Source organism: Malaclemys terrapin, chromosome 4 (genome assembly GCF_027887155.1).
Source record: "Malaclemys terrapin pileata isolate rMalTer1 chromosome 4, rMalTer1.hap1, whole genome shotgun sequence".
Classification (NCBI taxonomy): Eukaryota; Metazoa; Chordata; order Testudines; family Emydidae; genus Malaclemys; species Malaclemys terrapin.
The window spans coordinates 28,888,016-29,114,309 of NC_071508.1; the positions used below are offsets into that span (position 1 = coordinate 28,888,016).

General features: G+C 56.1%; 4 protein-coding genes and 1 long non-coding RNA gene across 6 annotated transcripts; 3 read left to right on the forward strand and 2 right to left on the reverse strand.

Moving 5' to 3' along the window:
* The first annotated feature begins 6,061 nt into the window (after window positions 1-6,061).
* SARS1 (seryl-tRNA synthetase 1) lies at window positions 6,062-26,655 on the forward strand. The gene is made up of 11 exons (XM_054026703.1): window positions 6,062-6,262; window positions 9,967-10,037; window positions 10,732-10,812; window positions 12,801-12,959; window positions 13,729-13,872; window positions 14,487-14,642; window positions 14,837-15,058; window positions 15,638-15,767; window positions 24,600-24,757; window positions 25,424-25,553; window positions 25,949-26,655. The coding sequence occupies exons 1-11, from the start codon at window positions 6,127-6,129 to the stop codon at window positions 26,104-26,106; spliced, it is 1,545 nt and encodes a 514-aa protein (XP_053882678.1). The 5' UTR covers window positions 6,062-6,126; the 3' UTR covers window positions 26,107-26,655.
* Window positions 26,656-40,449: 13,794 nt separating this feature from the next.
* Window positions 40,450-104,349, forward strand: CELSR2 (cadherin EGF LAG seven-pass G-type receptor 2). 2 transcript variants are annotated; one of them, XM_054026828.1, is made up of 35 exons: window positions 40,450-43,954; window positions 59,363-60,007; window positions 65,851-66,073; window positions 72,155-72,270; window positions 72,686-72,774; window positions 74,263-74,420; window positions 74,837-75,000; window positions 75,377-75,502; window positions 75,898-76,064; window positions 76,961-77,146; window positions 78,353-78,466; window positions 79,281-79,455; window positions 79,883-80,024; window positions 81,248-81,368; window positions 82,475-82,658; window positions 83,808-83,909; window positions 84,093-84,187; window positions 85,164-85,373; window positions 86,271-86,454; window positions 87,119-87,262; window positions 88,000-88,186; window positions 90,673-90,840; window positions 90,963-91,089; window positions 91,375-91,575; window positions 91,894-92,068; window positions 94,345-94,457; window positions 96,693-96,772; window positions 97,290-97,416; window positions 97,821-97,943; window positions 98,447-98,577; window positions 98,697-98,785; window positions 99,071-99,241; window positions 99,663-99,884; window positions 101,417-101,663; window positions 102,353-104,349. In XM_054026828.1, the coding sequence occupies exons 1-35, from the start codon at window positions 40,489-40,491 to the stop codon at window positions 102,378-102,380; spliced, it is 9,000 nt and encodes a 2,999-aa protein (XP_053882803.1). In that variant the 5' UTR covers window positions 40,450-40,488; the 3' UTR covers window positions 102,381-104,349. The 2 variants fall into 2 exon arrangements, with proteins under 2 accessions (XP_053882803.1, XP_053882804.1); XM_054026829.1 differs by having other exon boundaries at window positions 41,222-43,954; window positions 102,502-104,349.
* Window positions 104,350-107,483: 3,134 nt separating this feature from the next.
* PSRC1 (proline and serine rich coiled-coil 1) lies at window positions 107,484-131,763 on the reverse strand. Its single transcript, XM_054027071.1, has 7 exons — window positions 131,709-131,763; window positions 118,105-118,158; window positions 114,865-114,922; window positions 113,592-114,135; window positions 112,033-112,186; window positions 110,405-110,674; window positions 107,484-109,693 (listed from the first exon to the last, which is right to left on the reverse strand). The coding sequence occupies exons 1-7, from the start codon at window positions 131,761-131,763 to the stop codon at window positions 109,611-109,613; spliced, it is 1,218 nt and encodes a 405-aa protein (XP_053883046.1). The 3' UTR covers window positions 107,484-109,610.
* A 206-nt stretch (window positions 131,764-131,969) lies between these two features.
* PPIL1 (peptidylprolyl isomerase like 1) lies at window positions 131,970-136,835 on the forward strand. The gene is made up of 4 exons (XM_054025964.1): window positions 131,970-132,077; window positions 132,500-132,654; window positions 134,482-134,550; window positions 135,475-136,835. The coding sequence occupies exons 1-4, from the start codon at window positions 132,022-132,024 to the stop codon at window positions 135,693-135,695; spliced, it is 501 nt and encodes a 166-aa protein (XP_053881939.1). The 5' UTR covers window positions 131,970-132,021; the 3' UTR covers window positions 135,696-136,835.
* A 5,006-nt stretch (window positions 136,836-141,841) lies between these two features.
* On the reverse strand, window positions 141,842-164,208 carry LOC128837010 (uncharacterized). The gene is made up of 2 exons (XR_008444876.1): window positions 163,937-164,208; window positions 141,842-143,602 (listed from the first exon to the last, which is right to left on the reverse strand). It is a non-coding gene; the product is annotated as an uncharacterized LOC128837010 (long non-coding RNA).
* Between the last annotated feature and the right edge of the window lie 62,086 nt (window positions 164,209-226,294).

Sequence of the window (226,294 nt, forward strand, 5' to 3'; positions counted from 1 at the left end):
GACCTTTCAAGGTCCCTTCCAGTTCTAGGAGATGGGATATCTCCATTAATTTAATTTAATCCTGCAGGTGGCCCCGGAGTGGGGGCTGCAGGCCCCAGCCCCCTTGTCCCACTCGGGTCCCGCAGGGGAACAAACGGGGCTGCTGATGCCTCCGCCCTGGGGCCGCCCGCGGGATTGCACCAACTGGGCAGCCAGCCCAGACGCGACTGGCCAGGGGCTGGGCGCAGCGTGCACGCTGCTGGGTCCCCACAGCAGGCCCGGGCTCAGGGGGTTTGGGCCCGGGCGCCAGAGCTGCAGCTGCCGAGCGCCACGTGCTTGGCCGCTTCCTCCCCCTGCAGCAGTGGGAGCTGCAGCAGCGGCTGCTCCTGAGTCCGGCTGCCCAGGTGGGGAGAAGGAACAGCCGCCGCCTGGCCCCACGGGCTGCCCCCCTACTCTCCCTCCAGGTATCGCGCCCGAGTCCTGCCTGCGCTCTGGGCCAGGCTGGACTCACTCACCCCTGCCTTGCGCTCACCCTGCGTCTCCCGGGCCTCCCTCTGCCGCTGCTTTTTTTTTTTTTTGCTCTGGTCACCCTGGGGGTGGAGTTGGGGCGAGGCCGGGGGTGCAGAAGGGGCCCCGTGGAGTGTCCTCTTTTTACAGGATTGAAATGTGGTAACCCTAAGTTACACTGATGTAAAACCACAGCAGTAACTCAAGCCCTGAGCGTGGAACATGAGCTCCCAGTAAGTTGGCAGCACAGTCCCTAGTTGGGTAAAGGAGCAGCGCAATGTTACTCAGTGTGTGAATGATTAAACCCGCGTGCATGTGTTCTGTCCACCAGGCCAAGCGCAGTACCACTCAACTGCTGGTCAAGGTGGGTGTGAAGCGGGCCCAGAATTCTCCCTAGCACCAGCTGCTGCCTTCAGGTTCTCCATGGAGATCGTTGCCGTTGATGCAGGACGGCTTGGCTCTGTTTGCAGAGCGCCTGGCACAATGGCCTCCCAATGCATGACTGGGGCTCCTGGGCACGACGGTTGCAAAAGAAATAATCTCTCATCACACCCTGGGCCTATCCCTCATAGTCAGACTGGGTCCTGCATTGGTCTGAGCACTTGTATTCTTGGAGCCCACAAACAGTCATCGCTGACAAGCTCATGCTGCTTTCAGGGCATTGGTGATACCGGTGTATTTAACTTTCCAATCAGCTATGTGGATTCGTCTTTCAGGTTAGAATCATTTCAGTTTGAAGCAACTCCATGGGAGGAAAATAAAGAGTCTGATTCTCCTTTTCCGCTCTGCCAGTTTCACTCCATTGATTTTACTCCCCGGTCAGTGGTGCAAGTGAGCTAGGAGTCGGGCCGGAATGAGCACAGGGCAGTTTATACCAAGTGCAGTTCAGAACAGGTCTCTTCTGCAATACCACACAATGGGGGATGTGTTTAAACAAGAATCCCTGTCTTAGAAACAGAGCAAGATGATTTGTTCGTGCTGCTTTTTGCACACCCTGTCTCCAGGCGGGGGGGGAGGTAGGCAGCGGTAATTGCCACTTTAGTCAATTCTACCACTCGGCACAAGACCAGGTGACCTACTCTGTATATTCCTTTGAAGTCAGAGAGCGCTGAGCTGCCTCAGCTATAGCCCTGTGCCAGCCTTGCTTTATGCGGGTACAGACACGTCGTCATTCCTTGCCAACCACTGCCAAAGTAACGACGTTTCTCGTTAACTGTGCCATCATCTTCCTAATTCTCCCTTTGACCTATGGGGAGAGAAAAGAGGCTGGGTTGCCTCCCATGGAAGAATCACAAGCAGCTCGGGGGTGTGCTGTACAGCCATGAGAGTGAGGCATCCCTTTGCTGTCCAACCATGTATCATCCCCCCCCCCCCCCCCCCATTCGCATGCCCCACAGCCACGGTGATGGGCTGGGAGCCCCAGAACAGTCCCTGAGTGCAGCCTTAGTCCAAGGCCATTTTTCTGTCATGTTCTGATTAGATTGTGAAGGGGAATGGTTCCTACTAAGTACTTGGCCACAGGGAGTGGGACATGAGTACAGTTATCCCAGTGTAGCGCTCACCGTTATTCAGGGGTGTATTGGTGTGATGAGACCAGTCAAACTGCCCTTATAGGCAAGCCCTAAGTATCACACATGTTCAAGGGGACATGTCAACTCTTGTGCCCAATGCTTTTATAAAAGAGAGTTAAAAGTGGTTCCATGCATTAAAACCCCTGCATGGTCCTGCCAATGTGTGGGGTTTTACAGTCAACTTTTCATGAGCTTTTTAATGCTGGGTGAGAGACCCACACAAACAGCCTGGGATGCTGAGCTAAGCCACAAGCCTGCAAACTTTGAAGTACATGTGTAACTCTAGGCCTGGGTGGGGTCCCACTGAAGGCTGTGGGGCTGCTCAGGTGAGACATGCTCAGTTGCAGGCTTGTGCTCTTGCTCCTGGACTATACAGGGAAAAGAGCAAAACTGACTAGCCACAAGGTGCTGTCAAAGGAGCGATGGAAAACACCAAACCCCTCTTGCCTGCAGCCTTCCCACTTAGTGATCTCACATGGTACTTGGCACGGGATCGTTTATAAGTCAGCCACATCCCTTTAACTCTCCTACACAACCCAGTATTGCCAACCCCAAAAATTCAAAAATCATGAGATTGGCTTTAAAATCATGAGATTATGTAAAAATAATAGATTTGATGCAGGGGCAGCAGAATAGGGGGGCCAAGGGGCCATCGTCCTCCCACTTTTCACTACAGGCCTGGCCCCCCTCCCCTCCTCTCCCCCTCCCAAGGCCCTGCCCCTTGGCCAGGTCAGAAGCTGGAGCCTGGCCCAGGAAAGAGTGGCCCAGGGAAAGCTGTGGGAGCTGCAGACCCTCCACCTGCCCGGGGTGGGAGGGCCTGACAGCACCCCTAGCCTGTGTCTCTGCCCCCCAGGCTCCCCACCAAGGGCAGATGAAGGGTCCGTGGCTCTCCACAGCTGCCCAGATGGCTCTTACCATGGCCTGGCCAGAAGCTGGAGCTGGGTTGGCATAAGAGCCGTGTGGGTAGCTGTGGGGAGCCACAGACCCTCTCCCTGCCCTGAGGGGGAGCCAGGGGCTGCTCTCGGGGCCCCCCAACCTGGGCAAGAGGTGGGGTCCGGGCTCCCGGGCCCGGCTCCAGCTTGGCTAGGGGGTGGAGCTTCAGGGGGAAGAGGCAGAGGTGGAGCCATGGAGGGGGCGGGGCCTTGGGGCCTCCCCCACATGTAGGAAGAATCCGTTGCCCCAATTTGATGTTTCTTTTATTTGCCTTCTGTTTTTTTAGCCTTTAGGGTGTACTGGAGTCACATTTTGAAGCTGTCTCTACAGCCATGAGGGCTAGAAACATACTTTTTCTTTAAGAATAAAGGCTGAAATCATCACAGATCCACTTGACCCCAGGAGCTGGGGCTTTAAGGAAAACAATAATTATCATGTAAAAAGCGACAGAGTCCTATGGCACCTTATAGACTAACAAATGTATTGGAGCATAAGCTTTCATGGGTGAATACTCCGTCAGACGCATGTAGTGAACATTTCCAGGGGCAGGTATAAATATACAGGCAAGAATCAGTCTACAGATAACGAGGTTAGTTCAATCAGGGAGGATGAGCCCCTCTTCTAGCAGTTGAGGTGTGAACACCAAGCGAGGAGAAACTGCTTTTGTAGTTGGCTAGCCATTCACAGTCTTTGTTTAATCCTGAGCTGATGGTGTCAAATTTGCAAATGAACTGAAGTTCAGCAGTTTCTCTTTGGAGTCTGGTCGTGAAATTTTTTTGCTGCAGGATGGCTACCTTTAAATCTGCTATTGTATGTCCAGGGAGGTTGAAGTGTTCTCCTACAGTTTTTTGCATATTGCCATTCCTAATATCTGACTTGTGTCCATTTATCCTTTTATGTAGGGACTCTCCAGTTTGGCCGATGTACATAGCAGAGGGGCATTGCTGGCACATGATGGCGTATATTACATTGGTGGACATGCAAGTGAATGAACCGGTGATGTTGTGGCTGATCTGGTTAGGTCCTGTGATGGTGTCGCTGGTGTAGATATGTGGGCAGTGTTGGCATCGGGGTTTGTTGCATGGATTAGTACCTGAGTTAGAGTTACTATGGTGAGGTGTGTGGTTGCTGGTGAGAATATGCTTAAGGTTGGCAGGTTGTCTGTGGGTGAGGACTGGCCTGCCTCCCAAGGCCTGTGAAAGCGAGGGATCGTTGTCCAAGATGGGTTGTAGATCACTGATGATGCGTTGGAGAGGTTTTAGCTGAGGACTGTAGGTGATGGCCAGTGGAGTTCTGTTGGTTTCTGTTTAAGGCTGACAACCTGCCAAACTTAAGCATATTCTCATCAGCAACCACACACCGCACCATAACAACTCTAACTCAGGAACCAATCCATGCAACAAACCTCGATGCCAACTCTGCCCACATTTACACCAGCGACACCATCACAGGACCTAACCAGATCAGCCACAACATCACCGGTTCATTCACCTGCACATCTACCAATGTAATATTCGCCATCATGTGCCAGCAATGCCCCTCTGCTATGTACATCAGCCACACACACCTATTGTGGAATAGACATGAGCAACACATCTCGAAGAACACCAGTTATGGAAAAGGTAACTGTCTTTTTTGTGTTTAAGCTCAACAAAGATTTCACTGTTAAGCCAAGATGGTTGCCTGCCATATTTGCTATTCTTTCTGCACATCAGGATGGTTTGTTCCTGCAGCTTCAATAAGGATTCTTTAAGATACAGTCAGCTCTTCTGGACTCCTTTCCCCCTCATATTAGCCTCCCAGGGAATCCTGCGCATTAGTTGCCTAAGGGAGTCAAAGTCTGCTTTTCTGAAATCCAGGGTCTGTATTCTGCTGCTCTCCTTTCTACCTTTTGTCAGGATCCTGAACTCAACCATCTCATGGTCACTGCTGCCCAGGTTGCCACCCACTTCTACTTCCCCTACCAATTATTCCCTGTTCGTGAGCAGCTAGTCAAGAGGAGCACGGCCCCTAGTTGGTTCCTCCAGCTGCAGCACTTGCACCAAGAAGTTGTCCCCAACACTCTCCAAAAACTTCCTGGATTGTCCATATATCCTCTTCATCAACTTGAAGAGTTTCAGCAGGTCCATCTCTGTCCACAACCGTTTTTAGAATTTCTGTCCATTCCGTCGGTTTTTGCTGATTTATCAGCTCCAGAGGTAACATATACTAAAGAAGAGCACAGAAGATTTTGAAGATGTTTCTGGTTGAGGATAGACGGATCAGTCAGAAGCTAAATGAAACGATCTTTCAGAACGGGCAAGAAGTGCTGCATTGCTGCTATCAAGGGACTCTGCTCCTCTAGTTTCTTGTATTCATAGTCTGTACCCTCCCACATCCCAACCTACTGCCTCAGCCGGGGGAGCTCCCTCCTACACCCTGAATTCCTCATTTCTGGCCCCACCCCAGAGCCCACACCCCGTAAGCCAGCCCGGTGAAAATGAGCTCAGCTAGTGAGGGAGCGGGGACAGAATGTGTGGAGGTCTGGACCTCAGAGAAGGGGTGGGGCAGGAGGCGGGACAAGGGTGATCAGTTTAATGCAAGTAGAAAGTTGGTTGAGGTCACGTGCCCAGGAGAGTTTTACCCCTGGAGTCACCAAGCTCCAGCCCATCAGGCTGGGCTCACTGTGCTCGATCGCGGACCCCGTGCAGAGGTGCTGGAACTAGGGGTGTTGGGGGGGCTGCTGCACCGCCGGCTTGAAGTGGATTCCGTCACATCCCGGGTTTGCAGTTTGGTCCAATGGCTCTCAGCACCCCCCACTGTACAAATTACTCCAGCACCTCCGCCCCCACGTGCTGCCCACGGCCGCTCCCGGGGCGGGACAAGGCCGGCGGGGCGGGGCTGCCTGCGGGCACGCTGCAGCTGGACGCCCCTGCGAGCCTACAGCGAGCCGGCAGGGTGCGCTCTAGCACCCTCCACCGGAAAGCTGCGCACGCGTATTGAGCAGTTGTACTGCCAGTTAGATGTTCCTACGCATGCGCCCTGCATCCCGTTTCCGGCGGGATCTGCGCGTTCCGCTGTCACCCGTTTCCTCATTGCCGCGCCTGCGCAGTGCCGACGTGTTGTTCCCCTCAGCCTGCTCGCTGCCGCCGGCACGATGGTGCTAGACCTGGACCTGTTCCGCGCCGACAAAGGCGGGGATCCCGGCCGCGTGCGGGACACGCAGATCAAGCGCTTCAAGGACCCGGCGCTGGTGGACGCTCTGGTGGAGGCGGACGGGGCCTGGCGGCGATGTAGGTGGCGGCCGGGGAGCGGGTCCCTGCCAGATGGGATCCGCTGCAGGGCGATGCGCATGCGCGAACGGGCGCTTCCCCTGGAGTCAGTGGGATCCCCTTGCATTTGGTGGGGAGGGGTCCCTGGGCTCTGGGTGTGGTTCCCCTTGCAGTGGGGGAGAAGGGGGTCCCTGGGCGTGGGCCACCTGCTGTTGACCTCTGGGTGTGGGCCAGCCCTTGCATCTCCATAGCCCCGTTCAGCCCCCCCTCCACTTTTGTAGGCTGTGAGGGTGACAGCAGCTGTCAGTGCAGGATTGTGCCCATAGCGAGGCAGGGCTGTTCTGGGTCCCTTTGTCCTAAGGCTGAGCAGGCAGTGATGCCCCCAGCAGCTGAGAGTCCTTTGGGGCTGGGCTGGACACAGTGTCCCCTGAGCCAGCAGAGCTGTGCAGATTGAAGTCAGTGGAGCTGCTGTGCTTGGACCCTCTGTAATCTCGGCCTTTCATTGTTGCTGCCTTTGGTAGGAACCCACTGATTTCGTAAGGGTGTGTATCATGCGCTCAGGTCTCTGGCTGGTTACCTGACCTTGGAATCCGGCCTGCACAATGACATTGTTCTGTTTTGCCCCGCTTCCATTCCACATGATTTCTGCAGCCAGTCAAACCAACGCTATAGCCCCTGAGTCCTGTAGTAATAAGTAATTAGAAATATCTGACAGATTGGAACCCATCTTTTGACTGCCTAAAGCATTGACTTCTGACTTCAGCAGTTCCTGAGATTACTGGTGGCTATGTCATAAGTGAAGTTTGGGGTGGGAAGAAGAGTAAGAATTAGGTGACTTTTAGGACAGTGGTTCTCAACCAGGGGTCCTGGGCCCCCGGTGAGGCCGCAAGCAGTTTCAGGGGAGCCACCAAGCATAGCTGGCATTAGACTCACTAGGGCCTAGGGCGGAAAGCCGAAGTCCAGCCATGCAGTACTGCAGCCCGCGGCCCCAAGCCCCACCACCCAGGACTGACACCAAAGCCTGAACAATTTAGCTTCACAGTGCCCCCTATGGTGTGGGGCCCTGGGAAGTTCCCCTTGCTACCTCCTAACACCAGCCCTGGTTTTCATATGCAGAAAAAACAGCTGGGCTGTGGAGTTTTTATAGCATGTTTGGGGGGCCTCAGAAAGAAAAAGATTGAGAACCCCTGTTTTAGGGTCTGATATGTCATGGGTTCACCAGTCCTGGAAATGCTTTGCCAGACCAGTACAGGTGTTCTCAGGACCAGTAAGCTTTTCCCAGCTCTGGTCCTGCAGCTGTGACCAGAGAGAAGAAGTAAATCAGCCCCTGATTTAGGAAAATCTCACATGGACTGAGACTAGCCAAGGGGATCTTTCTAATCTGAAACCTCATGTTTTGTGGGTTACTTATTGATCCATTTAAAGATCACCTATTTGTTGAGTAAATATGGTAGCTAATGAATTTATGTAGTTGTAATGGGAGACAGATCACTCTGGGAATCTGCAAAAGAGGCCACTATTTTTAGGATACAGAAGCTTATGTTGTTGAGGTTTTTTTAGCAATAGTAATTATTAGAATGTGAAGCCATTGGCTAAATAAAGTGTCTTTAACCCCACTTTTAATGTTAGTCTCTACGGTGCCACAAGTACTCCTGTTCTTTTAATGTAGTTGCCTTCATGTGGAAGAACCTCTTTCCTTGTTATGGAAAGAGGGCTGGGTTAATGCACATTGTCAGACAGCACTGTTTGCTGTCAGCATGCACTGTATTAATGTCTTGCGTATCTGGGCAGCGCTGCTTAAATGCAGACAGTGAGGCAGGAGGTTGCTGTAGTGAAGCTCTGGGCTGAAGGCAGTGTCGCAGTGGCTGTCCTCTGCTTTTGGGAGTGAGCACTTTGATGCAAGAGAAGCCTTTCTGCATTCAGTAGCTGTGCTGTGAATGTGCATTGGCATTTAAAGCAGGGGAGCACTATTTGGCAGGATGCTGCTTGGGGATTGGTGATTCATGTGTCTGATGCAATCCAGCTGCAATTAGCTTAGAAACTGATTCATTCATGCCACAGATCAAAAGTAGTCACTATTCGATCCGTTTGCACTGTCAGATCTCTGGGAATGCAACTTTATATTTGGGAGAGAAGGGCTGGAAGAATTTGCTTTTTGGTTTCTCTGCTGATGTTCCTAGCATTCAGAGCACCTTGGAAGAATATCATTCAGTGACACCACTTTTAATCCATTTTTTTTTAGTGGTGTGTGTGTGTATATATATATATATATATATATATATATATATATATATCCACCAATATAAATCTGAGCTTCCTGGTTGAATGATCTCAAAGCACATCACACATCTGTTAAGCTCCCTCTTCTCCCCCTTCCCCCCACATAAGTGTTACCAGTATTTACAAGGTATGAACTAGACCCCCATTAGCTACAGTACTAGACAGACCAGCCGGACGCAGTTCGGGTGGGAGTCCAAGCGGCTTTTTTTTTTTTTTTTTTTTTTTGCTTCGGCACGGCAGGGGGTGCGTGCTCAAATTTTTTTTACTGATGGGGTGTGTGATCAAAAAAGTTTGGAGACCACTGCTCTAATTAACAGGTTTCTGATCAGTTTCAAGCCTCCCTCTGTACTTCCCTGGCTGGAAGGGAGTAGGCACTTCCTGGTGTTCCTGTGCTGCAGAACCTCCTGGCTAAAGGGTGGGGTGAGGGAGGGAGGTTCACCTTCCCCTTTTCCCATGCCCCTGGCTAACACCAAGATGGCTAGGTCTCTGCTGTTCTATCTGACACCAGATCTTCATGTTTATGAGCCCTCCATTCTGGTTCCTGCATCTGCTGTTGCTGCTTCCAGCTTTTCCACACAGTAGCAGAGGAGGAAAATGAGCTAGTTCTTCTGTTTTTCCTGTTTCTCCCAAAGGTCTGAATATCTTCAGTGAAACTGACCAGGCTCTTGTCAGTTTCACTCTGCTGCTGCTTGGGAAAGCTGAGCAGAGGCCCTGGAGCTGTCTCTGTAGGCTCTGGTACATGGTAACATTTGGGAGCCTGTCTTAGCCCCCATAAGAAACTGGAAATGTTTTAAATGAAAATTGACATTTTTTCTGGAATCTGGAAGGGGTGGAAGGAGCTGCCTCACCCTCTCGCCATGTGTTTTCTGCTCTATGCTGACCAGTGGGGTGAAGGGATTGTTTTCAAGCCCTGAAAATTTAGCATCTCAGGCATAAAATTTCCTCCCTCACTCCGACTAATGATACAGTGAACAGTTTACCTTCCACTCGGGGTGAGTGGGACTGTGCATGTCTGAATTAAGCCACCCAGTGATTCTGTGAGGTAGTGAAGTACTGCTTTTGCTTTATAACTGGGAAAATGGTGTCACAGGGGGACTGACTTGCCCAAGGGCATGCAATGAGTTTGTGGCAGAGGGTTTCAGAGGGGTAGCCGTATATCTCTCAATCCTATTCCCGCTGTGATGCCATTCTTTCCCTCCGGGTTATGGAATGCCTGCTCAGGGCAAGTTTCTCCTCTCCATTTTGCCAACTCTCTGAATAAGATCTGTAAAGCTAATTGAAGTAAAGAGGGATTGAGTTGTGTATCTGAACTGTTTGTGTCTGCGATACATCACCTACAGGGATAACAACTTAGCAACTCAACAGGTTTCTGAATCTGCTACCAAATGTGTAGTTTCACTATGGAGATCACTGGTTTATTTTTTCCTCCAATGCCTCCTTTCCAGGCAGATTTCGTGCAGACAACTTGAACAAACTGAAGAACCTGTGCAGCAAAACGATAGGTGAGAAAATGAAGGTAAGAGAGAGGAGTGCTATGAAATCATAGCAGCTGTCTTCCCTGGTAACATGGTGCTAGGGTAGTGCTGATGTGGTGCTATTTGTTCTAGTCTTGTTGAAAAGCAGTGTAATCTGTCTAATCTTCCTGCAGTTGATGACCTCTAGTAGGAAGAAGTTTGCTTAGTGAATGATCTAAAAAGTGTCCATAGAAATTTTTGACAATGTCAAATTAAGGTTGTTGCATCAATAGACCTGAGAAAATTGTTCACATGTCAGATGTAGTGCCAAAGCATATAGCTAGTTATGGAGGGGAGGGATAGCTCAGTGGTTTGAGCATTGGCCTGCTAAACCCAGGATTGTGAGTTCAATCCTTGAGGGGGCCATTTAGGGATCTGGGGCAAAAATCTGTCTGGGGATTGGTCCTGGTTTGAGCAGGGGGTTGGACTAGATGACCTCCTGAGGTCCCTTCCAACCCTGATATTCTATGATTCTATAGTTAGAAGAATCCACTACCCTGCACAATCTAGCCATGATTTTCATTTTGTGTCATACTGTGGATCACTTTATAAGATGAAGTTTGAGATCCTCTCCTGGGTCCTCTCCTCCCAGTCCTGATTCCAAACATTGCAGCAGCTGTAGTGCGTACCCTTGTCACTGCTTACAACATATGTTCTTAGCATGCTCATTGTTCTTCTTGATTCTTCCCTTTGCAGAAAAAAGAGCCCAAGGGTGATGATGAGTCAGTACCAGAACATGCACAAAATCTTGATGGCCTCACTGCCGACATCTTAGCGGTGAGTTACACCCCCAGCTTTCAGGGGGCTGTGGGCACTCTGAAAAGTGACCATTGACCACCTGCCTTTTCTTTCATTCCTGTTTATCTCACCGTCTTCCAGGCTGAAGTCTGACTATTCTGTACTTCTGCAGTCAGCGACCTCCAGCCAAATCACTCTGTGCTGTGAACCTGTTAGATCTTGTTAGCTAGGTAAGGTCAGGCTGAGACAATACTTTAATAAGACACCTCTGAGGAACACACCAAAGTGCTATTGGCGATTCAGTCTGGGTTCTCTTTCCTCAGTCTGTACTGAACCAATTTCTCTGCCTGGAGACGAGGAGCATTGTGCTGCTGGAGGTGCCGTTTTTCAGCCAAAATGTGAATACAGGAATTGTCAGACTGGATCAGCACTCTGGTCGAGCTAAGTCAGTATCTCGCTTGCCAGCAGTGGCCAGCACCAGATGCTTTAGAGACAGGTACAAGAAACATTCAGGCACGAGAAATATTATTGTGTCCAAAATTCAATATTCAACAGTATCCACTATTAGAGCCAGATATTCTTATCCATAGAGATATGTGTTCAGTCCCTTTTTTAATCTTATAATTTTGGCCTTAACGTCCTTTGAACTATGGAACTCATTGCCAGTCACACACATGAAAAGGTATTTCCTTGTATTAGTTGTGGATTTACCACTTCTCCGTTTCTTTGCATGTCCCTTTGTTCTTGTGTTGTGAGACAGGGAGAACAGAAGCTTCTGATCTCCCTTCTCTAAACCAATCATTAGTTTTATAGACTTACTCATGGCTCCTCTTATTTCCCCCCCCTTCCTAAGGTCACAATCGTAGTCTCGTCAATCTCTCTTCAGATCAGTTTTACCATTGCCCTAATAATTTTTGTTGCTGTTCTCTGAACCCCTTTAATCCTCCTTTTTGAGATGCGATGGCCAGAACGGCGCACGGTTTTCTAAAGGAGGCACACTCAATTTATGTAATCGCATCAAGATATTTCCCATATGATTCCCATCCCTTTCCTTTTGCATCCTAAGATTTTATTTGCTTTTTGGCTGCAGCTGCACATTGAGCAGAGGTCTCCATTGAGTGGGCTACAGTGATGCCCGGGTCCCTTTCCTGAGCTGATCTAGTGAATTTAGAACCTTGTAAGGTTTATGAGTTGTTCAAATTATTCCATCCCAAGTGTAGTATTTGGGATTTGTCAACATTTAGCTTCATCTGCCATTTTGCTGCTCATTCCCCTAGCTTGATTAGGTCCCTCCGAAGTTCCTCACAGTTCTCTCTGGATTGGACTGACCTAAATAACTTATGTCATCTGCACCTCACTGCTCACCCCCGTTTCCAGATCACTAATAAATACATGAAGTAATGGTGGGCCTAATGAGAAACTTTAAGGCAACTTCATAGTCTGCCATGGTGAAAACTAACTGTTTATTCCTACTCTGATTCCTGCCTCTTAGCCGGATTTTGATCTATGACAATACACCTCTACCCCAATATAACGCGACCCAATATAACACGAATTTGGATATAATGCAGCAAAGCAGCGCTCCGGGGGGGCTGGGCTGCGCACTCCAGCGGATCAAAGCAAGTTCGATATAACGCGGTTTCACCTATAATGCGGTAAGATTTTTTTTTTTTTTTTGGCTCCCGAGAACAGCGTTCTATTGGGGTAGAGGTGTACTTTGTCTCTCACTCCGTGATGACATAGCTTCTGTAGTAGCCTCTTGTGAGGAACTTTGTCAAAGGCCTTTGACAGCCTAAATAAATTGTCAACTGGTTCTCCTTTATCCAATACTTTATTGACATATTCAGCAAAGTCTGTTTGATTAGTGAAACGTCATTTACCTCTGCAAAAGCCAGGTTGGTTAGGCAAAGATCAGAGTGGTTTGCGCTACTTAAAAAAACTTTTTTGGCCCTTTTCATGAGCATAGTGCTCATTTTCCCTGTTGTTTAAGCTGTATAGTGACATGCCCAGTGATTTGTGTGTAACAGGGTCTTCAGGTAACCCAGATTAAGAAAGTCCGTGTTCTCATTGATGAAGCCATCCTGAAGTGCGACGCCGAGCGTGTGAAACTGGAGGCGGAGCGGTTTGAAAGCCTCCGAGAAATTGGAAACCTCCTCCACCCCTCTGTGCCCATCAGCAACGACGAGGTAGGAGCCAAACGCATCCCCTCTATGTAGACGATGTCTCTGGCAGGTTTTGGGAAGTAACGTACAGTCAGCTTGAAACAGCCATGCACAGCACATCAAAGTGACCACAGACACAGTCAGCTAGTTCCCTGTTGCGAGGGGTTGCTGAGATCAGGTAGGGAGTGAATGAAATCTGCATTACAAGACAGGGTGTCCTGCAGCGAAGGAGCTCACTGAACACAAAGACCCGCTCAGCCAGTGTGGAACTCTCCACCATTGTTTAGTGCATACATGGGAAACTTAGGCAGAGCCAAACACTGGGATCTGCCCTTGCCCATTGCATTCACCCAGCAAGAATGTTTAACTCCAGGAATACAATTGGCCTGGGCCGGCAGCCAATGACATCATAATGTGCTGCCGGCAGGGATCAGCATTAGGGTTCCGAGCTGTGTCTGTCAGTTGCCTGGATTTAGTCGCTATGGAAACTGCAGAGCCAATCCCAAGGTGAGGGAGCCCCTCAGGTTGAGTCCAGTAACAGCTGTGGCAAGCGCTCAGACAAGTATTGATGCTCTCCACTGGGAGATGCCTGAGGCCTGAGCACTGACCCTTGTGGGGAAAGGTAGGGAGAGGAATGAGGGCCTAACCACTCCCTCTTCACTCCTTACCTGGCTTCCGCAGAACACACTGGCCCAGGGTTCTACATCCCGCACTGGGCCTGGCCTGGTGGGAGCAGGTATGAGAGGAGACTTCCAAGTGAGCCCTTGTTTTCCTCATCTTGCCTTGCATGCAGGATGCAGATAACCGAGTGGAGAGGATCTGGGGAGACTGCACGGTGAAGAAGAAGTACTCCCACGTGGACTTGGTGGTGATGGTGGATGGCTACGAGGGAGAAAAGGGGGCCATAGTAGCTGGAAGCAGAGGGTATTTCCTGAAGGTGAGATCCCCGAGCCCCAAACCTTCCTGGTTCTGGGACGCAGGAAAAGGAATCAGACAGACACAGAACAAACCACCTGGCTTTGTACCAAAGATCTGCTGCTTTCCTGCCATTTGTGCTGTACCTCCCTCTAATCCTGCAGTGGGCACAAGGGCATTTTCCGGTGCTGATCGTGTACTAGGCAGAGGGAGACTCTGCACGACTGGTGGAGTTCAGCCTTGCATTAGCTTTCTAAAGACAGCTGCATGTGCCACAATCAAAGGGTGTCAGACTGGGCTAGTGGTAGTATGACTAGTGCTGCATGTCTGCTGCTGTTGCTAAGCATGTTTTCAGCTTGAGACACTCCATGTCATGGCTGTGTATAAAACATTTTGGACCAAGACTTGCATGGGATAAGCCCTTCACCATTGTTTGTCCTCAGGTACCATCGGTTTGGACTCCTTTTTCTGTCCTAGTTATTGGCTCCGTTCTCTAAGCTGAGCTGTTTTAGGCACTTCTGGCCTGGTCATCAGAGGAGCTCAGTACACAGGACAGAAGTCGCATGCACTCAGCACCTCTAGAATCCGAGCCGTTAGTTCTTCATGTGACCTGAGAGGCTTATCTTGTGTTTGTAGGGTGCCCTGGTTTTCCTTGAGCAGGCGCTGATCCAGTATGCTCTGCAGACCCTGCTCAGCAAGGGATACACCCCTATCTACACACCCTTCTTCATGAGGAAAGAGGTGATGCAGGAGGTGGCTCAGCTCAGTCAGTTTGATGAGGAGCTTTACAAGGTAAGCTGCAAGGAAGGGCTTGTGCATCCTGATGCCAGCAAGCCAAGTACAGTTTTCTGTTAGTGTTTGCCATGGCAAAGGATCCTTATAGCCTCTGGCTCTTGCTATTCCTGGGGCCCAGGTCTCCGTTGCTGAGGCTGTTGTGTGTTCTGCTCTGGTACACTGACAGAGTGCTGTTCAACCCCCATCTCCAGGTCATTGGCAAGGGCAGTGAGAAATCAGAGGACAGCTCCGTCGATGAGAAGTACCTGATTGCTACCTCTGAGCAGCCAATTGCAGCTTTGCACAGGGATGAGTGGCTGAAGCCGGAGGATCTGCCCATCAGATATGCTGGGCTGTCCACCTGCTTCAGGCAGGAAGTTGGCTCGCACGGCCGTGACACCAGAGGCATCTTCCGGGTGCACCAGTTTGAAAAGGTAAAGGGATGCGTTGCTAGCCAGTTAGCTGGGAAATATTTGCAGGATGAGAGTAGATAAGAATGGGCTCGGGGGTCTTTCCTCCCAGGTGTAGGATATTTGAAGGGAAAATGAGTAATTAATACCTTGGAGCAGAGGGGAGCTGCAGAGCCCCCTCGCTGCGTGATCTGAGGGTGGTCTGCAAATTCAGTATCCTCAGAACAAGAGTGACTCCAGAAAGCCCCCTCTAGGGGTGGTGCAATAGGCTGCTGCTGGCCTCTTCCTAGTAAAGAGTAAAGTAGTTACAGATTTGTGAGACTGCAAAGGTCTTTGTGGCTCCTTTAGGGGTCTGTCAGTATAAATTGCTAGCAGTTTCCAGGCCTGCTGTCATTTCCCGTCACTGTTGGTTTGTTACACTGGAATTCCGTGAGACGGACATTGGAGAAAACATTCCCTACTGCAATCATCTCCTTGTCTTCTGGTTCCCGTTCTCTGAATCCACCATTCCTGGGCCTTGCCCCACCTGTGAGCAGCAGCACACTAAGACATGCAGTCCTACCCTCTGCACATTGTTAGTAGCTTCTCTCTCCTCGCCCCCAGATTGAGCAGTTTATCTTTGCGTCGCCTCATGACAACAAGTCGTGGGAGATGTTTGATGAAATGATCACGACTGCTGAGGAGTTCTACCAGTCGCTGGGCATTCCTTACCACGTCGTCAATATTGTCTCAGGTACGGAACTCGGCTCTCCTGGTCCGGGGTGCACACGCTCCTCTCTGTAGGGGTAATGTGACAGGACCAGCCTGCCATTGAAGGACAGAGGCCAAGACAGGAGGCGAGTGGGCAGGGCAGTGTCAGAGGAGCCAGCTCTGGCTCTGGTCCTGGCTTGGCTTCCGACCTACGGGTGAGCTTGGGCAAGCCCCGCCCCTCTGTGCCTCTGGTTAGACTGTGTACAGCACCCTGCGCGATGGGCTCTGGGCTCAGCCTCTGCGCACCGTTGTCCCACAGCCTGCTGGAAACTGGCTGGCGTGGTCGGGAAGGAGCCCAAAGTGACCCATTTCCTTGGTGGTCGCTGTGCAGTAACACTTCAGGGACATACACTGCAGTGGCTGTGCCCCAGCTCCGGGTAGTGCCCTGCCTAGCCATGGTCAGAGCAATCTTGGAGGGATAGAGAGCTCACTTGGGAAAAGTTAATCATTGACTTGTATTGAGTCTGAAATGGCTCGTCCCTTCCTCTGGGGAAGGAACTGCTGTGACCTGCTAGCAGCATCCGCAGGGAATTGAAAGCTGCAGGAGTGTTGGTTAGGCACTGCTGGGCCGAGGCTGTCAGTTTGTTCCACGTGCTACGCCATCACCATTACCTTGTGCTTTCCCCACCCCCAGCTGTCTTGCTCCCCCTGTTGGTGCTGAGCTAACATACAGCAATGGGGCCCTGACTGGGCTCCTACATGCTTCAGGAATACAGGTGCCGGGGGTTGGTTTCTGGTCCCCGTCTCCTCCCCAGGCCAGCGGGCGTGAGGTGCTGCAGAGAAGACAGGTTCATGCCGCGTGCTCCCACAGCCCCTTCTGGCTGGTGTAGAGGCAAGCTGAGTGACAGCAGGGAGGGGAGAGATCATAAGAACGGCCGTACCGGGTCAGACCAAAGGTCCATCTAGCCCAGTATCCTGTCTACCGACAGTGGCCAATGCCAGGTGCCCCAGAGGGAGTGGACCAACAGGGAATGATCAAGTGATCTCTCTCCTGCCATCCATCTCCACCCTCTGACAAACAGAGGCTAGGGACACCATTCCTTACCCATCTTGGCTAATAGCCATTAATGGACTTAACCACCATGAATTTATCCAGTTCTCTTTTAAATGCTGTTATAGTCCTAGCCTTCACAACCTCCTCAGGTAAGGAGTTCCACAAGTTGACTGTGCGCTGAGTGAAGAACTTCCTTGTATTTGTTTTAAACCTGCAGTCTATTAATTTCATTTGGTGACCCCTAGTTCTTATATTATGGGAATAAGTAAATAACTTTTCCTTATCCACTTTCTCCACATCATTCGTGATTTTATATATCTCTATCATATCCCCCCCTTAGTCTCCTCTTTTCCAAGCTGAAGAGTCCTAGCCTCTTTAATCTCTCCTCATATGGGACCTGTTCCAAACCCCTAATCATTTTAGTTGCCCTTTTCTGAACCTTTACTAGTGCCAATATATCTTTTTTTAGATGAGGAGACCACATCTGTACGCAGCATTCGACATGTGGGCGTACCATCGAATGCTTAGGGTGTGGCTTGAACCAGCCTTAGCTGGGAATCTGAACCTGAGCCTGAAGCTCCTCTTGCTAAGGCCGTGTCTACACTGGGGGATCTGTGATGTACAGGAGGTCTCACGATTTGGTGGCCCCTTCTGCCCGTTAGCTCTGACAGATGTTTTGCCTGGTGGCTCTTGTCATGGAGTGTGGGGGACTCAGGGCACTGTCCCCCCGGCTTCCTGTGATTCACCGTGACTCTCAGCCAGCTAGTAAAGCAGAAGGTTTATTGGATAACAGGAACACAGTCTACAGCAGAGCTTGTAGATACAACCAGGACCCCTCAGTCAAGTCCTCTTGGGGAGTGCAGGGAGCTTAGACCCCAACTTGGGGTTCCCTGCATTGCACCTCCCAGCCCAAACTGAAAAATTCCCAAATCCCTCCAGCAGCTCTCTCCCCCCTCCTCTTGCTCCTCCTCTCCTTTGTTCCGTCTCCCGGGCAGAAGGTGTCACTTCTCCCACCCCCTTTCCTGGCTCAGGTTACAGCTCAGGTAGTTCAATGCAATCCCAGGCTACATTCGCAGGTCAAATCTGCCTTGCTCCCTGCTCCGTCACATCTCTCCCCCCTTCGAGACTGAACTGAGCGGGGTCACTCTGACCAGTGACCTGGGGAAGTTCAGGGCCCCCTCTCCAGGACAACGCATCCGCTATCAAGTTGTCACTTCCCTTCACATGGACCACGTCCATGTCATAATCCTGCAAGAGCAGGCTCCACCTCAGGAGCTTGGCGTTGGCTCCTTTCATCTGGTGCAGCCAGGTCAGGGGAGAGTGGTCGGTGTGCACGGTGAAGTGTCGCCCAAAGAGAGATGGCTCTAGTTTCTTGAGGGCCCATACCATGGCCAGGCATTCCTTCTCGATGGCCGCGTAGTTCAGCTCCCGGGGTAGCAACTTCTTGCTCAGGTACACGACGGGGTGTGTCTCCCCCTTTTCATCCTCCTGCATTAACACCGCCCCCAGTCCCGTGTCTGAGGCGTCGGTGAACACCAAAAAGGGCTTGTCAAAGTCTGGGTTTGCCAGAACTGGGCCACTGACCAGAGCCTCCTTCAGTGCCCGGAGCGCTTCCTGGCACTCCTCGGTCCAGACCACATTGTCTGGCTTCCCTTTCTTGCACAACTCAGTGATGGGGGGGGCGGCAATGGCGCTAAAGTGGGGCATGAACCTTCGATAGTATCCCGCCATCCCAATAAAGGCCTGTTTGCTTTTTGGTTTGAGGAGCGGGCCAGTCTCTGATCGCCTCCACTTTGGCTGGTTCTGGCTTTAGGCAGCCGCTCCCCACCCAGTGACCTAGGTAGGATACTTCAGCCATCCCCACCTTGCACTTCTCAGCTTTTACGGTCAGCCCAGCCTCCTCGAGTCAGTCCAGCACTTGTCTAACCTGGGACACATGGTCCTCCCAGGTCTGGCTAAAGACGCAGATGTCGTCAATATATGCCACAGCAAAACTCTCCATCCCCCTCAGTAGCTGATCCACCAGGCACTGGAAGGTGGCTGGCGCACCCTTGAGGCTGAAAGGCAGGGTCAGGAACTCATAGAGCCCCAGAGGGGTGATAAAGGCCGATTTCAGCCTGGCATCTGCATCCAGCGGCACTTGCCAATAGCCCTTAGTAAGATCCATGGTGGTTAGGTACCGAGCGCCTACCAGCTTGTCTAGGAGCTCGTCAGGCCTGGGCATGGGATAGGCATCGGCTACAGTGATGGCATTGAGCTTCCAATAGTCCACACAGAACCGGATTGACCCGTCCTTTTTGGGGACCAGCACCACCGGCGAGGCCCAAGGACTGGAAGATGGCTGGGTCACCCCCAAAGCCAGCATGTCATTGACCTCTCTTTCCAGGTCCTGAGCAGTTTTCCCTGTGACTCGGAAGGGGGAGCATTTTATAGGCGGGTGCGATCCTGTCTGCACCTGGTGGACAGTCAGATTAGTGTGTCCAGGCTGGTTGGAAAACAGCTGTCAGTACAGATGCAGCACCCCTCCGATCTCAGCTTGCTGGGTAGGGGTTAGCTGGTCAGAGAGGGGAATTGTTTCCAGGGGGGAATCAGCTCTTGTCCCAGGGAATAGATCTACTAAAGGGTCATCTCCCTGCTCCTCCCAGTGCCCACACACGGCCAACACCACATTTCCCCCTGTCATAATATGGCTTCATCATATTTACATGGTACACCCGGCGGTGGTGCGCCCGGTTCGACAGCTCCACCACATAGTTTACCTCATTTAGTTGCTTGACAACCTTGAAGGGCCCTTCCCATGCGGCCTGGAGTTTGTTCTTCCTCACGAGGATGAGGACCATCACCTGATCCCTGGTGGCAAAGGCGCGGGCCCGCGCCGTGCTGTCATACCAGAACTTCTGCTTCCTCTGGGCTCGGGCCAGATTTTCCTTGGCCAGGCCCATGAGCTCCCGGAAGGTCAGGACATACTCCACCACCGACTCTCCATCAGGAGGGGCCTTCCCCTCCCATTCGTCTCTCATCAGGTCCAGGGGCCCCCTTACCCGCCTTCCATATAACAGTTCGAAATGCGAAAACCCGGTAGACTCCTGGGGTACCTCCCTGTACGCGAACAGCAGGCGAGGTAAGTACTTGTCCCAGTCCTGTGGGTGCTGGTTCATAAATGGTTTTTAGCATCATCTTTAGTGTCCTGTTGAACCTCTCCACCAGCCCATTGGATTGGGGGTGATACGCTGAGGCCCAGTTGTGCCAGACCCCGCAATTCTCCCACAAGCACTGGAGTAGGGCCGACATGAAGTTGGACCCTTGGACAGTTAAGACTTCCTAGGGAAACCCCACTCGGCTGAAAATGGTGAGCAGCGCATCTGCCACAGTGTCCGCTTTGATGGACGATAAGGGCACTGCCTCGGGGTAGCGAGTGGCGAAATCTACCACCACCAGAATGTATTTCTTCCCTGACTGGGTCATCTTGCTGAGAGGTCCCACTATGTCCATAGCCACCTTCTGGAAAGGCTCCTCTATGATGGGCAAAGGCCACAACGCTGCTTTCCTCTTGTCCCGGGCCTTCCCCACCCTCTGACAGGGGTCACAGGATCGGCAGTACTGTCGGACGTTGGTAAAGACCCCAGGCCAGTAAAAGTTCTGTAGCAGCCTCTGCCTGGTGCGCCGGATTCCCTGGTGCCCTGCGAGAGGGATGTCATGGGCCAGGTACAGTAGCTTGTGGCGAAACTTCTGGGGAACCACCAGCTGCCTCCTGATCCCCCACAACTCCGCTTCCCCTGGGGAAGCCCATTCTCGGTACAGGAACCCCTTCTCCCACAGGAACCTCTCCTGGCAGCCTCTCCCCATGGTCTGTACCGCCCTGAGGTCTGCCAGGTCCCTTATCTTCTGCAAGGAGGGATCTTTCTGCAAGTCGGCCTGGAGCTCAGCAGCTGGGACAGGGCTGGGCGCACCTGCTCTCTCTCGCTGGCTGGGTCTGAGGCCGCAGCCCCCCTGAGCTGTGTCCCTGGGCGGTCCCTCCCCACCAGGTTAGGGTCCTGCGCCTCGGGCAAGGTACCCTTCCCAAGGTCAGGGTGCAGTGCCCCTCGCTGGCTCTGATTACGGGTCACGACCAGGGCACCCGGAGGGTCGCTTGGCCAGACCTCCCGGTCCCCCTCCATCAACACCTCAGTGGGCAAATGGTGGTGCACCCCCACATCCTTGGGGCCCTCCTTGGCCCCCCACTTCAGGTGTACCCTCGCCACAGGCACCTTGAATGGGGTCCCACCCACCCCCGTCAGGGTCAGGTAGGTGTCGGGCACCACCCGATCTGGGGCCACCACCTCGGGCCGGGCCAGCGTTACCTCTGCGCCCGTATCCCAGTATCCATTGACCTTCCTCCCATCCACCTCCAGGGGAACAAGGCACTCTCTCCGGAGGGGCAGCCCCGCGCCCACCCTGTAAACCGAAAACCCTGAGTTTGGAGCATCCAGCCCCCCAGAGGAGCTGGCCTGGAGCTCTCCTCCTTCCTTAGCAGGTGGTACTCTGCGAGTCCCCCTTCCCTGGGAATGCTGCCTCTCGCCCGGCTGGGTCTCTACCCAGTCAACCCTCTGTGGGTTCGGTCTGCTCAGTCTGTCCCTGAGCCTGGGGCACTGGGCCCATATGTGGCCTCTCTGACCACAGTGATAACAGTCCATGTCCCGTGGGTCCCCTTGAGTGGGTCGGATGGACCTGACGCTGGATGTTCCCCTTTGGTGGGGGTTCTCCATAGTTCCTCGCTGGGAGGTCCCATGGTGACTCTCTCTCTGCGTTGTGGCGGGCCTGTTCCTTTGGGACTCCTCCCGGTTATCCCCGGCCCGACTGTTCACAAACTCGTCGGCCAGCTGGCCTGCATGCTGCGGGTTCTCTGGCTTTTGGTCCATCAACCATCGCCTCAGGTCAGATGGGCACTGCTCATACACGTGCTCCAGTACGAATAGGTCAAGCAGGTCCTCTTTAGTTTGGGCCCCAGCTGTCCACTTGCGGGCATACCCCTGCACCCGGTTGGCTAGTTGTAGGTATGTGACCTCATGGGTTTTACGCTGACTCCGGAACCTTTTCCAGTACATCTCAGGGGTCAGCCCAAACTCGCGGAGCAGGGCCTTCTTGAACATTTCGTAGTCCCCCATCTCCGCCCTTTTCAGTTGGCTGTACACCTCCCTGGCTGTGGAGTCCAGTGAGGGGATGAGAAACTGGAGCCTGTCTGCAGGGTCAACCTGGAGCAGCTTGCAGGTATTCTCAAAGGCCGTCAGGAAGGTATCTATGTCCTCCCCCTCCTTACGCTGGGCCAGGAAGCACTTATCAAAGCTCTTTGCAGTCTTGGGTCCCCCCTCGCTCACCGCAGCCGGGGCTCCACTGCTCCTCAGCCTGGCCAGTTCCAGCTCATGCTGACGTTGGTTCTCCTCATGCTGACGTTGGTCTCGCTCATGCTGACGTTGTTTCTCCTTCTCTTCCTGCTCATGCTTCAGTTCTTGCTGCCTTAACTCGAACTCTTTCAGTCTCCGCTCCCTGTCATATTCCAGTCGCATCCGCTCCCGGGATGGGGAGCTCTGCCGGGACGATCCCCTGCTGGCCGCCGGGGTCAGGGTGCCCTCGGTATTCGCTGGACTTCCCCCAACCCCTCCCCTAGGTATAGGTAGGCGGAGTCTCAGGATGTCCTCGGCAGCAGTGTGACCCCTCCCAGCCATGTCAGGCCCCGGAGCCCACACTGCATCCGCCGAGCAGCTTCTCTCAGGGACAGGGCTCGGTTCATCCAAGCGATCCCTCTCCTCGAGCTGGGCAATTAGCTGTTCTTTGGTGGACCTCCCAATGCGCAGCCCCCTCTGCCTACACAGCTCCACCAGGTCGCTCTTAAGGCGTTTAGCATACATCCTCCTGCTGGCCACTCGCCGGCCTGTGCTCTCCGCTTTCCACCGTTCCAGGGGGACCCCTAGTGTGCCAGCCCTTCTTCAGGTCACCACCTCTCTGCCAGGGTCGAGCTGCAGACTCCTCCACCCCGGGACCGTTCACTGCGATCCCCCGGGGGACCCTGTTACTGCAAAAGTCCTTCTCACTGGTCACACACTCCCAGGGGTTAATCGCCCCCTGAACCATCTCTCTCTGACTCTTCAGCCCACCTGGTCCCAGTCGATCCCCCTTCGTTTTACTGCTCCCCAGTCACTTACTGCAGGAAGCGCCGTCCACGGGGTGCAGTAGATCTCACCACTACCACCAGTTGTCGCGGAGTGTCGGGGACTCAGGTCCCTGTACCCCCAGCTTCCTGCGATTCACCATGACTCTCAGCCAGCCAGTAAAGTGGAAGGTTTATTGGATAACAGGAACACAGTCTACAGCAGAGCTTGTAGATACAACCAGGACCCCTCAATCAAGTCCTCTTGGGGAGTGCAGGGAGCTTAGACCCTAGCTTGGGGTTCCCTGCATTGCACCTCCCTGCCCAAACTGAAAAATTCCCAAATCCCTCTAGCAGCTCTCTCCCCCCTCGCCTCTGCTCCTCCTCTCCTTTGTTCCGTCTCCCGGACAGAAGGTGTCACTTCTCCCACCCCCCTTCGTGGCTCAGGTTACAGCTCGGGTAGCTCAATGTAACTCCCAGGCTACATTCCCAGGTCAAATCCGCCCTGCTCCCTCACAGCTCTGTGTTGGCAAACCCCCCTAGCATCAATATGGACAAGCCAGGTCGTGGGAGTTTTTCTGTTGGCAGAGTGATACCACCTTCCCTGAGGAGGTCAGCAGAAGCCCTCTTGTGGGGGTTTGCCAGTGTAGCTTTGTTGGCTGGTAGTACGGTTCTCTCACCCCCCTCCTGACATGGCTGTGCAGTGTAGACCTGGCCTCTGTCGTCTGGCTGAGCCTCAATATGGCGGTGCCCCTGGTTTCTCAGAAGGCCCGCCCAGGCCGAATGCCTTGTAACCCTGTATGAGCTGGAAGAGCTGGGCGAGAGCCGAGCACGACGCTCCTGTCTCTTGTAAGGCTTGGCAAGTTGGCTTGACGTTGCCTTTGTTGTTAGCAATGGCAGGTGGCTAATGAGGCGGGTCCCCTTGACAGGTGGAAGTTTGGAGCAGACGTCACCCGGCAGATCTTGGAGGCTGCTGTGCAGCGGTTGGTGTGCTGAGGCTCTTTCTCACAGTTCACTTATTCAGCCTTCATCCCTCTTTAAAACAAGGGACTGAGAGGGGAAGGTACTACAGATTCTCTACACGGGCCCTGTGCCCCGGAGCTGCTGCACTGCACTGGGGAGTGGGAAGGGGAGCTGATAAAGTACAGCCGGAGTGGGGCTGGGCGGGAATGGCATTCGTGTCGGGTAGGTCTGATCACCTGTCCGGTCCCTGCTCACTGGCCAGGCTCCTTCTCCCCTGAGGAGCTGGCATAGGAAGGGGAGAACAGGGAAGCCTAGCCCAGGAGCCACTCTGAGTGCGAGATGGGCCAGAGGGTCATCCAGCAGGAATTGACGCTCCAAGCCCCACCCCGGAGCAGTGGCAGAAAGGGGGCTAGAAGAGAATCAGCCCTAGATCCTCCTCTTCCAGGAGAATCCCCATTGCCTAGAGTCCTGCAGAACCCTAAGTACTAGTCTTCGCTATGGCGCTGTGTCTCGGGGGTTTCTAAGGTGCCTGTCACCCGGGTCTCTAGGCCCCATAATCGTTTGTGGTGAAACCAGAGCGCAGCAGTTGGGCAGGTAACTTAGCAGGGCAGGCTTTGCCCTCTGTCCCTGCAAAGTCACTGCTGGGTTGCAGGCAGCATTCGGTGCATTCTCCCTGCTACCATCCAGCTGCTGCCTTGCCAGCCAGCCCAAGTACCTGCCTCCCGCTCTCGCAGGCTCCCTGAACCACGCTGCTAGTAAGAAGCTGGACCTCGAGGCTTGGTTCCCAGGGTCGAGCGCCTTCCGGGAGCTGGTCTCCTGCTCCAACTGCACAGACTACCAGGCCCGTCGCCTGCGGATCCGCTATGGGCAGACCAAGAAAATGATGGACAAAGTAGGTGTCATTTCAGTACCTCCCTTTTACTCTCCGTGTGGATCCTGGGGCAGCTGAATACCCATCTCGGAGCAGTTACCTCCAAGGCTTCTGCTGCTGCTGCATGCTCAGTGTCTGCCTGGCTAGCTGCTCTCCCCACTGGGATCTTTGCTCCAGCGTTCCTCACTCTCCCCCTCACAGTGAAGAGCTGTATTCCTTGCCAGCGCAGTGTTCCATCCTGGGAGAGCACATCCCTCCTTCCAAAGGGCGAGATCCTTGCTGAGCAGCCCTGAGCATCAGCCACTCCATCCTCTCTGCTGGGTCCCGGTTAGAGCTGGTCAGAAAATTTGGGGGTGGGGAGGTGTCTTCTGCAGAAAATTTTGATGGGAACCTCCTCCCCCTACCCCCTCTTCAGTTTTCACCTAAATTTTCCAGGGATAACTGTGAGTGGGTTGGGACAAAAATTCAGATATGTAAATACTTTGGCCCCAAACTGAAATCTTGATTTGGAAATGCTGCTGTGGTGCCTCCCATTGGGCTCCCTGGTCAATGATGCATCGGTCTCCCCTCTGGGGGAGGGGAAGCAGCTCCTTAGCCTGCTGGTGTGTCTGTGGGGTGCACCCTGCGGGCCTTGGCGAGGGCTCCTCACGAGCCCTGTTCCTGGGGTCACTGGCTTTGTCCTTGCAGGTGGAGTTTGTCCATATGCTAAATGCTACCATGTGTGCCACGACCCGCACGATCTGTGCCATCCTGGAGAACTACCAGACACAGGACGGCATCGTCGTGCCAGAGAAACTGAAGGGTTTCATGCCGCCAGGTACAACTCGGAAACCCCTTCACGTGGCACCCCTGCTTTATGCTTTGACCCACCTCTCCCTATCTGCTGTCTCCTCCCCCACCTGGTAGCATAGGAGAGAGGTTCTAGCACCGGAGAGGCAGGGCGAGGGGGGACGCTGGCCTGGAGCAAGTCCAGTCTGCTCATTCCTTCCCAGCGCTAATATCTCTCCTGGATTTCTCCCCTTGGGCCCACTGCTTCCCATGTGACTCTTCTGCAAGTTCTCAGGTTGTGGCTGTGGGGACTGGAGGAACGAGGGCTTCTGGGCAGGGCTTTCCTTGGTGATGTAAAGGGGAATGGCTCTCAGGCCAGGAGAGCTGGAGAGCAAAGTTCCTAGCCTGCTCTCACCATGGGTAACTGCCTGTGTCTCTCGGCAGGGCTGAAGGAAATGATCCCCTTTGTGAAACCTGCTCCCATTGACCAGGAACCTTTCAAGAAACAGAAGAAGCAGCACGAAGGAAGCAAAAAGAAACCAGTCGGTGGCGATAGTGTCCTGGAAGGGCGAATGCAGAACATGGGCGTAAACGACGCCTAAACCCAGCTCCCCTGTCATCTCCCTGAGGCAGTGCAGTCTGGTGTGTGGAGCCCAGGGCTGGGAGCCAAGCTCCTGGGTTCCAGTCTCAGCTTGGTCACCAGCTGCCTGCGTGACCTGGGGCAAATCACTCCCCTCTGCTTCGTGTCCCCCGCTGGAGCACGGGATGGCACTTAACTCCCCTGCCTCATGGGGTGCTGAGGCTCCAGCACCTGGACGGTGGAAAGCACTCGCAGTGCCACCTGGTATTCTCCCAAGCAGCCATGTCCCTCCAATTATGTTCAGTAACCTGTGGAAAGAGTTTCCCTGGGGGTCCCTAGCTGGGAACCTGGGCAGGGCAAAGTGCTGATGTCCTGTTCATGCTCTCGACACCCCCCACCTGAATCCCAAGGGTAAGGAGATGAGAAGGGAAAAACCAAGCTGGGCTCTTGTTACGTATGTGACTTTACTGTAGCCATAGTCTCTTTGCATGGATGTAGGATTGTCTCTGAATCAATGCAATACAATAAAGCAATGTAGGGAGACAGCTGTCCAGGGCTCCTCACCACTGGCTCTTTGGGCTCCTGCTGCTTTGTCCCCGTAGCTTAGACCAGTCCGCTCAGGTTCCTCTGTGGGCGAGTGAGCCGATGGCCTGCAGATGCTCACTCTCCTTAGCGGTACTAGCCCACCAGGAAGGCTGCTGAGTCCCTGGGCACCTGCTGCTCAACAGGAGAGCAAGTCCCCGCCTCAGGCCACCCAGCAGGCCAGGGGCACAGCTTCTCTGGCTGTGGTACTCTCCCTGGTGGATGAGAGCTGGAAATGCAGGTTGGGGCATCCTCCAGACCATGTCAGATACCAAATGCCAAGGAGCCGACCCTCTGCACGACTTCCTCGGCCTCTGAGGAAGGAGTCACAGCGGGGTGGGGGGAGCCTCTTCAGCTAGAGGAGAAGCAAGTGCAGGACTCGTTGCCTGGAGACATTTCCTGCTCATGCTCTGAGCTAGGCCAGACCTCGTTGCAGAGCTCTGGTAGATCGGCGGCTGTGGGGTGAAAGTGCCTCGTGAGGATTCTCTGCTTTGAAGTGGGGACGGTTTGATTCTGTACGATGCGACCTTCAACACTGGGCTCCTCTCTGCTTTGCCTGGGCTTGGCAGTTCCTGGGAGCGTGGGGCGTTGCCACCTTAACTGACCTGACTTCCTTTTTGTCCTGATTGGCTGCAGCCAGTGATGTGTGTTTGTAGAGTGGTTGGGATGAAGGGCTGTGGAAGCAAAGGATGATAGAGCTGGCTGGATGAATCTAGGCAGTGCTGCTGAGATAATGTATCTCTCTGGTGTGATGCCAGGGAAGCTGTTAACTCTTCCGTGCCTAGGATAAGGAAATCCATGAGACCCTCTGCCCCATAGATCCTGGAGAAGGAGCTCAGAGCAGGCATGCTGCCAGTTCTCCCACCTGCCTTCTGAGGAAGGGTCATGTATCGAAACCTCCCCTTTCAGTACCAGAGGCTGCAGGCTGCTGCTAACTACCCTTGCTAATCTCGAGAGCAGAACTGGAGAGTTGTCTGGCCAGCAACCTACTGTTCTCCCCCCACACACACCCTCACTACGTGCAAACAAGGCCGCCCTGTGTCCCAAGCCCCAGAAAGGCAGAGATCACAGTGTCTGCCGGATCCTGGCCACTTGTCAATAACGGGCCAGTGCTGGAGCTTCTAGTGGCTCGCTCCAGCTGCACAGGGGGCATCACCCTCCACAGACACCCTCCCAAACAGCCTCGTTCCACCTGCCCTGTGAAAGGGGCCCAGTGCGTGGTGGTATCCTAGCTAAGTGGCAGCCCTCAGCATCAGGACTTGGTTTGGCATCTGAGCAGCTTCAGGGCAGTGCTGCTGTGTGGTGTTTGGGCAGGCTCTACTTTATTTACTTGAGAAGATGATGCACATTGTGGTGCCAGCTTCATCACTTGTAGAACTCCATCCGTGTCAACCTCTCTGGTCCCCCCCGCCCCCAAGAAACCAGGACCTCCTTCCCCTCCCTGCCTATGGCCAAGGGGTGGGGCTGGGCCTCTGCCCCGACCCCTATCCCCAAACAGAAGGGGAGGATCGGCCCTGGGAAAGCTGCCCTCCTAGGGTGTGTAGGGCCCTTAATGATCTTGGACAGTCCCTGGCCTGGATGGGATCCTGCTCCTCTTCTCCCTCCGTCACCTTCCCTCTCCTGCCCCTCCAGCTTCTCACCCACCCCTGCACAGTGAGGGCCTGAGAGGAGGTAACTGGGCGCTGGATTCACTGCCCAAGCCACAGGCTGCATGTTCACTCTAGCTGCCCTGGGTGGACCCTGCTTGCACACTCTAGGCACCTAGCGTGTTAACGTAGTCGCTGTGAATTCCGCAGCACCCTGCCCAATCCCTGGGGCGGTGCAGAACATGCCCGTGGGACCCGAGCAGCGGTCAGCGACACCTTTTATGGCTCTGCAGAGCGGGCGCGTGTGCAGAATGACGAGCGCAAAGCCTGCATCAGTAACCTGGACATTACCCATACAAGTGGGTGAGTTCTGGGAGCGTTGGCATCTCTGCAGTGATCTGAGCTAAGCTGTGTGGAGCTGGCATGCAGTCTGCATGGCGCTGCCCAGATGGGGAACCTGGCCTCCCAGGAAGGTGGAGTGTCAGTCCAGTGCAGACTGGGACACTTGGAGAGCATGGTGAGGGGGCTGGTACCACCTTAGCCACTGAGGACAGTTCCTGTGCCACCCACATAGGTAAGGCTGGGCCCTGCTGGGCTGGCCTGAAGCTGAGTGGACACTAAAGGGCAGCCCCACCGGGGGGTCTTCCCTCTGCACGGAGTGAGGCTGATCACAGGGCAAGTCACTAACTGCTGCATTGCCCGGAGGGGGCAAAGGTATTAATGGCTGGCTGGGAAGCGAATGCCTGCCCAACCCACCAGCGGGATAGATACACAAAGCCTCCTGCTCACTGAGCTCAGGACCACAACTGAGCTTGGCTCAACTACTAGCCAGTTAATCTCACCTGGGCCTTGTGGATCTGCTACAAGCCACTGTATCCAGCGGGGCCTGCCCCCACTCTGCCTCCCGGGCATCCAACCATGTGCCTTTTGCACCCACACCCTGCTTCCCCGCCACGTGCGCACCAAGCTCATCCAGCTGCCACCAGGGCCCAGCAGTCAGGAGAAATGAAGGTGAAATAAGGGTTGCAATGCCAAGCACCAGGGCTGGGTTTGACCCACTATTTTTAAGTATCCTGCAAAAGGAAGGAAGTGGGGTTCTGTCCCCTTTGTTTTACTGCTTTATGATGGGTAATATGAGAGTGCCCGGGTGGGGGTGGTCATATCATGTAATGGACCAACATCAGGTGATGAGATTTCTCTCCCCCCCCCCCCCCCATTTTTGTTTTACCTTCAGATTGGATATCCTGGGTTTGTTGGGGGCCTCCTTGGCAGACCTAGAGCTGTGGAGTCAGAGCTTTTCAGCCCTTAATTGAAGGGGTGGTGGCTGGGGGGGGGGGGGCTAGATTCTTTAACATAGAGACTTTTTCTCCCAAGTGTCTGGCAGGCATTTGAGTTCAATAAGCATCTTTTAAAAATCCCTTCCCCTCAGACTCAGGTTTCACTCCTGTAGTATATGTGGTGCCATGATGTAGCTAGTTTTCCAGCTGTCGATAGAAACCACCAAGAAAATGGGAGTAGATAACTACATTTCCGGGGGGGGGGGGAGGAATTTTTTTTTAAATCTTAACACCTCCCCCTTGGGGCATATTTTATTCGCCCTTTAGGAAATGGGGGAAACCCAATTTCTCTTTTTCCTAGAGGCTGATAGTCTTTAAAGCAACCTGCAACCTCATTTCTGGTGTAAATCCCCTAATGCCAAGTGAGAGCAGGATGAATTGGGCCCTGGATGTTTATACAGACAGCTGCCAGCTGTTTACACACATGCTGGCCCCTTTGGGTCCCAAATATCTGTGTGCACTGACTAGTCACAAACATGCAGGGCCTTGGTCCATTCTTTGGGACAGGAAGTGCTGTCTGTGCAGCACCTTGCTCGTTGGGGCCCTGGGCACAGCCCGTTGGCTTCTGGTAGCTTCCAAAGCCAGGAGCATGGCTAGAGGGCTCACAGACTATTTAAAGGGATACTGCCCAGTTCCCACTGACCACCTCAAGTGGGACAGGCTATACAACAGGCTGGGCTCCCTCTGGCAGCCCAGCCCTTGATCCAGGTGCTGGGGATCTGGCCCTGGGGGATCGTTCTGGATGCAGGTAGAGTGATCAATCCTTGCACTCTCCCCACATTTGGGGGTTGTATTCACCAGTGAGCTGCAAGTGGCTGGCCACCATCAGGGTGACAGATGCAACACAGTCCATTGGCATCTTGGTCCAGCCAGTGTGTTAGTCCAGGTCTGGCCAGGGCCCGATGGGGCCCCGGCCAGGCTGCAGATGAGACTGGAGCAAATTCACTCTGATTGCCCCAAAGCTCGGCGTACCCCCCTGTTCAGAGGGAGCTGCACATCTCCTGGCCCCAGATGATGACAGTGTGGTACAGCATTGGATCTAAACTGTTCTCAGTGGAACCAGATGACAGAACAAGAAGCAATAGTCTCAACTTGCAGTGGGGGAGGTCTAGGTTGGATATTAGGAAACACTGTTTCAGTAGGAGGGTGGTGAAGCACTGGAACAGGTTACCTAGGGAGATGGTGGAATCTCCTTCCTTAGAGGTTTTTAAGGTCAGGCTTGCCGAAGCCCTGGCTGGGATGATTTAGTTGGGGATTGGTCCTGCTTTGAGCAGGGGGTGGGACTAGATGACCTCCTGAGGGCCCTTCCAACCCTGATATTCTACGAGTTTAGCTCCTGCCTAGGGTGTCTAGGCCCAGATCCTCCGAGGTAGGTTGGTGTCTAACTTCCCTAGGAATCAATGGGAGCAAGTGAGGTGCCTAATAGGTGTGAGGCCCTGCCCTGGCCTTAGTTCTTTACCACCCGCTAGGCAGCTCAGTGCTGGCCTTACCAAGATGGCTGCCCTCACAAGGCCAGGGGCTTACCCTTCTCTTAGGCTGCTGGGTCTCTCCCCACTCAGTTGGCTGCTGGCGCCCTGACACTGGTCACTACTGCTGTAATTGCAGAGTCAGGCAGGGCCAGGGGCCAGAGAAGCTGTTAATGGGTTTCCTGCAAAGCTCGTTAAATGCTCAAGTTCTTTGGGGTTTTATCCCATTAACTTACTCGGTAGCTGGAAAAAAAAATCTGGCCAAACTTTTTGCACATGAAAGAGCAGCTGGGCTGGGGATCCAGGCTCCCCTCCTATCTTCCAGCCGCTCGCAAAGGGCATCACTCTGCTCCCCGGGCGCAGACAATGCCCAACTGGAGGACAAAGCAGGCTGCTCCAATTTGTAATTCAAAAGGGGTTTGGAATTCACATTCCTGGCGTGGGGGGAAGGGAGCTTTGGGGGCCATGCGCTGAGCCAGCCCCAGTGGCTAGGGAGTAAGGCGGCTGCAGCAGGAGCCTTCCTCCCCCGGCCGTGTGAGCCAGGCTGTGCCCCAGCCAGCAACGCTCAGGAAGAAAGGCTCGTGCTGAGGAGATGGCGAATCCCGGCAACTTTGCCAGCAAGGCGCTTCTGGGCTTGCCAGTGGATGCTGTAATCCGGCAACTCTAAAATGCAGCAGGACTGGGGCTAAGCCGGTGCGTCCCGTTAATCACAGATCCAGAAACCGGGGGCGGGGGCAAGGTGGGGCTGCAAACAACAGATGCTCTGGGAGGAATAAGAATAGAAACGAAGCACGAAATCCAGCTCAGCTTTCTTAGGCTGTGTGTGCCAATCGGGCACGTCCACACAACCCCTGCCCCGGGGTACTCACAGGCCGTGCCACCAACAGACAGAGACAGTGTCCAAAAGGGCCTCTGATCTGGGGGTTGGGCCTGAGTCTCGGTGCTGAGCACCCATCATCCGCTGCCTCCCTGGGGAGAGGAGAATCAGAGCTGTCCGGGGATGCCCAGGGCCCAGTGCAACGAGGGATGATGGAAGTGCCTAGGACAGGCCTGCACAACATGCGGCCCGGGGGCCGCATGCGGCCCGCGTGGGCTCATTGTGCAGCCCGCGGGGGTTGAGTAGATGGGCTCACTGTGGGGCCCGCGGGCGGAGGGGGGGGTGAGTAGACAAGCGGCGGGTGAGGGAGGGGGGCTGAGTAGGTCAGCGAGCAGGCAGTGGCAGGGAATGAGTAGGCAAGCTGGGAGGGTGGAGGGCTGAGGAGGCGAGTGGGCGGGCAGTGGCGGGGGGTGAGTAGGCGAGCCGGGGCAAGGGAGCTGAGGAGGCGAGCGGTGAGTCGGTTGCTGACCTGTTCTACTGATCTGGTCTTGCTCCCATCCCCTCTCCCAGGACCGGCTCCAGGCACCAGCAAAACAAGCAGGTGCTTGGGGCGGCACATTTCTAGGGGCGGCATTCTGGCGCCGACCATCATAGGTGCTGACTCCGGGGTATGGGGAAAAAAGTGCCCTCGCTGCCCCAGCTCGCCTCCGCTCCGCCTCCGCTTGCTCCCCTGAGCGCGCCGCCACCGCTCCGCTTCTTCACCCTCCCTACCAGGCTTGCTGCGCGCGAAACAGCTGTTTCATGCAGCAAGGCTGGGAGGGAAGAGAAGCCGAGCGGCGGGCGCTCGGGGGAGGCAGTGGTGGTGGAGCGGAGGTGAGCTGGAGTGGGGAGCGGTTCCTCTACCCCCCGTTACTTCCTGCACCCCCCCACCTTAGCTCACCTCCACTCCGCCTGCTCCCCTGAATGCGCTGCTGCTCCGCTTCTCCGCCCTCCCTCACCTGAGAGGGACGGGAGAGAAGCGGAGCGACAGCATGCCCGGGGGAGCAGGCGGAGTGGAGGTGAGCTAGGGCGGGACGTCACGGGGGGCCCGTAGGAAGCAATGGGGGGAAGAAATGCGGCACGCCAGGGGAGGAGGCAGTGCTGGGGATTTGGGGAAGGGGTGGAGTTGGGGTGGGGCCGGGGGCACGAAAAAGAAAGGGGAGGCGGCCAAAAATTTTTTTGCTTGGGGCGGCAAAAATCCTAGAGCTGGCCCTGCCCTCTCCAAGCGTTGCAGCTGTCCAGAGGTGCCTGCCTTGCACGCCTTCCTCATTCACACCTCATTCATTCAACAGGGCAATCGATTACAAGATCTTATTCTACTTCTAGCAAAAAGACATTTTTCTTTTACCTTAATTATACTATGTTAGGGGCCGCTATAACATATTACCGAGGTTCAATACTGCTGTATCAGTGGGGCGGTGCTGGGGAAGAGGGTTTAATTCCGTGGGGCAGATGGTGCGCGGGGGGGTTTCGGCGGCGCTGGGGAGGTTGTTTCCGTGGGGCGGTCGGTGCTGGGGGTGTGTGTGTTGTGTTTCGGGGGGGCTGGGTGGCGCTGGGGGGGTTTCGGCCCTCAGTTGTTTTCTTTGGAGTAATATGGCCCTCGCCGCTTTACGAGTTGTGCAGGCCTGGCCTAGGACAAGCTCAAGTGGGTGTAGAGATCACTTCTGACCATGCTCCTGGCCACATTTCCCAGCATAGATGCTGGGCATGCTGTTATCTGGCTGGGCTAGGAGTGCAGCCCAGCAGGCGTGGGGTCTCGGCCAGGGCCTACTGCAGCCTCCCCCTGGGACCTTCTGTAAAGCACTTCACCTCCCCTTCCCCGGAGGTAATGGTGCACATGGGGCTAAACTCAGTCGTGTCCCCACAGGGCTTTGAGATCTTGCAGGGGACGTGCTCCAGAGAGAGGCAGTGAATTAGCACAGGCCACAGAGCAGGTGCAGCCGGTGTCCTTTCACTGACCACCTCCGCGCCTGGCGCTTACCAGGGGAGCTCTTGATCCCCCTCCATCCACTGGATTAGCCCTGAGCCTGGCCACCCACGCCACGTCTGTTCTGGGTGTTCACCCATTAGTTACACTGAACCCTGCCAGCGACCTACAGAATCGGAGCCGTGTGTGCTCCAGACAATTAACATTTACTCGCAATTACGCAGCCCCTTAGCCCGAACCCTGCAAGCCCCAGGCAGCTGGCACAGATCAGCCTTGGGTTTCTAATTCCCTGAGTGACACTGGCCAAAGCTCTGCTTGGCTTACAAGAGCCAGCCAGCTCTGTGAAACTGCCTGTCCTGTTCCCAGTGTGGACCCGTGTCACATGCTGGGCTGGTGGGCAGAGGGGGAAGACTGGCTAAATTGGATCCCAAATATTTTGAGGGTCATAAATGTTCTGATGAACAGTGTGAGACAGCTGGCTCCCTGGGCATCATCTCACCCCCTGCCTGGTCCCACTGGGCTCAGAGAATTTCCAGTATGACGGAGAGCGGGCTGGGAGCAGCGATTCCCAGGCTGAGTTCTGCCGACCCAAGATTCAGCAAAAGCATCTGGATCTTGAGTGTTTGCCCAGCACCCCCTTTCCCCCCAGGTTCTTTGCCCATCGCTCCTGCCATCCATGTTTCCCTGGGAAGCCCAGAGGTCGTGGGGGACGTGAGCTGCAGGGGGTTCCCTGCAACCAAAGGAAAAAGGGCTCCAGGGCACTTGGCAAGAGGTGGGATGTTTGGAGGGACCCCCCCCCCCCTTTGCCCCAAACCGCCCTGCTTTGTCAGCTGCAAACCCCAGGTGCCTCGCTCATCCGGCACAGCTCAGAGCCAGCAGAGCCTCCTCCCAGGGTCTCCCTCAGGCCTCCGCAGAACAGTAACAAGCCCCTGCGTTTGCCTCAGGCCTCGCACCTGAACGTGCTTTGCCATGTGCAGGCAGTTCACGCTCATTGGCCAGAGGAAGATCAGAGAGCTTAAGTGACTTGGCCAGGGTCATAGGGTACGTCAGTGCCTGAGCCAGGCATAGTCCCCAGGAGTCCTGGCTCCCACCCAACACTGCCTGCCTGAGACCTGCTGCATCTGCATTAGCCCCGGGTGCAGACTGGCCCCGGCAGCCCAGGTTTTCCCCTGGTTGTGCCCAGGACCATCCGGGTCTCTGAAGTTCCCCTCTGAGTGGTGCTTGTGTATCTGCTCCCCTAGCTCCAGTGCAGTGCCAGCCCTGTGATGGGCACAGGGAAAGCCAGGCTGCTAATTAAGTTAACAAGCTGCAGAAGGCCAATGCCTCTGACAGCCTTCAGGAAGGAAGGAGGATGACCCCCCACTCCCACCCCAGGCCTAGCCCACTCTGCAGGCTCACAGAGGCTCTTGAATGCTCCCAGGCAGCGTGGCCCCCCATGGGTGCTGGTCCCTTGCCTTCCTTCAGGCCCAGTGTGCCCCCTGGAAATGAAGGGGGTCTAGGCTGCTCCCCTGGGCCTGAGTGTGAGCTGTCCCCTCTGCACCACCCATCAGGTACCCACCTGACTCAGCCTGTCCGTGGGTCGTGCCTCGCACTGCGTGGGGCTGTCTCTGCTCTGCACACAAAGCAAGCCAGGCCCTCCTGTCCTAGGGCCCGATCCTGAGCTGTCCTGATGTCAGCGTGAGCTGCAGCTACTCAGCACCTCCCAGGATTGAGCCCTGACCTCTGGCTCCTGCCTTCTGGCCCAGCTCCAACTCAGATCGGCTCCCAATGCTGCTGAGTAGATGAGGTGGCAGGAATCTGCGCCCACATGAGCTCAGCCCTTTGCTGCCATCCCCTCACGCCCCCTCCTCGCACGGGACCGTCAGTAACCCAGGCTGGACTCTCTTCAGGGCAGGGATTGGCTTTGTTCTATGTTCGTACAGCACCTGGCACAACAGTGCCCTGAGCCCAATGGGACCTTTGGGCACTGCCAGCCTGGTGCTCAGCTCAGCTTATTGTTCTGGGTTTTCTACAGTGCCTAGCACCATGGGGTCCTGGGTGCTACGGCAACCCAGCTGATACAGGATGATGATACCGCTCTGCTGGCCAGCCAGCGCCGCTTGCTTTAGTGGAATCCCATTTCCCTGCTCATCAGGAGCTGGGACGGCTCATTCGCAAGCCAGACCTGGTCACTGCTAAATGGGACCAGAAAACTTCAGCAAGCCAAGGCGAGGCTAATTTAGCCTCCTCTAATACACTCCCAGGTCTGGCGTATTTAATCCCTTCCTGGTGCCAGCAAACTTTAAAACCAGCCAGCTGGGCAAAGAATGGGCCCTGACTCCGGCGTCCTCTGAACTGTCATTACCTGGCATGGAGCCCCGTGCTGCTCGGTGCTCTCCTGGGGTGTGGTTCTGTGCTGGGTTAGGGATTAGGCTGGTTCATTTTCCGAAGCAGCCTGTATTTAGAAACCTCCTGTTCGCTCCCAGGGCTCTGCGGTGCCGTCTGCCATGCAGAGAAGGGACATAGAGGCCATTGGAGTCAGTGGGTGTCTCTGCTTCACACCAGCTGAGGATCTGGCCTGGAAAATATGTAGCGCACACACACACACACCACCCCCCATCCACTTCTATCTGCCACCTTCTCAGTGCCAGACATTCGCCTCACAGCCCAGATACAAAGGGCTGACACAGACCATGCCCAAACCGCTGCATAGGGGCTGTCACAATGTGCCTGGATGCTGCTCAAAAGTGAATTGGGTCCAATTAACAGGACGTCACTTGGAAATGACAGTTCAGAAGTTAAAAGTAGTTTGTGCCTAACCTCCCCCAGCCTCCTGCCTCCCTGGCCTGACCTTTACATGCTGCTCTCCCCTGCTGCCTGCTGAAAGACCCCCACAAACCACACCCAGAGGTCAGTGTGAGCAGAACCCCGGGCCTGCGGGGAGCTCAGCACAGGATGGGAGGGGAACAGATTAGCCTGGGGCCAGAGGGGGGACACAGAGCAGAACCTGGAAAAGTAGGGGGAACATTCTTCTCTCTGGCCCTGTTCACGAGCAGCCACCTGAGGGGTGATGTGGAGAGAGCGGGCTAGACGTGTGAGCCCAACACAGAGCTAGGGTCAGGCAGCTACTTTGCTGGACAATGGGCAAGGAAGGGGGTGGGGGGTGCCATATTTTCCCAGTTAACCCCAATGGAATGGTCTGGCTGATGTATGAGTCACCACTACCATGCCACCTCCTGCATGGTATAGAACAGCGTGTCATAGGCCCTGTAATGTTAACTGCTAATGGAGATTTGGCACAACACACTGTAGCCAGGGGCTGACCCCACTTGTGCAAAATCCTCGGCCGAGGCTGCAGGATCTGGCCCTTGCAGCAGGTAGCGCATCTCCATCTGCTCTTGTCCTCATCTCCACAAGAGATGATCACTAGCGGCCCCCAGCACCTTTCAGGCCAAGCCAGCAGACTCGCTCAGGCAGAGACGGGGAGCTCCAGCCTCTGGGGCCTGATTTCAGTGGCGTTTGTGGCTCTTTGTTCGGGGCACTCAGGCGTGCAGCTGAATTCATACACCCTGGCCCCAGCCTCCTGTGGCCGCTTGGGCCCCAGCCACAGCTTTCTTCGGCTGCCAGTCTCGGGCCTGCCCGGCAAACGCAGCAACGCCTGGCTCGGGCAGGGCCGTGCGGGGGACAATTGCCCTGGCGGCTGAGCGTGGCATCGCCCTTTTAAGAGGGCGCAGCACCCGCCTGCTCCGAGCCGTGCGCAGGTGCAGCCAGGTTCGTGTCCTTGCAAAATATACACAAGGCAACGTGCGCTCGGCCGTCTGGAGCGAGGCGCGGCGCGGCGCGGGGGGAAGCACCTCCCTGGTCACAGGGTGCGGACCGGCCGGGGAGCCCCTGGGCTGGAGCCGGGCAGGCGAGGGGTGCTGGACACCAGCGCTGCAGGGAAGTCACTGGCCTCGGCCTGGAGCCAGCAGCAAAAACCACAAACAAACCCAGTGCAGGAGAAACAGCCGGGCCGGGTCAGCGCCGGGCTTTGTCCGTGCGGCGCCGGGTCGGGTCAGCGCCGGGCTCTGTTCCTGCGGGGCCAGGATCAGATGCTTCAGAAGAAGTTTCCCCCACACACACTTGGGAAGTCTGTAGTTAGTTTCTGCCCCGAAGCAGGAGGACACAGAGCACTTATCGATGATAGATGCAGCTAAAGCTACTAACCAAGATTTAGTCCCCCTCCCCCCCAACATCGTCTCAAACAGGAAACCCCCCTCCCCCAATCATCAGAATCCAGATCCAGTGTCACCCCGTGAAAGGTGATGCTAATGTGTAGGGAGTGTTTGAATCTGCCCCTGCCCCTGCCCCCAGTGCAGCCAATCCGCCCAGGGCCTAAGTCAGCTCCCAGTCAGGGCAACAGGCCAGTTCTTGGCATGGCTAGACCCGAAGTTCATGCCATTCGCCCAGGTGTAAATCGGGAGTAACCCACTGGGCCCAGTTCCCCTCGTGCTCACCCTGGTGTAAATCAGGAGTAACCCACTGGGCCCAATTCCCCTTGCACTCACCCTGGTGTAAATCAGGAGTAACCCACTGGGCCCAGTTCCCCTTGTGCTCACCCTGGTGCAAATCAGGAATAACCCACTGGGCCTGATTCCCCTCTCACCCACCACGGTGTAAATCAGGAGGAACTGTATGGAACTCGGCGCACAGCTGGTGCAGGAAGTGAGACCCACTCGCTGAGACTGCTTCGTTTGCTGCGGCAGTGTCACCCTTTGCCTGAAAGGTGCCAGGCACTGGTTACTCCTGGAGGTGTTTGGCAGCACTCTGAGCATGCTGCGCGGCCCAGAAATGACTCCGATCCACAGCCTGGCATTGCCCCTTTTTAATTTGATGGCACAACAACTTTGAAAACATATTTCTGAAAATCTCCAGCTAGTAAAATTAACTCCTCCATGGTCTGTTTACACTGAAGGGGCCCAGTGCTAAGCTGATGTAAAGGGAAGTTACTACACTGGTTTACACCAGCCGAGGCTCTGACCCCCGGAGCACGGGACGTAGCAGGAGGATGGGGTGTCCCGTTTATATGAGATCTGGTGGCTATAGAACCCCGGGCCAGGACAGTTTCCTTGTCCCTTGTGTGTGATGCCGGGGCAGCTGAGAAAGGCCGACTTAGGCCATTGCACAAACAAACCTCTCCTGGAAATTGAAGTCAGCAGCTTCCAGGCTCAGGCCTGCTTCCTCGCCCACCCCAACATGCAGCTACACGGATTTAGTCTCCCAGGGTGTCACTGCGATCTCCACTCACCTGCCCACCAAGGATGGGCCACTGGACTGGGGGCTAGTTTGGAGTTTATTGACTAGCTATTTCCTTTCTGCTTTGCTGCATTAATTCTGGAAGAGGAGTGAGTATGTGTGTGTGCTTGTGTGTCTGTATGTGCATGTGTTGAGTGCAAAGTGTGCATATAGCATGTGCACAGTGAATGTGTGTGTATATGTGTGCATACAGTGTGTCTGTGTGTGCACAGGGTGTGCATGTGCATAAAGTGTGGGCATGTCAGCATTCCCTGAATCCCAACTCCCTGTTTGTTCACCCCACTTCTCTGGAGACCCCCTCCCTCAGTCAAGCTAACAGGAGCAGAGCAGTCCTTGGCTTGGCAGCTGTGAATGCAGAGTGTGAGCAGATGGAGAGAGCTGGTGTCTACAGACCAGGGCTGGTGTCAGGGCCGGCTCCAGGGTTTTTGCCGCCCCAAACAGCAACCCCCCACTCACAAAACAAAAAACAAACAAAAAAGCTGCGATTGCGATCTGCGGCACTTTGGCAGGAGGTCCTTCACTCCGAGCTGGAGTGAGGGACCCACCGCTGAATTGCCGCCAAAGAGCCGGACGTGTCGCCCCTGTCTGGTGTGGTTGCCCCAAGCACCTGCTTGGTAAGCTGGTGCCTGGAGCCGGCCCTGGCTGGTGTGTATGGACGAGGGCACACTGCCCAGCCAATCTCCGTGGATGACCTCAAATCTCAGCCCAGGATCTCGCACTTTCTTATCCCTCTTCTGCAAATGGCTGAGCAGTGGGGGCTGGGAGAGGAACCCAGGAGTCCTGGCTCCCAGGGCCCCTTCTCTGACCACTAGGTCTCACTGCCCCTCACTTGGTAGATGACTCTAATGGGCCTGATGGAGACAGGCTTGGCTGCCCTAGGAGCCGCCCCAGCACCTGCCCTGTGCCGGGAAGAGCCCTGTCCCCGGCTGCCTACAGGGGCCCTGGTGGGTCCCCCGGCTGGTGGCGAGGCTGCCGTGGCTCCTTTAAGGGCCGCCGCGCTGCGCTGAGCAGGTCTATGGTAATGAGTCTCCCGCAAGCCGCTGCCGCCGCGCCGCAGAACCGGGGCTGCCAGGCAGGGAGAGCGGAGCGGAGTTGCGCCACGGGCGCTCGGCCGGGGGCGGCTCGGTCTCCTAGAACGGGGACGCGGGAAGCCGGGGGGTCGCAGGGAACTGGGGACGCGGAGCCGGGGGGCGCACGGGGGCGGGGATCGGGGGCGGGGATCGGGGGGGGGGGGGGGGCGCACGGAACCGGGGGAGGGGAGCCGGGGGCTGCCGGGGGGCGCAGGGAGCCGGGCAGGCCCCTCTGCCCCGTACCCCGCCAGGCATGAGGCGCGGGGCCGGGCAGAGCAGCTGGAGGAGCCGCCGCTGAAGCGGGAGATGGGCGGTTGCTGCTGCCACCCCAGCCGCGCACTCCTCCTGCTGCTGGCGCTCGGGGTGCCGCGGCTGGAGGGCGCAGCGCCCGGGCACCACGGGCCGTGCGCTCTGGGGCCCGCGGCCGGGACGCGGCTGATGCTGCTGGACGGGTCCCGGCCACCGCCGCACTGCTCCCCGCACGCCCTCTGGTTCTGCCGGGCAGGTGCAGCTGGCCTCTGGGCGCACATGTCCGGGCAGGGCTGCGGGGCTGCCGGGGGGAGGGAGCTGCTGAGCCGGTTGCTGCTTCCTCAGGCTCCTGGGGGCAGGAGGTGGAGCTGGGCGCTGTGTCTGGAGCCCGGCTCCCGCATCCCCCTGCCCCCCGCAGCCGCTTGGGGAGGTTGCCAGCCGCGGTGCAGGGTGCGGGGCGCCGGGGGGAGCTTCTCACCCCAGGCCTCGGGGGAGCTGATCCTCCCTGTCCGGGCCATGTGTCTCCGATCGGGGCACCCGGTGCGCTTGGGGCTGCTGTGTGAGCGGTGCGCGAAGGGGGAAGGGGCGGGGGGGCCCAGGCAGGGGAGGGGCGCTAGGGTCTCGGTCAACTGGAGTCTGGGCCTGAGCTCCCCCAGGCAGCAGGTGGAGCTGGAGAAGCTGCTCCGGGGAGTGGAAGGGGCCCCGGGTGGGGGTGGTGGGAGCAGCCGGAGGAAGCGCAATGTCAACACCAGTCCCCAGTTCCAGCCGCCCACCTACCAGGTGTCTGTGCCAGAGAACAGGCCAGCCGGCACCCCAGTGATCTCTCTGCAGGCCACAGACCCCGACGAGGGCGATGCGGGCCGACTGCGCTACTCCATGGCCGCGCTCTTTGACAGCCGCTCCAACAGCTTCTTCGCCATAGACCCCCAGAGCGGGGCCGTGAGCACGGCTGAGGAGCTGGACCGCGAGACCAAGAGCACCCACGTCTTCCGGGTGACGGCCGTGGACCATGGCACTCCCCGGCGCACAGCCCTGGCCACACTCACCATCCTGGTGAGCGACACCAATGACCACGACCCTGCCTTCGAGCAGCAGGAGTACAAGGAGAGCGTGCGGGAGAACCTGGAGATCGGGTATGAGGTACTGACGGTCAGGGCCACCGACGGGGACGCCAGCGCCAACGCCAACATCCTCTACCGGCTCCTCAATGGTGATGGGGTCCACGAAGCCTTTGAGATCGACCCTCGCTCTGGGGTCATCCGCACCAAGGGGCTGGTGGACAGGGAGGCCGTGGAGTCCTACCAGCTCCTGGTGGAGGCCAGTGACCAGGGCAGGGACCCGGGGCCCCGCAGCACCACGGCCACCATCCACATTGCTGTGGAGGACGACAATGACAATGCGCCACAGTTCAGCGAAAAGCGCTATGTGGCCCAGGTGCCTGAGGACGTGGCTGCCAACTCCCACGTGCTGCGGGTGACAGCAACGGACCGGGACAAAGGCAGCAATGCCCTGGTGCACTACAGCATCATGAGTGGGAACACCCGGGGCCAGTTCTACATTGATGCCCAGACGGGCAGCATCGACGTGGTCAGCCAGCTGGACTATGAGCTGAGCAAGGAGTACACACTACGCATCCGGGCCCAGGATGGAGGGCGGCCCCCTCTGTCCAACATCAGCGGGCTGGTCACCATCCAGGTCTTGGACATCAACGACAATGCTCCCATCTTTGTCAGCACCCCCTTCCAGTCCACGGTGCTGGAGAACGTGCCCCTCGGCTACTCGGTCCTGCACATCCAGGCCATCGATGCGGACTCCGGGGACAATGCCCGGCTGCAGTATGCCCTGCTGGAGGCCGGCCCCAGGTTTCCCTTCGCCATCAGCAACAGCACGGGCTGGATTGTGGTGGCCTCAGAGCTGGACCGGGAGACGGTGGATTTCTACAGCTTTGGGGTGGAGGCCCGGGACCACGGCAGCCCCCCCATGGCTTCCTCGGCCAGCGTCAGCATCACTGTGCTGGACGTGAATGACAACAACCCCGAGTTCACTGCGAAGGAGTACTCTGTGCGGCTGAACGAGGATGCTGCTGTGGGCACCAGTGTTCTGACCGTCTCGGCCATCGACCGGGATGCCAACAGCGTCATCACCTACCAGATAGCCAACGGCAACACCCGCAACCGCTTCTCCATCACCAGCCAGAGTGGGGGTGGCCTCATCACCCTGGCGCTGCCGCTGGATTACAAGTTGGAGCGGCAGTACCTGCTGATTATCACTGCTTCCGACGGCACCCGGCTCGACACGGCCCAGGTCTTCGTCAATGTGACTGATGCCAACACCCACCGGCCAGTCTTCCAGAGCTCCCACTACACTGTCAACATCAATGAGGACCGGCCGATTGGCACCACAGTGGTGCTCATCAGTGCCACGGATGAGGACACGGGGGAGAATGCCCGTATCACCTACTTTATGGAGGACAGTATCCCCCAGTTCCGGATCGATGTGGACACAGGCGCGGTCACTACCCAGATGGAGCTGGACTACGAGGACCAAGTGTCCTATACACTGGCCATCACGGCCCGAGACAATGGTATTCCACAGAAATCAGACACCACCTACTTGGAAATCCTGGTCAATGATGTCAATGACAACGCGCCCCAATTTCTGCGGGACGCCTACCAGGGCTCTGTCTACGAGGACGTCCCAGCCTTCACCAGCGTCCTGCAGGTCTCTGCCACCGACCGGGACTCGGGGCTTAATGGGAGGGTGTTCTATACTTTCCAGGGCGGGGATGATGGGGATGGGGACTTCATAATTGAATCTACCTCCGGCATCGTGCGGACGTTGCGCCGGTTGGACCGGGAGAATGTCCCTCTCTACGAGCTACGAGCCTACGCCGTGGACAAGGGCATCCCGGCCACGAGGACCCCTGTCGACGTCCAGGTGGCCATCCTGGATGTGAATGACAACCCCCCAGTCTTTGAGCGGGACGAGTTCGATGTCTTTGTGGCGGAGAACAGCCCTATCGGCCTGGCGGTGGCACGGATCACGGCCAGCGACCCAGACGAGGGCACCAATGCCCAGGTCATGTACCAGATCGTGGAGGGCAACATCCCTGAGGTCTTCCAGCTTGACATCTTCTCCGGGGAGCTGACAGCACTGATGGATCTGGATTATGAGGCCAAGGCGGAGTATGTCATCGTGGTGCAGGCCACGTCGGCCCCGCTGGTGAGCCGGGCCACGGTGCACATCCGCCTGCTGGACCAGAACGACAACCCCCCCATGCTGAGAAACTTTGAGATCCTCTTCAACAACTACGTCACCAACAAGTCCAGCAGCTTCCCCAGCGGGGTGATCGGCCGCATCCCAGCCCACGACCCCGACGTCTCGGACACGCTCACCTACAGCTTCGAGCAGGGCAACGAGCTGCACCTGGTGCTGCTGAACCACAGCTCTGGGGAGCTGCGCCTGAGCCGGGCGCTGGATAACAACAGGCCTCTAGAGGCCGTCATGAGGGTGTCTGTCTCAGGTAAGACGCCGTCCGGGCACAGGGGAACCTAGCCCAAACTCAGGGACGCATTCAGGTCAGTGGGGTTTTGCCCTGGATGTCCAAGGGGCTGAGGTGTCAGCCAGAGAAGGGGGGAAGGGCCCATTCAGTGTCACGCAGGCCAGAGAGCCCACACTGGGGCCCCGGCTGGAGCAGCGTCTCTTGGATGCAGGCATCTAGCATTGACGCAAAGACCCCGAGTGAAGTGGAGGTGCTCCGGTCCGGGGCAGTCTGCCCAGTGGCTCTGACCTCAGACTTGTAGTGGGGCTAGTGGATATTCCAGGCTGGTGGCCACTTTGTGCCAGGCCCTCTGGCCTCCAGTCCACCTTGAGATTGGGGGGCTGCATGTCGGTCTCTGCAATTGGCTAAGGCCCAGCCAAAGTGCAAACCCCTCAGATCTCTGCTGATCCAGGTGGCTGCCTCCCCTCCTGCCCCTGGCTGGGCTATGCGGGAGGCTGTGGTGGCCTGCAGGGGACACCCCCCTCTATATGTTCGAAACCAACTACCCGGGGCTAGCGCAGGAGGCCATGGCCTTTCCACGGCCGAGCCACCCTCAGCCCAGGGGTCAGCAGAGCCAGGGCAGGTGGAGGCTGCCCCACATCCCCATCTAGCTTCTAGGGTCTTCCCTGGAAGGTCCCCTGGGGGAGCAAGAGCTCTGGGTTCTAGGACAGGAGGCAGGCATGGGGCCATCACTGGGGCTTTGCGGCTGCATCGCTCAGGGCTCTGCTACAGAAGTGGCTGGGCACCCTCAGTGTAATCACAAGGGCTGTGTGTGGCTGTGGTATGGGGGCGGTGCCCATGCAAGGGGCGATCCCTATAGCTAGCCAGACAGCTCTAATTTTCCCATGCGCCTGCCCCTGTTCTGCTCCCCTAAATGTAGCTGTAGTGGTGCGGCAGGTGCTGGGGAGAGGGCATGGTACAGGAAGGGGTGTGGTGGGCACCGGGCATGGTGCAGGGAGGGGTGTGGTGGGCGCTGGGTGAGGGGTGGGGCGAGGTGGGTGCTGGGGGCGGGGCATGGTGTAGCGAGGGGTGGGGTGCGGCAGGCGCTGGGGGAGGGGCAGGGTGAAATGGGCGCTGGGGGCGGGGCATGGTGTGGCGAGGGGTGGGGTGCGCTGGGGGAGGGGCGGGGCGAGGTGAGTGCTGGGGGCGGGGCATGGTGCGGCGGGCGCTGGGGGAGGGGCGGGGTGAGGTGGGTGCTGGGGGCGGGGCATGGTGCGGCGAGGGGTGGGGTGCGGCGGGCACCTGGGGAGGGGCGCCATCTCACAGCAGCATGGGAACTGTCTGGGGCGACAGGCGGGCAGATCTGGGCTGGGGGCTGTGACTGTCACATGTTGTCTTTCCACTTTAGTCAGAGCTAGGATCAGGCAGCTGCTGTGTGTCTCCTTTGTGGCCACTCCGGCGGGCCCTGGCATCGGGTGCTTCCGGGCGGGGGGTGAGGCCGGAGAGTGAGGCCCACATCCCCCCAGGGCTTTCGGTGCCTGAGTGCCTTGAAATCAGGGGCTGGGGGCAGATCTGGGCCAGATAGGCCGGGCGAGTGGAACACACTAGGCCTGAGACAGAGCCAGAGCTGACCACAGGTGTCTCCCCTCCCTGCTAGCCCCTGGCCACTGAGCCACCCTCCCAGCTAGCCTCAGCCATCCTGTCCCACTTTCCCCCAGTCCCCCTGGTGTGGGTGTCTCAGCAGAGAAGACAAGATCTGACTGGGCCTGGGGACAAGTTTTGGGGGGGCTGGCCCCACGGCCGGCTTTAGGACCTGCAGGGCCTGATTCGAATACCTGGCGGTGGTCCGGGTCTTCGGCGGCACTTCGGCGGCGGGTGATCCTTGACTCGGCTCCGGGTCTTCCGCGGCACTGAAGGACCCCCCCCCCCCCCCCTGCCGCCAAAGACCCAGAGCGGACCGCCACCGGGTGAGTAAAAAAAATTAAAAAGGCCCCTAAGGGGCCCTCTTAGGCACGGGGCCCAATTCCGGGAAATCGGCCTAAAGCTGGCCCTGGCTGGCCCGGCCCTGCCCTGCCGTGCCACTGCCCATGGGCTAGGGCTGAATCAGAGGCCTCCAGTCTGGGACCTTTCCCCAGTGTGCAAGGGCCTGGCACTGGGCCTGAGAAGCAGGGCGGGGTGTGTGAGTAAACACCTAGCCAGGCCTTCCCTGCACATGCTTGGAGTCAGGGCCTGCCCACCATCTCCTGCTCCCACCTTGGGATTTCCCCTGCACTAGTTGGTGCTTGTCGGTGTCTCGCTTGGGCCCGTGTTCTGCCAGCTTGCTGCTGGGGGCCACGGAGCTGCGTCAGCGTCCGCGGAGGGGGCATTGCCCACGTGGCCTCCCCCCCCCACGGTGCCATGCTGGGGAGTCTGCAGCTGTAGCAGTGAGGCGCCGGGCGCGGCCGGCCAAGGCTGTTGCTGGGGCTATGTGGGGCTGAGGAGAGGGTGTGGCAGGCTGGGACGAGCCGTGGCAGGACACAGCACCGGGGGGACTGTATGTGCCGTGGGGGTGGGGGAAACTGCTGAAGCTGCATTTCTGTGATCTGCACCATGTGGCCAGCCTGGATCCCTTTCCCCAGCCCAGCGGGGCCAGTGGTGTGAACGGGTGCTAGCCAGAGTCTTTCCAGCTGCAGCCTGGGCCCAAAGCTGTGTTGGATTGGTGCTGCCTGACTGTTGTCTGGGCTGCTCTCGGAGTCCTAGGGCCTGGCTGGCCTGGCCCGACTTTGCTGGCGTGGGGTGGGGTGGGGAGGGATATCTCCCCACTGCAGCAGGGGGTGTTCACCCAGGACCGGTTCCAGGGTTTTTGCCACCCCAAGCGGCGGGGGAAAAAAAAAAGCCGTGATCGCAATCGCGATCGGCGGCACTCCAGCGGCAGCTCCACCGCGCTGCTTTCTTCTTCCCTCTGAGAGGGACCCACGGCCGAATTGCCGCCAAACAACCCGATGTGCCGCCCCTTCCCCTTGGCCGCCCCAAGCACCTGCTTGCTGGGCTGGTGTCTGGAGCCGGCCCTGTGTTCACCACCCGACCTGCCAGCCGCTGACAGCATGGGGACAGGGCCCTGCTGGAGCCCCACAATCAAAGGGCCCCTCCTTAAAGCTGCCGAAGGTTCGCTCTGGGGCCAGCCTGCTGGGACCAGCTTGCAGCTGCAGGCTGTGGGCGGCTGGGGAGCAGCTGTGCCTGAGTCCTGCAATTAGCCTCTCCATGGGGGGGCTGTGCCGTGCACCTGCTGGGCTGGGGGAGGGATCCGAGCAGGTAGGTGCTGGGCTGGGGCCACTCTCGCTGCGAGGGGGGCTGGTGATTAGCACAGTCGCAGCTGGGCCCCCTGCCAGGGTGGTCCCAGCTGGGGCTGTGCTGCGAGGTGTTAATAGCTCAGACATGCGGCAGCTTTAACCTCCTGTCAGCACCCCTGCCCCGGGCTCAGGCTGGGCCGGCTCTGGGAGACGCAGCGGAGCCCTGCTGCTAAAGGGGTGGAGGCTGGTGCCTCTCCTGGCAGATGCAGGGGGGGAACCATTCCCCAGCCCTACCACCAGCCTGGCGCGGGGGGGTGGTGCCCAGCTGGGGACGAGCCTGAGGAAGGGGCTGGGGGCCCGTCCATGCATTAGGTGGGGGGTTGATTGGGGCTAGGGGAAGAACTGGCGCTAGCACTCACTGTGAGTCAGGTGCCTATCTGCCTTTGAGGGTCTGGGCTTGAGCCTCTCCACAGGAGACGAGCCCGAAAACACCTCGGGTCCCTGCAATGGGCCCGTCTCCACCAGCAGGACGTGGGAGCAACCCACTGGGGCCAACCTGGAGGGGTGAGGTGGACAGCAGCTTCCCCCCACTGCCTGGTGCATGGGGCTGGGGGAGAGAGCCAGGGCTGTGGGGCTAGTGACTGGCGCTCTGAGGAAGGACTTGCTATGCTGTCCCCCTCCATCCTGACCCGCAGCTGCCCCCATTTGGCCAGCTCCAAGCTGCATGGACTAACACAGCAGTTTTCAGCTGTGTCTGTGTTCCGACGGGATGCACCTCCACCCGTCACACTCATCCTGCTGCTCCCCCTAAGCCAGGGGCATGGCTGCGTCTGCCCCAGTGCAAAGCCCAGGGCATGAGGGAGAGTGGGTGGAGGCTGAGGGGTGGCGGGGGCTTGGTGGCAGCTAAGACAGTCGAACCATCTGCTCGCTGTTGGGGCTGCAGGCAGAGGCCTGGCCGCCCACGAGCTGCTCACGGAGCCCTGGGAGCGCCTCTGCCTGGACCTGCTCTGGGCGAGGGCTGCTGCTGAGGGAAGAGGGGCACTGTGGGGTGGCCTAGGGGATTGGTGGGCCGAGAAGCCAGGAGATTAGCCCAGCTCGACCTATATGGCTTAGGAAGGGGTGGGGCCCAGAGGGGCACAGGAGCATTGAATGGGAAGGATCAGATTGCTGCCATAAGCTGCTGGAGAGACGTGAAATAGGTCAGGGGCATCTGGCACCCCAGCGAGGCCCATCCCCCAGGCATCTGGCGCTGTCCCCGGACCTGCCCCATCAGCCACTTCATGAGGCAGCACTGGGGGGCTGGCAGGGGAAGGTAGCATGGGCACAGCCTGCGGGGCTGGGAAGAGCTCTCCTGGGCTAGGCGAAGTGAAGGCTTTTATGAACCGGGGCTGAGCAGAGGGATGCCTGTTCCCTCCAGGGAGGGGACCAGCCCCCCAGGTGCCCAGGACAGCCACACCAGGGAGCAGCTTGCAGGAGCTGGGAGGAGGGCGATGTACATGCTGGGGTGTCAGGCTGGAGGGCACCCCAGAGCCCAGGCCCGTTTGCAGGGAGATCAGGGGAGCGGAGATGGGGGGGGGGGTGGCAAACACCATCCCAAGTTGTGATGCAGGGCCTAGAGCTGTGCCCCAGAGAGGTTCCTTCCTCCCAAATGGCTGTGAAGACGAGAGCTTTTCTTCCCACGTTCCTGTGGGAAATGGGTGTGTGGGTCCAGCCAGGCTGGGGGGCGTGGTGGGACATGGGAGGGGGGCTGGATGTGACATGAGGATCACCAAGGTCTGGGGCCCTGGGGTCCAGTGGGTTAGATCAGGGGAGGGGAGAGCTGGGAGTCAGGACTCCTGGGTTCTGTTCCCAGTTCTGGGATGGGAATGGAGTCTGGTGGTTAGAGCCAGGGTAGTGGGCATCAGGATGCCTGGCTTCTCTCCCTGCATCTAGGAGGGAAGTGGGTCTAGTGCAGGGGAGCTGGGAGTCAGGACTCCTGGGTTCTGTTTCTGACAGCCATTGATGCTCTGTGCCTCAGTTTCCCCACTGCTGACATAAGGATGAAGCCACCTGTCAGGGTGGAGGCTCTTAGTGGCTGTTTATCAAGCATTTGGCAAGGAGCAGAGCATTGGGGGTCGTGTTCCCGCTGCTGGCTGGAGCGACATGCATGTCTGTCGGGGGCAGTAGTCTGGGGGACCCAGGGCGCTGCGTATGGGGGTAAGGAGGCATAGCCCCTGTGCAAAGGCAGTATTTCTGTTCCAGACGAGGGGCAGGGCAGGGGCTGTGGCCTGGGACCACGAAGGGTGGGTTGAGGGGGAGGGGCTGAGAGCTCCCAGGGTCCAGACTGGAGAGTGGCTGGGGGAGCCTTGAAGTTGTGTCGGTGGCCACTCAGTTGTGTCCTTATGCTATGGGCAGCTGGGCGATGAGTGGCAGAGACACCAGGGCTCTGGCCAGCTGGGAGGTGGCACACTGGCAGTGCCAGGGAGGGGATCCCCTGCTCTGTTGGGTGCCTGGCACATGCAGTGATACCTGGTCTGGACAGGGTTGGGGGAGCTGTCTGCTTGGGGCTGGCCAGTGCTGGGGGTTGGGGAGGAAATTGGGGATGGGGCTCCCACTTCCTGTTGTGGGGCCCGGGGGGGGGGGGGGGGGATTGGCATGCTTGTCCTTCCTTAGAAACATCCCCCCACAGAGTGAACCATTTCCACCTTGGGGCAGGGGCTGGGTGGACCCAGAAGAGGGGGGCCCAGGGCAGATGTGATCCCCACTGATCTCAGCCCAGTCTCTAGGCCCACCGAGGGTGCGCCGGGGCGGCGGGGGGGTTCTGCCCTCTAGGAAAGGAAGGGCTGGAGCCCAGTCCCAGGTGGGAAGCTCAGGGCAGCGCTGGGATCTCTGGCCCACCTGCCAATCAGGTGCTGCTTGGATCGTGCTGCGCACTGCACCTGAGTCTTGCCACTGTCTGTGTCCTGCTCATCCTGCGCCCATCAGCGGGCACACGGGGGCCAGGCCCTTCCCGCCTGCATGTCTCCACTGACCTCCAGCCCTTCGCTGAGCCCTGCCTCCCTCACCCCCTGCTCTGGGTCCAGAGCAGCGACCAGCAGGCTAAGCCTGCTGCTGGCTGGCTGCGGTGGAGCCGCGGGGCCTTTTGCTGGGGTGAGATTGAGCCTGGCTCCTGGCAGCGGGGTCGACTCTCGAGGGCTCGGCATGACCAGGCTGCAGCATTGAGCAGCGCAGTAATGGCCATGTGCCGGCCTCTGGTGGAGCCGCTCATTGTGCTGAGCTGGCCAGTTAGCTTGGTCTTTGTTCAGACGCTGCCCGGGCCCTGCTGAGCCCTGGCTGGAGCTGGCTGGCCGGGGAAGTGGACTTGTCAGACAATGCTCCAGCTGGGGAGAGCAAGAGATGGTTGGGCTGCTGCTTTTCTGTCACTGAAATGCCCCGATTTTGGCTGGACCCCCCAGCCTGTCGGGCTCTCACCTTCCCTAGGGCCTCGCTGGTGTCTGGAGAGAGCAGACACTGTGGGGAACCCCAATGTCCCCTGGGACACAGCGCTGGGCTTGTGTGTGTACGTCAGGGGCCGGCCGGCATGCCAGCCTGTCCTCGTCCTCTCCAGCTTGGCCGGTGCCTGACAGGAACCAGGCTGGTCCGTGCCTGGCAGGTGCCTCCTGCCAGCCGCACAGCCTCTGTGGCTGGAAGGGGGATATTGGGCCGGTAGCCTCGTCTCTGAGCTTGGCCCCTTTCTCCTAGCTCTGGCTGTCTGTCTTACTGACACCTGGAAGCCAAAATAACCCTTCGCGTCCCAGCCCAGCTCCTGCCTTCGTGGCCTGGCCTGGGCGCAGGTATTTACACCTCTGCTCCACTGCAGAGTCAGGGCTGTGTGCCAGCCGGAGCTGATCCCTGGTATCCCAGAGGCAGCTGCCCCCAGGCAGCTGGGTTGGGCTGGGCTGCAGGGGGCACTGTGCTGTGTGGGGGGCTGTGCTGGGGAGGTGTAGGTAGGGTGCTGAGGGGGGTGCTGTGCTGTGTGGTGGGTCTGTGCTGTGGGGAAGTGTGCTGTGGGGGGCACAGGCAGGGCGCTGTGAGGAGGTCTGTGCTGTGGGGGGCAGTGTGGGGGGAGGTCTGCGCTGTGGGAATGCTGGGCTGTGGGGGACGGGGACTATGCTGTGTGGGGTGCTGTGGTGGGGTCTGTGCTGTGGGGGGCAGTTTGTGGGGAGTTTGCACTGTGGGGATACTGGGCAGTGGGGGGATCTGTGTGTGGGGGGCACAGGCAGGGTGCTGTGGGGGGGTCTGCACTGTGTGGGGCAGTGTGTGAGGGGTCTGTGCTGTGGGGATACTGGGCTGTGTGTGTGGGGGGTCTGCGCTGTGTGGGGCGCTGTGGGGATGCTGTGCTATGGGGGGCACAGGCAGGGTTCCTCCTGGATCATTAATGGTTCCTGCCTCTCTGGCTCCCGGGGGCAGGGGCAGCGCTGGCAGAGCTGGTCTCAGCAGTGGGCTGTGTGGGGCGGAGCAGGGAGACACCCTCCCCCGGGTAATTCAATTGTGCTGTTAATCTCTCCGCAGCCTGGCCAGGCCTGGGACTGTGCGTTAGCTGCCAGCTGCATGGGCCGGGGGTGCCCTTGATGCCATCCCGGGGCTCTGGTGCCCCCCTGCTCGCAGAGGGCACCTGGGGCTCGGGGCTTTACACCCCTGGGGTCTGGAGTGGGAGGGGTTCAGGACCTTGGGGTCCCTCCTTTAACCCCTCTGGCGCTGGTGCAGCCAAGTCCTGAGCTAGGCACAGAGGCCTCGGGCCCAGCGCTGTCGGCCTGCGCAGCCCGGTGCTGTGCCCAGCAACGGCCTGGTCTGAGTCCAGCAAGGAACCTCCCTTCTGCCAGGGGCCTCCAGCGTCCAGGCCCTCAGAGACTCGCATGGTACCCCGTCGGGTAGGCCAGGGCGGGACCCAGCATGTCCGGGGGAGAGTCACAGAGTGGAGGGCTGGCAGGAGAGTTTGGGCGGGGGGTGTCCTTGGGGTGTAACCAGCCAGAGCTGGAGTCAGTGAGTCTGCCCCCCCCCCCATGTGTCTGAGGCTAGTGTGGGGCTGGCAGGGCCTAAGGCCACACAGCAAGGACAGACGTGGAGGGGGCTGATGCCCCAGATGGTCCCCACCCCAGTCCCCGCGCAGTGGGTGCCTGATAGGGGCATCACTATGGGGCCATTGTCTCCATGGTGATCCACATGGGAACCCTCATCACTCAGCCCCCACCCTCCCCAGTCTGGTGCTAGAGGATCCGGCTGCAGCCACATCCCTGTGACCCCTCCAGAGATGGGGGGAGGGACACCGGGGGGTGGGGCAGGGGCCCTTTCTTCTCCTGCACAGCAACACAAAGGCGGGGCGGGGCAGTCGGGCACAAAGGGGTTCGGGGCACCGGGTTGGAAAGCGGAAGAATAAGCCAGGGACTAGAGAATGGGGGCAGCTCCCCTTCCCCTCCCCCTCCCCCTCCTCCTCCTCCCCCACCGGCCTTCCTGCCCTGCCAGCCCCACAGTGCCTCCCCCAGCTTTCCATCCTCAGCCCCTGACCCCCCTTCAGCTCCCCATCTGTCATCTTCCCCTACTCACCCCAGAGCTCCTTCCCCAGTTCCCCGTGGGCCCCCCAGTCCCTTGCCACCCCTTCAGCCTCCCCCCTCCCCACCTGCCTCCCCCTAGGCTGAGCGTCCTGCTGCCCGGGGAAGGGGGCGTTTGTCTCATGAGTCAGAGAGAAGAGAACCGAGCCCGAGGAACAAAAGCCTCCCCTACATAGCTGGCTCTTTCCTGCGGCCACCATGGCAACCCAGCGCGGCCAGCCAGAGCCACAGGCCGCTGGGCAGGGGCTGGGCACGCGGGGGGCCGAGGGCAGCGGGGCACGCTCCCACTCCCTCGCCTGTCCGCTCTCCCCAGGGCCGTGTCTCAAAGAGGCTGGGGCTGGCAGCTGCTTGGCAGTGGAGGGCTGGCAGCACCAGTCACTGGGCTATAGGGGGCTGGCAGGGCCCCCATGGGGCAGGTTAGAAGACTGAGCCGGGAGGTTGTGGGGCTTGAGCACTGGCCATTAGTCCCCGGACACTTGGGTTCGAATCTCACTGGGCTGGCATGTGGCATGACACTGGGTTTGGGCGTGTTCCCCAAATGGCCGTCTGATCACAGAGAGGTGGGACTGGAGGGGCCGCGGGGGTCACCAAGCCCAGCAGCCTGCGCTGAGGGAGGGCCAAGGGAACCTCTACCACCCCGGCAGGCATTTGTCCAGCCTGGACTCAGCCCCGCATGACGGGGATCCCACAGCTTCCCTGGGTGGGACTGCCCTGGCAGGCCGTTTTCCTCGGCTCCAGCCTAAACCGGCCTCACTGCAATTTACACCCGTGCTTCTTGTTCTGGCCCCAGCAGTGAGGGAGACAGGGTATCAGCAGAGCTGGGGGGGGGTGGGCAGGGGGCTGCGGGTCGGGGCCGACAGAGCTGAGGGGGGCCCAGGGCTGGGCTAGCAGGAGCTGTGGGTTGGGACTGAGGGGAACTGGCTGAGCTGAGGGGGGCAGGGCTGGGCTAGCAGGGGCTGTGGGTCGTGAGTGAGGGGAACCGGCAGAGCTGTGGGGGGGCCAGGGCTGGGCTAGCAGGGGGCTGCGGGTTGGGACTGAGGGGAACCGGCAGAGCTGGGCGGGGGCAGGGCTGGGCTAGCAGGGGGCTGCGGGTCGTGAGTGAGGGGAACCGACAGAGCTGGGGGGGGGCAGGGCTGGGCTAGCAGGGGGCTGAGGGTTGGGACTGAGGGGAACCAGCAGAGTTGAGCGGGGGCAGGGCTGGGTTAGCAGGGGGCTGCGGGTCGGGACTGAGGGGAACTGGGAGAGTTGTGGCAAGCTGGGGGCTAGGGGGACCCTTGTGTGCGCTCAGCCTTTGTCTCTAGCTGGGTTTGGGCTGTTCCGAACCCCTGCGGACTCAGACCAGCTTTTCACTGAACCCTTGTGTGCTGGGGAGCCGAGCGGACGCCTGATGCTGGCGCGTGAGCTCCAAGTCGCTGTGGCCGAGGGGGAAGTTCTGTGAGGCTGCACGGAACCAGTGAGCGGCTGGGCCCGGCCTGGCACAGGAGCCACCCAGGCTGGGCAATTGGGGACTGCGCTGGGGGGATTCCTAGGAAGCCAGCGCAGGGCTGGGTCACTGGGCAGGGGCCTGCGCTCCAGGACACACCTCTGGCGTCAGAGCCGGCAGGGGAAGATGAGGGGTGCAGGGATGTGGCATCACCCCTCGGTCCAGCCAGGCTCAGCCTTGGGCCAGCAGAACCTTCTGTCTCTGGGCTGCTGGTCCTGCTCCAGGGCAGGCTGGTACCATCTGTGCTCTGTTCGCTGGGCCCTGCATGTAATGAGCTCACCGGGGCTCAGCGCAGGCCAGGTGTCTTCACAGTGGGGCTCTTTGCCTGGGCCACTGAGTGGGGGCTGCAGAGAGGAGCTGGGTTACGGGCTGTCCCAGCACAGGGCCTGGGCCATGAGGCAGAGCTGGCTCTGCCCTGGGGTCGGGACTGGGAAGGGCAGGCTGGGCTATGCCCCCCAGGGCCCTGAGAGCCCCTCAGCCTGGGCTGTCCGCGCCAGACCCTGCTCCCCTGTCTGATGGAGGGAAGGGCCCTAGCACAGTGCACCAGGAGCAGGGGGAGATGGGGCACTGCCTGGTGCCGGCACTGCCTGGTGCCAGCCTTGCTCTCAGCCCCTGCAGCAGGAGGAGGCGGGGTTCCGAGCCTGGGCCCTGCTGAGCCCGGGGCCCTGCCTGTGGGCGCAGGGGAGATGCGCTGGCAGTTGCCATGGCAGCCGTTGTCCTTTGTCAAACAATGAATAGAGCTAGGAAAACGTGCATATTTCAGGAGGGTCTGCTAGAGCCGGCTCCACCCAGCTCTGCGGGTGCCCCTCACTCCCGACCCGCAGCCCCTGCCATCCCAGCCCTGGGCTCCCCCCACACACAGCTCCACAGGTGCCCCTCACTTCCAACCCACAGCCCCTGCTATCCCAGAGTTGGGGGGAGCCATAGCTCCCTGCCATCCCAGCCCTGGACTCCCCCCAGCCCCCAGCTCTGCTGGTGCCCCTCATTCCCAACCCTCAGCCCCTACTATCCCAGCCCTGGGCTCCCCCCAGCTCTGCTGGTGCCTCTCACTCCCAACCCACAGCCCCTGCCATCCCAGCCCTGGGCTCCCCCCAGCTCTGCTAGTGCCCTTCACTCCTGACCCACAGCCCCGGCCATCCCAGCTCTGGGCTCCCCTTACACACAGCTCCGCAGGTGCCCCTCACTCCCAACCCGCAGCCCCTGGTATCCCAGTCCTGGGCTCCCCCCAGCTCTGCCAGTGCCCCTCACTCCCGACCCACAGCCCCTTGCCATCCCAGCCCTGGGCTCCTCCCAGCCCCCAGCTCTGCTGGTGCCCCTCACTCCCGACCCGCAGCCCCTGCCATCCCAGCCCTGGGCTCCGTCTAGCCCCCAGCTCTGCTGGTGCCCCTCATTACCAACTCTCAGCCCCCTGCTATCCCAGCCCTGGGCTCTCCCCTGCCCCAGCTCTGCAGGTGCCCCTCACTCCTAACCCGCAGCCCCCTGCTAAGCCAGTGCTGGGCTCCCCACACACACACAGCTCTGCTGGTGCCCCTCACTCTGGACCGGCAGCCCCCTGCTACGCCAGTGCTGGGCTCCCCCCCCACACACAGCTCCGCTGGTGCCCCTCACTCCTGACCAGCAGCCCCACTATCCCAAGCCCAGGGAGGCCACCTGGTGTGGAGTGTGAAAAGGCCCCTGTGGCCAGGAGTGTTTGTCAGCCCCTGCCCCAGGCATCTGAGGCATCCGCACTCCAGCCCAAGAGCCCTTCAGCGCTGGGCACCCAGGGCCCCGTGTTTGCTGAGCGAACAGCTGCCTGCTTCGGGGTGTGGGGTGTCAGGGGGGGCTTGGCTCAGGAATGTCCCATCTGGGAGGAGAGGGGGGCAGGTAAGGAGGGGCTGAGGGGAGGGGATCAGCCTGCTGGAGCAGGAGAATCGGGGGCCTGGAGGGGGGGGGGGCGGCTGAGGCTGGGGGAGTGAATTCCAGGATGGATGTAGCTGAGACAGACATGGGCTGGGTGCTGGGCACTCAGTAAATATCTCCTGCAGGGGAGTGTGACATGGCCGCTCTGCCCCCCATGCTCTATAGGTCGGGGGAGGGGGGGAGTGTGGGCATGGGCTCCCTGCACATGGCCTCCCCGCTCGTCAGGCGGGGCCATTGTGGGGCCAAGTGGCCCTTCCTCATTTTCTGCTGCAGCCTGGTGGGGGTGATGATCTTTGACCTCCTTGGTGAGGTCACGACCCCGGGCCCCCCTCCTATTGTGTTTGATTCGTCGCAGCTTTGGAAATAGGACCCATGGACTATGCCAGGGCCTCAATCCTTTCCCCCTTAAGCTCGACCCTCAGGCCCCTCTCACATACATCCAGGCTCCACCCCAGATGGGCAGAAAGATTCTGCAGAACTGACCGGCAGTGAAACAGCCAGGCCTGGATTGAACGTGTCACCATTAGGCTTCAGAGTGAACACCAGCAGCAGTGAATGAGAGCAGTTCACATCACCCTGAGACAGGTGTTTGGGGGCAGCTCTCTGGAGCCTCAGGCAGGCAGGACTGCACAGATGTGTAACTCTGCTCTCCAGGCTCTGTGTGCATGCCTCCTCAGTGCCTCACCCTGTCCGGGGGCATCTGTTAGTCCCCCGGCTCAGCCCCCTCGCTCAGTTCAGGTGCTGGAGCCTCGCCTTGCGTTTCCACAATGAAATGTCACGGTGCCCAGGAGTGGCTCCTTGCCAAGATGACATGGTGCTGCTGGGCTGCAGCCACCTCTGCGGGGAGGCGCACGTGAGGAAGGGGGAATGTGGATGTTGGCACCAGGGCAAAGTCCCCATTCCTAAGGAAGGTGCCTTCAGATTTTTGTGGTCTGGACTGAGTACAGGGCTAGGAGTCAGGACTCTTGTGGTCTGTCCCTGGCTCGGGGGGGAGAGGGGGGGAGGGCTGTGAGGGCTAGTGGTTAGATCAGGACTCTGGCATTGACTTCCTGAGTGACATTAGGTGAGTCACTCCCACGCTGTAAAAGCAGCAAAGAGTCCTGTGGCACCTTATAGACTAACAGACGTATAGGAGCATGAGCTTTTGTGGGTGAATACTCACTTCTTCAGATACACACTGTGCCTCAGTTTCCCCAGCTGTCCAGTGGGGGTGATGCTACTGACCCGCCTTTGCACGGTGCTTTGAGGTCCCTGGTTGAAACAGTGCTAAGAGTTGTGATGAACTGGTGTGTGTGTGAAAGAGAGAGAGACAGAGACTGCTGCCCTCTGCTGGATGCTCAGCTGTGTGTCATAGCCCCACACTGCTTCTATTTGAGGGAGGTTTTCCACAGAGAGAAGCCTCACTGCTATGGAGAAGCGCGATGAGCCCCGCATGCAGCATGTGACCCTTCCCCTCAGTGCCCCCCAGTTGCCCCCCAGGGGGCAACTCGTGCAGGCTAACTCCCAGGGGTCAGCTAGACGGGCGGCTCCCGTGGCCAGAACTAACCTGCCACAGAGCGCGGCTGGGGCTGAGCTGCTGGACCCAGATGAGATGGGCAGTGCCTGGTGAGGGTAGACTGGCTCTGGAGGGTGGAGTGGGGGGGGGAAAGACCGGCTCTGGGGGGGCCGGTGAGGGCGGACCAGCTCTGGGAGCCTGGGGGGCGCGTGGGGTTAGACCGGCTCGGGGGCTGGAGATGAGAGAGCAGCTCCACTCGCCCTGCTTAGCCCCTGCTGGCCTCTCCCCCTCCCCCTTGCCCCCAGTCTGTCCCAGGTGGCAGCCCTTGGAGCTGGGGTGGGAATTAACCTCATGCTGGAGAAGCAGCAATGACAGGGCCTTTAGACTCCTGGGTCCTATTCCCTGCTCTGCCCCCAACCTGCTGCGTGAGCTGGGGCAAATTGCGTTCCTCTGGGCCTCAGTTTCCCCATCTGTCACTTAGGACTGATGCTGACCCGCCCGCCTGTGGTGCACTGGTGAGAGCCAGCTGTTCTTCCTGCCCTCCCTTTGCCGCCCCCAGTTCCCTGCTTAGGAAGGGCAGGCTGGGGCCATGGACGGGTGGGGCCTGTGCCCAGGAGTCTGTCTGTCCAGGGGATGAGCCCGGCATCCATCCATCCAGGAGCTGTGCCTGGGATTGTCTGTTTGTGTGGGGGCTGTGCTGGGGCTGTCTGTCTGTGTGGGGGCTGTGCTGGGGCATTTCTCGTGCCCTCTGCGCTAGGCCGGTGGTATGTGCCGGGGGGTTTTGTAGCAAACAGTCTCAGACCCTGGCACAGCAGGTTTTTGTTGGGTTTCCAGTGAGGCTGGTCATTGATTGGCAGCGTGGTCTGTCATGTCCCCTGGGCTGGGAGCCAGGCAGATACCGACTAGCCAGGGGGCATAACCTGGTAGCCACAGGCTGATGTGAGCTAGGAGTTGAGGGAGTCCCCAGTGAGGTCCAGTGTGTGAGAAAGGCCTCCCAGCTGCTGGGGAAGTGGTTCCTACTGGGTGTTGGCTGCCAGCCATCTGCCTTGGCACCAGGAGCGCCGCCAGCGTTTTTGCCGCCCTAGGTGGCAGAAGGTCCCGCCCCCGAAATACCACCGACGACCGGGACTGTCGAAGATCCGGCTGCTGCGGTCGCTGCTCCCCAAATGTTAATGCCCTAGGCGCCTAATGGGTTGTGCCAGCCCTGCTTGGCGCTTGCTGGCCCTGGGCCACTGGCCCACAGCTGCTGGCCTCATGTGCAGGAGAGCACCCGCCGAAATGCCCCTTCTGAGCCCCAGGCCTTGCAGGGGCTGCGCGGGGGCAAGCCGGGACACGGTCGGGGACCAGCAGGCTGGAGGTTGCAGAGGGCAGCCCGGTGTCCTGGCACCACTGCCTGGGGGCCTGTTTGAAGACACAACCCATGTGCCCTGTGTGCCCACGGCCACCCCCAGGTCTGCTGGTGCCCCTCACTCCCGACCCGCAGCACCTGCTATCCCAGCCCTGGGCTCCCGCACCCCCCAGCTCTGCTGGTGCCCCTCAGTCCTGACCCGCAGCCCCTGCTAGCCCAGCCCTGGGCTCCCCCACCCCCCAGCTCTGCCGGTGCCCCTCACTCCCGACCCGCAGCACCTGCTATCCCAGCCCTGGTGGACTCTGGAGCTGTAGAAAGCCTGTTCCCGTGGCAGGCTCAGCCCCAGCCCCTCCGGGCGCCGTTCACCCCTTGCCCTCGTCTCTCGGCAGACGGCGTGCACAGTGTGGCGGCTCAGTGCACCCTGCAGGTGACCATCGTCACGGACGAGATGCTGACCAACAGCATCACGCTGCGCCTGGAGAACATGTCCCCGGAGCGGTTCCTGTCACCGCTGCTGGTGCTCTTCCTGGAGGGGGTGGCGGCCGTGCTCTCGGCCCCCCGCCACCATGTGGTGCTCTTCAACATCCAGAACGACACGGACGTGCCGGCCGCCCACATCCTCAACGTCAGCCTGTCGGTGCTGCTGCCGGGCGGGACCCGCGGGGGGCGCTACATCCCCTCCCAGGATCTGCAGGAGCGGCTCTACCTCAACCGCACACTGCTGGCCGCCATCTCCGAGCAGCGGGTGCTGCCCTTCGACGACAACATCTGCCTGCGGGAGCCCTGCGAGAACTACATGCGCTGCGTCTCCGTGCTGCGCTTCGACAGCTCCGCGCCCTTCCTGGCCTCCGCCACTGTCCTCTTCCGGCCCATCCACCCCGTCAGCGGCCTGCGCTGCCGCTGCCCCGCCGGCTTCACCGGCCACTACTGCGAGAGCGAGATCGACCTGTGCTACTCCAGCCCCTGCGGCCACAACGGGCGCTGCCACCGCCGGGAGGGCGGCTACACCTGTCACTGCCAGGCCGGCTTCACCGGTGAGTGGGAGAGGGGCCGGGCCGGGGCGGGAAGGGCTCCTCTGTCTATCCCTACACAAGCCTCTCTCCAGCCAGCCCTGGCCGTACCCCCACCCAGCCATCTCCAGCCGTTCCGCCCTCTGTCCATCCGTCCCCGTCCTTGCCCCTGTCCAGCCATCCCATCCGTACCGTCCGGCCACCCTCCTCCATACCCCCAGACATACCCCCGCCCAGCCATTTCCAGCCGTACCCCCCTCTGTCCGTCTCCGTCCATGCCCCTGTCCAGCCATCCCATCCATACTGTCAGGCCAGCCCCCTCCGTACTCCCCTCCGTATCCTCGGCCATACCCCCGCCCGGCCATCTCCAGCCATACCCCCCCCCCCGTCCGTCTCCGTCCATGCCCCTTCCAGCCATCCCATCCGTACCATCCGGCCAGCCCCCTCCATACCCCCCTCGGTACCTCCATCCAGCCATCCATCTCCACCTCTGGGGGCCTCTGCTGGCTGGCTCGGAGGGCTGGGGAATGGGGGGGCCTTCACCCCCTTCACCCCCCCAAGGCACTAGTTCAAATCCAGCCCAGGACAGTGGCCACATCTCATGTCTGTTGGGCATGTCGCTGTGAGCCGGGGGCATGTCCCTATGGGGCAGGGGTGAGTCCCTGTGGGGGGGTGCCCCTGCATCATGGGCGTGTCCCTGTGGGGCAGGGGTGTGTCCCTGTGGGGTGGGGGGATGTCCCCCTGGGGAGCATGTCCCTGTGATCCAGGGGTGTGTCTCCCTGGGGCAGGGGTGTGTCCCTGTGGGAGAGTGCCCCTGGGTCGTGGGCGTGTCCCTGAGTCCCATGGCCTAGGCATAGGTGTCCTGATTTTATAGGGACAGTCCCCATATTTGGGGCTTTTTCTTTTATAGGCTCCTATTATCCCCCATCCTCCGTCCCGATTTTTCACACTTGCTCGCTGGTCAGCCTACTGAGGCGGGGTCTCTGCCCCAGCCCCAGCACTGCGGTGGAGCGTCCCCACCGCGAGTAGATTCTCCGGGAGCTGGAGCCGGGGCCGGAGCGCTGAGCTCTGCTGGACGCTGCGCTGCGAGCTGTGGGGCAGCCTCCTGCACTGGCCAGACTGCCCCCGCCTGTGGGGCTGTCCAGCCGCAGCCTGAGGACGCAGCAGCCTCTCGTTCTAAGCCCGAGCCCCCGGCCTGCTCTGCCCCCTCTTAGTGGCGACTAAGAGCTTGGGCTGCCCATGCCCAGTGTCTGGCCTGCTCCCACCCAGGGACACCACCCAACCCATGCCCTGGCCTCCCCCCCACCCCCATCTGGCGACTCCCCCCCCAGGCTCTGAGTCTCCGGCCCTGTGGCCTGGGGAGGGGGAGACTAGAGGGGGGCGTGGTGCCCAGGCTGGGTTGTCTCGGCGCCTGACTGGGCTCCGTTGCCTGGGGAAGGGCTCCTGGGGGTCGCTCTAGTGCGCCAGGGCTTGTGGTGTGGCTGGGAGAGCTGCTCAGCACCACGGCCGGGGCAGCCAGGCCCAGAGCTAGGAAGGGCCCCCAGGAACCTTGGCCGTGCGGTGAGAGTGAGCGGGCGGGGGGGTGAGGGGGGCTCTCAGCGACTGCCCTGGGATCGGGGCCCTTGGTGACCTATTGCTTGGGGAGCCCCTGTTAGCTGGTGACACTGAGCCAGAGGAGCAGCTCCCCCCCTGCGCTGCATCCCCCGGGGCCCGAGCTGGGTCATCCCAGCGCCAGCCTGGGCTCCCCTCTGCAGGCGGGGGAGGGGCGGGGTTCCTTTCGGGGATGGGGGGGAGCGTCAGTTTCCCTGGAAACTGAAACTGGTTATTAGGGCAGGACACGGAGAGGCTGGGGATGGAGATCCTTCCCAAAATCCTCTGGGGGGAGGACTGGGGATGGGAGGGAGGAGTGGGGGGCCGATAGGGGAGGGGGAGGAGTGAATTTGATGCCATAAGGGGCTGTGACATGAGGGTGAAATGTGGGGGTGTCTGGCTTTGGGGTGCTGAGGGACAGGCTGTGAGGCATCCAGCACAGTCTGCACCCTGGTGCGCTCTGACTGCCCCCAAACTCCTGCCCCTTGGTGACCCCAACTTCACCCCACCCCAGAGGGCTCCTCCCCCTGCCTGGCCCCCCAGGAGCCCTGCCTAGAGAGTCCCATCTTCCAGGGCCAGCGGGTGAACCCCCAAACCATTACCCTGCACACAGACACCCCCAGCCCAGCCCAGAAAAACCTCCCAGAGACCCTCCCTCCCCTCAGACATGCTCCACAGCTGCCAGCACGCATCCCTGCGCACCCCGGCAACTAGTGACCCCCAAACTCCAGCAGTGGCATAACTGCTTGGCGTGCCCCTGTGATACCCACTGCAGACCCAGGACCCCAGTAAACCAGGCCCTGGCATCCCCCAGTGTTCCTGGCACTGCCTGCCCCCGAGCCCTGCCCTAGGAGGCTGCTGGCACCGCAGGTCGGGTGTCAGTAACCCGCCCCGCCCATCACCTGGGATGGACATGGGGATGCGGGGACTAGTGGTTAGAACACATGGCTGCAGGAAGGACTTCTGGGTTCTGGCAAGTTCTGGGAGAGACATGGGAGGTCTGGTGGTTAAGCAGTGTGGGCTGGGAGCTAGGACTCCTGGGTTCTCTTCCCAGCTCTAGGAGAGGAGTGGTGTCAGGGTGGGGGCGGGGGGTTGAGACTCCTGGGTTCTCTCCCTGGCTGGGTCACAAATTCTCTTTTTAGCCCTTAGCCCTGCTCTGTGCCTCAGTTTCCCCAACTGTAGCCAGGGTGATGGCGCTGAAGGGAGTGTGACCCAGGACTGTAGAAAGCTGTGAGCTCCCTGGCAATGGAGAATCCTCCTCCCCCACTGGGGCAATGGAGAATTCCCCCTCCCCCACTGGGGCAATGGAGAATGCCCCCAGTTAGAAGGGTCCCAATGGGAGCTGCTGGGTGCTGAGCACTTCTGAACGCCTGCCCCAGCTTTTGAGGAGACCTGGGCACAGGCTGGGGGGGCTCATTCTGCAGGGAACCCTGTGCCCCCTGTGATCCATACCAGCTGGGCTTGTCTGGGCTGTGCTCAGGGTCCCTGGCGCGCCGCACTCAGGTGGCCCCGCGGTGAAACTGTAGAGCCACACGGCAGGTTCCCCCTCCCACTGCCCTGCTGGGAAACCCCAAAGACAGCAAGCCATGGGGGAAGAAGGGGGGACACTGGCCCAGCCAAGGGGCCCTCTGGGAGGTGCCGGCCTGCGCAGGAAGTTAGAAAGCTGGAGCTGTGGGGTGCGTTTGGAATAATAAAGCAGGGCGAAGTGCCTCTCAGTAGCCATGCTAAAAGGCAGGGGGTTACTTCCCAACGTGCCAGTTCCTTGCCTGCCCCGCCCCGGGCACAGGGACGGTCTCTGCGTGGCACACGCCTGACTGGGGTCCCAGCTGCATCCCTGGCTCTGTGGGTGGAGTCTGCCCCAGGGCAGGTCTTGCAATCGCTTGTTCAAAATCTCTGTCTTTGACAGCCAAAGTCATGGCAAAGAAACCAATCCCACCCCCCAGCCCCGGCCCCGGCCTGCCTGTCCGGCGCATCGCCCACTCGTGCATTAGTGCAGTGCTGAAGTGGTCGCCTCACGCATTAGTTTGTATTAGCTGCAGCTGAAAGGTTTCATCTGTTTCTTGGTGATTCCTGGTGCCTCCTCTCATAGAAACAGCCATAAATCGACAACTTCCCAAGGCACCGGCTCCTGGGTCCCTCCCCGGCAGCCCTGGCCCAGCCCCCGGCCATTAGTGTTATTGATCCTGGGTAGGATGACCAGACAGCAAATGTGAAAAATCTGGACAGGGAGTGGGGGGTAGTAGGAGCCTATATAAGAAAAAGACCCCAAAATCGGGATTGTCCCTATAAAATCAGGACATCTGGTCACCCTAAACCTGGGTGTCCAGCAGCACGTTGAGGCCCCATCGGGTGGGCATGGCACAGACAGGAAGCGACAGCCCCTGCCCCACACAATTACCAGGCTAAGGACCTAAGCCAGCAAACAACGGCAGCACGTGCGGGCCTGTGATCACGAGTGACCTGCTCCACCAGCTCTCGGCAGATTTCAGCCAGGCCCCTTCAGTGCTTCATCCCCTTGCTGCTGGGGATAAAACGGTCACCACAATGGTTACTCCTTTTCGGGCATGTGCATGGGCTTGTTGTTGTCGGGTCTGTCATGTGAGCCGGACTGTGTACAGACGGGCTTGTTGTTGTAGGATCTCCTGGCTGCGGGACTGCAGTGCAGCATGGGGCTGGTGTGTGCAGGGTCTCTGGACTGGGAATGCGCTGGCTGTTTAGAGCTGGAGGAGCAGCTGGACCAGAGCTACTGTTGTCATTAATCCCAGATTCTGTGGGGTTCCAGGCTGCTGGCACGTCAAGGGTGGGCCCATTTCTCTGCTGGCGTAAGCTGGTGCAGCCCCATTGCGCCAATTTGCACCAGCTAAGAATTTGGTCCTTAGATTTACTAGTGCCTGGGATGCTGCCAGTCCCCTTGGAATCTGGCACTGGTACCCAGCCAAAGCTCCTCCCCCTTACAGGGGTGCAGCGAATCTGACAGGCCTGGTCATTGTCTGAGCAGCAGGAGGCAGCGGGATAGCAGGGGTTAAAAGCACCTGCTGTTTAAGGGGCTGGGATGGTGCTGGGCTGCGTGCAGCGTGTGATTGGTCGGATGAGCATCCCATTAGTGCCCCCGAGGCGGAGCAAAGCAGGGTGGGTAGCTGGGCCGCGGGTTTGGGGTGCCGAGGCAGCACTTCCATCTCTGCGCGTTCCCAGACCTCTGTTCCCTGGATTATTTTATCTGCTGTGTGCTCAGGGGCCTGCTTGACGGCAGGAAGAGCCGCCAACCAGAGCTGCGCATACGGCTGATGGGCCTTGCACAGGACCCCTGGAATTGAAATTCAGGCCAGCTTTCTGGACCTCGATTTCCCTATCTGTAGAAGGGGGGTAATGGCGTTTTCCCATTGTAGAGCTCTGAATGCGTCACAAGGTGGACAGGGTCCTTTTCCCTGTTTGGGGGAAACTGAGGCACAGAGCGGGGGAATCACCCAAGGTCTCCTAGCAAAGGCAGGTACAGAACCCAGCTCCTCTGAGTGCAGGCCAGTGCTCCAGGCCACATTGCCTGCCCACTCCCCTCTCACCCAGGAGGGGGAGTCCTGCCCTCTGGCCTGCCCCAGCCCCAGCTTCCCAGGCCCCCCTCCTGTGTGAAGTGCTGTCACCTGCATCCTGCCTGTCCCAAGAAGTGCACATCCCCGCCCTGTTTTTAACTTGCCATGCCCTCACTCTAGCGAGCCTTGCAGCACCCCCTTTCCCAGCCTCGGGGCGAGCGCCTGCTCCCCAGCATCACTCCAGCGGGGCCGCCTCCAGCTTGGGATCTGTCAGCAGAACCCGTGTCCAGCCAGCCTGGCGCGCTGGGGTACCTGACCGAGCAGGGCGCGTGCTCTGGGCCCCACTCACAGCCAGGGGCTTGTCCTTGCACGTGGCTCCCTGGGCTGGCAGCACTGGTACATGGGCGTGGTGGGGGGTCTGCATAAAGCCAGGGGCACCGCTGCCTGCCTGGCAAAGGCCCTGGGGCATGAGGCCGGCCAGAGCCCAAAGGGACACGGGCTCTGCATGACGGCGTGTGCCAGGTGCGTGGCAGTGGAGAGCTGCTTGGGGCTGGTGGGGCATTTGAGGAGCCGGAGAATTGGGAGGGCTTGAGCCAGGGGTGCTATCTGGTGCAGAACGATTAGCTCCTGGGGGCTGGGTGCAGCAGGGTGCTGTGTCCTTGGCTTTCAGAGCCAGCCAGGGACCAGCAGCACGTGCCCTGGGATGGGGGGGGGGGTCCCTGGCACTGCCCTGACGGCTGTTCCTGCCCGCAGGAGAGCACTGTGAGGTGAACGCCCGCCTGGGCCGCTGCACACCAGGCGTCTGCAAGAACGGAGGCACCTGCACCAATCTGCTGGTTGGGGGCTTCAAGTGCGACTGCCCCTCAGGGGACTACGAGAAGCCCTACTGCGAGATGAGCAGCCGCAGCTTCCCCGCCCGCTCCTTCGTCACCTTCCGGGGGCTGCGCCAGCGCTTCCACTTCACTGTCACCCTCACGTGAGTGGGGGGGGGGGGCTGGGAGACTGGCACCTCATCCAAGGGGGCATCACCCTCATGTGAGTACGGGGGGGGGGCACTGGTCGGGGGGGCTGGGCGACTGACACCTCATCCGGGGGGCATCACCCTCACATGAGTGCTGGGGGGGGGGCTGGGTGACTGGCACCTCATCTGGGGGGCATTGCCTTCCCGTGAGTGCCGGGGGGGCCAGGGCACCAGCCGGGGGGCTGGGTGACTGGTACCTCATCCAGGGGGGCATTGCCCTCATGTGAGTGCCGGGGGGGCTGGGGTACCAGCTGGGGGGGGGCTGGGCCCTTCTCACCTCATCCGGGGGGTATTGCCATCACGTGAGTGCTGGGGGGGCTGGGCGACTGGCACCTCATCTAGGGGGGCATCACCCTCATGTGAGTGCTGGGGGGGCAGGGTACCAGCTTGGGGGGCTGGGCCCTTGGAACCTCATCCGGGGACCAACACCCTCACGTGAGTGCTGGGGGGGGGGTGGGCAACTGGCACCTCATCCAGGGGGCATCGCCCTCATGTGAGTGCTGGCCCTGGGGTGGGAAGCCATTGCCTGCGTGTCAGTAGCAGAGGACCCTGGGGCCGAGGGTTCTGCGGAGCTGGGGCTGAGGTGGGTCCCCAGCTCATCCTCCGTGTTGTCAGTGAATTGGACAGTCCACTCACCTCCCCGCCACCCACTCAGCACCTTCCCGCCCACAAACCTGGCCTTCCCAGCTCCTCCCCTCCCCGCCTTCCTAGGACAGAGAGAATTCCCATAATACCTCCTCCCCTAAGGGGTGTCTCTGTCTGAACCATGGGCTCCTCCGCACCTGTCGGCTTCCCCGGCCCTTAGTTTAAAAACTGCTCCACTAGATATGCCAGCAACCTGGGTCCATTGTGATCTAGGCTGAGCCCATCCTTGTGGTATCGGCCCCTCCTTTCCCAGTTATAAACTAACCCCTTCCTCCCTACACCTGTGGTTCTCAGCCAGGGGAATGTGGGAGATCTTCCAGGGGTACATCAACTCACCTAGAGATTTGCCTCGTTTTACAACAGGCTGCATAGAAAGCACCAGCGAAGTCAGTACAGACTAAAATCTCATACAGACGACGACTTGTTTGTACTGCTCTGTGTACTTTACACTGACATGCAAGGACAAGATTTAGATTCCTGTTGATTTATTTGATAATTATATGGTCAAAACCAGAAAGTCAGCCATGTTTCAGTACTAGTGGCTGTGACATTTTGTATTTTTATGTCTTGAGTTTGTCAGCAGGTCGTTTTGAAGTGAGGTGTAACGTGGGGTACACAAGACAGATCAGATTCCTGAAAGGGGGACAGCAGTCTGGAAAGGTTGAGAGCCACTGGTCTCCATCGGCTCATCCCTGCATTGACACCCCGCAGCTCTGCCCATCTCCCCGGCCCTGCGCGTGGAACTGGGAGATTTCAGAGAATGCTCCCAGGGAGTCCTGGACTTTAACCTCTTCCCTAGCAGCCTCCAGGACCTCTCTCCTGCCTTTCCCCTATGTCATTGGTACCTACATGTCCCACACCTACCGGCTCCGCCCAGCACTGCCTACCAGGCTGTCCAGATGTCCCATGAGTTCCACTCAGTGAGTGGAACTGGCACTCAGGCAGCAATTCACCCTGCAGATCTCCCGCTCATCACAACCCAGCTGTCTGTATCTCTCATCCTCGAATCCCCTGCTGCTATTTCCTGGCTCCTCCATAATGGGGCCCCTCCCCGGAGGGGTGCCCTTGGTACCACCACATCTGCTGGAAGGAGAGTCCCAACCTGGCATTGTTTGCCTCTGCTCCAGCGAGGCTACTGGGCATGACCCACTATGGCAGCTCTTATCTGGGAGGCCCCAGCCCCTGCCATGGCAGATCCCCTGGGGGTCGGGGTCTGGCAGGTGGATACTAAATGGCATCTTTGTTCCAAAGCCAGGGACCCTCCCCTCCCTTGTCCTGCTCCAGAATGGGCCCATTGTTTTCCAGCAGGACACACGGGGGTCTTCCTCCATTGGCCCTTCCTGACCCAGGAGCCCCCTCCACTCACTGCAGGGCCTGTCCGGCTGGATGTGGCGAGGGGCTAGCTGCCAGTGGGGTGGGGTGTCTGCCCCCCCGGGTGCTTTCCTGTGAGCTTGCCAGCAGCCCTCACCCAGGTCTGGCCCCCCAGAGGATCCCCCAAGCTGCTTCCCCCTGCCTCCAGGCTCACCGCCCGGCCCAGCCTGCCCCCTCTCCCGCCAGCTAAGGCAGAGCAGGCCGGGCGGGGTTTGGGGATGGGAGGGATTATCCTGAGGAGCTGCGATGAGATCACAACCCTCATCAATGGGCTTGGCCCCCCTCCCCATAATCCTGCCAGCTCCAACCATTGTCAGCCCAGCACAAAGGGCTAGCCAGCCGCAGCTTCTGCAGGGCAGCCAGGGCCCTTTGTCCTGGGATGGGAGCCGTGGCCGTGGCCGGTGCCATCACCCTGCGGGGGGCTGCCATGCGTTGACAGCGGGTAATGAATCGCGGCTGGCATGGGGGGCCGGAGCTAGGCCTGTTGCTCAGGCTGGCTGAGGGGATGGCCCCCTCCAGCAGCCCCGCAGCCTGCCAAATTGCTGGGCTGTGGGCATGGGGGGCGCCCTATGCGCTGCTGCCCTGGCTGGGGGTGCTGCAGTCAACGTTGGGGGGGCCAAAGAACATCCCTGCTGGGAGGGGCCGGCGGGCACCTGCCCACTGCTGGACATGGGGTCAGGCCCTACAGAGCAGAGGTGTGCCAGGAGGTGGGTGAGGGGCTGGCAGTGCAGAGGAGGAAGGGTCTGGCAGTGCTGGGCACTTGTTAGGGGGCTGGGCCAATGGGCAAGTGGTGCTGGATACATGGGGGGAGGGCCAGTGACAGAGCGCTGGGACTCAGGGCACCCAACTGCCCTGCTGAGTGACCGTGGCCAGTCACTTCCCCTCACTGTGCCTCGGTTTCCCCTGCTAGCCTGCGTATAGTCAGGGTGTGAGCTGTTCAGGGCATGGCCTGGTTCACTCTGTCTGCAGCGCGGGGCCCTGAGCTCGGCCACGAGGTGCTGCCCCCAGCACCTATAATAACGTTTGTAGCTGGGCCCCACGGCACCCGGTGTCAGACTCTTCTCCCATCTCATCCGTCAGGGTCCAAATGCAGCCACCTCTGGGGTGGAACCCAGCAGCTGTTGTGCACAGGCAGCCCACAGGGACAGGCAGGAGACACTTTGGCTGACACTAATGGGCTTGGTCTGGAATTTGGCTACGAGCCCCCTGCTGAACCCCTGCCTGCGCCCTGTATAACAGCGCCCCCTAGTGCTGCACCGGGGAGCGTCCTGTTTGCAGAGGGACATGCTTTTCCAGAACAGTCAGGAAGCACCTTCCAGTACCCCCAGCACCCCTCAGTATCCCCAAGTAAGCCTCAGTGACCCCCAGCACCTCCCCATGCCCCTCAGCCCCAGCATCCTCCAGTCCTCAGTATTCCTCAGCCCCCAGCACCTCACAGCTCTCAGCCCCCAGCACCCCTCAGTACCCCCAGTACCCTCAGCACCCAGTACCCCAGCCCTCAGTGCCCCCAGCCCCCAGACTCCCTCTGTGCCACCAGCCTTAGCCTCCAGTGCCCCCAGCCCTCATCTGGGCTGAGAACAGGTCGGCTGATGAGCAATGGGAAGGTTTTCCCGAAGGGAAGAGGCCAGACCAGACCTGTCCTGACCCTGGGGAAGGGACATGTGGGGCTTGGGGCTAAGACGTGTACGGTGAGGGAGGGTTGATTTTGCTTTTAAAGCCAAGAGCTGCCCCTGACAAAGCCCCTGAATTTCCAGCACACCCTGTGGAAGCTGGAGCAGTTCCTTGGGACTGGAGATCAGCGGTGCTTTGTGCAGATGTCTGGTCTAATGGTTAGAGCAGGGCATGGGTGACCAGGGCTCCTGGGCTCTACCCCTGACTCTGGGTGAGGTGGGGAGTGGGGTGTCATAGTTAAAAGTAGGCAGGAGGGGGGCAGTCAGGACTCCTGGGTTCTTTTGCTGACTCCCATTTGTGCTCTTGCCCAAGTCACTGTCCATGCCTCAGTTTCCCCTTCCATTGAGAGGGAAATCCCCCATTATTGTTGAGTTTTCTATTGTATAGCCTCTCTGAGCTCCAGGAGCATTTCAGTCACCATCACCGTCCGGCTCAGGGAGTTGGTAGCATGTTCCCCTACTTCTATTGGTCAAGCATTGACCTTTCTACCTATTAGAGATCCTACGGCACAGATTGATTCATTTCAGATTTTTACTGTATTGGACTTTCTGCTTTCCCATACGGTGCCACTCTGCCACCAGCACAACCTGCTCAGTCAGTCCTGGATATTTTGTACCCTGGTATTACCATGTCCCATTGATTAGCATAATTCCACCAAGTATCGGGGATGCCTGTTACATCAATCTCCCCATTTAATACCAGACTCAAGTTCACCCATCTTAGTATTCAGACTTCTAGCATTTGTATACAAGCACTTATAAAATGTGTCACTGTTTAGTTGTCTGGGACTCTTTTCATCTGTTTCTCTTATGCTCCTAACTACTTATCAACTTTTGTCCTTCCCGCCTTACTAGGACAGAGAGAATCCTCTTAAGAGGTGTCTCTCTCTGAACCATGAGCTCCTCCACACCTGTCGGCTTCCCCCAGCCCCCAGATTAAAAACTGCTCTACAACCTTTTAATTTGACGTGCCAGCAACCTGGGTCCATTGTTGTTTAGGCAGAGCCCATCCTTCCGGTATCAGCCCCTCCTTTCCCCATTATAAACCTAACCCCCTTCTCCCTACACCGTCAGCTCATCTCCGCATTGAGACCCTGCAGTTCTGCCCGTCTCTCTGGCCCTGCGCGTGGAACTGGGAGATTTCAGAGAATGCTCCCAGGGAGTCCTGGACTTTAACCTCTTCCCTAGCAGCTTAAATTTGGCCTCCAGCCATACCCCCCTCTGTACCCCCATCCAGCCATACCCTCTCTGTACCCCCATCCAGCCATACCCCCCTCTGTACCCCCATCCAGCCATACCCTCTCTGTACCCCTCCTGCCTTTCCCTGTGTCACTGGTACCTCCATGTACCATGCTCACCGGCCCCTCAGTCCCGACCCACAGCCCCCTGCTGTCTCAGCCCCATTATATTCATTCTTCCTGGCACCTGTCGGGCTGAGGAAGCCACAGAACCAGCCCAGCAGCCCCAGTCTCTGGCCCTCAGGGAGGTGAGGCTGCCATGGCGCGGGGCCTGGGCCTTGCCCAGCTTCTCCCCACACACGCAACTATTCTGCAGGCTCCTCGCCACTCCTCTGGTCACTGACTAGGGGGGATCGGGGAGCACAGGGGAGCCAGGCCATGGCTGCCTTTAGATGCCGATTGCTGTGGGGAGACCAAAGATGGGATTGCCACTACCCAGCCTTGAACTCATGCCTTACCACACAGAGAGCATGCTCCATGGGGGCCCATCACCTTAACTCTGCCCGGATGCCCCCCTTATCTCTGTCCTGATGCCCCCCCGTAAATGCTGACCCAATGCCCCCTTTATCTCTGCCCCACGCTGTCTTTAACTCTGTCCTGATGTCCCCTTAACTCTGGTCCAATACCCATCTTAACTCTGCCTGGATGCCCCCTCCTTTAACTCTGTCTCAGTGCCCCCCTTAACTCTGCCCCAACGCTCCCTTAACTATGCCTTGATGCCCCCTTAACTCTGGCCGACACCCACCTTAACTCTATGCCCCAATCCTATCCATTCCCCACGCAGGCCAAGGTGCCTCCATGCACCAGTCCTCTGGCCATGCTCCTGCACAGGGTTTGTCAGTAGCGGGACAGCAGGCCAAATCCGGACAGGCAGATGCTTTTGAACAGACCCCAAAATCTTTTCCTTTACTTATTATCATTGTTATTTTTTTCTCTGGAGTCTGGACCTTGACCAAGAAATTTGGACCTCGACACAAACTAATTGATGACCCTGCTCCTGCCCATCTCGGAGGATCCCAGGGGGTTGGGCTCTCTCAGCCCGTGTCAGGCCATGAGGGATCCAGGGGGGGTGTTGTGGGGGATGCTGCTCTCACCCTCTCCCCCTCGGGCAGGTTCGCCACGAAGGAGCGGAACGGGCTACTCCTGTACAACGGGCGCTTCAACGAGAAGCACGACTTCGTGGCCCTGGAGATCATCCACCAGCAGATCCAGCTCACCTTCTCGGCAGGTAGGGCCTGGCCGGGCCCAACTCACCTCACCCCCAGGCCCAACTCCCCTCGGCCCCGACCCAGCTCCCCTCATCTCCGGGCCCGACTCCCCTCGGCCCAGCCCTGACTCCCTTTTGCCCCAGGCCCGACTGCCCTTGGCCCCAGCTCACCTCAGCACACCAGCCCTCCCCACCCCTCGCCCCAGCTTCCCTGGCTCTCAGTTCCCCTGGCCCTGCCTCCCCTTCCCCACAGCTCCCCTCACCCCTTGGCTCCTGGGCGTGCAGCCCCCCCACAGAGCCCTCTGCTCCCAGACCCTGCTCCCCTCCCAGGGCCCAGCTCCCTGCTGCTGGGTGGGGAGCTCTGGGCTCCCTTGCCCACCTCAGGCCGTGGCTCCCCCAGGGCCCCGTGGTAACCAGCATCCACTTGCTCCCCCAGGCGAGTCGACCACCACAGTATCTCCATCCGTGCCGGGCGGTGTGAGCGACGGGCAATGGCACACTGTCCGGCTGCAGTACTACAACAAGGTAAGCAGGGCAGCGCTGTCGGGCACCTGGAGGGCAGGGCATCCAGGCAGCTGCCTGCCAGCCATGCCACAGGGCAGGGGACGTGGGGCAATCACTAAGGCAGTCAGAGGTCCCAGCAGACCCCCAGGCACCCCCCAGGAGGCAGCGCTGGGCCCCTGGCCCAGCCCAGCCCCGCCCTCGCTATGGGCTGATCCCGGTGCTGAGCTCGCTGCATTCCCTCCCACCTCCCCAGCCCCCTCAATTCTCAGCCAGCTGCAGATTTTGATGCTGAAATAGAGCCCTTGGTGGGGGACGGGGGGGAGGGAGCTCCTGCCCTGGGGCCCCAGAGAGCTGGAGGAGGCAATTGTGGGGTGGGACCCTCGGGAAGCATCTGAGGCTCTTGGTCCAGGGTGGGGGTTCCTTGGGGGAGGGGTGGAGGCCCCAGTCCCAGGGCTCCCACTCTCTTGCCCAGGACGGGCTCCACGGCCTCACACTGAGAGCTCTGCCCCGAGCTATCTATGGACGCAGGGTGAAACGTTCGAGTGATGTGGGTGCAGATGGCACCAGGTCGCTGGGGGCAGGAGGTGGGTGAACTGCAGTGAGGGGAGAGTGCTGCTGCCAGTGTGTTCCGTGTGGCCACGCCCTGAGGCAGCCTCCTGGCAGAGATGTGGCGGCGTGGCTGGGCACAGCAGAGCAAGGCCTGGGGATAGCACAGAGCAGGGGTAAAGTGTCGGCTCCCCTTGGTCAGGCTCTGTCCGTCCGTCCGTCTGTCCTTACTCTGTTCCAGGGGACCCACAGCCAGCAATGCTCCCCCTCCTTGCCCGGGGTGGGGGGTTTGCCCAGTTGCCCTGGGCGCCAGGTGTTGCTGGCCTGGGGGCTGGCTTTGCCGTTGTCTTCCCCACTGAGATGGGGTCGCCAGGGCCTGCCCGGCACAGATAGCTGGGCACCATTCACCTGTGTCTCAGCCTGTCCTGAGAGCAGACACCCCCCCAGTAACCGTGCGAAATACTGGAGAAACTGAGACACGCATAGGCATCAAAATTCCCACTTGGTCACAGGCCCTCACTGCACTGCCTGGGGGATGGGAGTCCTGGAGCCTGACTCCCCCGGGGCCATGGCAGGGCCAGCTACCCAAGGGCCTGGCTGGAAAGGAAGCCGGCCAGGAGGAGGTCAGGCCATGAGCTGGCCGGGTGGGTGCTGGCAAAGCGGCTCTGCTGGCAGCTCCTGGGGCTGCCGATCTCCCCGACCCCACACACCCGCAGGCTGCCAGCTGCTTCCCGCTGGCAGGGGCAGGCCGAGATCTGGGTCCCAGGAGCGTTGAGGGTGCTCTGGGGTGCAGCCCTACTGGGCTGCTCTCACAATAGGATGGCAGCAAAGGACTGGTGTCCGAATCCCTTGGGCCGGGGAGGTGCTGATTGTGCCGCAGCCCCCATAGCACATTCCCTGCCCAGTGTGGGGCTCTGCCCTGTCCAGCCGCCTGCTGCACCCGGGGTCTTGCTCTCTCCACAGCCCATCATTGGGAAGTCGGGGGTGCCCCAGGGCCCCTCGGAGCAGAAGGTGGCCGTGGTGACAGTGGATGACTGCGACTCTGCCGTGGCCCTGAAGTTTGGCGAGGTGCTGGGGAACTATTCTTGCTCTGCGCAGGGGATGCAGTCTGGCACCAAGAAGTAAGAGACACGCTGGGGCTCCCAGGCAGACGGGGTCAGTGTGGGGCTAAAGCCAGGAAGCTTCTGCACCGCTCTGCCGGTGCCCCTCACTCTCGACCCACAGCCCCTGCTAGCCCAGCCCTGAGATCTCCCCAGCTCTGCCGGTGCCCCTCACTCCCGACCCACAGCCCCTGCTAGCCTAGCCCTGAGCTCCCCCCAGCTCTGCCGGTGCCCCTTACTCCTGACCCACAGTCCCTGCTAGCCCTGCCCTGGGCTCCCTCCAGCTCTGCCGGTGCCCCTTACTCCTGACCCACAGCCTCTGCTAGCCCAGCCCTGGGCAGGAGAGGGTTTTCTGGTCCCTGGCTCAGGGTAGTGAATGGGGAGGAATCCCCCACCCCAATGCCATGTCCCCGTGTGACTCTGCTTCCATTGCCCAGATCCCTGGATCTGACGGGCCCCCTGCTCCTGGGTGGGGTCCCCGACCTGCCAGAGAGCTTCCCGGTGCGCAACCGGCAGTTCGTGGGCTGCATCCGGAACCTGCTGATCGATAACCGCCAGCTGGACATGGCCGACTTCATCGCCAACAATGGCACTGTACCGGGTGGGTGCTGGGCAGCTCCCGGGGGGGGAGGGAGCCTCTGGGAATGGAGCTGGGGGGCACCATGCCGGGGGTGGGCTCAGGGGCAGGCTCTGGAATAGGAGCTGGGGGGGGTGCTGGGTGGCTCCGGGGGGGCAGGGGGGATGGTTGGTATAGGAGCTGTGGGGCACCGTGCCCGATACTGCAGGACGTGGAATGCAGCCAGGCAGGATGGGTTCTGGGGGTACCTCTGCCATCTGTCATGGGGTTCAGACCCTGGGAAGGGGCTGCCATTGGGTCTGTGCCTCTCCCTGAGCCCCAAAGAGCATCATCTGCCCCCCCCCATCTCTGGGGAACACCCCCCCATCAGCTGGGGCTCAGCCTGGCTCTCCCCCCCCAGGCTGCTCTGCCAAGAAGAATGTCTGTGACAGCAACACCTGCCACAACGGGGGCACCTGCGTCAACCAGTGGGACATGTTCAGCTGCCAGTGCCCCCTGGGCTTTGGAGGCAAGAACTGCAGGCAAGGTAGGGGGCTCGGGGGGGCAGGCAGAGGCTTCAGCGGGGGCTTGGGGGGGCAGGTGGGGGGCTCTGGGGCCAGATAGGGGCTTGAGGGGAGCTCAGGGAGGCAGGCGGGGGGCTCTGGGGCCAGGCGGGGGTTTCCGCAGGGGTTTGGGGGGGTAAGCGGGGAGGCAGGCAGGAGGCTCCAGGACAAAGCCGGGCAGGGGGATGGCAGGTATTACGCGAATGAAGCCACAAACCACTGCCCAAGTGCTAGTCCCCGGGATGCATGGCCCGTTGCGGGGAGCAGGCCCCTGTTGTGGGGGGGGGGAGCAGGCCCTGGTTGTGTGTGGGGGGGAGCAGGCCCCTGTTGTGTGTGGGGGGGGAGCAGGCCCCATGGGTTGAGCTGGTGTCTCCTGCAGAGATGGCAAATCCCCAGCGGTTCGTGGGCAGCAGCCTGGTAGCCTGGAGTGACCTGGCCCTGAGCATCTCGCTGCCCTGGCACCTGGGGCTCATGTTCCGCACCCGCCAGGCCAACAGCATCCTCCTGCGGGCCCTGGCTGGGCAGCTCTCCACCATCACCCTGCAGGTGGGGCACAGGGCGTTGCCCGGAGGGGGTGCCACGGGGGGAGGGGACGTCGCCCGGCAAGTGGGTGCCACGGGGGGAGGGGCCGTCATCCCCCTGTGGGACTCCCTGTGGGTGCCAGAGCCTGGGGGAGGCAGGAGCATGACCCCCCTACTGCCCAGGTGAGAGCGAGACCCATTCCCGGCATGGTGCCCCAGGCAGTGATGCACCCACCCTCTGCTGGGCTGGTGCCACAGCGCTCAGGCCCCCTGGCTTCGGCCCCACATGGGCTGCAAGAGGCGGGGGCAGGGCATGGCCCCACATGCCCCATTGGCCTCCAGCTAACGCTGCCCATCCTGGGGCCCCTCGCACCATGGCAGGTGGGAGCACCCGAATCTGGGAGATGCTCCCCGTCCCCAGGGGCCCCTGCCCAGCATCTGAGCACCCACCCGCGGGCTCTCATGACACCCGCTGGGCGTGTCCCAGCAGCTGGGACCCCAGACCACTGCTCCCCACACTGCCCCCTGGACCCTGCTGCCCCCCTGTCACCTGTCCCCCACTTACCCCCGCTCCCACCCCGCTTCCCGTTTCTGCCCCACTGCCCCTGGCCACCTACTCCCCTCACTGCCCCCTGGATTCCACTGCCCCCCTGCTCCCACCCGGCTCCCCCCACTGTCCCCCTCATCCCCCCTCCCAGCCCACTCCCCCCTACCCCCCCTCCCACCCTGCTCCTCCTACTGCCCCTCTACTCCCCACTGCTCCCCTCATCCTCCTTCCCAGCCCGCTCCCCCCCCTGCCCCCTGCCCCCCTCTTTCCCCCACTCCCCATTCCTGCCCCATTGCCTCAGGCCCCCTACTCCCACTGTGCTCCCCCCACTGCCCCCAGCCCCCTACCCCCCTGACCGCCCCCGTCTCTCCCAGCTGAGCGAGGGGCACGTGCTGACGAGTGTCTCCCAGCCTGGCGGCCGTGGCTGGGCACTCCGGCTGCACCAGGTGAAGGTAAATGATGGCGACTGGCACCACCTGCAGCTGGAGCTGCGGCACGGGCGGGAGAGCGCGGAGGCCGGGGGCCTGGCTGTCCTGGCCCTCGACTACGGCCTGCACCAGGTACGGGGGCTGCCGGGCACAGAGCAGGGGTGGGGCTGGCCAGGCGCGGGGGGGATCTGGGCAGGATAAAGGGGGTGAAGGGGCAGAAGTGGGGGCTGGGTGAAGTGTGGGGGCCAGGATGGGGGGCCAGGTGAGGCGTGCAGGGAAAGATGGGGGGCAGATGCAGGGGGAAGGGAGCAAGGCGAATGGGGGATGATGGGGGCTGGGGGGACATGTAGGGGGCAGGATGGGGGCTGGGCAAGGCGCGGGGGGCTGTTTGTCGCTGTCGTTCTTTTAAACCTTGTGTCTGTTTCTTCACATTTGAACTGAATTTTGGGGCCAATAACAGAGCAGGGGTAAGAGCAACAGGGGCTCCCTGCTCCACCAGCGCCCCTCACTCCTGACCCGCAGCCCCCTGCTACCGCACCCCTGGGCTCCCTGCTCCACCGACGCCCCTCACTCCCAACCCGCAGCCCCCTGCTACCACACCCCTGGACTCTCTGCTCCACCCACACCCCTCACTCCTGACCCACAGCCCCCTGCTATCCCACCCCTGGACTCCCTGCTCCACCGACGCCTCTCATTCCCGACCCGCAGCCCCCTGCTACCCCATCCCTGGACTCCCTGCTCCACCCGCACCCCTCACTCCGACCCGCAGCCCCCTGCTACCCCACCCCTGGGCTCCCTGCTCTACCCGTGCCCCTCACTCCCGACCCGCAGGCCCCTGCTACCGCACCCCTGGGCTCCCTGCTCCACCATCGCCCCTCACTCCCAACCCGCAGCTCCCTGCTACCCCGCCCCTGGGCTCCCTGCTCCACCTGTGCCCCTCACTCCTGACCTGCAGCCCCCTGCTACCCCACCCCTGGGCTCCCTTCTCCACCCGCGCCCCTCACTCCCGACCCGCAGCCCTCTGCTACCCCACCCCTGGGCTCCCTGCTCCACTGGCGCCCCTCACTCGCGACCTGCCGCCCCCTGCTACTGCACCCCTGGGCTCCCTGCTGCACCGGCGCCCCTCACTCGCGACCTGCCGCCCCCTGCTACCGCACCCCTGGGCTCCCCCCACCCCCCAGCTCTGCCAGTGCACCTCCACCCCGCCCTGCTATCCCAGCTCTGGGCTCCCCCCCAGCTCTGCTGGTGCCCCCCACTCCCAACCCACAGCCCCCTGCTATCAGCAGCCCTGGGATCCCCGAGCTCTGCAGGGCCCAGTGCTCACCGGTCTCTCTGCAGGTGCTGGAGGTCCCCAGCAGCGAGCTGCAGGGGCTGAAGCTGCGAAACCTGAGCGTGGGTGGCATGGCAGGTGCAGGGGGCCAGGTGCAGCAGGGATTCCGCGGCTGCATGCAGGTACCGGGGGTGCCGTGGGGGTTGCACCCTCACCTGGGTCCCAGCCAGGGGGATGGGCCCATCCAGCTGGGACCTGGCGCCTGGGGGGGAGGTAATGGCAGCACCAGGGCCAGACCTACACTCCCTGGCTCTCGGGCAGCCCCATTGCTGCCCCCTCGGATAACAGGCACTTCCAGGATCCCGGGATGAGACTATGGCCCCCTCTAGTGGCCAGTCCCAGCAGCTACAGCCTGTCACAGACCGGCCCTTGGGGGCCGGTTTCCAGCCCCAGCTACTGGGTCTGTGGCACAGCATGAAACATGCAAACAAGGGGACTGATGGAGGAACCCAGCCCCCTGCCGGGGGGACTCCCGGCCCATTCTCGGGGGGGCTCTGGGCCTATTCTGGGGAGGCCTGTGCAGGGCCGGCTCCAGGGTTTTTGCCGCCTCAAGCAGCAAAAAAAAAAAAAAAAAAAAAAGCCTCGATCGTGATCTGTGGCTCTTGGGCAGCAATTCGGTGGTAGGTCCTTCGCTCCGAGAAGGAGTGAGGGACCCACCGCTGAATTGCCGCCGAAGAGCCGGATGGGCCGCCCTTCTCCGTTGGCCGCCCCAATCACCTGCTTGCTGTGCTGGTGCCTGGAGCCGGCCCTGGGCCTGTGGGCCCATTCTTGGGGGGGGCTGTGGGCTGATTCTCGGTGGGGCTGTGGGCTCGTTCTCAGCGGGGCTGTGGGCCCATTCTCGGTGGGGCTCTGGGCCTGCTCGGGGGGGGGGGGGGGGGAGGCAGAAGGGAGGCGGGGCCAATGCCAGGCTCACCGGGGCCCCTTGTGCCCTGGCAGGGGGTGCGGATCGGCGAGACGGCGGCCAGTGCCGTGGCCCTGAATGTGAACCAGGCCGAGCAGGTGAACGTGGAGCGTGGCTGCAGTGTCCCTGACCCCTGCGACTCCAGCCCCTGCCCAGCCAACAGCTACTGCAACGACGACTGGGACAGCTTCTCCTGCAGCTGTGACCCAGGTGAGGGGCCAGGAGCTGGGCGGGGGTTGGGGGGGCAGCGTTCTCTGCCCTGCGGTGCCCGCACCGGGGGGGTGCAGGGGGGGGTCACCTGCTGCCTGGCCATCCCTGTGCACAGGATCGGCTCTAGCCCATGTGCAGCTTCAGGGGTATTTGCCCGCCCACCCAGTATAGCCCTCAGGAGCCCCTTGGGATCAGCGGGGCACATCTCAGTCAGGCTGGGGAGCTGTGGGGAGCTGATCACACATGAGGGGCACCCTATGGCTGGCCAGCCCTCTGGAGAACAGCTGGGGCCAAGGCCACCCCGGATCTGGTGCCGCATGCTCGGCGCATCACTCATCCTCAGCCAGCAGGGGCGGGCAGCCATGGCAGCCCCGGGTTGGGGCATCGGGACACTGAACCGCCAGGTGTCTCCTCCTTCCTGCCCCAGGTTATTATGGAGACAGCTGTGCCCACGTGTGTGCCCTCAACCCCTGTGAGCACCAGGCCACGTGCACTCGCAAGCCCAGCGCCCCGCACGGCTACACCTGCGAGTGTCCCCCCAGCTACTTCGGCCCCTACTGCGAAAACAAGTGAGATGCCAGGACGTGGGGTGGGGGTGGGGGGGAGTCTGCAGTGCAGGTGTGCTCTGTGTGGACGTAGTACTGGGTGTGCAGTGTGGGGGTGTAGGCAGTGAGTGTGCATGCAGTGCAGGTGTGCTCTGTGTGGACGTAGTACTGGGTGTGCAGTGTGGGGGTGTAGGCAGTGAGTGTGCATGCAGTGCAGGTGTATACTCTGTGTAGGTTGACCAGATGTCCTGATTTTATAGGGACAGTCCCAACATTTGGAGCTTTGTCTTACATAGGTTCCTATTACCCCCCAACCCCCATCCCAATTTTTCACACTTGCTGTCTGGTCACCCTAACTCTGTGGGTGTGCTGTGCAGCTGTATGCAGTGTGTATGTGTATGAGAGAGCACCATGTGGGTGTACACTATGTGTGTGTGCATATGTGTGCAGTGCAGAGATATGGAGTGAGTATGTGAGTGTGCATGCCCTATGCAGGTGTATTCAGTGACTATGTGTGTGCAGTGTAAGTGTACACTCAGGGTGTGTGTGTGCATGCGTGCTGTACAGGCATATGCAGTGTGTGTGCCATACAGGTGTACTTAGTGAGTGTGTGTTTGCACTGCACATGTATGCTGTGTGTGTGCATATAGTAGAGATTTATGCAGTATTTGTGTGTGGATGGCATGTGGGTGTACTCAGTGATTTTGTGTGTGTGTGTAGTGCAGGTGTATGCAGTCAGTGTGTCTGTGTGCGCAGTGCAGGTGTGTGTGCCATGCAGGTGTTCAGTGTGTGTGTGCAGTGCTGATGTACACAGTGTTTGCGTGTGCAGTGCAGGTTATGTGGTGATTGTGTATGTGTGTACATGTGCACAGTGAGTGTGAGCAGGCAGTGCAGGTGTGTGTTGGGTGTGTGTGCAGTGCAAATGTGGGCAGTGAGTGTGTGTGTGCAGTGTAGTGTATGTTGGGTGTGTGTGCAGTGTAGGTGTACGCTGGGTGTACGTTGGGTGTACATGCAGTGCAGGGACAGGCAGTGTGTGCCCAGTGTCTGGTAGCATGTCGGGAGCGTTGTGTGTGTTGTGCATATGCAGTGAATGTGCCAGGCATGTGTGGGAGCAGTGCCAAGAGTGAGTGTGTGCGGGGGGGAGTTGCAGCCCACACGAGTGAGTGCCGGGTGCCCAGCGAGGGCGGGGGGGGGGACAGCATGTGCCATGTGGATGCAGGTAACGAAGCTGGGGCTGCTCTGCGCAGGATTGACCAGCCGTGCCCGCGGGGGTGGTGGGGGCACCCCATGTGCGGCCCCTGCAACTGTGACATCAGCAAAGGCTTCGATCCTGACTGCAACAAAACCAGTGGGGAGTGTCACTGCAGGGTGAGTGAGAGCGATACCACTGCAGGGGGATGCGGGGGAGTGCCTGGGTCAGCTGGGGGGAGATACCACTGCAGGGAGACTGCGGGAGGGAGGGGGCGGGTCAGTTGGGGGCAGATACCACTGCAGAGGGAGTGGGAGGGTGCTCGCGTCAGCTGGGGGGAGATACCACTGCAGAGGGACTGGTGGGGGGTGCCTGGGTCAGCTGGGGGGAGATACCATTGCAGGTTGGTGAGGTTTGTGTGGGGATAGCACTGCAGGGGGAGTGGGGGTATGGGGGGTACCACTGCAGGGGGATTTAGGGGGTTCCTGGGTCAGCTGGGGGGAGACATGACTGCAGGTTGGGGAGGTGTGTGTGGGGATAGCACTGCAGGGGGAGTGGAGGTATGGGGGGGGATACCACTGCAGGGGGATGGGGGGAGGGTGCTCAGCCCAGCTGGGGGGATAGCACTGTTGGGCAGTGCCACTGACCCAGAGCTTAGCTCCAGGGCTTTCAGCTCCTTCTGCCCCTCCCATCAGCCCCCCCGCTGCAGTCTGGCTGTGCTGCCCGTCCCCTGCTCGGCTCTGGCCCTGGGCCTTGTGTCCCCACCCACGCTGGGTTCCCAGAAGGGCTCCAGCAGGGGCCCGGAACTGAGCAGCACTGGGACAAGCACTCTCATGAGGCAGTTTGAGGGCCCAGGTGGATTGTGAGATTTTTTGCCCTCTTCAGCCTTGGGCGCGTGCTGGTGGGGTTGGGCTGCTGGGCTCTGGTGGTACCTGCCCCATAGAATGGCTCTGCCCATGGCCTGGGCAATAGACAGCCGAGGGGCTGTCAGCGGGACATGGTCGGTCGCAGTGCCTGCTGGCTGTATGGGGGTCCATGCGTGAACAGAGTTTGGCGAGTCAGTCCCCCGCCTCTCCCCTGGCACTAACTAGGTCCTGCCAGCAGGCTTAGCTGGATGGGTGGGGGCTGTACTCCCCCTCCACCGAGAGGAGCCCCATGGGGCGGGAGGCAATGGGTGGATCGAGCCCTGCAGCGACCTGTGGGCTGCCTGGTCGATAAATGGGATTTGGCTGCCCAGGGCTGCCAGCTGCCCCCTGGGGCTAACATCCTGTGTTCTGCCCCCCAGGAGAATCACTACCGGCCGCTGGCCAGCGACTCCTGCCTGCTATGCGACTGCTACCCCACAGGCTCCCTGGCGCGGCTCTGTGACCCCGAGACAGGGCAGTGCCAGTGCAAACCAGGCGTCATCGGGCGACGCTGCGACCGCTGTGATAACCCCTTTGCTGAGGTCACCGCCAACGGCTGCGAAGGTCGGCCCAGTCCCCATGGCACAGTGGGACACGGTCCCCAGGGCACAGAGGGACGCGGTCCCCAGGGCACAGAGGGACGCGATCCCCAGGGCACAGAGGGACGCGGCCCCCAGGGCACAGTGGGTGCAGCCCCCAGGGCATGGCAGGGCCCGGCCCCCTGGGCACAGCGGGTGCAGCCCCCAGGGCATGGCAGGGACCGCCCCCCAGGGCAGGGCCCAGCCCCCAGGGCACAGCGGGTGCGACCCCCAGGGCATAGGAGGATGCGGTCCCCAGGGCATGGCAGGGACTGGCCCCCAGGGCACAGTGGGACGCGATCCCCAGGGCACAGAGGGACGCGGCCCCCAGGGCATGGCAGGACCCAGCCCCCTGGGCACAGTAGGTGCAGCCCCCAGGGCATGGCAGGGACCGCCCCCCAGGGCAGGGCCCAGCCCCCAGGTCACAGCGGGTGCGACCCCCCAGGGCATAGGAGGACGCGGTCCCCAGGGTGAGGTGAGGCCTGGCCCCCAGGGCATGGCAGAGCCCAGTACCCAGGGCATGGCAGGGACCAGCCCCCAGAGCACAACGGGTTCAGCCGCCGGGGCATGGTGTGGCCTGGTCCCCAGGGCATGGCAAGGCCCGGCGCCCAGGGCATAGGAGGACGCAGTCCCCAGGGCATGGCAGGGACCCTGCAGCAGGAAATAAAGGAGTTGCTGGGGGGGTGGGGTCATATTGGATAGCTCCGCCCCACCCTGGGATTGGAGGGTGGAGCTGTCAGTATCAGCAGGGGGCTGAACGGACAGTAGCCCCTGAACTGTGGGCCCCCTGCTGCCCCCCCCCCCCACTGGCGAAGGGGGTCTCTGGGCCGCCGGTTGCCAAGGTCTCCCAGCCAGAATGTGGCCCATGGCCCCGGGTGATGTCCCGTCCCCCCGACTCCCTTGTTCCCCAGACTCCCCATGGATCCCGCTGCCTGCCCAGCCCCCGGCAGGCCCTTGTCCAGGCAGGGTCTGTGATAGCAACCCCCCAACCCGGGGCTGTCCTGTGGCCCGTGTGCCCCCCAACCAGGGCTCCCCTGAGCACACTGAGGTAAAGCTGGTCCCTGGACCTGCCCAGCTGGGGCACCTGCCCGGATACCGCGGGGCTCTTGCTCTGATTTGCCTCTTTGCCGTGCAGTGAATTACGACAGCTGCCCCCGTGCCATCGAAGCCAACATCTGGTGGCCCCGCACCCGCTTTGGGCTGCCCGCCGCGTCGCCCTGCCCCCGAGGATCCTTCGGTAAATATGTGCCACTGCGATGGGAGATGGTGCTCGATGCGCCCTCGTGCCACGGCTGCAGCGTGATGCCCTGTGCCCGCCTGCTCAGGAGCTGGGGGCGCAGGACGGCGCTGACTCGCTGGTGGCAGGGGGTGGATAACAGGGCCGGGGCGCCCCATGGTGACCCCTGTTGTCTTCCCACAGGCACCGCGGTGCGGCACTGTGACGAGCACAAGGGCTGGCTGGCTCCCAACCTCTTCAACTGCACCTCGTTGCCCTTCGCCCAGCTCCGGAGCCTGGTAAGTGGTGTCTGCCCAGCACTCTCAGAGCCGGAAAGCCCAGACCCAGCCCTGTCAGGGCCCCTCGGCAGCTCCCAGTGCCCTGGCTGTGACTCCAGGGGGCCCCAGCATGCACTGCTCCACCTGGAGAGGTGAGGCCTGGGGTGCGGTTCAGCAGTGCATGCTGGGAGTGGTGCTCCCTGTACGGGCAGCCCCACAGGAGTTGGCCCCCCAGCACCAGGCGCTTTAGACGAGGTCGTGTTGTGCTCTGGGCCAGCCCCAGCGCAGGGGCCATTGGAGCTGCCAGGCTCCCCTTGCCTTGCCCCACACTTCATCCTGGCCCCCCTATTCTGTCCCCAGCCCCCCTCAGGCTTCACCTCCTCTCCCAAGCTGGGGGTGCTGGGGGCTGAGGAGCTGCCCTGTCACTCACTGTGGGGAAGGTCCGGACCTGCTGGGCTGTTTAGCTCCCCCCATGCAAAGGTATCGGGGTGGGGGGGCTCTGCCAGCTTCCTGCAGCAGCTCTGATTGGCTGCCCTTCCCCAGGAGACGGGGCAGTGGGGAAGGCAGCCAATCAGAGGGGGTTTTCCCACAAACTGACCAGTCCCATCCTTGGGGAGGGCATCATGAGAGCTGGGCTCCAAAGGCAGCTGGACCTCAGCCATGAGGCCTCTCCCCAGCCCAGGCTGCATTCGGTCTGGGACTCCCCTGCCTTCCCAGCACCTGGCCCTGAGCCCCCCAGGGCACGTTCAGTCTGAGGCCCCTCATGCCCTCATGTCCCCCCAGGTGCCTAGTGCTGAGGCCCCCAGGCTGCGTTCAGCCTGGGCCCCTCCACCTCCCCAGTGCCCGGACCTGAGCCCCCAGGCCGCATTCAGTCTGAGGCCCCCCTGCCTCCCATGTGCCCGACCCTGAGTCCCCCAGGCCATGTTTGGTCTGAGGCCCCTCGTGCCCCTTCCGGTGCCCCAGTGCCCAGCACTGATGACTGCCTTGCCTGGTGCAGGTGGAGCGGCTGCTGCGGAACGAGTCGCTCCTGGACCCGGGGCTGGTGCAGCAGGCAGCCCTGCAGCTGCACAATGCCACCCAGCACACAACCAGCTACTTCGGCAGTGACGTGCGGGTGGCGTACCAGCTCTGCGCCCGCCTCCTGAAGCATGAGAGCCACCAGCAGGGCTTTGGTTTGGCCGCCACACAGGACGTCCACTTCACCGAGGTGCCAGCGGGTCGGGAGAGCAGCTGGGGTGGCGCAGGGAAGCCCTGCCAGGCAGGCACAGGGGTAGGGGCTTCAGGTGGCATTGCCTAGAGAGGGAGGGACCTTGGCTCATGGGCACGGGGGGCTTGTTGTGATCAGAGGATGCTCCCCTGCTGGGGCCACACGTGTGCCCCATGGGGCAAGCTGGAGACTGACCCCGTGTAAAGCAGCTGGCACGGGAACCTGGGAAAGACTCTGAGCACTGCCATGCCTGTCCGGGCTGCCCCTGGGTATGGGTGGAGGGTGGCTGGGCAGCTCGGTGACGCCTTACAGGACACAGGCTGGGCATGGCTGGTGGCAGGTGCATGGGCAGGGGGTTGACAGGAAGGATGTGGGGCCCCAGTGTCACTTGGTGCAGGCTGTCCAGGGGACTCCTGGGGCTCTTGTGGCCTGGGGCAGGTGATTCCCCCTCACACCCACAAGCAAAATGCCCGTCTGGGGAGATGAAGCAGGCAGAACCCACAGGATTGGGTGGGTCCCACGGGATGGGTGGGTACCATGAGGTTGGGCGGGTCCCCCAGGGGCAGGAAGATCCCAGGTTGGGCGGATTCCATGGGGTTGGGTTGGTCCCCCAGAGGCAGGCGGGTCCCCCAGGTTGGGCAGGGCCCCAGACACCCTGACCCCACGGTGCTGGGCGCCAGCATAAGAGCCATGGAACTGGATCCCCAGATGGCTCCACTGAGACCCGAACCGCGACCTTGGCTCAGCCCCGGAGGGGTGGGACCCAGGCGCTCGGTCACCATGGTGACGAGCCTGCTTGCCGCAGTGCCTAGCCAGGCCTGTGCTCTGGACCCCGACCCGGGGGTGCCCCGTGTGTCAGCCCAGCAGGGCCCCGTGCTCATGATGCCACCCTGACAGAACCTGCTGCGGGTGGGCAGTGCCCTGCTGGACCCCAGCAACAAGCGCCACTGGGAGCTGATCCAGCAGACGGAGGGCGGCACGGCCTGGCTGCTGAAGCGCTACGAGGATTACGCCAGCACCCTGGGCCAGAACCTGCGCCAGACCTACCTGAGTCCCTTCACCCTCGTCACGCCCAACATCGGTGAGGGTGTGGCCGCTGCGTGGGGGGCATGGCTGCTGCATGGGGGCGTGGCTGTCATGAGGGTGGGCTGTTTCTGAGTGGGCCCGGCTGTGCCCATGTGCAGTGAGGGCAGCAGTTGTCTGGGCCTGGGGGCTCGCTACAGAGGCCCTGGGGGGCCTGTCCAGCCCCAGAGCCAGGCCCCCCCAGCAGGCAGCTCATGGGCTTCGGCGGGGCGAGAGGTTCTCTGGACATCTCCCCCAGCCCGTGCATCATGGCTCAGCTGGTGCTGGCTCCACAGGGGGTGCTGGCTGCTGTGCCTGGGAGCTGGAAGGGGAGCCCTAGCGTGTGAGGGAGCCCAGCCTTATCCCCCACAGGGCTCGCTCCTGAGCAGCCCCAGTCCGGGGAAGGTGGGCACTCGGTGCCCCCATGGCTGGGCCCGGGAGTCTCCAGGGCTCCCAGAATCATGGCCATATGTTGGCTTGGCTGCCCAGCCTGGGAGGCCTGTGTGTGGTGCAGGGGGGCGGCAGCGGGCGGTGGCTGGGGTCTGGGTCCAGGCAGCCGAGCCGTGCAGGGTGTGGATGGGGCCGAGCTGGGAGCCAGCATGTGCAGGAGGGTGGGGTGAGCTCGACGGGGGAAGGCTGTGCCATCGGCAGACCCAGCCCCTCATGGGGGGTCTCTCCGCCAGTCATCTCTGTAGTGCGGCTGGACAAGGGGAACTTCGCTGGCGCCAAGCTGCCCCACTACGAGGCACTGCAGGGCAAGAAGCCCGCGGACCTGGAAACCACCGTCATCCTCCCCAAAACCGTCTTCCGGGCGCCCGAGGGCAAAGGTGAGTCAGTGGCAGTGCCCCACCGGGGGGCACCAGCAGGGGGTGGAGCTGGGCAGCACCTATGGGGAGACCAGGATTGAGGGAAGGCTGGAGGGGGAGCCCTGGGCTGGAATTGAGGGGGCAGCAGTTCGGGAGTGAGGGGCATCGGCAGAGCTGGGGGGAGCCCAGGGCTGGGATTGAGGGGGCAGCAGGTGGGGAGTGAGGGGCACTGGCAGAGCTGGGGGGAGCCCAGGGCTGGGATTGAGGGGGCAGCAGGTGGGGAGTGAGGGGCACTGGCAGAGCTGGGGGGAGCCCAGGGCTGGGATTGAGGGGGCAGCAGGTGGGGAGTGAGGGGCACTGGCAGAGCTGGGGGGAGCCCAGGGCTGGGATTGAGGGGGCAGCAGGTGGGGAGTGAGGGGCACTGGCAGAGCTGGGGGGAGCCCAGGGCTGGGATTGAGGGGGCAGCAGGTGGGGAGTGAGGGGCACTGGCAGAGCTGGGGGGATCCCGCCCAGGGCTGGGATTGAGGGGGCAGCAGGTGGGGAGTGAGGGGCACCGGCAGAGCTGGGGGGAACCCAGGGCTGGGCTGTAATCCTAGACCCGCTGCAGCCCTGGGGGAACATGGCACAGCCTGACGTTCTCTGCGGGCACTGGCCTGTAGTGCAGGGAGTGCGGTGGGACTGGTCCTCGCCTGGGTCTATGCTGCCCTCGCAGGAGCAAGGTCCGGCCCAGCTCGCACCTACCCTGATTTTCCCTCCAGACCCACCCATGGGCAGTGCCAAGCAGCCCCCCAGTTCTGCAGAGGAGGAGGAGGAGCCGTCACTGGTGACCAGGCACAAGAGGCATCCGAACCTGAGTGAGGGCCAGGCCGTGGCGAGTGTGATTATCTACCGCACGCTGGCAGGGCTGCTGCCGGAGCAGTACGACACGGACAAGCGGAGCCTGCGGTACCCACAGCGCTGGGGAAAGGAGCCCGGGGGGGGGGGGGGGGTGCTGGGGAGAGGAGCCGGCGGGGGCATTGGAGAGAGGCGCGGGGGGGGCATTAGAGAGAGGAGCCGGGGGGGGGGGGGTTGCATTGGGGAAAGGAGCTGGGGGGGCTTTGGGGAGAGGAGCCCAGGGGGAGGGGGCACTGGGGAGAATATGGTGCAGGGTCGGGCAGGGAGAGGCAGTGAAGGCCCCTGTTTACCCTCAGCCAACATGCCATGGCCCTGCCCTGCAGGGTCCCCAGGGGAGCTCGGTCTCCACGGCCCTGCTGGGAACTGGGCTGGGACCCTCCCCACATCTCCTCTGGCAGGTAGTTGTGGCACAGGAGGGGCAGGTAGCTGTAGGGGGCAGAGGCACAGGGGGCGCAGGCGGGGGGCTGTGACAATGCGGTTCTGGCGGAACCCAACTGAGAGTGCCAAACCAGGACAAATTGCTCAAACAGGGCAGTTACAGCCCAAGGCTGGGGTTTTTCCACCTCTAAGGCAAACCAAACCAGCCAGACTAGGAAGACTTCGGTCTCACCCCATTGGCTAACCGCAAGTCTCACAAGCAATCTCCTTAGACACTCCAGTTTCCCAGTATTACCACCAGTGCCACTCGTTATGGGGACAGATGGTTATGAAACCAATATCCCAGTAAAAGAAAAAGGTTCTCCTGATCCCAAAGGACCAAGCCCCAGACCCAGGTCAATATACAAATCAGATCTTACCCACAAATCACGCTGTTGCCAATCCTTTAGAATCTAAAATCTAAAGGTTTATTCATAAAAGGAAAAAGATAGAGATGAGAGTTAGAATTGGTTAAATGGAATCAATTACATACAGTAATGGCAAAGTTCTTGGTTCAGGCTTGTAGCAGCGATGGAATAAACTGCAGGTTCAAATCAAGTCTCTGGAATACATCCCCCGCTGGGATGGGTCCTCAGTCCTTTGTTCAGAGCTTCAGTTTGTAGCAAAGTCCCTACAGAGGTAAGAAGCAGGATTGAAGACAAAATGGAGATGAGGCATCAGCCTTATATAGTCTTTTCCAGGTGCAAGAACACCTCCTTGTTCTTACTGTGGAAAATTACAGCAAAATGGAGCCTGGAGTCACATGGGCCAGTCCCTGCATACTTTGCTGAGTCTGAAGGCATATTTGCCTTCACTCAATGGGTCCATTGTATAGCTGATGGTCCTTAATGGGCCATCAAGCAGGCTAGGCAGAGCTAATCTCAGCTTGTCTGGGATGTCACCCAGAAGCATAGAATAAGTTTGAAATACAGACAGTATAGAGCCCATATTCATAACTTCAACTACAAAACTGATACACACATATAGACAGCATAATCATAACCAGTAAACCATAACCTTGTCCTAGACACCCCATTTGACCCCCTTTATACAAGATTTGGGTGCCACTACAGGACCTTGGTTGCAACAATGATCTATATGGTCCCAGTTTATGTCAATAACGTCACAGGGGCAGGTAGCTGGGGGGAGCAGAGACGCAGGGGGCGCAGGTGGGGGGCAGGTAGCTGGGGGAGCAGAGACTTGGGGGTGCAGGCAGGGGGCAGGTAGCTGCGGGAGCAGAGACTCGGGGGCGCAGGCAGGGGGCAGGTAGCTGTGGGGGGCAGAGGTACAGGGACTGCAGGCGGGGGGCAGGTAGCAGGTGGGGGGCAGAGGGCACAGGGCGCGCAGGCGGGGGGCAGGTAGGGTGGGGGCAGAGGCACAGGGGGCGCAGGAGGTGGGCAGGTAGCTGTAGGGGGCAGAGGCACAGGGACTGCAGGCGGGGGGCAGGTAGGGTGGGGGGCAGAGGCACAGGGCGCGCAGGTGGGGCAGATAGCTGGGGGGAGCAGAGACACAGGGGCGCAGGCAGGGAGCAGGTAGCTTTGGGGAGCAGAGACTTGGGGGTGCAGGCAGGGAGCAGGTAGCTGGGGGAGCAGAGACTCGGGGGCGCAGGCAGGGGGCAGGTAGCTGTGGGGGGCAGAGGCACAGGGACTGCAGGCGGGGGGCAGGTAGGGTGGGGGGCAGAGGTACAGGGACTGCAGGCGGGGGGCAGGTAGCGGGTGGGGGGCAGAGGCACAGGGCGCACAGGTGGGGGCAGATAGCTGGGGGGAGCAGAGACACAGGGGGCGCAGGCGGGGGGCAGGTAGCTGGGGGGAGTAGAGACTCAGGGGGCGCAGGCGGGGGGCAGGTAGCTGGGGGGAGCAGAGACTCAGGGGGCGCAGGCGGGGGGCAGGTAGCTGGGGGGAGTAGAGGCACAGGGGGCGCAGGAGGTGGGCAGGTAGCTGTAGGGGGCAGAGGCACAGGGACTGCAGGCGGGGGGCAGGTAGGGTGGGGGGAGCAGAGACACAGGGAGGCAGACGGGGGGCAGGTAGCTGGGGTGGGCGGAGCACACAGGTCCCGGTCGTTAGGGCCGAGGCGAGGCGGACACATGGCACTGGGTCCCATGGCCCTGGCTGTTCCTGCAGGGTCCCCAAACGGCCCGTCATCAACACGCCGGTGGTGAGCATCAGCGTGCACGCCGAGGAGCAGCGGGGACTGCGGGTGCTGGAGAAGCCCGTCACCGTGCAATTCCGGCTGCTGGAGACGGAGGAGCGCTCCAAGCCCATCTGCGTCTTCTGGAATCACTCCATGCTGTGAGTACCCCCAGGCCGGGCCCAGCCCGCCCCCTGCGAGGGAGGGCTCTGGGGGACCCTGGTGAGGTGACAGGGCCTGCGAGCCCAGAGCCCCCCCCAACTCTGGCTTTCCTGCTCCCCAGGCCCGGCGGGGCGGGCGGCTGGTCAGCCAGGGGCTGCGAGCTGGTCTTCAGGAACGAGAGCCATGTCAGCTGCCAGTGCAGCCACATGACCAGTTTTGCTGTGCTGATGGACATCTCCAGGAGAGAGGTGAGCAGGCAGGGGGCAGGGCCCCAAGCCAGGGAGTGGAGCCATGGGCGGGGTCACAGTGTTAGAGGTGGGGTGGGGCCCCATCCCCCAGGGAGTGGGGCTATAGGTGGGCCCACAGTGTAAGGGGTAAGAGGGGGAGGAGTCCCATCCCCAAGGAGGTGGAGCCATGGGCAGGCCCCATGTGAGAGAGGGTGGGGCTATGGTGATCTCTGAGCCCCGAGCTGGTTGCGGGGCGGGGCCCATGGTGCCTGGCTGCTGCCCAACGAGCCCCCCTTTGCCCCCCAGAACGGGGAGATCCTGCCGCTGCAGACCATCACCTACGCCTCTGTGGCCGTGACACTGGGCAGCCTCCTGCTCACCTTCCTGGTGCTGGCTGGCCTGCGCGCCCTGCACGCCAACCAGCACAGCATCCGCAAGAACACCGCCGCCGCCCTCTTCCTCGCCGAGCTCGTCTTCCTGCTGGGCATCAACCAGGCCGACGTCCCCGTGAGCCTGCGGGCGGGGGCAGGGGTGGGGGGAGGGCTGGACCTGCCTTGGTCCCTCCTGCAGCGCGACTGGCACAGGGGTGGGTGCTGAGCGGTCTCATGACCCTTGTGCAGGCGGCGGCTGGGCCCTGTGCCTCCGCATGGAGCCCCGGCAGGGCTGCCTGAGCCCAGGCATGGAGACCCTGCAGTGTGCAGTCTCCCAGCTGGGGGCAGCAGGGCACCCCAGAGCCTGTGGGGCACACGCTAACTGGGGTGTCCTGGGGCCTTTCCCTGGCTGTGCTGGCTCCCCCCACTCCCTAACGCCCTGCTCTCCCCGCAGTTTGCCTGCACTGTGATCGCCATCCTGCTGCACTTCTTCTACATGTGCACCTTCGCATGGCTCCTGCTGGAGGCACTGCATCTCTACCGCATGCTGACTGAGGTGCGGGACATCAACCACAGCCCCATGCGCTTCTACTATATGGTGGGCTGGGGCGTGCCAGCCTTCATCACAGGTGAGCCCGGCGCTGCCCTGCCTCCCTGCTGGGGCTATATCTGCTCCCACGTCTCCGCTGTCAGCAGCTGGGCAAGGCAGGGAGGGTAATGCTCTCGGCAGGCTGGGAGGAGCAGGGTGCCCCCGCCCCCCCATGCTGGCTGGGAGTTCTGTACTGAGCCCTCAGCAACCAGTTATCTAGTGTGGATGCCTCTGGAGTCACAGACAGTCCCCTGGGGCATTCCGACCTTTGTGGTAGCTAGTCACTCACCACAGATCACAGCAAGGTTCAGGGCACTCCCAGTCCCAAAGGACCAGTCACTTCTCCCTAGGGTGACCAGATGACAAAGGTGAAATATCGTAACGCAGGGGGGCGGCAGAAAAAAAAAACCAAAAGCTGCCGGACCCTCCCCCAACCCCCCCCCCCCGCACCAGCTCGCCTCGTCTCCACTTCCCCCCGTAGGGGAAGGTGCCCAGCTGGTGCAATCTTGCCCATTCAGCAGCATTTCAGGCAGGCGGCAGTTCTGCCCTGTAGCACAGAGCACCCCGGGATTAGGAAGTGAGCTGCTGGGGCGTGCTCAGCCTGCGGCCGCTGTGACCCCACCGAGTTGCCCTGTGCGTGGGGCAAGTCTGTCCCCACGTACAAGAACAGCCTGTAGCGCCGACCCGCCCACGGCCCGTCCCTGCGCTGCAGCCCCGGGAGGTTCGGGGCAGGGCATGGCACGCGCAACAGCTGGGCAAAGGGGCCGGGGGATACGGGAGGCCTCGAGGAACGGGGGCCGCCAGCCGCCCCAGGGGAGCGGGCCAGTGGGCAGCAGCTCTGCCCCTCAGGCGCGGGGTCTGGGCATGGCATTGGCAGCCTGGCCAGGCGCCCCGCAGCCTCTCCCATCTTCACGCAGCTCGAGATGCAGGACAAACAAGCAATTTTGTCCTCCCCAAATCCCTGCCCTGGCCCTACTTTCTTCATGGCCGTGCCACGCACGCTGGTGTCACCCCCTCCCTCCAGCGCTTGCGCCATCATACAGCTGATCAGCGCAAGCCTGGGAGGGAGGAGGAATGTGGCGTGCTTGGGGAAGAGGCGGAGCCAGGGCAGGGATTTGGGGAGGGATCCAATGGGGCAGCGAGGGCGCGGGGCTGGGGGTGGGTCCAGGGTGGGGATTTGGGAAGGGATCCAATGGGGGAAGGAGGGAGCAGAGTCGGGGCACGAGCCCCTCTGGGCTCCGCCTGTGTGCCGGAGCGGAGGGCAAAAAATTGCTTGTTTATCGGGAGACTCCCGATAAAATCGGGATGTCTGGTCACGCTACTTCCCCCAGCTCAGTTGCACCTTAGATCTCACCCCAAGGACACGGCTTGTTTCTTTTGTTTGGGGGTTTGATTCCCCTCCTGCCATGTGCTCTGAGCTGCAAACTCAGCAGTTGGGAGGAATCCACTTGCCTGACTCCACTTCACGGGGACGAGGGAGAACAAATGTCTTTTGTCCTCTCGCTGACAGTACGTAGGGACGTTCCAGTGGCAGGTCTGGTATCCATGGACCTCTCCCGTGGGTAGGGCTGGCTCTAGGATTTTTGCCGCCCAAAGCAAAAACAATTTTGCCCCCCCACCCCATTTAATTACCCCACCCCCGGCCCCGCCACAACTCCGCCCCTTCCCCAAATCCCCAGCCCTGCCTCCTCCTGGGAGGGAGGGGGAGACTCCGAGTGGCCGCGGCGCAGGCGCCGCTTCTCCCCCTCCCTCCCAGGCGCCCAAGCCTGGGAGGGAAGGGGAGCAGCGGCGCGTGAAACGGCCGCTCGGGATCTCCCCCTCCCTCCCAGGTTTGAGAGCCTGGGAGGGAGGGCGAGTAGCGGCGCACGAATCAGCTGTTTCGCGCGCCGTGGCAGCAGCAGCGGAGGTGAGCTAGGGCGGCCGGGGCACATTTTTAGGGGCGGCATTCTGGCGCCGGCCATGCCGCCCCTAAAAATGTGCCGCCCCAAGCACCAGCTTGTTTTGCTGGTGCCTAGAGCCGGCCCTGCCCATGGGGCAGGGTGTCACCCCTTCTTTGGAGACTATCCCTTCGCACTAGCTAACGTCTCTCTGGGCTGTTGGGTCCCACCGGCACACAGGCTCACAATCCGACCCCTCAGATGTCACCTTGCGATAAGGGATAGGGATGTTCTGGGTGAGATTGACGCCGGCAGCCGCTCCCAAGCACTCAGTAAAGACTGACCGCATCCTTCCCGGTCTGAGGGCTCATGGATTGCTGGCTCCTCCGTACCCTGCCAGGATGTGATGTGATTAGCCATGCGGCTCCTCTCTTCGCAGGGCTGGCTGTGGGGCTGGACCCCGAAGGCTACGGGAACCCCGATTTCTGTTGGCTCTCCATCTACGACACACTGGTCTGGAGCTTCGCTGGGCCCATTGCCTTTGCTGTCTCGGTGCGTATGGGGGCAGTGGGGGTCTCGGAGGCTAGTGCATGGGGCTGGGGAGACACGGAGGATCAAAGGGCAGCAAGGCCAACAGCAGCATGGTCTGGCCCGGGCACCCCCCCAGTCCCCCTGCAGTGGTATCTCCCCCCAGCTGGCCCGGATAACTCCCTGCTCCCCCTGCAGTGGTGTCTGCCCCCAGCTGACCAAGGCACCCCCCCCCAGTCTCCCTGCAGTGGTATCTCCCCCCAGCCCCCCTGCAGTGGTATCTCCCCCCAGCTGACCCAGGCACCACCGCCCCAGTCCCCCTGCAGTGGTATCCCCCCCCAGCTGACCCAGGCACCCCCCCAGTCCCCCTGCAGTGGTATCGCCCTCACTCATCCTGCAGTGACACTCCCTGCTGGTTTTGTTGCAGTCGGGGTCGAAGCCTTTGCTGACGTCACAGTTGCAGGGGCCTGTGACAATGCGGTTCTGGCGGAACCCAACTGAGAGTGCCAACTCAGGACAAATTGCTCAAATAGGGCAGTTACAGCCCAAGGCTGGGGTTTTTTCCACCTCTAAGGCAAACCAGCCAGACTAGGAGGACTTCGGTCTCACCCCACTGGCTAACCACAAGTCTCACAAGCAATCTCCTCAGACACTCCAGTTTTCCAGTATTACCACCAGTGCCACTCGTTATGGGGACAAATGGTTATGAAAACCAATACCCCAGTAAAAGAAAAAGGTTCTCCTGATCCCAAAGGACCAAGCCCCAGACCCAGGTCAATATACAAATCAGATCTTACCCACAAATCACGCTGTTGCCAATCCTTTAGAATCTAAAATCTAAAGGTTTATTCATAAAAGGAAAAAGATAGAGATGAGAGTTAGAATTGGTTAAATGGAATCAATTACATACAGTAATGGCAAAGTTCTTGGTTCAGGCTTGTAGCAGCGATGGAATAAACTGCAGGTTCAAATCAAGTCTCTGGAATACACCCCCTGCTGGGATGGGTCCTCAGTCCTTTGTTCAAAGCTTCAGCTTGTAGCAAAGTTCCTCCAGAGGTATGAAGCAAGATTGAAGACCAGATGGAGATAAGGCATCAGCCTTATATAGTATTTTCCAGGTGTAAGAACACCTCTTTGTTCTTACTGTGGAAAATTACAGCAAAATGGAGCCTGGAGTCACATGGGCAAGTTCCTGCATACTTTGCTGAGTCTGAAGGCATATTTGCCTTCTCTCAATGGGTCCATTGTATAGCTGATGGTCCTTAATGGGCCATCAAGCAGGCTAGGCAGAGCTAACACCAGTTTGTCTGGGATGTCACCCAGAAGCATAGCATAAGTTTGAAATACAGACAGTATAGAGCCAATATTCATAACTTCAACTACAGAATTGATACACACATATAGACAGCATAATCATAACCAGTAAACCATAACCTTGTCTTAGACACCCCATTTGACCCCCTTTATACAAGATTTGGGTGCCACTACAGGACCTTGGTTGCAACAATGATCTATATGGTCCCAGATTATATCAATAACGTCATAGGGCCGCACATAGGGTGCCCCCACCACCCCTGCGGGCACGGCTGGTCAATCCTGCAGAGAGCAGCCCCAGCTTCGTTACCTGCACCCACACTGCACACACTGCCCCCCCCCACACACACCATCGATGGGGTCCTGGCACTCACCCATGTGGTCTGCACTTCCCACCCCCCACACACTCATTCTAGGTTGGGGAGGGGGAGACTAGGAGTCAGGACTCCTGGATTCTATCCCTGCTGGGGGGGGGAGTCTACTGGTTAGAGCAGGGCAGTTGGGAGCCAGGATTCCTGGGTTCTCTTCCCAAGCCTGCCACTGACTTTCTGTTTGACCTGGGACAGGCCCCTTTGCCTCTCAGTGCCTCAGTTTCCCCGCTGAGGTCCCCTGCTGGGGAGAGCCATGAGGGTCGAGGGAAGGACCTGGGCCATACAGACCTGCTGCTCTCCCTCCCACTGGCCTCCAAATTCCTCCTGTCATGCGGAGCCAGGAAGGGAACTCCCCCTATCATGAATTCCTTGAAAGTGTCCCAGCCCAGCTGGACCAGGGCTCTGACCTGGGGGCTGCTTCCCATGGCTCCTGCCGGGACAGCCGCATCCCCCCTTCTGCCTTGGGCTCTGCGCTATGGCCACATGGGCAGACTGTGAGGAGGGGCAGGGGGCCATGGGTATGGACAGGGGGGGCCCTGCCTCGCACTGCTGACCCACCCTCTCCCTCCCATAGATGAGCGTCTTCCTCCATGTCCTGGCCACCAAAGCTACCTGCCTGGCCCAGGAGCGGGGTTTTGAGAAGAGGGGCCCAGTGTGAGTCTTCCCCCTCCCCCCCTCCCGGTGCCTGGCACACTGCAGCAGAGCTGGTCAGCTCTGGCTGGCGGGGCAGCACAGGAAGTGCTGACTGAGGCCTGCTCCCAGGGGGAGGGAACCTGGGGGGTGTTTCTTGGGGGTGGGGCAGCTCTGCTGGGGGAACAGCCTCTACCCCTTCAGTGTGTGCTGCAGGGGTGGGTGTGAGGCGTTGTGTGTGTAGGGGGGCTGTATTGTACAGCGGGGTCTGTAGGTAGCGGTTCGGGTGTGGGGGAGAGGTCAGTGCGGGGCGGGGTTGGTGTGGGGGTGGGCAGGGGAGGGGTCAGTGTGGGCGGGGTTGGTGTGAGCGGGCAGGGGAGGGGTCGGCACAGGCGGGGTTGGTGTGGGGGCGGGGGAGGGAGGGGTTGGTGTGGGCGGGGGAGGGGTCGGTGCAGGCGGGGTGGTGTGGGCAGGCAGGGGAGGGATCGGTGCAGGCGGGGTCGGCATCTCTGGCCTGGCCTGACCCCTCTGCCCGGCGCAGGTCGGGGCTGCGTGCGGCATTCCTGGTGCTGCTGCTGGTTAGCGCGACATGGCTCCTGGCTCTGCTCTCCGTCAACAGCGACGCCATCCTCTTCCACTACCTCTTTGCCGGCTTCAACTTTTTCCAGGTATGGTGAGGCAGGGGGCGGGGCCTTCCCCCAGGATGGGTGGGGCCTTTTCCCAGCGGGGGCGGGGGTCTCCCCAGTTTGGCCCAGAAGCTGAGCCTGAGTAGAGGTGACCCGGAGGCCCCTGCAGCCCTGCGTGGCCCTGTTGGCCCAGAGCTGGCCTCACACCATGGTGCGGAGGGCGGGGTTGCGCTGTGATGGCTGGGGGGGGATCTGGGCCCGGCGCAGGGATCCCCTCTGGAGGAGCCCTGTGCAGGTCCCTGCCCCCAGAGCCATCACCCCCGGCAGGAAGCGTGGCAGCACGTTGGGGCAGGGGGCCTGGCTCATGGACCCTCCCGGCTCCATTCGGGCTCCCGGCCCAGCTCAGTCCCAGCAGGCTCTGACCTGCCCCTCGCGCCCTCCCTCAGGGCCCCTTCATCTTCCTCGCCTGCATCGTCTTCAGCAAGGACGTGAGGAAGGCTCTGAAGTTCAGCTGCAGCAAGAAGCACAGCACAGACCCCGCGCTCACCACAAAATCCACCCTGACCGCAGTGAGTGCCGGCCCCGCATAGCCGGAGTAACTAATGCCTCGGCCTGGCTCTCTGCCCTGGGCGGCGTCATCTCTACCAGGACTGGGCTGGCAGGGGCTGCGGGTTGGGAGTGAGGGGCACCGGCAGAGCTGGGGGGCTAGGGCTGGGATGGCAGGGGCTGTGGGTTGGGAATGAGGGGCACCGGCAGAGGTGGGGGAACCCCAGGGCTGGGCTGGCAGGGGCTGCGGGTTGGGAGTGAGGGGCACCGGCAGAGGTGGGGGGCTAGGGGGACCCCAGGGCTGGGCTGGCAGGGGCTGTGGGTTGGGAATGAGGGGCACCGGCAGAGGTGGGGGGACCCCAGGGCTGGGCTGGCAGGGGCTGCGGGTCGGGAGTGAGGGGCACCGGCAGAGGTGGAGGGACACCAGGGCTGGGCTGGCAGGGGAGGGGCAGGACGCTGAGTGGGAAGTGTCAGAGGAAGCAGTGACTCACTGTCTGCCCCCCTGTTCTCTGCCCCCTGCCCCCAGGCCTACAACTGCAACAACACGTATGTGGCTGGCCGGCTGTACCACACGCCCTTCGGTGCCTCCACGGGCTCCTTGTACAGCACCGTACACTCCGGCAAGAGCCAGCACAGCTACATCCCCTTCGTGCTCAGGTACCGCCCGCCCTGCCAGGGTCCCCCGGGGCAGCGTTGGGCCGTGGGGGGGGGGAGGCCTTGGGAGCCCAGCGTGGCCGGGCCCTGTGTGGCTCTAGCGTCCTGGCCGTGTTTTGCAGGGAGGAGTCCGGGCTGAAGAGCTGCCAGGTGCCCAGTGGGCAGACGGACCCCAGTGCCCACTTCCTGGAGGCCACAGACCAGCCGAACGGTGAGGAGGGGTGGAGCGGTGCTGCCCTCTGCTGGGCGACGCAGGGCGGGCGGCTAGCGACAGCATCCTCTGGTGGCTGCCACACTCGGGGGAGGGAGGGGGGGCCATTGGCTCGGGGGCAGAATGGAGGTGTCTGGAGCCTGGCACCAGGATCCACCTCCCGGCTATGCCCTAGGCTGGGAGTGGCCCTGCAGGCCGGTGGGCTGGAGTGGGGAGCTGGCCCGGCTGGGGGTGGGGGCGCGGGCACGGGCACCTTGCTGAGCTCTCTGTGTGACCCTGCCCCAGAGCATGACACAGACTCAGACAGCGACTTGTCCTTGGAGGACGACCAGAGCGGCTCCTATGCCTCCACCCACTCCTCGGACAGCGAGGACGAGGCTTTCCCGGGGGAGCCCTGCTGGGAGAACCTGCTGGGCCCCTGCAGCGAGAAGCTGCCGCCACACAGCACCCCCAAAGGTAACGGCGGGACCTGGGGGCTGCCCGCAGGGGAGGGAGCAGCCCCCACAGCGGGTCAGTGCCCGGGAGCCCCGTTCTGAGAGGGGAGGCGGCTAAGCCGTGGGGCTGGGCAGCGCCCTGCTCTCTTGGCTGGCACCTTTCTACCCCTGCCCTGGCTGTCCTGTAACCCTGGGTGCCTGCCCCACCCGCAGTGCTGCCCTCCCCTCACCTGCCCCATGCCGGGTGCTGCCCTGCCCTCGCCGGGTGCTGCCCTCCCCTCGCCTGCCCTCCCCTCACCTGCCCCACGCTGGGTGCTGCCCTCCCCTTGCCTGCCCCACGCTGGGTGCCTGACCTCCCCTCGCCTGCCCGGTGTGAGCAGGAGTGGCCCCGGGGTGGTGGGGAGCTGGCTCCAGGGTCCCCGGCTCACTGTGCTCTTCCCCAGTGGATAACCCGCCGGCCCACGGCAAGCCCTACTGGCCAGGGGAGTTTGTGACCACGGCCAGCGAGAGCGATGGGCACGCCGGCCCCGAGACGCTGTGGGTGGAGCCGGCCGCAGAGCAGGTGTGGCTGGGACCCCCGGAGGAGGCACCCAGGGAGAACGGGGAGGCCCTGGACAAGAACGTGCTGGTTCCGCTACCCAACCCCACTGCCCAGCCCCAGAAAGGTAAGCGGAGAACCCAGCAGCCCCCCACCCCGGGGTGGGGGCCCAGCACTGCACTGCAAGGCTGGCAGGAGGGTGCTGTGCAGGGCAGGGGTCCTCCACAGATACCACTGAGTGGGGGTGGGGTGCTCCAGGGGCTAGAGTAGGGTTACCATACGTCCGTATTTTCCCGGACATGTCCGGCTTTTTGGTCCTCAAATCCCCGTCCAGGTGGAATTTCCAAAAAGCCGAACGTGTCCGGGAAAATAGGGAGGCATGGAAAGGGGACCCCGAGTGCGAGTGGCTGCAGCAAAGCCAAAACTAACAACTCCCCCGATCTGCCGGGGCACGGAGGCGGCGGCGGCATCCGAGCGTGTAGCCGCCTCCTCCCTGGGCTTCAACTTTCCTGGCTCCAGCCGCTCTCCACCGTGGCGGGGGCCGAAGCAACTTCCCCAGTGCAGCAGCAGCTGGAGCCAGGGGTATGGAAGGGAGGAGGGGGAATGCGGGGTGCTCAGGGGAGGGGGTGGAGTTGGGACGGGAACTTTGGGGAAGGGGTTGGAATGGGGGTGGGGAAGGGGCGGAGTTGGGGCGGAGCCAGGGGTGGGGGAAGGGGCGGAGTTGGGGCGGGGAAGGGGCGGAGCCAGGGGTGGGGGAAGGGGCGGAGTTGGGGCGGGGCTGGGACCCCGTGGGGTGTCCTCTTTTTTCACTGTTTAAATATGGCAACCTTAGGCTAGAGGGTCCTCAAAGCTTCCCCTATAGACACAGCAGAGCCTGGCGTGGCTTCTCCAGTCCTTCGCCGGGTGGCATTGGCCCCACGTGGCAGCTGGTAGTCGCAGGCTTCTGCCAGGCCAGGACTGACCAATGCTGCAGAGAGGCAGGCGCTGCGGGTGAGGCGAGCCTGGCAAAGCCGCAGGAGCTGCTCCGGTCCCGCTGGCTGCAGGATCTGGGAGCCCAGGCTGGATGGGCCGGCTCTGCTCCCATGGGGCGATTCCTCCATCTGCAGCGTGGCACAGGGCAGGAACCCCATCACCCCCGCCCCAGCTGCAAGCCCCGAGCATCTCTCTCTGTCCCAGCCACATGCCCCCATCTCCCCCGACCCGGCCTCACGGCCCCTCCCATCTCCCCCCGCCCCGGCTTCACAGCCCCTCCCATCTCCCCCCGCCCCAGCCTCACGGCCTCTCCTCTCCCCATGCCGTGGGCTCACGGCCTCTCTCCTCTCCCGGCTTCACGCCCCTCCCATCTCCCACGCCCCGGCCTCATGGCCCCTCCCACCTCCCCCTGCCCCGGCTTCACGGCCCCTCCCATCTGTCCCCGCCCCAGTCTCGCGGTCCCTCCCATCTCCCCTTGCCTCAGCCTCACGGCCCCCCCCACCTGACTTCACGGCCCCTTCCATCTCCCCCCGCCCAGCATCAGGGCCCCTCCCATCTCCCCTCGCCCCAGCCTCACGGCCCCTCCCATCTCCCCTTGCCTCAGCCTCATGGCCCCCCCCACCTGGCTTCACGGCCCCTCCCATCTCTCCCCGCCCCAGCCTCACGGCCCCCCAACTCCCCCCGCAGGGATCCTGAAGAAGAAGTGCCTCCCCACCATAAGCGAGAACAGCATCCGCCCTGTACCCAGTGAGCTCTCGGCCCCCCCGCCAGGCACGGTGGCATCACGCGGCTCCTCGACGGGCAGCGAGGGCAGCCGGGGGGGCAGGGTTCTGCCGCGGCCCCGCCAGACGCTGCAGGAGCAGCTCAACGGGGTGACGCCCATCGCCATGAGCATTAAGGCCGGCACGGTGGACGAGGACTCCTCCGGCTCCGAGTGAGTAGGTGCCTGGGGCCAAGTCCGCTGCCAAGGTGCTGCCTGGAGACCCTCCGGATTCAGCAGGGCAGGGGCAGGCCACTATCCCGGCCTGCCACTGACCCCTCCTGGCGCCCACCTGCAGGGCAGCCAGTGCCACAGCCCTGCCCGGGATCTGGCTGTGGGGGAAGGCTGTGGAACTACTCCCTCGGCACCCCAACCTCCCCCCGCACAGCGCTGGCGTCAGCCTCCATCACCCCAGGAGGTGCATGTGCCCATTCAAACCCACCAGGCTCCGCCCCCCAGACGGCTCCTCCCCTGACCTAGTGCCCCCATGGCTCTGCCCTCGCTCTGGGCCTGGATCCTGCCCCCCCGCCAGGGTGAATCCCAAGTCCTGGACTGGGCTGCGGAGCCGGAGCCTCAGTTCCCCCCCATCCCCAATTCCATGCAGGGTTCGGCCACCTCCTGCGAGTCACAGGACGGGCTGAGCTGTCCGCAGCCGCTGGGAGCCTGCCCCATCCTGAGCAACCGGCCAGGGGCTTGGCCCAGCGCTCCGAGCCGGGAGTCCTGGTCCGCGAGGGGGCAGGGCCGATTCGGGGTGTGGGGTAAGATCCTGCAGGGGCGCTCGCCTGCTCTAACTCCTCCACTGCCTTCTCCACTCGCACTAACCCCCCACCTCTCCTCTCTGTCTCCCGCCCCCAACCGCTCAGATTTCTGTTCTTTAATTTCCTCCATTAACATGCGCGCCATGTGGCTCTGCCGCCCGCCTGGCCAGCCTGCCGGGGGCCCGGTCCAGCTGCTCATGACCATACATCTGTGTGTTTGTTCCCCCCTCGGTCTGTGTCTGATCACTGAGCAGGAGCGACGAGACCTCCATCTGAGCGGGCCCCCGGGGCCCAGCCGACAAGGCCCCTCTGCCCCGGGGGCCAGCTACCAGCCAATGGGGCCCCCGCTGTCCCAGCCCGGGGACCAGCTGCCAGCTGATGGGGCCCCTCCATCCTGGGGAGCAGCCGCCAGCTGCCAGGGTCCCTCTGCCCTGGGGCCAGCCGCCAACCGACGGGGCCCCTCTGCCCCGGGAACCAGCCGATGGGGATCCTCCATCCTCGGGACCAGCCGCCAGCCAATGGGGACCCTCCATCCTGGGGAGCAGCCGCCAACTGATGGGGACCCTCTGCCCCGGGAACCAGCCGATGGGGCCCCTCCATCCCAGGGACCAGCTGCCAGCCGACAGGGCCCCTCTGCCCCGTGAACCAGCCGCCAACAGACGAGGCCCCTCTGCCCTGGGGACCAGCCGATGGGGCCTCTCCTTCCCGGAGACCAGATGACAGGGCCCCTACCTGGGGCACAAGCTGCACCGCCCCATGCTCCTGCCAGGTGCCCCACTGGCCCGTCAATGAGTAGTGAAAGGACCCAGGGCGCTTCCTCGACCCACCAAGGTTTTTGTGCCCAATGCAGCCCCCTGCTGGCTGGTGCTGAGCAGGGCAGGGGCCGCGACCATGGATGTACTTGACTGGCTGCACTTTGGCTCCCGGTGAATGCGCTGAGCCCTATGCTGGCCACGCCACAGCTCCAGGCACATGGCTGACCGGACAGATGTCGCCGTGCAAAACCACTCGCGATGGGACTGGATGCCTGGGGTGCAGCACTGGCTCGAGTGCCACTGGGCCCCTGTGCTGGATGCCCCTATTCTGCCCCACCAATGAGGCCTGGCATGCCCCTCCCCCCCCCAAACAGCCCTGGGGTTGGTCATTGCCACGGGGGGCTGCCTGGCAGAGGGCCAAGTGCCCCAGCTACTGCTGGCCCAGACCCCAGGGATCTCACTGTGGCCCCCCCAGGCCTGACCAGGTGTGGGAACATGAGCGGGGGCTGGGTTGGCCCCACAGTGATCTGGCCCCAGGCCTGAACACGCTGCCATGGTGGTGCTGGGCCTGGAACGCTCCTGTGTCTCCAGAGTTGGCATGGTGCTGCATGGCGTGCCCGTACCATGCCCAGCAGTGCTGCTGTGCTGCATGATGCCCCGGGGATCGGGGCAGGGTGCAGGTGGCTGGGGGTGGCTTTGCAGAGCATCTGGAGCAGCTGGGTGAGGGAAGGGCCCCACAGACAGGGCCATGGTCTGCACCTGTGGCAAGCGACAGCAGCAGTCCCCAGCTTGGCAGTCTGGGGCAGGTGCCCATGGGGGGGGGGGGGAGGGGGAAGGAAAGACGCTCCTGGACTGCTATAGGGTCAAGCCCTTAAAGCTGGCTATGGTGGGGGGGTTGCCAGGCCCTTAGCCAAGGCTGATGGGAGAGGTGAGACCCCCTGCTGCTGCATCAGCCAGGCTGTGATCATTGTGGACAAACCCCCCCCCCGCCGCCACACACAAAACAAAGGGGGAGGGCTAACAACCCCCCCAATGCTGAGTGAATGAGGGGCTCCCGCGCCACCGGGCGAGGGCCTTGCCACACCTGCCTTTCTGCCTCAAAGCCTTCGTTTTCTACGCCCCCTGCCAGCGCTGGCCCAAGGGGCACCCAACAGGACTTTTGGAAAGTGCTTTTTGATACGTGTCCCCAGCCCCTGGGCCGCGGCCAGCCTGTCTCTGCTGCAGATCGATGGGGAGGTGCTGGAAGAGGGGGGCGGACACATGACACCGCTGTTGACTCTGGTGTAATTGTTAATTTGATGGCGCTTGCTGGACGCTTTTTTATTTAAAGAACCAGCCTGACCCCAACCCGTGTGCTGCAGTGTCATTCCGCAGCGGGGTTTGAGCCAGTGGGGGGCAAGGGATCTGGGGGCACCCAGTGTGGGATGCTTTTCTCTGAGGGCAGGCACTCAGCCCCTCCCAGAGCTGCACGAAGGAGGCCCCCCCCAACCTGCTGGGCGCTCGCGGTGGTGCCCAGGCCAGCGAGGAGTCTGCGGGTTTGAACCCTTCCTGGGGTTTTATTTTTAAAGTTGCAATTTGGTCCTGCTGCTGCTAAAATCCTCCCCGCACTGAGCCAGGTCCCGCATCCCCCAGCAGGCACTGAAGGGCTGAGCTGTTGGGGTCTCAGGAGGGGCATGGTCCCACCAATGGGGGTTATTGATGGGGGAGGGGTAAGAATCCCAGATCCCACTTTGGGGGCTTGACCAGCTCCATGGCTGGGCTGGGTGAAGCCAGGCAGGGCCCAACTGCTGGGCATAAGGGGGAGCTGTCCTGTGCCATGAGACCGGCCAGGCCCGAGGCATTACCCTTGTGTGTTGCCCCAAGGATGCCCCCCATCACTTGGGCCCACATTGGACCTCAGCTCTGCCTCCCACCAAGAACAAGTGGTGCAGGGGGACAGGGACAGGCCCAGCCCTTGGTCAGCTCCATGCTGGTTTTGTGGCCCCCTGGACCCAGCTATGCTGGGTCTGGGGTTTGTTTAGCTGTTGCATTGTGAAGAACAGCTGAGCCCCGACTTGTGGCCTCCTGCGTGAAGCCACATGCTCTGGGGCCGACTGGGCAAAGCCGTGTGAGGAGCGACCCCCGGGCTCTGGCCCTAACCCCCCAAGCAGCACGCACGCACACACACGCACCTCTCTCTACCTGGCTGCTCGTTGCCCTCGGCTCATGGCCACCTGCTGCAGGGGGAAGGCGGGTAGCTGAGGATCAGGGATGCTCTGACCCAGCCTCAGACGGCATAAATGGGCTCAGCTGCTGTGAGAGCCCCGGGGGCTCAGGCCGGGATGCCGCCCTGTTGCTCACACGTGACAGCCCCGTTAGCTCAGTGCTGGGGGGGGGGGCAGGATCTGTAGAGCACGAGGCAGCACCCTGGCTCTGCTCCCAGCCCCTGGTCCACTGGCCTGGGGTCAGGCCCCTCTGGTTACCCCACCTTCACCACTGTGTCCCCAAAGCCCTGCATCAGCTAGACCCAGGCTTGCCTAGGCACCCTGCTGCCAGAGCCCCCTCCAACGAATGGGGCCTGCTGGGGGGATCCAGTGACAATTCTGCCGAGTGCACAGCCCAGGTGGATTGTTTTACTGCAGGACTTGGCCTGTGTCAATTCAAACCCAGTCCTGGCTGAGAGGCTACTTTGGCCAATGCTGGAGCTTCTTCCCCCTGCTGGGTGCACCCCAGGGGGTCACAGCAGAGCCAAGGAAGGTCCCTGGGTTCTGGGCCAGGCTCCGCAGGGGGTTGAGTTTGGGGCAGGGTCATAGGCGCCAGGACTCCTGGGTTCTGCTCCCACCTGTGCTACAGGCTCACTGGGTGACCTCAGGAAAGTCACTAGGACTGAGCCATAGCCCACTGACTCCCATGGAAAGACCCTAGTGGCCCTAATCAGGGCCCCCAATCCTGGCTCCCCACTGGGCTGCCAGAAGAGATGATGCCAGGGTGGGGGCAGGGAGGCCCCACGCATTGCTGAGCTGGTGGAATGGAGCCGGAGCAGCAGCACCTGCCGGGGGGGGGGGGGGGGGGCTGAGCTCATCTGACTTGAATTTGCTCCCCTGCCCGTGGAGGGGCGGGGGGGCCCTGCCTCCTGCTGCTGACCCACCCTCTCCACCCCTTTTCCTTCATGTCCTAGCCACCAAAGCCCTCTGCCTGGCCCAGGAGTGGGGCTTTGAGAAGAGGGGCCCAGTGTGAGTTTTCCCCCACCCCCCAGTGCCTGGCACACTGCAGCAGAGCTGGGCAGCCCTGGCTGGCAGTGCAGCACAGGAAGTGCTGAGTGAGGCCTGCTCCCAGGGGGAGAGAACCTGGGGGTGTTTCTTGGGGATGGGGCAGCTCTGCTAGGGGAACAGCCCCTGACCCCTCAGTGTGCTGCAGGGATAGGTGTGGGGTGTTGTGGAGGAGGGGGTCTGTAGGTAGCAATTTGGGTGTGGGGGAGGGGTCAGCACAGGTGGGGGTGGTGTGGTGGGAGGAAGCAGGCAGGGGAGGGGTCAGCACAGGTGGGGGTGGTGTGGTGGGAGGAAGCAGGCAGGGGAGGGATTGGTGTGGGTGGGGTTGGCGTCTCCGGCCTGGCCTGCCCCCTCTGCCCGATGCAGGCTCACTGGGTGACCTCAGGAAAGTCCCTAGGACTGACCTATAGCCGCCTGACTCCCATGGAAAGACCCCAGTGACCCTGCACAGGGCCCCCATGCCCAGCCCCCACTGGGCTGCCAGAAGAGGTGATGTCAGGGTGGGGGCAGGGAAGCCCCACGCCCCAGCTGAGCTGGTGCAATGGAGCTGGAGCAGCAGCACCCCAAGGCTCAGGGGGGGGGGGGGGGGGGAGGAGGGTGTCCTAGCACCTGCTGGAGGGGCTGAGCTCATCTGGCTTGAACTTGCTCCTCTGCCCGGGCTGGAAGGCGACAATTACACAGGAGCTGCTCTGCTGGCGGGAGCACACATGCTGGGTGACAAGGCACCAGCGCAGCCCCAGCAGCTCCCTACATGCGTTAATGCCCTGGGCCCGACTCTCCCAGGTCCGCAAAGGGGGTTACTCTGCAAGGAAAGGGAGCCAGAGATCCAGCTCCCACAGCAGGCTGCCCGGGACGGGCCTCTCCACAGGGCTGGACGCTGCTTGCCAGGGCCCTGCTCAGTTCTCTCCCCAGCCCAGCCGCTGCCTTGCGTGAAAGCGACCAGCAGCCACCAGCTTTGTTTAAAAATAGTGTATTAAAGAGAGAGAGTCAGGTACGGAGCCGAGCCCTCCTGCAAGCGTTAGTGTTTCAATGCCCATAAACAGAGTAAAATAGCTCCTCTTTTAACAACGCTTGTGCCAGGTAGCTGGGGCCAGCTGCCCCGGGAGGCTCACTTCACAGCATTTCAGTGCCACACCAGCACCAGTGTTTGCAGACCCACCTGAAGCAGGGGGAGATTTTCCCGAACAGCTGGGAACCTGCAGCCCCTCTGAAGATCGGGCCTCAGGTGGCTCCAGGTGGCTCCCACGAACATGGGCCCCAGATCAGCTGAGCCACTTTCGGCTCGGATACTACCTCCAGGGGCCTCTCCGAGGCTCAGGCCCCAGTTACAGAGCCTGGGATGAAGTGTTTCTAATTTCCAAAGAAATTTTCCAGTTTTTGTTGAGAAACTCACCCCAAAACTAAGTATTTTGATTCTGAAATGCAGTCGTGGTGCCTCATGCACCTGTTGTCCTCTATTGCCTGGGCTCCCTGGCAAGGCTAAGACCATAAGAATGGCCCTACTGGGTCAGACCAAAGGTCCATCTAGCCCAGTATCCCGTCTTCCGACAGTGGCCCATGCCAGGTGCCCCAGAGGGAATGAACAGAACAGGGAATCATCAAGTGATCCATCCCGTCACCCATTTCCAGCATCTGGCAAACAGAGGCTAGGGCCACCATCCCTGCCCGTCCAGGCTAATAGCCATTGATGGACCTATCCTCCATGAACTTACCTAGTTCTTTTTTGAACCCTGTTATCGTCTTGGCCTTCACAACATCGTCTGGCAAGGAGTTCCACAGGTTGAATGTGCGCTGTGTGAAGAAATGTTTCCTTTTGTTTGTTTTAAACCTGCTGCCTATTAATTTCATTGGGTGACCCCTAGTTCTTATTTTATGAGGAGTAAATAACACTTCCTCATTTACTTTTTCCACACCAGTCATGATTTTATAGACCTCTATCATATCCTCCCTTCGTCGTCTCTTTTCCAAGCTGAACAGTCCCAGTCTTTTTAATCTCTCAGATGGAAGCTGTTCCATGCCCCTATTCATTTTTGTTGCCCTTTTCTGTACCTTTTCCAACTGTAATATAGTTTTGAGACATTTCCCATCATGTCCCATGGTCTCTCCTCTTGGTGAGAGGAGGCCATGCATGATGGCAAATGCCAGGCCAGAACAAGTAATGGAGGCAGAATCCGATCAGGGAGCCTGGCACACAGAGATTGGGAGTGTGAGGCACCCAAACTACAATTCTCATGAGGCACTGCTTCCCCTTTCCATGGTGCACCATGGGAGATGTAGTCTGACCAGGGCGCTTAACCTTTAGAGAACAATGGGGCACAAGACACCTGAACTACAACTCCCACAAGGCACTGCGGCAGCATTTCAGAATCAAACTATTTTGGATTTTGATTTTCCAGGGAAGCCCCGTTTCCTGGCCCGCTCCATCTATAACCACTAAACACGTAGGGAGGCAGCCGCCATATGAGATCAGGCGAGGCCAGCATGGTCCACATGCACGGAACAAGCTCAGCATTTCCCACTAATTCATCTAAAAAGCAAAGTAAAACTAACCAGGACCCTGCAAAGCGCCTTCACTCCAGAGGCTCAAAACTGGGGAGTTCAGGCTGCCAGCCTAGCAGGTGGCGGTCCTGAGTTCTCCTGTGTCCTCCAAGCTGGCATGTGCTGCTGATGGATGCCCGGGCACAGCAAGACAATGCCCCGCAGGCAGGTGAAGGGTCAGTCTGGTTCTGCCAGCATGAGGAGGATCGGGGTCTCGGCGGTGTCTGGTCCCAAACCGTTTTATCGCAGTCCAGTGTCAGGGCAGGAAGCCGAGTGAGGCAGGCCAGATGGACTTGGGGGTGTCAGACATCCATCAATGGGCGCAGATGACCAGGGGGGAGGAAGATTAAAGACCAAAGCCCATGTGCTGGGACGACATGGATCCAGGTTTCCTAGAGAGCTCAACACCCACCATGCAGAGCCCTTCTGCAAACCTGGCTCAACTGGGGGTGCTGGGCCCTTAGCGCTGGGGGATCCTGGGCCAAAGCCAAAGTGATTTCTCAGGGAGCAGCCCCAGGCCTGCGGGGAGGACAAATGGCTGTAGGGTTAATCAACAAGACAGCTACTGACGGGCTGCAGAACACACAGGGCGAGACGGACAGCTTCTGCCACAGGAATCTTGCAGCGAGGTGGCTGCAACCTAGGCCTGGCCACAGGCAAGGACTCTGCTCTCACTGACGGGCAGCTTTGCTCCTGAAGTGTCCATGCAGTTATGTAGGAAGCCTGCAGGTGGCGCCAGCCCTGGGGCAAACCGCTCTCAGGGATTGCTCTGATCTGCAGCTCTGCTCCTGTATGGCTCACACCCCACACAGTGGGAGAGCTTTACCTCAGAGAGCTGGGCAAGGTCACCTTCCGGGGCGGCTGCAGCCTGCTGCCTGGAGGGGCTGCCCGCTGGGGGCCAGGGCCTGCGGGCAAAGGAAAAAGTCAGCAGGAAGCGCAGCCCAGCCCAGCTGGAACGTCTGACCCTCTAGGGCACAAGGATACAGGATGCTGCTGAGATCTCTCTCCAGCACCAGATGGCCCGGGCCACTGGGGCTCCTGGCCAGCAGCTCGGGGGCCTGGGCTAGGCTGGGGAATCGGTTCTGGCAAACCTGGCAGTAACCTGGGCAGCATCACTGCTTGGAGATGGAGATCCAGCTCCAGGTGCCACCAAGTGGCACCCTATGGGCATCAGGGCATGAGCCGACCGCTTAGACCATTGTAACAATGCAGAGACACTTTCATGCTCCTGGGGGGAGGGTCAGCCCAGCTAGAGCTTGTGTGCCCACAAAGCTCCAGCCTGGGGCAGGATCCCAGGGGGCGGGGCGGGCCACCCCCCCGTTTACACTCTGCAAGCGGCTCCAGCTCCCAGCAGGACTAGGGGACGTGGGGCTGCTCTGGGGGGCTGGGCGGGGCTGGCATGGGCACAGCCAGGCTCAGGGGTGGCGTCTATGGGGGAGGCACTAATTGCCCAGGGAAGGGCTGCCTTGGCCCCCTGCTAACGCAGAGTCTTGCCCCAGTCCTAGCCCAGCGCGAGCAGGACACGGGAGCTCCCCGCGGGTCTGCCCCAGCCCCCAATCCTGGGGCGAGTGACGTGCTCTGCTTGCCCCCCCCCCCCCCCCCCCCGGGGCTCTCACCTCTCTGTCCGGCTGCGCTCGGCAGCACCCTCCTGCCAGCTGAGCCATGGCCCATGGGCTGTGGTTGGCTGGGCCTCCCGGACACAGCAGCCCTGCTCAGGACGACACTGCGACTGGCTGGCTTGGGGATGCCGCTGGGCATCAGGCGGCGACTCGTGGGCACAGGGGCGGCCGTGCTCGTGGCCTGGGTCTGGTGGGCGTGTGCACTGTCGGTAGGCCCGGCGCTGGCTGGGAGCTGGGGAGCATTATCCCTGGAGGCCTTAGCCCGACCTGATGGGGCAGAAAGGAAAGCAGGAGCCATTAAGGCTGAATTCAGGCAGGTCCCAAGAGAGCCCCCCATGCCCCCCTTTCCTTGGTTGGGGGGCACCCTTACTCCCACCCCCACTCGCAGTCCCTTGGGGGCTCTGCCACCCCCTCAACCCCCAGACACTGGAGGGCCCTGCTGCTACCCACCACAGGAGCTCCACCATTACCCCTCCCCACCCTGCTCGCAGTCCCTTGGGGCTGCCAATAGCCCCCCATCACCCGAGGCGCCACAGTTACTGCCCCTGCTCGCAGTCCCGGATGCCGATTGGCTTGTAAAGCCAGAGCCTGGCCCTGGACTCCCCCCACAGCCCCTGATCACTGAGTGCAGATTGCTGACCAAGGGGCCAGGGCTTGAACATGTTTGTCCTGATTCCGCGGCTGCGATCCCCATCTTCCCCTGCCCTCCCTCAGCTCCCACTCCAGGCAGCAGCCGATCTCGCCAGTGGCTGCAGGTGACAGTGACTGAGATCCAATTCTGCACCCCCTTTCCCCTCTGCAGCCACAGCACTTCGAGGCCTGGTGCCCGACAGATCCTCACACCAGGCTGTCTCAGAGCCACGAAATGTGGCTGCCAACAACTGCCGGCACAAAGCACAGTGGCTAACTCAAGACCTGGGTGACATCCGGGGCTGACTCTTTGGGCTACTGGAGGGACCTGATTTGATGGCTGGTTCTTGGGAAGCGTGGGCTTGTCCCTGGCCCCGATGGCTCAGCAGAATGGGCTAGCAGCACTTCTCTGGAGCTGGTCCATGCTGGAGGCCAGCCCAGTCCCAGCCAGCCGATCCTGCTTGGCACATGACAATTATTTTCCAGGCATAAAAACCCATTTTGTTTTCTTCTCCCCACTGGAAGGAGCCCCCTCCCAGAGCAGGGCACTAGGGGGCGCTGGCTCCCTGCTGGATGAGAAGGGTGTGCGAGGGTGGGAGTGGATTCCCAGGGACCTCATGCGAGACACCCTGAGGCCGGCTCTGGCAGGGGCAGCAATAGGGACCTGCAAACACACGGCCATTCGGGGACACATCCTGCCTGCGACGTCTATACCCTGGGATCCCGAATCCTCCCCACAAAGGCAGAGGGGCAGCGCAGCCGATCTGCTACTGATGAACCTGGGAGGCATCGGCCTCTCCCCCTCTGCATGGGCCCATGCTGCCCCCAGTGCCCACTACGTGCTAGACGGTGCAGGGCCCGGTTCGGTGGCACACAGGGGTGCAGACCCCCCAATCCCATGCTGCCGCTGCACGGCATGCCCCGCACAGAGGGCAAAGCGAGCAGGATCAGCCCCCCAACCCCGTGCTCAGCAGTCTGCTCGGAAGCCTAGTTACCTGCACTTGCTTCCTGAAGTGGTTGTGCTCTCCTGCGGGGCGGCGAGGGCTGGTGTGCAGGGCGGGGCCGGGGGGGGGACGACCTGGGGCCCATCAGTTCTCTCCTCCCCGCTGTGGGCGACGCACGGCTGTGGGGCGGGTCCTGGAGGCTCAGCTAATGCGGCAAGAGGGATAAAGCGAGGTGAAGCGGTGATCAGACACCTGCCTCTCCCTAGCGACCGGAACCCCAAAGCACACTGCAGTCTTCAAACTGACATAGCAATAACCTGGGGGGTCAGGCAGTCACCTCTGGGGGGCGGGACAAGGCTCCACAGCAGCAGCAGAGGATTGGGTGGGTGGGGGTGGTGGGGGGAGAGATACTGTCTCCAGCTGTAGCTCTGTGGGAGTTCAGGAGGCAGAACATGCTGGAGGTCACACTCCTGTTGCCAGGGCATCTTTAAGACCCACAAGTGGCCAGGGCCTTGGTTTTAGATTCCATCTGAACGACTGCCCCGGGTAGCAGCACAGGGCCCTCCTTAGAGCCGCACTGGGGCATAGGAGACAGCAACCCCCACTGGGCCCCCACCCCTCCCTGCAGCCCCTCGGTACTCCTGAGAGGTCCCCCACCCCTGTGCTGACCTGGCCCAGCTCCACTCAACTTGGGAATCCCGACAGCCCAGCAGCGATGTGAGCTCAGGGACTGGGCACCCTTAAGTTACACGAGAGAGCCCACACCCGATGCCCCACACGGGTTCCTACACGTTAGCACCTGCTGCCTGCACACCCGCAGGCTCGGTTCATTCAAAAACAGTTCCCCCAGAGGCACTGCCACAAGCCCAGCTCCTGCTCTGGCTGCCACATGGGATGCCCCAGTTCAGCTCACTGCCCTGGTTTTTCAGCCCCAGGGCCAGCAGGAGGCATCCCAACCTCCTGAGGACACCAAGAGGTGAATGTTTCATGCCAAGGGACTGGCTCCACTTTACAGGAGGGAAAACTGATAAATACTTTGCTCTTGGACAGCACTTTGCATGGCGGGAAAGTCATGGCTTGCTATGGACAAACAGGAGGCCTCCGTCAGGGAAGGGCTGGGTCAAAGCCAGTTGTTTAGGCAGAATTTAAAGTTTTCGCTTGTTGAACTAGAGTTCCTTGATTGTATGCTTGGGAGGCCAAACCTCCCTCACTTGACCTGGGTGCAGCGCTGCCTGCCTGAGTCTGCAGACAGACTGGGCCGGTGCTGCTGGTGCTGCTCAAAGCTCTTCGCAGGTGCCTGCAGTTTGAAAGTAGACACCTGTGGTCAGTTTCATGGCTGCTACTGGGAACTGTGGGCAGTAGAGAAATTTACAAGCATTGGGTCCTGGCATGAGCGTTGTGCAGCGCCAGGAAGGCACCGGGACTCAGACACGGAGCAGCAGATCAGGAGGTTCGCGGTGGATGGGAGAGAACGCTCCTTCACCCTTCTGGCAGGAAGGGGGGGGAGGGGGGTTGAGTTCCAGACTAACCCCTCACCTGCCAGAGCTGGCCATGAAGGACAGAGCCCCGCGCAGGCCCCCAGCACCTCCCCCTCTCAGCAGCCCATCTACCTTCTTGCTGCTCTGAGGTCTCTTTGTGGGCGACAGAGCAGGGCCCTTGCTGGGGGTGGATTTCTTACGGAGCCGTTCGCTGCCAGCGGAGCAGCTGCCCAGTTTGTGTCGGAGGCGGGGGGGAGTCAGCGCTGCTCTAGCACATGGCGAGGGGCTTTTCCCCATGGGGAGGGGCGTTCCTGGCTCCACGGTGGGCAGCAGCGCCCTGACAGGGCTGTTCTTCACCACGAAGGTCTCGCGCCGGGGGCTCCGGGGGCTTGCCCGCTCCTTGTGCGGGAGCCGCGCAGGCATAAGGGGCTCTCCGGCTGGACCCAGCGCCCCGGAGCTGGCGTTCTCCTTCTCCTGCAGGCTGCATCTCTCCAGCTGCACGGCCAGCCGGTTGGCCTCTTTCACGATCTCCTCCAGCTTCTCGGGACTCAGCGGGCTCCATCGGGCCAGGCACTCTCTGGCGCCCTCCCTCTGCTGCACGTTCAGGTCGAGCCTTTGTGCCACACCCCTGTCAACGTGCCGGAGCTCCTCCTCCTCGACACGCTCCTCCTCCTGGCTGTGGGGGCAAAGCCACGGTTACCAGAGCCCGGATGGAGCAGAGACTACCCAGCTCCGCATGGCTCAGGCTACAGCCAGAGGCAGGGAAGTATTTCCTCTTTCCAGCTGCACCTTGGTTACTAACTGGAACCAGTCAGAACCTGGCTGACCCGCCTGGGTGGGACTTGCCCTGCCCTTCATATGTGTCTGACCTGGCAGCTTTACGGCTTTGCAGCGGCTGATCAGATTTATCACTCGAGGGCCTGACCCTGCGCGTGCATCAGTAACTGTCCGCCCACGACTGGTCCCAGCAAAGGCAGGAGGTCTGCTTCCATGTTGGCAGGGTCAGACCCCAGGAGAGCAGCTGGCCCAGAGGGATGCTTGTGGCTGAATCCCACCATGTTTGTCAAGGATATGAGGGGCCAGGCATAGCTTTTTTGTCAAGTTAAGGCCGAAGCACCGCAAGCCCAGTTTTCTCACTCCTCCTGTGGCAGGTTCCCAGAGCCACAAGGCCCGACAACCTGCCAGCGTGGAGTGAGGCGGGAGGGACATGGACAGAGCTCTGCCCTCCTAGCAGGCTTTCTACTCAGCGCCATCGGCGTGATCAGAAACCTGGGAGGGCCCTTCAGTGCACAGAGACAGAAAATGTTAAGGGGAATGGATAGTAGTAATTACTGGTGTAATTCAGCTGTTGGCTTCACTGACAGATTGACTGACACCAGCCGAGGTTCTGGCCCTTCAATCTTACCTGTCTGAAGGAGAAGACAGACCAAAGTCAAACTTCTCATCGGTGATAAATTTTATATCTGGAGAGAAATATTGATCCATTGTTAATTGGTTGAAACTACAGCAAAGAGCTGAATTATCAGACACAGAGATGAACACAATATGTTGGGGGGTGGAGGGGGGAAAGAGTCAACGTGGCTTTTGTAAAGGGAAATCATGCCTCACCAATGTACTAAATTCTTTGAGAGGGTCAAACAAACATGTGGACAAGGGGGATCCAGTGGATATAGGGTACTTGGATTTTCAGAAAGCCTTTGACAAGATCCCTCACCAAAGGCTCTTACACAAAGTAAGCTGTCAGGGGATAAGAGGGAAGGTTCTCTCATGGATTGGTAACTGGTTAAAAGATAGGAAACAAAGGGTAGGAATAAATGGTCAGTTTTCAGAATGGAGAGAGGTAAATAGTGGTGTCCCCCAGGCAGGGGTCTGTACTGGGACCAGCCCTATTCAACATATTCATAAATGATCTGGAAAAAGGGGCAAACAGTGAGGTGGCAAAATTTGCAGATGATACAAAATTGTTAGTTTAAAGCTGACTGGGAAGAATTACAAAGGGTTCTCACCAGTGTTCCCTCTAATTTTTCCCCACACATCACTGCCATATTAGTGCACATAACAAAATTCATGTGGCGGGGGTGGGGCCAAGGGGTTCAGAGTGTGGGAGGGGGCTCAGGGCTCGGGCAGAGGGTTGGGGTGCAGGGGGAGGAGGGCTCCAGCTGGGGATGAGGGTTCTGGGGTGGGACCAGGGATGAGGGGCTCAGGGCTGGGGTGCAGGGAGATGAGGGCTCTGGCTGGGGGTGCAGGGTTTGGGGTGCAGGCTGTCCTGGGGCTACGGCAGGGAGAGAGGACTCCCACCCCACTCTCTCTCCCAGTGGCAGCACCTGGGCTGGGGGGGGGGGGGGAGAGGTGCCTCTTCCTGCCGCAGTAGCTCCAGGGCTGGGGCATAGGCGCCTCTCACCCCGCCGCTGCAGGTCCGGGCCGGGGTTGGGCTGGGAGAGGGGCGCCTCTCACCTGGCTGCCGCAGGTCTGGGCCGGGCTGGGTTGGGGCATCTCTCCCTGCTGCAGCCTGAGCTGCGCTTAATAGGCTGCTACGGAGCTGCGCAGCTTAGAGCAGGGGTTCTCAAACTGGGAGTCGGGACCCCTCAGGGGGTTGTAAGGTTATTACCTGGGGGGGTCGTGAGCTGTCAGCCTCCACCCCAAACCCCGCTTTGCCTCCACAATTGATAATGGTGTTAAATATATTAAAAAAGTGTTTTTAATTTATTAGGGGTGGGGGGTGTTGCACTCAGCGGCTTGCTGTGTGAAAGGGACCACCAGTACAAAAGTTTGAGAACCACTGGCTTAGAGGGAATTTAGGTTTTCACTAAACTGGATGGCTGGAAAACAAAATGGCAGATGAAATTCAATGTTGATAAATACAAAGTAATGCAGATTGGAAAACAGAATCCCAGCTATACATACAAAACGATGGGGCCTAAACTAGCTGTTAGCGCTCAAGAAAGATCTTGGAGTCATTGTGGATGACAGAGAGAGGGGCAGCCACCGCTCACCGGCCATCCAGCTCTGAAGACAGTGCAAAGCAAGGGTAGCAGTATTGCAACCCCCCTACAATAACCTTGTGACGCCCCCGACCCTTCCCTCCCACAACTCCTTTTTGGGTCAGGACCCCTACAATTACACCACCATGAACATTCAGATGTAAATAGCTGAAATTGTGACATTTATGATTTTTGAAATCCTATGACCATGAAATGGACTGTGAATTTGGTAGAGCAACAAAAAGAGTTTGGGGCATAGAACAACTTCTGTATGAGGAGAGGTTAATAAGACTGGGACTTTTCAGCTTGGAAAAGTGACGACTAAGGGGGGGGATATGATTGAGGTCTATAAAATCATGACTGGTGTAGAGAAAGTAAATAAGGAAGTGTTATTTGTCCCTTCTTGTAACACAAGAACTAGGGGTCACCAAATGAAATGAATAGGCAGCAGGTTTAAAACAAACAAAAGGAATTTTTCTTCACACAACGCACAGTCAACCTGTGGAACTCCTTGCTAGGGGATGTTGTGAAGACCAAAATCATAAACTTGGTTCACAAAAGAGATGGACCTATTATCTAGGAACTGATCTATCAATGGCTATTAGCCAGAATGGGCAGGGACACAACCTCATACTCTGGTGTCCCTAAAACTTTGACTGCCCAAAGCTGGGACTGCACAACAGGGGACGGATCGCTCAATAAATACCTTGTGAAGTACCTGGCATTGGCCACTGTCAGAAGACAGGATACTGGGCTGGGTGACCCATGGGTCTGACCCAGTATAGCCATTCTTGTGTAATCAAGAGAACTTATCTGGCGTCCAACGACTTGGTATCAAAGTTCACATGGGGACACTAGCTAGGAGTAAGGCAAAGAGTTTCAGGGCCTGGGGCAGACTGAAGCAGCACCACTGACTTCAGTGGAATTACATCAATCTATGCCACTGTGCACCTGGCCCCTGATTCTCAGAGGTGCTGAGCCCCCACAGCCATCGCGGAAGTCGCTGAGTGGCAGACCTCCACCTCCAGAGCTCCAGCCCTAGGTGACTTGTCAAGGTCCCACAAAGTCTGTGCAGAGCCAGGAACTGAATCCCACTTTCACCAGGACCCTGATTCTGCTGCCACTTGCACTGGTGTAAATCAGGAGCAATGGCATCGAAGGCAATAGCATTCCACTGAGGAAAGACCAGGATCAAGCCCAGAATCATGACACCTGGGCTTGTAGAGCTGCACAATGATCCCAGGGCCAGTCGCCATTAGGGGACCCTCGCACACCTGGACGTTTTAATCAAAGCAGCCCATCAATCGGATTTCCCAGTAGTCCATTCTCTCAGTTTGGTGCTGCTCATGTTTGTCCTGAGTCTCTCAGGCAGCCCCAAACCGCCCCTCGGTCAGGTTACTGGGCCCCGCCCCTTTCTGGGTACAAGGACAGCCGTGATGAGATTGCACAGACACGCTTGCAGCTGGAGAGAGTCGTGTTATGGGGCTAGCAGGGGGGATCAAGCAAACGGGTCACCTCCAGATCTACCAACACGCTAAAAGCTCCTCCCAATGGAGCAGTCGCCTGGCGAAGTGCAGCAGGAATAAGTTACCCGAGTTTCTCTGTACAGCAACAAACCTAAAACCAGGCCAAACCCACTTTGTCAGTCATGTTCCAGCCCCTACCTTCTTCTGCCATCTCCATTTTTCCAGGGAGCATCAAGGTAGTCCAGGGACTATCTGAAAGAGAAACATGCAAAAGGGTGAATTAGATCTACCCCGCACTATGCAAACCGCAAGGGGCTGTGACGTTACACCCCATATTCTTCATAGAAATATGGTTATGAAGTGAATATACAAGATGGGTCTTGTAAGGTCTCATTGGAAAGGTTCTGATTTCCTGAATGCGATTATCCAATTTGTGTGCCTGGATCATTTCTGAATCTAAAGTTGACTCTGAAGTTCTGAATCTACATATTGACTATGGAACAATTACAACTGGGTGTGTATTTGGGAGACACCCACCAGACAACAGGCCATCAGCCTTGATGGGCCATTAGGAAGAAACAATAAGACTTTGAAGATACTTATTTCTCTCCTTACTGAGGGCTTGTCTACACTGGCAAGTTTTGTGGCCAAAAACTGCCTTTTGGCAACAACAAAAAGAGCATATACATGACAATGGGACAAAAAAATTCCATCCCTGAGAGAGAGAGAGAGAGAGAGAGCGCGCGCTCGCGCGTGCACCAGTGTAGACACTGCTGATTGTTTTGTGGACAGAGCTGGCTTTCCCCCAGTATCCCACAATGCCTGCCCTGATCACTCTGCTCAGTGTTTAGATCTCTGCTGCCCTGCAGGCATGTGCCCTCCCCTTTCAAAGCTCCGGGAAGTATCTGTGTGCTGCTCCCTTTGGGGAACAAACAAAGAGCAAATCACTGGACTGCTCCTGTTCTGCCCGGCACTAGGAACACAGACTGCTGCTGCGGGGGCGGGACGGGGACATTCCTCAACAGGGAGAGCTCACAGTGCTACTCGTGATGCGGCTCTCGGCAGTTGAGGGGGCTGTGGGAGAACTCACGCAGCGATCAGCTCTTCCTTCTCACAACACTGCACTGTGGGATACATGGCCATGGTGCATTGCTCACCCTGTCCACGATGGTGTCCCCAGTGTGGACATGATCTGCTGACAGAGGGAGCAGGTGTGAACACCCTTTGGCAAGTTTTGTTTTGTTGACTTTTGGGTGTCAACATAAGTTTTGTCAACATTTGGTAGCGTAGACAAGCCCTGAGGGGTGTCCCGGGATGTAGCTCTGACACTACTAGGTCAGGTGGTCCTGTCACCTGGTACCAACCACCACCTTGGACATCTAGTAATTTTCCACTAAAAGGAGGGGGAGGTCAAGCCTGGGAAACAAAAGATTCCCGCCTTATGTAAGTCTTATTGAAGGCTGGGGAGTAAGGCAAACAGGACTCTCCCTTCACTGCCTTCCTACCTGAGAAGAAAGATTGCTGAAAGCACCTGAAGAGACAAAGGAACTAACCTGAGGAAAAGGCAAGGGCTGAGTCCAGACAAAGGGCTGGTCTACACTGGCAACCCACGATAGCGCTGTCACGTGGCTTGTGTGGTCGCAGCAGAGCACGGCAGGGCAGAGCTCTCCCAGTTTTTTCACACCCCGAGCGAGAAAGTTACAGAGCTGTAAAGTGCCAGTGTAGACAAGCCCTTAGACTATGTCTACACTAGCAATTGAGCAACAAAAGTTTTGTCATTCAGAGGTACTAAATCCCCCCCCTCCCCAAAAGACAAAAGTTTGTGCGATTTCTAACTGGGGGGTGGGGGTGAGGGGGGAAGAAGTTGTGCATCTCTCTCTTCACATTGAGGGAGAAGGCGAATTTTTATGAGCTCGCGCTGTGCAGATCTTTCTATACAGCACAAGACAATATGATCTTGGCTGTATTTTCCAGAGCGAAGCTGCACTTGAGTGCTGGGCAATTTCCTAGCTGAACCGTCTCATAACGAGCAAGTGCTCCCTACCTGTGTGTGCTGCTAGAGAGCCTGATTCAGCAAAACAGGGAGAAGGAGCCCAGGCTCGTGGAGCAGGCGGGCTAAGTGAAATCCCAGTACCTCAGGTGGCATCCCATAATGGGGGTTTAACTCATCACAGGGGCATCTGTATTGCAACCACAGGCTGGTCATTTTGGATGAGCAGTAACAACTTTTAAGCCATTACACGTATCCACATGAAAACTCACAGCCCGTGGACAGAGATACAGCAAGATCCTGGGAGGTGCTGTGGTCAAACAAACACTCTCAAATGAACAATCACTTCCATCGGAAACATTCCTCACCTGTCATTGTGGCAAGAGGACCCCTTACTAGGAAGCTTAAGCATAACAATTGTCTCTGTTTTTTCCAGCCTGGGCATTTGCCAGCCCTGCATGTATATCATCGTTCCCCACACTTGCATCTGAAGAAGTGAGGTTCTTACCCACGAAAGCTTATGCTCCCAATACTTCTGTTAGTCTTAAAGGTGCCACAGGACCCTCTGTTGCTTTTTACAGATTCAGACTAACACGGCTACCCCTCTGATACTTCACACGACCAATGTGTATGTGGGGGCAGGGGTTTAATCAGTTTCCCCTGCGGTTGTGGGTGCCGTCAAACAGCAACAGAGGAGAGAAAAATCACTTGAAAAACCATCTGGTTGTAAAGCCACAAAAATAAGCAGGGGCAACTCCCTCTCCCAGAAGAGATCAGCCCTTCCCAACAGCATCTGATTCCCACGTTTGCCGACAAGCCCCACACACACTGGAAGCTGAGTTCTTTAGGTGCTAGTTCATCCTCAGCCCACTCCCACCTGCTCATTTGTTCCCACTCACTCATGTCAGGCTGGCAGCACCGATTTCCTGTAAGTAAATCAGGCAGAGCGTCGGAGCATTGATTTAGAACACCCACAATGCTCCTGGCCTCGGCAAACAGACACAGGCTGGGCAAACAGGGCCTTTTTCCCTCCGCTGACACTTAACACCTCGACAGCCCTTCCTTTTACCTTGTCAGTATCTACCAGCCCCCAGCCTCTGAGCACCTTACAGTCACAACACATTGCCCCTTGTAACGCAAGGGGAGGCAGGGCAGGGCTGGTAGCCCCATTGCACAGAGGCCCACAGAGACTAAAGGACTTGCCCCAGGTCCCGTAGGGAGTCTGTTGCAGGGCAGGGAATTGGATGCAGATGCCCCAAGTCCAGGAGAGCACCCTAACCACTGGGCAATCCTGCCTCTGGCTGCACAGGTTCACAGCCCTGGACAAACAGCAACTAACCCTTGCAGCCCATCAGGTCGGCTTGTGGGGGAGCGATTTTCCCAAGGCTAAACAGCAAGTCAGTGGCAGAGCTGGGAACTGAACCCAGAACATCCCACCCTGTGCTCAGACACCTATTGCCACAGGAGTAAACCTGGAAGCCAGAGATCATTAAGAAACGTAGGGGGCGGTCCCCTAGTGAGGGGTAGGTACAGCTCACCCGTTCTCTCCAGGGTGCTGAACACTGCTTCTTCTCTACCAGCGTCTGAGTAGGACCCTGGTACATCTGCAGCCTCCCTCGCACCCTCTGGCTGCTGGATGGAAGAAGTGAAAGTGACTTGATCCTTGTCACTGTCCCCAGGCTCACAGGGCTCTGAGTAGCAGCCATGAAACTGACCAGAGACATGTTCATTTTACACTCATGCTTGGGAAAGCTTTGAGCAGCTGCGGAGACACAGGAGAGGCTGCAGACTCAAGCCATTTCTGCACTACAAAGTGACTGACGCAAGTCTCATCAGCATACAGCTGCCGAAGCTTGTACATGGCTTGGACACACAGATACTTGGCTGCTTGCGTTGGCGCTGTATGCTCGCCAGGAGTGCTTGCGTCGATGCAAAGTGCAGTGGACTGTGGATATGTGCCATGCGCTGCTGTCTGGTGTGAGGCCTCTGGGGAATTATCACAATGTGTTGTGGGATAGAAATGACTCGCCATGGGATCATTGGGAGCTCAGGGTCAAGTTCCCAGCATGCAACTTTCTCTAGCCCCATATGCCATCCATAGCCCATACATTTTCACTTTTTTTAAACCCCACGCAGCACTTTTTGGTGTCTGCAATCTCTGACAGAAGCATGGAGCCCACCCAGCTCTGCACCATTCTCATGGACACTGCAAACACAGGACGCACAATACTTGTGTTTAACAGGCAACATGAGGATTTCTCTGAAGACAGTTTGCTGAGGTATATAATGAAAATCAATTCAAGGTTGTTGGTGGCATTCACAGAGCAGCTGCAGATAGTGGAGTGCCGCTTCTGGGCCTGAGAAGCAGGCACCAACTGATGGCATTGCATTGTAATGCACGCTTGCGACGATGAGCAGTGCCTGCAGAACTTTCAGATGCACCAGGCCCCATTCCTGGATCTATGCACTGCCAGATTGCTATGAGTCAGTAAGAAATCATTTGGGAGGTAGAAAATCCACAGTGGGGGTTGTTGTCAGACAAGTGTGCAGGGCCATTAATGGTCTCCTGCTATGCAGGACAGTGACTGCTGGCAACATTCAGGCCATGGTGGGAACTTCATTGCTGCAAATCCATCCAAACTTCAGTGGGGTAATAGGTGGCTCACAGTATGTCAACAGAAAGGGCTACTTTCTATGGTCACGCGAGCTGGGTGGATCACCATGAACACTTCTGACAGCTCTGAGGGTTGGTCAGGGACGGTGCATGACGCTTGCATCTGTAAGAACACACGACTGTTCAGAAAGCTGCATGTAGGGACTTTCTTTCCGGACCAACGGATTACCACTGGTGGTACTGAAATGCCAATAGTGACTCTGGGGAACCCAGTCTACCCCCTGCTTATATGAAGCTGCACACTAGCCACCTCAACAGCACCAAGGAAAGATTCAACTACCAGCTCAGCTGGTGCAGAAGGACCGGTAGGCGGAAGGGCTGCTGGCGGTTTACACTCACTACGGGAGATCTCAGTGACAAAAATTTCTCAGTGGTTCTAGCTGCCTGTTGGGTCCTGCATAATATCTGTGAGGCAGAGGGGGAAAGCTGCTGCCAGGGCTGTCTGCTGACTCTGAACAGTCAGACATAAGGACCATTGCAAGTGCCCAGCGTGGAGCTGAAAGAGCACTTTAACAGCCAGTCACGGTAGTGGTCTGTGCTCGGTGTGTGCTGGTGGAACGGTGTAGTGCTTGATGTACAAGTACCGCGTGCTTGGAGCACCACAAGGCAGTCTGCTGTGAACTAAAAGAATTTTATTCTCTAAAAATAGCAATTTGAGTGGCAAAAAACAATGTGCATCAAAAAATAGCAGGAAAGCAATACAAACGTTAAACAAAGTAACGGGATGGGACTCTGCAACTGGAAAGTCGGCAAACATTTCTGTCCGCTTCAGTGCTCAGATGTAGTCCATTGTGGCTACATGTACACCAGCTGTGGTTCTCACAGGTCAGTGCATGTGGAGCTGTGGTTTTCCTTGATGTCCCATGGCATGGCAGGGGCAGGACTGCAGCCTGGGATGCCATGGGATGTGTTGGGGATGTAGGGAACCGCTACCATGGAGTGCTCAGAGGACTGCAAAGGGTGGCGAGTCGGAATTTTGGACCTGCAGGTCAACCAGGGTCAGCTGCATTTGGGTTTGCTGCCTGTGAAGACCCATTATGCCCCAGTGAACCTCCCTCTCCTGTCTCCTTTTTCCTTCTCCAGGCCAGCTGCCAGGTTTGCCCTCCAGGCCCTTTGGTCTCAGGACAATGCAGCACTGGCTTGCAGGATCTTGCACAATGTGTCCCCCCAGTCCTCTTTTTGCTCATCAGAGTCATGGGATCTGTGGGTGTGGATGGGGCACTCCTCAAGGCTGCAATAGCAGCAGCTGCGGATAAAAAAAAAAAAAAAAAAAATCACTGGATTTACAGTGACACCAGAAAGGGAAAGACAAGTTTCATAACTCCTGTCCCTCATTCTTATCAACACTTGGAGAGCCTTGGCACAGCCCCGCTCTCCAGCCCCAGCCATAGGGAGTGTTGCCCAGCAGGGTGAGGGGGAAGGAATTGTAGTTCCGATTTCACGGGCGTGAGTTTCAGGCAATGGCGCTAACATTGGCACTATTTCCCACAAATGCTGGTGGTTTTAGCTGATAACTCACTACTGAGGGTTGTTGTTGGTGCTGCAGGCTTGTTAGGGCTGCTAGTCCTGCAGTCCTTGGAGCGCCGGTGTGAGCTGCACAAGCAGAGAATGCAGCTTGCTGACTCAGCAGACCTCAATGTTATTCATAAAGAAAGACCACAGACTCGAGTCCGCAGCAAAGACGCTCGGGCAGGTTTATGGTCGACAAAGCACGATACTAATTCACCTGCATGCCACTAGCCTGTTTACTGCATGGTGCCAGCTGATTGCATTGGAGATTGGCATGGCAAAGTGTCCTAATGCAGAGGGAGGCCGCCATCCCTAGAAACCTTTGGGAGAGCATTGTGGAGTCTCTCCGTGCAAGTTTCATCAAGGTCTCTCTGGAGGATATAGGGACAGTCCTATGCACATCAAGTGCTCTGCACAGCGCTGCCCTGGGGCCTGGTCACAAAGTTCTCTCTGCTATCAGAAGGGATAGAAGTTTAGAGGTTTCTTTAAAAAAAAAAAAAGTTAAATCCCATACAAATCAATGACCCCTTGGCATCTCTAACCCTCAGCTTACCAAGGCCAGATGTCTAGTCACCACCACAGATTGGATTTTGCAAGCCCTACCTGAGCTCACTCCTCAAGCCCAGCCACAGTGGTTTGAGGTGCAGTCACACTCAAGCACCAGCTCCAGTAATTGAACGGCTTTCACGGGTAGGGCATGATGCCGAGTGGTTCAAAATACCAGCGACTCCCATCAACGTCCAAGGGAACTGAGGGATGGTGTTGAGCACTTCCTAGGATCAGACCTTTATAATCTCCCACCACTGACATCACATGGAGTTGACAGCCTCAGATGATGACCAGCAGTGCAAATGTCACCAAGGCTCTGACAATCAGTCTATTTGCTTTCGGTCTCATTCACCACAATCAATAAAGATCCTGCCTTGGGGACTTAGGCCCAGCTCCACAAATGTGTCAAGGTATTTAGGCACCTATCTCCCATTGATTTCTAACCATTAGCAAGCTCTGATCTCAAAGCAGAACTGTGTTAGAGCTACAGTTTGAAGACGGTGGGGTAAATTATGGTTTAGCCTACCCTGACATGGTACAGTGTTTGCACAATATGCTTTAAGACACAAATCTGAAGCAATTATAATTTACGGAGAGTTATTTCCCTTTCCCAGCACTAGTGTATCTATTTCTCAAAAGCCTGTGTGCTGTGGGAACGGCATCTCTCCACACAATCATTCCCGTCCGTGCGTTTGAGCAGAAAGACACTCCGATATCCCCCATCATTTCAACGCTCAATATTTCCACCTAAGGAACCATGAAAAACAGCTATTCCCCTAGCAGGCTCTCTGTTCTTTCATGCCCCTTCTCCTTCTTGATACAAATCTCTCTCTTTGCAAGTCAGCTTAAGCCTTTGACAAGTGAGGGATTCCCTTTCTAAGAAGGGATAAAACATTTATTCCTCCCTCGGGCACGACGTGCCAGCTTCACTCACACATTAATCCCTGCTCCATCATTTGCTGCATCTTACTACATTGGATTTCCAGTGCTCCTCTGGGTTAGCCTGTTTCCAACAGCCTCCCAAGCAGCTCCTGGCTAGCTGCTATTGGGCAGGAGGAGCAGATGCCCTCTGGACAGGCAGCATAAGACACACCTGATTTGTGTGATTCAGAATGAGAAGCCTGGATTTTATGTTCAGAGTGGATAGTTGGGAAGTGACCCCATTTAGCATCTGCAAACAATCCTTCAAATAAGGGGAAAAAATAGGGCTTCTTGATTTTTTTTTTTAATTGCCAAAAAAATGTCACTGATCCAGTTAAAAATAGAGTTAAAAAAAAAAAGCCTGTTTCTGCAGCTGACTCCATGTTTGACCCTGGGAAGATCATGTCACTGCTTGGTGCCACAGTTTCCCCATGTGTAAAACAGGGATAATAATATGCAACTGTTGATGGGGTGTGATGAGGCTAACTTCATTAAAGGTTGTAGAGAAATCCTTGGCTAGAAGATGATATAGAATATTTAAAAAATAAACGATACAGAAAATTTGAAGCGTCAGTTATTGGTCATTGGGGGTAACATACAGAGTATAGGGGTATGTTGGTGTTTTGGGGCTGGGCAGCACACATAGTATATACAGACTGCAATGTCCCCAATGAGGGGTGGGTAACCGGTGGGCGGGATCAGGAAACAGTCGATAAGCGGTGAGGGTCTATCACCCATACAGGAAGTAGAGACAGTCATGGGTATAAGTAAGCGGGCTGGGTAATGGGGATGGGGTGACCCTCACGTGGTGGGATTCAGTTAGGTTTGGTGGGTTCAGGGCTCAGTGGATAGAGTCCAGCAGGGGGGGGTCTGTGGGTGCACGAGGTCTCCCCGGCTCACTCTCGGTATTGGCGGTGGCCGGTGATGTGCTCGATGTAGATGTCCCGGGACCAACGGTAGTAACAGTAACACCTAGCTCTTATCTAGCACTTTTCATCAGCAGATCACAAAGCACTTTACCAGGGTCAGTATCACTATCCCAATTTTACAGATGAGAAAACTGAGGCACGGAGATGGGAAGTGTCTTGCCCAAGGTCACCCAGCAGGGCAGTGGTTGAACTGGGAATAGACCCCAGGTCTCCTGAGTCCCAGCCCAGTGCTCTAGCCCCTAAAGTCAGAGTCCATATTTTGTCCAATCAAGTGCCATCTTCTCAGGAGATCAATGCCTGTACCTACTCAGCTTTTTGACTGCTACTTTATACAAACAGAAAGTTGGGCATCATTAACAAAGGGATAGATAAGACAGAAAATAACATATTGGCTCTATATAAATCCATGGTACACCCACATCTTGAATACTGCATGCAGATGGGGTCGCCTCCTCTCAGAAAAGATATATTGGAATTGGAAAAGGTTCAGAAAAGGGCAACAAAAAATATTAGGGGTATGGAACAGCCTCAATATGAGGAGAGATTAATAAGACTGGGATTTTTCAGCATGGAAAAAGAGACAACTAAGGGGGAATATGATCGATGTCTATAAAATCATGACTGGTGTGGAGAAAGTAAATAAGGAAGTGTTGTTTACTCCTCATATCACAAGAACTAGGGGTCACCAAATGAAATGAAGCAGCATCAGGTTTAAAACAAACAAAAGGAAGTATTTCTTCACACAACACACAGTCAACCTGTGGAACTCCTTGCCAGAGGATGTTGTGAAGGCCAAGACTATAACAGGGTTCAAAAAAGAACTAGATAAATTCATGGAGGATAGGTTCATCAATGGTTATTAGCCAGGATGGGCAGGAATGTTGTCCCTAGCCTCTCTTTGCCAGAAGCTGGGAATGGGCAACAGGAGATGGATCACTTGATGATTCCCTGTCCTGTTCATTCCTCTGAAGCACGTGGCATTGGCCACTGTCGGAAGACAGGCTACTGGGCTAGATGAACCTTTGGTCTGACCCAGTCTGGCCGTTCTTATGTAGAGTTGCAATCTACATTGACACTGAGTGCATCCTGTGGAGGCTACAAGGCTACAAGTTGGTCCAAGAGGTGACTATATAGCAACCATAACGTACTTAAATTTAACATCCTTGCAGTGAGAAATGTGCTAAAGAAACCCAGAGTAGCATTTGACTTCAAAAAGAGGAACTACACAAAAATAAAGAAGCTAGTTAAACAGAAATTAAAAGGAACAGGCACTAGGGTGAAATGCCTGCAAGCAGCATGGAGACTATTTAAAAACACCTTAATGGAGGCTCAAACTAAATGTATACGACAAGCAAACAAACAAACTAGTAAGAGGACCAAAAAAATGTCACCATGGCTAAACAGGAAAGTAAAATAGGTGGTTAGGGACAAAAAGGCATCCTTTAAAAATTGGAAGTCAAATCCTACTGAGGAAAATAGAAAGGAGTATAAACTGTGTCAAGTGTAAAAGTATACTTAGGCAGGCCAAAAAAGAATTTGAAGATCAACTAGCAAAAGACTCAAAAACTAACAGCAATTCTTTTTTCAAAGTACATCAAAGCAGGGAGCCTGCCAACAATGAGTGGGGCCACTGAACACTCAAGGTGCTAAAGGAGCAGTCAAGGAAGACAAGGCCATTGCAGAGAAGCAAAATGAATTTTTTGCATCCGTTGTCACAGCTGAGGATGAGAGGGAGATTCCACACCCGAGCCATCCTTTTTAGGTGACAAATGTCAGGAATTGTCCCAGACTGAAGCGACAATAGAGGGGGGCTTGGAACAAATTGATAAATTAAATAGACTCACAGCCTTACTTATTACTGTCATGGAGCCGGAGGTCACGGATTCTGTGACTTTCCGGGACCTCTGTGACTTGTGCAGTGGCCGGTGCGACTGACCCCAGGACTGCCAGAGGGGCTTGGGCAGTCTCAGGGCCAGCCACTCTGGCCGCTGCTAGGGCAGTCTTGGGCCCCCCCTGCCTGCCCAATAGCAGCAGCAGTCTTGGGGCTGCCCTGCTCCCACCCGCCCCACAAGCACCAGCAGCAGTCCTGGGACCGACCCCCTCCTGCGGCGGGGGCAGCCCGGGACCACCACCCTCCATCCCCTGGCGCCCGCAGTGGTCCCCGAGGCATCACCCCCCCACCATGGAGCACCCACAGCCTCCTCCTGCCCCAGAGCACCCGTGGCGGTCCCCGAGGCACCACCCTGCCCACGAGCACCCAAGATTTAGTCAAGGGTATATAGTACAAGTCACGGACAGGTCACAAGCCATGAATTTTTGTTTACTGCCCATGACTTCTACTAAAAATACCCATGACTAAAATGTAGCCTTAGTAATGTCAGTCACCAGGATCAGATGGGATTCACCCAAGAGTTCTGAAGGGACTCAGATATGAAACTGCAGACTTACTAACTGTGGTACATTTCTGATCGCTTAAATTAGCCTCTCTATCAGATGACTGGAGGACAGCTAAGGTGATCCTGGCAATTACAGGCCGATAAGCCTAACTCCAGTACCAGGAAAATTGCTTGAAACCATAGTAAAGAACAGACTTGTGAGACCTATAGATGAACAAGATTTGTTGGGGGAAGAATCAGCATGGCTTTTGTAGAGGGAAATCATGCCTCACCAATCTACCGGGTATTAGGATACTTTTGGGGGCATCAACAAGCATGTATGTGGACAAGGGTGATCCAGAGGCTATAGTGTACTTAGACTTTCTGAAAGCCTTTGACAAGGTCCCTCACCACAGGCTCTTAAGCAAATTGAGCAGTCATTGGATAAGAGGGAAGGTCCTCCCATGGATCAGTAGTAATTGGTTAAAAGATAGGAAACACAAGGTAGGAAACAAAAGGATCTCACAAAAGTTCTTGCCTCTGACAAGCATTCCTTCATCCACCTAGCTGTATCTACACCCGGGGTTAGGTCACCATAAGTATGATGCTCAGGGGCATGGATTTTTCACACCCTTGAGCACTGTAGCTATGTCGACCTAAGTGTTTACCATTAACCAGGTCTAGGACACAGCTAAGCTGGGCCTACGGGTCGCTGCTGTCTGCAAAGGGATTACGCTCTCACAGGAGCAACTGTGCAACCCCATTGTCTGCTAGTACTACTCTCTGTCATGCCCCACTGCTTCTAAAGCATCTGCACAGAGGACAATTGGTAGCACGGTGACTGAAAAGCAGGAATAAGGTCCAACTATGGCACTCTGTACCTCAAAACAGCACCCTGGAACCCCATATTCACCACTGTCATATAACTGATATATTTCATACAAAGCACATCAAGTAGGATATTGTATGAAAGGTCATGATCTGCTGAAACCCATTGTTCTATCAAAATACTTATATTGTTTTGCGTATCAAGTTCTGAGATTTTGCTAGATGGTTGTTACTGAAATATGCTGTAAGTTTGCTAGTGGTATACAAAGGAGGTGATCCCCCACCAGAGGAAGGTCTTCAACAACCATTAATCAGCAGGGGAATTGTAACCAGGGGATTTACAATTCAGTGACAGTTGCACAAGACCACACCAGGGGGACTGCTTAACCCTGTAACTCAGCAAAGCCCACCAGGACATATCTGGGCTAGTAGTATTTTCCAGGCACATGGACTGGCCTTTCTCCTCCCCCACCTACGCTGGAAGCAACAAGAACACTGAGAAGACAAAGACTTCATCTGAGGAGACTGGCGCAGGCTTAAGGGAGCGGCCTGTGTATTAAGAACTGTAACATCCAGTGGGGTGAGAAAACTGCTTGATATAAATGCTGCCTAGTGCAATAAGGGTTAAGATTTAGATCGTGCACTTATCTTTTATTTCCTTAAGGTAACTATCTCTGACCTTTTATGCCTCCCACTTATAATCACTTACAATCGATCTTTCTATAGTTAATAAATCTGTTTTATATTTTACCGAAAACAGTGTGTTTTGATTGAAGTGCTTGGGAAATCTCAGCTCAGGTTACAAAGGCTGGTGCATGTCCTCACCACATTGAGGGTGGGGCAGACTGGGTAATAAACTTACACTAGCCAGGGTTGTGACCTGGGCAAGACGGTACAGCTCTGGGATGTAAGGCTGGGGAGCAGGGGGAATTGGCTGATGCCTTTTTTTTGTGTGATTTGAGAGTGGCTCAGGGAGCTTTCATGCAATCTGTCTGGGTGTGGGGCTCTATGTGCTGTTGTACTGAGTGATCACAGCGCCTGGAGGGGTTTGCTGATTGTCACTGAATTGCAGACACTACAGGGAGGGTTGGACTAGATGACCTCCTGAGGTCCCTTCCAACCCTGATATTCTATGACTAGCAAAGCATTGAGAGAGACAGCCCAGGCTCTGCCATCTCTGCCCATCTCCAACAAGTTCCAGTGTCCAAAGCGAGGAGTAAGCTACTGCTGAACCTAGGGCAGGGGTTCTCAAACTGGGGGTCAGGACCCCTCAGGAGGTCACAAGGTCACATGGGGGGGTCACAAGCTGTCAGTCTCCACCCCAAACCCCACTTGGCCTCCAGCATTAATAATGGTGTTAAATATATAAAAAAGTGTTTTTAATGTGTGTGTGGGGGGGGTCGTCACACTCAGCAGCTTGCTGTGTGAAAGGGGTCACCAGTACAAAAGTCTGAGAACCCCTGGCCTAGGGGCCTGACCTCCCACTGATGCAACATGGCCCCCACGTAACAGAATAAACCAAACACAAGTTAACTGAGTAACAACAGCCCCTCCCTCGCGAGAGCCGGCTCCGCTCCTCTGCGGGCATCACCCTGCAAAGTTAAAGGGCCCACAAGGAGGCCAAGGCCCTTGGCTGGGTTTTAACTGGGACCCCTGGTGAGTCTCATAGAATAGAATCATAGTCTCGCCCACTACTGGTGGATGTTGAGAGTGACGCCAGTCCGTGCCCCTAATCCCCACTCCAGCCCTTCCGCACCCCCACCCCACCTCGCCCCTGCCCCCCAGCTAGGGTGACCAGATGTCCCGATTTTATAGGGACAGTCCCGATTTTTGGATCTTTTTCTTATATAGGCTCCTATTACCCCCCACCCCCGTCCCAATTTTTCACATTTGCTGACTGGTCACCCTACCCCCAGCACCACCCAATCCTCCCAACCCTCCCTACCACCCAACTCCCCTGCTCCCCCTCCAGCCCCACCCTGCGCACCTGAGGCTCCGCGGGAGGCGGCACTGCCCCCATCACTCACCCACTCCGTCCGGCCCCGGCGTGTCCCTTCTCCTCTTCGCACAGAGTCGCGGCATGGAAGGGGCGTGGCTGAATTCGAATTCTCCCTCCTGGACGTCACAATAACCAAGTTACCGCCCAGCGCGCTGATAGGTAGCTTCCGCCCCCGGCCTGTGTCAGACCCGAGCGTTCATTGGCCGCTCGGCCCCCAGCAGGTCCCGCCCCCGGCGTACCCGCCCGCGTCTCAAGAGAGGAGGGAGGGGATTGGCTGTGACACCTGAAGTGCGCACACGCTGCTGTTTCCCCCAGCGGAGTGTTTCCGGCGTGGGAGCAGCATGGCCGCGGTGCCCCCCGACTCCTGGCAGCCGCCTGCCGTCTCCATGGAGACCACGTAAGGGGCCGCTGGGAGCCTCCATCCTCCCTGTTTGGGGGGCCACCTGGGTCGCTTTGCTCGGACCAGCGGACGGGTCTCGGGTCTCGCGTCCCGGGGCGGTTTGCAGGCTGGCAGCGGGAGGGGCACGTCCGGGGGTCACAGCACGGCCTGCCCCAGGCAGCGGCGGGGTGTCCCGCGTGGGGAGCCCCCCCATGCCCCCCAGAGCCCGGCGGCTGGCTCGTGTCCGCCCGGGGCGGAAGTGACCTGCCGGGTCAGAGCGCGGGGCGAGCCCCCGAGAACCCGGACTCTGAACCAGCACGATACTGGCCCCTCGCACCGCAGACCCCGCAGGGTCTGTCTGTCTGTGGGTCTGATCGCCGCAGCCCCCCTCCCAGGCGCTGGGGAGCCCTGAGCCCTTTCGGTCTGTCTTCCCCCTGTAGCATGGGCACCATTCTCCTGGAGCTGTACTGGAAACACGCGCCCAAGACCTGTAAGAACTTCGCTGAATTAGCCAGACGGGGTTATTACAATGGCACGAAGTTCCACAGGATCATTAAAGACTTCATGATCCAAGGGGGAGATCCGACGGGAACAGGTAATGCCCAAAGCGAAAATGGGTGTGCTGGGTACACAACTGGCAGCGTTGTCTGCTTTTCGTGGGCGCAGAGGGTTAGTGTGTCCGTGGGAGCTAAACCTCCCTGTTAGGACCCGAGCAGACCTTAAGGAAGCATATATGCGGTGACATTTCCTGCTCCAGTGTATGCCCTCGCAGGCGTCCCAACAGCTGTCCATCCCAGAGAGGCCAGAGGACTGAAGGAGGTGGAAAGTAAAGCAGAAGGATGGCCCAGTGTTTAGGACACTAATATGGGACTGGGGAAACGCAGGTTCAATTCCCTGCGCCCATAAAGATTTCTTGTATGACCTTGACCAAGCCACGTAGGGTACGTCTAGGCTGCCTGTAGAGTACAGATACAGCACGTCTAGCTAGCCTGGGTATAAACAGCAGTGTAGATGGTGAGGCAGAGCTTAGAGTGTTTTACATGCCTGAACCCCTAGGGCATAAACCCTCCATGCTGTCTAAACACCCAAGCAGTGCCTCCTACCTTGACACTGGTATTTCCTGCTGCCGTGTCCCGCTGCCGGAGTCTTTCCCCATTGCAGTGAAAGATGCCAGCAGTGGAGAAAAGGCTCTGTTGGGGGGAGGCAGTGTGGAAAAGGGGAGCCTTTCAGTGTGGTATGCAACTATATGTGTAATGCCTATGCTCTATATGCTGCCATTAGCGTAGATGTAGCCTTAGTTGTTCTGGGCCTCAGTTCCCCATCTGTAAAATGGAACTAATAATACGGCCCTACCTCACAGGGGTGTGTGAGGTTAAATACATTACAGATTGTGAGATGCTTTGATTCTATGGCAATGGGAGCCCTATTAGATTGCATTATCTGGAAGCAGAGTAAGTGCCCAGTGGCAATGTGAAAGCAGCAGTGGCCCCTAACCCCCATGGTTCCAGCTTCTAGACTTGCAGGTTCCTACAACGTGAGTACTACTCTGTTCTTATTAAGACAGTAAATATCATAATGCCACAATATAAATCCATGGTACACCCAGTCCTTGAACACTGTGATGCAGTTCTTGTTGCCCCATCTTAAAAAAGGTATATTAGAATTGGGAAAGGTACAGAGAAAGGCAACAAAAATGATTAGGGGATATGGAACAGCTTCCATATGAAGAGAGATTAAAAAGACTGGGACTGTTCTGCTTGGAAAAGAGACAGCTAAGGGGGACTATGATAGAGGTCTATTAAAATCATGACTGGTGTGGAGAAAGTGATTAGGGAAGTGTTATTTACCCCTTCACATGACATAAGAACCAGGGCTCACCCAATGAAATTCATAGGCAGCAGGTTTAACACAAACAAAAGTAAGTATTTCTTCACACAGTGCAGTCAACCAGTGGAACTTGGTGCCAGGGGATGTTGTGAAGGCAAAAAGTATAACAGGATTCAAAAAAGAATTGGATCAGTTCATGGAGGATAGGTTCTTCAAGATGGGCAGGGATCAGCCCCATGCTTTTGGTATCTCTAAACCTCTGACAGCCAGAAATGGGGACTGGATGATGGGATGTGACAGTTTTTTTGTTTGTTTTTTGCTCCAGATTCCTAAATGGCCCCCTCAAGGATTGAGCTCACAACCTTGGGTTTAGCAGGCTAATGCTCAAACCACCGAGCTATCCCTCCTGCGCTGGCTGGTAATTTATACACGTCTGTCTCCCTAGTTTTTATTGCTCAGTATCCCACGTTACCAATAGAACTGAGCAAACCACATTTCCTAGACTGTTGGCTGGCACTTGTATGACAGTGAGAGTGGTCCTGAATGTGTAAGATGGCTTTCTGAATTGGCATATCTGCTTTTCTCCGCTGGGCAGGCAGAGGGGGTGCATCCATTTATGGGAAGCAGTTTGAAGATGAACTTCATCCAGAACTAAAATTTACAGGTAAGTGCCATTTGAGGGACTTATGTGGGTATTTTGTTAACCTTGCAAGTTGGGCATAGCACCAATTTAGGGCTCAGTCCCACTTCTTTATGCAGGAGTCATTGGAAGTCTGGGTGGAGTGAGGGCTACAGGCTTGGTAGCTCTTAACGACAAGTGAAGCATTAAAGAGACACTTGGCAGCAAATGAAAAAGTAACAACTAACTAGGGTCGCCATGCGGACAAATAAACAATAACATGGTACCCTCTCCTCCTTAAACGAATGGAAACGAGGAGCTATGACCCCTAAGCCTGCAGAGTTAATGCTACAGCTGTCCTGTTTTCAGCTAAGTAGTCTCTTCCTGAGGATAGTTAATCAGTGGTCTAACACCAGCAGAACTCTTTGTGCTAAATCCCAAATCCCAAGGGCTGAATGATATGTTTGCCTCCTTAAAATTATTTCTGTGAATTAAGGTAAAGGTCGGCTGGGTTGTTACAAACACAATGTTCGAACTCAGCCGGGAGTGCAGTGTGGCAATAGGCTTCCTGTGTAATACAACTAAACTGTTCTTACATTATAATTCAGTTTATAAAGACCTCAACTGCGAGGGCTCCCGGGTCGCCTTCTGCTGTTTACACAGGAGTTACAATGCACTGGCGTCCTTATGGAAACAAATTACAGTGCGTGAGTCTCACTTAATCAGAATTACCCTAGCTGAGCACACAAAGGATGTTTAACAGGAGTAGAGAATAACTGTAAGAAGCTTTTCGCTGTATGCTTGATCCTGGTAATTAAGCCATATGACTGGATCCTTAGTTGCTACCAGAAGTAATTGGCTTAGGAAGAGACTGATCTGTTTTTTTTGGGTTTGGTTTGGTTTGAACTGAAATGGCTTCAGATCTTCAGTCTAAGGGCAGGTTACTAACTTGTACCCTTTCTTTCAAAGGTGCAGGAATCCTTGCCATGGCTAATGCCGGCCCAGACACGAATGGCAGTCAGTTCTTTATAACCTTGGCACCAACCCAGTGGCTCGATGGGAAGCACACTATCTTTGGCCGTGTTTGCCAAGGGATCGGGATGGTGAACAGAGTGGGCATGGTGGAGACAAATGCCCAAGATCGCCCAGTAGATGATGTGAAGATTCTGAAGGCTTACCCATCGGGTTAGACCAGGGTCCTCTGCAGTTAATCTGTTGGCATTGCGGTGTGTTAAATCCTGTATCCCCCATGGGATTGTCCTGTCATTCCAGGGAATGCGAGCCAGTGGTTTAGGCCCAACGTTTACCTACTTTACAATCTATTTGAGGCAGAGATTTTGTTCTTTTTTTTTTTTTCTTTTTTCTTTTTAAGTAAAGTGGATTTAAAAATATCTACAATTAGTTTGCTTAGGAACTAAAGTGAACCGGGTTCTTTTCGAGAGTGCTGGCAGTGCTGTTTCTCCTGAGCGGCCTCCTGCCACGCTGGGGAAAGGGTCTCTTGTCAAAGTTTTGTGGCCTGAAATTACCCCTGCTGAACCCTGTTTTGGTTGGTATGCCCAGGGTGCAAGTACCCACCATGCCCCCCCCCATGCTCTCTGTTCTGAGTGGTAAGGGAACTGTCTCATGCCAAGGCCACACAGAGCATCTGGCTGGCATGCCATGCATACTCACAACTGCGCTGCAATCCAGTGTGCAGGATGGCTGTTGGGTCTCAGCAGCAAAGGTTGCAGCACCCTCTCCTTTGAGGGTGAGGGAGTTGACATGTCGAGATAAGGAAGATTCTAATCAGGAGAGTCTGACAGTCTGCACCCTCATTTATTGGTAAACATTGGGCCTAGCCAATTTGACAGCATTTCCTTTAACACACTCTCCAAACTGGGCAATCAGTGACTTTCTTAGTTTTCTCAAAGGCAACCAAAAGGCCATGTTAATCTATAGGATCATTTGAACCAAGAGTACAGTGGAACATGATTAATGTCAAATTGGACTAGGAAAACAGGCAGTGGGAACTTTTTCCCCAGCACCCAAGAACCTATTCCAGCAGGTGGGGCTACCTTAAATGTCATTCATTTTTAGAATGGACTTGTAAGGAGAATCCACAGCTTCCTGGAGAAGAGCAGAATCTTCCATGGCCTCTAGGATGTGGATACTGAATCTCCCTCTCTCAGAGAACTGAGTTTCTGTGAAATCTAATTCGGCCCCCCCCTTAAAGTTCCTTGTCACAGGAGACTTGTTGCAGGAAGACAGATGTGTGTGTGCATGTAAGACCAGTGTGCTCTTGTATACTCTTTGTATACATGGATTTTCTTAAAATAAAGCTCTGAAATGCATTCTGTAGAGAACGTGGTTGCTGATGTGGGGCAGGACTCAACAGTGTCAGTGGGCCTGCAACTCCATTGCTTTAATACTTCTTTTAAAGTGGAAGAACATTCCCACTGAAATAATGCTTTCAGAGTCTGCCTCAAATGCCACTGAAAGCATCTCCCACTGTGTGCTTATCTGCTGGCGAAACTTAATGCCTTCCAGGGCCTCTGATTGAAGAGCTTCTCTACTGGGGGACAGCAGTCTCCTGAAGAGAGACAGGTAAGCAAACAATGACTGGTTTGTTTGAAGGGGACCGCTCTTGCAATAGCTGCAATAGGCTGAGGCAAGTTCACTGCTGCTATGATCTCTGTCCCTGGAAATACTAACTAGGTAAAGAGGTGTCTGGTTTTACTGGGTATGCAAAGATGACTCCTGTAGGGAGCTGGTTGCTCAGAAGAAATCTCTCCACTCACCTATGGTACCCTGCAAATGTATGAGACTCCTTGAAGGGGCCTTTGAATTTTAGAGGGGACTGCTCTTCAGCTGTCCTGTCTCTACTCACCTGCCTTCAAAGCACCATACGTTTGGCAGGAAGAGAATCATATCTCCTGCTCGCTGCAGTCCTAATGCAATAGAGCTTGTCAGAGCAGCTGTTGCACTGAACTTTCCCTCGGGTGGCTGGTTGGTTTGGTTCTGCTCGCTGGCCACCTGCAGTTCTGTGACCTGGAGAGTTAATGAGCTCTTTACAGTGGAGTGGATCTGTCTGTGCAGGTGTGTAAGGAGGCAACTGAACAAGGAGCTGATCCTTTCTTGGGGGGAAAAGGGTGGGATGCAGGCAGTCAGGTGCAGCACAACTAGTCTGCTGTTGTCACATCTACCCATTGATCTCAGGCTGAATGGCTGGGCACCTTTCCCTTAACAGTGAAATGTGAAACTTGACTAATGTATCATTAGGGCTGCACACTAAGCACTGAAGTCCCCACTGGACCCATTCAACCTCCACTTCCTTATTGGCTGAAGGTAGAAGGCCTTGCACTCAACTCAGTGGCATTTCAGGACTTCAGAAAAGCAGACTTTGACTCCCTCAGGGAACTGATGGGCAGGATCCCCTGGGAGGCTTATATAAGGGGGAAAGGAGTCCAGGAGAGCTGGCAGTATTTTAAAGAAGCCTTATTGAGGGTGCAGGAACAAACCATCCTGATGTGCAGAAAGAATAGCAAATATGGCAGGTGACCAGCTTGGCTTAACAGAAATCTTCGGTGAGCTTAAACATAAAAAGGAAGTTTACAAGAAATGGAAGCTTGGACAGATGACTAGGGAGGAGTATAAAATTGCTCGAGAATGCAGGGGTGTAATCAGGAAGGCCAAGGCACAATTGGAGTTGGAGCTAGCAAGGGATGTGAAGGATAACAAGAAGGGTTTCTACAAGTATGTTAGCAACAAGAAGAAGGTCAGGGAAAGTATGGGACCCTTACTGAATGGGGGAGGCAACCTAGTGCCATGATATGGAAAAAGCTGAAGTACTGGATGCTTTTTTTTAACCTCGGTCTTCACAGACAATGTCCGATCCCAGACTGCTGCACTGGGCAGCACAGTATGGGCAGGAGGTGAGCAGCCCTCAGTGGTGAAAGAACAGGTTAAGGACTATTTAGAAAAGCTGGACATGCACAAGTCCATGGGGCTGGATGCAATGCATCCAAGGGTGCTGAGGGAGTTGGCTGATGTGATTGCAGAGCGATTGGCCATTATCTTTGAAGACTCATGGCGATCGGGGGAGGTCCTGGACGGATGGAAAAAGACAAATATAGTGCCCATCTTTAAAAAAGGGAAAAAGGAGAATCCAGGGAACTATAGGCCAGTCAGCCTCCCCTCAATCCCTGGAAAAATCATGGAGCAGGAATCCATTTTGAAGCACTTGGAGGAGAGGAAGGTGATCAGGAACAGTCAACATGGATTCACCAAGGGCAAGTCATGCCTGACCAACCTGATTGCCTTCTATGATGAGATAACTGTCTCTGTGGATATGGGAAAAGCAGTGGATGTGATATATCTTGACTTTAGCGAAGCTTTTGATACGGTCTCCCACAGTTTTCTTTCCAGCAAGTTATAGAATTATGGGTTGGATGAATGGACTATAAGGTAGATAGAAAGCTGGCTAGATCGTCGGGCTCAGCAGGTAGTGATCAACAACTCAATGTCTAGTTGGCAGCCGATATCAAGCAGATTGCCCCAGGGGTCTGTCTTGGGGTCAGTTTTGTTCAATATCTTCATTAATGATCCGGATGATGGGATGAATTGCACCCTCAGCAAGTTCGCAGATGACACTAAGCTGGGAGGAGAGGGAGATATGCTGGAGGGTAGAGATAGGGGTCCAGAGTGACCTAAGCAAATTGGAGGATTGGGCCAAAAGAAATCTGAGATTCAACAAGGACAACTGCAGAGTCCTGCACTTAGGACAGAAGAATCCCATGCACTGCTACAGGCTGGGGACCGACTGGTTAAGCAGCAGTGCTGCAGAAAAGGACCTGGGGATTACAGTGGACGAGAAACTGGATATGAGTCAACAGTGTGCCCTTGGTGCCAAGAAGGCTAATGGCATATTGGGCTGCATTAAAGGGAAGTGATTATTCCCCTCTATTTGGCACTAGTGAGGCCACATCTGGAGTATTGGGAACATCTGGAGACATTCCAGAAGACTAAAAATGGGCAAATATAGTGCCCATCTATAAAAAGGGAAATAAGGACAACCCAGGGAACTACAGACCAGGCAGCTTAACTTCTGTACCTGGAAAAATAATGGAGTAAATAATTAAGAAATCAATTTGCAAACACCTTGAAGTTAATGAGGTGATAAGTAACAGCGTGGTTTTGTCAAGAACATATCATGTCAAACCAACCTGATAGCTTTCTTTGAAAGGGTAACAGGCCTTGTGCCCCTGGGGGAGAAGTGGTGGATGTGATATATCTTGATTTTAGTAAGGCTTTTGATACTGTCTCGCATGACCATCTCATAAAAAACTAAGGAAATACAACTTAGATGGAGCTACTACAAGGTGGGTACATAACTGGTTGGAAAATCGTTCCCAGAAAGTAATCATCAGTGGTTCACAGTCATGCTGGAAGGGCATAACGAGTGGGGTCCCGCAGGGATCAGTTCTGGTTCTGTTCAATAACTTCATCAATGATTTAGATAATGGCATAGAGAGTACACATATAAAGATTGTGGATGATACCAAGCTGGGAGGGGTTGCAAACGCTTTGGAGGCTAGGATTAAAATTCAAAATGATCTGGACAAACTGGAGAAATGGTCTGAAGTAAATAGGATGAAATTCAATAAGGACAAATGCAAAGTACTTCACTTAGAAAGGAACAATCAGTTGCACACATACAAAATGGGAAATGACTGCCTAGGAAGGAGTACTGCAGAAAGGGGTCTGGGGGTCATAGTGGACCATAAGCTAAATATGAATCAACAGTGTAACACTGTTGCAAAAAAAGCAGACGTTGTGGGATGTATTAGCAGGAGTATTGTAAGCAAGACATGAGAAGTAATTCTTCCGCTCTACTCTGCGCTGATTAGGCCTCCACTGGAGTATTGTTTCCAGTTCTGGGCACCACATTTCAGGGAAGATGTGGACAAATTGGAGAAAGTCCAGAGAAGAGCAACAAAAATGATTAAAGGTCTAGAAAACATGACCTATGAGGGAAGATTGAAAAAATTGGGTTTGTTTAGTCTGGAGAAGAGAAGAGTGAGAGCGGACATGATGATAGTTTTCAAGTACATAAAAGGTTGTTACAAGGAGGAGGGAGAAAAATTGTTCTTAACCTCTGAGGATAGGACAAGAAGCTTAAATTGCAGCAAGGGAGGTTTAGGTTGGACATTAGGAAAAACTTCCTAACTGTCAGGGTAGTTAAGCACTGGAATAAATTGCTTAAGGAGGTTGTGGAATCTCCATCACTGGGGATTTTTAAGAGCGGGTTGGACAAACAATTGTCAGGGATAGTCTAGATAATACTTAGCCCTGCCTTGAATGCAGAGAACTGGACTAGATAACCTCTCGAGGTCCCTTCCATTTCTATGATTCTATTGCGACCAGTTTGGGGCCCCCACTACAGAAAGGATGTGGACAAATCGGAGAGAGTCCAGTAGAGGGCAACGAAAATGATTAGGGGGCTGTAGCACATAACTTATGAGGAAAGACTGAGGGAACTGGGATTGTTTAGTCTGCAGAAGAGAAGAATGAGAGGGGATTTGATAGCTCCTTTCAACTACCTGAAAGGAGGTTCCAAAGAGGATAGATCTAGATTGTTCTCAGTGGTACCAGACGACAGAACAAGGAGTAATGGTCTCAAGTTGCAGTGGGGGAGGTTTAGGTTGAATATTAGGAAAAACTATTTCACTAGGTGGCGAAGCACTGGAATGGGTTACCTAGGGAGGTGGTGGAATCTCCTTCCTTAGAGGTTTTTAAGGCTTGGCTTGACAAAGCCCTGGCTGGGATGATTTAGTTGGGGTTGATCCTGCTTTGAGCAGGGGATTGGACGAGATGACCTCCTGAAGTCTTTTCTAACCCTAATCTTCTATGATTCCTCTGTCTGTAATGCAGCCTCCGAGCCACTGCAGAATTTCAGGGGTTCTAGCCATCACTATGCAGAAGGCTGGCTTGATTTAAATCCCCAAGTGGAAAGCCTCAATTTAAATAATTGATTTTAATCATCTTTTCCATTTGTCCTTCAGTTCTTTTCTGAAGAAAGGGATATTCTCATTGGTTGATGTAACCATTAAAACATGTTGATTTACACTATATAGAGCCTTGACACTAGACTTAGTACATCTTTTTGCTATTTAGGAGGGTATGCTATAACAATATACATTTATTTAAGCAATTACATAACTTAATATTTTCAGATTCTTATTAATTGTACATGTTTAGTATGTTAGACAGAGGTGAATGAGGTATGGCTTATTTACTAATTAACATTTTGCTCACAATTTGTCAAGCTGCATTAGGATTTAATTAAACACACAAAAGAGCATATTCAATTTATTTTTATTAAACAAATCAACCTTAAATGTTTTGGATACATACATTTCTCTTATCCAAACATGTTTCACATTTCCAACTAAATTATTTATTACAGGACCAGAGGGATTAACTGTAATCAGTGCTGTTCAGTGGTGTGATTTTCTTTAAAACATCAGCAAATGTGTACTGCTTGAACGGTTCACCTCCAGTCCTGAGATTTATTGTGGTTGATATGACTGATGGGCGATTATTATATGCCCATGTCATAGCAGCAGCATCTATCCTGGTGCTTTGGGTTGAGAATATTGGCAAGGAAATGAGGTGGATCCATCTGCCTGCAATTTACCTGTGTTGGTGGGTATTTCTTTCTTCAATGTCCCTTGAAGTTTTTTCCAAATTTCAGCAGCATCCACCATACCGCAGCAATCTTTCCGCAGTTCATCCAAGGCTATGGAAATAGGTTTCAGTATATTTGGCCCAGCGTCTACATTTCTCTTTAGCCTGATGGTGGCTACTTTGGCTGTGATAGTTTCATTCACTTGGTCATAATTTTCTTCACAAATTATCATCAGAATAGGCCAGTTTTTACTAACTAGCTCAAAACAGTCACCCCCTGAATTCCAACATCCATGTCGCAGGATAATGAGTTTGGAATCACCTGCTCTTTTCAGTGACGCCAAAGCAAGGTGATTTGTTATGGAAGTATTTGGCAATTTCAACATTTGCCTTTGTTCCTGGACTTGTATTTTAGTCTAGCTAAAAGAGGTATCTTTTAGAGGGGGGAGGGATGGTGGTTTGAGCATTGGCCTGCTAAACCCAGGGTTGAGAGTTCCATCCTTGAGGGGGCCATTTAGGGATATGGGGCAAAAATCTTTTGGATGATTTAGTTGGGGATTGGTCCTGCTTTGAGCAGGGGGTTCAACTAGATCTGCTGAGGTCCCTTCCAACCCTGATACTCTATGAGCACTGCAGGTTCCATTTATCTTCTACATTTCTTCTCCTCTTTGCTACATTTGCAACATTGTCTATGACAAAGCTATGCACTTGACACTTGAATGTTCATAGTTTGTTATAGCTTTTACTATTACTTCTTCTAAGTCTGTGGTTCTCAGCTCGTGGGCCGCTTGCGGCCCAATCAGCGCACAGCTGCAGCCCATGTGACATCTTCAGGGCCATAAAGGTAATGTGTATATTGTGCTGATGTGGCCCACATAATGCATAGAGAGCCGCACACAATGGTAAGTAGGTTGAGAACCACTGTTCTAAGTATTCTGCTGTATGGGCTGTTCGTGATGCAGCAATTTTTTCTGTAACACAGACAACCGCATCTTCTGTTGTCGCACAAGCACATATTACTGGATCATTGTGAGGTGGTGCCACCCATCAAGACTCAGCGTAACCAATTTCCTGTAAAAGTTTTTTGCACATGGTTCAATTTCCTTCTCATAAGCTGTATCCAGCAACCTTCCGACAGTGTCTGCTCTGCCAGGTGGAGCACAGCCTGGTTGTAATGATTGAACTATATCAATCAAGGAGAATTTGTTGCATGAATGAACCGAGCAATCTTTCAGCTGGAAACTTATTAGAATTTGCTGGTCCTGATTATGAACTCATCCAGCAAAACTATGGATGATGAAGAAAGTCTTTTTAAAAACAATACAGATCACTTATTGTCTGATGTATGTTTGGTGGGACCAGCAGGTGCCTCTGAAGTTGTAGACACTGCAGTTGGTGGATGTTCATAACTCCTTTCTGTCTAATCTGGACCCTGAAACAAAAGAGTAATGCAAGTCACTCTCACTGAGTATTACTTGGTGCACTGCTTGAAAAACATGAAATTGTAAATGAAAGATTCCTCCTCCTGCAGCTGTTTGTACCACTGCTTAAATGGCTTAATTTATTCTGACCCCAGTTTTATAGAGAATAATTAATCATGAGGATTATCTAAATCTATTTAAACCCTCATCTCTAGCTAGCAACATCCCAAACAGCTTGAAAGGAAAATTTAAATGTTAAAATTCATAAATGCCTAATAAAAGTTTTAATAGGAAATCTTCACCAAGGCTGATTATATCGTAGAATAAAAAATCATTTCACAAGTCCAGCAATAACAGTCAAAATGTCATTGATAAACAGTCCCACAGCAAACTAACACCCCCATCCATATTTTGAACACAACCATTTTGAAATTCTTAAATCCATAATCCACTCCAACCACCTCTGCATGACTATAATCCAAGTCACTGCCTAGGGAGACTCATAGACTCATAGACATTAAGGTCAGAAGGGACCATTATGATCATCTGGTCTGACCCCCTGCATGCTGCAGGCCGCAAGACCCTTCCCTGGACTCTACCGTTGAAGTCCCCAATCCTGTGTTTTAGTGACTTCAATCGGCTGAGACCCTCCTGCTAGTGATCCCTGCCCCATGCTGCGGAGGAAGGCGAAAAACCTCCAGAGGCTCAGCCAATCTACCCTGGAGGAAAATTCCTTCCCGACCCCAAATATGGCGATCAGTAATACCCCGAGCATATAGGCAAGAGTCTCTAGCCTGACCCTTGTTGGCCATTATGCTGTTCATGTACCATTGCTTGGTTTTCCTTGGCTACTATGTTTTATCATTAAACCATTCCCTCCATAAACTTATCCAACTTAATCTTAAAACCAGACAGGTCCGTCGCCCCCACCGTTTCCCTCGGAAGGCCGTTCCAATATTTCACCCCTCTGATGGTCAGAAACCTTCGTCTAATTTCAAGCCTAAACTTCCCCCCGGCCAGTTTGTATCCATTCGTTCTCGTGTCCACATTAGTACTAAACTGGAATAATTCCTCTCCCTCCCTTGTATTAACCCCTCTGATATATTTAAAGATAGCAATCATATCCCCCCTCAGCCTTCGCTTTGTCAGACTAAACAACCCAAGCTCCTCTAATCTCTTTTCATACGACAGGTTTTCCATTCCTCTGATCATCTTAGTCGCCCTTCTCTGCACCCGTTCCAGTTTGAGTTCATCTTTTTTAAACATTGGAGACCAGAACTGCACACAGTACTCCAAATGAGGTCTCACCAGCGCCTTATACAACGGAAGCAGGACCTCCCTATCTCTACTAGATATACCTCGCCTAATACATCCCAAGACCGCATTGGCTTTTTTCACCGCCACGTCACATTGCCGACTCATAGTCATCCTGCGGTCCACAAGGACCCCTAGGTCCTTCTCCTCTTCCGTTACTTCTAACCAATGAGACATGCCAGGCTGCCCAAGAGAATGGTGCAAAGTCAGTTTACCAACCAGTTGATCCAGACGGTTCAGGTGTCTACATCATCAGCTCCAAAGTCTGATGGGGGGAGGGATAGCTCCGTGGTTTGAGCATTGGCCTGCTAAACCTAGGGTTATGAGTTCAATCCTTGAGGGGGCCACTTGGGAATTTAGTTGGGGATTGGTCCTGCTTTGAGCAGGGGGTTGGACTAGATGACATGAGGTCCCTTCCAACCCTGATCTTCTATGAAAGTCACTGCCTGCTGCGTAGCATTTCTCTTCAGGTGGTTTTATTCTGCATCTCTTTGTTGCCCTGTTTCCATTTTGCATGTTTCTTTTGGCCCCAGAGGTATAGGTACAGGCTTCCCAGGCCTCTTCCTCTAACGACCCGGCATGTGAATCCCCGCTTTTCTTCCCCTGGACACATTGCAGAGCCATCTGCAGTGATACCGAGCAGCCCCTCTCTTGGCAGTCTCAGCCAAGTGGCCCCGGGGGATGTGGCGAGGGGGTCCCTGCTGGGCAGGGCTGCGAAGGCTGCCCTAGGGGTGGGTAATCAGAGGCCTTTGGTCTCCGGGGCTGATGAGACGGCTCCTTTCCCAGCACCACATTCACTCTAAAACGTAGCGGACAGTAGGGAGGAGCAGGGGAAGGAGCCCACAGCTCAAGATTGGAGCAGCTCAGTCTATGGAGCCCTGCACAGGCAGAGCCCCTGGGGATGGCTCACAAAAAGCTGAAACACCTGGGCATACAGTCAGTCTCAAATGTGCCCACTAGGGGCCAGTGTCACTCCACAGTCGCTGTGCTGGGGATGAGGACTGCAGGGGCCATGGGGACAGCGCTCCAGAGAGAAGAGTGGGGCAAAGGGCCCAGGCTGGGTGCCTGGGAAACTTGCCCAGGGACTAATTCCTGAGCCACTTCCAGCTGGACCAGCCCAAGCACGGCCCAGGGGCTAACAGGGCAGCAGTGCTTTGTCTGCCATAGGGGCAAGCCCCGGCCTGGCTGTGGGGAAGAGCAAACCTGAACTGCGGCCAGGCTACTTAGGGAAGATGGAGCAGAGTATGCTGGGCCATGTAGCCTCCACAGGGACCATGCTGGAGCAGTGCACCCTGGGAACTGCAGACTCCACAGGGACCACGCTGGAGCAGGGCATGCTGGGGTGTGTAGCCTTGGTGGTCCCGGCTGGCATGCTGCACACAGGGTCAGGGAGCCCCCATGTGGACACCCTAATGATTATGAGCTCGGCCCCAGAATCGTGCCATTTTTTAAAAAAGACAACACTGTTTGGATTAATGAACTGCCCTCTGCCCACCAGGTGTCGGGTCACCAGCTCCCTGCTCCACAGCGTAAGGGGATCTGCCCCCGCCCCCAGCTCTCACTGCTGCCTGATGGGGCAGAGCCACCAGCTCCTCTCCGCCCCCCACTCATTCATTGTGTGTCCCCCTCCCCCACCTGCTCTTCCTGCAGCTCCAGGGGCTCCCCTCCCCGCCTCTTCCCCCACCAGGTGTTGCAGGGAGGGGGAGAAGACTGATCCATTGCTCGTGGGACGGAAGAGGGAGGGGGAGCAGGGCTGCGCTGAAAATGATGTCAGCTCCTGGGGTGGGGTTAGAGTGCTGCCTGCTTCCTACACCAGCCCTGATTGGCTGCTCTTTCCATGGAGATGGGGCAGTGGGGGTTGCAGCCAATCAGTTTTCCCCCAGGCAGGGGTGGAATTCCACAGGGCTGGAGCTTTGCAAGGAGAGGGGTGTTATATTCACACACACACAGAAGTTAGGTAAAAACATAAATGCTCTGACTGGAAGGTTACAGTGTAACAAGAGCCTGTGCCCTGGAATTGTGAACGATAGCCCAATTTGCCCGCTTTCGCATATCTATAAATTGTTCACTAAAATAATAACAAATCGACTATTGTGAAACCTGGATGAACAGCAACCTAGAGAGCAGGCCGGATTTCGAAGGAATTATAGCACAATAGACCACCTCTTCATTCTAAACCAACTACTGGAGCATTCAAGGGAATATAAGTTCCCTTTGTGCATTGCCTTCATGGACTACGAGAAGGTGTTCAACAGCGTAGAGACTAACGCCGTTCTTGAAGCTCTTTCAGAACAGGGCATCAGCGCAAAATATATCACATTACTAAAGGAAGCGAAGTCTGGCTGCAGCACGGGCATATCGCTGTTTGATACTCCCCTCCAAATCCCCATCGAGAAAGGTGTGAAACAAGGAGATATAGTTTCACCAAAATTATTCACAGCCTGTCTTGCATTGGTTTTTCGACGAGCAGACTTGAAAGGTGGGATTAATATCAACAGCGAGTGGCTAAACCATCTCAGGTTCACAGATGATATAGTGCTGATAGCCGAAAATACAACCCAGCTTGTGAGAATGCTTAAAGAACTGAACGCGAAAAGTAGTCAAGTCAGATTAAAAATGAATCAGTTGAAAACAAAATACATGAGATCAGATGTTCTGCCAAGAACCCAAATAACTCTTGGAGGAGAGCAGATCCAAGATGTTGATAAATACGTTTATTTGGGCCAGGAAGTCAACATGTGCCATGATCAGAAAGGCGAACTGTCGCACAGAAAAAAGCTGGATAGCACACAGAAAAAAAGCTGGATGGCGCGCATTCAATGACATCAAGGACATCCTCCAAGGAAAGATCAGCAAAACAACTTGTGCAAATCTTCAACTCGACCGTGCTTCCAGCGATGTTATATGGCAGTGAAACATGGCCCCTGACAAAGATTGAAGAACATCAACAGTCTGTCACACAGAGGGCTCTGGATCGAACCTTTTTGGGCATTTCGCTCCGCAATCACATCCCCAACGAAATAATTAGGCAGCAGTCTGGAGTGCGAGACGTTGTTGTTGAAAGCAGGCTCACCAAAATGTGGTGGGCGGGAATGTGGCCCAACTCGGCGACAACAGATGGACTGCAGCTATATTTGAGTTGTATCCGCAAGAACAGAAATGGCCACGCGGTTGGACTCCAAAGAGGTGGGATGATTTCCTAACAAGGAGATATGGACAAGCGTGGCGAAGGATGGTCAGAGCAAGAGAAAATTGGAAGATGTGTTTGTGATCGGCTGAGTCTCAAATGATGAAGGACCGACAGTCTACACAGCACACAGGACCCAAACACAGAGAGAGACAAAGCAGGTTGCTCCCTAAAGCACGAGGTCCTACTCAGCCCACCTTCTTTTAGGCTGGCTGGCTGCAGACTGACAGCTTGCTATTAGGCCTGGACTGAACTCTGCCCTACAGAGCCCCCCAGCCTGCAAGCAGGATCAGAAATCATCCCCCGCTCTGCAAGTGATTACCTTGCAATTCCAGCACAGTCCTCAATACACCACATCGGCTACGCTGCCCCTCGTGGCGGGTCTCCAGAGTATGTGACTCCATTACAACTCTCTGCTCCTGCAGCACAAGCGGCAGCGGCTCATATTCTGAGTGCTGGGTTCCACGTTCAGCTGCTCAGTAACAACCCACAGTGGTGCTCCCCCCATATGCTGTGGGACCCCTGTAGAGGCTGTGCACAGCTCAGTGCAAGGTGGCACGTTGCATGGTGGGACTGTGTGGGCTGCCCATCCAGCCAGGGGGAGCTGCAGCATCGACTGCTCTATTTGGATCCAGATCTAGCACTGCATGGGGGCGCTGTAGTCTCCGCAGGCCACCTGCCGCTATTAAACACGAGGCTGGCTCCAATTTGCATCTCTATTCAGTGCCATTCCTAGTAAATGGCCATCGTGGCCCTTGGTTGGGCAAAGTTTGGATGCTCTCCACTGGAAGAAAGTCCTGCAAAAAGTTTTCCACCTCCCATTGCCTTCTGTAGCTGACAGGGACAGAGGAAACCAGTGACACCAAGCGAGGAATAGATGTAATTTGTAGCTCTACGTGGGGACAGGGGCAATAAATTGCTTGAGATTTAAACTAATCTCCTATTAGTCAATTCGCAGCATGAAGAGCAGAGCTCAGTCATCGTGCTGCAGCATAAGACAGGGAGAAACACGCTGTACATGGCTGCCTCACCCCCAAGCTCTCACGCTGGGTCCCTAGGGCGCCTGCAGTGCTTTGTGGAGATGCTTCTCTCAGCAGTGAAGCACCTGTCAGTCTCCAAGCAGTGACACTGGCAGCTGGTGCTGGCTCAGCCCAGGCTGTTTGTCGTGTAGTTTCCAGAGGTGCTGGAGCTCCCCTTGCGGAAATCAGGAAGAGTCATAAGCGCTCAGCACTTCCAGCTGATGGAATCATAAATGTGTCATAGGCTCCCTCCTGCTAATAGCTCACGGGGAGTCCCTTTTAGCTCTTGTGGTGGGTGCTTTGAGAGCACAGGGATTAGCGGTCTCCTCCTGCTACTGCTGGCTGTCCGGAGTGGCCATGGTGACAATCCCTTAGCAGCCCAGGATTTGTTATAGTAGTTCATAAGACCATAAGAATGGCCCTACTGGGTCAGACCAAAGGTCCATCCAGCCCAGTATCCTGTTTTCCGACAGTGGCCAATGCCAAGTGCTCCAGAGGGAATGAACAGAACAGATAATCATCAAGTGATCCATTCCCTGTTGCCCATTCCCAGCTTCTGGCAAACAGAGGCTAGGGACACCATCCCTGCCCATCCTGGCTAATAGCCATTGATGGACCTATCCTCATGAATTTATCTAGTTCTTTTTTGAACCCTGTTATAGTCTTGGCCTTCACAACATCCTCTGGCAAGGAGTTCCACAGGCTGACTTTGTGTTGTGTGAAGAAATATTTCCTTTTGTTTGTTTTAAACCTGCTGCCTATTAATTTCATTAGGTGACCCCTGGTTCTTGTGTTATGCAAAGGAGTAAATAACACTTCTTTATTTACTTTCTCCACACCAGTTATGATTTTATAGACATCTATCATATCCCCCCTTAATCATCTCTTTTCCATGCTAAAAAGTCCCAGTCTTATTAATCTCTCCTCATACAGCAGCTGTTTCATACCCTTAATCATTTTTGTTGCCCCTTTCTGTACCTTTCCCAATTCTAATATATCTTTTTTGAGATGGGGTGACCAGATCTGCCCACAGTATTCAAGATGTGGGTGTACCATGCATTTATATAGAGGCAATATGATATTTTCTATCTTATCTATCCCTTTCTTAATGATTCCCAAAATTCTGTTTGCTTTTTTGACTACCGCTGCACATTGAGTGGATGTTTTCAGAGAACTATCCACAATGACTCCAAGATCTCTCTCTTGAGTGGTAACAGCTAATTTAGACCCCATCATTTTATATGTATAGTTGGGATTATGTTTTCCAATGTACATTACTTTGCATTTATCAACATTGAATTTCATCTGCCATTTTGTTGCCCAGTCACCCAGTTTTGTGTGTTCCCTTTGTAATTCTTCACAATCTGCTTTGGACTTAACTATCCGTTTTGTATCATCTGCAAATTTTGCCACCTCACTGTTTACCCCTTTTTCCAGATCATTTATGAATATGTTGAATAGAACTGGTGCCAGTACAGACCTCTCTCCATTCTGAAAACTGAACTAAACTAAAATCCGTTTATTCCTACCCTTTGTTTCCTATCTTTTAACTAGTTACCCATCCATGAGAGGACCTTCCCTCTTCTCCAATGAATGCTTACTTTGCTTAAGAGCCTTTGGTGAGGGACCTTGTCAAAGGCTTTCCAAAAATCTAAGTACACTATATCCACTGGATCCTCCTTGTTCACACGCTTGTTGATCCCCTCAAATAATTCTAGTAGATTGGTGAGGCATGATTTCCCTTTACAAAAAACATGTTGACTCTTTGCCAACAAATCATGTTCATCTATGTGTCTGATAATTCTGTTCTTTACTAGAGTTATAACCAGTTTGCCCAGCACTGAAGTCAGGCTTACCGGCCTGTAATTGTCAGGGTCACCTCTGGAGCCCTTTTTAAAAATTGGCGTCACATTAGCTATCCTCCAGTCATCTGGGACAGAAGCTGATTTAAAGGACAGGTTATCAACTAGTTAGTAGTTCTGCAATTTCACATTTGAGTTCCTTCCGTTCTGTTTATAAATCTTTACGGGTGGCTGGAACAACCACTCCCTGATCACTTTCCCTTGGCCCAGCAGCCGATGGAAAGGCAAATGTTTAGAAAATCACCCTTAATTTTATGCCTCTGCTGTATCTCTCACTCTCTGTTCTTTTCAGTTCCACTCAGGTGAGCATAAACCCTGCAGATTTCAAGCTTCTCCAAGAACCTAGAGATTAACAGCAGCTGCTTGGAAAATGCTTCACCCACAAGTGCCTTCAGCTGTTGGCTGGACTGTCCCAGCCCGAAGAGAGCCCGGCAATGCCCCAAGAGCCAGCGAAAGCACTTTATAGCCCCCCGCCCCCGTTTCACTGAGCACTGGAACCCAGGGGAAGAGATGTGCTGGCGAGGAGAAGGATTGTTCTTGTACCAGCCCTGTGGCTGGTGTGAGCTGCTCCCGGGCTAGTGCTGGCTGTGCCAGGTGGCACCGGGGGCTCTTACAGGGGAAAGGCGGAAGCGCTCACCACACAGGTTGGTTCCCTGTGGGGGATGCTGCTGCAGCCAATGACCCAGAGCTGTGAGCTGTCCCCAGCCTGCTTGGTTCTAGGAATGTAAATAGCTCTCGTGTGCTGTCTGAGCACTGCCCGGCTCTGCCCTCCCCAGATGAGCCCCACCCCCAAGGACACAATCCCTTGAACGAGACATGAATCTGCCTGCTTCTCAGCATCCACAGGGATCAAACTCAGAGCTCCCTATTCCAGGACCACAGGCCCTAATGAACGCAGCATTTCCATGGCTGTTAGCAGCATAGGGTTAGTGCCACGGAAGGATGAGATGCCTAATCCAACATTCAGAGCCCCAGAGCTCCTGCTCAGCTGCTGCCTACCCCTGCAGGCACTTGAAGTTCCTTGGTGCCTCAGTTTCCACTGCCAAAGTCCCCATAGTGATTAAAAACCTGCCCGTGAGTTGCGCCTAGATGCCTCAGTCCTTACTTAGCTCACACTTCTCCCCGGCAGGATACTCACACTGGGCGTCCCCGTCTGTCTCGCTGGAGGGCCTGATCTGGTAGCAGTGCTCTGAGGCTACCTCGGCACATGCCTACTGGATCAGGCCCTGCCCAAAACACAGCCAGCAGGAGCCCCAGCCCCTCTGCCCCACAGCCCACTGGTGGGAGCCCTTGCCTGGGATGGGGTGATCCTGGTTCAAACCTCCTCAGCCATATTTGGAGCAGGGTGTGAAGCTAAGTCTCTCCCAGCCCAGCTGACCTGGAAGGGGTTGACCTGACTCAGGAGAGGGCTATGGGCTGAAGATCCTGAGGGCTGGGCTTAGGCCTTGGTGTCTCCGATTGCCTCGCTCAGGTAGTTCAGCGGGTTGGTGTCTGTGGCTCCTGTTCTTGGGTGCCCGACTCTCCCCGTGCCTAGGCGCCAAGCTCAGGGCTGTGATTCCCCCAGGCATTGCACTGCGGAGCCCAAGTCCCCTTTGTGGATCTAGTCCAGCATGCCTATGACACTCAGACTGTGACCAACAGAGGGCAATGTTGACACAGACACCAGCCAGCTCATGACACTATTCTCCTGCTACCACGTTGTCACGGACTCACAGATCGTGCCCACTCTTGGCCCTGTGCAGTCTGTGGGGTGCCCCTTTCAGTGAGACAGCCCTTCTCAAGGGTCCACTCTCTCTCGGGGTTAGGCCCCTCCACCTCCTGGAGCCATACCTCTCTGAGCCTTAGCACACCTGTTTCTCGCCGTGGGCCCCCTCAGGGAGTCCACTCACTCTGGACCCCCGGGGCCTCCACACCCAGAGGGAATAATGCAATCCTGATCTCTAGACCAGAGTGACTCTCAGCCAGCGTAAAACAGGAAGGTTTACTGAGCGTTGAACACAGCACAGGAAACTCTCAGGGCCTCAGGCCTGGCCTCCCTCAGCACAGCACATCCCAGTCTCCCCTACATCCAGGTGGGCTCGGCCTGGCCCCTCTCTCCAGCCCAGAGTCTCCCTTGCTTCCCAGCTGGGCATCTGATATCACCGGCTCCAAGCCCCATCTCTGTCCATTGTCTTCGATCCAGGTAAACAGGGTTGTAAACAGGGTCACCTGGGCCTCCTCTCCTCTCTTCTGTCCTCTGGCCCCTCTGGCTGGAGGTTGGTTAGGTCACAGGGTCCTCTTTTTACAGCCCATTGTCCTCCTACTGGCCAGAACTGGCTGCGGCTGCGACTCCTGAGCTGGGTCCTCGGGTCGTCAGGTCACCAGTCGCTGGGTTATCCATCCTCCAGGCCATTGACTGGGGTCCCAAGTTCCCTCTCCGGTCTTCTGTAACAACAAACTCCCTCTCCCCTCACCTCGTTAAACAGTAACATCCAGGGAAACTGAGTCCCACCCCCTCTACATACAAACCATTGGAAAAACAAGGAAAACACAAGAAAATCCCCCACTTTGTCACCTCTCTCCCCCCTTCGAGGCTGAACGGAGCAGGGTCACATAGCCAGTGACCTGGGGAGGTTCAGGGTCCCCGCCCCCTGATAAAGCATTGGCTATGACATTGACACTCCCCCTCACATGGATCACCTCCATGTCATACCCCTGGAGGAGAAGGCTCCATCTCAGCAGCTTGGCATTAGCCCCTTTCATGTGATGCAGCCACGTTAGGGGTGAATGGTCAGTGTACACAGTGAAGCGCCGCCCAACTAGATACGGCTGCAGTTTTTAAGGGCCCACACCATGGCCAGGCATTCCTTCTCTATGGCCACATAGTGCTGCTCCCGGGGCAGCAGCTTCTTGTTCAGGTACACAATGGGGTGTCTCTCCCACTTACTATCAGTTTGCATCAGCACCGCACCCAGCCCCGTGTCTGAGGCGTCGGTGAATACCAGGATCCTTCATCTGGGACCTTCAAAGAACCCAACCGGAGCCCGGCAACCAGGAGACCATCGGCCCAGACAGCAGAGGGCGCTGGTACTTATTTCTTTACAGCTCCCCAGCCCTGGGTCGTGCAAACACTTCCTGCACGAGGCGATGTGCTCAGCTGCAGACAGTATTAATCCCTAGCTCCTATCTAGTGCTTGTCATCCATCGCCTCACGGTGCTTTACAAAGGAGGTCAGTATTGTTTTACCGATGGGGAAACTGAGGCACAGAACAGTAACAGGACTTGCCCAGCAGCAGAGTCCATATGTTCTGAGCCCCAATCCAGTGCTCTACCCACTAGGACACCCTGCCTGGAGGGGGCCTGGTTTTTCAGAGGGTGGAGCTCCTCACTTTTGGAAAATCTGGCCCTTGAAGCCCCTAGGAAAAGCCCAAGGCCCAGAACCACAAAAGGACTTTGGCCACCAACTCCCACTTCAGGCGCCGAGATCCTCAACCCCCTGCTCAGCTGCTGCTTGGCTCTGTGGCTGCCTATGTGTTAGCTATAAAAGTCCCGTAGGTAGCTAAGTTTCTGCTTCTGGAAGGTGCCCAATCACCTATCTTACACCTAGACTCCAGTGCAAGCCTCACCCCAGGTGAGGCTAAACGCTCTCCCGCCTTGCTCGCCACTGGGCCCCATTGGGTGGGATTCGTAGCACACGCCCAATGCCACACTGGAGTGGGTGGTGACTCCCATAGATCCTTTACCAGAGCTTAGGGAACTAGTCCAACTGCCCTTGCTGCCTGATGAGAAGGGGTTCAAACAGGGGTCTCCCCAGGGGCATCCCCAAGCCCACCCAGCGCTGAGCTTGTGTGAATGCCCAGTGTCGCAAACTTCTCCCAGTCCCGACAACTTCACCAACAGTCCTGCACGGGCACTGACCAGCCCCTCGCCCCAGCTTAGCCCTGCCCATATAGCTGTGGGGGTCACCCCTCTCCACTGGCTGTTGCCCATCTACCAGGAGTCAGGGCTCCCTCACATGTCCACTCCTAGCTGTGCCATGGCTCCCGCCTCTCCAGGGGGATCTCTCTTGTGAGCTGTACGGCTGTTTTCACAAGCTTTGTCTTTTCTCTCTTCTGTGTTCCTGTCACTAACAATAACAGCAGCAACATTTTCACTGCTCTTACATTACAATTTCCCCTTCCCAGGCGTTCGTGGCTAGTGCTGGTCGGTGTGGGGCAGATACGATTTGTGCCACAGGGTGTTATTTCCTTTCATAAACCAGCCCTCCCCCCAAGTCCCAAAGTCACTGAATGAGTCAGTCTGTGAAGGGTTCTGCTCAGAACAGGAACCACACCAAAAACAGCAGGGCTGCTTTGGGCAGAGCTGTGCACAAGGGGCTAAGCTGCTGCTCCAAAAGTAGGGTGTAGTAGTTAGAGCAGAGGACTGGGAGTCAGGACTCCTGGGTTCTACCCCCAGCTCAAGGGGAGGAGATCAGCTGTTTCAGGGGCACCTGTGTGGTCTAACAGATCAGGGACTAGATTAGGAGACTTGGGGGTTCTACTCCCAGTGCTGCTAATTACCTTGGGCGATTCTATGACTTTGTTTCTCCTCCCCCCATGCTGGGTTCCTTTGAAATTTACGCTGTTCAGTCTAGTGATTACATGGGATCTGTGCTCTTTTGAAAATTCTGACCTTCTGGCTCTCTGTGATGCAGTTCCCCACCTGGGGATAATAGCACCTCATTTCTGCCACTCTGGGTGTGGGTGTGTAAATAAACACCCACAGGTGGCCTGTGGCAGCTGACTCGAGCTCATGAGGCTTGGGCTAAGGGGCTGTGTAACTGGTAATTTGCGTTTGCTCCCTGCCTTTTCTCTTTATAATTCACAAAGCAGGGCTGAAAGGTCTTTGCATTTTTATATATGGTTCATTTGCCTCAGAGACATCAGGGCTCTCAAGTCTTCTCCCTTTTTGCTGGAGGGAAGAACACAGAGAGGTGGAGTGGCAGCTTCATCACACATAAGAACATAAGAATGGCCGTATCGGGTCAGACCAAAGGTCCTAATGGAGCGGCGAACAGCAGAGGCTAACAGCGGGAGTTTGCCTGGGAGTTCGCTTGGGGAGAGCTCACCGAGGCTTTCATCTGCAGATTTCTTTGAGTAGTTCCTGCAACAGTTGAGGAAGCTCTTAAGAGGACGGTGATATGGAAGGTGAGCGATCAGCTGTTGTAACCTGCACAGGTTGTGCCATGTTTGTCTTTCTTCCACAGGACAAAAGCGACTTTGTCTGTACAAAGTGCAAGCTGGTCTCCATATTGGAAGAGAAGGTTCGAGGCCTGGAGAACAAGTATCGACTCTGCGTTGCATTAGGGAAAATGAAGATTTCCTGGACAGATGTCAGGAGATGCTTCTATGGCCACAATGTTCTGAAGATTCAGAGCAGGCGCAGCAGGGACAGAAGGATTGTGAAGAGGGTTGGCAGCATGTGGCCTCCAGAAGGAGAAAGAGGAGCGTCCATGCACCAGCAATGGAGATACAGGTGAGCAATCGTTTCCATGTTCTCTCTACAGGTACTAATGCGGAGAGTGGACTAGATGACCCATCTGAGGGAAGGGAGCAGAAGGAGACTCCACCGATTGGAAGGCAAAAGATGCACTGTCCTAGGGATGGGGGTTCCACGACCACCACTCCCAAGAGGAGGAGGAGGGTGGTGGTGGTCGGGGACTCCCTCCTCAGGGGGACTGAGTCATCTATCTGCCGCCCCGATCGGGAAAACCGAGAGGTCTGTTGCTTGCCAGGAGCTAGGATACACGATGTGACGGAGAGACTGCCGAGACTCATCAAGCCCTAGGATCGCTACCCCTTCCTGCTTCTCCACGTGGGCACCAATGATACTGCCAAGAATGACCTTGAGCGGATCACTGCAGACTACGTGGCTCTGGGAAGAAGGATAAAGGAGTTTGAGGCGCAAGTGGTGTTCTCGTCCATCCTCCCTGTGCAAGGAAAAGGCTGGGGTAGAGACCGTCGAATCGTGGAAGTCAACGAATGGCTACGCAGGTGGTGTCGGAGAGAAGGCTTTGGATTCTTCGACCATGGGATGGTGTTCCAAGAAGGAGGAGTGCTAGGCAGAGACGGGCTCCATCTAACGAAGAGAGGGAAGAGCATCTTTGCAAGCAGGCTGGCTAACCTAGTGAGGAGGGCTTTAAACTAGGTTCACCAGGGGAAGGAGACCAAAGCCCTGAGGTAAGTGGGGAAATGGGATCCTGGGAGGAAGCACAAGCAGGAGAGCACAAGAGGGGAGGACTCCTGTCTCATGCTGAGAAAGAGGGACGATCGATGAGTTATCTTAAGTGCCATACACAAATGCAAGAAGCCTGGGAAACAAGCAGGGAGAACTGGAAGTCCTGGCACAGTCAGGGAACTATGATGTGATTGGAATAACAGAGACTTGGTGGGATAACTCACATGACTGGAGTACTGTCATGGATGGATATAAACTGTTCAGGAAGGACAGGCAGGGCAGAAAAGGTGGGGGAGTTGCGCTGTATGTAAGAGAGGTGTATGACTGCTCAGAGCTCCGGTATGAAACTGCAGAAAAACCTGAGAGTCTCTGGATAAAGTTGAGAAGTGGGAGCAACAAGGGTGATGTCGTGGTTGGAGTCTGCTATAGACCACCAGACCAGGGGGATGAGGTGGACGAGGCTTTCTTCTGGCAACTAGCAGAAGTTGCTAGATCGCAGGCCCTGGTTCTCATGGGAGACTTTAATCACCCTGATATCTGCTGGGAGAGCAATACAGCGGTGCACAGACAATCCAGGAAATTTTTTGAAAGTGTAGGGGACAATTTCCTGGTGCAAGTGCTGGAGGAACCAACTAGGGGCAGAGCTTTTCTTGACCTGCTGCTCACAAACAGGGAAGAATTAGTAGGAGAAGCAAAAGTGGATGGGAACCTGGGAGGCAGTGACCATGATATGGTCGAGTTCAGGATCCTGACACAAGGAAGAAAGGAGAGCAGCAGAATACGGACCCTGGACTTCAGAAAAGCAGACTTTGACTCCCTCAGGGAACAGATGGGCAGGATCCCCTGGGAGAATAACATGAAGGGCAAAGGGGTCCAGGAGAGCTGGCTGTATTTTAAAGAATCCTTATTGAGGTTGCAGGAACAAACCATCCCGATGTGTAGAAAGAATAGTAAATATGGCAGGCGACCAGCTTGGCTAAACAGTGAAATCCTTGCTGATCTTAAACGCAAAAAAGAAGCTTACAAGAAGTGGAAGATTGGACAAATGACCAGGGAGGAGTATAAAAATATTGCTCAGGCATGCAGGAGTGAAATCAGGAAGGCCAAATCACACTTGGAGTTGCAGTTAGCAAGAGATGTTAAGAGTAACAAGAAGGGTTTCTACAGGTATGTTAGCAAGAAGAAGAAAATCAAGGAAAGTGTGGGCCCCTTACTGAATGAGGGAGGCAACCTAGTGACCGAGGATGTGGAAAAAGCTAATGTACTCAATGATTTTTTTGCCTCTGTCTTCACGTACAAGGTCAGCTCCCAGATTGCTGCACTGGGCAGTACAGCATGGGGAGAAGGTGACCAGCCCTCTGTGGAGAAAGAAGTGGTTCGGGACTATTTAGAAAAACTGGACGTGCACAAGTCCATGGAGCCGGATGTGCTGCATCCGAGGGTGCTAAAGGAGTTGGCAGGTGAGATTGCAGAGCCATTAGCCATTATTTTTGAAAACTCATGGCGATCGGGGGAGGTCCCAGATGACTGGAAAAAGGCTAATGTAGTGTCCATCTTTAAAAAAGGGAAGAAGGAGGATCCGGGGAACTACAAGCCAGTCAGCCTCACCTCAGTCCCTGGAAAAATCATGGAGCAGGTCCTCAAGGAATCAATTATGAAACATTTAGAGGAGAGGAAAGTGATCAGGAACAGTCAGCATGGATTCACGAAGGGGAAGTCGTGCCTGACTAACCTAATTGCCTTCTATGATGAGATAACTGGTTCTGTGGATGAGGGGAAAGCAGTGGATGTGTTATTCCTTGACTTTAGCAAAGCTTTTGATACGGTCTCCCACAGTATTCTTGCTGCCAAGTTAAAGAAGTATGGGCTGGATGAATGGACTGTAAGGTGGATAGAAAGCTGGCTAGATCGTCGGGCTCAACGGATAGTGATCAATGGCTCCATGTCTAGTTGGCAGCCGGTTTCAAGCGGAGTGCCCCAAGGGTCAGTCCTGGGGCCGGTTTTGTTTAATATCTTTATTAATGATCTGGAGGATGGTGTGCACTGCACTCTCAGCAAGTTTGCAGATGACACTAAACTAGGAGGCGTGGTAGATACACTAGAGGGTAGGGATCGGATACAGAGGGACCTAGACAAATTAGAGGATTGGGCCGAAAAAAACCTGATGAGGTTCAACAAGGACAAGTGCAGAGTCCTGCACTTAGGACGGAAGAATCCCATGCACTGCTACAGATTAGGGACCGAATGGCTAGGTAGCAGTTCTGCAGAAAAGGACCTAGGGGTCACGGTGGACGAGAAGCTGGATATGAGTCAACAGTGTGCTCTTGTTGCCAAGAAGGCTAACGGCATTTTGGGCTGTATAAGTAGGGGCATTGCCAGCAGATCGAGGAATGTGATCGTTCCCCTTTATTCGACATTGGTGAGGCCTCATCTGGAATACTGTGTCCAGTTTTGGTCCCCACACTACAAGAAGGATGTGGAAAAATTGGAAAGAGTCCAGCGGAGGGCAACAAAAATGATTAGGGGTCTGGAGCACATGACTTATGAGGAGAGGCTGAGGGAACTGGGATTGTTTAGTCTCCAGAAGAGAAGAATGAGGGGGGATTTGATAGCAGCCTTCAACTACCTGAAGGGGGGTTCCAAAGAGGATGGAGCTCGGCTGTTCTCAGTGGTGGCAGATGACAGAACAAGGAGCAATGGTCTCAAGTTGCAGTGGGGGAGGTCCAGGTTGGATATCAGGAAAAACTATTTCACTAGGAGGGTGGTGAAACACTGGAATGCATTACCTAGGGAGGTGGTGGAGTCTCCTTTCTTGGAGGTTTTTAAGGCCCGGCTTGACAAAGCCCTGGCTGGGATGATTTAGCTGGGAATTGGTCCTGCTTTGAGCAGGGGGTTGGACTAGATGACCTCTTGAGATCCCTTCCAACTCTGATATTCTATGATTCTATGATTCCATCTAGCCCAGCATCCTGTCTACCGACAGGGGCCAATGCCAGGTGCCCCAGAGTGAGTGGACCAACAGGCAATGATCAAGTGATCTCTCTCCTGCCATCCATCTCCATCCTCTGACAAACAGAGGCTAGGGACACCATACCTTACCCATCCTGGCTAATAGCCATTAATGGACTTAACCACCATGAATTTATCCAGTTCTCTTTTAAATGCTGTTATAGTCCTAGCCTTCACAACCTCCTCAGGTAACAAAGAGTTCATTCCTCCCAACTGGTTCCCAGGCCTTTGAGTTAAAGTGATGTTAACAACGGATCTTCGGCTTGTGTCAATGGTCTTGACTTCAACAGAGGAATGCTGATTTATGCTAGCTGAGGATCGGGCATAAACTGACTCTCTTGACTTAGGGAAGTGTCTCTCCCTTGGTCCCTATAAACGTTGACTAATTATTATCAATAATTATTGTGCTAGCACCTGGAGATCTCAGTCTGGATCAGGGCCCTGCTTTGCAGGGCGCTGCACAAACAGACAGATAATCCCTGTCCCAGTGATATAATCCTATTAGGTCTCCAGGCACCCATAGAAAAACAGAGTTAACAAAACTGATTTCTAATGTAAAAGGAAGCAGAATTCCCCTTGCCTGGCACCCATTCTATGTAAACAGTAAAACCTTTCAGGCCACCCATAGAGAGGTAAAAAAGGAAACTTTTCCCCCTTTGCAGGTCAGAATCATAGAACATTAGGGTTGGAAGGGACCTCAGGAGGTCATCTAGTCCAACCCCCTGCTCAAAGCAGGAGCAATTCCCAACTAAATCATCCCAGCCAGGGCTTTGTCAAGCCGGGCCTTAAAAACCTCCAAGGAAGGAGATTCCACCACCTCCCTAGGTAACCCATTCCAGTGCTTCACCACCCTCCTAGTAAAAAAGTTTTTCCTAATATCTAACCTAATGCTCCCCCACTGCAACTTGAGACCATTACTCCTTGTACTGTCATCTGCCACCACTGAGAACAGTCTAGATCCATCCTCTTTGAAACCCCCTTTCAGGTAATTGAAAGCAGATATCAAATCCCCCCTCATTTTTCTCTTCTGCAGACTAAACAATCCCAGTTCCCTCAGCCTCTCCTCATAAGTCATGTGCTCCTGCCCCCTAATCATTTTTCTAGGTCACCTCTAGCAGTACTACAAGTCAGGATCTGTTTTATATCTCCATAAAGCAGTAGCAGCACAGCGCCCCCTTGCACCAGGCCAGGGCATTGGGACTCAGGATTCCTGGAGTCTCTTCCTGTTTCTGGCAGGGGGTACTATCTAATATTTAGGAGACAGAGATAGTGTTTAGGGTGGGGAGATCTGGCTGGGAAGCTGAATTTCAGTTCCACAAACATTTTGGAGTTTTGGACATTTTTCCATCCTGCCTCTGAACCCAGCCTCGGACCTTCATCGATACCAAACCATTTCCACAAGTTCAACAAATCAGCACGTTCCAATAAAAAAATGTTTTGGCTGAACTTTTCCATTGAGCTCTCCTTCAGGGTTCTGTATCCAGCCTTGAGAGGGGAGTGGGGTGTAGCAGTTAGCAGAGGGAACCAGTGTTCTCTTTCCTGCTCCATCACTGACTCAGTAGGGAACTTTGCTCAAGTCACCGCCCCTCTCAATGCCTCAGTTTCCCTATCTGTAATATGGGGTTAATAAGACCAAGCTCTCTCCCCAGGTATTAGTGAACCTGAATTCACTTACAAAGGGTTTTGAGATCCCTTGAGAGGTTCAATAGAAATGTCAGTTATTACATCCCTGCCTGGAGACCTTCGTCTCATGACAGTCAGGGCATCTTTAAATACCAGCTTAAAAAAAAAAAGATGCCAAATTTTACTATGCAGAAGAAAAATTAAACTCCTGGCTCTGCTCACCTCTGCAAAAGGAAGGAAACTCTGAGCTAGGGATAATAAGGATTGTGATAATGACTTACCTTTATATTTATCCAGAAGGCTCTGAAAACGCTTTCCTACTTTACTGACTAAATATAGAAATTGCTTCACCCATCACTGAAATGCAGCTGCCTCTGGGGGAACACAGCAGTTGTTTTGATGGCACACAGACACTCTGCACAGTGATGCAAGGCTAGCTGAGGCTGGCAGGGGGAATTTAAAAGTCAGATCCAAACTCCCTGCTTTAGACCCAGGCTACAGTGTAAACCCAGATGCACAATGTAAATTCAGAGTGAAGCATCACCACAGATTTCAGCTTGATCTCAGCACTCTCATGGGTTGGCAGTTTGAACTGCAGTTTTAACATGCTCCTTTACAGGGAATTTTCCCAGGTGAACACCAACTGGGCCATGGGAGTGAGGATCCAATCCAAATTTGGGTGAGGCCAAGGCTTGAGGGTGAGGGTTTGTGTCTGGAAGGGTCAAGCACTGATATCTCCCAAGCTGTCCCAGCCACACTGCCACCATCTTGGGCCGAGAATGGCTGGTCTCATGGCATTTTGGCAATAGCCAAAACAGAGCCTGAAAACTGGTTTCTTCTGGTGTTGAATCTAACCCAACTTCAGGGTTTGGTTTCAGGGGGAGCAGAATGTGACCCAAACCTCCCCAGCCTCATGGGATTCAAAGTGGCTCAGGTTCAAAGTCCTGCTGTTGGCTCCACTTTCATACTTGTAAGTGACCACCCCCTGTGTAGAGGTGCAGAGCTGCTCTGCTGACTCACCCTGGCAACCAGACCAGATGGCTCTCATTAGCTCCAACTCATGAGTATAAAAGGTTGACAGTCTTGCTACTACACTGGAGAGCTGAAGTAGGCAGGGCCATGTCCCATCCCATACCTAGGGTTACCATTCGTCCGGATTCCCCCGGACATGTCCGGCTTTTTTCAGTTAAAAATAGCATCTGGGGGGAATTTGTCAATGTCCGGATTTCCCCCCCATGCAGAGCGTGTGCAGCTTACAGGGCAGCCGGCCGGATTGTGCCACTCGCACGGGGCTCCGGCAGCCTGAGCCCTTCTTCCACTTCCCCCTCCTCTCCCCTGCAACTTGACACCACTCCCCTCCTCTCTCTCCCTCCCTCCCCCCCTCCCTGCATTCGCAGATCTCCGGCCGGCTGTTCCTCGGGCCTCCGGCAGTCTGGAGCTCCGACCCTGCTCCCCTCCCCCGCTGTCAAGCGCGCCGCTCTGCACCACAGTAAGGGGGCCAGGGGGTCAGAGAAGCGGCAGGGAGGTTCGGGGGGGGGTAGTCAAGAGACAGGGAGCAGGGAGAGGGTTGGATGGGTCAGGAGTTGGGGGGGTCTGTCTGGGGGTTGGGGGTGTAAGGTTTTGGGCAGTCAGAGTATAGGTGGGGGGGTCTCAGGAGGGGGCAGTTAGGGGACAAGGCACAGGGAGGCTTAGGTAGGGGATGGGGTTCTGGAGGGCAGTTAGGAGCAGGGGTCCCAGGAGGGGGCAGTCAGGGGACAGGGAGCAGAGGGGTTTAGATGGGTCAGGAGTTCTGGGGGGGGGCTGTCAGGGGGTGAGGGTGTGGATAAGGGTTGGGGCAGTCAGGGGACAGGTAGGGGGTAGGGTCCTAGGGGGCCAGTTAGGATGTGGGGAAGGTCTCAGGAGGGGGCAGTCAGGGGACAAGGAGCAGGGAGGCTTAGGTAGGGGGTGGAGTCTTGGGGGGCAGTTAGGGGCAGGGGTCCCAGGAGGGGGCAGTCAGGGGACAAGGCGTGGGGGGGAGGGTTGGGAGTTCTGAGGGGGCAGAAAGTGGGAGGGAGTGGAAGGGGCAGGGGCGGGGCTAGGGTGGGGCTCCTCCTGTCCTCTTTTTTGATTGTTGAAATATGGTAACCCTACCCATACCTGGATGTCATCTCATCTATTGAGCAGTCGGCACAGGATCATTCCCAGTAGCGTATTCTCCATTCCACCTTTGCGAGGGTGGCCGATTTCCCCCTCCTCCTAGGCTGAATGTCAGCTCTTGCTATTGGATGTGATATTCAGTCCAAATGTTCTTGTTCTTTATTCACCCCAGTGCTCCCAGTTAGTTCCAGCTTCTTGTGCCACCCTAAACAATTCTCCCCACTCCAGCAGAGACCTGCAGCAAGTTAATCATCCTAGAGACAAAGCCTGGGAGAATAAAAGCTTTTGGTAAACAGAACAGCCATTAGCTGGAGTAATTGTTGGAGTTATTTTAGGCATTGGTTCAATTAAATAATAGGAAAAACACAAGCAAAGGACTTCAAATGCCACATCTGGCTGGGCACTGGAGTCTGCATGTAGCTGATTCCTCATGTGGGGAATTTGGGAGGCTTGGGAGGTGGTAATGAGCCAGGCTGACCCCTGAGTGCAGAACAGCCATGCCTGGCGGAGAGCTGCGAAGTGCAGGGGGAGCTGCTCAGCCGGGGCGCCAGGCCGCCAGTCAGTCACTGCGAGTTCGCCAGCCTGATTGGTTGCGCTGCTGCCCCTGAGCTTGGTCACAGTTAAGGGTTACTTAGTGCTAATTCAAGGTATGGCCTGAAAAAGGGCTCTGGGCCCGATGCCCATCTCCCTGACCCTGGTGTAAATCAGGAGTAACCCCGCTGGGCCCGATGCCCATCTCCCTGACTATGGTGTAAATCTAGAGTAATCCTGCTGGACCCGATGCCCATCTCCCTGACCCTGGTGTAAATCAGGAGTAACCCCGCTGGGCCCGATGCCCATCTCCCTGACCCTGGTGTAAATCAGGAGTGACTCCCCTGAAGTCAGGGAGTTACATTGCTGTAAAGCTGGTTTGACAGGCGACCCAGGCCGGGTGTGTTGGGATCACCTGGTGATATGGCAGGGATGGGAGGGGTCTCAGCCAGCGGGCGGGGCATGTCCGAAATGGGGCACCATGGGGCAGGTCACCAGGGACACACTTCAGGCTAGTTGCCAGGAGGCGGCCTGAGCTCTCCCACAGGGTGTCCAGCAGGAAGATCAGGGTGTGTTTGGGGAGGCCTCACTGATGGCAAAATTCCCCACTTGCCGGCTCGTGGCCTGCCCCACCCCAACCTCAGCCTGCCTGACCTGGCCAGGCCCCGCCCCCACAGTCTGCCCTGTGTCTCAGGGTTGGGCCGTCTGCGTGTGGCTCTGAGGGCCTGCCATGAATCCTGCCCGGGTCAGCCTCTCCCCAGTGCAGAGCCAGCTGAGCGGGTTTCCCTCTCCCAAGGCTCATGCCCTGATGCTGGCCTGTTCCCTGCGCAAGCCGAGGAGAGCAGATGCTGACAGCCAGTGGGTGTAAGTCTCTTGCACCATTGTTAGAATGCAAACTCCATTCCGCCACTAACCGGTGTCAGTCCCCCTGAGCAGTAGGTCAGGGCAAGGTTCCCTGGGCCAGATCCCCAGCGGGTGTAAATGGGTGCAACTCCATTGTCTTCCCTGGAGCTCTGCAGACGTTCAGCAGCTGAGAGTTGGGGTCGCTCCAGCACATCAAGTCCTCCATCGAACTCATTGCGGTCGAGCTGGTTTCTCTGCGTGCCGGTGCACGGCCATGCTGCGGCTGGAACTACTGCTCGCCGGTTACGGACCAGCTCCTCAGCAGGTACAAACCCGCACAGGTCCACTCCTCTGGATTTACACCCACCAAGGAGCTGGTCCTTCTGCCCAAAGCGGTAAGGTCTGGAGGGCTCTGGTTTGTAAAACACATATGAGCATGCCAGAGCCAGAGCCAGAGCCTGAGCGTTTTCATTTCATCCAGTGAATAATGCATGAGACAGCCGACACCGCAATACTTCTCCTTACACAGCAGAGCCAGCTCCACCAGCCGATCTGCATACGCAGAACATATCAATAATGGCACGTGGCAACGTGTGTGAGACTGTCCCTGGGCAACCCTGGCGCTGGCGTTCACTCTACTGGTGCATCCAGCCGACCTTCACTCCACGCCAGCTGGCTTCTAACTAGGGAGGGCTCATGTAATTGCAGATCAAAAATAATTAATACCTAGGGACTATTTTTCATAGAGGAAGGATACACACATACCCACACCAGAAGGATACACACATTGCCCCAAAACCAGAGACTGCATTCCACAGGGGAGGGATCCACCCATGGCCACAAACCCACATCCTGTATTTCATAGTGGAAGGACACAATGCCCACAGAATTAGGGACTAGTATTTATTATTCGGTTACTGTAGCAGCCAGGGGTCCAACTCAAGGATCGGGCCCCAGTGAGCCAGCCCTGGCTGTGTACACGGATGTACTGGACAGAGGCTGCCTGTCCCAGAGAGCTCATAGGTCTCGGTAGAAATAAGGTTGGTCACAGACAGGGAGGGAGAAGGGCCCTGTTCTGCTTGCCGGCCCCACTGGACTGCTCCGAGGAAGGGCCCAGACTGTTTCAGCCCCAATGACTCCAGTGCAATGACACCCATTTGCAGCTGCCCACCTCTGGCCAGGACCTATAGAGAGGAATTCACCGGAGTGACCATAAAGCCTGGGCTACGCAGAGCCGCAGGGCAGCCCATTAGTGAGAAAGATCCATTATACTCAGAGGAGAAATCCTCCCCCTCCCATCCCCCGGGGAGCTGGGGGGTCTTTTTGACCCCATCACACTTCTTAGTGCTTTTGTGGCACTTCTGTCATCCTCAGCTGTAAAGACCAGAAGCGGGGCCCCCGAAGAGAGTGGAAACAATCAGAGCACGAACCCTGCCACTTTGAGGGGTGCAGCGGCCCACGAGACCAGCCAGGGCAGGTTTGCCTTGCCCCGCACATAGCTGGTGAGAGAAGGGGCTTCACCCAGCCCAGCCCCCAGGCTGCCCCTACTGCCAGTCCTGGCACAACCCCCCTGTTTGGGCTCCTGTTTGGGCCCAGAGTGAGACTGGAACCGGGATCTCCAGTACTGAACGTATGCGCTGCTACTGCCTGAGTGCTAGAGTCACCAAAGGGGCTTGGCCTTGCACTGCCCAACTCCTAGGGGCTCGGCTGCCAGTCTCTGCTCGGCCTTCTCAGCCGCGAACTGTCCTGGAGTCAGCTACCTCCACCAGGCCAACCCTTTCTGTGAACAGCCAGGGCCTAGGGCCCGGACAGCGGGCATCAAGCCACTGGGCACCCAGACAGCGGGTGCCCAGCTGGGTTCAAAGTCCTGCTGTGCCTGATCCAGAGCAGGGACTGGTCTCTCACCCAGAGCCGGCTCCAGGCACCAGCTTAACAAGCAGGTGCTTGGGGCAGCCAAGGGAGAGGGGTGGCATCTGCGGCAATTCAGGGGCGGCAGGTCCCTCACTCCCTCTAGGAGCGAAGGACCTGCCGCTGAACTGCCGTCGCCAATCGCGGCTTTTTTTTTTTTTTGCTTGGGGCGGCAGAAATGCTGGAGCCGGCCCTGCTCTCACCTCCCAGGAGAGGGCCCTGCCTGCTGGGCTGGAAGCGTCTCTCCAGGACTCCTGCTGAAGCTGTTCCGCTTTCTATAACGAGTTACATGTTCATTGGGCCAGTGGCTCTGCAGTCGGGTGGCACAGGCACCCCCCGGCAATGGGGGCATGTCAGGTGCAAGTCCCTGGAGGTAGGGTGTCCCTGGCTAAGACAGGCAGAGCAAGGATCTAAGCCTGGGTCTCCCACATAGTGTGGGGGAGTGCCCCAACGCTGTCCCCCACCCCAATCTGTCCTTGTGTAACACCCACACAAGGTCGTCGGTGGGCGGGATTGAACCTGGGGCCTCTGGAGCTTAGGTCATGAGCCTCTACTGCATGAGCTAAAAGCCAATGGGCTCTTAACTACGGCTGTAGAGCAGATTTATTAATCTCTTTCTCTCCGTGGGCTCGGTGCCACTAGATGAGACAGAGCACCACACCCAGGAAGTGTGTGGGTTACACTTGGCCAAGCTCCGAGCACACCTGCTGGATAGGGGGCCACTGATGGATCCCTACAATACAGGACTTCTGGAACCATGTGACCCCACCCCCGGCAGGCTGGTCTCACACATATGGGGGGAACAGAGAAGTGCACGCTGACCAATGGGGCCCTCAGTGCATCCCCAGTGATACCGGCCAAAGCCATGTTGGGTTTTAGATCAGTACCGGACAAGGACAAATCTTAGGAAACCGGGGCTGTCCGGCTTCACACCGGCCACAGGGCCTGGGCCTGCTTCCGGCTGGACCCCCCATCCCCCTGGTGAGACAGGTGGGCAATGCCTGGCGTAAGAATCCTATGGGCCGCACCTAGGCATGAGCCAGGCTGCCAAGGAGCTCACTGCTGGGGGGCAGTGTCAGGACTTAGGCAGTTCTGCCCGGCCTCTGGTGGACGCTGCGCACCCACGGGTCAGGCAGCAGCTGTCGGGGTTGTGAGGATGTCTGTGGTGCCACAGGTCAGACGTAGGCACCTCATGAGGCCATGGGCAGAGTCCAGTGGCCTGTGTTCAATAATGGCCAATGTTAGATGCATCAGAGTGAAGCATAGCTACTGCTCCCACACCCTCTCCCGTAACACACCTGGTTGGGCACACGATCCCCGGGCAAGGGCATCTCCTGCTCCTCTTCCTGGGCACGGGCCGGTGCCCTGGGCCTAGCTGGGGAGGGAAGGACCCACTTCTGTGGAGGAGCTGCTCTGTGGGCACAGAAGCAGCAGCGGGGGGGGGAGGAGATGGTGCCACCCCGAGGGTCCTGGCCCTGGTGTGGCTGCAGGTCACCTTCAGGCTCTCTTTGCCTTCCTGTCCTGGTGCCTCGCCCGCTCCACGTCTCCACCGTGCTCTGTCCTGGGCAGAAGGGCATAGGAGAGCAGTGCAGCGATGCAATACACCAGCATGCCAGTGTAGCCTCCCATGGCCAGGCAGATGGGCTGGACAATGGCAAAGAGGCAGAAGACATTGAAGGAAGCCCTGGAGTCCAAGACCAGCCGGTCACGCTGGCTCCCCCGGGATACCTGATAGAAATAGCACAGGACAACGGCGGGGTAAAGAATAATGCCCACCATTGAGGCTCTGCTTCCTCCGCCTGGGAGCCGGGGAGCTTCTTCCTCACAGGATCAGTGGTTAATGATGGGGGCTGGGCCCGCTGCAGGTGCAAATCGACACTGCCGCGTTGAATCAACACAGCCACCCCGGTTTGCTCCAGCTGAGGATCTGCCCTGGAAGCTGGCGGTGCAAAGGGCTCTGTGCAGAGGAGACTGCAGCCTGCAATTGCCTGTGCAGGAGGGAAGCAGGCCCTGGGTTAATCCTCTTATCTGGACGGACTCTGCTCCCCGGAGGCTGGTGCTGCACTGCGCTGAGTGCTTCCTGCTGGGGACCAGCCCAGCTTCACAAGGCCAATAGCAATGCCCACCCTCTGGCACACAGGGCACTTCTCAGCCCCGGGCTCGCCAGGCAGAGGTAGGCACCTACACCAGGGATTCTCAGACGCCAGTGGGCTGAGTGGGCAGTGAGCTGCCTACGCCAGCTACTAGGAGACGCCACAGAGAGGGGTGGAGCTTGGGCTGGATCCTCACAGGTATGTAGGCACCGAACTCCCATTGATCTGGGCCTCAGGTGTCTGACTGACCAGAGCCAGCTGCCTCTCTGCCGCTGGGATTCTCAGCCCTGACCCCTCTCCTCAAGTTCAACTGGCAGCCCCTTCTCACGACAGGCACCGTCGAGAGCCCCAGAACACCAGGGCCCAGTGGCTATGCTGTTGCTCTGGCTCATGGAGTCCTCTGGGGACTCGAACCCAGGTCTCCTACATCCAGGTGAGTAGGCTCCCCCCGCCCAGCTTCCCAGCCTGCGTGCCCCCTGGCTGTATTCTGCGGGGGGCTGTGTGCCCCTCGCCCCCCTTCAGTGGTCTGCCTCCAGTCTGCCTGCTGTGGGGCTGAAAGATACAGGGTGTAGGTGGGCACTAAGCAGGACTGAGCCCCATGGGGGAGCTGCACATCCCCACACCTAGCCTGAGCATCCCGCTGTGGGGGCAGCTGGTGCTAGGGCTTGGAGCAGCTCATTCGCTGGGGGCAGCTCTGCGAGCGCTGCCTGGCGGGGGCTCAGCCCCTGGGGGCTTTGGGGGTAGCCAGGCTGGGTTACTGGCCCTATGGAAGCAGTTGGGGCCTGAGGCTCTCTGTGAGCCGTCAGTGGGGACGCAGGCGCCAAGTCAACCAATGGGCAACCAGGCAGGTCATGTCCTCATGGGGCTCACTGGGGCTTCCATAACTGGGATGTTCCCCCAGGTCAGAGGCAGAGCCAGGATGAGGATGCCAGGCTCCCAGTCCCCTGCTCAGACACCAGGCCACGCTCTTCCCTACGCCAGGAACAGAACCGAGTCCTGGCTCCCCGATTCCCTGCTCTGACCACTAGACAAAGTCCCCAGAGAATGCACTCCCACTGCCAGTTCTTCCTCCATCCCTAGGTCAGGATCTCTGACCCATTTTCCACTGTCACCGCCACTTTACCCTGCAGCTCGCACTCCTGCCTGGGCTTGCATTAACCAGCCGCCCACTCACCATGGCAGAGGGGAAGCTGCAATCAGCACAGCAGCCCTTTAGATCCCCCTCACTGAACACAGTGGAGATGGCTTCAGGTTAGCAATTCCACTGTGGCAGCCGCTCATCGCAGAGATCCAGGTGGGTAGTGCAGAGTTCCCCACATGGCCAGTTCAGAGCTGGCTGCCAGTCAGATGGCTGGGGCCAGCTGGGGTTGTTTAAGTCTCCCCTTCCTTCCTGTCTATCTATCCCCATCCATTCACCTACCTGAGCTGCTCTGCCTCATCCAGCACGTGGAGGTTTATAACTAGGGTCTGACAAATTCACGGTCGGGAAAAACACACCATGGACCGTTAAATCTGGTCTTTTGTGACCAAAGGCGGGGAGGGGGCTCTCCATATTGCCACCATTACTTCTGCTCTGCCTTCCGAGCTGGGAGGCTGGAGAGCGGAGGCTGCTGGCCAGGCGCCCAGTCCTGAAGGCAGCCCTGCCACCAGCTGCGGTGCAGAAGTAAGGGTGGCATGGCATGGTATTGCTCCCCTGACTTCTGTGCTGCTGCTGGTGGTGGCACTGCCTTCAGAGCTGGGCATCCAGACAGTTGCTTTCTGGTCACCCAGCTCGGAAGGCAGTGCAGAAGCAAGAGTGGCAGTATTGCCACCCCCCCTACAATAGCCTTGCAACCCCCTCTTGGGTCGGGACCCCCAGTTTGAGAAATGCTGACTTAAGGGCTTCACATGTTTATATTTTGCTGGTTTAAAATACATAGTCATGCTTTGTTACAACCTGTGAAATTTAAGATGTAAATATCTGAAACCATGAAATTCAAGATTGTTAAGATGCTAGGACTGTGAAATTTACAAAAATGGATTGTGAATTTGGTGGGGCCTTATTTATAACAATATGGGAAGGGCAGGGAGGTCATGATCCCTGATAGTTGGTCATGACCCCCAGCTTGAGAAGCCCTGCCCTTGCTTGCTTTGACAATCTCAGCCTGTGCTGGTAGTGGGGATGTGGTCACTGCTCCGAGACCCCCCCAAACTCTGGGCATGCAGGCAGCTCAAAAAGCCACCAGAGGGCAACAGCATCCCTCACATCGCCAGCAACCTGGCCCAGAACCGAACCTAGGTCTGGAAAGCCCTCGCTCCCCTGCGCCAGCTAGTCGCTTTATTCAGTGGAAATGAAGTGCAATATTTCTCCTTGCTCAGTGACGCTGGTGCAACCAGGGTCTTTCTAATACATTGCAACAGCCTTCAAATTGCTCTGTAACGATGTGAAAATTACCATGTAATTACCTCTTATTGGCTTAAGCTGTTACAGTGTCTTATAGAAAATGTAATTATTTTTCTGTGAGCTTCCAGTTGCAGATTATCCCCAGAAACTAACTACAGTGCAGTGGAGCACCTGCTACATCCAGAGACCTTAGTGCCTTCCTCTGATCAGGACCCATTGTCCCAAAACACAGCTCTAGGAAAATCAAATCCAGCTGCCCCCACTCTAGACAAGTGGAAAACAAGCTGGAGGCTCCACACACGCCACCAGAGAGCAATTCAGTACAAGGGCCTCTGCTGCACTGCAAAGCAGGAGATCTGCTGCAGTGGCTGCAGACCCTGCTCTGGCAATTCCTGCGTTGCAGTCGGGGGCTTGTCAACGCTTCACAGCGCTTCACCATGCACACGACATACGTGGATGGGAGGATTAATCTGCCTCCCCGAGAGGTAGGGTAACCATATTTCCCAAAGGGAAAACGGGACACCTGCATGGGGCTAGCCCAAGCTCTTCTCCCCCTCCTCCCCCCCCCCCCACATGGGGCTGGTGTCGCTGCTCACCCCAGCCCTGCCTGCCCCCTCCCGGGCCCTGCCTCCCACCCCATGCGGGGCTGGCATTGCCGCTCGTCCCCCCGCATATTCCTCCACTCCCCACTTTTTTGACAAAACAATGTGTTTGTCCCGTTTGCTCTGACCCACTGATCAAGCTGGCAAGAGCAAATGGGACAAATGCCCACTTTTGCCAAAAAAGTCAGGCCAGCCGGGACAGGGCTTAAAAAAGGGACTGTCCCGGCCAAACCGGGACGTATGGTCACCCTACTGAGAGGTGGTAGTGAGGTCGGCAGAACTCTTCCATCGGCCTAGCGCTGCCTGCACAGGGACTTGGGTGGGTTTAATACTCTGGTCAGGGAGGGATGTGGATTGTTCACACCCCTGAGCGACAAGGTGAAGCTGACTAGTGTAGAGTGACATGAAGCTTTCTGATCACCTAGGCCTGGGGCCTAGCGAGACGGCCAGTGACGCTGAGGTAAATCAGGATGTGATGCTGAGATACACACTGCAGGGCTAGCAAGAGGGAAGGGGGTCCGGTGCTTAGGGAACGGTCCTAGGGCTTGACAGCGCTGGGTGTGAATCTCTGTTCTCCCCCAGCCTTTCTGTACGCCTTAGGGCTGGATCCAGAAAGGAGCGTGGGTGTCGCAGTGACTAACCCCTAGGTGCCCTGCTCTGAGGCATTCAGGACCGAGATGGGCACCTAACGGCCCCTGCAGGGACCTAAGTCACAAATTCAGCTCTTGAGCCTCCCCCGCCCCCCCATGGTCACTGCCTTGCCTGCAGGCATCTGCTTTCCTGTTGCCTCAGGCCTATGGCCAGCGTCTAACTCACCTCCAAGCCAGCAGCACTCACACGCTAGGCGCTCCCCGGCCATCTTGCCTGACCTGGAGGTGGGGCTCAGCGGATTGGGTCCTACATGAAACAGAGCTCCCCTACTGTCCACGGATTAGCGCAGGCACCTAGCAGGTCAGAGACCCAGGTTCAAAGCCCCTCTGCCTGATCTGGTCCAGGGCCGTGAACCCAGGTCTCTTACATCCCAGGCGAGTGCCCCAACCCCTGGGCTCGCTCTGTCTCCTGTTGAGGCTGTTCCATGTTGTGTGACTATTTTTGCGGCGCAGGGCCTGAGCCCGACTCCCCCATGCCCAGGGGAAGTGCCAGGACCTCGGGGCACAGAGTCATTCGCTCTTGCTGGCCCAGGGAATATCTCCCTGCTGTGACCTGGCCCAGGTGCTGACTCCAGGAGATGGGTGGAGCTGTGAGTCCCATCATGGTGCAACAGCCCCCTGGGCCCCCCTGGACTTTGGCCCCTTTAAGGGGTGTGGCTTAGCCATCCCCTCTCTCTGAATTTCCTCTTTGCTGGCTCAAGTCGGCTCCCTGCTCAGCGGGCTGGCATCTGTGAATCCCACTCTCAGGCTCCGCCTCTCCCCGGGTATTGTGCAGGGAGCCGGGGTGCCTGGCTCAGGGTGGAGGTTCCACAATCCACAGGACACCGAACGTTCAGCTTTGCGCCACTGAGTCAATGTTTATTTGGAGACCCAGCCCTTACAGCCCCCAGCCTGCCGCTGCAATGTGCTGCATGCACTCACCCACAGCTTTGTGGACTTTGCTGGGACTCCGTGTGGGCTCAGGAGTCTGCCCTTACACCTCACGTTGCAGGGTGGGGGCCTGTGGTCCCAGTCCTGCCATTGGATCTGCAGGGGGCTGCTTATGCTTGTGAGAAGCCCTGTCAGTGGGGCAAACACCTGCTCATGTGGCTCCAGCTGCAGGATCTGGGCCTGGGGGTTAAACGACAAGGGAGGGGGAAGCAGAGGGGTTGGGATTTCCAAGTGCCTAAGTGATTTAGAATCATGAGCCAATGGTACTTGCCCTCCCATGCCGTGCTGGCAGCTTGCCCCTTCTTATGGCAGCGTTTGGGGTTTTTCTGAAGGCTCAGCTCCTGGAGTCAGGTGACTGCGGAGACTCAGGTTTTATTTTAACAAAAAAGTCAGTTTCTAACCCTGGTGGTTTTGGAGGAAAGCTTGAGAATGGGACCCTGACTGGGGCCTCCATGCGCCCCCATAAAAACACGAGTAAATAACAGTGACCCCTGAGACAGACGGGTGTGAGCACTGCGCCTAGCCACCAAGACAGGGGATGCAGGGAGCCCCTCCCTAGCAGGCAGCTGTTTGCTATGTATAGACACGGGAGCCTAGACAGACACTTGCTGGGTGAAACCCTGGCCGTGCCATTGGCTTCAATGGGACTATGATCTCGCCCGGTGCAGACAGAGATTGTTGGTAGATACTAGGAATATGCTCTCCTGCTCACATACAGTGCCAGCTCCTGGTGTCTACCAAAATGCTATAGGCAAAGTATCCCAAGTGGCAAATCATACACTTTCATCCACCGATTCCTTCAGTTGCAGGCATCATGTTAGTTTTCCCTTGACCCAGCAATGCAGAACGACAGGGGGCTGAACAGCTTTTGTGCACAGGCAGTGTTTTATCCGTCAGTGGATTCATTTCAAATATATTTGCTCAGGGAGTTTCATGGAATTAGCTTGGGGGATACAATCACACAGAACACACTGATTCCAGCAATGGCTTAGCAGGGCACAGCACCACTATTTGATCAGTTTGTAATGCAAGATCTTTATGGGCATCGCAGTGCCCTTGGCTGGCATCCTTGGGGGGTTGGTGATGGTGAAAGGATAAGGGGGGGGATGGAGCATGAAATGGGAATGGACAAAGACACGCTGAGGTGTTTGCAGAAGTGTCTGGGTTCACACAGGATTGTTAGTAATGTTGCAGGTTGGGTGACATGTCAGTGAAGCGGTGGGTCTAACTGCCGCCCCAGTAAGAAACAACGAAGCTCTTTTATGAAACAACAGCAGCCTCCACCCCAAACACAGGCACAGGTGGGCCATGGAGGTAGGGCCGGCTCCAGGCATCAGCGCAGGAAGCAGGTGCTTGGGGCAGCCAATGAAAAGGGGCGGCACGTCTGGGTCTTCGGCGGCATGTCCCTCAGTCCCTCTCGGAGGGAAGGACCAGCCGCCGAATTGCTGCCGAAGAATGAAGCGGCACGGTAGAGCAGCCGCCAAAGTGCCACCGATCGCGGCTTTTTTTTTCTCTCTTCGCTGCTTGGGGCGGCAAAAAAGCTGGACCCTGACCTGTGTGGGAGAGGGGCCCGGCTGGGTATTGTCTTGAGCAGAAGGGGGTGTGTGTGGGAGACAAGGGAAAAGAGACACGCCAGAGACGCTGAGAGAGAAAGCAGCAAGGAAGCGCCAGACACAGCCTGACCCGGCATGGAGTGTGTGGTCCTGGATAAAGTACAGAGAGAGCTTTTGGGCTGGGTGCTGGTTGAAAGAGGGCTCGGAGCTGGGGACAAGCCCCTGCTCCACAAAGGGACTTAGGCATTGCAACATTGAGTGTCGTGACACCTAACTTTCCGGAGCCTAGAAAATCACAGAACGACAAAGCAGCCCACAAACTGAGTCAGGCGCCTGGCAGCACGCTCGGTGGGGAGCCGCCTAAGTGAGCCCGTGGGAGAATCAGTGCCATGGGTGTGAGCTGAGCCTGTCCCCCTCTAAAAGATACGCCCCTAGCTCTGCCTAGCGATCCAGGAACAGGAACCCACCACCTGGACTCCACGGCTCAGGGGTCTCAGGCATTTCTTGTGGAAGCGAGTTAGGCACCTGCCTCATCACATTCAAAAGAGCTGGAGGAGAAGCAGCTGCCCACCTGATGAGAGACCCAGGGTTTGGTGCCCCGCTCCAATCCCTCTTTCATTAGCTATCCACAGTGCAATGGCTTCAGCAGGAGAGATTGAGGCCACCCCACATCAGACTGTCCCCTCGATCAGTGGTTAGAGCACACTGCTGAGAACTCCCAGTTCAACTCCTGTCTTCCCATTTGGCAGAGAGGTGAATTGAACCTGGGGTGCCCATATCCCAGGTGAGGGCTCGAACCACTGGGCTAAAAGTGATCAGGTGGGTGGGCACCACTGCCTCCCGAGGGCTGCATTTTGAATGGGCTGCTGAGCACCCCTACTGGATCAGGGCTCCTCACGTGCCGTAGGAGGACAAATGCCTGTCTTCTCCCAGACTGTGAACCGTTCTGGGGCTTAGATAGAATCGTAGAAATGGGGGGCTGGAAGGGCCCTCGAGAGGCCAGCTAGTCCAGCCCCCTGCGCTGAGGCAAGGCCAGGTAACCCTAGACCAGGGGTGGACAAACTATGGCCTGTGGGCTGGATCTGGCCCGCGGGATTGCCACCCCCATGGCGCTGTGGGCCCTGCGCCGCTCCCGGAAGCGGCCGGCACCATGTCCCTGTGGCCCCTAGGGGAGCAGGGGTCAGAGGGCTCCGCGCACTGCTCTTGCCCCCCGCAGCTCCTATTGGCTGGGAATGGGGAAGCATGGCCAATGGGAGCTTCGGGGGAGGTGCCCGCAGGCGAGGGCAGCACACGAAGCCCTCTGCCCTCCCTTCCCCAGGGGCTGCAGGGACATGGTGCTTCCGGGAGCGACGCAGGGCCAAGGCAGGCAGGCAGGCAGGCAGGGAGCCTGTTTTAGCCCTGCTGCACGCCGCTGCCACCCTGGAGCCGCTCAAGGTAAGCGGCACCGGGCTGGAGCCCGCACCCCAAACCCCTCCTGCACCTCACACCCCAACCCCTGCTCTGAGCCCCCTGCCACACCCCGTACCCTCCTGCACCCCAACCCCTGCCCTGAGCCTCCTACCACATCCCGCATCCCTCCTGCACCCCAACTCCCTGCCCTGAGCCCCCTGCTGCACCTGCACCCCTCCTACACCCCAGCTCCCTGCCCTGAGCCCCCTGCTGCACCCTGCACTCCTCCTGCACCTCAACCCCTGCCCTGAGCTCCCTCCCTCACCCCTTCTGCACCCCAAGCCCTTGCCCTGAGCCCCCTGCCACACCCCACACTGCTTCTGCACCCCAACCCCCTGCTCTGAGCCCCCGCCACACCCTGCAACCCTCCTGCACCCCAACCCCCTGCCCTGAGCTCCCTCCCTCACCCCTTCTGCACCCCAAGCCCTTGCCCTGAGCCCCCTGCCACACCCCACACTGCTTCTGCACCCCAACCCCCTGCTCTGAGCCCCCGCCACACCCTGCAACCCTCCTGCACCCCAATCCCTTGCCCTAGGCCCCTTCCAGCACACCGCACTCCCTCTCGCACCCCAACCCCCTGCCCCAGCCCTACATTCATGGCCCTGCATGCAATTTCCCATCCCAGATGTGGCCCTCGGGCCAGAAAGTTTGCCCACCCCTGCCCTAGACCATCCCTGGCAGGAGTTTGTCCAACCTGCTCTTAAAAACCTTCAGTGACGGGGATTCCACAGCCTCCCTTGGGAGTCTGGTCCAGAGCTTAGCTGTCCTTAGAGTTAGAGAGTGATTCCTAATATCTAACCTGGATCTCCCTGGCTGCAGATGAAGCCCATCACTTCTCATCCTACCTCCAGTAGTCATGGAGAACAGTTGGTCACTGTCCTGTGTAACAGCCTGTGATGGGGTTTGCTCCCCACACAAGGCCGGAGAGAGTGAATCAGGCCAAGCGGCCCCAAGCGGCCAATTAAGCAGCACAGGAAGGAGATTTAGGCTGTGTAGAGGGCACTAATTAGAAGGAAGCTCACCTGTGGCAGACTAGCATGGGGGTGGCAGGGAGAGAGGGGCCTGAGGAAGGCTGATAGAGAGGAAGCTTAAAGAAGCATGGCAGGCAGGAGAGCAGTAAAGTTGGGGTAGCTGCAGATCTCGGGCCCTGGCTGGAGCCCTGAGGAGAGGGGGACCTGGGCCTGCCCTGCACTGCAGAGGGGGGCTGCTTGGGGCAGTGACCGGGAAGGCTGCCTGAGTCACAGGGAGTGACACAATCATGTGGTGGGCGTGAGGACTGCCTGACGCCACTTGGAAAGGCTCCCCCAGAAGGGGAATCATAGTGTGACCTGGCCAGAGCCCGCGTTATGACTCGTCCATGCTGCGACTCCGTGAGCAGGAGAGCAGCTGTGCTGGAAGGGGAAAAGGGGGCACTGAACCAGGTGGTGCTAATCCCCAGAATCGCCCAATAGGGATGCAGCTCATGACACAGCCCTGAACATGTTTGAAGAGTGTTGTCAGGTCCCCCTCAGTCTGCTTTTCTCAGGACTAAACAGGCCCAGTTTTTTTAACCTTGCCTCATAGGTCAGGTTTTCTGAACCTTTTAGCAGTTTGGTTGCTCTCCTCTGGAGTCTCCAATTTGTCCACATCTTTCCTAAAGTGCAGCCCCCAGAATTGGACACACTTCTCCAGCTGAGGCCTCATCAGAGCCGAGAAGAGCAGGACAATTACCTCCCATCTCTTACGTACCACACTCCTGTTGCTACACCCCAGAATGAGATTAGCCTTTGTCACAACTGCATCACATTGTTGACTCCTATGACTGCAACCCCCAGATCCTTTTCAGCAGTACTGCCACTTAAGCTATGTCTACACTACACAGCTTTTAGCAGCACAGCTGTGTTGCTACAACCGTGCTGCTAAAATTCGTGCAGTATAGCTCTCCTGCCGACAAAAAACTTGCACCTCCAATGAGCGGCATTTGCTTGTTGTTGCCAAAACTTTTGTCATTCAATTGCCAATGTAGACATAGCCCTAGCCAGTTATCCCCCATTGTGCATTTGATTTTTTCCCCTTCCTAAGTGTAGTACTTTGCACTTGTCATTATTGAATTTCATCTTGTTGAATTCAGACCAATTCTCCAATTTTTCAAGGTTGTTTTGAATTCTAATCCTGTCTTCTGAAGTGCTCCCAGCCCCTCCCAGCTGGGTGTCATCCACACATTTGATACACATGCTCTCCACTCCATTATGCAAGTCATTAATGAAAATCTAGACTAGTACCAGACCCAGGACTGACTCCTGTGGGACCCCACTAGATATGCTTCCCCCAGAGATCCATTGATAACTAGTGTCTGTACAGTCTTTCAACCACTTGTGCACCCACCTGAGAGTAATTCCATCTCTCCCACATTTCCCTAGTTTGCTTAGGAGAAGTGCTCTAGTGCCTCACACACTAGAATGGTTTTAAAAGGAAATTAACTCAGCAGCACTAATGTACTCAAAAGTGAAGACGCAGTCTTAATATTCATGCACTTCTTCAGAATTCAGATTTATACTCCATTAGCTGTGATCATACAAAGCCTTGGAATGTCTTGTTACTTTACCTTTTCTTGTCAATAAATAACAAAGCTGGAAACATAAATCAGAAGTAATACATGTTCCAAGCAGAGCCCGTTAGCAGCTATTTTAATTAAGCCATAAGGCATCCAGATGCTTAGGGAGGCAGCAGTGTGCAGGCCCAGAGGCAGAAATGTAGGTGCCTAGGGAACTTCTACCCTGAAAAGTTACTCACCAAGGCCTGGTCTACACTACGAGTTTAGGTCGAATTTAGCAGCGTTAAATCGAATTAAGCCTGGACACGTCCACACGACAAAGCCCTTTTTTTTTACTTAAAGGGCCCTTTAAACCGGTTTCTTTACTCCACCTCCGATGAGGGGATTAGCGCTGAAATCAGCCTTTGCGGGTTGGATTTGAGGTAGTGTGGACGGAATTTGACGTTATTGTCCTCCGGGAGCTATCCCACAGTGCTTCATTGTGACCGCTCTGGACAGCACTCTCAACTCAGATGCACTGACCAGGTAGACAGGAAAAGCCCCGCAAACTTTTGAATTTCATTTCCTGTTTGCCCAGCGTGGAGAGCACCAAGTGACCACGCAGAGCTCATCAGCACAGGTAACCATGATGGAGTCCCAGGATCGCAAAAGAGCTCCAGCATGGACCGAACGGGAGGTACGGGATCAGCTCGCCATATGGGGAGACGAATCAGTGATAGCTGAACTCCGTAGCAGTAAACGAAATGGCAAAATATTAGAAAAAGTCTCAAAGGCCATGAAGGACAGAGGGCGCACAGCAGTGCCTCGTGAAAATTAAGGAACTAAGGCAAGCCTACACAAAGCCAGAGAGGCAAACGGAAGGTCTGTTTGCGGCAGAGCTGCAAACATGCTGCTTCTACGCAGAGCTGCATGCCATGCTAGGGGGTGCAGCCACCACTATCCCAACCGTGTGCTTTGACTCCATCAATGGAGAATCACGCAACAGGGAAGCGGGTTCGGGGTACGAGGCAGATGAGGATGAAGACAATGAAGATAGCTCACAGCAAGGAAGCGGAGACATTGGTTTCCCCAATAGCCAGGATATGTTTATCACCCTGGACCTGGAACCAGTAACCCCCGAACTCACCCAAGGCATGCTCCCAGACCCTGAGGGCACACAAGGGACCTCTGGTGAGTGTACCTTTGTAAATATTACACATGGTTTAAAATCAAGCGTGTTTAATGATTAATTTGCCCTGGCAATCGCGGCCAGTGCAGCTACTGGAAAAGTCTGTTAACGTGTATGGGGATGGAGCGGAAATCCTCCAGGGACATCTCCAGAAAGCTCTCCTTCATGTACTCCCAAAGCCTTTGCAAAAGGTTTCTGGGGAGGGCTGCCTTATCCCGTCCACCATGGTAGGACACTTTACCACGCCAGGCCAGTAGCATGTAGTCTGGAATCATTACATAACAAAGCATGGCAGCGTATGGTCCCGATGTTTGCTGGCATGCAGACAATATCCATTCCTTATCTCTCTTTGATATCTTCAGGAGAGTGATATCATTCACGGTCACCTGGTTGAAATGGGGTGATTTTATTAAGGGGACATTCAGAGGTGCCCGTTCCTGCTCGGCTGAACAGAAATGTTCCCCGCTGTTAGCCACGCAGTGGGGGGAGGGGTGAAGTGATCATCCCAGAGAATTGGGTGTGTGTGGGGGAGGGGAGTTAGTTGGGTTTGTGCTGCATGTTAACCCGGAAACCCCAGCCCCTCCTTTTACATTGCAAACCCATTTTAAATGGCCAATCCAATGGGTGCTTGGTATGGGAAATGAGGGCGCTGCTGTTTGAAACCATTCCCACATGTTATGAAGGTTAAAAAAGCCAAAAGACTGTGGCTTTCCATGGCTGCCTGCAAGCCGAATTCTGTTGCCTGGCACTGTGTGAGTGATCTCTCACACCAAACCGGCAGGCCCTCAATATAAGAGGAAAAATGCGACCTTGTAACGAAAGCACACGTGCTGTGTAATGTGAACAGCAAAATTTAACGTGAAAGAGTGTACCCATTGTTCTCTAAAATGTGTCTTTTTTAACCACCTCTCCCCTTCTCCTCCACCAGTTGCAAATGTTTCTCCTTCGCAGAGGCTAGTGAAGATTAGAAGGAGAAAACGGCGGACTCGGGATGATATGTTCTCGGAGTTCCAGATATCCTCCCACGCTGACAGAGCACAGCAGAATGCGTGGAGGCAGTCAATGTCAGAGTGCAGAAAAGCACAATATGAATGAGAGGAGAGGTGGCGGGCTGAATCGCGGGCTGAAGAGAGCAAGTGGCGGGCTGAAGAGGATAGGTGGCGTCAGCTTGCTGACAGAAGGCAAGAGTCAATGCTCCGCCTGCTGGAGCATCAAAGTGATATGCTCCAGCGTATGGTTGAGCTGCAGGAAAGCCAGCAGGAGCAGAGACCACCGCTACAGCCCCTGTGTAACCAACAGCCCTCCTCCCCAAGTTCCATAGACTCCTCACCCAGACGCCCAAGAACGTGGTGGGGGGGCCTCCGGCCACCCAGCCACTCCACCCCAGATGATTGCCCAAGCATCAGAAGGCTGGCCTTCAATAAGTGTTAAAGTTTTAAAGTTTTAAACTGTAGTGTGTCCTTTTCCTTCCCTCCTTCCCCACCCCTCCCAGGCTACCCCTAGTTGTGTGATGAATTAATAAAGAATGCATGAATGTGAAATAACAATGACTTTATTGCCTCTGCAAGCGGTGCTCGAAGGGGAGGGTGTTAATTTACAGGGAAGTAGAGTGGACCGGGGGCTTGGGGGGAGGGTTCATCAAGGAGAAACAAACAGAAGTTTCACACCATAGCCTGGACAGTCACAAAACTGGTTTTCAAAGCTTCTCTGATGCGCACTGCGCCCTGCTGTACTCTTCTAACTGCCCTGGCGTCTGGCTGCGTGTAATCAGCGGCCAGGCGATTTGTCTCAACCTCCCACCCTGCCATAAATGTCTCCCCCTTACTCTTAGGGTATGTCTACACTACGAAATTAGTTCGAATTTATAGAAGCCGGTTTTATTGAAATCGGTTGTATACAGCCGATTGTGTGTGTCCACACATAAAATGCTCTAGGTGCTCTAGTCGGCGGACCGCGTCCACCGTACGAGGCTAGCGTCGACTTCCGGAGCATTGCACTATGGGTAGCTATCCCACAGCTATCCCACAGTTCCCGCAGTCTCCGCCGCCCCTTGGAATTCTGGGTTGAGATCCCAATGCCCGGATGATGCAAAACAGTGTCGCGGGCGGTTCTGGGTACATGTCGTCAGGCCCCTCCCCCCCCGTCACAGCAACGGCAGACAATAGATTCGCGCCTTTTTACCTGGGTTACCTGTGCAGACAACATGGAGCCCGCTCAGCTCAGCTGAGCTCACCGTCACCATATGTCCTCTGGGTGCCGGCAGACGTGGGACTGCATTGCTACACAGCAGCAGCTGCTAACTGCCTTTTGGCGGTAGACGGTGCAGTAGATTGGTAGCCTTCATTGGCGATCTGGGTGCTGGCAGCCGTGGGGCTTGCCTTTTGGCAGTAGATGGTGTATTACGACTGTTAACCGTCGTATTACAAGTTGGGTCATCGCACATTAGCAGAGTCTTCCCTGAGCACCCGATCGTGCAATAGGCCTGAAGACCATCGTCATACACTAACTGCCAAGCGCCCCGTATTTGCTGCCAAGCACCCAGAAAGATGCCGAGGGCTATCAGTCACGCTGCACCGTCGTCTTAAGATGTAAAAAATAGATTTGCTCTGTATTCATTTGCTTCCCCCTCCCTCCGTCAAATCAACGGCCTGCTAAACCCAGGGTTTTCAGTTTAATCTTTGGGTGGACCATTCTGTGTGACAGTTGTTTGTGTTTCTCCCTGATGCACAGCCACCGTTCTTGATTTTAATTCCCTGTACCTGTACGCCATGTCGTCACTCGGCCCGCCCTCCCTCCTTCCCCTAGTCCGTCAGATACTACTTTCGCGCCTTTTCTTTGAATTCTGGGTTGAGATCCCAATGCCCGGATGATGCAAAACAGTGTCGCGGGCAGTTCTGGGTACATGTCGTCAGGCCCCTCCCCCCTCGTCACAGCAACGGCAGACAATAGATTCGCGCCTTTTTACCTGGGTTACCTGTGCAGACAACATACCACGGCAAGCATGGAGCCCGCTCAGCTCAGCTGAACTCACTGTCACCATATGTCCTCTGGGTGCTGGCAGACGTGGGACTGCATTGCTACACAGCAGCAGCTGCTAACTGCCTTTTGGCGTTAGATGGTGTAGCATGAGTGATAGCCGTGGGGCTGGCAGCCGTAGGGCTGCATTGCACCAGCCCCTTGCCCTTTGGTAGGCGATGGTATATTATGATTGGTACCCATCGTCGTCGTACTGCAGTGGCTGTCAATCATGGGCACCTGGGCAGACATGCTACTATCTCGATGATGATGGCTATCAGTCGTAGTATACTATTTTCTGCCAATTGCCCAGTATTGTCTGCTAAGCACCCAGAAGAGGCCGAGGGTGATGCTGGGTGCTGGCGGACGTGGGGCTGGCAGACGTGGGGCTGCATTGCTACACAGCAGCAGCCCCTTGCCTTTTGGCAGACGATGGTATATTATGACTGGTATCCGTCATCATCATACTGGAGAGGCTATCACTCATGCTGCACCGTCGGCTGCCAGCTTAAGATGTAAAAAATAGAATTGTTCTGTATTCATTTGCTTCCCCTTCCTCCGTGAAATCAACGGCCTGCTAAGCCCAGGGTTTTCAGTTTAATCTTTGGGGGGACCATTCTGTGTGACAGTTGTTTGTGTTTCTCCCTGATGCACAGCCACCTTTCTTGATTTTAATTCCCTGTTCCTGTACCTGTACGCCATGTCATCACTCGGCCCTCCCTCCCTCCCGCCCTCCCTCCTTCTCCTGGTCCATCAGATACTACTTTCGCGCCTTTTTTCTGACCAGGCGCCATAGCTAGCACTGGGATCATGGAGCCCGCTCAGATCACCGCGGCAATTATGAGCACTATGAACATCAGGCGCATTGTCCTGGAGTATATGCAGAGCCAGGACATGCCAAGGCGAAACCCGGACCACCCGAGGAGGCGATTGCAGCGCGGCGAAGAGAGTGATGAGGAAATTGACATGGACATAGACCTCTCACAAGGCACAGGCCCCAGCAATGTGGAAATCATGGTGTCACTGGGGCAGGTTCATGCCGTGGAATGCCGATTCTGGGCCCGGGAAACAAGCACAGACTGGTGGGATCGCATCGTGCTGCAGGTATGGGACGATTCCCAGTGGCTGCGAAACTTTCGCATGCGTAAGGGCACTTTCATGGAACTTTGTGACTTGCTTTCCCCTGCCCTGAAACGCCAGGATACCAAGATGAGAGCAGCCCTCACAGTTGAGAAGCGAGTGGCGATAGCCCTGTGGAAGCTTGCAACACCAGACAGCTACCGGTCAGTCGGGAATCAATTTGGAGTGGGCAAATCTACGGTGGGGGCTGCTGTGATCCAATTTGCCAGGGCAATGAAAGACCTGGTGATATCAAGGGTAGTGACTCTGGGCAACGTGCAGTCAATAGTGGATGGTTTTGCTGAAATGGGATTCCCAAACTGTGGCGGGGCCATAGACGGAACCCATATCCCTATCTTGTCACCGGAGCACCAAGCCACCGACTACGTAAACCGCAAGGGGTACTTTTCAATGCTGCTGCAAGCCCTGGTGGATCACAAGGGACGTTTCACCAACATCAACGTGGGATGGCCGGGAAAGGTACATGATGCTCGCGTCTTCAGGAACTCTGCTATGTTTCGAAAGCTGGAGGAAGGGACTTTCTTCCCGGACCAGAAAGTGACGGTTGGGGATGTTGAAATGCCTATCGTGATCCTTGGGGACCCAGCCTACCCCTTAATGCCATGGCTCATGAAGCCGTATACAGGCAGCCTGGACAGGAGTCAGGACCTGTTCAACTACAGGCTGAGCAAGTGCCGAATGGTGGTGGAATGTGCATTTGGACGTTTAAAAGTGCGCTGGCGCAGCTTACTGACTCGCTCAGACCTCAGCGAAAAGAATATCCCCATTGTTATTGCTGCTTGCTGTGCACTCCACAATATCTGTAAGAGTAAGGGGGAGACCTTTATGGCGGGGTGGGAGGTTGAGGCAACTCGCCTGGCCGCTGATTACGCGCAGCCAGACACCAGGGCGGTTAGAGGAGCACAGCAGGGCGCGGTGCGCATCAGAGAAGCTTTGAAAACGAGTTTTGTGACTGGCCAGGCTACTGTGTGAAACTTCTGTTTGTTTCTCCTTGATGAACCCTCCAACCCCCCCCCTCCGACCCGGTTCACTCTACTTCCCTGTAAACCAACCACCCCACCCCACCCTCCCCTCCCGCTTGCAGAGGCAATAAAGTCATTGTTTTTTCACATTCATGCATTCTTTATTAGTTCCTCACAGAAGTAGGGGGATAATTGCCAAGGTAGCCTGGGATGGGTGTGGGAGGAGGGATGGAAAAGGACACACTGCATTTTAAAACTTTAACTCTTATTGAAGGCCAGCCTTCTGATGCTTGGGCGATCATCTGGGGTGGAGTGACTGGGTGGACGGAGGCCCCCCCACCGTGTTCTTGGGCGTCTGGGTGAGGAGGCTATGGAACTTGGGGAGGAGGGCTGTTGGTTACACAGGGGCTGTAGCGGCGGTCTCTGCTCCTGCTGCCTTTCCTGCAGCTCAACCATATGCTCGAGCATATCAGTTTGATGCTCCAGCAGACGGAGCATTGCCTCTTGCCGTCTGTCTGCAAGCTGACGCCACCTATCCTCTTCAGCCCGCCACTTGCTCTTTTCATCCTGCCATTCAGCCCGCCACCTCTCCTCTCGTTCATATTGTGCTTTTCTGCACTCTGACATTGACTGCCTCCACGCATTCTGCTGTGCTCTATCAGCGTGGGAGGACATCTGCAGCTCCGTGAACATATCGTCCCTCGTCCTACGTTTTCTCTTTCTAATGTTCACTAGCCTCTGCGAAGGAGAAACATTTGCAGCTGGTGGAGGAGAAGGGAGAGGTGGTTAAAAAAGACACATTTTAGAGAACAATGGGTACACTCTTTCATTACAAGGTCGCATATTTCGGCTTGCAGGCAGCCATGGTAGGCCACAGTGTTTTGGCTTTTTTAACCTTCTTAACATGCGGGAAAGGTTGCAAACAGCAGCGCATTTCCCATATCAAGGATGAATTGGGTTGTCCATTTAAAATGGGTTTTCAATGTAAAACCAGGGGCTGCGGTTTCCCGGTTAACATGCGGCACAAACAAGTAAACCACCCCCCCCCACACACACACACGATTCTCTGGGATGATCACTTCACCCCTCCCCTCCACCGCATGGTTAACAGCGGGGAACATTTCTGGTCAGAAGAGCAGGAACGGGCGCCTCTGAATGTCCCCTTAATAAAATCACCCCATTTCAACCAGGTGACTGTGAATGATATCACTCTCCTGAGGATAACAAAGAGAGATAAGGAATGGATGTTGTCTGCATGCCAGCAAACACCGGGACCATACGCTGCCATGCTTTGTTATGCAATAATTCCAGACTACGTGCTACTGGCCTGGCGTGGTAAAGTGTCCTACCATGGCGGACGGGATAAGGCAGCCCTCCCCAGAAACCTTTTGCAAACGCTTTGGGAGTACATAAAGGAGAGCTTTCTGGAGATGTCCCTGGAGGATTTCCGCTCCATCCCCATACACGTTAACAGACTTTTCCAGTAGATGTACTGGCCGCGATTGCCAGGGCAAATTAATCATTAAACACGCTTGCTTTTAAACCATGTGTAATGTTTACAAATATTTACAAAGGTACACTCACCAGAGGTCTCCTGTGTGCCCTGAGGGTCTTGGGTGAGTTCGGGGGTTACTGGTTCCAGGTCCAGGGTCACAAACATATCCTGGCTGTTGGGGAAACCGGTTTCTCCGCTTCCTTGCTGCTGTGAGCTACCTACAGTACCTCCATCCTCATCTTCCTCATTCCCCGAACCGTCTTCCCTGTGTGTTTCTCCAGTGAGAGAGTCATAGCACATGGTTGGGGTAGTGGTGGCTGCACCCCCTAGGATCGCATGCAGCTCCGCGTAGTAGCGGCAAGTTTGCGGCTCTGCCCCGGACCTTCCGTTTGCTTCTCTGGCTTTGTGGTAAGCTTGCCGTAGCTCCTTAATTTTCACGCGGCACTGCTGTGTGTCCCTGTTATGGCCTCGGTCCTTCATGGCCTTGGAGATCTTTTCTAATACTTTTCCATTTCTTTTACTGCTATGGAGTTCAGCTATCACTGCTTCATCTCCCCATATGGCGAGCAGATCCCGTACCTCCCGTTTGGTCCATGCTGGAGCTCTTTTGCGATCCTGGGACTCCATCACGGTTACCTGTGCTGATGAGCTCGGCGTGGTCACCTGTGCTCTCCACGCTGAGCAAACAGGAAATGAAATTCAAACCTTCGCGGGTCTTTTCCTGTCTACCTGGTCAGTGCATCTGAGTTGAGAGTGCTGTCCAGAGCGGTCACAATGAAGCACTGTGGGATAGCTCCTGGAGGCCAATAACGTCGAATTCCGTCCACACTACCCCAATTCTGACCCGCAAAGGCTGGTTTTATCGCTAATCCCCTCGTCGGAGGTGGTGTAAAGAAACCGGTTTAAAGGACCCTTTAAGTCGAAAGAAAGGGCTTCGTCGTGTGGACGTGTCCAGGCTTAATTCGATTTAACGCTGCTAAAGTCGACCTAAACCCGTAGTGTAGACCAGGCCTTACAGATATTGTGGAGCGCACAGCAAGCAGCAATAACAATTGGAATATTGGCTTCGCTGAGGTCTATCCGAGTCAGCGCTTTTAAACGTCCAAATGCACATTCTACCACCATTCGGCACTTGCTCAGCCTATAGTTGAGCAGGTCCTGACTACTGTGCAGGCTGCCTGTGTACAGCTTCATGAGCCATGGCATCAAGGGGTAGGCTGGGTCCCCAAGGATAACGATAGGCATTTCAACATCCCCAACGGTTACTTTCTGGTCCGGGAAGAAAGTCCCTTCTTCCAGTTTTTGAAACAGACCAGAGTTCCTGAAGACGCGAGCATCATGTACCTTTCCCGACCATCCCACGTTGATGTTAGTGAAACGTCCCTTGTGATCCACCAGGGCTTGCAGCAGCATTGAAAAGTACCCCTTGCGGTTTATGTACTCAGTGGCTTGGTGCTCCGGTGACAAGATAGGGCTATGGGTTCTGTCTATCGCCCCACCACAGTTTGGGAATCCCATTGCAGCAAAGCCATCCACTATGACTTGCACGTTTCCCAGAGTCACTAGCCTTGATATCAGCAGGTCTTTGATTGCTTTGGATCACAGCAGCCCCCACAGTAGAATTGCCCACTCCAAATTGATTCCCGACTGTCCGATAGCTGTCTGGCGTTGCAAGCTTCCACAGGGCTATCACCACTCGTTTCTCAACTGTGAGGGCTGCTCTCATCCTGGTATTCTGGCACTTCAGGGCAGGGGAAAGCAAGTCACAAAGTTCCATGAAAGTGGCCTTACGCATGCGAAAGTTTCGCAGCCACTGGGAATCATCCCACACCTGCAACACGGTGCGGTCCCACCAGTCTGTGCTTGTTTCCTGGGCCCAGAATCGGCTTTCCACGCCATGACCCTCCCCCAGTAACACCATGATTTGCACATTGCTGGGGCCTTGTAGCGGGGTGGACACCCGCTCCTGCCCTGAGGGGTTGGAAAAGCCCTGCAGAGGGCTGCCGGAGGGCAAGGTAAAACCCTGGCTGATTGGGGGAAGTGGCTGCAGCTGGGCCACACTCTAATCAGAGCCCAGATGGCCTGTATAAGAGGCTGGGAGCCAGGAGCTCAGTAGAGTCTTTTCTCTGCATTCAGAGAGAGAAGGGCCTGGCTGCAGGGAGCTAGACAGGGTACTTGTAGTGGAGCAGGGCTGGGGAAAGTTTGAGGAGCTGGGGAGCTCCAGCCTGGATAGCCCCAGGCTGTGTCCTGATAATAGGCCAAGGGGTACTGGGGGTTGCAGAGGGCAGCCCAGGGCTAGGCCAAGGCAGCAGGTCCAAACCCAACCTTACCGATGATGAGTGGCCTATACTGCAGTCTGCCCCAGAGAGTGGGGGCTAGCTGGTGCTGGCAGTGGCCTTATCCTGAGGTGAGGTGGGGTTAGTGGGTGGGGGTTCCCCTGGGAGGGGAGACCTAGCGTGTGTGTGGGTATTGCCGGGGGCAGCACCCAGGGCAAGGGGCACCAGGGTCCTGGGAGGGACACAGGGGCCAGAGAAGAAGACAAGGCAGATCACCGGCCTGCAGAGGGCGCTCCAGGGGCTGGTGAGCTAATTCCCTGGACGACCAGCAGGAGGCGCCGCGGGAGTGAGTCCGCTCATCTACAGGCCTGGACTTTGTGAGAGGTCTATGTCCATGTCAACTTCCTCATCACTCTCATCGCCGCGCTGCAATCGCCTCCTCGCCTGGTTTTACTTTGGCATGTTCTGGCTCTGCATATACTCCAGGACAATGCGCGTGGTGTTCATAGTGCTCATAATTGCCGCGGTGATCTGAGGGGGCTCCATGATCCCAGTGCTATGGCGTCGGGCTGAAAAAAGGCACAAAACTATTGTCTGATGGAGGGAGGGAGGGGCGAGTGACAATATGGCTTACAGGGAATTAAAATCAACAAAGGTGGCTGTGCATCAGGGTGAAACACAAACAACTGTCACACAGAATGGTCCCCCCAAAGATTGAACTCAAAACCCTGGGTTTAGCAGGCCGTTGATTTCATGGAGGGAGGGGGAAGCAAATGAATACAGAACAAATCTGGTCCATCTATCTTTTACATCTTAGGCTGGCAGCAGACAGTGTAGCAGGACTGATAGCCATCGGCATCTTCTGGGTGCTTGGCAGAAGATGCTGTATTACGATTGCTAGCCATCATCATCAAGATGGTTCAATAGGACTGCCAGCAGGACTGAGTCTCCAGGAGACAAAACATGTCTGCCCAGGTGCCTCTGACCGAACTCACTGAGGAATACGACGCTGATGGATACCAATCGTAATACACCATCCACTGCCAAAAGGCAAGGAGCTGCTGCTGTGTAGCAATGCAGTACCACGTCTGCCGGCACCCAGAGGACATATGGTGACAGTGAGCTCAGCTGAGCGGGCTCCATGCTTGCCATGGTATGTTGTCTGCACAGGTAATCCAGGTAAAAAGGTGCGAATCGATTGTCTGCTGTTGCTCTGACGGAGGGGGAGGGGCCTGACGACATGTACCCAGAACCTCCCGCGACACTGTTTTTGCATCATCAGGCATTGGGATCTCAACCCAGAATTCCAATGGGTGGCGGAGACTGCGGGAACTGTGGGATAGCTACCCACAGTGCAACACTCCGGAAGTCGACGCTAGCCTCGGTACTGTGGACGCGGTCCGCCGACGTAATGCACTTAGAGCATTTTATGTGGGGACACACACAATCGACTGTATAAAACCGATTTCTATAAAACTGGCTTCTATAAATTTGACCTAATTTTGTAGTGTAGACATACCCCAAATAAGCTTAGGTGCCTGCAGGGTTCAGTGGGAGTTTTGTGGATTGCAGTGCAGCTAAAACGGGGACCTAGGCTTAACTGAGTTTAACTGAGATTTAGGTGCCTAAGTCTTAATGCAGAATTACAGGAGAGTGATGTAATTAATGCAAATCAGCACAGGTTTGTGGAAAATAGAGCATGCCAAACTAACTTGATATCTTTTTCTGTTGAGATTGCAAGTTTGGTTGATAAAAGTGATAGTGTTGATGTGATGTACTTAAATTTCTGCAAGGTGTTTGACTTGGTGCTGCTTTACATTTTGATTAAAAAACAAGAATGATGTAAAATTAACATGACACACATTAAATGGATTAAAAACTGGTTAACTGATAGGTCTCAGAATGTATTTGTAAACTGTGAATCATCACCAACCGGGTGTGTTTCCAGTGGGGTCCCTCAGGGATTGGTTCTTGGCCCTTCACTATTCAACATTTTTATCAACGACCTGGAAGAAAACATAAAACCACCCCTGATAAAGTTTGCAGATGACACAAAAATTGGGGGAGTGGTGAATAATGAAGAAGACAGGTCACTGATACTGAGCGATCTGGATGGTTTGGTAAGCTGGGCACAAACAATGTGTTTTTAATACTTCTAAATGTAAATGGATACATCTGGGAACAAAGAATGTAGGCTGTTCATACAGGATGGGGTACTATCCTGGGAAGCAATGACTCTGAAAAACTCTGGGGGTTTTGACAGATAATCAGCTGAATATGAGCTCCCAATGCAACACTGTGGCCAAAAGAGCTAACGTGATCCTGGGATGCATAAACAGGGGAATCTCGAGTAGGAGCAGAGAGGTTATTTCACCTCTGTATTTGGCACTGGTGTGACTGCTGCTGGGATTCCGTGTCCAGTTCTGGTGTCAACAATTCAAGAAAAATGTTGATAAATTGCAGAGGGGCAGAGAAGAGCCATGTGAATGATTAAAGCAGAGGTAGGCAACCTATGGCACGTGAGCTGATTTTCAGTGGCACTCACACTGCCCGGGTCCTGGCCACCGGTTCGGGGGGCTCTGCATTTTAATTTAATTTTAAATGAAGCTTCTAAAACATTTTAAAAACCGTATTTACTTTACATACAACAATAGTTTAGTTATATTATAGACTTCTAAAAGAGACCTTCTAAAAACGTTAAAATATATTATTGGCACGCGAAACCTTAAATCAGAGTGAATAAATGAAGACTCGGCACACCACTTCTGCAAGGTTGCCGACCCCTGGGTTAAAGGATTAGAAAACCTGCGTTATAGTGAGAGAGTGAGCTCTTTGAGTCTATTTAGTTTAACAAAGAGAAGGTGAAGTGGTGATTTGATCACAGTCGGTAAGTGTTTACATGGGGAACAATGGACTCTTCTATCTAGCAGAGAGAGGTACAACATGATCTCGGGCCTGGAAATAAGGTGTGAATTGTTAACATTGAGGGTAATTAACCATTAGAACAACTTACTAAGGATCAAGGTGGGTTCTCCATCATGGACAATTTGCAAATCAAGGCTGGATGTTTTTCTAAGAGTTCTGCTCTAGGTATTGTTTGGGGGCACATCTCTGGCCTGTGTTATCCAGGGGTCCAACTGGATGATCACAATGGTCCCTTCTGGCCTTGGAATCTATGACAGTTCCTTTATGGATCTGGGCTATAGAAATCCTCATTTTGTTTGATTCCTTCAGTGTTCGGGGAACAGCACTTTGTGCATCCTTTGTAAATAAGCAGAACTGCATGAAAGATACCTGACTCCACCCTCAATTTCTCCTCCCAACAGGAAACAATCTGCAGGGTCCTGAACTTTGACCAGTCCCTTGGGCTGAAGGGGGTACCAGTAACGACTGAGTGACAGGTCGCTGCAGAGAGATAAAAGGAAGGTTGCCACCGTGAGAAACATGCACGTTACAAAAAAGGGGAAGGGGAGGAGCTGATAGGGGGGCTACCAGTGGGTGCTTAGCATCCAGTTGGCACCTATGAATGGTAGTGTTGCCGGCACAGTGTACCCGAGGAAAGCAACAGCGGGGTTCGTTGCCCGGTGTGCGCCACGCCAATAAACACACCAGGGTGGAGAAGCAATCAAGGTTTATTTGAGATCTCAAAGCGGTGCAAGGAGACTTGGCACGTCTCAGATCAAGCACACCAACATAAACAGTTTTTCTCTTTTTATACTTTACTTTAGCTAAGCTCTTCCCTTCCCCCCCCTTCCCCCTCCCTCCTCCCTCCTTCCTATAGCAGTTACATTAAGCAGTTAAGTCATCTTGGCGGCTATAATTCTAGCTCATTAGTAACTCTTCTTTGAACCGTTATCTTGTCCTTTTCCCTTTGGTCTGTTATCTTGCCTCTCAGCCAGAAGCATGCAGGCCTTATTACTACCGCTTTATACCGGTTTGAGCGGTGTTGCAACTGATAACTGACTGTTACACATTCCATTCTCTGTTACTGGCTTGTTAGGTCGATTAAAGTTCAAACATGGAGGAGCTTTGGTTCATTTAGGCCTAGTGCAGGAAGGCTTCATCGACACTCATGGTCTTCCACCCTCCCGAGTTACCTAGAGTTATGCCTAGTGACACCAACAGTAGCATTTTCTAAGCATTGGCAATGGGTTACAGGGGGCTGGGCTTATGCTCTCCGGTGTCAATGGGAGTCAGGGCCAATCAGAGGGGAGGCCAGGAGGCCATTTGGCCTGGGCCACAGGCTCAAAGGGGGCCTCAGATTTAGACACTTGTTAATTTTTTGTCATTTGATAAATTTCACAACTTGTTTTTATGCGCATCCCTATCAGACCAAAATGTGACACACTCGCTCAGCTTAGAGCTGCAGATTTAAGCAAATAAGAGATGTGATTTGGTAAAAGACATAATTGTTTTGTTAACTGATATAGATTTTGTGATATTAAAGAGTTAAAAAAGTTTATAAATATTAATAAATATATATCCGTTCTGATGGCCCAAGATTAGACCATGTGTCGTCATTTGTTATTGTTATTATGGCTGGGGGCCTCAAAAGCTGGAAGTGGCCCCGGCCTCTCTGGAGTTTGTCATTTACTTCAGTTGCTGCTGGAATGGGCACAAGATAAGATAGATGAACGAGTGCGTAGCCTTCCAGTGTGTCATGGCGTGCTGGCCCTTTAAGGGATGGGGCTGGGGTGCCAGGGAAATGTGCAATGGGAGGGAGAGGATGGAGGATAGAGAATGGAGAGATGGATGGGGGGGCCCTGGGCAGGAGGGGTCCTGTGTGGAGAGACCAAAGCAAGAAAGCCACAGAGTTCACTGTGTCTGGACTGGCGAGGCTGGGGTGGAGAGAGGTCCAGTATAAGCTGTGCTGGGAGCCCTGGCTGGCTGGTGGGCGAGCTCGTGGGACCCTCAGCGGCTTTCGCCTTGTTATTACATGTGGTGTAGAGTGTTATAACAAAGCCCCGGGGAGGACTGAGGAGGTGGGCGTGGCCAGAGAGGGAGTGGTGTGAGCGTGGTTTGTGTAAAGGAACCACCCCTCTCCCCAGTTGGACCCTGGCCCCGGGGTGTGATTGACAGCTGCACAGGGAAGTTGGAGGAGCAGGACTCTGGGGTCCCCAGGACGTGGAACATCTGCAGCATTTGGCCAGGCTGCTAACAGAGTTAACGGTCTTCTAGAAAGTGCTGCGGGATCTTCCGAGCCTGCCGTGCTCGGGGCTCCAGCTCTGAGATGGTGAAGCGCCAGGGTTGCCAGGGTTACCTGCTGGTTGCCATGTGGGAGGAAGGACAGTTGTTGTTCACTCAGTCATTATGCATTCATTGTCAAAGCCTCCGGACACATTAGAATCAAATCTGCTCTGGAGACCTCTGCCAAGCCAGCCCCATCTTGCTCATGCCAAAGTCCGTCTGCTTCTAGGCAAGGATGTTTACAAAGAGGCCGCAATGGTGTTTAGAGAGAAACCCACCACGCCCACAAGAACGTGTTAATTACTTGGGATCATTACCAGCAAGTTTGGATCATTTTGGACCCATTGCCAGCAGGGACAACAGCCCTGGAACTGACAATATCTTTGGCCACCAGCAGATTCAGGGGGGCTGGGGAATGTGTGCCCCAGATTTCTTGGGCAGCAGCTGTGTGTCAGAGCAGAAGATGGGGATTCAGAACTCCCAGGCCCCACTTCTCCCCCTAGAATATGGGAGTTACTCACCCCAGTGGGCCCAGCACTCTGCCACTGATATCCTATGTGACCTTGAGCAAGTCACTTCCCTTCTCCATGCCTCAGTTTCCCCACCAATGATGCTGACCCATGTCACTGGGGTGGATATGAGATTGAATTTATCATAAGAGCAGCCATACTGGGTCAGACCAAAGGTCCATCTAGCCCCGTATCCTGTCTTCTGACAGTGGCCAATGCCAGGTACCCCAGAGGGAACGAACAGAACAGGTAATCATCAAGTGATCCATCCCTTGTCGCCCATTCCCAGCTTCTGGCAAACAGAGGCTAGGGACACCATCTCTGCTCATCCTGGCTAATAGCCATTTATGGGCCTATTCTCATGAATTTATCTAGTTCTTTTTTGAACCCTGTCATAGTCTTGGCCTTCACAACATCCTCTGGCAAGGAGTTCCACAGGTTGACTGTGCGTTGTGTAAATAAATACTTCCTTTTGTTTGTTTTAAATTTGCTGCCTATTAATTTCATCAGGTTCTTGTGCTATGTGAAGGGATAAAGAACACTTCTTTATTTACTTTCTCCACACCAGTCATGATTTTATAGACCACAGTCATAACCCCCCTTAGCTGTCTTTTTTTTTAAGCAGAACAGTCCCCAGTCTGTTTGATCTCTCCTCATACGGAAGGTGTTCCAGACCCTTAATTATTTTTGTTGCCCGTCTCTTCACCTTTTCCATTTCTGCAATAGCAAAGACCTGAGAGATCCCCAATGGAAGGTGCTAGGAAAGTGCCACTTAATGTTGCTTTAAGCAGCAGCACAATATGGCAATACTGCCTGGGGACCAATAGTTATGGGGAAGATCATCCTCCCAATTCATTTTATGCCAAATAAACTCCTTTATGAATAAGCCCCCAGAGAAGATAAAGATGCTGGGACTATGGTTTTCAGGGAGGTTTTCTTGCACTCAAGAGCTGGGTTTCACACTGGTTGTGTTTTTGTTTTGTTGTTTGCTGATTGTAAAATTCAAATCCTGTCCCTCTGACCCAGCATGAGGCTTGGCTGGAAATAACTCATAGTTGGAATTAGCACCGAGCCCAAGAATAAATATTTTTCCTCAAGCAAGGCTGTGTTTGCTGGGCCCGGGTCCACGGGGTGTGTTGTGCCTGACGCTGAGATGAGGCTGTCTCTGCACCCAGTGACCCCAGAGTTAATAAAAGCACTTGTAATCACCAGGGCAGAGCTAATGATATGAAAGGCAGCGAGCACCCTGGGAAATCGCTGCACAGGAGCCTGTTCTGCTGAAGTAACCACAGCCAATGTCATCTCGCTACCACAATAGGCAGCTGGAGAGCAAGAGAGACAGCTGGGAGGTGAAAATGAAGCCTAGCTCCTCACTCCGAGCGCCAGGCAGTGGCCACGCTGGGGCTGCTCACAGCATGGGACAGCAAAGGGAAGATGTTGAGGGGAACCTGGGGTGGCAGGAGGTGTGGACCAGCCTCCAAGCAAAGTGAAAATAGCTGGTAACTAAGAGAGACACTCTCAGTGGTGAAATTCAGGGGCTGCTGGAAGTGATTTGTAGCATATTAGTGCATGCCAAGCAGGACTACAAATCCTATTTGACGGGCCCTGCCAGCCCTCAGAGACCCACTATTTCCATTGCTCTGTAAGGGAATAACCAGGGCTTGGTAACAACCTCACAACAGCCTGTGGGGGAGGAAACGGACTGGCTGGTCTCTGTCACCCCGTCCCCTACTGGGTGGAATCAGAATTACTCCGCAGCACGTCATTGGCCCTGTCCAGTTACTGGTAATTATTCTGCAGCTCAGGTGGTCAGAGCCTGGCCTGCTGGAGCAGGGGGATCGGTGAGCAATCCTTGCTCACGCTGTGACATTCCAAGGAGCCACTGTACAGCGCACAGTGACAATGTGACATTCCCAGCTGGACAGGGCTGTGGTACAGTGTCACAGTGCCCTCCAGGCTGAGCACCCCTGGGTTATCTGACACGCTGCTTTAAACCCACTACCGCCTCACTGAGAGTAACAGTTAATGTAGGACCTACACATCCATCCCCAGCATTCCAGAGCGTCGGGCTCTCCGCTCTCCCCAGCGGCCAGAGTTGCGGGAGCAGGGCAGAGACCCCGCCGCGGCTCTCCGCTCTCCCCGGCGGCCAGAGTGCCGAGGGGAGGGCGGAGAGCCCCCAGCGGCAGGAGCGCCGGGAGGAGGGCGGAGAGCCCAGCCGGGGCTCGCCACTTTCCCCGGCAGCCAGAGCGCCGGGAGGAGGGCGGAGAGCCCGTCCGAGGCTCTCCGCTCTCCCCGGCGGCCAGAGCGCTGGGGGGAGGGTGGCGAGCCCGGCCGGGGCTCTCTGCTCTCCCCGGCGGCCAGAGTGCCGGGAGCAGGGCGGAGAGCCCACTGCGGCTCTCCGCTCTCCCCGGTGGCCAGAGTGCCGAGGGGAGGGCGGAGAGCCCCTGGCGGCAGGAGCACCGCAGGGAGGGTGGCGAGCCCAGTCGCGACCCCGCTCTCGGGCCAGAGCGCCCCGCCGCGCCGTCCCCCTCCAGGCGCCGCCCCAAGCACATGCTTGGTGGGCTGGTGCCTGGAGCCGGCCCTGATTCCATACTCCAGGGCTGCTGTGCCACTTATTTCCTGCGCTGTCCTAGTGTCCTGGCCGGGACAAAGCATAAGTAAGCCAGCAGACACAGAGGCAGCATGTTCGTGTCAAGCCTCATTAGAAACACAAGACACAGAGAAAAATCAATATATATCCAATGAAAACTTGCCAGGGAAATAAATGCTGTTTCCCAGCTCCTGGCTGGACAGACATACCGGCAATGCCTGAGTCACCCCACCCAAGGCGCAGCCAAAGGGATCGATCCTCCCTGGATATTTGACCTGACATGGGTGTGACGGGTTGGATCACAGAAACTCCCTTGGGAGCTGCCACCCGATGTGCAAAGACTACCCCTGCTCCTGTTTTCCCTGCCAGCTCAGGACTCCAGCACCCTGTCTTGCTGAGCCAGACACTCCTATCTGGCTCCAACACAGACCCAGGGTCTGAATCACTTGTCCCAAAACTGCAAGTTTACCTGAAAACAGCTCACAGTAGTGTGCTTGTCTTTAGCACTCAGATGCCCAACTCCCAATGGGGTCTAAACCCAGATAAATCCGTTTTACCCTGCATAAAGCTTATGCAGGGCAAACTCATAAATTGTTCGCCCTCTATAACACTGATAGAGAGATATGTACAGTTGTTTGCTCCCCCAGGTATTAATACATATTCTGAGTCAGTTATTAAATAAAAAGTGATTTTATTAAATACAGACAGTAGGATTTAAGTGGTTCCAAGTAGTAACAGACAGAACAAAGTAAGTCACCAAGCAAAAGAAAATAAAATGCGCAAATCTATGCCTAATCAAACTGAATACAGATAATCTCACCCTCAGAGATGCTTCAGTAAGTTTTTCTCAGACTGGACACCTTCCAGGCCTGGGCACAATTCTTTCCCCTGGTACAGCTCTTGTTGCAGCTCAGGTGATAGCTAGGGGATTCTTCATGATGGTTCCTCTCCCCCTTGTTCTCTTCCACCCCTTTATATATCTTTTGCATAAGGCGGGAACCCTTTGTCCCTCTGGGTTTCCACCGCCCCTCACTGGAAAAGCACCAGGTTAAAGATGGATTCCAGTTCAGGTGACATGATCATGTCACTGCAAGACTTCATTACTCACTTGCCAGCACACACATATACAGGAAGACTCACAGGTAAATACAGCCATCTGCAGACAATGGGAGTCATCAAGATTCCAAACCATCCTTAATGGCTCACACTTTACATAATTACAATAGGCCCTCAGAGTTATGTTTTATATTTCTAGTTTTAGATACACAAGTGGTACATTTCTACAAATAGGATGATCACACTCAGTAGATTATGAGCTTTGTAAGGATACCTTGCAAGAGACCTTTTGCATGAAGCATATCCCAGTTACATTATATTCACTTATATTTTTATAAAACCATATAGACTGCACAACGTCACAATGGGCTGGCCATGCATTGAGCAATGGGCCCCTTCACATCTGGCCCAGGATTGTTCTTCCTAGGGCGCATCCAGAGGGCCCACTCAGGATCGGGCCCCATGGTGCGAGGGGCTGTGCACACATCCCATACAAGGAAAGTCTCTGCTGCCAAGAGCTTCCGGGCAAAGGCCTGTGCACACGGGAACCCTACACCAGCTTTATCTGAATCAGTTTTAAAACTGATGCAGTTAAACTAGTTCAAACCCCTGCTTCCGGGTCAAGAGGGGCTTAGGTCGGCTCAGCTTAACCCTGTTCCCAGTTGACTTAAACTAAACCAGACTAAGTCACTCGGGTGAAGCAGAGCATCTTCGCAGGGAGGCCGCAGCGGTTTAATTTCTGTGGGCTCGAATTCACGCCACAGGCTCAGCTGATGCAGCTGTCCCGTGTAGATGAGGCTGTGGCTACTCCCAGTTTTGGTGAGGGACAGAAGGATAAGCGCTCTGAGCGCCGCATTGAGGGGAGTTCGGCACATGGGCACTCCCAGGATCAGGCCAGGATGTTCCACCCAGCAGCTAATTCTTCTGTCACTGTCACTTCAGTTCCAGGCTTGTGTGCACAAGACGCAGGGGACAGGTTATCCCTTTGCAGGTTCAGGCGGACGCTCCCATTAGGTGCTGGGCTCCAGGAGAGAGGATCAGAGTCAGGGGAAAGGTCTCAAGAAATGGACATAGCTCCGCCCCCACTGTTCTTCTTTCAGAGCCTGGGACCTGACCCTTTTGGCGGCAGTGAAGGAGAAATGTTGAGCACGGCATCATTCTTCTGCACAGGGCCAGATATTTTTCTCCAGCAGCCAAGCAATTTATCCACGGATCACATTAGCTCTTGGTAAGTTCTGCAGAGTTGAGCTGGGCTAATGCTTGGATGGGACACTGCCAAGTAGCACCGAGGCCCCGCAGGAAGCGGGATTGGTGATTCAATTGCTGGCACTCTCCACCTCTGGCTCAGTGCTATCAGGGTGGTCAGGGGCTGTCCTGCTGGGGCTGTGCCGCTTTCGGGGAGTTGTTATCACGTGGGGCCTGGAAGCTCCAGCTGTGCCATCCACACATGCAAGCACCCGTGTAAAGCCGGGGCGTTGGCCACGTGGAGTAAGAACAGATCCCACGTTCAGGAGAGCTGGTGTCCTGGCCACAGTCCAGAGCATCCAGTCATATTCCTCTTCTCTCAGTTCCCTCTGATGTTGCAGCTGGACACATCCAAAGCGTGTTCTTCATGGCTTGCCTCCAAATGTTAGTGTTAGTTTGTGCAGTTGAACATGCTCCACCCCAAAGGTAGCTGTGGGGTGAAGTGGTCCCTGTGTATTATTTGCAAATCTCGACAGACTCATTCAGGATGAAAGGTTCAGGAGTGCTCTGAGGGCTGAGTGTGGGAGAGAATTTGGGGAGCCTGACAGGACTTGTGTGTGATCAGCAGATCTCCAGCAAAACTGTCATCTCCATCTGCTTGTTATTACCAGTATTTTAATTACAGCAGCACCCAGAGGCGTGCCCGGGATCAGGCCCCATCGTGCTAGGGGCTGTACACCCATACAGCAAGAGACAGCCGCTGTTCTGGAGAGAGAACGATCTCATTAGGCAAGCAGTGGGAGGAAGGGAGAACCGGTATCCTTGGTGAGCCCCAGAGGCAGCGGGCAGCCAGGGCTGGCACCAGGAGATTTCCCATCAGAGGGGAAGGCTCCAAATCCAGCTCTTTGCCAGCAGGTCCACACAGGGGAGGTAGCCTCATTGCTGCAATCCCAACTTTAGATGGCCTCCTGCCTCGTGGAGTCCACAGCCCTGAGTTCGGGGTTTCTGTCTATGGGAGTATCTCCAGCTGGCTTCACAGGGACCTGAGCCCCTTCTCCCAAAGTAACAAAGAGTCCTGTGGCACCTTATAGACTAACAGATGTATTGGAGCATAAACTTTCGTGGGTGAATACCCACTTCATCAGACGCATGTGTCTCCCAAAGTGTCGCCCGAGATACGCTGGGCTAGTCTCGCTCTCTCTCAATTCACATGCCACATAAATGAATATGCATTAAGCACACACTATTGCTAGAATATTAGATCTCTATTTCTAGCAGTCACAGGGCCTGAACTGCCCAATGCCTTTCTATAGTCCTGTTCACTAGTGCTGAGTATCCCATGACACCTTGCGAAGCTGAAGTCAGCTTCGGCATTAGCAGATGAGAAATATGTCAAAGGCAAAATACATTCATGTTTAGTACCAGCTGGGAAGGGACCTTCCCAGACCAGGGCTGGAGTGCTGTACCCAAACCAAGTCAAGGAAGATACAGAACAGCTAGGTAAGGAACGGGTACAAATGGGTGGGTGGATTAAGTGCCGTGTAAAGAGTTTTGTTACTTTTCAGATCACCCTGTCAATACTCCCAGCTGAATGGTGCAACATTAGCAGCAGCCTTCATGTCAGGTGGATTCACCAGCACGGCGAGAGACGGCTCTGCAGAAATGGGTCTCATGCTGCCCTTTCCCCTGTACTATCCTGTTACTGACTCCCAGCAATAACTGCCTGACGCTGGTGACTTGGTCTCTTGTGGATATTTCGTAGCAAACCCAGTGTGGTCAAGCAGCCGGCTGCACAATGTACCAACCCAGAGAACGAAGGGGATGGCGACAGCCTCCCCTGCATCTGAAAGCCTCCAGTCAGAGCCCTCACCATCATTGTGGAGCGAGAACTCCAGGTCCCACTCTCCTGGATGTGACACAGGGATTGGAATGTAGGTCTCCTCCCGCCCACGGGATGCCCAGATGACTGGGCTACTGAGTCCTTCCCCTCCCCGCCTCCTGCCATCCCAGCCCAGATATCCCCTTCCCCTCCCTGCCTCCTGCCTTCCCAGCCCAGATACCCCCTTCCCCACTCCGCCTCCTGCCACCCCAGCCCAGATACTCCCTTCCCCTCCCTGCATCCTGCCATCCCAGCCCAGATACCCCCTTCCCCACTCCACATCCTGCCACCCCAGCCCAGATACCCCCTCCCCCTCCCCGCCTCCTGCCATCCCAGCCTAGATACCCCCTTCCCCACTCCACATCCTGCCACCCCAGCCCAGATACCCCCTTCCCCTCCCTGCATTCTGCCATCCCAGCCCAGATATCCCCTCCCCCTCCCCGCCTCCTGCCACCCCAGCCCAGATACCCCCTTCCCCTCCCTGCATCCTGCCATCCCAGCCCAGATATCCCCTTCCCCACTCCGCATCCTGCCATCCCAGCCCAGATATCCCCTTCCCCTCCCTGCCTCCTACCATCCCAGCCCAGATATCCCCTTCCCCTCCCTGGGTATGGGGATATCTGGGTTGGGATGGCAGGAGGCAGGGAGGGGCAGAGGATATCTGGGCTGGGATGGTAGGACGTGGGTAGGTGCTCTCCCCAGCCAGCCCTGCTCTCTCCCAGCCCTGCAGCGCTCTTCCCAGCCAGCCCCTCTCTTGCTCTGCTCATCTTTGCTAGATTCTGCACCAAAACTCCACTTTTATTTAGGATTACCCCCCACAAGTGAAGGTTAAACTAAGCAGTACAGAAATACACTTTGTTTAGGCCTCTCCTGCCGACTTCTTTATTCTCATGCTGTCCAATGCCGGAAAACGAAAGCCAGAAATACAAAGACCAGTCTGGTTTTAGGAAAGGAAAAGAAAGTGAAATTTGGTCATTGCAAACTGCCTCCCCAGATCCTAAGCAGCAGCAACTATTGTTTTGTAAACTCCCTTCAGCCCCTGCAGTGTGAAGTCGAATGTCAAATACTGCATCTCCATTCAACAAGCACCAATCTGCCACTGTGTCGGGGCTGAAGGAAAACAAATGTGCTTTGAAACCAGCACAACTGAAGACTGCTGTAGATGATCCACAGACTAGCAAAGCTGAAGATCCCATAGGTTATATTAAAACCCTGTGGATGACCTTGAAAGGAGCAAATCCAAAGTCCATGTAGATGAGCAGGTCAACAATGAGGCAGGTCACAGCAATCTTCCTGCTGAAATAGGTTTGAAGTTCCCATCTCATCAAAGTCCATTTCAAGATTCAGTTTCATCACCCGAGCAATTGCGTATGCTTGTTCAGCTTGGTCCTTGTCCGCCCATGGAAAGAGATGTACCAAAAGGCGAGTTTCCTTCTTTTCCTACAAACTGCCACTTTTCATCTTCATTTTACAGAATGAAAACTGCTCTGCATGAAGATTTGCATGTCAAGTGGCTAGCAGACTCCTAGCTTTAGACTAGGCATACTGTCACATTTGTTGATTGTTAGGGGATACAGAAACTTGAAAATTAATATGGGTACCAGGTTCCAATGATTGGACAAATATGCTAAAGTTGCTGTCTGTTCGTGAGAGGAGCATACAACAATAGGCAGTCACATATGACAGCTCTACAGGTCGCAAAGGGTCAGAGTATCAATGAATGTTTTGATAAATAAGCATCTGAAAATAATAGGACATGGCAAGAAGTCCTACAAATGTTCCTCGACACAGTCAAATCTGTAACCAATTTAGATCTCCCCTTCCATGGCCACTGTGAAGGGTTGGAGGGCACCAAGTGTGGTATTTCCTTGAGCATCATTAAGCTACTTGCCAGATGTAATACAACCTTTGCCCAACAGATCAGAGACGCCAAGAGAATTAAATACTTGAGTAAGATAATTACTGATAAATTTAAGGCTTTTTTCATCAGACACCAGGAGGCGCATACTTAATAGCTGCAAAGGAGCTAAGGTCTTTACTGTCATTGCAGACGCAACCATGGATATTAGTCATGCTGCTCAAATGGCCATTTTGTTTGATTTGTTAAGACTGATCATACTGATGGGAAAGTAGATAGACAAGAGCATTGTGTACGCTTTGGGGCACTAGGTGAGGCAGATGTTGCATCCTGGTCCAGCTGTGACCAATTAACTCACGTTTTATTCTGCAAATATGGATTAGACCCCACCCCAGTGCATGTCTGGACAGGGATCTGATGGAGCTGTGTTATGGCCAGAGCTCATGGAAGATTGCAAGCACCAATATCTCTCAGGCATGGGAGACAAAGTGTACGCATCATACATCCATAGCACAGGACATTCAATTCACCTAGTTTTGGTGCATGCTGCTGAAGATAAGGCCAGTCCCCACCTGAAGGTTTTCTTTGCAACTTTGCAGGAAATATATAAATATTTCACAGACTCTAACCTTTAATGGGAAAAACTAATGATGAAGTCTAAAAATAATCTTTATCGTCAATCTCTTGCTCGAGAGAGTGGAGTTTTGCAAAGAGAAGAGGAACCTGATGATGCACTTCAGGCCTCTGTAGAAGTTGACAGGATTGATGCATCAGATGAAAGAGCGAAGGAGACCTCTACATCTAAAGCCACTCAACAAGACTAGATGGGCAGCTTGAAGGAAAGCCACTGAGGCAAAGATAGTATATTTTCAGAGTATATTGAATGCCTACATGAATCTGTCGCTGAATGCAGGAGAAGCGAGGACATACATGAAGCAAAAAGCAACCTGTCTTTGATGGATTGGATATTCTACCTCAATTGATTATGGTGGCATAGGATCTTAGTTATCATGGTTGCAGTCTCTGGAATCCTTCAGTCAAAGAAAATTGACCTGTTCCAAGTCCTCCAAATATTGGAGACACAGTGAATGAGCTCAACAAACTCAGATCTGAAGAAAAGGATGAGGAACTTGTAAAAGACTCTGAGAACGGGGGAGAGGGGGAAGCAATGGGTTTTGAAAATACAAACTCTCCAAGCCACAGGGAGAGAGTTACACAGCATGGATGGTGAATTTGCACACAATTCTGTATAAGAAGCAAAGGATAACCATAGAAGGAAATATTTTGAGGTCTTAGCCAATATGATCGGGGAACTAAAATCTTGATGTGAGGGATTGAAGAAGTTTTTACTCTATTTGGTTTTCTCCATCCCAGGTGACTTCAAAATAGAACTTTAGAAGAGTCAAAGGAAGAAATTCTTAAACTCAGAGGAAAATGCTCATATTTTTCTTTACACTTGGTTCACAAGATTGTCTCTTTCAAGATGTATTATTTTCCAAAGGACACCGAGGTGGTCAATTTGTCTCTTGGAGTCCAGAGCCTCTTCAATGTCATAATGTCAAGTTCTTTTGATGATGCTTTGCCAGAAATGGAAAGGTTGTGGTGACTCCTTCTCCCCATACCAATTGGAGTGGCTAGTGCTGGACACACAGTGAGCACATTACAACATGTCAAAAACTACAGGTGTTCAACACTGTTACAGACACGGCTGAGTGACCCTGCTGTCCTTGCAGCTGAGAGAGACGAGACAGCCAGGTTGGAGCTGGACAGCATCACAGAACAATTTGCCAAGGGAAGGTGTTGCCATGGTGTGAGGTTCTAATAAGTGGAAATACACAACCCACAACAAATTGGGTGAGATCCCTCTTTTGTTTAGACCTGTGATTTTTAGTTTATGTGGGGTTTTTAGACTTTTGACGTGGCCATTGGGCCTCATGCTGTGTGTTTGCTCACCAGGCTCCTAGCCTTGAATCTGCCCTGGGGCAGGCTCCTGTCTTTGATCCCGGTCAGTTTTCTCCGGCCCACTGCCTCTTGTTCCTGCTAAGAAATTCCCAGCACGCAAAATGCTGAGCAGTGTCAGGTGACCTTGCGGTGGCTGCTGCCTAGTGTTCCTGCAGGATGCGCTGAAGAAGCTCAGCTGAATGTAATGCAGATCCCCAGGCGGCTGATTGGACCTTCATGCAGCTTGAATTTCCTGTTTGCGTCCTGCGATGGAAAAGGGAGCAATTCCCGTTCCCCAAGCGCTCGCTCCCTAACCTGTGTTCACAGAGCCGTCGACATGGGAACATCTTGTCCATCACGCTCTGCTACCGCACGGCTGCTCCTTACAGCAGAGCTGTCAGTGATGAGACAAAGGAGTGACTCACTGATGCCTTAAGTAATTGTCATCCACTGGTGAGTGTGTGCTAGAGGTCCCCCTCTGCGCCCGATCCACAGGGCACATGGGTCTGGTCCAGTTCTAAAGGTGGGATATTTAGCTCCGGCTGTAGCAGCTCATGCTCTGGAATGCCAGACATCCATGGCTCAGGCCCTGGAGTTAGCCATCGTCACAGCTGTCACATTCTCATTTCCACAGTGTGACCAAAGTGCTGCTATTCCAGTAGGGCAATGGGGAATCAGGCCCACGACTCCCAGCTCCAGCTGGCTCCAGACGGCATTGGGACAATGCCTGACAGGAATCAGTGCAGACAGGCTCAGCTTTTGGCCTTCAGGGAAGGAGCTTTTACCAAACCAAAAGCCAGTGGAAACAGGGCTGGGCTGTTGTAAAAAGTCCAGTGGGTTTTCCCAGGCAAATCACCATTCTCCTGCAGGCTCCTCCAGCACTGTGCTTATGGAAAGGACTTGCAGTCGTTTGAGTAACACGGGCCAATGCTTTTGGGCTGCTCACACTGCTGAATCAGTGCACGGCAGCTGGGGCGTGTCACTGAACCTGGCCCAACGGTGTGATTGGAAAGCACTGCAGTACCTCAGTGCATGGCCCTCCTCTGATCAGAACAAACTTGCCTCTTAGGGCTAGGGGCTAGTTTACACACAAATCGAAAAGGGAATAGCTGCATTGGTTTTAATTCACACCCGTAATTATTTCAATGCAGGTCTGTGTGTGGGCTTACGGGCGTCCTGTTTCCATTGATTACTGTTATTTATTATTTGTACCATAGTGCCTAGGAGCTGGACTTTGATTCTTTACTGATTTAAGTTCAGTGGAAACAGGACACTCTTTATCTGTAATAGAAGTGTCCATACACAGGCTGGAACTGAAATAACTAACGATGGGAAATGGATTTCATTATTTCGGATTTGTGCGTTGACAACACTTGATCTCTTGTCCTGTGGGAGTGGGATGCTGCTGGCAGAGGTGCCTAGGAATGAGTGATCTTCATAATAAGTATTAAACTGGGAGTGAGCAGTTTAGTTATTAAAAAGATGCATGTTTTCCCATTCGGGGATTGTAGCCTGATTTTAATTAGGTTATTCCTGTGTAAGCAGGGTCTGAAAGAACTCTCCCCGGATGGCTAGCTGGGAGGGGGAGAGACTTCAGGAGCAAACTGTATTTACATAAACACACCTATTCTGCCTAGATATCCAGCAGATAGAGTGGTGTTGCTCAAAGTGATGAAGTGCTCAAAGGCTGGTGTTGGGTTACAAATCACCGTAGTACTGAATGCAGGGGGAGTGAAATGCTGTTATCAGTGTTGTTGTCTTTATTGTATGAATAAAGGGGAGCAGAACTGTGCGTAACCTGTCCCAAATGAGGGGGTAACCCTCAGCTGAAAGGACCTTACTAAGCCAGGGGCTCGAATGCCAGACCCCTGTGAAAGTAAGAGTGGGTGGGGACAGGTGTCCCAGCCAGGAGGTGTGGACTTGCCCTAAAGGTCCCCAGTCTGGTTTAACCTGTTCCTTTCCACTGTTCAAAGATAGAGCTAAATAGGCTTCATTAGGAGCCTTTTATTATTTTAAGTGCTGAAATCATGGGGGGCAGTGTTTCTGCCTAACCTCCTCAGAACTAAAAATCACGGAGCTTGACCTCTAGAGGTCACAGCAGGTAGTAGCAGTAGGTGACTGATGGGCAGCCAGTGAAAGTAGTGAGCAGTCAGCAGGTGGGATACAGTGAGGAACAGTAGCTGGCAGGGTGGTCAGGAACAGTGACTGGTGGAGTGGCCAGGTGGTGAGGAGCAGCGGCTGACATGGCGGCCAGCCAGAGCAATTGCTCAGATGGTGGAGAAGCAAAGATGCCTTCTTCCCTGGGTGGGAGGTGAACTCACACAGCTGCACCTTTGAGCCCCTCGGTCATCACTGACCAAGGACAGCCACTGTGAGTGGGGTGTGGTGAAGGAGCAGAAAGGGGCACAGAAAAGGAACTGTTGGCTGTAGAACTCAAGAACATGAGGTGGAAGCTCTGGGGTGGGTGTCCTGCTCACAGTTTTATGGTTTATGAATCCTGCTTGTGGCATTTTCCCTAATTAATGTCGGGTGACTTCCCTCTTTTCCCTACACGTTTCTTTTCTACACTCAGACTCTGTGCTTGCCAGTGGGGAAGTATTGCCTCTGTGTCATTTTCCCAGGTCACTACGTTGGGGCTCGAGCTGGTTCTGTGTTATATTGTTGAAAAGGAACCACTAGATTGTTCTCTAACACTCTCTGGCGGTGGATGATAGTTGGTGTGTAAGAGGAAGGCCAAAAAAAAAAAAAAAGCGCCTCACAGTGCATTGGGCCAATTGTGCACTGTTGTATATGGGTGTGTGTGTGATAAATGAAAGGGGGGGGGGTAGCTCCCATTTATGGACACCCAGCCAGCCAGTTAGCTATAAAATCTGTTAGTAGCTGTTCTCTACTTGCTTTACCTGTAGGGGTTAAAAAAGTCCACAGGTAAAAGAAAGGGAGTGAGCACCTGACCAAAAGAGCCAATGGGAGGGCTAGAACTTTTTAAAATTGGAAAAAAACCTTTCCTTTTGTCTGCCTGTTGTTCTCCGGAGAGAGGGGACAGAGCAGAGACAGGGCTGGAGCTATGCTGTAAGAGCTTGCGCCAGGTATGAAAAATCATTAAATCATACCTAGAACTTCTCATTTGAAACCCCAGATACGTAAGTAGATCAGGAAATGTCTAGGAAGATGCGATTAGGTTTCTCTCTTTTATTTCTTTATGGCTTGTGGACTCCTCTGTGCTAACCCCAGGTGCTTTTGTTTTGCTTGTAACCTTTAAACTGGACCTCAAGAAGCTATCTTGATGCTTAATCCTTGTAACTGTTTTTTTTAAACCTAGCAAAAAGCCTAAGTTCCAGATGTATTTTCTTCCTTTTTGTTTTTTTATAAAATTTCCCCTTTTTAAGAACAGAATTGGACTTTTGTGTCCATAAGAGATTTGTGCACATGTTGTTTAATTAGATGGTGGCCACAGCTGATTTCCTTTGTTTTCTTTCTCAGCTCTTCCATGGAGGGGTGTGTGTGAAAGGGCTTGAGGTTACCCCACAGGAAGGAATTCCCAAGTGCGCTTTCCTGGGTACCAAAAAAGTTTTTGCACTTGGGTGGTGGCAGCATCTACCCTCCAAGATCATAGAAAAGCTGTAACCTTGGGAGTTTAGTACAAGCCTGGAGTGGCCAGTATTAATTTTTAAAAATCCTTGCAGGCCCCCACCTTCTGCACTTGAAGTGCCAGAGTGGGTAATCAGCCTTGACAGGAGTATTCCCTCCTGACCCCTGTGGTGAGCAGCAGATGCCCTGAAGCATGAGATCTGATCTCCTTCATCACTGTCTCCGTTTGCACACACAATTAGGGTTGCCAACTTTCAAATCGCACAAAACCAAACACCCTTGCTCTGCCCCTGCCCTGCCCTGCCCCTTCCCCGAGGCCTGCCCCTGCCCTGCCCCTTCTCTGAGGCTCTGCCCCCTGCTCATTCCATCCCCCCTCCTTCCGTCGCTCGCTCTCCCCCACCATCGCTCACTTTCAGCAGGCTGGGGCAGGGGGTTGGAGTGTAGGAGGGGGTTACGGGTGCGGGCTCCGGGAGGGAAATTGGGTATGGGAGGGGCCTCAGGGCTGGGGGTTGGGGTGCAGGTGGGCATGCCAGGTGCAGGCTCCGGGAGGGAGTTTGGGTATGGGAGGAGGCTCAGGGCTGGGGCAGGGAGTTGGAGTGCAGGAGGGGGTGAGGGGTGTGGGCTCCAAGAGGGAGTTTGGGTGTGGGAGGGGGCTCAGGCCTGGGGCAGGGGGTTGGGGCACTGGAGGGGGTTCAGGGTGCAGGCTCTGAGCAGTGCTTACCTCAGGCAGCTCCCAGAAATGGCTGCATGTCTGGTTCCCAGGTGCAGAAGCCAGGGAGCTCTGCGCACTGCCCTCGCCTGCAGGTGTCGCCTTTGCAGCTTCCATTGGCCGAGGTTCTTGGCCAATGGGAGCTACGGAGCTGGTGCTTGGGGCAGGGGCAGCACACAGAGCCTCCCTGGCCACCCCTGTGCTTAGGGGCCACAGGGACATGCTGGCTGTTTCCAGGAGCCGCACAGAGCCAGGGCAGGCAGCGAGTCTGTCTTAGCCCTGCTGTGCCACCAACTGGACTTTTAACGACCCAGTCAGCAGTGCTAAGTGCTAAGGCAACCGTCTAGTAGGCAGCGTAACATCACCCGCTCTTTGCTTTTGAACCCAGCCCCAGTCTTACAGCAGCAGACACTGGACCCCAGCAACTGCCCTAGGACTGCCCGAGGAGAGCACGCAGACCATTGCTTCCCCTCCTACCAGGGATGTAGTTGGACGAGCCACAGCTGCTGGTCTGTGGCTAGGCTCTGGTTCAACAGGAGCATATGAGATCTGGCCCTCGCACTGCCCAGGTGTTGCATGGCAGCTGCGAGCTGGGGGCTGGGGTGACTGCTATGGCAGTGCCAGCGCTCAGCGAAGGGCTGGCAGTAGCAGTAGCAGTGGGGGAGCAGCCAGCACCTGGCCAGGCCAGGCCTATGACGCACTGGGCGGAGGGAAGCTTCCCAGGCTATATGTGCCCTGAGGTCAGGGAGAATGTCATACTGCAGGGCTGGACTCCCTGGGGCTCACCTCAGCAAGGAAGTGAGCCCAGCCCAGCCCCCAATCCCATGTCCCAACTCTGCACCTGAGCACGGCCCCTTGTTTCATTCTCCTGTGTAAAGCTACTGGAAGGAGCTGAGGTCAGCCTGGCTGAGGGCACTGAGGGTACTTGAGACAATGGTGCTGGCTCTCAGTAGCACCTGGGCGCAGGGCATGTGCCTGGGTCTCAAAGCACCAGGTCCAGTCATCAGCTGTCTGCCAGGGGCAGATGATCCAGGGTGGGGAGAAAGGGCCCCAGAGTCTGGGAAGGAGCGGTGGGCTCAGCATGACTCTGCGGAGCGGCTCCCTTTGTGCAGCACAACACATGCCCGCCAGCCCCCAGACAGGGGCTCAGTCTAGGGGTGCTGGCTGCTCTCAGGTCTGGCCACCCTGGGAGGCTATAAAGTCTGAATGAAGGGACAGAGGCGCCAAGCCAGCCGGCCTCTCCACCTGGCTGCAGCATGAAACCCTGCGGCTGGGTCTGAGCAACATTCTGGGGTGTGCCTCACATGGCCTGATGTGACACCCTCCCACCACAGGTACCCACAGAGAGTCCAGACCCAGTCGCTGGGCTGCACCTGGAGCCCTCCAGCCTGCAGGGCCCTGGGGACAGAGTGTTGGCCAGGAGCAGTGGGGGCAAGATGCCCACACCCCCTCATCTTCCAGGGACCCCATCTGTGCGGGGTCAGGCCAGGGGAACCACTGTTGCAGTGCCAAGCTTCCCCGCGCTGGCGGAATTTCCCAGTGCAGCTACTGCCCCTCTTCCCCCGAAAGGCTTTGTAGCCGAGTAGCCCTGTGGGCACCAGGGGCAGCGCCGCAGGGCCCACACTAACCCAGCGCTGCACTAATGGCTCGAGTCCGTGGGGGGATTGCAGAGCCAGGAAAACAGCTTCCAGCCTCGGCCCAGCCTCCCCGAGTCCAAGGGGCGCTGGGCTGCTCACTGGTAGAGACGTCTGCACTGCAAAACTAGAAGTGGCGATACCACAGCATATGCTTCAGTGCCCCGCCCAGGCGAGTACATACGGGGCTGAGCCAGCTGAAGCCTGCGCCGGGACGTCCTCCCCGCTAGTGTTAGCGAGCTAGAGGACAGCTAGCGCGGGCACGAATCCACGAGTGGCCACCCCGCCCCAGCGGCCGTGCAGACGGACCCTTAGCCAGCCACAGTCTGACACAGAGAGGCCTGGAGTCTCCAGGGCTGTGGATCTGGTGCTATTCCCCTGTATTTATTCACAGGCTAAAAGAAAGGAATGCCCATTTTATTTTAAAAATGCATCAAGGTCTGTTGAGGCCCCTCAAGTAGGGAGATTGGTTATAAACAGGCCTGCCCATCGCCTGTGATTTCAGAGTTCCCCATGCAATCTCTCACCCACACTGCCTCCTGCCGTACCTTAGCACCATTGTTCCCCTGCAGCCAGGCCTCTCCTGCCAGCCGGGATCAGTTGCTGGGGATTCCCGGGCAGTCAGGAGGTCAGGAGAGCTAGACCAGTGGACAGTGGAATGGGGGCTGAAGAGAGGAGCTGTGCTATGGAGTCACCCACCAGCATGAGACTGGTCGCCATGGCATTATTAACCCTTATGTGTTGTCAAAGCTGATTCCACATTCTCGCACTTTGAGTGCAGGAAGTGGGGGCCCGCAAGGATTCTAAAAATTAATACTGGCCACCAGAGCCGTAACTAGGTATTTTTGCCTCCGATGCAAGAATATAAAATTGCGCCCTCCCCCAGGGCCGGCTCTTCGGCGGCAATTCAGCTGGTCCCTCAGTCCCTCTCAAAGGGAAGGGCCTGCCGCCAAATTGACGCCGAAGAATGAATGAAGGGGCGGTGGTAGAACCTGTGATTTTGGGGGGTCTAATTCATGATTTTTGACTGCTTGGGCTGGTAATGTTGCTTCCAAGATGGTCTTTGGTTCCAGTCCAGTCCCAATCATAGAATATCAGGGTTGGAAGGGACCTCAAGAGGTCATCTACTCCAACCCCCTGCTCAAAGCAGGACCAATTCCCAACTAAATCATCCCAGCCAGGGCTTTGTCAAGCCGGGCCTTAAAAACCGCCAAGGAAGAAGACTCCACCACCTCCCTAGGTCATGCATTCCAGTGCTTCACTACCCTCCTAGTGAAATAGTGTTTCCTAATATCCAACCTGGACTTCCCCCACTGCAACTTGAGACCATTGCTCCTTGTTCTGTCATCTGCCACCACTGAGAACAGCCGAGCTCCATCCTCTTTGGAACCCCCCTTCAGGTAGTTGAAGGCTGCTATCAAATCCCCCCTCATTCTTCTCTTCTGGAGACTAAACAATCCCAGTTCCCTCAGCCTCTCCTCATAAGTCATGTGCTCCAGACCCCTAATCATTTTTGTTGCCCTCCGCTGGACTCTTTCCAATTTTTCCACATCCTTCTTGTAGTGTGGGGCCCAAAACTGGACACAGTATTCCAGATGAGGCCTCACCAATGTCGAATAAAGGGGAATGATCACGTTCCTCGATCTGCTGGCAATGCCCCTACTTATACAGCCCAAAATGCCATTAGCCTTCTTGGCAACAAGAGCACACTGTTGACTCATATCCAGCTTCTCATCCACTGTGACCCCTGGGTCCTTTTCTGCAGAACTGCTACCTAGCCATTCGGTCCCTAGTCTGTAGCAGTGCATGGGATTCTTCCGTCCTAAGTGCAGGACTCTGCACTTGTCCTTGTTGAACCTCCTCAGGTTTTTTTTGGCCCAATCCTCTAATTTGTCTAGGTCCCTCTGTATCCAATCCCTACCCTCTAGTGTATCTACCACGCCTCCTAGTTTAGTGTCATCTGCAAACTTGCTGAGAGTGCAGTGCACACCATCCTCCAGATCATTAATAAAGATATTAAACAAAACCGGCCCCATGACCGACCCTTGGGGCACTCCGCTTGAAACCGGCTGCCAACTAGACATGGAGCCATTGATCACTACCCGTTGAGCCCAACGATCTAGCCAGCTTTCTATCCACTCATCCAGCCCATACTTCTTTAACTTGGTGGCAAGAATACTGTTGGAGACTGAATCAAAAGTTTTGCTAAAGTTAAGGAACAACACATCCACTGCTTTCCCCCATCCACAGAGCCAGTTATCTCATCATAGAAGGCAATTAGGTTAGTCAGGCACGACTTCCCCTTGGTGAATCCATGCTGACTGTTCCTGATCACTTTCCTCTCCTCTAAATGTTTCAGAATTGATTCCTTGAGGACCTGCTCCATGATTTTTCCAGGGAGTGAGATGAGGCTGACTGGCCTGTAGTTCCCCGGATCCTCCTCCTTCCCTTTTTTAAAAGATGGGTACTACATTAGCCTTTTTCCAGTCATCTGGGACCTCCCCAGATCGCCATGAGTTTTCAAAAATAATGGCTAATGGCTCTGCAATCTCATCCGCCAACTCCTTTAGCACCCTCGGATGCAGCGCATCCGGCCCCATGGACTTGTGCATGTCCAGTTTTTCTAAATAGTCCCAAACCACTTATTTCTCCACAGAGGGCTGGTCACCTTCTCCCCATATTGTGCTGCCCAGTGCAGCAGTCTGGGAGCTGACCTTTTTCGTGAAGACAGAGGCAAAAAAAGCATTGAGTACATTAGCTTTTTCCACATCCTTGGTCACCAGGTTGCCTCCCTCATTCAGTAAGGGGCCCACACTTTCCTTGACTTTCTTCTTGTTGCTAACATACCTGAAGAAACCAATCCAGAGAGGGACTCATAGGTTAAGAGAGGAGGGAGGTGCTGGATATCAGCAGTGGTCACTAGGGATCAGCATGTGTCCGGAGAATGCTGGGAGTTCAGATTTGCAGGATCAGGATCAGGGGTGGCAGGGTTGTAGAAGTTTTGGTGGTGCCCAGAACCCGCCCCCACCCAAACTCTGCCCTCCACCCGCCCAAGGCTCTGGGAGGGAGTTTGGGTGAGGGAGGAGGTCTGGGGTGCAGGCCCTAGGCTGAGGCAGGGGATTGGGGTGCAGGCTCTGGGAGGGAGTTTGGGGATGGGAGGGGTACAGAGGGATGGGGTGCAGGGGTGATGGCTGTGGGTTGTGGCTGCAGAGGAGGGGTTTGGAGTGTGAGAGGGGCTCAGCGCGAGATGGCTCTGTCTGGGTCTGGGAATGGGAGGTTTGGGGTGTGGGAGGGGCTCAGGGCGAGAGTAGGAGTGTGGGGGGTGAGAGCTGGGAGGTTTGGGGTGTGGGAGAGGCTCAGGGCTCGGGCAGAGGGTCAGGGTGTTGGGGTTGAGGGCTCTGGCTGGGTCTGAGGATAAGGTGTTTGGGGTGCTGGAGGGGCTCAGGGCTCAGACCGAGGGTGTGGTGGGGGGCTGAAAGCTCTGACTGGGGGTGTGGGCTCGGGGGTGGGGCAGGGCTGGGGATGAGTTTGGTGTGCAGGCAGGCTGCTCTGGGACAGGGGCCAGAGAGGAGGACTCCCCCCCAGCCCTTTCCCTGCCAGCAGCAGCAAGCTCTGGGGTATGAGGAGCCCCCCTTTCCCACCTCCCCAGCAGCACACTCACCCCACCACTGTCACTGCATGTGCTCCTAGGGCCCCTCTCAGGTCCAGGGATCTCCCTTGCCTCCCCTGTGGTGGGTGCCGGGGGGTGCTGCGTGCGCCTCCTCCCCTGCCCCTGTCTGTAGCCTCACTGAGGGATGGGTCTGCCTCCTTGCCCAGCATGGGGCGGGAGCGGTGACTGGGAGAGGGGGAGGGCTGAGCTGCTGGAGGGTCCTGCCAGAAAAGGGAAGGGTCTGAGGGGGAAGGGCAGGCTCAGAGTCAGTCTGCCCTGGCAGTGGACTTGGGGGGCACTAATACCCTGTGGCAGCAGTTGTTGCACAGAGGCAGCATGGAGCTGCTCTGCTCGGGGTCGGGAAGGGGGGGGGAAGCAAGTCGGGGTAGGCACGGGGGGGGAAGGAGGAGATCACCTGGGTTATAAATATCCTGGTGCCAGCAGCTTTTTTTTCTTCTCTCCACCACTTTCTGCGCCCCACCCCCCAATTTTGTGTGCCCGAGGCAAGTGCCTCACTTGCCTGGCCCTTGTTACGGCACTGCTGGCCACTCCAGGCTTGTATTAAACTCCCAAGTTTCTCTCTGACCTTGGATGGGTAGATGTTGCCACCACCCAAGTGCATAAAAAAAAATAACCCCTCTGTCAAGGCTGTATCCCCACTTTGAACTTTAGGGTACAAATGTAGGGGCCTGCATGAAAACTTCTAAGCTTAACTACCAGCTTAGCTCTGGTCCCGCTGCCACCATTCCCAACGGATTCCCTCCCTGGGAAGCCTTGAGAAACCTTTCACCAATTCCCTGGTGAATACAGATCCAAACCCCTTGGATCTTAAGACAAGGAGAAATTAACCATTCCCCTCCTTCCTCCCACCAACTCCTGGTGAATACAGTTCCAATCCCCCTGGGATCTAAAACAAGGAGAAATCAATCAGGTTCTTAAAAAGAAGGCTTTTAATTAAAGAAAAAGGTAAAAATCATCTCTGTAAAATCAGTATGGAAAATAACTTTACAGGGTAATCAAACTTAAAGAGCTCAGAGGACTCCCCTCTAGTCTTAGGTTCAAAGTACAGCAAACAAAGATAAACACTCTATTAAAAGGTACATTTACAAGTTGAGAAAACAAAGGAAAACTAACATGCCTTGCCTGGCTATTTACTTACAAGTTTGAAATAGGAGAGACTTGTTTAGAAAGATGTGGAGAACCTGGATTGATGTCTGGTCCCTCTCAGTCCTGAGAGTGAACACACTCCCCAACAAAGAACACAAACAAAAGCCTTCCCCTCCCCCCGCCCCAGATTTGAAAGTATCTTGTCCCCTTATTGGTCCTTTGGGTCAGATGCCAGCCAGGTTACCTGAGCTTCTTAACCCTTTACAGGGAAAAGGATTTTGGAGTCTCTGGCCAGGAGGGATTTTATAGTACTGTACACAGGACAGCTGTTACCCTTCCCTTTATAGTTATGACACCCTCATATCCCACAAAGGCGCACTTGGGAATTCCTCCCTGTGGGGTACTCTCAAGCCCCTTCACCCCCCCCCCTCCAGGGAAGAGCTGAGAAAGAAACGAAGGAAATCAGCTGTTGCCACCAGCTAATTAAACAACATTCACAAACCTCTTAGGACACAAAAATCCAAGCCTGTTCTAAAAAAAAGTACATTTTATTAAAAACAAAAAGGAAGAAAATATATCTGGAACTTAGGCTTTTTGCTAGATTTAAAAAAAAAATTACAAAAATTAAGCATCAAGATAGCTCTCTTGAGGTCCAGCTTAAAGGTTACAAGCAAAACAAAAGCATTTGGGGGTTAGCACAGAGAAGTCCAGAAGCCTTACAGAAATAAAAGAGATAAACCTAATCTCGTCTTCCTAGACATTTCCTGATCTATTTACATATCAGGGGTTTCAAATTAGTAGTTTCTAGGTATGATTTAATGAGTTTTCATACCTGGCGCAAGCTCCGACAGCTTAGTCCAGCCCTATCCGTGCTCTCCAGGAGATCAGCCACAGACACACAACTGGGGAGTCTTGTTTCAATTTTTAAAAGTTCTAGCCTTCCCATTGGCTCTTTTGGCCAGGTGCCCACTCCCTTCCTTTTACCTGTGCATAGCAGTCAGACTTTTTAACCCTTTACAAGTAAAGAACAGCTACCAAGAAGGATTTTACAGCTAACTGGCTGGCTGGGCGTCCATAAATGGGAGCTCCCTCCCCCCCTCACCCCCCCCCCACACACTTCAATTATCACATGCCCCCCAAATCACAGATGGTGTTGGCCAGCCTGGTTCTGGTCAGGTCCACACCAGCTGGGAATTCTTCCTGGAGACTTAGGAAACAGAGTTAATAAGATACATGCACCTCTAATTTTACTAATAATTACATGAAGAACTAAACAGTACTTTTGACATTTCAAGGACTACAATGACTTAGAATTCAGGGACATTTTTACCTGTCTGATTCTGGGAAACCTTCCCGGGATAGTGGATCAGCCACTTTGTTAGAGGCTCCTGAAATGTGTTGTATTTCAAAATCAAAGTCTTGAAGAGCTAAACTCCACTGAAGAAGTTTTTTGTTAGTCTCTTTGACTGTGAGAAGCCACTTCAGTGCAGCATGGTCAGTCTGCAGGTGGAAACGCCGTCCCCATATGTATGGGTGTAGCTTCTCCAGAGCATACACAATGGCATAACATTCTTTTTCTGAGATTGACCAGTGGCTTTCCCTCTCAGAAAGCTTTTTGCTGAGAAACACAACACGATGGAATTGTTGATCTGGTCCTTCCTACATTAAAACTGCTCCTAGAGCATGCTCTGACACATCAGTGGTTATGACAAACAGTTGGTCAAAGTCCGGGGCCCTTAGTACAGGGTCAGAAGTAAGGGAGACTGTAAGCTGGTTAAAGGCTTGACACTTTTCAGTCCACTGAACTGCATTTGGCTGTTTTTTCCTGGTTAGGTCGGTCAGTGGGGTGGCAATTTGGCTGTAGTGTGGTACAAATCATTGATAATACCTGGCCAAACCCAAGAAGGATTGGACCTGTTTCTTTGACTTAGGGACAGGCCAATTTTGGATAGCATTTATTTTAGCCTGTAGGGGGTTGATAGTTCCTTGACCCACCTGGTGTCCAAGGTACGTTACCCTGTTTAGGCCTATTTGACACATTTTGGCCTTAATGGTTAATCTTGGATCTCTCATGCGCTGGAAGACAGCTTGGAGGTGTTCTGCAGGTGAATCTGAGAATTTGGCCACATGATCAAGGTAGGCTACTGCAAATTCCCCAAATCCAGCCAGAAGGTTATCCAGCAGTCTCTGGAAGGTGGCAGGTGCATTTTGCAGTCCGAAAGGGAGCACATTAAATTCAAACAACTTTCATGGGTGATGAAGGCTGACCTTTCCTTGGAGGTGTCATCTAGTGGCACTTGCCAGTACCCCTTAGTTAAGTCTAAGGTGGAGATGAACTGCGCACATCCCAGTTTCTCCAATAGCTCATCTGTACGTGGTATTGGATAGTTCTCTGGGCGAGTTACAGCATTTAGCTTATGGTAGTCCATGCAAAAGCAGATTTCGCCATCTGGCTTGGGAGCCAGAACCATAGGCGCTGACTCCGTGGGTGCTCCAGGGCTGGAGCACCCATGGGGAAAAATTAGTGGGTGCTCTGCACCCACTGGCAGCCAAGCTCCCTCCCCACTCCCCAGCCTCACCTCACCTCTGCCTCTGCCTGCTCACCTGAGTGCACTGCGTCCCCGCTCCTCCCTCCCTCCCAGAGCTTGCGTTGGGAGGGAGGGGGGAGGAGCAGGAACGCAGCGTGCTCAGGGGAGGAGGCGGGGCCAGGGCGGGGATTTGGGGAAGGAGTCAAATGGGGCAGGGAGGGGGCGGAGTTGGGGGGGACTTTGGGGAAGGGGTTGGAATGGGGGCAGGAGGGGGGGCAGGGGTGGAGTCAGGGTGGGGCTGGGGGCAGATGGGGGTCAACCACCCACAGGCGCCATTAGAAGTCAGCGCCTATGACCAGAACCACTGGAGAGGCCCACGGACTCTCAGAGGGGCGGATTACACCCATGTGGAACATATCTTTGAGCTTCCTTTCTATTGTGGTTTTGGCTTGTGGAACCATCTGGTAGGGTTGGGCTCTAATTGGGCGAACATCACCTGTGTCAATGGAGTGGTATGCCCGTTCTGTCCGTCCTGGGGTGGCTGAAAACATTGGCGCGAAGCTGGTGCACAGCTGCTGGATTTGCTGTCGCTGCTTACACCCAAGGGTGATGGAAAGGCCTCTTCTACGCCACCGTTGCTTTTTCCTTCATAGTAAACTCCTTCTGGCCACTCAGCGTTGTCTCCCTCCTGGGCTGTAAACTGGAGAACCTTGATTTCTCGGGAATAAAAGGGCTTTAGAGAATTAACATGGTATACTTTAGGTTTTAGTGTAGGGTCTGGGAATGCTATGAGGTAATTAACAGCTCCAAGGCACTCTCAGACTATATATGGCCCCTCCCACGACACTTCCATTTTATTGGCCTGGAGAGCTTTCAGGACCATGACTTGATCACCTACTCTGAAGGAACGCTCTCTGGCATGTTTATCATACCAGGCCTTTTGCTCTTGTTGATCATCCTGTAGGTTTTCTCAAGCAAGGGCTAGAGAGTCTTTGAGGGTGTTTTGCAGGTTGGTTACAAAGTCCAAAATGTTAGTTCCTGGAGAAGATGTAATCTCCTTCCATTGCTGCTTCACCAACTGTAATAAACCCTTAACTTCATGGCCATAAACGAGTTCAAAGGGTGAAAACCCCAAACTGGGATGTGGTACAGCCCCGTAGGCAAAGACCAGGGCCAGCTCTAGGCACCAGCAAAACAAGCAGGCACATTTCTAGGGGCGGCATTCTGGCGCTGGCCATCAGAGGTACCGACTCCTTAGCATGGAGAAAAAGTGCCCCTGCCACCCCAGCTCGCCTCCGCCTGCTCCCCTGAGCTCACCGTCGCCGCTCTGCTTCTCCCCCCTCCCTCCCAGGCTTGCCGGGCACAAAACAGCTGTTTCGTGCAGCAAGGCTGGGAGGGAGGAGAAGCCAAGCGGCGGGGCGCTCGGGGGAGGCAGTGGTGGTGGAGCGGAGGTGAGCTGGAGCGGTTCCTCTACCCCCCCCATTACTTCCTGTGCCCCCCCCCAGTTACTTCCTGCGCCCCCCCACCCTAGCTCACCTCTGCTCCGCCTGCTCCCCTGAACGCGCCACTGCTCTGCTTCTCCCCCATCCCTCACCTGAGAGGAAGGGGGAGAAGCGGAGCGGCAGTGCGCCCAGGGCGCAGGCAGAGTGGAGGTGAACTAGGGCGGGAGGTTGTGGGGGGGGCGGCGCAGAAAGCAATGGGGGGGGGAATGCAGCACCCCTGGGGGAGGAGGCGGGGCCGGGAATTTGGGGAAGGGTTTTGGAAGGGGTGGAGTTGGGGTGGGGCTTGGGGGGCATGAAAAAAAGGGGGGCAGCCAAAAATTTAATAATAAATGGAGATATTCTATCTCCTAGAACTGGAAGGGACCTTGAAAGGTCATCAAGTCCAGCTTCCTATTTTCACTAGCCAGACCAAGTACTGATTTTGCCCCAGATCCCCAAGTGGCCCCATCAAGGATTGGGCTCACAACCCTGGGTTTAGCAGGCCAATGCTCAAACCACTGAGCTATCCCTCCCCCCTGCTTGGAGTGGCAAAAATCCTAGAGCCAGCCCCGGCAAAGAGCAACTGCTGCAACACTAGGTCCCAATCACTGGAGTGCTTATTCACGAATTTACGTATCATGGCCCCCAAAATTCCATTAAGTTTCTCCACTAGGTCATTCATTTGATGGTGGTAAGGGGTGGCAACCAAGTTGTTCTCCTCATGAGCTTCCCAAAGATGTTTTATGGTCCCTGCCAGGAAGTTAGTTCCTGAATCCATAAGGATGTTGGAGGGCCAACCTACCCTTGCAAAAATGTCTGCCAATGCCTGGCTCATGCTTTTAGCCCTGGTGTTGTGTAGAGCTACTGCTTCCAGCCATCGGGTAGCAAAATCCATGAAAGTCAGTATGTACAGCTTCCCTCTGGGTGTCTTCTCAGGGAAAGGACCCAGAGTATCCACAGCAACATGCTGAAATGAAACTTCAATTATGGAGAGTGGCTGGGGAGGGGCCTTGACCTGGTCTTGGGGCTTTCCCACCCTCTGGCACACCTCACAAGACCGGACATAGGTAGAAACGTCCTTGCCCATTCCCTCCCAATGGAATGACTTCCCCAAAGGATCCTTGGTCCTGTTCACCCCAGCATGGCCACTAGGGTGATCGTGGGCTAAGCTCAAGAGCTTTTCCCCTATACTTAGTTGGAACTACCAACTGTCTCTGAGAATGCCAGTCCCTCTTGTGCTCACCAGAAAGGGTCTTCTTGTATAAGAGTCCTTCTTCTACAACAAACCTGGACCTATTGGAAGAGCTGAGAGGCGGTGGGTTGCTCCGTGCTGCCGTCCAAACTCCCTTGAAGCTTTCATCTGCTTCCTGCTCTGCCTGGAACTGCTCCCTGGATGCTGGAGACATTAGTTCCTTGCTGGGTTGTGGACTTGGGCTTGGTCCCACTGGAGGTGATGCAGGTGATGGGGGTGTCTCCGTCGACTGTGAACCGCTCTCCACTGGTGCACTAGGTTGTATTTCAGGCTCCGGTTGAGCTTCTTGCGCCGGTTTAGCTGCTGCTGCAGGTGCAGGTTCTGTGGTGCCCTTTGGTGCTGGCTTCCCTGACTCTGGTGGGGTGGCACGCACAGGCTCTGGTGCTGACTGCTCTGCCAGTTTTGATCCTTGGGCTGGTTCCGGCTGGGATCCAGGAACTGGATCTACCACTGCTGCCATAGAGTCTGATTTGGGGTCTGGTTTCACCACCTCTGGCTGGGTCCCTGTAGGAGGCTCAGGAATGGAGTTAGGTGTGGAGACCTGTTTAGCCTGGCTGCAGATGACCATCCCCACCCTTTTTGTAGCCTCACATGGTTGGCTAAGTCCTCTACCAGCAGCATGGGAATGGGATAATCATCATAGACTGCAAAAGTCCATATTCCTGACCAGCCCTTGTACTGGACAGGCAACTTGACTGTAGGCAAGTTAAAAGAGTTGGCCTTAAAGGATTGCACCGTCACCTGGACCTCTGGGTTGATGAATTTGGTGGACTGGTGGATCGCTGACACCTGTGCTCCTGTGTCTCTCCATGCAGTAATCTTCCTCCTGCCCACACTCACAGTTTCCCTTCGCTCTGGGGGTATTTGCGAGGCATCGGGGCCTGAAGACTCTCGGTGGGATCCCGGGGTGATGAGTTGCAGTCTGCTTGTGCTCCTTCACATGCCCCAGTTCATTACATTTGAAGCATCGCCCAGCTGACTCTGGGCTGGGGCAAGGTGGGTGGTTGGAGGGGGCCAGGGGTGGGACAAGAGGTCATCTGGGGTCTCCCTGGCTGTGCAGAGGGCTCTTACTTGCGAGGTGGGCTTTGGGCTGACCTCGGTGGTGGGGTGTCGTCTCGGGTTGCCCCTTCTGGTATCCACACCAACTGCTACTAGCTTTCTTCTTCTCTCAGTGCCACCTCCACCCATTTGGCTCTGATCTCCCCCACCTCAATTACAGTTTTGGGCTTCCCATCTAGGATGTACCTTTCTATTTCCTCAGGAACACCTTCTAGAAACTGCTCCATTTGTATTAGGAGAGACAGATCTTCCAGAGATTTAACACTTGCTCCTGATATCCAGGCATCCCAATTTTTTACAATGTGGTAGGTGTGTTGGGGAAATGCCATGTCTGGTTTCCACCTTAGGGCTCTGAATCGCCAACAGGCATGCTTGGGCGTTAGCCCCATTCTAATTCTGGCCTTTTGTTTAAAAAGTCCGTACTTGTTCATGTGTTCTTTAGGCATTTCAGCTGCCACCTCTGCTAAGAGTCCACTGAGTTGTGGCCTCAGCTCCACCATATACTGGTCTGTAGGGATGTTGTACCCAAGCCAAGCCCTTTCAAAAATTTCTAAGAAGGCCTCTGTATCATCGCCTACCTTGTATGTGGGGAATGTCTTGGATTGGGGAGCGGTACCTGGAGAAGGACTGTTAGAGCTACCTGGTTGATCCAGCTTAGCTCTTTCCAGCTCTAAGCGCTTCAGCTCTGTCTCTGCTTCTAAGCGCTTCGCCTCTTTCCGATTCCGCCTCCCAGTGCTTTGCCTCCGCTTCCAAGAGCTTCATCTCTAGGATGAAATTCCTTTCTGCCTCAGTTAGAACTCGGCCTGAGTTAAAGGCATCCCTCCATACTGGCACTGGAATCTCGGGTAGGGGAGGGCTGAACCTTCCCTCCTGGGAAGTCCCCATCCCCTCCCTGCATTTCTGTTATGGAGCTGGATGTCTGGGCTTGCTCTGGGTCTGTCTTCTCCGTGGCGTGCCATTTTGGGAAGACTGGTTTTTCTAAGGTTTCGGTGCCTGACCTCAAGCTCATGCACAGGCTGCCCTTCTCTTAGCCTAACTATTTCGTTGCCATGAAGCTAGAGGGAAAAAAAAGAAAACAAACAAAAACACCTGCTTGTTGGACTCCCTGGCTTGGCAGGCTCAACCCTTTGTGTGCCGGTTTTCCCTCAGGCAGCAAAGAAAAGAAAGAAAGGAGGAGAAAAAAAACAACAAAACAAAACCCTCCCTGGCTTGCAGGCTGCCGAAAGGAAAAATGTGGCTTTTTAAAATCCTGAGGTTTGTGCTTCTGGTTCAAAATGATCCCACTTCTCTGCCACCATGTCAAGGTGGAAGCCCCACTCTGGCACGCTGAGTGCAGAAAGTGGGAGCCCACAGAGATTCTAAAAATTAATACTGGCCACTCCAGGCTTATATTAAATTCCCAAGGTTACAGCTTCTCTCTGACCTTGGATGGGTAGATGCTGCCACCACCCAAATGCAAAAAAACCCTTTGAACCCACTTGGGAATTCCTATTTGTGGGGTACCCTCAAGCCCTTTCACCCCCCTTCCCAGGAAGAGCTGAGAAAAAAAACAAAGGAAATCAGCTGTTGCCACCAGCTAATTAAACAACATATGCACAAACCTCTTAGGGACACTAAAATCCAATCCTTGTTCTTAAAAAAAGGTAAATTTTATTAAACCAAAAGAGAAGGGAAATACATTTGGAACTTAGGCTTTTTGCTAGAACTTAAAGAAACAATTACAAAAACTAAGCATCAAGATACGTCTCTTGAGGTTCAGCTTAAAGGCTACAAGCAAAACAAAAGCATTTGGGGTTAGCACAGAGGAATCCACAACCCAATAACAAATAAAAGAAATAACCCTTCCTAGACATTCCCTCATTTACTTACATTTCTGGGGTTTCAGATAAGCAATCTCTAGGTATGATCTGATGGTTTTTTATACCTGGCTTAAAGCTTCTCACAGCATAACTGCTCCCTGTTCCCCTCTTTCCTGGAGAACCACAACACACAGACAAAGTGAATTTTTTTCCCAATTTTAAAAAGTTCTAGCCCTCCCATTGGCTCTTTTGGTCAGGTGCCCACTCCCTTCCTTTTACCTGTGGGCTTGTTAACCCTTTACAGGTAAAGCAAGTAGAGACCAACCACCGAGAGGGATTCCACAGCCAACTGGCTGGCTGGGTGTCCACAAAAGGGAGCTACCCCAACCTCCCGCTCCTTTATCACAGTGTCAGCCACTGGGTGTGCGAACGCCACGGAGCGGTGTTGAGAGTGCAAAGGGCCAGGGATGCCCAGTGTCTGAGAACGCAGCTCGAGTGTAGGTGGCCCGTGGGCTCTGAGGGGACTCCCATAGAGTGGCGCCCAGAGGGTGTTTCCTCCATGGGTTGGCCAAAGGTTGGGTCTCCTGCATTCTCCCCCCCCCCCCGCCCCCAGATGAGAGACCAGGAGTGGGACGGGGCCAGTCGCCGAGGGCCCCTCCTGCTGGCAACAGCTCAGAACAGTCACAGTGAAGCGCTTACTGACACTCTCCCCAGTCCCCGAACTGCTCCTAGGAGGGATTGTGGCCTGGTGGTCAAAGCAATTGATGCGGGCTTGGAAGATGTGAGTCTGGTCCTGCCTTTGACCTGCTGTCTGACCTTGGGCAGCTCACTGGCTCCCTCCCATTCCCCACCTGCAAGAGGGGGATGGGCAATCGTATTTCCCTTGTGATTTGTCATATCCAGGCAGGAGCCCCAGTCCTGGCTCAGGGCCACATTGCACTGGGCATTGTACAAACACAGAACACGAGGCCCTTACCCTCTACGACAAGAGACAACTGCTGGGCACAGACAGATGGCTGGGGGAGGGGAGCAGAAGGGAACAATGAGACCATATTGCTCAGCATGATTGACAGGGGCCTCAGCACATCAGCTGCCTAACCGTTGTCTGTTCTTATTGTAAACTCCTCTGGCCAGAGACTGTCACTTATTTGGTGTCTGTGCAGCACCCTAGGAGCGGCGCCGGGGTTTTTGCCTCCCTAGGCAGCAGCGCTCCTCCTCAGAGCATTCGGCGCTGGGGGTCCTTCCGCTCCAAGTCTTCGGGGCGCTTCGGCAGCAGGTTCCGGAGTGAGTGAAGGACCCGCCACCTAAGCGCCCCAAAGATGTGGAGCGGAAGGACCCCCGCCGCCGAATTGCCGCCGAGGACGGCAAAATGCCGCCCCCCAAATTCTGCCGCCCTAGGTGACCACCTAGGGTCACCTAGTGGAAGTGCTGGCCCTGCAGCAACCGCATAACGGGGCCCCGAGCTCTGCGGGAGCCTCTAGCTGCTACTGGAATGTGAATGGCAGCAACAATGCGACAGCATGAACTGAACAGAGGTTTCTGCTTCTCTCAGGAGACCAGACGTAAACTGAGCCTCAGATTTGCTCTCCACACCAACTCCACTTGCTCAGTAACAGAAGCCCTTGTAGCCACACGCTTCCCTTTACCCAAGCGACAGCTCGGAGGGTCTAGGTTAAATACATTTCAGAGAGTATATTTCCAAGTTGTAAACGATTTAAAATGTCAGGCCAGACCCTGAGCGGGCGTACACTGGCACTGCTCTAACGAGATCAATGGAGTGACATTGATTTACATCCACTGAGGGCCCACAAGTTTA

Coding starts and splice junctions, on each gene's coding strand:
- SARS1 (XM_054026703.1), top strand. CDS start 6,127: ATGGTGCTAGACCTGGACCTGTTCCGCGCCGACAAAGGCGGGGATCCC. Junction 6,263..9,966: donor GGACGGGGCCTGGCGGCGAT/GTAGGTGGCGGC, acceptor CCTCCTTTCCAG/GCAGATTTCGTGCAGACAAC. Junction 24,758..25,423: donor CCAAGAAAATGATGGACAAA/GTAGGTGTCATT, acceptor TTGTCCTTGCAG/GTGGAGTTTGTCCATATGCT.
- CELSR2 (XM_054026828.1), top strand. CDS start 40,489: ATGGGCGGTTGCTGCTGCCACCCCAGCCGCGCACTCCTCCTGCTGCTG. Junction 90,841..90,962: donor TTCTGGAATCACTCCATGCT/GTGAGTACCCCC, acceptor CCTGCTCCCCAG/GCCCGGCGGGGCGGGCGGCT. Junction 97,417..97,820: donor CCGGCTTCAACTTTTTCCAG/GTATGGTGAGGC, acceptor GCCCTCCCTCAG/GGCCCCTTCATCTTCCTCGC.
- PSRC1 (XM_054027071.1), bottom strand. CDS start 131,763: ATGCCGCGACTCTGTGCGAAGAGGAGAAGGGACACGCCGGGGCCGGAC. Junction 112,187..113,591: donor GACCTCAGAGCAGCAAGAAG/GTAGATGGGCTG, acceptor TTGCCGCATTAG/CTGAGCCTCCAGGACCCGCC. Junction 109,694..110,404: donor GAGCGCAGCCGGACAGAGAG/GTGAGAGCCCCG, acceptor CTTTGCCCGCAG/GCCCTGGCCCCCAGCGGGCA.
- PPIL1 (XM_054025964.1), top strand. CDS start 132,022: ATGGCCGCGGTGCCCCCCGACTCCTGGCAGCCGCCTGCCGTCTCCATG. Junction 132,078..132,499: donor GCCGTCTCCATGGAGACCAC/GTAAGGGGCCGC, acceptor TTCCCCCTGTAG/CATGGGCACCATTCTCCTGG. Junction 132,655..134,481: donor GGGAGATCCGACGGGAACAG/GTAATGCCCAAA, acceptor TCCGCTGGGCAG/GCAGAGGGGGTGCATCCATT.